Below are 247,265 nucleotides of genomic sequence, written 5' to 3'. Positions count from 1 at the left end.
AACTACTAGGATTAATAATTTATTTTGACAACACTGTCTACTGTCTAACCATACAAGGGTAATTGTTATAAGAGGTAATGCGCTCATGTCCAGTTTTGTTATCCTACATCTGTTGCCCTCATCAATTCCTGTGGCTACGCTTGGATGTTCATTTACATTCCAATAATAAGTAAAAGGTTATTGATAATACGTCTCTGAAGTTTGACTTTTTGCACCAATACTTATAGGCAACCAGACATCAGATTTTCTGCTCCATGAAACCCATGTTGATGCCCAGTATGGCACCTATGTGGGCCTTTGATATATTTACATTATAGTAAATGGTTCATTTTCAGTGGACATATGTGTGGTTGAAACAGCCAATCCCATTTTATTTTTCAACATTAACATCGTACTATACACTTATAGTAATTTGATACCTTACGTAGTGTTATATCTATCTACAGAAGTATTTTTAAACCCTAGTAAATATACTTCTACTTGAGTAATAGATGTGAATACTTTTGACACCTCAGTCCAGGAGGCATGTAACTGTTTCTGCAGCAAACTCTGTATCCCTTTCCCTTTACTTTTAAATGTGCACCACCTTTGTGCTGCTCTTTCACATAAAATCCTAAAAACATTCATTGAAATCTGTGGTTGTACCTCAAAATCATGGTATTTAGGGCAGATGGTGCTGGATTCTGTGTACATCATGTCTCCCTGCTCTAACAAGCCTAATTTAAAGGGGCTGGTCAATGAGAGGCTCCTGCAGACACTGAGGAAGAAAAAAAAAAAAACTCCTGGCATGAATCAAACCAGCAGCTCTGGGGAAACAATTTTTGTGGGTAAGTTATTAGCTGGTACGGCAGATGCAAGATAAGAGAGGAGGCTTTATGATTACAGAAACACACTAGAGGACCAGAATGGACAGCTAAAACAGTGATCAATGAATTTAATGTTAGTTCAGCTTCTGATTATTGGGGAGCCATACCAAGTAGGCAGAGAATTAAGAAAACGGCCAATAAAACCTTCAGAGGCTATTCATCTGTTATGAGCAATTACCTACTAAAGCGATAAAAGCAGACTATTGGAGATGAGCGGACGTGTAATGATCACATTAAAGCTGCTTCCCTTTCTGAGCCATTGTTCTGCCGCGGCCCCGGTCATGGCACGGCACACATGAAGGTGGCTCACTGACATTTCACTCAATCCACTGCAGGGATCGGGTTGCTGCAGCTCATTCTGAGCGCTGTGCTCCAACGCTAATAAAGCAAAGCAGTGATAATACACCCCCCCCCCCCCCCCCCCCCCCCCCTCACTCACAGGCACACATGCACCCGCTGGAACCAGCAGGCGAGCAGATAGCAGTTCCTGAAACACAGTTTGGAATGATTACTTAGAAAGAATGGGAGGGGGGGGGGTAACCTTTACGTAGAATAAATGAGCCAATAAGTCCCTTTATTAAACAGTGATTGGGTTAAAAGGTGAGACTTTGTTTTCACTTTAGGTCTTTCCATGATTTGGCTGCCTGACCTAGGGTAGGTAAAAAATCACAAGGTAGCTTATCCTACCTCCCACAATGGACTGGATAAAAAGGATAGGGACTGGATGGTCAAAAAAACTGCCTTATTTGACCTAACATGCTGGCTCTTCTCTTAGGAACCTGAGAAAATGTAAACTAGTTTACTAAATTACATAGAACATATCCAACATAAGATACAGAAAGCTCAGGGAGAGATTTCCACAGCATGAAAGCAACTGTGGACACAGACATTGTGTTTGTGTGTGTGGTGGTGAGCCTCCCCCCCCCCCCCCCCCCCCCAAAAAAAAAGACAGTGATGTCCCTGGCCCCGACAAAGCTCTCAGGTGGCCTGATGATAACAAATGTTTTTTTTTAAATATTTAAATCTTCTAAGCAATAATTTTTTTGAAACGGGCTGCGGCCAAAGCTGAGAGGAGAGAAAGGAGAGAGCAGAGCAAGCTGATAAAGAGCAAAAAAAATTAATAAAAAAAGCAGTAAAAGCCACAAACTTAATGACCAATGAAATCGGTATATTTCCATCACACACTTTGGATCTGGATGAGTATTCTTCTGATTTACAGTATGCCTTTATCTCTTAGCTCTTTTAAGCTTCAGCCTTTTAAGAAAGTCCTAAAATTAGAACTGAATAGTTAAGTGTTAAGTTACCGTACCAGTCTATGTTTTTTTTTCTACTTGTAAAATAACTGCGTTCATGTTAATTTGTTCATATGCTGAATAAAGGATGACTTGAAAGAGCGTGCTAAAACATTTCGACTGAGTCTCTGGCGAGCCTTCATGATGATCTGAATCCCAAAGGCATATATCAGCTTTAATTCAGGTAAGGTGTGTGCTGCTTCTCTCCCACTCTGAACGTAATCTGCTGTGTGTGAGTGTGTGTAGCTTCTTTATTAGCTGTCCATGTCAGAAAAACATGGCAGAACACAATTTAATTGACATTGGATTGGTTTATTGTGGTGTTATCAGATAAAACAACAGAGAACAGAGCTGGATGCTGAGAGGAGGAGGAGGGAGGGTCAGACAGGGTCACCGATTCATAAGTGTACGTTTTTCTAATTTCAGTTGATTAAAAAATCTTCTTTCATCTGGACTAAATAAGTCCAGGCAGTGTCGCTGCGGTGTTGAACTATGGTTAGTTATGAGTTGGGGGAAGAAGGAAAAAAAAGTTTATCTTTAAGGGACACCACAAAAAATCTTTATTTCTGAGAAAGTTCATTGTTTAAAGTATTTCTTGTATGTGTAAATCTTTTTAAATTAGAGGTTCATAATCTTAAAAATGTGTTTCTGTTTCATTTACTTAATGACCACAGACATCTATGAACACAAAACCAACTCAAAGTTAAACAATCTTCATCCTGGTTCTCAAAAGTCATTTTAATGAGGAAAACTATGCGTATGCATTCCCACTTACACATCATTCTTGGTGCATTACAAACCTTTATATATGGGATATGGGACTGAGAAGAGTATTGTAATAATTCATTTGACTATTAATATGATCATTAAATACATTTGACCATGCCATCTCATCCAAGTCATTCAGATATTTGGTACAGTGTGTACAGTAATGATAGAGTTTCATCTTTACATTTTACAGCAGTACATTTCACTGCACCTATGGCACCAGCCCCTTTGTGCAGGCTTTGCTTTTAGTGTTGAGTTGAGAGTTTGTGCACTTTGACGTTCTCTGTTTCATGGTTATATTGACTTCCAAGAGCTTGAATATCATTTAGGTTCCCGTATTTAACTTTTAGTCCTCTGCGTCTAATGTTTGACCCCAAAACCACTGTCATCAATCCAAAGGTCAAATATTAATGTTGCTAATGGATGTTGATCTATATCCCTTCTTATATCATGTTTATACTTAATCAGCTAATTATTTTATCTACAAAATGCCAAAGTATTGTGAAAAATACATGTTGGTTTCTCACAAAGTACAGGTGTGATGTTAATCGGTAACCAGGACACTTTTTCCTTAAGTGGTAGGAATATAAACATCAAAATCTCTGTAAAACAATCAATCTTTTTAAAGTGCATTTGTTCATTTGGAGAAAAAGGAAACACACATGAGAACATTGTTATATTCCGATCATTTCTGTGAGGGTTTGGCCATATGTTGCAGACCATTATTGTGCTGAAAGATCCAGCGGTTCCTCTCTGGCAAAGTTTGATTCAACGTGTCCGGATGCTTCATAGAATCCACGAAACCGTGAACTCTGACAGGATTCCCATGGCTTTGGGTGGAGAAGTGGCCCGCAGCATCAAAGTCCCTCCACCAGAGTTACAAGGGGGCATGAGATACTTCCCCCAAATATTTCTGCTTTCATTTTACACCCAGACCCTGGAGGAGTACGTGTTGCTAATAAGCTAAACGTCAGCTCGTACGACCCAAGAACACAATTTCATTTAAAGCCCTTGTAGAGTTTAGCAAACTAAACAGGTTTATGACGGTCATGGTGGAACAGAAATGGCTTTTCCCAAACATTCCTTCCCAAAAAAATGCTGTTTTTGTAGATATTGTATAAGGGTTGTTATGGAGACTAACCCGTCTTTTTACTTCCTTGCCAAACTGCCCTGTGCTTGGTGGTAAGAATAAATGGGTCATCATCCAGTCTTGTTTGCCACAGTTCCAGTTTTAAATATTTCAATTATTGCTTTAACTGTAGCCGTGGGCACCTTAAGGTGTGTAACAATTTTCTGCCATTTACTGAATGAGGAAAATCAACCCACATTTCCCTTTCCTGAACGCTATGATCGCTCGTCTTTCCCATTTTGAAGACTGACTAGGAAGAACTAGGGTCTGTCTCATGTCATGTTTATACCCCAGGGAAACAGGAAGTCATAGATGGTCAAAAAAAAAGTTCCTAGGTACACTCGTCAGCCTAATCAGTAAGTTTAGGTGAGCGACTATTTTCTTGTCGCTGTTTGCTCACTTTTAATTTAATGTCCGGTTCCCTTGCCTTTTCCATTTTAAAGAGGAGCCAAGAAGTATATCTGTACATCACAGTGGAATAGGATGTCAGAGAAAACTAATAAAAAGTGTCCAGACCTCTTCTGGTCAATGTAAGGGGAAAAATAAAAATAAAAAATTGACATAAAAGGTTCAGTTTTATTTATTTTCCAGGACTTCTTTGGGTAGGTGGAGCTTACATATTTTAGGGATAAATGCATTCAAAATGAAATCTTTGACTAAACATGATCAATTTAAAGTATTGCAATCCAAATGAATATTATCTTCAGCTTTTTAAGCATCTTTACCACACATTATAGAGGAATGTGCTATTAGTATTACAGCAACCCTAAAATGATTGTTGCTTACGGCGGATTTCAGATTTCAGATTTCAATACAATATTCCATTGTGTTATAATTTTCTAACAGGATCATCTAAGTATTTTCTTTAAAAATAAATTGTGCGTTCTCGCAGACAGAGTGTGACAACAGCCAACACCCAGTAGATACTCAGTTTACCTTTGAGTTGCACACATAACATCAAAATCTGCTTAGTAGAAAACCAGTTATTTGATCAAGGTCCCATAAAAATTAAAAGAACGTTCAGTCCCTTTTTAAGAGGATATTGGATTTATTTGCTGCAGTCCGAACCACCAGTATTTATTGGTTTAATATTGTATATAATATAACATTACATTATGCACAATTTAAATTGGTCATGGTGGAACGCATACCTTGTTGCCCAAAGCGTTTAGCCAAAGGTAAATGCTTAAGTTACAGATGGAGACGTGGGTTGAAATAATCGAAATCTATAATAATGCAGCAAAAAATATATATGTATCATTAAATGAAAGCTGTATTTTATTTAATTCCATGTAGGACAGAGACATTGTTATTGCTGCCGTGTCCAAACATCCTGACCTCTGCCTCTTCGTCTACCTTCAGGGTGTGAAACCCTGGGAGCAGCAGATGTAGTTTCATTTTCACATTCTAGCCCTGACCATGTTTTCCAGCCACTTCAGGGTTTTCTTCTCGGATTTTGCAGTTGCATTACTCACTGAATGCATTCGGTGGAAGTCGTGGCTTCCCTCGGCACCGAAGTTCTATTTTACTGGGAAACTGGGCAGAGCTGCATTGAGGATTGTGAACTCAGTGAGCAGAACGTCTTGAGAACAGAACAGAAATATGCTTTGTTGTTCCCACAGGGGGCTAATTCACTTCTCTTTTCTCCGCCGCTGAACATCTTTTAGCATTTACCGTGATTTTTCTCATCCTTATTCACCCTCCTCTTTTGACTCATCCTCTCGTTTTAATCACACCGTCGCCGCTTTCCACGTTCCTCTCTGCCATGAAACTGTTAGTTGCATAACGATTTCTTGCAGGAAGTGGACTGGTTCCTTCTTGATGTGACCAATAAAGGCGAGGGCTCGTTGGCAGGCAGGTCGCTGTGGTGGGAGGGAGCCATCATCGGGGGGGTCGACGCAGGAAGCAGTCGGAGGGAAAGTGGTGAGAGCCGACGGCAGCGGCGCTCTCAGTGCGTTTTGTGTGTGGGCATATGGTGTGTGCATTGTACTGTATAATTAGCCGAGGCAGGGCAGCTGCAGCGTGAAGTGCCTCACTGTAACTGTACCTATAGCAGCAGTTGTGCTCCGCTGGTATAAATAGCCGGACAGCTATGACCCAACGGCACAACTTCGGTGTTCTTTCGGGAAGCTTTGGGAATGTGGCGCCCTTCGGGGGAGGAACGTTGCAGACGTCGCTCTGACGCTTCAAGGTTACGTCAAGGTGTCGATACGCTCGTGCTGTCGTAGTCTCCACTAATCCCCCCGGCTATCGTCTCTAATCTTTACACGAATAAGAAAAGCATTTGTTGACTGTCCTCCTGGGTGGTTCTGTCTCCTTTCAAAAGGACCAGGAAACGCCGCTCAGGTCAACAAACGAAGGATGCTGCTCAGTTCTTTTGACTTCATCTACATTTTGCAAAGATTCAATTCAATTCAATTCAATTCAATTTTATTTATATAGCGCCAATTCATGAAACATGTCATCTCAAGGCACTTTACAAAGTCAAGTTCAATCATATTATACAGATTGGGTCAGATTATACAGATTGGTAAAAAATTTCCTATATAAGGGAACCAGTTGATTGCATCAAAGTCCCGACAAGCAGCATTCACTCCTGGAGAACCGTAGAGCCACAGGGAGAGTCGTCTGCATTGTCCATGGATCTGCAGCAATCCCTCATACTAAGCAAGCATGAAACGACAGTGGGAAGAAAAACTCCCCATTAACGGGAAGGAAAACCTCCAGCAGAACCGGGCTCAGTATGAACGGTCATCTGCCTCGACCGACTGGGGTTACAGAAGACAGAACAGAGACACAACAAGAGAAACAAAAAAGCACAGAAGCACACATTGATCTAGTAATCTGTTCTACATTAGATGGTGATAGCGGGTGAGCCGTCTTCTCTGATGTCACAGTTAACAGAACGCCAGACCAGGTGTACCTACTATGAAGAAAAAGAGAGAGAGCAGAAAGTTAAAGCAGAAATGACAACACATAATGCATAATTGAAGAACAGTAGAATTCTATAGAGTGAGAAAATTAGATCCTGATGTCCTCCAGCAGCCTAAGCATATAGCAGCATAACTATAGAGGTAGCTCAGAGTAACATGAGTCACTCTAGTTATAAGTTTTGCCAAAAAGGAAAGTTTTAACATTAGTCTTAAAAATAGACAGGGTGTCTGCCTCACGGACCAAAACTGGGAGTTGGTTCCACAGGAGAGGAGCCTGATAGCTAAAGGATCTGCCTCCCATTCTACTTTTAGAGACTCTAGGAACCACCAGCAGACCTGAAGTCTGAGAGCGAAGTGCTCTGTTAGGAACATACGGGGTAATCAGAGCTCTGATATATGATGGAGCTTGATTATTAAGGGCTTTATACGTTAGAAGGAGAATTTTAAATTCTATTCTTGATTTAACATGAAGCCAATGAAGGGAAGCTAAAATTGGAGAAATATGATCCCTCTTGTTGATTTTCATCAGAACTCTTGCTGCAGCATTTTGGATCAGCTGAAGACTTTGAACTGCATTTTGTGGACTTCCTGATAGTAAAGAATTACAATAGTCCAGCCTTGAAGTAACAAATGCATGGATTAGTTTTTCAGCATCACTCCTGGACAGAATGTTTCTAATTTTGGCGATATTCCTGAGGTGAAAAAAGGAAACTCTGGAAATCTGTTTAATATGGTATTTAAATGACATGTCTTGGTCAAAAATAACACCAAGATTTTTTACTTTATTACCAGAGGCCAGGTTAATGCCACCCAGATTAAGTGATTGGTTAAGAAGTTTATTTTTTGAGGACTCTGGCCCAAAGATTACAACTTCGGTCTTGTCAGAATTTAGATGCAGGAAATTTGAAGTCATCCAGCTTTTGACGTCATCAAGACATGACTGCAGTCGAAGTAACTGATTGGATTCGTCAGGATTTATGGACAAATATAGCTGAGTGTCATCAGCATAACAGTGGAAATTAATCCATGCTGTCTGATAATTTTGCCAATCGGAAGCATATATATAGTAAAGAGAATTGGTCCAAGGACTGAACCCTGTGGTACTCCACAGGTGATTAAATCATGCTGCTGCCGCACAGGCCCAAGCAGTGACGCTATCACCCCCGTGTTGCATGGGGATAAAGAAAAGGTAGATGAGCATTTTAATTCTGAAAAGATTTTTGGCTTTATTCCTTTTCATCTAAACACTCATTTATGCAGCATTTTTGTAGCCTTTGTGGACATGACTAAGTACAATTCATGATACACTCGTGAATACATTGCTAAATGCAGTTTTACAAAGTTTATTTTCCTGACTGGTAAATCATTTTCAGTGTGCTTTTCCACCCGCTCTTTAATAAAACCTCAGACAGCCGGCGGTGTTCTTGTTGGTGATCACAGGTTTTCTGCTCCCAGCCATGTCATAAACACCGACATATTTTCACGGTCTCTCGGTGGTGCACTTAGTTGACCATAAACACCTTTGTCTGCCCCCTTCCCTCAGATGTGCTGTAAACACAAACCTTTTGGCAGCTTTTAGTTCCGATCTACAAATCCAAAGCCACAGAACTGACACCCGGATCCGTTTTCTCTGCGCTGAAGCCGTCTGGTGTCGGCCTTAAAATCTAAATCTAATTATCACCGGTTTCATCTGACTTCAATGCCTGCCGTGCTGTGCAGCCTCTTCATAGCTTTTCCCACAAGGTGCCCTAAAAATCTGCCCTTGGAATGGAACCAGGAAGTAAGTGTGTCTCTGACAACATAAACCAAGAACACACTCCAGGCTCTCGTGTTGCCTTGTTATGTCACCAGATCTTGGAGAGCTCTTCATCATCCTACCTCTCCGGTCCAAGGAGCTATCATAAATTACCGAAGAACCCGCTGGAGTTTTTGCACTGAACCGGATCCAACAAGACTCAAGACAGGCAAGCATGTCGTTACTAAACCATAACATCTTTAATATGGTTTGACCGAATGTGAAAAGGAGCACTCAGACTGCAATTAATACATAAAATACCTTTAGTTGCAGCAGGATAATCCATCCTTCCATCCCTTGTTATTACCACACAGGGCAGGCAACCACGTAGACAAGAACTCACACCTAAGGGCAACTTGGAGAGATCAATTAACCTAACAGTCATGCTTTTGGACAGTGGGAGAGCGGAGTACCCAGAGAGAACCCATGCATGCACAGGGAGAACGTGCAAACTGCATGCAGAAGGACTCCAGACCAAAATGTGAACCCTGGACCTTCTTGCTACCAACATGCAGCACAACCCATCCATGCATTATCTATACTCGCCTTTCCTTGCAGGATCGTGGGCGTGGTAGTTCCTATCTACTTTTGTAAAAATGGATCAGTGTGCAGAAACTTTCTATCAGTAATTCATGACTCCTGCTTTAAATGTGGCCCGTTTCAAAATGTAAAAGATGAGGGGACATGCCCTGTCAGGAAAGGGCTATAAGACTACATCCCTGTGGCTAAGCTAGTCCTGTCAGGTAAATATTTCACTGGTTTGGAACATCTGGAAAAAAGGGACTCAGATAAAAATATCTCCAAAGATCACTGTTAACCGCAGCAAAGAGTGACATATTGGGAAGAGTATCCATAACATCCTTTAGAAAAATGGCAACCTGTTGTTTGTGAGCGGTGTCGGGAAATACACTGCAAGGCAACGATCCTTGAGGACCGGAGTTTGAAAACCCGGATCTATGGGGACTTTAACCAGAACTGGTGGAGCTTTTTGGTGAGAAACACTCTCCATGGGTTTGGCATTAAAAAAAAAAACGATGAATATGTGGAAAAGCATCTCATCTCCGCTGACGTGTACACTAGTATTTCACAAAGTATCTGTCTTAAAAATGTGGTGATAAAACCATTGATTAAAGAGAGCTGACAGACGTCGTTTCAGTTCATGTACCAACAATCCGGGGGGTAAAAAAATGCTTATGTTAATGAGATGGGGAACAAATGTGCTCGTTGTGTGGCCCTCCTGGTGCAACACCCTTTGGTGGGTTAGCCGGAGTCGTTTGGCATTCTCCGAGTATATTTAACCCTGTGGCTCCCCTGCTGGATGGCCCCTCCATATACGGAGCTGAGCAGGAGCTGTGTGCAGCGGAGGCTGGAGAAACAGAAGCAATGACAAGGCGATGGATTGTTTTTTTTTTTGTTTTTTTTTAGCAAGATGGAGGAAAGCGGCCGAAAGTAGGCAAGGTGAAGTCATCGTTTTCATTGACCCGGCTTGGCGGACCTGAGTCCGTTTTCTCAGCGAGAGTTGTCCAGAAAATCACAGAAGACAGACATTCTTTCTGAGACGCTTTAAAGAAAGAAAGAAAAAAAATAACAGCCTCTAAAGTAGCTTAGAGCAAAGTTTGACAGGAGCAGTTGTCAGAATGGATGCAGGCTGTAATCAGAAGACGGCAACAGCAGCCATGTGAGAGAATCCATCAATGTGACCTTGCAGACACAAGTGTAAACATTTCTGAGCATGTCACGGTGTGTTCGAGAGAGAGTGAGACAAACAGAGAAGCAGTCAGACAGTGCGTGGCATGCATCGGCCCGGTGCGTGTGTGTGTGCGTGTGTGTGTGTGTGTGTGTGTGTGTGTGTGTGAGCCGGTGACAGGTGCTTTGCAGGAATGGCGTTAAGCTGTAAGTGTTTTCCCAACCCGAGCCCTATTCCTGGTGTACACAGATGCTCGCACACACAGGCGTCGCCATGTTTAAGATCCCGACCGTTCGCTGGGACCATCGAGGCCGCCGAGGTTCCTCCACCAGGACCGTGGCGTCCTGCAGGTGCGTGCCGCGCTCCTGCTGTGGCGTGCTCCTGATGTAGAGCGTTTGATGGCTTTAAATGCTGGAAACACGCAGCCATGAGCAAAACGGTTGGGTCGACGACATGCAGGGCCTTTCAAAGTTACCCATACATCCTTGAAGCTTTTAACCTCTTGACAGCCACAGACGTTAATGCGTGTTTTGAAGATTGAGTGGGTTATACATTTGTGTTTACTCTTAAAGCAACAACTGAAGTCACCGCCTCCAGACGTCACCTGAATAGAAAATAGAGTTCATGAAAGGTCAGGGATAAGTAAAACGATTTCCCAAGCTTTGCACCTCTCATTGATCACTGGTCCATCTGTCGGCAGACAGACAAATCCACCAAGAGAAAGCCATCGGCCTAAAAGTACCCCTGGTAGCTGTGGAGGAGCTGCAGAGATCCTCAGCTCAGGTGTGAGAATATGTTGACAGGACGACGTTCAGTGGTACGCTCCACCAATCAGGCCTCTATGGAAAATTGAGGAGTTGGTTGGAAGAAAACTAGAATAATGGCCTAGACTCAAATACAACTGAGAACATCTGGAAAAACCTGAAAACAGCTGCTTGCTGACGCTCTTCGTGCAATCTGACCGGGCGTGCAAAGAAGAACGTGTGAAAAAAATTCCTGTCTATAGATGTGCAAAGCTTTTACAGACGGGCCCCCAGTGGACTTTCAGATTTAATGTGAAAAATTTAATACAAATACAGATCTCGCTTTTCAGATTTTACACGTTTCCTTTTTCACATTTAGGCACCACTTTGTGTTGGTCGATCGCACATTCAATTGGACTAGAAATATCAAGACGTTTGTGGCTGTAATGTGACGAAGTGAGAAAAATTTTCACTATTTGCGAGGCACTAGGTACAATCTAACCAAACATGCTTTCTGTTTTAGACCGCATGTCTCTGCTCCGGTAGGTAACTTTGGCGTCTCGGCTGGTCACAGCCGTTACTTGCTATGTGGAAAAAAATGTTTTTGTCTACATAACAGTTTATCTACTTCTTTTATTAGAGATTTTAATCATTTTCTCCAAATTGTGTGTACCATCAGCAGGAAATGAAGTCAGATAAGACTTTAGAACAACAAGTTAGCAGGCAGGAGCGAGTGGAAGGTGAAGTTCAATGAAGGAACAGAAAAAAAAAATTTAAAACCTACAAAAGTGAGGCGCAAAAACAAGTAAGTGAAACCACAAGGATAAGAGGAAACTGGAAACATGTTTGGGAAACAACAGAAGGCTTGCAGAGCACAGGAAGAAACAAAGAAACCCGAGGAATATACCTGGATAGGACGGGTACAGGGACAGGATTAAATACACATCACTCTGAAGTGAAACACAAGAACCCAAAGGTTTGGTAAAACTCAAACCAAAGTCAACAAATCATGGCGACGTCAAGCATGTTAAGACACAGAACTCTCATCACGATGAGACCATTTAGCTTTTTAAATACTTCTCTATTGCTATAATAAACTGATTTCCCCCTGGATTTTTTATTGGTCTGCTCTGCATTAATTTTGAATGACATTAGGGTAATATCAACATTTCAAGCTCTAATAGAGGAACACACCTGCCAGTTGCACCGATCTATATATGAAATCAGGCCCGGCTAAATCACTAAAGACAACGGGGGGAACGTGTGGCGAGTTCTTGGTAAGCGCTTAAAACCCCGATGAACAGTTTACGCATCTGTAGGTAAACAGGAACAACGGCTGGAGAATTGGTTTCCCGCTGCTTATTTTACATCTGCCCTCTTCCACAGCAGCCCTGTACTGTTTTTAACTCTGTCCTTAAAAAAAAAAAGCCATTTTATCTTTTGTTTTTACATGTATTCTCCCTAACCTCTGCTTGTGACGGCGAGGTGCAGACCTCCTGAGGGGATTCCTGAGCAGCTTGGCGCACTCAGGTCGACGCATCCAAAACGGTTCTCATTAAAAGCGGGATGCCGGCGATGACTTGAAGTTTATTTCTGCATTGAGACTCCAGGGGGGGAGAGAGCTTGAGGCCAGGACGCATGAATGGCAACCTGAAGGCACATAAATCACCTGCAGTATGCGCGGCGTTTGATTACCACACTGGCGCTGGAACCAGCAGGGCCCGGTGTGGAAAGATCGGCCAAGTCAGCCAACCTGAAACTGACTCCTGGGCTGCTGACGGTGGGCAGAGAACAACGGCCACGGCATCCTCGCGTAACAGGCCAAGGGAACGGGAATTTATTATTTTTTTATTATTATTATTGCGTGGGAACAGCTTGCCGTGACAGCTTGGCACCGTGATTGGCGAAAGCTCAGTGAAAGTAGCTGGGTGTGCTGGTTTTATTGTTCCAGTGAGCTGTAATTGACAGTGTGAGGGGTCACAAGTAGAAAGGGCTGCAAAAATAGTTAGCTGAACAGAAGGTCCCGTTTCTCCTGAGCCAGTTGACAACACTTCTATTAATAGGGAGGATTGTCCTTGGGTATTTTTGTAAAAGGTGTGCGTGCGTGTGTGTGTCTGTGTGTGTGTGTGTGTGTGTGTAAAGCAGAAGAGGATGAGGATTTCTCAGAGAAGACAGGAAGAAGATCCTATTACAGCAGCAACCTCAGACACTGCTCGGCTCATGCGTCAGAACCGCCGGCTTATATCAAGCCTTGTCCTCCCCCTTCATACACTTAATGTCACACATTCCATGTAGCTTTGGGTTTGTCTGTAATCTTTTCCACTGTAGAAAATTAGACACACACACACACACACACACACACACACAGTGCAGGTCTAATTTTAACCTACCGCGGGGCTTGAAGGTAAAACTCTGTCGACTCCTTGTCCTGCAAGCCTTACAAGGAACCCCCTCGGTGTGGAGGCCATCGCTTAGCGACCGCTGGTGTTTACCCCCCCCTAAGCCGTGAAGGTCCCACGCGCGACCCCCACCTGTCCTTCATCGTCTTAATTATCACCGCCACCATGTACCGGACGGCTCGTGTCGTCATCGTCGTCTTGTTGTCTCGTGGGGCGTCATTCAGCACAAACTGTGAACCTCCTGGAGAAACTGACCACTGTGGGGGGGTGACAGTCTGAGCTGGGTTGGTTTTGACGGTCAGCGGAGTGATGGCCAGGTGCCGTAAGGTTACGTCTCCAACTCCAAAACTACTATAAATTACTTCTCAAGTAGCTCGTCAAGTCAATTACTGGATTTTATTTATGGGTATCAGACAGAAATGGACAGAATACAAATGCACTTTCCAGGTTTAAGGGTTCTAGATACATTTGCGAGCCACTAAAGCTTAATCAGTTGTGGTGAATGAGTTTACAGCACTCTAGTATATAAAAATATCTTCTGGGTAGATTTAACCCGCTGAGAAAAAAGGAACTCAACAAGTGCTCACAACAAAATTTGACTGGTGTGACTTGAATTAATGAAGTGGCCGAGCCTCATGAACCCTCCTCCATCGCTTCAGAAATCAATTTCAGAAACAGGAAGAAGTGAGCGTTTCATTTTTGTGTTTCTTAAATGTAACTGGGTATAAGTTGGGCACCCCGCCTCTCTGGAGATAGGCACCGGCCACCCTGCTGCCCTGCATGAATGAGCGGGTATAAAGTATATTGGATGGATGGACAACTCTAAGAAGACTGGGAAATACTTTCAGTACGGGTCCGGTGTGGAGATCCAGAGGTTAAAAGAGTTTGGGAAGCGGTTTCATTTAATTTCACTTTATCTTTTCCACTGTGCTTAGTAAAGGTTTATGTGCATCAATCAAAGGAACGAGTCATAATAATTTTTTTAAGCCTATGGGGCATTAGAACTGCTTTTTTTTTTTTTTTTCCAGAGATGCGTAAACAACCATTGGCTCTGTTTACTAACAGTGTAATAAAAAATAAGACAAAATCTAAAACACAACTTGCCGTATGTATAAAACGTGTTTGTTTCATCCTCCCCACAGTGGTCACAATTTCCTGTCATGCTTTTGTTTTGTTTTTTTAAAGTGTAAAATTAATAACATGACAAGCCAGACTGATCAACCTGGGGCTGCTTCTGTCGAATCCGTTTGAGGAAAAGAGGGACATCCGGCAGAACTCTCCGAGCTGATTGGGTGAAGCGACAGCTAGCGCCCGCCTACCAAAGGTTGGTTTTAGCCAATCACGGTGTAAAATGAAAATTTCGTAAGCAGCACACGTTATATGAAACACAACAAGTTACGCTGGTCAAGGTGCTTCTTGCTCCGCCCCTGGTTCCAGCAGGACAACGTTGTAAATGTATGAACTATACAGGAAACCCAACTCTATTCCAGGAAGCCAGCCTTTTTTAATTAACTGGACCATCTCTGAAAGAAAGAACGATCAACTAGAATCAAAATTGCAGGTTCAGTTTTGAACGAGTTTTTTCATCATTCCAGTCTGAGAAAAGAACTATTAAATGCATCCTTCAAGGTTCCAAATTAATTTTCCATTTAGACACCCATGGGGAACACAAGAAACCCTTTCATTGACTCTGTAGTTGTGACAGAGCTGATGATCTCATTGCATTTACTGCATACAGCTCTCAGGCAAACCAAAGATCTTTTCACAGATATTCATAAAAATGTTAATAAATATTCACTTGAAAAGTATATTTCCTGAAGTACCTTTTTTAAGTAATATTAACTACAGCTAGTTTTGATTCTTCAGCATTTTTATAACAATCTATCAGAACACTCACTGTAATCCACATTGTTGGACCGTCTTACATTATCAGTTTACCTGATTGTGCCCTGATGTCCCACATTGTCATGAAGTCCAATTAAGTTCATCACCCCCCCCTGAGAGGGATGGTGAGCAGCTCACAGAGTGACAGAGAGCTGCGATAACGATGGCAGAACTGGGAGGAGAGCGGAGGAGCAGAAATGTCACGGCCATCATTAGAGGGAGGCAGGCAGACATGTTGGAGGATAAGTGGATATATCTAGGCAGTCTGAGGGGAACATAGCGAGAAGCGGAGAATAAAATGATAACTATAAGTGGTGGAGTGGCATTGATTAAGGCCAGCCTTAAATCTGTGCCAGCTAAATGTGATGTTTAGTCACTGGGTAACGAAAAACGGATCATTTAAATGCATGTTTACATCAACGTGGACCTAAACATTAAGGTGCACGAGCCACCTTAATGTCAAGGAGCTTAGCACATCATCATAAAACCATCGGGAAAAGGCATGTTGGGGAGTAAGAAATGTGCTGTTTTAAAAAAAAAAATGCAATGCCTGTGCAAACGTAATTTTATCTTTCTGAACCTTTTCACTTATTTCCTCACTACAAACCTAAACCTTCATGAATTTTCTATGGATTTTATGTCATACATGAACACAAAGCAGAGCGTAATAGTGAAGAGGAAAGAACATCATGTATGTTGGTGTTTTTTAACAAATATATCGGAAATATGTGGTGTGCAGATTAAGTGAGCCCCCTTTACTGAGGTAGCCCCGAATAAAGTCCAGAGCAGCCACTGGTATTCAGAAGATACTCTGAGTCCATCTGTTTGTCTGATCTGTGGGTTCCTTACATGGTGTGCAACAGAACGTCATCGAAAATTAGCCTCTTGAAGAGCACAGCTGACAGTTTAATGAGAGGAGCACTGCTCAGTCCATCACCTGAAAATGGAAACAGTACGGGACAACAGAAACCAGCCGAGATGTCCTCAGTTTAACAATTAACAGCAGAGATACTTCAAGTGCACTTGGCATTTCAGAAGGGCAGTAGGAAGAACGCTACTGTAGATAGAAAGCAATATGAAGTCCCGTTTGTACTTTTTCCAAATCCCAGGGGGTCCAGTGTTGACCCGGCAAAACATGAGAAGCTAAACCATAACACCCCCACCCTGAAGACGCCATCCCCACTGTGAAACATAGAGGTGGCCGCATCATGGTGTGGGCTTTTCTTTGGCATCCCCAGCTGGTCAGAGTTGACAGGAAGATGGATGGGGCTGAATTTAGGAAAATCCAGGAAGAAAACCTGTTAAGAGGCTGGAAAACCTCAAACTGCGATGATGGTTCACCTGCCAGCAGAACAACACCCGTCAACATAAAACCCAGAATTGTGACGGATGATTAAAATATCCCAGTCAAAATCCAGATTTAGCTCGAATTAAAAAAACCTCTAACGACTAAAAAGCCTCACAGGGGTAATTGCAGCAAAGTATTTTAAGTTGCTTTACTCGTTTTGACGGCAATTCTAAACAATGGAAATTATTTAGGGACTTCATGGACAGGGCGGGTCAACTTTGTTAGCCATTTACTGGTTTTACTACACACCGACTATTAAGAGGCAGATGTTTTCTTCTCTAACCCCCAGTCGGTCGAGGCAGATGACCGTTCACACTGAGCCTGGTTCTGCTGGAGGTTTTCCTTCCTGTTAATGGGGAGTTTTTCTTTCCACTGTCGCTTCATGCATGCTCAGTATGAGGGATTGCTGCAAAGCCATGGAAAATGCAGACGACTCTCCCTGTGGCTCTACGCTCTTTCATGAGGAGTGAATGCTGCTTGTCAAGACTTAATGCAATGTACTGGGTTCCCTTATATAGGAATGTTTTGACAAATTTGTATAATCTGATTAAATTTGACTTTGGAAAGTGCCTTGAGATGACATGTTTCATAAATTGGTGCTATATAAATAAATTGAATTGAAACACTTATGTTGTGTGTTATGCACAAATTGACAAAGTTTATTCATTGATCATTCCAACAAATGCCAGCCACAATGTTTCTTTTTATATCTATTTATTTGGAAATGACTTTGAACACACAAATATGTTGTACTTTGTAGTGTTGGTCTCACAATCCCATTCAAATACACTTAAAAGGTTTGGGCTGTGACAGCGTGAGAAGGTCCAAGGGATATAGAAGACTTTTACAAGGATCTCCACAGGGTTGAGGATATATCTAGCGGAGCACCTCATAGCATAGATCCGAGAACACCGTCATTTATTCTCAGATCACACAGTAACGCCACGCGAGACACACCAACAGGCTGGAAAATCCTTATTGCCCCGCACAAAAAAAAGTACAAAAAGCTTTCCATAAGTTCAGCTTTCCAACTCCGGGTGCTTTTACTTATGGAATCTGCTGAAAGATGGAAATCCCATTTGATGATCTGAATGATACAGAATTTCAGTTTTTAAAGACATATCTCACATTCTCTAGCTGTTACCGCCTGTGTAGGCATAAGCAGTCACAGCGACGGCCATTAAGGGGCGGTCAGCGTTTCCTGCTAGACAACCTGGCTTGGACTCTAAAGCACACATTGATCATCGCTGGATAAAATCAGTGACTTAAACACGTATGCTTAAAGACATACGTGATAAAATATATACATACATATATAATTAAACAAGAATGCAGTTTAAAATATAGCTATTTCCAGTTTTAAGCTGTTCCCCCAAAAAGCTGGATCACAATAAAAACAAAGCAGCAATGTTTATCTTACATAGAAATTTAAAGATATCAAACATATTTTTAGTTTAAAAAGTATACATAAATGTTTTTAAAGATGACCAGGAGGATAAACTATGAAAGCCCTGAAAGGCATAGTGAAAATGAATTGCATTTTTTTAAATTCCCAAATAAAAAGTTATGTTTTCTTTTGACTCTTAGCAGGTAAAGGAAAAATTTAAAAAATTATTGCATGTTGTGAGTGTTTTTCCAAGGTTTTGAAGTAAACGCAAAACACTACAAGCAGCTTCAAATGAACGCAGCACTCCTGATGTGAAACACGGCGGTGGCAGTGTCATGCTATTGGAGGGGAGGCTTTTCTTCAGCAGGAACATGGAAGCTGTTCAGAGATGATGGACGAAGCAAGAAGATAAACACAGAGCAAGACTTGTGAAGAGACATATTTCTAAAAATATTAAATAGGGTTTTAGCATAAAAGAATACATATATGTTTCAAAGGAGGTGAAAAGGACAAAAGTAGGGAATCCAATAAAGGCAAATTGTGGGGAAAAAATGGATTTTTAAAAACATTTTTCCTGACCCAACGTTACATTTTCTATTGAACTTATGACTTTTTAGCAAGTAGAAAAAAGACATTATATTGTATGCATCTGGTGTTAAAAGTATATTTGCAAATCTAAAAGATCAATCATTTAGACTGGGTAGAGGAAGCATCTACTGACTAATTATTGATGTAAAAAAACACTAATAGAAAATCTGTTTCACCTAAAAGTATTGAGGAATACCTGAAATATTAATCATTTTGGCTTTCTTTTCGGAGCAGACTAAATAAAAACGACAATGATAATGATACTAAAAACAGGTTCGAAGCTCAACCAAACCGGTCACACATAGAAAATGGATTTAAGAAGAAAAAAGAAAGACAAAGAAAGAAAAAAAATAACCTTTCAATGGTTTTTCAAGGTTTTCATCTACCAACTCACAGATCACATGTGCAGAAGGGACTTATAATAAGCTTAAATTAATTCACTCATCGTCAGGTTGCAAGTTGCGTGGTTGTTTTGACAGAACTTCAGTGTTTTCAGTGATTTTGAGGAGCAAGCCAACAAAATCTGTAACTCCTTCACATCTCCTCACATACCAAACAGACATGCCTGCTCATACACACAACAGTGAACCAAGAAAGAAAAAAGAAATCTATCTACCCTCTTCTAAACAGAATATAGATCTCGGTTTCATTGGCATATATATATATATATATATATATATATATATATATATATATATATATATATATATATATATATATATATATATATATATATATATATATAGTATGGTTAGAAGCACATAAAAATATACAGTATTATATTTGGGTTATAATAACGTGAGGAATAATACCTAGAAGAATACTACATTTTACAGAACAGCATTAACTTGCTATGGTGTATCTCTCTTTTAACATCATCATAATAAAATACTTCTCTCTGATATCTCTCGGAACAATTTCCTGGAATAAAAATGTGTGTTTTTAGGTAAAAAGGGAGGTGTCCTATAGGTTGCTGAAGAGCTCGTTCTTCTTGGTCCAGTCCATGGGCGGGGCTCTCTTGTTGGAGCGTTTCTGGTGGGTGAGCTCTTTGACCTGCTGCAGGGTGAGGTTTAGAGCTGGGATGGCATTTGTGACCAGACCCTGAGGAAGACATTTCAATAAAAGTGAAAAACTCCCCTATTAAAAAGATGCTTTACTTTAAAAAAAAACAACTAATTCATATGAGGAGGTTGAGCTTTTTTCTGTGGCGTACCTCAGGTGGGGTGTTTGCAGTCGGGGTTGTGAGTGAGGTGTTGGACGACGCGTTGGACGGTGAAGGACTGACAGAGAGCTTCGAGTTCCTCTCTGTCTCTTTGGCCACTCTGCCGTTCACCTAAACAGACACGTATTCATCAGCATCCCTTAATCAAATTTACATCAAACAGCCTAAACAGTTTATACAAGAATATTTGACAGTACAGGAGTTGTTCCACCCTTCATGTAGTATCTGATTTAACCACATGGGGGCAGAGCTGGATTTGAGATATTTTAGTAAAGAGACTCCTTTCAGCTCAGACTCATTGGATCAAAAATAAAGTGCAACACATAAAAACAATTGATTAAAAATACCGGTAAAGGAAACATAAATACATAAAAAGCGGACTGGCTCAAATTCATTAATCATTAACTAAATATCTTAAAAAGTATTAAATATGCATTAATATTTATTAAGTGTGGAAACCTTTTTTCTGATAAAATAAAAACTTTGAAAATGATTAAAAAAAAACATCTGTTTCACCCTCAAATAAACTTTAATTTGCTGCTGTATCAGCTTATACATCTGCAGCTCATTGTTCAGGAGCCTGTTAAACTGTTACGCGTTCAAAATACTTATCCATTAAAAAGTCTTTTTCACCTGGCCTCCTCCGTGGCAGCTCTGCACTGCTTGTTACGCAATAATGCACAGAAGAAGTATCTCGGCTGTTGCACATAACGTTCCTGAGTAACAGGAAGTGCCGGTCAGGTTTCACTCTGCATAACTGGCCCAAAGCCAGAGTCAAAATGGTCAGCATAAACAAATGAGTTTCCTTTAATTCTTCACCATGGTGTATTCATCCAAAACAGCACCACTTATCTGTAAATTTAGTGTATTCAAGCGGAAACGAGACACTCCAGGTATCTGGTGCTGAATGATTATCCAGTGTTGTAATAGAAACAAATAAATGCAGGGTTATGGGGTTTTGTTTGCATATGCAACACTTGAGTTTGAAGATAAACTTTGACAACTAGGGGAAGTAAGTGGAAAAGTAAATGGTGTTTGTAATGATGTCTGCAACCCAGGTCACGTACTCTTTATTTTGATGTCACAGGTGCTCTTCATAAAATGTATTTGAAAATAAACGAATCAAAATGCTTTTGTCAATACTGAAGTCTATTTTTTTAAGCTTTTCTGATTCCAAAAAAAAATAAAAATACTGTTTGTTTTCAAAGCATCTGGCTGGAGCTTTAATATTCTTCCCTACAAATTAACTGAAAATGACTACTATTGTTTTTGAGATCTGGGATTTTTTCCAGCTACACTGAACTTTCTGATTCAAGTTTTCATTTTGAGCAGTAGTAACAGTTTTTTCAGTGATACTTCCGGTGCTAAAAAACGCCATTCGTCAAATGTGTCGTACTGAGCTCCGGCCACCTTGATCGTTAGATTTAAAATTAAAAAGTGAGATTACAATGTAATTGTCACAGTGGTTCATTATTAATTCAATGGATTTCACAGGTATGTCAGATTAAAGTGATAATGTCAGTTTTCTCCAGTGACGTTTCTAATTTGCTAGTTTTAAATAGGCCTAAAACTATGTAGAGAGTGAAAATATTAACACATTTTGTACTTTTTTTTATATTATTTAATCCAAAACTTGATAACATCATAGAAGTATTAAGAATGCACATGATCAGGATTTGGTTGCCACTAAAACAAACTGGATGGATTTCATTTAATAAAAAGAAGCTGCAAGAGCAATTCTAAAAACACAAATAGCTGGTTAGCTTATCATTGCTTAGCTTCTTAGTTTACCTTAGCATAGCTTAAATTAACCTGTTTTTTACTAGTTTATTTAATTTCATGCAGGTTTATCTTAAGTTAGGTTAATTTGTTTGAGCTCATAGTTTAGTTAAAACACACCCCTTAGTTTAGCTTAGCACAGCACATCTTAGTTTATCCCACTTTACTTTGGCAAACCTTGGTTTAGCTTAGTATAGCCAAGTTTAGCTTAGCTTTGCTTGGGACATTCTAGCTTAGCTTAGTTCTACTAAATTGAACTAAGATAAGCTTCTCTAAGTTTAGTTAAGCTTAATTTAGTTAAGCTCAGTTTTGCGTTAAATGTTGTCTGAAAATTTTGGAAAAACAACAAGCTGTTCTAAATAAAAGATAAGTAAAGTTTGGACTTTCCGTTTATCTTGTTCAAACCTATTATTTAAGAAATATAGTTATCTATTCCTCTTGTTATACTATTTCTGCAACATTTTCTCCATCTCACACTATAATAATAATAATAATAAATTATTATTATTATTATTATTAGTAGTAGTAGTAGTAGTAGTAGTAGTAGTAGTATATTATTAGTATTGTTGGTGTTATTATCATTATTATTTTAATACTTCACATACAGTTTCTCAAGCACAAGAATCCTCCGAACGTTAATGGAGAGCTAGTAGGGTGGAGTCCTATAACAGATCCCAACACAATGAAGGCCTAAACAGTCAGATAATAACAGGAAAGGCTGTTCTGTAAACTTTGCTGATTAATAACTCACTTCATCAGCATTTCAATTCTCTGATGTGGCACGCCACTTTAGCAAAAACTAAAATAAAATAGAGAGCTATATCTTGCTTTTAAACGTCCTTGGATTGTTGAGCTGCATTGTGCTACATGTGGACTCTTCTCATCCTCTTTCAGTCGGGAAGAAGAAGATGGATCAGAAAAAACGGGAGGTAACTTCTGTAGGAGACTAGCTGTTTTTGCAAACTTCAATGTTCAAACCTCCCACTTGGTTTTTGTTTTAAAGCCAACTGACTTCAACATACCTTCTCTGAAAACTAAGGTCCCTCCCTGTGGAGAGTCTGCTGCTGGATAGTCTTACCTTTTCTCCTGTTTCACCGTTCAGAGCAGGCTCTGGAAGTGGACCTGCAAAAAAAAGAAGATCCTCACAGTTAATCAGCCAAATAAAAACGTTTTAATCTGTCTCAGGTGGAACGTTAATTCACACAATTTTTGTTAAAAAACAACAAAAAACAAAAAAACACGCACCAGTTCTTTCCTTACAAACCACCTGTTGAAAAGTTGAAGACATCATTCGTCTTCAGCCTTACCTTCCATCCCATTGACCCCCTAATTTCCTGAAAAGTCTTTGAACCCCATTAGGAATTCTTATTAGACCGAAAATCTGTTTTTTGAAATGAATTTAAAGTTTATCATCTTTTCAGCCTACGTTTTTTTTTTGTTTTTTTTGTGACCACGTAGCCTCTACATGTCCTAACAGGGCCAACTCTGGCCTGAGTCACCACTTTGGAGCAGGCACTGTGGAAACCAAACAAAGTGCTGCGCGGCGAGGCTGCTTGGAGACGTGCAGCCGTGTGTGTCGGTGTGCCGAGTGAGAGTGGGCAGCGTGTGGAGAGCTGGCAGTTACCTGGGAAACACCTCGCTGGAATCTTTCCCCTGAAAACAGGGTTTTTAATTTCTGATTCTGGACAGAGTAGAGGATATATTTTACCACAGAAATATAGAAAGTAGGCACGGGTCTGTAAAAGCTTCTCACAGCATGATAACATTGACTAAAAATACAGTAAAATGTTTTAAAGAAAGATAGTTTGGTAGCTTTTTGAACGGAATATTACACCTTTTTACTGTTCTGCACTAACAAGATGATAGATAGTTAATTAGTCGGGCTATCCGCTTTACATGTGTTCTTGCTTCAACACAGCTGAGTTACCTCTTCAGGATGTCACCTAGCTCTGCAGGAGCCTGATAAACCATCTACAGGGCGGCATATAAAACATGTAGGACACCCATCCTCGAGGGATAATTTGGAGGTTACCTCGTGAGCATAATAGAAACTCTGGCACGCGCCTAAAACAGTAAAATAATGTGCCCTTGTGGGAAAACCTTGCATGATTTGTGCAAGTTCTCGTTTTTGTGCCTTTAAAAGCGGACCCACAAACACAGAGCAGATGAAAGGGAACCTGTCTGCTTCAAGCATAATACCCCGAGTCCCAACACTGCAAAAACAGAACTAAAATTAAGTCAAATTTTCTTGAATTTAGTGTCTTTGTCCTTGATTTGAGCAGGTAAATAAGATGAGCTGCCAATGGAATGAGTATTTTGACCCCTAAAATAAGATAATTAGATATACTGCACTTGAAATAAGATGATGGAGATGAATTGTTCCTATTTTAAGTGCAGAAATCTTATTCCATTGGCAAATCATCTTATTTGCGTGCTCAAATCAAGGACAAATACACTCAGTTTAAGAAAATTTGACTTATTTTTAGTTTAGTTTTTGCAGTGAACAGGCTTAGCTGAGGCCCAAAATGTGCCAGCTATGCAGTTATACTGCAGACTTGCTTTACCTTACCAATCATTTACTAAGGAATCACTGGACCTCATATGCTCAACATAAGGAGACTAAAACGAGACCCTTTTTTGGACACAAAATCAAAACCCTGGGTTGTGAAAAGAGGTATTTCTACAATGCTACAGATAAATGTCCTTTTTATATTCAAACATCTCTGCTTGCGTGCTGAGGCCTCTTGATTTTGCTGCCGTGTGGTGATGAGCAGGTTTATGTGACGGATGTCTTGAGACAAAGTGGTGCTAAGGGCCACGGACATGTTGACAGAGGGGCGCTCTTTGTGTTGTGTGGGAAAGCCTCTCCTAAGGCTCCCTCTAGTGGCTTCGTTAGGTAAACAGTAGCTTGAATTATGGCCTCTTTTTCTTGAGATCAAAAGGGAATTAAAAAAAAAAGCATTTTGTCTTGCGTGCAATGATTTAAAGGTTATTTAGTACACAAAAGAAGTAGTTTGTGACCTTCGCCTGCAGGCTAAGGTATCCACTCAGATTAAGAATAATCACATTTGAGAAAACACTGCCAGAATATTGAAATAGACTTTTATAAAAAAAGAATGTTTCTGATATCCAGTTTTACTGATAAGCTTAAATCCAGAAAAGGGGTGGTGGGCGAAATCTCTTTGCCTTCAAATACAAACAACTCGGTTAATCAGAGCTGTCTCACTCTGATCCGGCTGATCCGATTTATTTATGTCAAAAAGATTAACTTTCCCTGCAAGGGTGACAACATTAGGTGGGGGGGCAGGAAGTGGCTTAGTGTCTGTGATCCTCGACAGAAAGGAGAGAGAGAGAGAGAGAGTTGTGGAGAAAAGAAAAGGGAGAAAAAAATATAGGAGAAGCGAGCCAAGGAACAAGAGGGGAGGCAGTAAAGTGGCTATAAATACAGCTGGTGACTGACAATGAACCTGGAGAGAGACATTACGAGATAATTGCCGTCATTCAATCAGTGACTGCCTCACGGTTGCTGCTGGGTGAAGCAGTCTCCTCACCGGTTAAATGCTCGGAGGTGGGGGTCACCCTGCATCTCTTGAAGAAGGCGCTGGTGTCGGGGTCCACCACCAGCAGCCGGGTCACGTCTCCGCCGGCTTTGATGGCGGCGACCACCTCTGAATGCGTCTTCCCCTCCACGGAAAGGCTGTTCACCTGAAGAAAGATGTTTAAAAAAAGTAAAGAATAACTTTTTTTCTTTCTATTACTGCTTTTGTTTTCTGCACGTTTGTTCCCACACAGTTGATCACTGTCAGGACTTCCTTTCTCAACATCGTCAGGCAGGAAATCCTGTGTCCAGGCACCAAGACCGCGCACACACATTCTTTTATCTATTTACGCTGTTTTCAGCGACTATCGTTCCAAAAGGATCACGTTTCGGCCTCAAGATCAGATTATTATTTTTCGGAATAAATCTCCTTGGGAAAGCATGTGAGAAATGTCTCCAACCACGTGTGCGCTCCAGTGTGTTTAGGTCACTGGGTGGACCTCCAAGACTAAGCCCAGTCCTACAGAGGAAGCTGGACAATGGCTGCCTGGCCAGTAACAGCGGTAACAATGGCTGTCCACGCCTCACAAAGGCCCTCCGTCCTCAGTGGGCGGCGTGGCTGTCTGGGGCCCTCTCACAGAGGGGAAACCTAACTCGAGACCACTAACACACCCTGCAGTCCGTTTAATCCCGCCGTTCTTCCTTTCATTATCTTCGCTGCACTGTTTCTTATTTTTTGTGTGTTGTTCTACTTGCAAGGAAGCTCTGACTTAACCGTATCAATGGGACAGATTTGAGGACAGATGAGGGTTCTTGGAGTACTGTACTTAACATCACCATATATTTAGCAGAGTTTCATTTAACTTACATGGCGAGTGGTATATCTATTTAGTTCTGGAAAACTGTATAGAGCCATAATATCAGCAGATGCAAATTAAAATTATATTTTCACTTTATATAAAGTCTTGTTTTTTTTTACAGACTTGGAAAGTGTGGAACTTCAGTTGTTTATCGTATCATAGGACTAGAGCAGTCCTGTACATTTACAGACTTAACTATTGCAAACCAGCCTATCTGCAAAGCCACATTTAAGAGCAATCCTTGTGTAAAAAAAAAAAAAAAAAACTCTTACAGGACCTTAATCTCACATTGAAGAACGTGCCTCCCTTATTGTCCTCCTCCAACCTTGTCTGCAGCAGCCCCGTTTGCCTAAAACTTTTAAATTATTACTCTGACAGTAGACCTGAGTGATTTTAGGCAGAGGTATTTTCATGCAGACATGTTGACTGATTAAATTAGGCTAAACCTTCCCACAGCTTTGTCAGTTAAGATTACCTGAATAGTTTATTTGCTAAACACTCATATGATATTATAACTACTTAGAGATATTTTATATATTACTTATACAGTTCCCCTTGGTGTTTGGTGGCATTGGTCTTGCATGACGAACATTTTGGATAGCCTTCCACAAATTTCTCAAACTAGAGAGCAGGAAATTTTGTCCCGTTCTTACTGACAGAACTGGAGGAACTGAAAGGATTTTAGGATGCCTGGCTCACACACCTTTTCAGCTTGGTCCATTCATTTCAGTGCGACTGAGGTTAGGGTTTGTGTGATGGCTGCCCCAAAATATTGCCTTACTTATCCTAAAACCACTTTATAACTAATATAGTATGTTTGGAACACCCATTTTTGCCTGTTTTCACAGGCTGATCTTATCTTTTATGTTACTTCCATATTTCCACATAACGTCATTTCCCATCATGCAATCTGTTTTGAGAAGTGGACCAGTTCCTCCTGCAGCAGAACACCCCGTAACATCCACAAACAGGCCTAAATCAGAGGCAACCGGGCTTTCGCTCAGTTGTTCTAAAGACGTTTCGACATTTATCCAGGAGCCTTTGTCAATTCTGGCGGCCCGCCCTTGAGCAACCTGCAGTTGCCTCGCTGCTGTTTTTAAACACATGGAGGTCCATCCTCCAAGGCGCATCACTAGTCAGATGCAAACCAGCGATCCTCATGTCGCCGTCCAGGGTCGTTAGAGGCCATTGCTAGGAGTGAGTTATTTACTTGGCCACCAGAGACTACTCATCTAATTGACTTAATGCCGCCTGTCAATCAATTTTGGAGGCTCGTTAGTAATTGACCAATCAGCGATTGCAATTTGCCCCAAAGAGAAATACCCATTAGCTGCGGGGGCTGTAGAACCCTTAACTCCAGACAATACTGTGAAGTATCATAATGTGAAGGATTTCACATTATGAACGCATTGCGATCAGATGGGGTTAAAAAACAGTAAAAAGAGTAATGTTGTCAGTGGGGGAAGTACAATTCACACACAAACCTGTAAAGGTTGGAATACAGTCGATTCTTTTCCCAAAACCTGAAAGGAATCTATAAAAATGTTAATGTATGTGTGGCGGACCTGAGCAGCTGAACACAACAGCGATCGACGGGAACTAAATTTCTGTTCATAATTACATATATGCTTAGTTGTTAAATCAAAGGTTCATCTGTGGTAAAAGTTTTGTCCGTGGTCACCTTGAATTACCTTCACTGGCTTGATGAACAACTTATTTTAACATTTTTTCCCCCTGTTCTCTGTGTCTTAATGTTGATAGATGAGGCAAAAATGGCTCTGTTACCGCTGCGATCTTCACCACAATTACAACGTCTTTGTTTGGCAGAGGTTAGATCTGCCTGGTTTACACTTATGTAGCAATTACCATGATGGTGAAACACTAAAATTTGTGTTTCATCAGAACACAGACTACGTCTCCGAAATGGCTTCTTCCTCTCCGATGGTCCTTTCAGCCCACGCCGATGCAGGACTCATTTCACTGTGGATAATCCACTCTCCTACCAACGTCAGTCAGCATCTTCACAAGATCTTCTGCTGTTTGTCTGGTGTCGACGCACATATTTCACACCTAAACAGGTTTCTCTATACGACACAGAACAGATGAATGCGGCACCTTTAGGTATTTGTGCATTGTACCCATAGATGGACCAGACTCACTAAGGTTCACAGTTCCACAGTTCTCTTCCTCATATCTTTTCTGATTTCTTGGGATTTTCCCATAATGTCCCACAAGGAAGCAGGCTGTTGGCGGTGTGTCTCCCCGTTACCTCAGATATATAACCAAACAGTCACACCATCACCCAAATTGGGTAAATTCGTATTAAACTCAGCGTATGTAAACTTACAAATTTGAAGGAAGATTTGTAGTCTAATAAAATCTGCAATTATTTTATAATAATTCAGCTTATGTTGACCTAATTTAATTTAATATTAGACAGTTAGAAAAAAGGACGCGTCTTGATACGTTTGTAAACATCTAGTTTAACCTTTTTTTAAAGATATGTTCTCCTATTCTTTCCATTTTGAACCGTGACTGAGGGAAATGAGTTTTTGTCTCATGTTGGATTTTCACCCCAGGGGTTAAGGATTTTATGGATTGCTAGTTAAAAATCCATTTGATAATCTTATAACCTTAAAAAGTTATGTTTAATTTAAAAACTTTAGTTACATCATTTAAAATGGAATCGTTAGGCAGTTTGACCTTGTGAAAAAAGGGGATATACTCTCTGTGAGTTATGCTTATACAGTGAGGAAGATGGGTTTATTTTATCTTTATCAGTGGTGTCAACAAATTTGGAGGGTTCTGTAAATATGATATTATTATTATAATTAATTTAATAACCTTTCTTATATTTTCTTACTGTTTAAAAATGAAGAAAAACAGATAAGGCAGTTATAGGAAGTAATCCAAGAATATTGGAATGAAGAATTTTGATATTTCGTACTGAGAAAAGGTGCTCAAAATTGAAAAGCTAAATACTTCTTTAGGAATGATAAGGGGACATCACTGGAAATGTCTTTTTCCAACCCAGCCAGTGATACCAGTTATTGAGATCATCACTCTCTTTCCTTTTGTTTTGCACTATTAGATTTCCTTATTGCTTGTTCAGCAGGTTCTGATGTTGCGTTCCATTTGTAGTCATAAAATCGGAAATCCCAGCTTCCAATCGGAAAAACCAACTGTAACGGATGGTAAATTGGGACTTTCCCCTCGGAAAGTAGGAGAAAGTTTTGAAGGCCGGTTGTTCGATCCAGCATGGCAGCTCCTTGCATCAGCAACAGTAAGCTGTGATACAATCTGTTTATTTTACAGGACGCAGTTGTAAGAGTGCATCTAAAAATCAAAAAAATGTGGCGGCTGCAACTCTGAACCAAACAAATTAAAAGTGGTGTTTGCATGTGGAAAGTACAGATTTAAAGACGTTTATAACAGGTACTACAAAAAACACAACAGCTTTCCTGGCTGTCGCCATATTATAATTTAGTTTTGTTTGTTGCTTTTGGAATCCCGCTTTCTCAGACTGTGTTAACTTGAACGCTTTTTACTCGGCTTTAACCCTTTCCAAGTTCCTACTTTCGTTTTCCGAGGCAAATGGAATGCAACATAAGCCCCAGCCAAGATCTGTTCACTGCTTTACATTAGAGATGCTACTCAATCTTGGCCACGATCGAATTTCAAAAAAAAATTTTTTTCAAATGCCCCTGGCCTTTGCTTCAGTCCAGAACAATGGAAACTGGTTCACACAAACAGTATAATTTGATTCCCTTACGTGAAACATGAAGCTGGACGATCACAGAAAAGCCCAGAATGGGAAACATAAAAGGCTTTCGATCCCAAACCACACTGTAGGTGAGGCCGGATTACACAACACACCATTCTTCTCTATTTTTGTCGAAGAAACCCACGGCTGACGAGAGCGGAAGTCTGCAAGACTAATCAGGACGTGCCTGTGGGAATGTTGTCTGGTCAGCCTTGGAGTTTACTTCTACACGAATATGTAAACATTTACATATATTTACAGGATCGATCCAATCAGACATCTACTTAGTCTTTATGATGCTTAAAAATGTCTGTTTGAGACCAGCCTGTGGTCATTTATGGTTAAAGTTACCTGTACTATCCTGTCCTGGGGCAGCAGGCCGGCCCTCTCAGCTGGAGAGTCTTCGTCCACCGCTCTGATGTACTGGCCCGGCCGCGAGCGCTCGCTGTGCAGGTTGAAGCCATATCCGTTGGGCCCTCGCCGGATCACACAGAGACGTGGCCGCAGCTCGGTGCGCGAGTCCTGCAGGAGAAAGGACACACGTTAGCGATCTGACCGACAGGGGAGCGGCAACAAGTCGGCCTGTCGGGGTGGGGGAGAGACAAATCTAACAAAAGATACCTCCACCATGGGTGTCAGTTCAGAGAGGACAAGGGGCACAAAGATGACCGAGAGCTCCTGTGAGTCGTTTGCCATGAATATACAGCCGAGGGCGAACATGCAGGTGTCCGCTGCCGCATGCTGATGGGTTGTGCGCTGAATCTCAGCGAGCCGTGGCAAACTTTAGCAGCCCTTTTTAGCCCACGTCATTGTGAGCGCTCACCAGGAAGGAAAGGGGGTCTGTGATTGGAGGTCTATGGGGAAGGTTTCTGGAGTATTTGTGAAGGGGGCTCTAAGGGAAAAAAAGGGGCCGGGGGCCGGTTCCGGCGCGGCTCCAAGGAGGACAATGGGAGCTGGGCGTTGACCTCTGACCGCCTCTCCCGTCCCCGGCCGGGCCAATCCTGCGCTCGGATTGGCAGAAAGAGTCGGAGCGGTATTGTCATCCAGGAAAAAACTCCAGCCTGATCCCAGAACCTCCCTTCCGCTGTTGGGATGAAACAGGTTCTAATTTTAGCTTTCGGCGGGGTCGGTTAAATGGTTTTGTCATCAAAGGGGACAATGCAAAGTAATGAGCGAACGAGAGCGAGGCTGATCTTTGCCACCATGGTCACGGTTGACCCGACACGCCCTCGAGCATCAGAGCAATAGCTCACTCCCTCCCTAAGTCAACTAAACGCTTTCAAGACGAATCAATGCCTGATTAAAAGCCCTTAAAAACATGAACTGTACACATTCACCAATAGAGGCAGCCTGACTCCTAATGTAGAAACCATTGAGTGATTGTCACTGTTGTGTAAAGTCAGCTGTTCTGAAGCTAACTCCCCCGCCCCCTCTTTTTTTTTATGTAGAACAAGCCAGTGAGAAACTCCCTGCCAGGTTTAGCAGAAGTCAAAGCGTTTATTTGAAAATCTATGTTTGAGGCTGGTGAAACTGCAAGAGTAACCTGGAACAGTTCAAATACAGAAAGGGAAACCGATAAATGCCACACTAAACATGGAGGAGAACTGAGAGCTTCATTTCTCGGAAACCAGGTAGCGTTACAGGCAAAACTGGCCACACCGCACTTGTGTTTAATAAATACCGACGTCTGTGACTCTTTAAAGGAATCCAGCAGCCGGAACAAAACCCAAACAGCTGACAGAAACTGGAAAGGTTAAATTGACTTAATATGAGACAAAGGTCACCTTAAAGTCACCCAAAAAGGGAACCTGGACAGAATTAATTGTCGTTTTCCATGACACTGCAATCAGTGTCTGCAGTGATGATTGCAATGCATCACTGCAGACACAAATGACTGTTCAGATGCAGTATTTGGAAGCTGCAGTAAATGGAGTGCAGTAAAAAAAAAAAAAAAGGACTTTCCCTGTCCTGTTCTCCGTTTTGTTTATTTTTGCTCTGATGTCACAGAAAATTTTTAATATCCAAAAAAATTTAATATCAGACCAAGGTAAAACGAGTTAAGACGAAAATGCAATTTTTAAATGATGATTTGATTTATTAAAAGATAAAAAGCTGTCCAACCAACCTCGTCATGAATCACCTGTAATTAGCCACGTTCTTGGCCCAGTTTCACCAGCTACGCCTGAGCCACACATCCAGAATTAATACACTGTAAAACGGGACCTGTCTGACCACCTGAAGTAAGCTAAGAGAGCTCAGGTTGCAACACATTAAGAAATTAAAAATTAGGACAAGGATCTAGACTCTCTAGGAAACAGTGACAGCCATTTGAAAATAGTCAGTAGAGACACGCTAAAATTTAGATGTTTGATATCTGCAAATATGGCATTGCAATCCATTGTTTTGAAAAAAAAAAAAGTATTATCAAAATTAGGCTTCCAGCTTAATGGCTGTTAGCCTTAAAATGATCAGACAGTATTTTTTTTTTTTTTTTTTTTTACTTTTTTTTGATTTCACATCTTTTTATTACCATTACTGATAATAAACTAATATTTTTACCCCACGTCAAAAAATAAACAAATAATTAAATAATAAAAAGCAACAAATTCTGAATCTGGACCAAAAATGTGTTTTTTTTTATATAAAAAACACTGAATAGTGACCTTCCAAATTAAGGTTCCCTTTGTCAAGAGTTTTTGGTGAGTGCGAGATTATACAATGGCTATCAAATGAATTTACATCAAGGCTGTTTACAAATGCTGATGATTTAGAGTAAAAACAAGCCATTTTAGTATGTACTGTAGATTTTGATATTTCTCCAGCAATCTAATAACTGAAGCAGCCAATCTTAATTCAGCCATAAATCAGCCTGATGGATAAATTAGCAGTAACACTGAAAGCAGGAGAATCAGCGAAGCAGATTTAATGTACCATTCCAAATGTTGTGCTGCAACACTGCTGCGTTTTTCTGCTTTTAATTTAATTCAGACATACTTTATTAATCCTATAGGGAAAGGATTTGCTGTTATAGCTCATGTTATGTGGGTTTTTTCAACAAGTTGTAGATGCTGCTGGCTGCTGGCAGGAAGGATCTCCTGTAGTCATCTGCCTTACAGCCGATCAGAGTGAAGACACTCTGTTGTTGTATGACAGTCTGATGAAGAGGATGCTCAGGCTTGTCCATAATGTTCTTAATTTTATGATGAATCCTTCTTTGCACAGACATCTCCAGAGGTTCTAGAGGGGTCCCCAGAACAGAGCCGGCCTTCTTTATCAGCTCGCTGAGCATCTTTAAGTCAGTTTCTCTGATGCTGCTGCCCCTACAGATGACGGCAGAGGAGATCACGCTCTCCACAACAGACTGATAGAAGAACTGCAGCATCTTACTGCAAACCCTGAAGGACCTAAGCTTCCTCAGGAAGTCCAGTCTGCTCTGTCCCTGCGTCACAGTTACATCTCCCGTCCAGTCTGTTGTCCACCTAGAGGTCTTTATACTCCTCCACTACCTCCACCTCTTCTCCCAGCATGGTAATAGTGATGGTTGCTGTAATCAACAACCATCTCCTTTGTTTCATCCACATTCTTCTGGAGTTCTGGAGTTTCTGATACGAAGCAAATCAGGCTGAATTGTAATCCATGAAAACCCAAGTGTTTAAAATGAACAGCTTTTTCCTGTAGTTTGAAGGTCTAACAGGAAGAAAAATGGGCTAAAAATGAAATTAATCTTTCACCGTAATCAACAGCATGTTGAATCATTAACCAGGCTCCACGTGTGTACATTGAGAGATTTAAATATTCTGCTATCGGTCTATAAGACACTAAATGGTCCTGGGCCAAAATACATTTATGAGTGCCTTCACTCAGCTCTGAAAGAAACTCAGACGTGCAGAAACTGCCGGCTCCTTTAAATCAGGGCTGGAAAAAAAAAAAAAAGCATTTCAACACTCTTAAAAGTTTTATTTTTCAATTTAACGTTTTTTCTTTGATTTTGTGAAGAGGCCTTTGGATGCCTTGAATAGTGCTGTATATAAAAACTTGTCTTGCCTTAATAGTGCTTCAAATTGCAAAGATGCGAGCGAGTAAAATTACAGAGGGAGCAAAAGGTGGAGTCTACTTTTTACGCCGCATTTTGCGTCAGTGGGTCTAAATTAGTGGATCATTTCCCTCAGCGCTACAAGAGCCCTTTGCACCATTTTAAACTATGTTTAACTCGGCGAAGCACCACCTCTTGTGCAACATTAAAACCTCCTTTGATTCAGTGTTTACCGACATCTGATCCTGTATGTGCCAATCAACCAAACCCTCCATTCTCGCTTTATTCTGAAACCCATACGTCCCGTATGGATTTCAGTGCATGTGATTGTTTTTTTTTGTGCTGATTTCTCTTTCACGTTAGGAAGTTGAGCCAAAAGACGGAAGCGTACTGGGGAAAGATGTGTCAACAGTTCCTGTGCTTCACTTCCTCTCTTGTCGAAGGGAAAGTCTGAGCCTCTGCAAGTGTGTTCAATAAAAAAACGAAAAAATTCCAGGAGCAACATTTCAAAAAAATCTAAAAAAGACAGCATTTGACTTTGATCTTTTCATAAAAACTGCAGCAAACGCTGATAAACGAGACAAGATGTTAGGGATTTTTTTTTTTTTTTGCTATATCCCCCTCAGGGATGAAGAGCTTCACACGGGTGAGATTATACCGTATTTTCGCGTGTCACGCTACAAAAGGGAAATTAGGGATTTTCACAACCACTCTGTAGGCTCTGCATAACCAAACAAACCCTGAGTAAGCAATGTAAGTCAAGCAATCTGTTTTCCTTTCACGTATAGTATGCTTTCACATGATTTAGGGTCTGGGAAGAAAGCTAAGACAAACTTCAAGGATGGTACGAACGCCACTGAACTGAGCAGACTCGGTACTGTCAGAAGCAAATGCTCGGCTCAGTGTTCACTACGGAGCACTGATTGTCTCTCTTTGCATAGATAAGGCGCTGCGGTATGCGACGGGCTGCTGGACCAGTCGCCTCTGATGGACAGATGGAGCAAACCGAGTCCCGGTTAACATGTTGCGTCTGAAATACTGAGTCATGTTGTACGTGGCGTGCGTGTCCCGTTAAAGCTCTGAACAGCTGAAGCACAATCACATTTGCCAGTGTCTCGGATTCCCGTCCCGGCTTCATGTGCGCTCAGCAGATTCCACAGATTGCCGACCTGCTTGGAGATTCCTCGCCCTCCCCTGGTCTGTGACACGGCCCGTCCTCTGTTGTTCTTGCCAGGGAGCGTTGCATCCTGTCCTCAGCAGTCCAGGAGATGCCTGACATCAGCCGGGGGCGCCCACTAAGTGCCAAGGAGTCCAGTGCCATAGCTGGAACACGCTTTAAAAATCAAACTAAGCACCTGCCTTCATTTACACCAATATATCTAAAGCCTCATAAATAAGATGATTATTATGATGGGTGGAAGCACACTTGCCAAAAAAAATGCAGAGAGCCATTTCCCAGTGGGAAGTTTTTCATAGAAAATAGACAGAGAAATTAGTTGGATGATTTTCAGCTCAGTCGGTGCTAATCTGTGAATAGCCAGTATGAAACAAAAGAAACTCAGATTTCTTTTGATCAGTAAATGCAACATCCCAATGGCAACAGAAGAGTGAGACTTTAAGATAGCAGGAAGGCTGGACGTATCAAAGTTGCTTTTATTATATCTTTTAGAGTTTTCAGCCTGTATTGGTTACAGAACTTGCATGATTTGGAAATGTTTTGGACAGTTCAGAGCTAAGGAAAATATCTAGATCGTTTAGAAAATACAATGGGAATTGCTATTTTAGTAGTTTAAGTCACTCTAACCAGGCTAACTGTGCTAATCACACTAGACAGCCTAAACGTGAACCCCTTTATCGGCCTGTTTGTTTTAACACTCTTCTTATAGATTTTGTTATAAGTCTTTAATAGAAATCGGAGTTAATCGACTCAAAATCATCATTTTCAGGTCAAAGCTTTACAAAAACTGCTGATTGAAAATCGTCCCAAAAAAACCTCTGACCTCGGGACACATGTCTGACTTTTATCTATTAGCTCAGCAGGGTGGAAAGATAAGATATGGGCAGAAAACCCAAGCGCCATAAAAAAAAAAAGCAAAACTGGAGAGCAACAGATCTGAACGTAATGTTTTTGTTTGTTTGAGGTCATCGAACGCGGGGATGGAGCTGAAAATCCATTGTACAACTTCACTCACATATCACAACGTGAAGTACTGAGACAATGATATCATTCTGATAACCGTTTCAGCTGCTCTCCCAGAACAACTAAATAAATGGCAAACTTGTGGTTGGCATTACTGAACCTAAATGGCATTGGCTGAAAGTCAAATAACACTGGGCGGTCCAGTAAAGAGTCGAATTATGTAATATTTGTTTCCACTGAGTCAAAAGTTAATTTTTATTAATGCCTGCTGCAGGTTGTCATGCAGCTGTAATCTCTCTCCAGTCCCCTCGTATGTGAGGCCTTAAATGCTAAACCAGATAAAAGCTAAACTCTTTTTAATCTTCCTCACAAATAAAGAATATGAATGAATCTTAAGCTTCGGCTCACACTTTGTTTTCGAGATGCAGTTCACAGTTCTCCCCACAGCCTGACATGAGCTTGATTAAGACCGGTTCTGGGTTTCCTCAGGAAGCGCTGATAACCAGGCAGCATCCCAGTAAGGCAAAAGTTCGGCTTGAGATAAAACTGAATGGGCGGACTAGGTTGTACTTCTGCTCTTTTACAAAAAAGACAAAAAAAACAACATTTAAAAATATAATATCTGACAGTTTTTACCCTTTTAAAGGTTCTACAAAGGGCTTCTTTCCCATTTCTCCAATCATTTAAACACAGAAAAGGCTTTTTGAGCTTATTTCCACTATTATCACACATCAATGAGCATGTTGGGAACAAACATGGGGCTCTACTTTGCACCCAATCTGACTTTGGTCAAAAAACATTTTATTCAGATTTTCACGCAGTAGAGATGAATCCACAGAGCTTTACTGTCAAAAACGAGCAGCGCAACACTAAATATGAGAGAAAGAAAAACAATATCCTACCCAGTAGAAGAAATATTCACCAGGGACAGTTAAAGCAATAGTAGATGTGACGAGACAGCATTGTAGCATTAACTGGTAAATGTAAAACAAAAGAACGGAAAAACAACACACACAGAATACGACAAAATCTATAAATCAATATTGTGTCGATAAATCACACCAACTCTACGACCTGGATCTGTAAAATCAGAGGGACTTCCCCATCTGCAACCTCAGAATCCAAAATGGCCATCTTCGATATTGGTATGCCCTACGTAGCTCCCCCTTTTTTTACACAAAGTCAGCTTCAAAGCTTATTGAATACATTTCCTCCTTATCGGTAAGTCCTAGATAGAAAAACCTCACTGCTTTTATGATTCGGTATGTCTGACTTTATAGGTAAGCGCCATGTTCTCTTGTATTTCTGATTATGAAGGGCTGCTAAGTGAGAAGGGTCATCATGTTTATCATCTGGAGTGACAGGAAGTCACAAATAAAAACAAATTAATATTTCATAGACCCACTGATCGATTTAAAGAAGTAGAAATCAAGATATATTTTAATTATATTTAGTTCTCAGGCGATGCGATGGGTATTATAATTGTGGCACCATTGAATGAGCAAAATGTGTATATAGCCTAATGTGCGATCAGTGTATTTTTATATTTCTAAATTATATTTCAAGGCTTAAAAAACAAATACATACATATTGGTCAACACATAGATCTTACATGTCCTGAGAAAGTAATATCAGCCACAATTATCATGCAAACCAATTCCTGTGTAATGCATAAAGATCCCCTTTTTAAGTGTATAGTTGAGTTTTGATTTCTTTTGTTGTGTCCTAAACAAAACTGCTGAACAAATGCTGACAAAGCTTCAACAAGCAAATTTAAATGAGCAATTCATTACAGTTTATCATATTTGATGTACCCTTTAATTATTTGTTAAATCATTTGACTTCAGATGATGTTTTAGAAATCTGTTTATCTGTTAAATGTTTCAGTCTGAACTAAAACTAATGACCAAAAATCAAGCTGATCCTGCCATCCACACGCATGTAGGCAACAATTGCAATTAACAATTGCAAAATATGTTGCATATCAACAAGAAAACGAGGATCTTCAATTCTGGGTTCCTAGCAAGCTTGACTGATAGGAATTGTCATGGAGTCGCAAATGTTGCAATAAATACCCATCATGCTTGTCACCCTCCGACTGAGCCAGCAGTCATTTTGCATTACCCAGCTTGTCGCGCTGATACTGTTCAACGGAGGAGAGCTGGAGCCGTAAACCAATCGCTTTCTGGCATGGAGGGAGCAGTCCAACTGTGAGATTTCAGCTGCCGCAGCCTGACACTCCGCCAGCCACTTAATTCACATTTTTTTCCCTAATGCTCAGCCAATTTGATGAATAACTACAGGCAGGAAAAAGCTTCAATTTAGAAAAAAAAAAAAAAACACACACACACGTAGCAAATTTAATTCAAGCTGTCATTCCAAATTTCCCAATCAAACCAGTGATGCCTATCAGCAGTGCATCTGCATCCAGATCAGCCGACATGCTGTGAAATCACACTTTGGGTAGATGATCAGTGACAACATGTCCCACTAATGGCTGTCTGCCATTTCTCTGTCAGCTCTACTGTGCAGACTTAACCCCCCCCCCCCTCTTCCCCCTGTCATCTAATGAACTGAGACAGCTCTCTCACGGGTTTGGCCTCTTTGATCAGCATAAACAATAAGCTCTAACGTGACATGCAGCCTGGCACCATTGTTGCTCAGTGACACGGGACACCGTGAGCCTTTTGCTCCCTTGGGATCGTCATGAGCCGCTTCTGACGAAGATTAACAGCCAACTCAACACTTTGGTAAACTTTGGTCATTCTGAGGTACAGCGCTAATTTCCGGGCTTCTGGGGTGTTTGGAGCGGGCCATTTTTGAGCCAGGTGTTGGATTTCAAGCTGGGCCACTGGACCAGGTCGGAGGTATATGGGAGGAACCCACAGCAGCAGAGGTCCACCTCCCAGTGGGACAATGACCCTAAACATGCAGCCAGGGCTACAAAGCACTGGTTTACATCAAAGGATACTCTAGTGCCAAACTGGCCCGGTCAAAGTGTGCCGAACAAAATCCAATTAACAATTTGTGGCAAGACTAGAAAATTCCTGCTAACAAGAGGCTCTCCTTCCAATCTTACTGAGCTTGGGCTGCTTTGGTAAGAAAAGGTAAAAATGTCCGTTTCTAGAGGGGCAAAACGGCTCAGCAAAGTTCTGACTCAAGAAGACTGAATACAAACAAACACCTTCCCAGATTCTTATTCACCAAAAATAAATAAATAAATAAACTAAAAACCACATAACATTTTCTTTCTACTTCTGAATGATGCGTCGTGTTGGTCTAAAATCCCAAGAAAATACTTTGATGTTTGTGGTTGTAGTGTGGCAAAATTTGAAAATAAAGTTCATGGGTGTGAATATTTTTTGCAAGACACCAATAGTTAAAGGTCTTTGATCTGGCTAACATGAAAAGTAGAGGTCGTGGCATAGAAAAAAAGCTGAGCAGTCAGGCTTTGTTGAAAACAAACAGGGCCGACGACATGAACTGGGCAGGCTCTGTTCCTGTGGCCTTACTGTCAGTTTTCAAACCGCAGACCCTGGAAGCAACGACATTCATGCCTCACTTGGCTGGGCTCTGGTACTGAATCACTTTTGTGTCTACACTGTAGTCACTGGTACAGATTTGGCTGTTTTTTACGTGGGGCAGACATGTATTTGACTGCCACAGGGCTGCTCTTAAGCCTGGGAATGTAACATGGAAGGATATTTTCTTTTTTTTCCCCCGTTTCTTGTTTTAGTTGGCAATCTCGTCCTAGTAAATTGTTAGAATGTAGATGTCACCGTTATGTTTTGCAACGGGACAATGAGTCATACCCTGTGACTTAGCTGGGACAAAAATACAACTCCAGATAGGTTTGAAAGCCCAGATTTGGTCTAATAATAAAAGCAGTTATGTTGCATCTACTGTGCTGAACCCAAAATACTTTGTCTGGTTATTACATGTCAGTGAACAATTAATATATATATATATATATATGTATATATATGTATATATATATATATATATATATATATATATATATATATATATATATATATATATATATATATATATATATATATTTCTACTTCAAAGAAATCTTACTGGGCATTGCCAACTTTTCATAATTGCTTATAAAAATAATTAAGAACAGCTTATAAAATGCTCCCAAATGTCACCTGCTTTTAGCAAATCCTCTCAATCTGTCATGGACACACATGGTCACAGCTTGACTCAAAATTATTTAAAGACCAGTCTTGGCAGAAAAGCTTGTTATGGAGGTTTTTATTGCTGGATGTAGTAGCTATTCGGATCATCTTACCAACATTTAGACCATAATAAAGCTAAATGGTGGACACCAACGACCTTTTTAAACTACTGTTATGTTTATTTAAACTGTGATGATGTTATTGTCCCCCTTTCTTTAGTCTTAGCAGTCTTCACACAGTTTGAACGGCCCTTTAGCATGATGTTAAACAAAGGCTTGAAAGGAGTGTGCCGATGCTTATGCAATTACCAATCTTATAAATATTAATTCAACATTTCCCTAGTTTTTGTTTTCTCTTGTGGGTGAGGTTGAGAAAGCTTCCTGGATGGGAAGCGAAACATCTTCAGTTTCAGAATAGAAGCCCAGTTGTTTTATTTTTTAACCTTTTTTCTGGATTGCTCATGACCTGGATGACGGATAATCTTCCCCAACGTGTGGAAGAGGTTCACTGAAGGGCGGATCAGGTCGCTGTATAGTAAAAAAAAAATGGCAGTCTGTGAAGAAATTGGTGAGGCTCCTTTCAGTCTCTTTTCTAAAGCCTCAAGCACATGACTCAAGGTTGAGTTAAAAATACCAAAACTACTAATCCAACAGTGTAACCTCCACTATTCTGGTGTGTTGCAGATAAACATAATTAACCACAAACATTTTCCTAGCGTCCTGATTAATTAAGCAAAGTTTTATTGTAATTAGGAGCAATGAATGGACAGATATGGATGTTGAACGACTAGCTGATGAGGTCCGACAGCTAAAACGTGGTAATTCTGCCCCAAACTCTAAAGTTTTTTCTGGAGTGACCACGATGAAGCAAACGCTTTCAACTTAACTTTTGATCAAATTCTAAAGACATTCTACAGCCTTCAACATTCACAATGCAAACAGTGCATTTGAAAGGAATTTGTCGCTAGATTTAAATAGAAAGGGTCTGAGAGTATGACAGGGTGAGGGTCGAGTCATTTCCTGCAACCCCCCCCCCCCCCCCCCCCCCCCCAGCCCCCCACAGGGCGGGGCGAGCCTCCAGCTCATTGTCTGACCAGGGTGGTGAACCTTAAGCATAATGAAGTGGGGACTTGGAATGTGCCATTGTGGAGTCTCTGTCCAGTATCCCACGAGACCCAGTCAGCGCCAGGCCCCGCATACGAAGGGTTCAGGTTCCACTCCTGACCTGGAGACAGTGGCTCTGTTGTTGTTTGGGCTGATGTCACTAAAAGGTTTCAGCAGGAGAGAGTGCTGTGAGTAGCAATGACGGCATGTTACGAAGCCCTCTCCAAGGTTTATTGTTTGCAGTGATCCTTATTATTAAAATGATGCAAAGTTCTTCACCTATTCAACCGGGCCCGGACATTAACCAGAGGGAGCTTTTGTTCAGTATTGTTTGACAATTAAGTAAAATCACATGGGAACACGAAATGATACAGAATAATCTCATATAAAGCCGCCCAGCTGAGGATTTCTGTTGCCCTACCCCTGTTTCTTTCACCGCCTATTTCCTGTCACTCTTTTTGATGTGTATATATATACATATATAATATCTCAACGTATTTAAAAAAGTTAACACCTTCTGATCCTCTTTCACCGACTAGATTATGCGACATGGCTTTGTCTCCATTTTACCCCACAAACAAATATTGTGATGGCCATCTAAGAACAACATTGCAAGATTATATCAATTTTCCAGCTCCCATAAAGCACACGTCTTTGATAACAGTGCAAAACATAAATTGCTCCCAAATGCACTTGCGCGCACAAAATCAATATGTGCGCGCAACTCACTGTGAAACGCCCGCGCAGTGTAAATATAAACGCGACGCATGTCCAAGTGAGAGTCCGCAGGTGGTCAGAATGAATCATGCAGTACATCTGATCCTGTCAGACGGCACTTCATCACTCAAACAGGGAATAATAGGCTGGTTTGTCACTGTAGCGTTGGTAGTAACCAGACCCACAGACGCAGCAAACCATCAGCTGGGCAAACTGTTTACTTTCAACCGTAACCGACAAAGCAGTTGCTGAAACAACACAACCGGTAACCAAACAGCCATTACAATTTAACGTGGAATGCTTTTGCTTTTTCAGATGAAGGGCTGTTTGTCCTTGAGAGACGGGTCAGAAAGGGATCAAGCTGAAGGAAGCGGGAGAATCCTCCACCGACAACAATGGCAGGAAACCAGCACTAACGTCCTGAGGTCTGAACCTCCCACTGACCATCCTGACTCAAATAGTTACTGTAGGTGTGCCCCATTTCTGCCTCTAATGCAAATAATTTCTCCAAGCTGACGTGCGTTCTATTATCCGCCTTATCAACCGGCTAATCCTTAAAGCGTGCCTTTCAATGCCAGTAACTTGAGTAATTGCTCAAGGTATGGCGGCAAACAGACCTTATTGTCACGTGCCTCACAAGACAATGCCTCAGAATGAAATTCTTTTCCAAACACTTTCCTTCAAAAATCCCCTAATTCGTAAACATGTCCACTTGACATTTAATCAAGAATAAATATACTGAAAACTATGACACACGTTCTCTCAAGCATGCTGTTGTTGAGCCATTGTTTTAATGGCTCTACCTGGATCCTACACAGCCTAACAATTACAGGCCTGCTTGCAAGATCGCTCTTATGTCAAAGCGTCTTGAAAAAGTGGTGGCAGAACAGCTAATGTCTTTTCTGGGGGAAAAAATGACATCTTTAAGAAATATCAGTCTGGCTTTCGTAAGCTCCACGCCACAGAAGCTTGCATTACTCAAAGTGTCTAGCGACATTTTGATGTCAGCTTACTCTGGACTCGAGCATCCACGCAGGGGCGGTTCTAGACAGGGGCCAACAGGGGCCAGGGCCCCTGTACTAAAGACATGATATTAAATTTCTTAGGATGATAAATGCTGACAAAGATACCGTGACTGACTGGTCATTTGGATCAGTTGTATTTTTTACGTTTATGGTTTTACCCAATCATAAAATAACGAAATAATTAAAAAATAAATATAAAAAAATAACAACAATTAAAAAATTTAGCTGTTTCACATTAAGCTCCCGCCGTATTGAGAAAAGATCAGGGGTCTGCAATCTGCAGTTCCAGAGCCACAATTGGCTCTTTGGCTTACTTAATATATTAAATGATGAAATGTTGACCTGTTTAGGCTTTTTTCCCCCAATCTTTTGTTCTGTGCCCCTGTGAAAAAACACTGGCCCCACCTGGCCCCCTGCTAAATTTGGTCTAGAACCACCACTGGTTCTTCTAGATCTTACGTTTTTTTTTTTTTTTTTTTGACACTGCAGATCCCATTATTTTGATTAACAGGCTCTGACATGTAGTCAATATGTCAGGCGTGGCTCTAGAGTGATTTAACGGCTGTCTTTCTTGCAGAACATGTTTTTGCAAACCAGATAGTGTCAGATTCTAAGTGCCTGCCATGTGGGGTACCACAGGGGCTCAGTCATGGGACTTTTTGTTCTTTTGTATATTTCCCCCTTATGCCAAGTGATCAGGCCGAAGTTTCAGGTGTGTCTTATCACTTCTCTACTGACGATATCCAGCTCTACTCTTCTTTTAAGCAGAGTAAATATTCAAAGATGACCTCCTTGTTAAGGATAAGACCGAAACCTTAATGATTGACCTTGAGAACATAATGTCAGAAATAAAGCAGTGACCTGGTGTGTGTGAGTGAAACCAAACTTCAGGAAATTATTATTTTTCATTCTGCCATGCCATTGGTGTTTTTTCCGGGTAAGAAACCTTTCTAAGCCTCGAACTCTGGCCAAATTAAGGATACATATTAATTCAAGGTTTTATTTAATTTCATCTTTATTATTCTAACGGCCTTTTTATGTGTTTAAGTTGGAAAAATCTGGATCATCTCCAGTCAGTTCAAAATGCTGCTGCCAGTCTTTTAACCAACACAAGAAAGACAGCATTTCCCCAGTCTTCATCTCTAATTAGTTAGTTAGTTAATTAGTACCTGATTTAGAATTCATTAACAACTTAATGTGTTTACTTTTAGAACCCTGTGGGGTCAAGCGCCAGTCTATGTCTCTGATTCTGTTGATTGTTTTCAGAAACAGTGTAAGACTAATTTATTAAGACTGACTATTAACTGGTTGTATGCTGTATGATGTTATAAGAGCATCACTTTTATGTCTCTATCTTCTGTGTTTTTATTGTAAAGCACTTTGTGGTTGTGAAATGTGCTACACAAATTAAATTTACTTACTTACATCAAAGCCCTAGAGGTGTGTTAGAAAACCATAGTGAACATCGCAAAGATCAAGGAACAATGGAGACAAGCCAGGGATAATAACGCTGTGAAGGAGCCTGTGCAAACTCTCAGTTATCCGGGTCATCACAACAGCAAACAGGCTTAAATCGGTGAACTGAATGAAAGTCCGTTGCCTCCGATTTAAGCCTGTTTGCTGTTGCGGAGGAGGTTAAAGCAGGGTTAGGTTATAAGACAATATCCTTTTAACATCTCACAGAGCTTTGTTCAGTCCATCACCTGAAAATGTGAGTGTGACACAACTGCAAACTTAACCAACGCATGGTTGTCCACCTAAATTGACAGGCTGAGCAAGGATAGCATTAATCAGGAAGCACTAAAGAGACCCATGGTAACTCTGGAGGAGCTGCACGAATCCACAGGAAGGACACGGGAAATGCAATAGTGACAGGTATTGTCTCAGTAAGGATGAATACAAATGCATGATTTTTTTGGGGTTTTTTTTGGGGGGGGGGTTATTTGTAAAGACATTGAAACTTCTGTAAGCCTTTCTTTTAACTTTACATATAAGCATTACGTTATGTTGGTCTATCACATAAAATCCCAATAGGTTTGTGTTGTATTGGGTATGGGGTATGAATACTTTTGCAAAGCACTTTGATGAAGGTCCTTTATTTTGAAAAATGATATGAGAACTTTAACAAATGGGAAACAAGTGTTTGGATGTTTTGTCTGTTAAAATATTCTCAACATGAGTCACTGCTGTCCAAGAAAAAAACAAAAAAACAAACAAAAAAAAACTCTCAAATGAATGTAATCCAAGGAGCATGCAATGCTGAGCGTACCAATACGATCTAAATCTTTCCTCGCAGACGTGTAAGGATGTGTCTGTTGTAAAATCCTGCCGTTCTGCGCGGGTTTTCCTGGTGAAGGGAGAGTAAAATTGTCCCAGTCGGGACCGGGGACACATTGGTTCCAAGCTCTTTAATAAGCAGCTTTTATAGGAATACGATTAGAGAGAAGAAATGGCAAACACAGGGCACTTCGACACAAAGTCTACGTAGTGTTTTGCCAAAGCTCTCCGCAATGTGTGTGGTATCTCTGACTGCGGACACACACACACACACACACACACACACACACACACACACACACACACACACACACACACAGATAGAAACTCAGAAACGCCTCCCTGCGTTTGAGATCTCATCTAGACACAGCCAATTTCATCTGACACCAGGGCTCTTCCTCTTCTGTAATTACTGTTTAAAGACAAGCTTATGAAAGCAGCGGTGAAGAACGGAGCTCGCAAAAAAAGCACACATTACACCCTCTTACTGCCATCTAAATCACAGACACCGCTTTTATTGGAAACAGGAGGACAGTTTGGTGGAAAGATAGAATTTAAATACAATTTCACTCCATTGGATGATGAATTATCTGAAAAGACTTTGACTAATCATTTATAGAAAACGCATTTGCTTACGTAAGAGCATGTTTTAACATGGATCAGCAATCTATGATTTTAGCTGTTCGGCTAAAATGACATAGTTAATAATTTCTCTAATCCTGGAAAGTGTTAGTAACATTTTAAAACAACAGCTGACTTGTCAGCTTTAGGTTATATAACCACCTAAATTTACTCCTACAGGTTTTTTGCAGCTGTTTTTTTTCCTCTTCAAAAAACTAAAAATACATTGTACTTCACACAATAATTTGGAAATAATTCCAAGTTTATTAATAAATGTTTATTTTTAACTTAATACCAACAAAGCTATAAAAAAAAGTTGATGTGGGTCAAGTTCACGGCAGTTGTAAGTTTTTTCATATTTTTCTTTTTAATATGTAGGGTCTTACAGAGACCAAGTCTAGATCTTCACTAGAGAAAGGCCAGTTTAGCTTAATAATGTTTAACTTTATAGTCACGATGATAAAAAAAAAAGACAATTGAGCTGCATGTTGCTCCAGAGTCTAAGTATTAAAAAGGCATTAAAAGATGTTGAAGTTAACCAAGTCCCTGCATTAATGAAAATTTTGATTTTGTCTAAATATGTAGTTTCATTTTAAGGTAAAATTCCTAAAGGTATATAGCCACATAATATGCTTTTTAAAAGAAAGACCAAAAAACATTTTATCATGATAAAATAAGGTTATATACACCAAGCCTCCATCTTGATAGAGTTTTGATAGTCCTTTTTGAGCCGAAAAAATAATCCCCTCTCGGGTCTGTTCAGAAACACTTTTTGTTATACAGGGTAAAACCATCCATCCAGCCTGAAAGTAGTCAATATGTTATGTATTCCCTCAAGTTCCGGGCAAATCGCCTTATCATTCTGACGCGCTCACAAAACGGCGGTGTCCTTGTTCTTTCCTTCGTAGTTTCCGCTTGCTGGTTGTGTATCTCTAGTGCTTATGTATCTGGTTAGCTTAGCGGCTAGGTTAGCGGTTAACTTAGCGGTTGGCCGTTCATTGTATCTCTGCTACTCTAACTGTATACTTTGAACATGGCTGAGAGTCGCAAAACAAACCTGAAGAGCGGAAGTGCAAGGTAAGACAGTCTTCAGGAAAAAACAGCTGACTGTAGCTTTAAGAGCCTCATTTCAGAACATTTACTTATGTCAATCAACTGTGCAGTCACATCTGAGCCTCAGCAGGTTTACTGTCCGCTTCAGTGAACACCAACGTTCATACTGTATTCCCAGCAACATTCTAGTATTTTCCCTCCTGGAATCATATTTTTTGTGCTTTTTTTACAGGATATTGAATCTTTCTTCATTGTTTCGCTGGGAGATGCTAATGGCCATTAGCCGCTTCCTTGTTTTAGAACGAGGCTATGCACCTTTAATATTAATGGATTCCTAATTTTGCTCTTTTGGAGAAGCAAATAGTGCCCGTTTCTACTGTTCTTAAAGAGATAAGCTAGTTGTTTTGTTTTAAATGGGGTTTCCTTGTATCAGCATTCAGTATTTTACCTATGCTTGATTACCTTCTTTTAACGGCCTTAACGACCTGTACATGGTGTACATAACACATAAAATTTTAATCATTATTTTCATACAGATCTCTGGTTATTTCAATCTATAAGGGTAATTCATAATAATCTTGTTGACATGCTGGTATTCTGTAAGAATAACTAAATATTTCATTAAAAAAATCTGTTTGATTTAAACCTGATAGCATTGCGAAGGTCTCTAAACTAGGTTTCATATCACTGTTCACGTGATATGAGGTTTTAGAGATTAGAGCTGTTTCTCTAGAAAACTAATCCAAAACTTGGCCCTCAGCTTGACTCTCTGGTCTGAACTCATGCAGTATTATATTATATGGGGAGTGGTGGCCTAGTGGTTAGAGCACAGAGCTTTGGTCCCAGAGGTTTTGAGTTCAACTCCCACAAGCTGCCATTCTGGGTCCCTGAGCAAGACCCTTAACCCCCAATTGCTCCCTGGGCGCAGCACAGTGGCAGCCCACTGCTCCCCAAGGGGATGGGTTAAGATGCAGAAGTGAATTTCTCCATTGTAAGGTCAATAAAGTTCAATTATTATTGGTGCGGAAAAAAAAAAAAAAGATTTTCTGAGTTCCCAGTGTCAGAACCACAGCAACCCTGGGCTTAATATCCAATATGGCAGCATCTAAAGTAAAGTCTCAGACATTTACTGCCAATAATATAATCTGCATCTACTATAAGTATTACACCTGAGGCAACAATAATACTGTATAACCTCTTTTTATAAGCAGGTTTATTTGGTACATGACACATAAAGTGGAAACACATAGACTGTTAACCATTTGGGTAATTAACAATTAGCAAATCCTTCTGGTCAACTTTTAACTAGAAGATATTCAACTTAGTTGTTATATAATGCACATATCCAAGCCCTGACTTCCAATCTAATGCACTATTGCTTATGTTCCTCCAAAATGAGATGAGCCTGAGAACTATTTAATGCAGGTCAGTCAGGTCAGACAGTGACTGCTGATAAATACTCCGCTGAACCCCTCTTAAAAAAAACCGAGTATGCTCTCACTTTGAGAAATCTAGACTATCTAAATCTTTTTAACATGTAAACATTGACTAATGTATTCTTCCCATAGCTAAATCAATTGATACTGTAATTACACCCTGCGTTATCTTTTTCATATCCAATAATTTACTGATTTGTTGCTTCTTCTTTTTTTTGTTGTTGTTGCCTAGAAACACGTTGATGTAAATACATTCAGCATAAATTTTCATAAAGGACCTTTGAATTCTCACCATTCATTTAAATCATTGTTGTATAATTTGTTAAGTATTAGGTTTAATTGACTCTGTGATTAAAACTATTGCATTCTAATTTGAATGCATTTCACTCCTAGTCCCAATATTTTTATTAATGGGCTTACAGCGGAGGCTACATCCTCCAGGCACTTTCCTGCGCGATGATAGAGTAAAAATTTTACAGCCTGGTAAACAGAGCAATGACCTTTGGAACGGCTGATGTGTTTTGGTCTGTTTTTCCCCCGCTCTGAAGTGATAGCGGATTCTGTTCTCCAGGGGCGAACTGAACGCTTCTGACCCTTAATCACTGCTCATCCATTTTTCACACCTCCCTTCTCTTACACGATCACACTTCCACCTACCTCCATCCGCACGCACTTCACAAGGCCTGCGAGAACGCACACAGTCACACACACACACACACACACACACACACACACACACACACACCATCAGCGTTGTCCTAGCAACCACAAGCATAGCCACCTCAGCTTCCCGAGAGCACATTCGAAGTTCGGGTGCAGAGGTGAGACCAGACAAGTAGAGTTCGACTTATGAACCAGAGCTGAGGGTGCCTGGGCTGTGCTAGCTCTCTCCCTGTGTGTGTAGGTGTGTGTGTGTGTGTGTGTGTGTGTCACTGGCTGAGCGACAGGGATTGGACACAGGAATGCCAGACAGGATGCAGGAAGAAAATTCCAGAAACAGTGGAGTTAATGCAACATACGCCCCGAGGTGCCGTGGCAAACCAGAGACACGGCTCGAAAGAGTCTCCAGAGTCTAATTTTCACCCCCGATGAGCTCTGATGTCTCCAAGTTACCCCTCTCAACTTGGGAAATCGAGCTGAGGAAGCCGATCTTCTCTTTTTTTTTTCCGGCTACGTCAAAGCAATGGGAAGTCACCGAATTAAAAGCCCGACACTTGAGAACGACTTTTGTCGGGGAGCACCATTGTTGGCCCCCGACGCTGCTTCCCCTTTTTTTTTGGGTTGCGTGCCAGACGCAGGAGAACTGCCGCAGCTCCATTAGGCCATCTGTGGAGAGCATAGGGAGTAAACACAAGAACAATCGCTGTGTATTCCTAGGACAAACAACATAACCGAGCAGTGCTCAAGTGTGGGCAGTTGCTATTTTCATGTGAGAAGGAGAGAAAAAAAAATCTCTTAAATACCAGAAACATGAAGCCGAATGAAACTGCCTGCACTGGAAAAGCCTAAGCTGTCATTACATTGCTGTTATGAACGAAGATGGATGTAGAGCAGCAGTGGCCCTTTTTGCTTCCAGGAGTCATTCAATCAGCATAAATGCTTTAAACGTACAAGTTAAGGGTTTCTGTGCCTCGCATTTGTTTTTGTTTTTTATCTCAGAAGGATGGCAGGAGACAAAGCATGTGAACATTGCACATTCTGCAGTTAAAAGTGAGATAAAAGCTGCAGTTTTGCTGGTTAGATGTCCACCGATTCATTCATCAGTCGGCGGATTTCTAGGGATTTTCTTTTTGAACCATTTGTGTAAGAAAGAAAAATAATGAGCACATCAGATCATTCTAATTGTCTTTACATATTTCTCACTGCTGTGACCTCAGCAGCGTGCACACGACGGCACAGGTTAGCTCACAGATTTATGTTTTACCCTACAATGTCGGGGAGGGGGACGGATAAGTTAATTTCCCACCAGGAAATCAATGCAGCTCTTATTGTCACTGAGAGAAATGATACAAATGAACAGCAGATCTTCCCACGTGGTTTTTCTTGAAAACAAGCAGGTAAGAGACTGTAAATGACTGAGTGAGTCTTTTTTTTTCTTAGCTCTTTCTATAAAAATCCAGCAGATTGTAATGTTTACAAATATAAAATGCTGCGAAAGTCATCAGGCAAAAAAAGTAACCAGCTAATCGGCTCTCTGCTGCCCTACTTTTTAAGAAGTTGGCCTCGGGATCGGCCTTTGAGAAAACCCTTATCGGTCCGATTGTGGAGTTTACGTAAACAGATTGATTCATAAATGTCTTAACTCTTCTCTTTCCGTCTCTTTCCGTCTCTTACGGCCCAGCAGAAAATGTTTATGGTTCAGTTTGTACAATACGCAATAAAAGAAGCTATAAAAGGTTTTATTTTTTGCATTTTTCTGCCCTTCCTTCCCATCGCGAGCCGAGGACGCAGACAAAAACAGCCTCGGGGGTAAACATCCAGGAAGGCTCAGCGAGGGGGCACAGCTGTCCCCGACTGCAGCCTCTTCTCAAGTGCTTGGAGTGAGACAACAGCCTCACACACACACACACACACACACACACACACACACACACACACACACACACACATAGAGACAAACTGACAAACACAGATAGAAGAGCGTGGCAAGAGAAAATAAAAGCAGACAGCAACAAGTGGACAGATTTTCCCCATGTTTGGCAGGCAAAGATGAAAGGGTGAAACAAAATCACATGGAGGGATTGTTTGTTGTGGGCGGTTCAGAAATGGAAGTTCATCTAACGCTGGAGCAAACTTTTTATTCTCCTCGACTTTCCTCCACTTGTTTTTTAAATTTGTTTACTTTTTGCTTCATCCTGGAGCATGTTTTCACCCGACTTAATAATTAACTTAGAAGTGTCAGAATCCAGAATGTTCTTTAGTTTTCAGCTCTCTGAGATGGACGGGGAGAAATCCATTATCTGAGAGCAGTTTTGCGTATGAGCATTAAGGCTGACCACCCAGGGTGGCACATTCTGGGGGGGAGTCACCATGAGCGTCATTTTAAAAAATGCTCAAATGCACACAAATCAAGTTTTATTAATGCTTATTTCTAGGTCCAATATGGTTAGCTAAATGTGATACAGTTGATATATGATTTGAATCAGTTATTTTTTATCATTTACGTGTTTTCTTTTTATTTCATAATCTCATATTCAAAATATTTAAGGGTAACTAAACCCCAAATCAACTTTTTTTGCTAGTAAACTACTAACATGGTTGTCGTATAGTGCTGTCTACATATATCCGTGTGATATTTTTGGTCATTTAATGCATATTTGTTAAAATTGATTGATTGATTCTTGAGTCAGTGTCGCTATAGGTTCAAACGTTTTAGTGACGTCACCAGGAGAAGCTGATGTGTCGGCAGTTTTGCCGCTGCGGGGTGTAAAAGCAGCTCCGGCTCGTACACCTGTAGCAAATTAGGAGTTGGAACGGTGAGATTTGTGGACCTATCTATTTTCAGGGTGGCGATTTATTAGCTTATCATTCAGTTAGTTGATTTAGCATTTATTTAGACTTTCTAGTGCTGACACACTAGACACACCCAGCCCTCAACCCCGCATGTTTCCTGGTCTGCCTCCTCTCGGCACATTTTACAAGTAAGAAATTGGGCGGAGTAAGGCTCTGGTACAGGGGTGAGCTACACTTTAAACACATGGACCACCTCAGATCTGAACTGAACTCTTCTAATCTGAACAAAGATTTTTTTAAAGCACAATCTACTTTTCATGAAACCCTTATTTTCTTTACAAAATCACAACAAATATACCGTTTTGGACAACATTAGATTGAGATACACTCGAGAAACGGTTTTCAGATTGGTTATACCAGTTTATATATACACTACTAGTCAAAGAAATTGGACACACCTTCCCATTCAATCTTTGCTTTTATTACCACCTATGGAAACTCCTTCAAGACTGTGAGAAAACCATTTCAGGTGACGACTTAATGAAGCTGATAGAGAGAATACCAAGAGTGACCAAGGCAGTAATCAAAACAAAGGAGCGGCTATCTGAAACAGAATAAATCATAAATTAAGTTTTGATGTTTCACAATTCATAATTTGCTATATAACATACATATTTTAGCTAAATTGTTTTCATGTCTTCACTACGTAGCTGCAACGTAGAAAGAAAGAAATATAATGAAGGGCCATTTTATGACAAAGGTGTATCCCAACCTTTGAATTTAACTTTGTCAGGGGGTGGTTGCTTGCAGGGTGGGGTCGTGGGGGGGGGGGGGCACAGATGCACATGGTTGCCCATGGCGCCATTAAAGCAACAGCCGCCAGTGTCTCAGAGCAGACCGGCGGCATGGGCGGGCATTGGGGGGCCGTGCCCGCCCTGGACTGTAAGCTGTCTTTTATTTATTTTTAACCTCGGAGTGGCCATCGTCCTATTAGTACTATCTTTGATGTGTCAATCATACAATTTAACCAATCAAATCAACGACTGAAAGCTATTATTATATATAATATATAATAATATATAATATGATATATTATATTACTATTATTCATTGATGATGTCAGATCGACAGATACGACTTATTTAAAAAATAAATTGACCAGTATGAGTTGAAGGAGATGGCATTATATTAAAATGGTCTTAGTTTTCTTTCAGACATAGACAACTATTTTGATATATTTTGTTGGTAAATCTTTCTAAAAGCCCAACAAATCTTGTGAAAAGCTTGTCAATTTTTTTCAATCTGCCCATAAGGTATTTTTTTTCCAGCTCAATGTTGTTCAAAAACTTAATTGGTTGGAAACCTGCCTAATTTGGCAACACTGACTACACTATTGCTATTTGTTTGTTCGTTACAGTAGTTACTATATATATACAATTTTTTAGCTTATGTGTGCCCCCCTAAAAAATGGAATGCCCCCCTGTAATTTGTTTCTGCAGCCGGGTCTGTCTCAGAGGAGGTGGTGTGATAAAGTTTCTCAGGAGAAAGGCGCATTCTGGCTCCATCCTACCGACACAGAGTGCCCTTTCTTTCTCCGATGACCTCCACCTGCCCCCACCTCTCCGCCACACCTGAGCTCTTAACGAACGCACGCGCGTCTGGCAGCTGTCACCAAACTTTGATAACTATCGGGTCATTTAGAGCCGGGCGGTGTTGGGCCCTAATTAAAGCGGCCCGCAGGTGGAGGTTGTCACGTGACTCACTCACCTTCTCGGAGCTGACGCTCAGCTTCTTCTCCACCTGTTCACGGACCTCTGCGGTCCTGTCCGGCAACACGGGGACCGGGGTGAGCTCCCTGGGTGTCTCCTCCTTGTCCTGCTCCGCCACCTCCACCTCCACCTCCTCTTCATCCTCCACCTTCACATCCCCGTTTTCTGTCGCGTCTGCCTCCGTGTCCTCTTTCACCACCACCTCCACCTCCGTGTCCTCTTTCACCACCTCCGTGTCCTCCTTCATCATCACCACCACCTCCTCCTCCTCTGCCTCTTTCTCCTCTTCCACCTCCACCTCCTCCGCCTCCTCCTCCTCCTCCTCCAAAGGTAAGGGGAGCCCCTCGGACACGTACTCCTTCAGACACTTTAAGTTGTGCTTCTTGAGCAGCTGCTCCGTCTCCGGGTCCACCACGATGAGCTCCAGCGGGCCCACGGTGGCTCGTATCCGGGACACGACCTGCTGGTGGCTCTCGCTCTCCACCTCGTCGCCGTTCACGAACACGAGCCGGTCTCCGGCGCGCAGCCCCGAGGACTCGGCCGGGCTGTCGGGCTCCACCAGGCGGATGAACTGGCCCGTCTTGCCCTTCTCCCCGTGGAGGTGGAAGCCGTAGCCGTTGTCGCCCCTGTGCAGCGTGCAGAGCCGGGGCCGCAGGTACTGGCTTTTGCTCGGCATGGTGAGCTTCTGACTCCTTCTCGGCGCGGCGCAACCTGTTGCTCCCTCTCAGCGGACGTGGCGGAGACTTCTCAGGATGCTCCCGGGGGCGGGTGGGCGTGTTGGTTGGAGAACGAGCGGTGTCCCTTAAAAACAAAAACACCCAGCCCCCCGTCCTGTAGGGGAGATAAGTAAGTCCGTGGGGGCCCACGCTCCTCACTTTGCTCCACTTTCCCCTCAAGTTGTCGCCGCCACTCCGCGGGATTTAACGCTGGCTGTGTGGCTCTGGTGGGTGCCGACCCGGGTCTGCCGATCAGATCTACCCGGGTTAAACCCACTCGGCCGTGAAGGCGTCGCAGTGCTGCTGCAGCCGCTCAGGAAGAGGGAGGTGCGTTCACGGAACAGCCCAGCTGTTGCTTTATGCAAAGCGGGAGAGGAGTGACCGCAGACCGGGGGCGATCCGGGAGAAGAACAGTAGCGGTTCTTGCATGAGTGGCGCCCAGGGCGAGCCCTTCCTTTTCCCGTCCCATTTATGAAAGAAAAAAAAACTTATTTGCACTTTAGACAAGGTTTGTGAGACTAAAGTCATAACGTTAAGAGAGTAACGACATAAAATTGCGAGAATAAAGTCGTGTTCTTTATATAAGAGCTGAGTGCAGGGGGTCCTGACTCCCACTTTGGGAACCCCTGAGCTAAGGTATTTATTTCAACACATGTTATGGTCCATCTACTGTCATGTAGGCTATATAGTCTTGAGTCTTCCTTAATTTCTTTAGATTTTGATCGTTTAACAGCCTTTTAAAAGTGTCTATGCCAGGCTTTCTCAAATCAACCAAACTTTTGTCTTTAGAGTTTTGCTGCTTTTTTGTTTGTTTTGATTTTGATTCTCTTTTCTTAAGCTAATAAAGTTTTCTGTAAACTATAACAAACTATGTATATACTTTGTTAATACCAGCCTGCCATTAAATCTACCAAACAATTACCCACAAAGCAATCTAACATTGTTTTATGGATATTAAACAGTATGTCAGCATCAGAAAGATGATATCAAATTAGTTTTTAGTTAAAAACCTTGCATTGAGCACCATAACACCTGAGGAATGGTGCACCTCGGCTCTTTGCTGATTATTATTTACATTTCATTTCCGGATCATCAGTCATGCTGTATATGAATTATTTATTTATACTGTTTTGATTTCATGCCACCATGAGACCAAATAGTTTTTTCAAAACCTGGGATTGAACTTTTGGTGCTTTTTTTTTTAGTCAGAATAGGTTTTGCTTAAATTGCTTTAGCACTCCCCTTAAGTAATCCATCATTGGAGCGAACAAACTGGTCATTTCTGGAGCTATGTGGGGAGTTCTTCACTCTCCTTTCCGATAGCGGTTTGCTGCTGTTTTTTGCCTATCAGCTTGCCATAGAAAGTAATGAAACTGATTCATTTTTTTTTTACAGCAAAAGAAAGAAAGAAATGCACAAACTCATCCCTGCATCTGCAGTGTGACTCATCCTATAGATGGATGAGGGGGTGAGAGGGGACGCTTACATGTGTAACACAGGATACAGAGAATCGCACGCGTTATCCACGCACTGTAATTCAAAAGAAAAAGAACAAAACATCAACCCCATAAAATAATTTATTATAATTTTAATGATTTTCTGTTTGATTACTATTGATTAAAAGATCAATACTTTTATTGTTACCTGTCCTGCAGTTATAAAGGTGTACTGGTTGTATTTATACCCAGAGGATAATAAACAGGGAGCTGCTGCCACACTGTGGCTCACTGACCTCAGCACACCTCATCTCTCAGGATGGACTCCTACACTGCAAAAACTGAACTAAAAATAAGCAAGATTTTCTTAAAATCAGTTTGTTTGTTCTTGATTTGAGCAGGTAAATAAGACTATGCCAATGGAATAAGATTTTTGCACTTAAAATAGGAACAACTCAAATCCATCATCTTATTTCAAGTGCAGCTTATCTAATTATCCTATTTTAGGAGTCAAAATACTCATTCCATTGGCAGATCATCTTATTTCCTCGCTCAAATCAAGGACAAATACACACATTTCAAGAAATTTTCACTTTTTTTTTAGTTCCCTTTTTTGCAGTGTACTCCCGTTTTCCCCGACAAACACACAATGCAGCGGCACAGACGAGACAGACCCCAATAAGGCAACATCACGTACATTACAAAATATACTTTTTTATATCTTTCGTACGATAACAAAGCACTTTAATGGCACTTTGTGATCACCGTGACGCCTCAAAAGAGAGGGGGAAAAAAAACAAAAACAGACAACTAGACATTCATAATGAACAGTGTACAAAGTGATACACAGCGGGGTGCGTTAACAAATACAGCTTGGCACAGTCTCAACGACAACATCCATCATTAGAAGAGACACAACAATGGCTGTGGAAGTCTGTGTGTGAGTAAAAATGTGTGTAAGTAAAAGTGTGTGTGTGTGTGTGTGTGTGTGTGTGTGTGTGTGTGTGTGGCCATGGTACAGCGCCACCTAGACGTTTGCACACATCACGAACATCATGGACATAACTGTCTCGGTAAACTTGCTCTTGTTGCTGATTTCCTTGAACTGTTCTCCCTGAATTCTCCCACGTACAGCTTCAAAGATATTTAAAAACAGGAAGTTTGAATTTATTGTGCATTTTCTTCAAGTTAAACGTACAGGCTCAAATATATACATATACACCACTTCTAACAAAAAAAAAAGTCCCTTCTAACAAAGGGACCTCTCCCCCTTTTTTTTTTGCAGCCATCAACAAGGGCCTGGCATAACCGAGGTGGAACAGGTAGAGTTCACTAAATTGTTTTGGTCAAAAAGTTCAGTGTGAAAGTGAACCGGACCAAATGAAGTGGTGAAAATGACTCCCAGACTCTTGGACTAGCTCGATGTGAAAGTCCCCCTTGGCCACAATGACAAGAAGTGAGTTTCTAGGAGCCAAAGGGGAAGCTTTTAAGCCTAAGAATAACAAGCATGCTAAGCATAGTGGTTGGAGTCATGCTGAAGGACTGGTTTATTGCACAAATTGCAGGACCACCTCCAAAAAAAAACTTTACTTCAAAGTCGACAGCTAGACGGCTGAGTCTTGGTACCAGTTCGGTGTTCTGACATGAACAACAATGCCAAGCTCCCAATGAAGCCGGTTTTGGATGGATATGGCCAGCTATCTTCCTGACGTACCTTTTTAAACCTATTGAAAATTTAGTTTATGTCTCTTAGCTGGGTTTGCCCCAGGGAACCATCTGATTTAAATGAAATGTACTAGTTCTGATGTGAAAAGTCCGTTATTAAGTCAGATTTGACTGATTGCTAAAAATATGCGGTTGCTCTGCAATTTGTTTAGGGACATTTAACCACTGAAATCAGGGATTCTCTGAGCATTTGCCAGGAAGTACCTGAACCGGTTCCTCGACTTTCAAAAGGCATTAAAGATACGGATGTGCAAACTTTATCGTGGACAAAAGTGATGACACCGTCTGTCTTCATCAGCGTTAAGCTGCACTAATTTCACCCCCTTTGTAATGAAGAAAAGCACAATAAATTCAAACTTGTGCATCCAGTTTTTTTTTTTTTTTTGGAAAATCAATGAAGTTTAATGTTGTAAAACATGGCCACATAAAAAAAGAACAGTTAAAATAGTATTAAAAGCCTAAATAAAAGCGACATTACACAAATGATGAGCATGATGTAGACTTCTAACTGGAACTGTACATCTATAGTCATCTATAGTCATCTATAGTCTCTTGATACGAACGTACAGACAGACACGAGGTTTGGTAATTGCCCTCAAAGTATTGGCTTTATTCTATCTAACAGCGTTACAGATGTGAACAGACGGGGCCATTTAGCTACAATCCCACTGTGAGCTCTCGATTGAAGATGAAGACCATAAGGCCAGGAGGAGGGGCTTCAGTTCACAGCCTGATCAAACTGGAATGACGAAAACCCTGGTTGCAAAACAAAATAAAAAAATAAAAAATGCTATATCCACATCAACAGTCATTTGAATGATCCATGAAAACCTGCCGTTTGTCGAGGGAGTCCCTAAAGCGTTTCAGATTGGAACTCCTGATTTGCACTCGGACACAACTGTCACCACAAAGATCACAAACGTTTCTACACATTACACAAACTATTTAAATTCACATTTCAGCAAAAGGATGGCAGTAAGTCCAGATTCGCTTTCACTCGGCCATAAGCTCTGGGCAGAGGTCGAGAACATCCGCCTCTCAGGGGGGGGGGGGGGGGGGGGCGTATGGTTGCTTGGATTGGCTTTTCATAAGAGAGATCAGACATTTTTCTTTATTCTTTTACCTCCACCCCATCTTCAAATCCCACCCATCCCTCCCCTCCGTCTTCCTTCATCCTGCACCCGTCTCTTCGTGCGGCCTTGGAGATCGGCTAGCCGTGGCTGCAGCACCCAGACTTGTGCTTCCGAGACTCGATGTAGTCGTGCATCTTGAACTTGGGCTCGTTGGGCTGCTGCGTCGCTCTGTGCTTCAGCTCCCTGACAGAGAAGAGGGGAGGGAGGCAGAGACAGGAAGTTAGAGGCGGAGGGGGGCGGACACGTGTGGGATGGAGCACAGACAGCGCGAACAAATCAAGAATATGAGAAAAGGAGGAGGGAGACAGGAAAAAGCTGGAGCATTGAGATTTGATCAGAAATGCCTCCGGTGGAATATCATTTATCGCAGCTTACGCTTAAAACTGACATCACACGGAGACAACAAATCGCCTACATTTAAGCCCAACGCTGGATCTTTATTTATAGTTAACTCTGCTGAATGATAATCTGATGAAGCCCCCCCTCTGGGGACGATGCTCTTGGCGTCTCTTTCACCAAAACAGAAATGCTGTCGCCAAACATCTCCGCTCTCCACTCAGTTTAAAACACAGACCTTCTGACATGGGACTAGGTATTGCAGGAAGCAGAGCTTGTGACTTGGTGAAATTAGTCCTCCTTAGTGTCTACGGAGACCAGGGGTTGTTTGCAGAATCTGCTGCTATCTCTTCATCAGGAAGACCTTTTTGAAACTATGGGCTTTGACTCCCACTGCAGCTCTCTCTTAAGTGTACCTTCCTCATTAGGGACTGTGGTGAAGACACGGATCAATACCAAATCATTGTTTCTGCCTGCATGATTAAAGGCTGTTAAATATAATTACAACCCTGCTGCAAACGCTGTTTCAAAGACACAACCCTTCTGTTTTTGTTTTTTTTAGGTCTCTTAGGATTATTAAAAGTGTTTCTGTTTGCTAAACGCCAGAATAATGAGAGATCATTGTTTATATCAGTTTTGTCAAAGTCAGAAGTGAGCCTACAATTCCTTATCCATTGAATATCTTTTTATCCTGAGCAGCGTGTGGACAGTACCTGGACAGTACCTTGATGTTTATACTTGAATATAATTGTTTTGAACAGATGAACGTGGCACCTTCAGACACTTGGAAGTTGTACCTAAGGATGAATCAGGCTCGAGGAGGTTTCACAATATTTCCTGATGTCTTGCCGGGTTCCTTTATGCTTTTCCATAACGCCATGAAAGGAAGCTGTGTGTTTGAGGCGTCGCCTTAAAACACATACAACGACATGTCTCCAAGTACCTCGGATGTTGTGAACTGATCAGATTTATTTGGTCCGTCCATAATTCATTAAATGCGCAGTAATCTTTGTGTATGTAAACCTCTGTCTCTGAAAAAAAAAATCTGCTATTTAGAAAAAATAATAATATTGGTAAACCTAATTGACCACAAATGGGAAATGTTTAATCAGAGGAAAAAATGTATATTTTATACAGTGCAGTGTATATAAATATGTCTCTATGTAGGTTGTTCTTGCAAGTGAGTTGCAACGCTGTCCTGTGTATTGGACCTTAGAGATTCAGACATAACATGCAGCTGACACAGCACTAAGCAAAGAAAGGAATCGGCTGATTACACTTTATGTGTGACTGTCTGAGAAACCAGGTGCACAATTTCTGACCTGGAATCAGTTTTTAGACGTGTTCATACTTGCCTTGTGAGATCTCACTGCTGTATTTTATGCTGACAAACAATATTTTCCTCCAGAGGCATGGACCCACAGGACTGGTATAGGCTAATTTAAATCAGGTTTGACAGCATCCAGTTCGTTCTTGTTAAGATATATCAAACCCACACCTCTGAGTAACAGTGTTCTGCTACTTACAGACGTCTTCTTTTTTTTTGTCTTTTTTGTTGGTCATATTATGATGTAAAAGATTATCAAACAACTTTTTGATATCAGACAATGTAACTTGAGTGACTATAAATTAGTTTTCAAATAATTATTTAACTTATTAAGGGGAAGCCAAGCCTGCTTTACCAAATCAGAAATTACCTTCGATTAACCACGTTTTTTTGGAACAGTGCGTGCAATTTTACCGTTCTGTTAAAAAATGTTTTAAACAGAACCTTTGTGACAACAGCAGTAAGGCTAAAATGTCTAAAAAAGCAACAGATCATACTGAAATCAAAAAAAAAATGGAAGCATAAGTGAGGAACAAAGTTTCTGCCATCTATCATTCTGGAAAAGATTACAGAGCGATTTCTGAGGCTATGAACTACTGTGAGAAATGGAGAAACCAAAACAACATCTAAGCACCGCAGGTCTCAGTTACCTCAATAAGAGAAAAAATAGCCTCCATGGGAGCGCCATTTTGGCACAAAGGTTTGCCTCCAACCTTTGTGTTATGTTTGCTCAGCAGTAGTTTTCACCTTGAAATTCTGCCAAGTACACAATATTCTGTAAAAAAAAAAGAGTTTTAGGAGAGGATAGTGGACCGATGTAAGCGTGGAAGGTGTTTATCTCATTACATGTGTTGAAAATTAAAAGTGTAACGGTCTGGGCCTGCTGTGCTGCTTCTGGACCCCAATGATTTGCCTTAATTAATGGAACAATGTCAGTTCTGCTTTCTGGCCTAGTCAAAGCACCGACAAAGTCCAGACTTAAATGTTCGATGCAGACCTTAAACAGGTCGTTGATTCTTGAAAACCCACCAATGCGCCTGTAGAAAGAAAACCTACAAAGAAGAGTGAAACAAGATTCTTCCCCAGCTATTTAAAAGACTTAATTACAGTTATGACAAACGCTTAATTGTCGTTGTGGAACGCCCAGTTATTGGGTCATGGTCATTCCAAAAAAGTTAAAAAAAACAAAACAACTGGACTTTTTTTTTCTCTGAAGTTTGAAAACGTTTCACTTCCAATCCAGAAAGCTTTCTCAATTCGAAATGTCTTGAGTAGTGTGGAGCTCCAAGCTTTATAGTACTGCCCAACAAAGACCTTGTCTTGGAGCAATTACTTTTTCCTTTGATGAATAAAATCATAATTTGTACCTATTCAGGTTATCTTTGTGCAATATTAACATTTGTTTAAGAATCTGAAATGTTTAAAGGAACATTAAGTAATAATAATGACACCTAGTGGTTAAAATCGGAACAACACATACACAGTGACTTTGACGGAGACCAGCCATTTACTCAAGGGTTCGTTGTTGCTGTAAAACTCCACTAAATCTTTACTTACACAGGACATGTATATGATGTTGTATTCTGTTATATTATCTTACTGAGATCCACCTCTTTTGCCCAAATAAAATACCAAAAGCTGCGCTCTGTGTTGGGAACCCTGGGAACTCTCATATGATTGGCTCAGGAACCAGGAAGTAAACACAGGCTGCACTGAACCAAAGTAGTTCCTGACCGTAACTCTAGGTTTGAAAGGAGGAAAACGTGACTAAGACATTGTTGATGAACCGGTTGTTTATAGGGAATGTTACCGCCATCCCAGGTGACAATGATTTGGGTTCCTTTGACAGTAAATATCTTACGTATTGCTCCTTTAACTGTAACAAACAAGAAATAGAGAAAAGAACTGTAAGGGGGCAAATACTTAGTTATGGCGTAGCGCACGGCTTGGTGGTTTGGTCTATTATCTTTACTTTCTATACAGCTTCTCTCAAAATTCTCAGAGTATGAGATATAGCACGTGGCCATTGTTGTGCTGAGGATATTCAATCATAATTATCTATAAACAAATGCTGGATAATTAAACTACCAGCATGTCTTGAAGACAAAAATTGAACATTTTTCCTCATTTGCATTTGAATTCAGACAAAAACAGCTTGCCGTCTTTGGACTAGTGTATCTGAAGAACCCTAGGTGGGAATCATCTGGCATCCAGTATTCATGGAAATAATCTAAATAAAACTTAAATGCATTGTTTTAAATGTATGCACTTAAAAAAAATTATGCAAACATAAGGACTCACCATTGTTTTTGTTTTTTAGATTGTTATGTTGTTTGACGAAGCAAGAAACCTAAAGCGCTGACTGAAATTCACCATCAATCTAAAGCCTTTTATCTGTATGAATGACTTCTCTCCACGCTGAGCAAGCTGTCACTATGCAGTGCCTGGAACCTGAGCTGGTAAAAAAAAAAAAAAAAAATACAACAATAACAAGTATTTCCTGCCATTCAGCTTGACGGGCATCTACACAGGGAAAATAAATTGCATGGTAAATGTCTGACACCAGGTGGGAGTTTCAATCACGCAATACCATTAAAAAGGAAGACAACAGCAACAGACTCCAAATTAGCTAAACACCATTACACTGGATTAGAAGCTGGAGTCAGACAAGACGAGACAGCAGCCGCGCACAAAATGGTACAATAAACAGCCCTGAGAGGAACAAGCAAGGTTAACTCACAGAAGGTCAATTGCAAGTAGGAAGAAGATTCAAACACAAACTCCCCTGATCTGAAACACGGTCGTCGGACATGTGCTAAAATACATTCTCCATCAATTTAGTTTTCCTTTTTCTATTACAAGCAGGGAAATGTGCAAGAATTACTGACATCTGTGGGCAGATTGACTTTATGACCGCAAGTTATTTTGTCGGTAAGCGCTAATGGAGTGAGAAATATTTAATTTGGTGATAACAGTAGTGGAAGAAATTAAATTAGCTCATATAAAGCTGCCTAAATTTCATGTTTTTCATGCATGTTTTTTTCAGGGTAGTTTAAAGAGGACCCATAATCTGATCCCATATTTAAAAAGTAAGATTTCAGAATTACCTTTCTCAACGGGGATGCTCAGGTTTTATAAAACCTGTAAAGTTAAGAGGGGGGGAAACTGAAATAGAAAAATGGATACATTTACATCATATTTAACAGTAGGTTAGCCATCTCTCCCTCAAGCTGATGTATTGGATAAAATTAGTGAAGAGATGGTGCGAGGAGGACTTTTTCAAGGGCCAGTAGTGATGGATAGAGGCTGGATCATGCTGCATCTTTCTCCTGCTGCTCAGGATGGACCTTCGTAATCCTCAGCTTTCAGGACTAAACAAAAAAAAAAAAACAATAGACAAGCGACGCAGGTTTGGGCGACCAAGGTTGACCGATGAGGAAGAAAGCAGAAGTTTGTGTCAGCAGGTCTGACAGATGAGCCGACCTAGCTCAAATTGCTTAAAAAAAGGTTGATGCAGCAGGAAGAAACAACGTCTTGGGAAAGTATTCACTGTGTAATTGTGAAGTGGTGGGAAGATTCTGCACAGTTATCAAAGTTTTTTTTCCCCCAAATAAAATGAATGTGAAGTGCACTTGTATTTAGCCCCTTTACTCTGATACTCCCAAATAAAATCCATCGGCACATATTTTCTTCAGACGACACCGTATTTTTAAATGGAGCCCACCTGCGTGTAATTTAATCTCAGCATTAATAGAGATTCGGTGAAGGCATCCTCATAAGTTTGCAAGAGAAAATCGGCAACATTAACCTTAGGTTAGATATGTAGGCTATCTAACAAACACTGTCAAAGCAGACAGTTCTGAGACAAAACAACTACAAAACCATGTCTCAAGCTTTGAAAACCTCACAGTAGGGGTGAGCGATATGAAGAAAATCTAATATCACGATATCTTTGGGCTATATCGAGATACACAATATATATCACAATATATTCAAATAACCCTGAATAACAAATGTTTTTAGCCAAATAGTGCCTCAAGTTGCATTGGCATATCTCATATTAATAAAAAATGTAGGTAACACTTTATTTGAAGGGGTGTACATAAGACTGACATTACACTGTCACAAACATGACATAACACCTGTTATGAACATAAATGACTCTTTATGAATGTTTAGGACTGTTGTCATTAATTGTCATTCGGTAAATTATGACACTATTAAAGCAAAGTTGACATTGTTTAAAATGTCTTTGTTATGACAAGCCCTTAACTTAACAAAACCCCAAATCAAGCCCTTAATTTAACCAAATCCCAAATCAAGCCCTTAATTTAACCTAATCCCAAACCAAACCCTTAATTTAACCTAATCCCAAATCAACCCCTAATTTAACCTAATCCCAAACCAAGCCTTTAATTTAACCTAATCCCAAATCAAGCCCTTAATTTAACCTAATCCCAAACCAAACCCTTAATTTAACCTAATCTCAAATCAAGCCCTAAATTTACCCTAATCCCAAATCAAGCCCTAAATTTAACCTAATCCCAAATCAAGGCCTAAATTTAACCTAATCTCAAATCAAGGCCTAAATTTACCCTAATTCCAAATCAAGCTCTAAATTTAACCTAATCCCAAATCAAGCCCTAAATTTAACCTAATCCCAAACCAAACCCTTAATTTAACCGAATCCCAAATCTAGTCCTAAATTTAACCTAATCCCAAATTAAGGCCTAAACTTAACCTTGTCTCTGTTAATGTCAAGTTGTCATAACAAAGAAATTTTAAACAATGTCAACTTTGCTTTAATAGTGTCATAATTTACCGAATGACAATTAATGACAGCAGTCCTAAACATTCATAAAAAGTCATTTATGTTCATAACAGGGGTTATGTCATGTTTATGACAGTGTAATGTCAGTCTTATGTACACCCCTTCAAATAAAGTGTGACCAAAATGTATTGCAAAATAAAAATTAATTTAGAATGTTATATTTTAGCCATTTCTTAACCACAGCTGCACATAGAAGCTTTTCACAAATTACAATATTGTCACATTAAAGCTCTTTCGTGATCACCACTGGACCTTAAAAACAGAACATCCCCAAGGCCAAAAGGAACACCAAGGAAAAGTCTGACACAAAATAAACCTGAAATAAAAGGTGCTCTTTTGTGCTTAAGACATATAAATCTGTATAATAAAAATGTGACAATCCCAAAAACAAAAGCTTGTATTGTGTAAGTATAAAATCAACTGACCAGTCGCAGCTACATATTCAGAGCATCTCAAAAATGTTTCCGTTGCTCTTTAGGTCCTGGGAAATTTTAAACAAACGTTTTTTTTCTGTCATATGGGATATATGGTGTTACGGCATGTTTTGCAAATTACCGCGTTTTGTTCAACATCCTTTATGTGAAATCCAAACCTCTGGCTGAAACGCTGTCGCCATAGTTCTCGCCGTCTCGTCAACTTAAGTAATTGCACGGGTACGTTTTTGTGTGTTTGGCCAGAGCGCTTTTTGGCTTGGAGGGGGAACAAATGATGCGTTCACAGAATGTGGGAGAAACTAAACTCACAGTGAATTAAATACAACGGCTCAATCTTGCCGTGAAAATTTGCACGCGATGGTCGCGATAGATAAAGCCATTTTCAATATCGCGCCGATGAAAACTCGAGATACATCGAGTATATTCGATACATCGCCCACCCCTACCTCGCTGAGCGCTGCTCAGTTCATTTGAACCTGAAAGGTGCGTGGCACAACCGCTAAGCTATCCAGACACGGCTGTCTACCTAAAGTCACAGGCCGCTAAAGGAGAGCATTGATCAGCGAGGACGCCTAACAGCCAGCGCCAACTCTGGAGGAGCTGCAGAGATCCACTCGTAGAAAGGAGAGTGAAGAAAAGTCATCGTTAAAAGAACTTTCACAGTTTGCCACAAGCCATGTCAGCGACCCTGTTAACATGTGGAAGAAGAAGCTCTTTTCAGACGAGACCAAGCTTAAACCTTCTGGCCTGTATGCAAGACTCTGTGTGTGGAGGGAAACTAACACTGCACAAAACCTGAAGCAAATCATGACGCTGCCACCGCCATCATTAGTCGTAGGGAGGCTTTTCTTCAGCGGGGATAAAGATGTTGCTAACTCCATATAGGGCAATTCAAAAGACTTGAGACTGAGGTGGAGGTTCCCCTTCCAGCAGGACAACAACGCTAAACATGCCGACACGGCTGGTTTAGATCAGGGGGGACCATTTCCAGTCCTCAAGACGCGGCATCCTGCGTGTTTCAGGTATTTCCCCCATTGTTGGAGCGCCCCAGTCAAAGTCCAGTCCCAAATCCAATAAAGAAACTTTGGCGAGATTTAAAATGTGATATTAACGGATGTTTTCCATCCAAGCAGCACATGCGAATGTTTTAGTCTCCAGATGCGTAAACCTCGTAGAGATGTACCCAAAGAGACGTGCAGCTGTAATTGCTGCAAAAGGTTGTCTTACATAGTCTCGACTCGGGAGGGGGAATGAGTGCAGCACTTTTCAGATTTGTTAAAAACAAAGTTGCCAATTTTTCCTCTACAGTTTTATGCCACTTTATTTTGATACCTCCCAAAAATCTTGTGGTTGTGACAGAAATAAATGTGACATTTGTTAGGACACTGTCGTGCTATAATAACACGGACCTAAAAATAAGTAAAATATTCTTAAAATTCAATTTTTTTGTCCTTGATTTGAGCAGGTAAATTATATTATCTGCCAATGGGATGAGTATTTTGTCCCCTAAAATAAGATGATTAGACATCCTGCACTTGAAATGAGATGATGGAGATGAATTGTTCCTGTTTTAAGTGCAAACATCTTATTCCATTGGCAAATCATCTTATTTACCTGGTGAAATCAAGGACAGGTACACTCATTTTAAGAAAGGTTTACTTATTTTTAGTTCCGTTTTTGCAGTGCAGGTCTATCCTATAATGTATTTGAAGGGTAATTCACAGTCCATAAATAAAAAAATAAAAAAAAAACAGATTAAACAAGCTGCACAAGACTTTTGACTTTTAGGTGATTATTCAAAATCTCGTCTGAAACTATTCATCGGCTAACTTTAACAGCTAACTTTCAAAGAACGTTAAAAGCAGCCAATCAAAAGCCCACAAAAGGCGTTTCCCGTCTCGTTCTTTGACTTGTGACGGCAGCGGCTGAATAAACCCTCTTACATTTGTTTCTTAACATAATCTATTTTAAACGGCTCGACTTCTGAAAGTTTGTTTTCACCACTTGATGGCAGCACAGCAAACTGATTAAAGGAGGTACACAATCACACACCCCCCCCCCCCCCACACACACACACACAATCAATGCAATCCAAAAACAGAACAAAACACGAAGGAAAAGCTGAATGATATTCTCACAAAACGAGCTAATCTGAGGAGACTGCTCTTCATCAGAACTGCCACTTCAAACCAACGACGTTTAATCCGTGGCTACGGTTAAATGAGGATCACAGCAGCCTTAAGACTTACTTTGCTATTGCGAGAAAAGCCAGCTCCACGTTAACTCCCGTCTTCGCACTGGTCTCCATAAACGGCACTCCATATTCCTGAAGCGGAAACAAAATAAGAACATTAGTGGAAAGCACTGACGGCGTGTTTTATTCATGCGGATGCGAGCACTTAAAAGACGTCTTTCATCACCTTCGCCAGCTTCTCTCCGTCCTCTGTCTTCACCACCCTCTCTGCAGCCATGTCTGACTGTGAGGGACAAATAAAAACATGTCAGGGGGTCACGGACTCAGCATAAAATGAGTCACTCTGAGTCCTGTTGGCCTCCTTCTCCGGCCGCCGGGCCTCCATCAGAACCGATGGGACGGCAGCATCTCCCCCCCGGCAGAGGAGCAGCGCTCAGACCGACGCCGCCGGTCCTGCTGCTTTCACAGCAAAGGATGTGAGCTGCTGCTACGTGACACCCGCGACCCTTTGATGAGTTCTCTCTGAACCACCAGAGGGAGCGTTTTAGATAAATATAAGCAGCGACTGCTGGTTGAAATGGAGGGAAAGGATTCAGTCTCTTTCAGCTCTGCCCAGAATCTGGCTCAGCAGTTTGAAGCAAAAAGGAGAGAAGCTGAGGGGGCCCGATAGGAAGGCTGTTATGAAGCTATGGTTTTGCTTCTTCTTTTTTTTTTTTTGTCACACTTTAATGTGAGAAATCAGACAAAGATAACATCACTGGATACAAAATGCAATTTTCTAATTCTGACTTCCTTTACTAAGAGAGCGAGGCTCTCCAAGCCAACCCAGCCCTGTGTGAAAACTGTTCCTACACCTTCCAGTGTTGTAGTCAAGTCACTATGCCTCGAGTCCGAGTCCAGGTTCGAGTCTCCAGTGTTCAAGTCCGAGTCATTAAAAAAAACAATCCGAGTCGAGTCTGAGTCAAGTCCGAGTCGAGTCCTTATTGATCAAGTAGAGTCCAAGTTCCGCACTAAAGTAAGCATAGCCTACATGTTTTTAAACTAAAAAAAAAAATCCACACTCCACCACATTGCAATAATAATTTAGATATTAAAATCATACACCAAATAATATTGTAATGACATATTAAAATTATAGCCTAATGATATAAAAAAAGTCGAGTCTTTTTCTCAATTTCCGAGTCAGAATGATCTGAATGTAGGAGTCCGAGTCCAAGTTCGAGTCATCAGTGCTCAAGTCCAAGTCAAGTCACGAGTCTCTAAATTTAGCTAATGACTCGGACTCCAGTTCGAGTCTCGGACTCGAGTACTACAACACTGACACCTTCTGACCTTCTGGTTGTGCCGTCCTTGGGGCCAAAACCCCCCCTCACAAGTAGGGGATAACTAGGAATGAGTCTTTTACATCCATGTGGAGGAATTTTTGCCTCTTCTTGTTTGCTGAATTGTTTTAATGCAGCCATATTAGAGAGATTTGGAGCATAAATAGCCTGTTTAAGGTCATCATTTCAATCAGACTCAAGTCCAGATCTGGACTAGGCCACTCTGAAACCTTCCCTTTCTGGGGTTGCAGGTTTGATTTGAGTTTCCTTCCCCTTGCCCCGGGTTCCCTACTCATCTGAGTATTGGTGTTGAGGTTTGTGCACGTAAAGCACTTTGAGTGGTTTACCACTTTGGTTTCTTGAGCCGTTCAGTGGTGGAGCGCTTCGGATGGTTGTCCTGCAACACAACCCAAACGGCCTTAAGCTCAAGCTGACAAAATGCTGGTTCGAGATTCTCTTTCAGGGTTTCCTGCTAGACAGCAACAGTATGATTCCCTTATTCTGACATACTGGGGTAGTTGTACTACGCCTGTTTTTATGGGATGCACACCGTCCAAAAAACACCCACTCCTCTCTCCTCAGTCCACAGCATATTTTCCAAAACGTCTTGGATCGTCCTGATGATCCATAAAGTCTGACGTCTGCTGAGGCGACTAAAGCCTGCGGTGCTTTAGATGCCGTCGCGGGTTCTTTTGTGATTTCCTTGATGAGCTCCTGAAATGACTTTGGCAGGGGAAGGCTCACCACGGAGTCCCAAAACCTTGGAAATGGCTTCCTAAACGCCCCTCTAGGCTGATAGATGTCGGTACCTTTATTCTCATGCGTTCTTGAGTTTACTTTAGCTGGCGGCATGACGCGTTGCTTTTTGAGATCTTTAAGCCTGCTTCGTGTTGCCAGGCAGGCTCTGATTGAGGGATTTATTTACTCCAGATGCTCGTACCAGCTCTGCTTGGTACGAGCGAAATTTAACCCCGAGGAATTTGGTTAATCCCAGTTAATGATAAAATGAGGGAAGCAGGTAGATTTTCACATAGGGCCAAGCAAGCATGGATAGCCCACCCCCCAATAATCAATGAAAGTGTCCTTGGAAAAGAGCATTTTGTGTTGACTCAGGTTATCTTTGTCTGATGTCAGCATTTCTGCAACATGGAATTGTGACAAAAAAAAAAAAGCAAAAAGAAACCGAAGAAATCTTTAAATGATCTTTTAGCGAGGACAGATTCTCCACGTCATCGAGCGAAGCACACTTTGCCTTCATGCATTCGTGTCACACTGGAAGAATTTTCTGCCTTGGCAAACGTTCACGTCTGCACCAATGTGATAAGAGTGTGTTAAAACTGCGCTAAAGAAACCAATATCCTTCCCGCCGTTCATAAAGCACACACACACACACACACACACACACACACACACAGAAAAAGGAAGCTTTTGCTCACCTTGTTGCCGAGCAACATGATGACCACATCCTTCTGGGCAAACTCGTGTATTTCTGTCAGCCAAGCCTTCAGAAAGTACAGAAAAGAAGAGGAGATATGACCAAAACACACACACAGCGCCACTTGAAGAGCGCCCGTTCTCCTCCTTTATCTTGTTCTCCCTCCTGAGCCGCGCTGCAGTGTAAGCGCGGCTCTTATCAATCACGCCGACACTGAGTCATTCTTATCCTTGAGCGCTTTTATTGCTTTTCATTACTGAAACTGGGGAGCGTGTAGCCGAGCAGACGGCGGCGGCGTCGTGTCTTTTCTAAATTGGGCCTCAGAGAGGAAAAGTTGCAGAGCTTCACACGGGACGAGACGGGGAGAGGGCTCTGGATGTAGGAGACAGGAGAGGACCAGGAGGAGAGCAGGTGGAAAAGGGAGCCTTACCCTGATGTTGTCAAACGATGGCTTGCTGGTGATGTCGTAAACTAGCAGTAGTGCTGCAAAGGGAAGGAGAGGACAGCAGCTTTAACAGGAAGCACCTCCATTCATGCACCATCTCTGGCTGCTTTATTACCCACACACGCGGGGAGAAGTCAAACACAGGCAGCGAAGCTTACCCTGAGCATCTCTGTAGTAGGCGTGCGTTACGCTGCGGAATCTCTCCTGACCAGCCGTGTCCCAGATCTGCACAACAAGCAGCACAATCACACGGCGCCCGACACACGCAGACACCTGCCGGCCGGTCCCGGCCCGCCACGGCGCGGCACCGCGGAATATTAACGCTCTACAAGCACCGTCACAATGCAGATACAAAGGAAGCTCACAGCACAGTGCGGAAGAGCTTTCAAATATAGTGCTAAATAGAATTTGATCTGCATATTGTAGAGCAAAAATAAAGTATATAGAGATTAGTAGATATTTCATCACATCACTATCACAAGCTTCTACATATTTTATTGGGATTTGATGTGATGGACCGACACAGAGCGGCCCATGACTGAAACAGAAGGAAAATCATTCCTGCATGCAGGAAGCTAGGCTTCATTTAGGGGTGTCAGAGTAAATTGGTATATTTAGCAATATCCGTATTCCCATCAACACAGCTGCGTCCCCGCTAAAGAAGAGCATCCCACAGCATGATGCCGCCGCCACCGTGTTTCACCATGGTGATGGTGTTCAGGGCCACCATGTGCAGTGTTTTGCCTTTTATTTTATTTTTTATGCATGTAAGCCAAATGGTTCAGTTTTGCTGCGGTCTAAACCGAGCTCCTTCTTCTACGCCGTAGCTCTGGTCCCCCGCATGGCTCGTGGTGAACGGCAAACAGGACTCCACGCTTGTTAAAATTCACCTTCTGCTAGGATTACAGGTTCTTTGGGGTCTGTCTCTGGCAGGTTCGCGCATCTAGAGACAGATGGAGACGCTCTGTAGATGGCCGTCTCCACGTTTGCCACGGACTCTCCATTAAATTTAGGTCTGAACTTTGACGTTCTGACGCGATTGTGCTTTGAGCCGTATCATCTACCGCCGTACGTTTAGGGTTGTTCTCCTGCTGGAAGTCTCAAATCTTTTTCAGCCTCTAACAGGTTTTTTTTCCTTCTTCTTCTTCCAGGATTGCTCTGTATTTAGTGCCATCCATCTTCCCATCAAGGTGTGATTACTTTTGCAAGGTACTGTAGATGTGTTTCTGACGTCATGGTTCTCCTACAAAAACATTCTGTACGTACAGACTGGCACACCACCTACATTTATTTTACTATGCTATTTAAACACTTGCGTCACAGAGAATAATTGTTTAAGTCATTAAATTGCGCACGTTGCAAATTCTGAAGAATTATAAAAAAGCTCAGAATAGCTGGACTCAAACACTGACTGAAGTTTTGTCTATTCGCAGATTTATTTCCTTTTCAAGATCTGATCTTTTCCTATTCCCTGAACTGAGAGCTTTAGGAATATAGGGCAAAGATGTAAAAAAAAAAAAAAAAAAAAAAAAAAAGATCTGTAATGAATTGTGGATTTGGGGAATCCCTGGAGAAAAGTGAATGCTGCTCAGCAACACATGGTTTCCCTCCCAGCGGATGGTTGTACTCTAATTAAAGGTTGGGCCTTTTCTAATATCATTTCTGAGATTCTGCTTTTGTAATCAAAGATCGGTTATATTAGGGTTTATCAATAAAAAGCGAAACTTTATCGTGTCTTGTCGATACATCTTTAATTTTGCTATAAACCTTGTGACAAATCAGAAGCAGATAAACTGTTATTTTACTTTATTTAGACTTCTCCTTTTTCTGACTGAGAACAGCTGGTAAGCCCTCACCAACCTCGCCTGCACCTGACAACAATCCTGTAGAAATGTTGATGCCAAACCCACAATATGATCTGTGGTAGATATATCTGTTCCACCAGCAGGATGATAGACATGTAACTCTGCAGACTTTACGTCTAAAACTCTAGTTAGAAAATAAAAATGTGACTGATAGTGGTTACAATTATGAATGCATTTTTAAAACCTGCCTTACCGACTTGATAAAAGGGATTTCGTTATGCTGTTGTTGCCAACGTATTTCTGTAAAACTACTCTTAATAAAAAAATAACTTTTATACACCGTGCCCCTTCCACTCACTGGCACCCAAAAGGTACCAGAAGCGAGAAAAAGCTTGACTTAAAATCAGCCTTCATATCATTGTCATCATCTCACACTGAAAATATCAAAAAAGAAAGTCTGTTTTTAATCCAACTACATTTATTCTCAGCGGGGTAAAAATAGAAACAAAAAAAAAAACATGTTAATAAATCTTTTTTTCCATTTTTTTTTTTTTTTACAAAATCAGTCACTAACACCCCTAGCAATTCCTCTAAAAATCAATGTATCTAAAGCATTTAAAAGAAATGCACCTTTACGCTGAAGTAATGATTAGTGACTTTGTGGCGTCCTGTTTGCCTCTGGCCTAAACACGAAGGGACGCAGAAGCCTGACCCTCTCAGGTTCTCTTCACAGCAGGAAACATAAGAGAGCCTTCCATTTAACCGAGGCCGATCATCCATCAGTGGGGAAACCCCCCCCCCCCCCCCTCATCAGTCAGAGCTCTAACCAAAACGTTTAAAGCAGCCGCGACGAAGAAGACGGGCTGAGGCTTTTTCCCCCCCGTCCTCCTCAGGGCTCTTTGAACGACAGCGGATGCTCTCCTACGTTCTGCTACAGAGTCAGCCTGAAACGATCACACAGACCTCTGAGTCTCACTTCCCCTTTTTTTTTTTTTTTTTTACCCCCCATGGCTAAATTTATTGTCAGTATCTATTTTTCGCCAGAGCGTTAAGTCATATGAAAGGCGCATGATTTACAGACGCTATTGAAGAGAGTCTGATTTTGTCACATCTATTTATTTGGCCTCTGCAGGTCCTACCAGGTGAGTTTGGCTGAGTGTCCGGTCTAGCTCACAAGTCTACCGGCGAGATGAGCAGATAGGAGCCGAGAGGTGCGAAAAAAGATAACGACGCTCTCACCTGCATCTTGACTTTCAGGTTGTCGACGTCCACCACTTTGTTCTGCGGAGACAAGAGGGAGCGTGAGCGGGAGACGATCCGGCATATGTTTGACAGCGGCACGGACGCGACGGCGGGCCAGAAAAGCACAGCGGCTCAGCGTGTGTGCGGAAGAAAGGAGGCAGCTAAAAGTGGCTTCGAGTGCTGGCAGAGAAAGTAATTTGCAACACCCACACAATAACGAGGTCCCGGGATTAGACTTAATTACCGCCGAGTGAGAAAGACGGCTGGCAGCGTAACAACAACGGACTCCCCCGTTAATTTCCTGCCGCCCTGTAGGGGTGCCCTCCGATTTCCTGTAGCCCAAAAAAAGACAAGGCTGACAAAGTTTAGACGAGTTGGAAGGACTCTCTTAAACGTTTGATCTCTATCGCTATACGGCGCCGTGCAAAAGTATTCACACCCCCTTTGTGCTTTCTCCGGTTTTACGATCACCAACCGTGAGATCGACGCGATGCAAGGCGGCGCACGTGGCTTCAATTGCGTCAGCGCTCTAAAATGCTTGGTGAAATACCAAAGAAAAAAAGGCGTGGCCTTTGACTAGGCCGTTCTACCACCCGCCTCTGCTATGAGCAACAACATTCCAATGAATCTCTGGCTTTCGCCCAGCTGGAAGAGGGAACTTCTGCAGCAGCCTGGAGTCTTTCACGTTTCTAATCCACTGTTGCACACAGGTTTGTTGTGTTAATGCCACACAGTGATGCTCAGTAGCTGCAGGGCGCAAAACACTGCCGGCTGGAGGTGGAGCTTAAAGCACCCGGGTAGTAGCTCGCCAGCCAGCGAGCCTTACCGGGTCGGTGTGAAACATAGCGGAGCACAGCGGAGAGGAGACGCTGCAGGGGAGACAACGGGAACGCAAGAGTGCCATGACAGCGTGGTGTTGTTTTTTTAGCTCCGATAATCTTCCCATCAGTCAGGCTCACTGTGGGGACGGTGCTGTAGGCAAACAGGTGGGCTTTCCTTCAAGAGTGTCCATAAAGGGCAAAAAATGCACGGCTAAAAGTTGTCCTGTCAACAGATCCCTCCACCTAAGCTCTCTTTGAGCACAGCAGGTTAAAAGGGCCAGACAGAAACGTCTGCCATACCTTTTATGATTTCTGTGTGCAACAATTAAAAAAAAAAAAGTGTGCATCAATTTTCTTTTACGCATGACAAACAAATCTCAAGTAAGAAAAAAAAAAATAAATCTGAAAATACTTCAGGGGTGTGAATGCTTTGCAAAGCGCTAAACGCGCTAAACGTACCACGGCTTGGCTGCAAAAAACACTGCAGGCCTACTTTCATTCAGTCATCACGACCTGCTGCTGCAGCTGAAAACTTGGTCACCACCAAGTATGCAAAGTAGAAACCACAATAGAGAGAAAAAAAAAACAAACACAGCAGAAGGAAGTGAAGCAAGAAAGAAAAAAAAAACACTTCCTGGAGCACCTTATCAGTGACAGGTCATAACTAACAGCCTCTGCCTTTTCTTGTGAATGCACAGAAATCCAGGCGAAGAGGAAAGAAAGACGCAAACTACCTCCACCACAATATAAAGCCTCCGTCTTCCGCTCCGAGCCATCGGCGACAGCTAGAGCCGCCACCTGCTGAAGCCTCTGCCTTGGCAGAAGGGAACATGGTTCAACCCTTGCATTAGTTGCCATGGGTTTCCATTTTTTTCCCCCCCCCCCCCCCCACCACCACCACCACCACCACCAATTATGACGTGAGAGCAGCCTGCATGCTGAGTAACTGCTACAAGGAAGCATGCCCAAAATAGACGAGCATGTAAAAGCTGCCACAACAGCCTGCCTAACCATGCACAGAGGACATCCTCAACGTACTGAACTGAACTGTTTATCCCAAATTGCTTCGTTACTAAGCAGCTTTGGACCCCCGACTCGTGAGCAAGCACGGGAACAGAAAGGCAATTAAACCCTTAGCCCCGTTTTCTGAATGAACGGTACCAATTAATTATGGCTTTCACCGAACGTAAACCAGTGCCACTTCCCTTTTTTTGTGATGCGTTTTAGCTAAAGCTTGTTGCTTTTGCATGAGCAAAAGTGAAATGTAAAGTTTTTTGGATTTTTTAGATATAAATAATGTCCCTTTCTGTCCGTCGATAGGGTATAATCACTTTGGCAGAACGCTTTCCTCTCCGACTACGCCCGGCTTGCCATTACTGCAAGTGTTTTTTTTCTTTTGACAGGAGGCGAGCCACAACTTCAGGCCTGGCCACGGACAAAGATGATGCACGGTAATCATTCGCTTGAAATCCTCCAGCGGCCGCTGCCTCCGCTTGTACACGCGCGCACGCATGTGTGTGTGTGTGTGTCTCTCTGTGCGACGAGGTAGGAGCTCCTCCGACAGCAGGGTGACTCCTCCACGGCCAGTCTTTCCAGGAGACGGGGACGTGGGCAGGCATCTGCCAAGGCATTCACAAAGCCGTCCAACGCTCCTAGCAGCACAAGTGGTCTGTGAACCTGACGGATTGGCGAGAGGATTTGTACATTTGGTGCTATCATCGCGGAGGGATGAAGCGGTCCTCGTGGAAACAGGCGCTAATTGGGCCGATGGCACTCCTGCCAGTGGATTGCTTGTTGTTTATATAGTTGTCATTAAAGAAGGGGGGGGGGAGACATGACCTCATGAGAAAAATGAGTAAAAGCACCAAAGATAACTGCACAGTTCATACAGGTGTATCTTACAGGTCAGGTGTATCTTTTCAGGAGCATCTTTCTCACCCTAAAGTCTATTCCAACGGTGGCTATAAAGTTGCCTCCCAGAAAGGCGCCGTCTTTAAAGCGCACCAAGATGCACGTCTTCCCCACCGCCGAATCTCCCAGCAGCATCACCTGGAGACACCCAACCATCCGAGAAGAAGGGAGACAGGTTATATCTGGTCGGCGGCGTGGATTTTATGACATTCGGGTTCAAATGCATAAAACAGAATCTGCTGCATTGAATGATTTTTTTTAAACTGGGTTCATAATGATTGAGAGTAGGCATGGGTCGGTTACAGACATCGAGCTATACAGGCGGTCTAAGTGGAGATGCGGCGGTCATCGGCCAGATTTTCCTTACACAGATCTGAAAGGTTAAGGGTAAATAGTGGGGGAAAAAAAATCTAAAGTAGTTTTTCCCTAGTGATTAAATGCATCGAACTAAAAAATCCCACAATTTCTGGTCATCAGCAGGTCAAAAAATGTAAAATCTGCTTTGTCCTTAAGAATGAAACGCATCACAACAAAGACTTCCCACCCTTTTCTCTATGAAAACCATCAGCCAATATGATGTGCTTTGGCACACTTATGTTTGATTACAAAAAATGATATACAGCTTAGAAAAATGTGTTTTGATTGTTATGCTTTCTGCTGGGTTCACAGCTACAGTCTCTAAGAACCTGCAGCACTCTTCATACAATCATATAACCTTAGAAAACCAGCAGGTAAGACCCAAAAGAAAACAGGAAGTAGGTTTTGGCGACCAAAAGCCTGATTGGTGCATCTTTATCTTTAACATTATTTGGAATTTTGCAACACTCCCACCATTTTTGGCCTCCAAAAGGTCTTACTGTTGGTGTGTTTATTATTATTATTATTATTATTATTATTATTATTATTATTATTATTATTATTATTATTATTATTATTATTATTATTAGTAGTAGTAGTAGTAGTAGTAGTAGTAGTAGTAGTAGTAGTATTATTATTATTATTATTATTATTATTATAAACATTTTTAGTGGTTGATCTATTATCTCAGCAAACTGGCCAGATTTCATTCAAGTCAAAACATCAGTACTTTCAGTTATGGGTCTAGAAGCCATGATAACCTGACATACATGTCCTTCATCTTTCATTTATTATAGCTCTTACAATAACATTTAAATAAATCTGAAAATGCTCAAAAAGTGAAAACTGGAAATCGATATCGGCCAGGAAAAGCCTGACTGGTGCAAATCTTGATTTAAAAGGTTACATGCTCCACAGTTTTGATCTTCTTTTGAGACGAAAGGGAAAGTGTGGGAGTGACTGGAAGTTGAGAAAAGTGCCTACTATCTGATTTCAAAAAAATAAATAAATAAATGTGGGACTTGAACAAGTTACAAGCGTGTCAGAGGTGTGGAAGGAAAAAATGCTTTCATAAGTGCAATCTTTTTTTAACTGAAGTTGAGAAGCTACTAGCCGCATCAGCCGGCTGCAGACTGACTGCATGTGCAGGCAGCCTGACTAGTTAATCAGTTAATTTCTGTTCCAAACCAATTTTATCGAAGGGCCACAGCTCAGCTAATGCTGTCATCCATGTACAGACATCTATGCATTATACGTCTAACATCATTTTTATAGTTTCCAAATTGGAAGTAATTGCCAGCCAGATGCCACCCCCATGTTGTACTGGGTTTTTACCAATTTGAAACCCCGCTGAGGTGATCAGATGGTCTCCAACTGGGTTTGCACAAATGGGTTGTATTAAAGCTGCAGCCAAACAAGAAATTCATCCAGCGTCTACCCATCCAGCCAGACTAAAATCTAGGCAGGCCCACACATGGTTGTAAGAGCTGCTCAACAAGATATTGCAATCCGAGAGAAGTCCGTAGAGTCTCACTACATTTATATGTAAAATTATAAACATCAATTATCACACATTTTATTTTACACAATTATCATAAATGTATTAACCTGAAGTAAAAAATGCATTCATAAAACCTGGCTTGTGTGAGAATTCTAGTACTCTAGGGGGCCCTCTGTTGGTTTGGAGGGCCCTAACCAGCTGTTCAGTTTGTTTGTGCCTTGGGCCGGCTCTGGTTACTGTATAAACAGCTGAACAGCAACAAAAAAAAGGAAAAAAAGGTCATATTCTGTACAATAAGCACTTGAAAAGTACTTTTAACATGTCTCTTGCTGATGTCTAAGTGTAAATATCCATTTAACAATAAAGCCATCAGTATACTTATTAAAGATGAAACAACCAATATGTTGTATTTATTTTTGCAGCAGCAGGAATAAAGTTTCTTTTACTGTTCTCAGTTTTTTTTTTTTTTTTCATAAAGCTGTTTTGTGCCATATAGTCAGAATCTCATACCGACCCATGCCCACATCTTCTCTTAGATAAATGTCAGCGTTCTGATAACTCATTTCAGAACAAGGGGTCGAGATGATCTCGGCCAAACTCTGCAATCATTTTTACAGCATGCATCTCTCTCTGAGAACTAATCAAAAATAATCAGAATTGCAACATCAGAATGAGCAACTGTGCACTGCTCAGCCGCATTTGACTGAAACGCTGCTTGAGTCAGATCAACAGCTAGCAGATGTAAAAAAAAAAAAAAAAGAAAAAGAAAAAAAAGAGAGAGAGAGAGATCACTTGGAGACTCAAGTGATTGAGTCTCCAAGCAGATATTCAGGATAGAAGCAACAAGTACACCCTTGGTAAATATTTGCATCAGTGAGATCTCCCAACCATCTGCTGGACGACTCGGTGTGAATGAAGGTAATAACAAAAGACACCAAATCAGCTGGTACTTAAAGGTGCTCAACGCTAGAGCGAATTCTCCAAAAGCCCGCTGTTCACTTCAGCGTCTACACCCAGTTTTAATGAAAACACGCACCCACACACGCACCAATTGCCACCGCTCAAGCCAAGACGGCAATACGCACCTTGAAGGCGATATCATAGTACTCGTTAATAGAGGCGCATCTCTCCAACACATATTTTGACGTGCCGTTTTTAGCCTGCTTGTCCGTCAACGACGTCTTTCGCGTCAACATGGCACGGCCAAAGAGAGCCGGAGCGGCGGCGGCTGTGCCTCCCGAGACGCGTCCGAGGAAGAGGAAGAGGCGCGCGGCGTCGGTGAGCGATCAGTCCCGGGCTGCGCCGACCTCCGGCCCCTCTGATCGCATAGTAACGCACAAGTACGGACACTTCCTGCAGGGGTGGCGAGAAAAAAAAAGAGAGGGGGGGGGGGGCAGGTCGCGCGGTTAGAAACACGGAGGCGCGCGGCGGAGAAACTTGATGAGCGGCGGCGCGTCTGCTTGCAGCGGTCAGGAGAGCGGTAATGACAAGCAGGCGGAAACATCTCTCCGCCTCGGCGGAGCGGAGCGGCGCATCCTGGCGTGGGCAGATAATTAGAGCTGGCCACAGATGCGCCGGGGGACGTGGACGGGTTCGCTTATCGCCGCGCGTCTTTGGTTGCTGAAACGGGTGCGTGTTGGGGGGGGGGGGGGGGGGGGGGGGGCTAAACTGACTCATCTGCTACAGGTGAAGGGGTCATAGGGGTCTGACACCCACCGGAGAGGAGGAGGCAGGAGGAGGAGGGGCAGAGAGTTTTACACCTCTGGGCGCACATCTGAGTCCGAGGATGGATGGAGAGAGAGAGAGAGAGAGAGAGAGAGAGAGAGAGAGAGAGAGGAGAGAGAGGGAAGGAGGAGAGATGAAGTCGAGAGAGAGAGAGAAGATATGATGAGAGAGAGAGAGAGAGGAGGAGAGAGACGAGAGGATAGAGGAGAGGGAAGGAGAGAGAACGAGAAGAGAGAGAGAGAAAGAGAGAGAGAGAGAGAGAGAGAGATCTCACAATATCTGGCATCCAGTGACTCTCCTCCAGCCGTACACCTTTTTACATCACAGCAGGCACATCACCAATTATCCCACCTCCTCACTTCATACATATCTAAAATGGTTTCACGGACTCAATTTCCTGATTGGAAAAAAAAAAAAAAAAAGCCCAATAAGGATTTTTCTTACTTGCAGTGTTTGTCTCCCCCTAGCGGTACAACCAGGCAGTCTCTTTCTCCCGTGTGTTAATGGCACACAGAGATCATTAAAGTTGCATAACTGACGTGCAATCACCCCCGTGGCCCGTATGAGCTCCTGACTCCCTGCAGCATCTCTGGGGGGGTGAGCACAATGACGAACACTTGTCGTGTCAGCAAAAACCAGAGCCTGCTTCTGCTGCCTCGACAACCAAACACAAACCAGTGCTCCTGATGAAGCCAGAACATGGATGAGAGGCCAAATAGCTGCAGAGCAGATGGGCTACAGAACCAAAGGCTCTGGTTTCAGTACGAGCCCCAATCAATCCACCTTGGGTCCTGGTGGTGGTATACGGCCATGGAAGTGCCGAAATGTATAAAAGTGCATCACCATGCGGAAAATCAGCCCCTTCAAAAAAATAACCTTCATACAATCAGACAATCTCCGAGACCAAAGTCTGACTTTGTGCCACACGATGGCGGCTGAATGGGTCCAGCCTGCAACGGACATTTAGTTCTGCAGAGAGGATCGTCAGGACTGACCTTCCCTCCATCCAGGACCTGTACAGGACCCGGTTCTGGAAAAGGCCGGCTAACATCGGCACATTTTGCAATAACCGGCCGCCACAGAGACAGTTTCTTCCCCCAGGCTGTCTTTCTGATGAACACTTTACAGGCAGAACGCGCAGATCGATAAACCTTTGCAACACGCTGGGGTTTGCAATTAGTAAAACGCTAAAAGCTAATAGGAGTGACAGGAGATAGCCCTAAACAGTCTTAAAAGATGATTTAAGACGCAAATGAAGCCCAATCGAAATAGTGCCGAGAATATAACCCTGTGTCTTTAAGAAGCTTTTTTTTTTTCCCAACTAAAATATCCAAAAATAATAAAGGTGAAGGACAGAAATCTAGAACCAGAAATGCAGAACAACCCACACTTACTGCACAGGAACAAGTCCTCTGAGACCCGGAGGAGAGCAAAAACAAGCACACAATTTGTCTGAGATGTTAAAGTTATTGAATGCATCTCACACCTGCTGCGAAAACATCTTTTGAAAAAAATCTGTGCAACAAAAGGAAGCATTATTGCTAAGCAGATGAATTCAACAATTTTTTTTTAAAAATAGATGGTAAACAACAAAGATGCTGGGAACTGAACTAAAGTCATAAAGCAACTAAATATTGATAAAACAAACTACAAACTACTTTATACCAGCAATTAGGGCTACAGATGTCAGAAAGATTTGTGATAGCGAGAAAATCTCTGGAAATTGTGACGTCAGTGTTACAGTTTTCTACATTTTGTCTTCCTTTACCATCAAACAGTGTCTCCACCGCGCTCAGGTGGGAATTAAGAGCAGTTAGAGATGTGATGGATGAGTGGTGCAGGATCTCCTGACACTTAAAGTATTTTATCCTTTCAAACATTGCATCCAAGTAGCACTTTGTGATTGCGATGGCGATTGCTAGCTGATGCATTGTGAGAGGCTTGAGCCCCACAGATTTTTCCTTATTTATTAAAAACCGAAATACATACCATCTATTTAACATAGTTTATTTTTTTTCCTAAAATATCCAAAACAGAGAACAGTTTAATGAAAAAAATACGGCTTTCTCCTTTTGATAAAAAAAAAACAATACATAAATAAAATTGATCTGTAAATAATGGTTGATACAAAATTAATAAATACATAAATAAAAAAGGCTCTTAGACGCTCGCCATATTAGGCTTACTATGCCCTAAAGTTTTCAGGGTTGACATTTTCGTCATTTTAGTCAACTCTCAAGAAGGAGAAATTGGTTGGTTGTAAAATTCTTGCTTTATTCAATCAAATTGAATAATCGTGAGCAACCAAGACTGCAACTTAACAAGTCAAGAACTTTCACTTGTTTCCCATCTTGTTTGATAGACAACGCATCCGTGAAAACCCTCCCACTGAAAAAGTTTCTAAGTGTCAATCTGGAACGACCGCTTGTACTGGCGGGTCAAATTTGACAAAAATAAAGAGAAATGTTTTCTACACCCAGTATGGGCAGTTGCCCAGGGCGGTATTCACAGTGATGATCGGGGGGAGGCAACATTCATCCAAGAACCACCACTGTACAGAGCAATCAGTTCCAGGAAAACAGGAGAGGAAATAAGAGCAACGCTGGAGGCTAAGAAGGTCCTAAAATGTTAAAGATGAGAAATGTTTTGAAGCAGGGAACATGGGGGGGTTCAGCCGTGTAGACTTTGCTTTTTTTTTTGGCGTGCTTTGATCACCAGAAGTGACTCCTCAAGACTCCACAATAAGTTCAAACACTCTTTTCCAGGCTCCCACTTTAAATCCAACTGGATTAAACACATCAAAGTGTCTCAGTACCCCCCCCCCTCACAAACCTTGAATCACACATGCCCTTACTGTACATGCATAAACATATGCTAATGTAAAATGGCAAACCAATTTCACAGCCCCTTGCTGGTTCTTTTCCCTTTCACTTGTGACGGTCACAGATTTTTGACTGTCACAGCAGATTAATCGCTCCCCCACCATCCCTATGCTGCCTCACCGCGTCTCAGTGTCCCTCGCCCATCGTCTCCCACCTAAAGCCTGTCACAAAGCATAACATCAGCCCCGTCTGGCACAACCTCGTCCCACGTCTCCCGCAGCAGTGCGCCTCGCCTCTGTGACATTCATTAGCTGCGCTCTCTTGCCGGTAATTTAATCTCAGCACTGAGATTAGTTGACCATAATCAGTCCTCTCTAACAAACTGTTAGCGATCGTAATGAATGCAGTGAAGAAGAAGAAGAAGGAAAAAAAGTAGCATCTTCCCACTCAGGAGACTGATTCACGCCGCCACGCTGAGGGCCTCAGAGAGGATCTGTTCGTCCGTTCTGTTATGTCACGACTTAAGTACAAACGGCACCGTGGGAGTGACATGTCCTCGTCGGCCGGGGTGCTGTCAACAGCATAACAGGAGGGAGGAGAAGCGTGGACGGCGTGGGAGCGTGTGGACTTACTCACAGTGAAGCCGATGCCCACGGTGGAGGTGAACGGCCCCTGGATGAACTTGCCCTGGTCGAACCGGACCAGCAGAGAGGTCTTTGCCCACGCCGCTGTCTCCCACCACGGTCGTCTGCAGATTGAGTCACAGAGACACACAGGAGACGTCAGGTTGTGCGCGCCTCGCACCGCCTCAGGGGCCCGCGGGCCCCCTCCACTGCGTGGGCACGCAGGGTTTCAGCTGCTGCTCAGCGGCAGCTGGAGGCCCGCTCCGTGTCTCCAGGAGCGGCGACGGAGATCTGTAAAGCCAAATAACTTCAGAGGCTCCCAAACAGAGGGGAATGAGTGTTTCTACTACTGCTGGTAGATTAATTTTCCTCTTGAAATCAACTCGCTCAGTTTCCTCATTCTTAAGCACAACATTCTTTCATGATTTTGGTGAAGCAATGACTAGAAAATGAACAGAAAGGCAAAACAATCTAATGGGAAAAAGGGCCTGTATCTTTAGGAATCCTTGAAAACTAAGCAAAAATAATAAACAGGGCTTTAAAGTGTTTATAGGTGTGTTTTTTTTATTCCAACAAACGGCGTCAAGAAGGTGTAACGTATCTAATCAGGATTTTCTGTGACAGACCTGCACAAAGTAATGATCAAAGTTTTAGAAACAGCTATCTGGAAAGTGTGGCATGCTTCTGTGTTCAGCTCCCTGCTACTCTGGAAACACCAAATGAAATCCACTGCAGGCAGCTGCCTGTAAAAGACCAATTAGGCACAACTGGGTCTTCACAGAAGACGGCCGTAGTCCTGGGATGTTTGGTGGAGGCTCACGGTAAACTCTGGGGGAGCTGCAGAGATCCACGGCTCATGTGGGAGAATTTGTTGTGCACGCCATGTCGCCACACGTCCGGGCATTGATGAAATGGAATAAAGCCATGAGAAGTGCCGTTCAAAGTCTGTCACAGTCCTTGTAGGGAGCACAGCGAACATCTGCAAGAAGTTGCTCCATACAGATGAGACCAAAATCCAACTTACTGGCTGGTTTGAAAACGTTGTGTGTTGTGGAAAAGTGGCACCTCTCATCACCCTGAACTCCCCGTTCCCACGGCGCGGCATGGTGGTGGCGGCATCATGCTGAGGGGACGCTCTCATTCGGCATGGACGAAGATGCCGGTCAGAGTCGATTGGATGGTGTAAGGAGCTAAAGACATGGGGCAATACTGGAGGGAAGCCTGTTAGAAGTCCCAAGCATCCAGCCAGAGCTACAGTGGGATGATTTAGATAAAAGCATCGCCACGTATTACAACGGCATAGTCAAAGGCCAAATATAAATCCAGTTGACAGCCTGAAACCCGAACTTTGCGGACGCTGTCTACGAAATCTAACTGAGTTTGAGCTGTTTTGAGTAGAAGAACTGGTAAAGATATCAATCGGATGCTGTGAAAAGCCGGCAGAGACGTACCCGAAAAGACTTGCAGCGTTATTTTCAGCAAAAGGTGGCTCCACAAAGCATTGATCCATGGAGGCAGAGGGGGGGTTTGGTGTTAGATGCTACATTTCCTCTGCCTCCCCTCCACTGCACGTTTGTGACGGCAGATAGGTGACCCCAACTTATAAAGACGAGTCTGCCGGTAATCAGTGTTTGCTTTACAATTCGCCCAAAAAAACATTACAGCCCATCTAATGTTCAGCGAATAAATAAGATCTTGTTTATTCGACCGAGTAATGAACGCCGGTTCCTCTTCCACCACTCGCCTCTAAAAAGCCCGCCTGCTACACATTAAGCGGTCTGCAGAGTTGAAACCACTGCTGCGGATGTGGGCATCGGCTGACCTTATCGCTGGTTATTGCCTCTCTCTGGAGAGTGGGAGTACCAATAAAGCTACTTGGCAGCAGATGTTGACTTCTATTGGGGAAATTTATCACCTCGCAGCCACAGGCCTCTCTGTCTGACTCTCATTCGCTCGTCATCCAGCAGGCCTGGGTCTTCCCCTCCTTCTTATCTCTACCTCTACAAGAGCCCATGTGCAGCAGTCGCAGAAAGAGTGCAGGCCTCCGCCGCTTGTAAGTCGCTCGCTTTGATCGCTCACATGCGTGACGTTCCATTAAACAGACAAGTCGGCGGCAGCCCGAGCGGATGGAAAACCGGAGTTTACTCGGTTCGCCGGGTTATCGTCCTGCTTGCTTCTTCACTCGCGCTCGAGTGAAGAAGCAAGAGGCAGTTCATTGAATAAAGGATAGAAAAAAAAAAGAAAAAAAGAAAGCTGGCCAGATCCAATTAACAGTGAAGGCGTGAGTTTCAGCAATTTGGGGGAATGTCAAGAGGTGGCTGGGCTTTCACCAGAACATTAAGAGATTACATTAAAATAAACAAACAAAATGTAGAAAAGTCAACCATAAAAACACAGCAAAGAGCTGGGACTGATTATAATCACGTGCAGTTTAAAGTAAAAAATAAATAAATAAATAAAATTTACATTATGAATAAGTATACACTGCAAAAAACGGATCTAAAAACAAGTAAAATATTCTTAAAGTTAGTCTATTCGTCCTTGATTTGAGCCAGTAGATAAGATTATCTGTCGATGGAATGAGTATGTTTGCTCCTAAAATAAGATAATTAGACATCCTGCACTTGAAATAAGATGATGGAGAGGAATTGTTCCTATTTTAAGTGGAAAAATCCTATTCCATTGGCAAATCATCTTATTTACCTGCGCAAATCAAGGACAAATACACTGATTTTAAGAAAACTGTACTTATTTTTAGTTCTGTTTTTGCAGTGTAAAAATAAAAATCTCCGGATAACTGGATAATTAACATCATCAGATATGAAACCATCATGCAAAATGTCAACAAGCTGAGGCGCGACCGTGGCTAACCTCTGTGGCCCTCAAACGTCTGCGCGCCGTGTGAGGAGACTTAATAAATCATTTCTAAACTTATACACGCTTACATATGATCTGCATAATATGAGTGAAAACTAGCAGATTTCTGACAGGAAGTCATCATCCTTCACCTAAAGCCCCGGTTTCTGCAAAAACAGAACTAAAAATCAGTCAGATCTTCTTGAAATGAGTGCATTAGTCTTTGATTTGATCAGGTAATAAATAAGATGATTTGCCCATGGAATAAGATTTTTCCACCTAAAATGGGAACAATTCATCTCCATCATCTTATTTCAAGTGCAGGATGTCTAATTGTCTTATTTTAGGGGCAAACGTACTCATTCCATTGGCAGATAATCTTATTTACTGGCTCAAATCAAGGACGAATAAACTAAATTTAAGAACATTTTACTTGTTTTTAGATCCATTTTTGCAGTGATGAGGGGTTTCAGTGTTTGACAAGCATCACATCATGAAGCCCCTAACAGTTCTGGTGCAACAGATTACCTTCAAAAGCCAAATATTTATGGAGGAGTGGCCAGAAAAAAGGCTATTACTTAGTGCTGAAAATAAAAAGGTTTGTTTTGAGTTCGCCAAACGGCACGCAGGCGACTACTGAGCATGGGGCTCTGGTCCCATGACACTATTGTACTTCTAGGCCACCAAAGAAAAGGTCTGGTGCAACCTCCACACGTCTCATTACCCCTAGATCTCCATCCTCCCAGTGATGCATGGTGGTGGCAGCACCGTGCTGCGGGGATGTGTTTCAGCAGCAGCGACTGAAAAACTAGTCCGAGTCGAAGGATGATGCTAAATACAATAATATATACAATAATATTTAATATTCAAATAAATTTAGAATTTTCAGTCTGTCGGTGATTTGAGACCCGGATGCAGGTCCACCTTGCAGCTGGACAATGACCCCAGGCGTACTGCTGAAGCAACACTCGAGCGGCTTAAGGGGAAATTAAGAATGTTGGAATGGCCTAGTCAAAGTCCAGCCCTCGATCTAATTGAGAATCTGTGGTTAGACTTGAAGATTGCTGTTTACAAGAGAAGAACCTCCAACATGACAGAGCTGGAGTAATTTAGACTTGAGGAATGGACAAACATTACAGACCATAGAGACTGATCCAAAGCTACTTGCAGCTAGTGTTGCACCGATACCGATACCAGTATCGGCCGGGGCGCCGATACCGCACTAAAATGGTGGTATCGGTATCGGCGAGTACCAACAAATAGGTCACAGATACCATTTTGATGTTTGTATGTCACTTGAACGCAGCCTTCTCTCTCCCGACACTCACTAGTTCTACTGGATTCACTTTCTATTAGTCTTTTTCCTGCTTTAATAAGGTAGCAGCTTGACAAAGCCATGATAGCAATTTTTTTTACATCCAAGAAGAATGCTGTTTTTCATACACACACACACACACACACATAAATTTCACAGTAATGGTATCGGTATCGGCCGATACTGCACAGCCAGGTATCGGGTATCGGTATCGGGGCCAAAAAATGGCATCGGTGCAACACTAGCTGGAACTGCAGCAAAGGTGGATCTACAAAGTACTGAGTTTAGTTGGGGGTGAACTATTATGCACAATAAAGTTTTCTGGTATTTTGTCCTATTTGTTGTTTGCTTTACGATTGAAAACTAAAAAAAAAAAAAAAAAAACATCTTCAAAGTTGTAGGCATGTTGTGGAAGTGAACGTGGGACTTGTATTTCTAAACGGAGCACAGAGGGGAGTTGTTGCAGAGGCCGACGGCTGATGACCGTGAGGAGCGTGAGGAGGCGCAGGCAGGACCCGTACCTGCAGCGCAAACGACGCGGACCTGGAGGAGACGCTGATGACTCACCGTGAGGGGATGTGCTGCGCTGGCTTCCAGAGGCCCGTGTAAAATCAGCAGATTACTTTTTCATGGCTTCTGCATTAAAGTTTGATTTCCCAACATGTTAACATTTTGATGGAGCAAAGCAACAGAGGCTAAAAATATCCCTGGCTGACGGACGGTATGTGGGGCAAGACGACCTCGTGGTACTGACATGAATGAAGCCCGTTATAGAGAGCAAGTTGCAGGGAAACACCGTCTGTCCTGAATCTCTGCAAATTCAGAACTAATTTGATATTATGAAATATACACTAATTACTGTTAAACAGAGTTCCAGTCGATGCACATCCCCTTTTAAAGTGCCTGATTTATGCGACAAAAAAACCCCTCAGTTCCGTCTGAACCCCACAGCATGATGCTGCCACTGCCATGCTTCACTATGAATACGGTGTAATTTGTTGCGTCAAACCAATATTCGTGTTTTGTTCGTTAACACCAGAGTAAAACCTTCTCCCACAAGGATTTGAGTTAAGGCCTGGATGTTTTGCCTTCTGGCCGAACACAGGAGATCTTTGTCACATGTAGCACACACAGTTCCTGCTGCTCACTCTGGGTGGCTGTCGGCCTCTTGCCGTGTATGAAATGCAGTGGGAATTTAGTTCTACTCTTCTCCTGACTGATACCTTCGTACAGGATATATTCCTTTGTAACCTCTGTGCAGCGCCAGCTCCAGCTGAGCAGAGGCCTGAGTGAACGCAAGAATGGATGTTGAAATGAAATCAAATGTTAGTTGAAGAGTCTCCACATGTGTATTGCAGCGTTTTGTCTTCTATGTTTCTCTCAGAGGTGTGCAGCTTCCTTTGTTCGGACAGCATTTAGATCACATTAAAAGGTGATTTGTTTTTACCTGACTCCGCCAGATAGATTTGCTCCGCATATCCATCTGGAAACCTTCCATTGAAGTAATTTTGGGAAGGGGCGAAAATACTGGTTAGCTGATTGGCCTATGTTGGTGATAGACAAGCCAAATGAACCAATCAGATTCGTCGTCGCTCTGTTACGACCGACGACGAAAACACAACCACAAGCCAAGCTACTCTGGCTGCTGCAGGTAAAGGCTCGTTAGCTCAGCAAAGAAATACTCTGAAATTTCGATAAAACTTGCTCGATAGCCACGCTAACGCTAGTTTCATCGGCTGAAGCCGCCATGTTCTTTAGACTGAACTGTCGCGCTTCCCGTTGCGTCACACCTCAACCCGCCTCAAAGCCAACGCTGATTGGACGTTCGTTTGGTGAACGGCTCCAAATTTTCTTCAACGGAGAGTATCCAGACTGATCTGCGAGTGAAACCTTGAAAGCTCGCGAGATCAAGATGGTCTCACGAGGCTAGATTTGTTTGTGGGTTTTTTTTACATTTTATAAAACGTGGCATTTTAACAGGGGTGTGAAAACTATTCAGAGCCATTATAATAGGATTAAAACGGAACAGTACATATTTAATTATGAGCAACATTTCTCTATCTAGATATACGGCAGATCTGATTACATGCTTTTCTTTGGCTGAAATCTAGCACTGCAAAAACTGAACTAGAAATAAGTAAAATGTTCTTAGTCCTTGATTTGAGCAGGTAAATAAGATGATTTGAAAATGGAATAAGATTTTTGCACTTAAAATAGGAACAATTCATCTCCATCATCTTCTTTCAAGTGAAGGATGTCTAATTATCTTATTTTAGGGGTCAAAATACTCATTCCATTGGCAGATAATCTTATTTACCTGCCCAAATCAAGGATAAATACACTAACTTTAAGAACATTTTTCTTATTTTTAGATCCGTTTTTGCAGTGAGAGTAAAAGTTTGACGTGTTCATTATTTTACTTTTTCTCGTCGAGTTTGATTCCTCCCTCACATTGTCAGAAAGCAACTAAAGCTCCATTTTAAGCGGCTAAGAGCCAGCCGGCTTTGCTGGCAGCAAGAAATAAAAAAATAAAATAAAAAACAAGAAAAAGAAAGCCGGAGCCATCCAAGCGCGGCGCCTTTTGTTGATTCCTACAGGCTCCGACTGGGCAAAGCAACAAACACAAGCTGAAATTGAATCAGCGGAGAGGCAGGAGCACGACCCCAGCTCACCACCAGGTAATACTTGTTTCAACATCCAGTAATCACCATCTCAGATAGCCACTAATCCTGTTAGCTGGGGCTATAAGAATAGCCGCAGCAATAAAAGCCTCCATTTGTTTGATAGGAGCCAGCTTCACCTGCCGGAGCAATCGTTGGAGAGTCCGCACTTCTTACTGAGACAAAAGACTCGTTAAAGGCAGACTAAACTATCTGCTGACATCAGTCATCTGTGTACATGCAGACCCGATCGGTTCCTGGTTAATCTGTTGCTCAGCCAAAGGCGTTGAAAATACTATTTATATTCTATAAATGTGATAGTTAAAAGCAAAATGGCATGAAATCCTAAACTTGCCTTCTGCGTGAGCTCTTCGTTGTTGGGAGAGGCGATGGATGGGAGTGTCCGCATGTCCTCCATGTCAGTCACAGATGATCCGGACACAACTCAGCGCCTCGCAGAGATGACCCGTCAGTTTCTCCCTCAGATCAGGAGACCTCTGCTCACAAGCAGGTGAACTAAAACACCAACTAAAACCTGAACTGTCTGACACAAAGTTCATAACCTACTGTCACCACACACGGCCCTCCTTTGTCGGCAGGGTTCCTTGCGTTTCCGTGCAGGTTTACATCCGGCGGAAAACCGCCTTGAGCTGATGCACCTGAGCAGGAAAACACTTCAAATATTAATACGAGTTTAAAAGGAAAAAGGTTGCTTACAGTATTTATAAAGGAAGTTTGCTTTCAGCACCACTGGGGTTGTTTCTATCCCTTAAATAAACCATGCCTTAAAAATCTACTCCTACTCCTTGAACTACTGTCACATTTCGTCATATGTCCCACAATGTCCATGTATTTCATCGGGTTTTATGTGACACAACGCAAACAGCACAACTTTGAAGTGGAGGGAAAATAAGAAGTTTTCTTTAAAAAGCGTAAAAAGTCAGTGTTTGGATTCACTTTTTGAAACAAGGATCGGGTAAAAATGTCCGTCTCTGATTGGCAAAGTAGCAAATTAAGGCACTGAAGACAAATGCGCCTTAATTTTCTACTTAAATGTCTACTAAATGGAAAACTAAAATTTAACTACATTGTACCTTGTGTTTTATCATGTCAAACACACTGCATGTTCAATAGGTACATGCAAACGGTTGAATAAATCCAGACAAGTAAAACAACAAAAGCTTGAATACTGTCATCTATTTATTGAGTTTTCAGGCAGAATGTGACTTATTTGATCTTCTCCTCCAGTTCCCAGTGACAGATCGGAGCGGTGAGTCACCATCCGCGCTGCTCCTGACTGTCACAACAGCAGGGATGGAAATCTCAGCCTCCCCAAACCCAGAGGAGCTGCTTCCTGTGACTCCCAACAGGTGGACTGTCCAATGCAACACATTTAGGGAGCCCTTTCCACAGCTCAGGGAGCCTGCTCCTCTCCAACAGGATAGAAAAATAACATTTGACTCGCTAGTCTCCTTATTCTCTCAATAAAACCCACGGCTTCACTGAAGCAACTGTACTGTGCAAGCTAAACAAGGTCACTTAAAAACGTACGTGTTGTATTTAAAAACAAAAACACAAAAGGTAAAAATTAAAAACCGCAAAATTCTGCAAGCTATGTGCACGTAGTAAACGTCCACCTTTTCCACGTAAAAGGCAGCTTAGATTCTCCTGATCACACTAAAACAATAATCTTAAAAGATAAAAACATACAGTGGGACTGTTTACACTTCAGGATGTAAAAAATAGTAAAATAAGAAACGCACGAGACCCGAGATGTGAGCGTTAACCATGAGCAGGCATGAGAATACAGCATCTGCACAGATAGACAGGAGGTACCATGAGTTTCCTTCCATTCAATGGAAAAGAGCCACGCCACTTTCAGCGTGGAGACGCGTGACGTTAAGCCTGAGCGTCTGAAAAGGAAACAATCCCAACTTTTAAAGCTTGATTAACACGTTCGGATCAATTTTATCCGAAACAAAATCAGAATGCGTTGCTTTCACTTTCGCAAAAACTAAGCATAAGAGGAGCTTTGAAGTCTCCTGATGGACGCGTTGGTTTGACTGACGTCAATCCTGGTCCATCACCACAAAACGTACAAATGTCGTTTCAAATCTTGACTTTCCGTGTAATGCCAGAAATTTCACTTTCAAGTTTCGATTTAGGTTTTAGAAAAAAAAAAAAACGACACCAGCTCATGTGGTGTTCGTCACCATGTGGATCTGGGTTTAGTTTTTCCAGACGGATTTGAACGCACCGTTGCCGGGGTAAAAAAAAAAAACAAATAACAAAAAACACCTTAGAGGCTTTTTTTTTCTCTCGTAACAATGTAAAACCTATTTAAAACTACCAAACCAGCTGATATAAAAAAAACAACGCTTAAACATTATTTTTTCCTCCCGAAAATGACAACGTGCCTCCCAAAAGTGTTCACACTCTTTAAGGTTCTTAACATTTTTAATCAGGATTTCTGTGCTGGATACGCAGAAAGAGCCCCCCCACCCCCCTCCTCTCTGATCCCCCTAAATAACATAAAACACAACCAACTGGTTTTATCCAGGGGTCTCAGAGTAAAAGAGGCTGAAGGCTTAAAACAGAAATAAAAACACTAAAATAATGCTTATCGCTCCAGTTCATGTTGGCTTGTTGCACAGAATCCCAAAAAACAAAGTTTGTAACGAGGCAAAGCAGGAACCAGATTAAGGGTGTGAATACTTTTGAAAGGAAAAACCAAACAGCTGTTTAACCTCTGACGTGTGCGTGTATTTAGTGATGCGTTGGTGCAAATTAGACGTGTAACGGAGGGAACTGTAACAACAACATCTTGCGGTAAAGTGCACTTCATGCGTCTCTCGTAGCGTCGACAAGACGCAGCGGTTCTCCTCTCGCCTCAGATCGAGAGCGCGCGGCTTTTAGGGGACGAGCGGGCGCCGCGTGACTGAAAATCTAAAGCCATACTAAACGTGGTCTCCACGGACCCACACGTTAAGTTTCTTTGCGCTTGCAGTTCATGTGCAAATTTTCTGCAGTCTTCTCCTGGTTTCTGTCGTCGGCGGGTCCTCGCTGGGGGAGGATCGTTGTCTGCGCGCTCGTCGGCTCGTCGCTGACCCCACGCGGAGGTCGCTCAGGCTCTCCTATCAGCTCTCCAGCAGGATTTCTGTGCATGTTAAAAGTCAGCGGCCTCTCTTCTCCTCGGGCTACCTGATCCGCCCGTCACTTTTGACCGGGCCCAGTTCGGACTTCGGGTCTGGAGAGAGAGCGCTCCAGGTGGTTTTTGTGCACGGCGCCACGGCTGGGCAGGAGGAGGTGTTGGTGGCGCACAGGTCACCTGTGACCCAGAAGGCCCCCACCAGGCTGTCCACCCACGCGTCGAGCGGCTGGCCCACCAGCTGAGCGTGGCGCTGGGCCGCCTGCATGGCGGGCTCCTGAGGAGGCAGCTTCAGCACGGAGCTCAGCTGCTGGAAGCTCTGATCCAGGTACAAGTTACCAGGAGGGCCTGAATGGAGCCAGCTGTCCTCCTCTGGAAAAGAGAAAAATCACCACATGAAACATTTATCGCATCTTCTCAGAATTAGTCCTAATTACTGTCCTAAAAAGACCAAAACATCTGAATAAATCCCTCTAATAGCTATTCTCTGCATGAGGCCTTACAAATGAATTCATTTACTTTAACAGATAAATGCAGCTTATGCAGCATTATACCTTTTGAACTCACATAACCGAACCCAGGGTATAGTATTTCAGTCGATATGGTAGATATAGTGGAAATAAAACGACATGGTTGTCATTTTTACTTCAAGTTAAAATCTGAAGAGTGTGGCTTGCAGTTATATTCACCCCTCTGAGTAGAGCTGCAGCTCTACAGGGTCATATACCTTAACCTGCTTTACTCATCTCAGTCAGACTAGATGGAGAGGATCTGCTGACATCAGATCTCAAGTCTTGTCACAGCTGGTCCATTGGGTTTTATACTCATCTTATAACATTGCAGAACCCAACCTATAAACCGTACTTTAATGCTTATTTGTAGTCTTTTTATGTCTCTAAAATGGTAAATTAGTATTACATTAAATGTAAATGCTTAATACAATGTCTATTTTTGTTTAAGAGGTTAAAAAAAAATTCCCCGAATTGGAGTCGATAAGAGAATCGATAAGGAATCGAATCATTTCACAGAATCGATAAGGGAATCGAATCGTTTCACAGAATTGATAAGGGAATCGGAATCGTGAAAATCTTATCAATTCCCAACCCTAATTGCACTACATAAAATTGGTAAGTAAGCACAACAAGTACGGTAATTATATATAAGGCGCACCATCAATTTTTGAGAGGAAAAAAAAAAAGGATTTTAAGTGCGCCTTATAGTCCGAAAAATACGGTAATCCATGACCAAATCAGAATACAGAGAACTGTTGTTTTTTTTTGCTTTGCTGGATTAAATCGCAGTAATAAACTTGTTCACAGTCAGGAAAAGTGTCCCTAAGGCCACACCGTACCTCTGCGAAGCGGCTCTTTATTATTAAAGGTCAGCGGCATGACCAGGAAGCGGAGCTCCGCTACGCGCTTCCACTGCTTTAGCACTCGCACCGTCCAGGTGCCGGGCCGCAGGGGGTGCTGCAGGGGGGGCTTGTACTGCGTGTACTCTGCGTCCATCTCCACCGTGATGTCGTAGGACGCTGCGACCACCTGAGCTGGGTCGATCCAGACTATAGTGGCCGTGAGGTTGGGCCCACGGGCCCACTTCTGGACGGCCAGCGGCTCGTCTAACGGGCCGACGACGCCGCCGAAGTTACGGAAGATCCTTTCTTTGGGGTCCCAGTCGGTGCCGACCTGTGACGGGGAGCAAAGGTAAACTTTTCTAATATGCTGTGCTTTTACATGAAGACAAAATAATACGCGTAAATGTCACAGCTCATATGGGTTAAAATGTTTGCACGCTTACTTCCAGATTCTTCAGCCTCTCAAACTCTTTGAGGTTGGTCTCGAAGACGAGCGTAGCCTGAGGCATGGCCCACAGCTCCAGCGTCTCCCTGCGCTTGGACTCCGCAGCCTGCACTTCCTGACGGACCAGGTAGCCTTGGAAACGGTCGTCATAGAAGTACAGATGAACAGACAGGGGCAGGCCGACCGCTTCGAACCTTCAAAGACCAAACCGACGAGGAGAAGAAGGCTCTTGTAAGTTAAGAATCGCTTTAGATCCATCATCACACCTCAAGAAATTAGAAGATTGTGGAAAAACAAGTTCAATACTTTTCTTCCCTCACTACAGAATTTATCGCTCAGATTTATGGAAATATTTCAAGCCTTTATTTCTTGTAGTTTTGATGATTATGGATTCCGGACAATGAAATCCATCAATTCAGTGTCTCAGAATATTAGAATATTGTTTAAAAGGTAAATACTATCTAGTTAACTAAATCACCACTTTTTTGTTCTTTTTTCTATCTACATTTTATTGCTACTTGCTTTTATTCTGTTTTATTTTGCTATATTTCAATCATGTAAAGCACTTTGCATTGTCTTTGTACTGAATTGTGCTATATAGATAAATTTGCCTTGCCTTGCCTTACTGGAAACTCGTGGATGTGGACTAGAAATTAACACTTTTCAGAAGCCTGACATTTCTGTTTAAAACATCCTTTTCTATTGATTACATATAATATTCTTATTATCTGAGACACTGAATTCTGGGTTTTCATCATCTGGAAGCCATTATCTTCAAATGCACCTGAAATAAAAGCTTTAAAAAATAACTAACTATGCGTAGTGAATCTCTATAAAAAATGAGTTTCCCTTTGAGAAATGAGCGATACGGAATATTGAACCTTTTGACGATATTCTAATTCTTTAAGATGTACCTGCATAAGGAGGAACAAGGAGGTCTACCTGCAGGCGTCCGTCTTGCTCTGAGAGCTGGTCAGGCTCTTCAGGGCCAGGCGATAGAACGAGGAGTACGCGGTGAGGGCCACGTCGTTCAGGGCGCCCGCGCCGTCCAGCTGCTCGAACACGCTCTCCCAGTAAGCCTTGACGGCAACCGTTCCCGGAGCGTACTGGCCGTACAGGTGAGTGTCCAGGATGTCGATGGCCTCCTGGTTCACCGTCGACTCAAACTTGCGGGCGAAAAACGTCGGACGGGTCAATTGCTGTGGATGAGAACGCATTAGTTTAACACATGAAACATAGAAGGGTGATAAAACCCCAGAGTCGGGTTACGTCAGGCAGAACTATCCGGCCCATTTTAGCACTTCTAGAGACGCAGACTCATTTCCTGTTTATATCCAAAGGTCAGATTAGCCTGAGAATCAGCTTTAAGTCTTGACGTTGAATAGGACCTTTCAGCGCGTGAATAAACTTTGGCCTAAACCCCCGTCGTTCTGCTCGTACGGTTAGCGCCACTGTCTTGCTGGAAGGTGAGCCTTCGCTCCAGTCCGAGGTATTTCAGCCTCTAACAGCTTTTTCCAGTGTTGTATAGTAACGAAGTAAAAATACTTCACTACTGTACTTAAGTATATTTTGGAGTACTTTATACTTTTCTCGAGTATACATTTTTTGAATAACTTACTTTTACTTCACTATATTTCTGAACTTAGTTGCATACTTTTACTTCAATACATTTTCAATGTTTGCTTTAGTTACTCGTCACAAAAAGAGTAACTAAACCATGTTCTTAGTATACACCCCCTGGTCTAAATTTTGCCTGCACTTGGTTTCGTACAATTTTAAAGTGTATAGCACTGACCTTACTTGAAGAAGGAAAACTGAAAACTTACAAAAAGGTTGTATTTAATATTTAAACTTGGTCTAAATTTCTCCTGCACTTGGTTGTTTATGTTATTTTAATTGAATTTGACTTTCTAAGTTTACCAAAATCTAAAAAAATGTCATTCAAACTGCATTTGCTTTGTTTTACTTTTTACTTACACTTTTTATTATATTACTTGAGTACATCTATTTTTACAGTAATTATCATACTTAAGTACAAGACATTTCAGATACTTTAAGACTTTTACTCAAGTAACATTTCAGTCAGTGACTTTGACTTTTACCAAAGTCATATTTTAGAGAGGTACTTATACTTTTACTTGACTCTGAGATTTCAGTACTTTATACAACACTGGCTTTTTCTCCAGGACTGCCATGTTTTTAGCACCTGTCCCTGCTGAGGAAACGCCTCCTCCAGTGGCAGTTCTAGACCAAATTTACCAGGGTTTTTTCACAGGGGCACAGAACAAAAAAAATTTAAAACAATAAAATGGCAATATTTAACTGTGTAATAATATTAAGTGAGCCACTTGTGGCTCTGGAATTGCAGGTTTCAGAGTCCTGATCTAGCAGTTGAAAACTTTGCCCCCTGCTCAATACGGCTAAAGCTAAACGTGAAACATCTTAAGTTTTAAATTCTTTTTAGAGTAAAGCTGTATAGGTAAAAAATAAAATTGGTCAAAGTGACCAATCAGTTATGGTTTCTTTGCCATTGCAAATAAATAATTATGAGAAGTTTATTTAACATCATGCTTTTAGTACAGGGGCCATAACAGGGGCCAGGGCCATTTCTACAGGGGCATGGGCCTCTGTTGGCCCCTGTCTAGAACCGCCCCTGGCCTCCTCGCAGCATGACGCTGCCGTCGCCATGTTTTACTATGGCGATAGTGGGCGTTCACACGTAGCGCTTGACGTCCATTCTGGTCTCGTCTGACCAGAACATCTTCTTCCACGTGCTCCACCATGTCTCCTACATGGCTGCTAACAGAACTTGGCATAGCTTTCTCCATCCATTGCTTTTTTTTTCTTGCCACTCTCCCATAAAGGCCAGATTGGATTAATGCTAGTCGTCTTGTCAACAGATTCTCACACATGAGCCGCAGATCTCTGCAGCTCCGCCTCCTCCACATTATAGATTAGATCAAACTCTCTTTAATAACCGGGCGAGTTCTGAAGGCAACTGCTTGTTTTTGGGGTATCTAACCAAAGAGTTCCCACTTTTGCTGTAAAAACCCAGAGAGACGAGACGCCGCCCCCTAGTGGTGCACCCACCTGAATCCGGATGAGGTCCTGCGGCTTGAAATCGTTGGGGGAGCAGCCGCACCAGTCCACGATGTGTTTGTACTGGCACTTACAGCCCAGCTTACGGTTCCAGTTGGTGACGCGCAGGTTGTTGTCCACCAGGGTGTCACACATGTGACTGTTGCCAAGCACCGTGTGGAAAAAGGACTGAGGAGAGAGAGATTAAACGGTAAATGCAAGGAGGCGGACGGCAGAGACAAACCTGTCCCAGCCACCGAGTCTGAATGAGCAAAGGTTCCCGGCTGGACAGCACTTCCTCCTCTGGGACTCAAACACACGTTTAAGACCTCGGCTCTGAGCGCTCCCTTACCTCGGCGGGGAGCAGGGCGTAGGAATAGAACTGCTTCAGGCCCGACACCAGCTCGTCCCGGGAGCCGACCACGTAGTCCACGAAGCGGCGGGTGAGGGCGAACCAGTCGGAGCCGCCGGAGACCTCCAGGCCGTCGGGGATGCTGCGCTCGCCCAGACGCCACATGTGGTTGTCGCACTCGTGGAAGAGGCGGTCAAGGCCCTGCTTCTTGATGAACCTTGAAGACGAAGCACAGCTCGGGATCAGAAAAGGTGTAAATGCACGCTCTGGTTGTCGGTCTATCCTGAATCGGAGCGCGCTCACCTCGCGTTCTCTCTCCCGTGGGACTTGAGGAAGTTCTTGTCTCGGTGCATGGACAGAAACATCACCAGTTCATCGTTGGTCCTGCATGAAGGCGTGGTGAGAAGAGAGGAGATTTTGCTGCTATCAGCTGCTTCAGAAAGGATTCATGGCACGCAGGCGTGTCTCTTATCGTCAGAGAAATGAAAGTTAAGGCCTCTGGGGACGGCTCAGGTGGAGCGACAAGTGCTTTTGATTGGGACTCGCAGCCGCCCCAGAAAGCCAGCTGGAGACGGCTTGATGTCTTCTCTGTGACTAAGTGACCAGAACGGCCACTTTCTAAAGCTGCTGGGCTCGATTAGACACCAAAACATAAACAGACCCTTAAAAAACCAGCAATCTAATCCTCCTTTGAACCAATTTTACATCCAGTCAGCAAAACAACCGGCTGCTTCCAGTTATCCCGGTATTTTGATCTTGTTCTATGGTTTCAAATTAGCTAAACCTTTAACAGTTTTTCTCCAGCTATTTGGACCACAGAGTAACGCAGTACTCCCCCTCTCCCACCTGTTGCTGCGTACCGCTGAGGAAATGGCTAAAATAACAGCTATAAAGTGAAATATTATAGAAAAGGTTGTTTATTTTAGATTCCATGTAAGATGGTGAAACCATGTGTGGAGTCATCACACAGTATAAGGAATTATAGGTCTTTAGTTCTGTTAATTCTAATGATGATGGGTTACAGCTAATGGAAACCAAAAGTTCAGCTTCTCAGAAAATGTAATGCAAGTTTTTAATCAATTTAAAAGACAGTTTTTAACACAGAGTTGTAGGTTATGGACGACAGCATCACAGGGAAGATTCCTGGGTCGACATTCGTCCAGCAGACACTAATAAAAACCCTTTTTATGCAACAAAGAGTCGTTGCTATGGAGGCTGGCTGTTCACAGAGGGCTGTAACCCAGCATAGTACTGGAAAGTTGAGTGGAAGGAAACAGTGCACAGGCAACAGGGAGCCTCATGATGACTGTGAAGCAAAGCAAACTCCAGAGTTTGGTGGAAAATCTCAAGGCGTGGACTGCAGCTGGAGTCGGTGCTTCAAGAGCCAACACACACCGAAGTATCGAGGACCGGCGGTATAAAAGTCGCCCAGAGGTACCACAAGCTGCTTTAACGACCGTGGTGGTACTGTGCCTGATAGGCCTGACCTGAACCTCACAAAGAATATAAGCTGGGTTTGAAGAACTTGATGAGAGACACAAAAAAACAAGAGTACAGACGAGGAAGACTGCAATGAAGGCGTCTTGGGCGTCCTTATCAGCGCCGCAGACCGATCACCTCCACTGCTGCACTGCACAGATCCAGGAGCCAGAACCAAGTACTGCTTGCAGAACCCGTACGCTCCATGGACGTAAGCAGACCAAACTTAGCTGCTATTGTTGTTTAGAGAGAAACTGAAGCTGCTGTTTTCATTAGCTGCAACCTGTGATCTGACTTTAATAGAAAAGCCTGAAATACATCCCTCTGAGTGTACTGGAATTAATACTTTTCTATGGAAACAGAATTTACTGAAAAGCATCTTTACTTTCTAGGTTAAGTTATGTATCAAATTAAAAGTATAAAGCCACATAAAAAAAAGACCAAAAACTGTGTCATCATGATAAAATAAAGTTACATACACCAGGCCTCCATCCTGATAGTGCTTTGATGGTAATTTTTAAAGCTAAATAGAAACCAGCGCTGGGCGCGATGAGCAGATATAATCAGATGTGGCGCCATCTACTGGCAGTCTGGCAGAACTACCATAATACTGGTTTGCTTAATTAATAAATCACTTGTAACTAATAGGGGACTGAGCCTGACGGTTTGCAATGCATCGCAGTAAAGCGGTAGCTCAGCGTGATCGTAGACCAACTGTAATTAAATATACCGATCTACAGCAACTTTAAGAGCCTCATATCGAAAGTTTACTAACGTCAGTCAACTCAGCGGTCAGATCTGAACAATCAGCAGGTTTAGCGTCTGCTTTAGTGAACAACAACGTTCATACTGTATTCCCAGTGACATTCCCATCTTTTTCCTCTAGGAATCATAGTTTTCTTTTGCATTTTTTTCCACTACACAGTGGACCACTCTTCATTGTTTCGCTGGGAGATGCTAATAGCTGTTAGCCGCTTCCTTGTTTTTACCCCTGCTGCGCATGCGCAGTACGTCCGTCCGTTAATATCACAAATAAACACGAAAGGTGTTATTTACTAACAAATTGAGCAAAAACAAAGCATTAAACACCAAAATAACAACCAATACGCCAGCAGGACCTGATAATCTTACATAAAAACTGATCTACTGAGGTAGAAATATAAAAAAAAGTCAAACAACGTGGCTATGCACCTTTAACAATCATGTTACTAGTCATATTACGGTAACAGTAAAAATCACAACTTCAGGGAAAATAAATAAAAGCGGTTTATACTCAAGTAAAAAAAGGCATAATGTATTAAAACAGTACGATAGAGAGACACCATAGCATTTATTTTCAATGCTATACTGTAAAAACTCAATATCTCATACCAGGCACCGTCTAGAAACATTGTCCCCCTTATTTAACTTTACTGCTCTGTTTATGTACATGTAGCTCACCTGGTGGGGAAGTCTGTGGCGCTGAGATTGATGAAAAAGTCCCATTTCCATTCCTGCAGGGCGAGCAGGTCCTGCATGCTTCGCAGGTAGGCTTTCAGAAGGCTGGCTCCGCCCCAGATGGTGACCATCCGCCAGGGTGTGGCGCGCACATTCGGGTACTGCTCGGCTATCCGCAGGACCTCCCGATGCATGTAGCCGGACCGCTGGGGGGAGACGGATCAGATCAGACAACGCTGGCTCGGCTTTAAAGAGGAACAACGCTGTAGCTGCATGCTGCTTTCCTCTGTGACTCATCAGCATAAGGCATATAAATAGTTGTTTTCCCCCTAAAGTACAGATTAAACACCAGTGAGAGTGCTTTGGTGCTTTAAATGCCGGATGTGTGCGAGAAGCCAACACTGTGGGCTCCAAACAGGAGACAAAGAAAACTCTCATTTTGTCCTCGGAGATTAATTAGATTAATTAAAAAGGAGGTTCTGAAGTGATAAATGGGCCGTTTAAGGCGACGGACGGCTTAAAATAGATTGTCCGGGGACATCCAGTTCAATTTAGTTAGGAGAACAACTACTGGCGTGTAACGAATCTGCCCCGAGGAATGAATCCAGGTCAGCCAAAGCGGGCGACAACTTTTACAGCTTTTCTGGAGTTTAGAAACGAGACAAAGGGAAAGAAAAGGCAAAAAAAAGAACAACCTGATCCCCGAGTCTTGAGCTGTGGACAAGACTAATGGAGGCTGGAGGATAAAGCGCAGAGCAGGAGACAGAATCAAAGCAGCGTGACCCATTTAGCTCAAACAAGGTTTTTTTTTTCACAGAGCGGTGGATGAGGAAACATCAACAGACCGTCCCCATGACTTATTGTTGGGCGCCGCGCTGGGAGAGCTGCCCGCCAGCCCTCGGCGTGGCAGCGGGCGGGGCGTAGCGTCTGCTGGGGAACGCTGCAGCGGGCCGTACCTTGTCCACGTGGATGTAGTAGTAGTGGTCCCGGTGGTATATGGCCTTGATGAGACGCTTGAGCTGCCGCACCGCTCGGCCGTGGACCATCAGCACAAACACCACCCGGACGGGGTTCTCCACCTTGGACAGGGGGAGCTGCGCCTCTCCGTCTGCCTGGGCGGGCCGGGAGACACCTGGCCAGAGAGCAGAGAGTCAGTCAGCCATAGATTGTAGTGTTCCGCTCCGTTAAGTCAGAATATTGGGATTTTTTGTCTCTGTTAGAGCAACATCTGTGGACAGGGCGACCATGAGCTATTATCATCAGGCGGCAGGAGGACAAACAGAAACTAACATGGTGTGTTAGCGTATTCTGCGAGTTGGAGGTGTTCTCACCGAGGCGGGGGCAGAACTGAGGCAGCGCTTCGGGCATCAGCTGCCCCGCCTGATGCTGGCACACGATGCTGGCGATCTCCTGCCGGCACTGCAGCGACCCGGCGCGGTGCAGGGCCGACAGCGCGTCCTTGCCCGAGATGTCGCACTTGGGCATGAAGTCGGCGTTGGGCGCTTGGTGCGCGCCGTCCACGCTGCCCGGCTCCCCGGGCATCCCGGCCGCCTGCAGCTTGGCCGCCCCGTCCACGCTGAAGTTGCGGCTGCTCGACAGATCGTGGGAGAGCGCGCCGTCCGAGCCGACCGCCGCCGCGCCGCGCCCCTGGGGGGTCTTCTGTTTGACGGCGGGCTTGGGCGCGCGGCGGCTGCTGCTGCTGCTTCCTTTCCTCTGCGGAATGGCCGCCGTTCCCCTCTGCCTCTCCAGGCGGGCGCCCCATCGGCCCCTGTTCTGGCCGGACAGAGAGCTCGCCTTGTCTCTCTTGGAGTCCGGGCTGTTGGGGTCGGGCATCTTAGACTGTCTCGCTTTTCCCTGAGGAATGAGAGCAGGAAAAAAAAAGTTAAAACAAGACCCGTTTGTGATCCGGTTCTCTTAGCAGTAATCCCGTCTTGGATTAAGACTAAAGAGCGGGGGAGTTGATCCGTACTCTGACTGACAGAACGTAAACAAAGATGGCCCCCGAGGCGTCAGCCCTGCAGGGGAGGCCGCGTTCCCTCGGCTCCTGTTCCGTGTTTTTTTTCTGCCCGGCTCTCTTATCTGGGTTGTTCTGAGCGCCTTCTTTGTGGAGCTAATCTGACGGAGCGGAGAGCCAGACGCGTTCAGAAACAAGCCGGTGATTCACGACGCCGCGCCCGCGGAAATCTGGGTCAGGCGTGAGCAGCGCGCCGACGCGCAAACAGCTTGGGCGCGCGTGGATTAGTTTCGGCGAAGGAGCCGAGCGTTTCGTTTAGAGACAAACTGCGAGGATTTGTCCACCAACAGGCATCCATCCTCTGAAAGGACAAGAGGAAGAAACTGAATGAAGGCATTTTTTTTAGGTCTTCTCGCCAAACGGCGCCCCAGCGTTGGCGTGCTGTGTTCGGTTATCAAAAATATGCACATCAGAAGAAAACAGAAGGAGGAGAAGTGAGTGGGCAGCGAGCTTTCAGTCGCTTTAAGAAGGCAGGACGCAGGCAACCAAAAAAACAAACAAAAACACGTGGACTGAAAGGCGGGCGAGGCGACGCCATCTTTACGCCCCACTTGGAGCGAAGCCGTACCGGCGAGGGCTGGACGATATAGAGATGAACATTATCGATAAAATAGAAATCATATTGATCGACATCGATAATTATCAACAAATTCAAAACATATATTTTAAGAGCAGCCCTGGCCATTTTGTGCTGTTGCTTAGCAACCTATTTTTAGATACAGAACACTGAATTCAAACTCAACCCTTTATTCAACCAGGTTTAAATCAAAACTGTAAGTTTTTAAAAGGAAAAAAAAAAGAACGCGTGCTCTCTGAACTCTTTGAAAAGGGGCGGGGCTTAGCTCCTGGGGGTTTGTGATTGGTTGGGAAGATGTAAAGACTAATATTAACCTACATCGGTAGGTGCAAATGAAAGGAAAGCTGTTACATTTTATTTTTTATCTGCCTTTTTTTTCTATCATCAATATACGTCTATCGATCGATATATATCGTTATTGAATTGTCGTCCAGCCCTAGTACCGGCGGTCCCCATCTGTCCACACGTGCCCAGAGAGCCACCACTCAGAGGGACAATGACGGATAACGCCGGGGACAGGCGGACATGAAGGGACAGCTCGGTCATCGAGCGTTCTCTGGAACGAGACGCCATTCTGCGTCGGCGACATGCGCTGACATCCGCATAGCTGTCTGCCATCACAGCCCAGCACCCGGCTGACCTGGGCCCCCCGAGGAGGAGAGCTGTCTTTCGCCTTGAGCCAAGCCTTACAGGAGAAGACAGAAAACAGACACACTTGGATTTTCACAACGAGCCACCAATCGTGGGTCCTTTTCCACACAGACCAAGGGACACCTTCATTTAAGATGCTAGAACGTACACCGGCCAAATGGAGAAGGAGCCGGGTAACCTGCAGATAAGCCTTGAGCTCACTGATTAGCTTAGGGGTTTAAACGGAAGCGATCTGTGACCATAATCTCCTCGGAGCACCCGGAAGGTCTTTCCATCTGAGGCAGAGGTCGTCGCAACCCTGGCCTAGTTTGAGCCACTGTTCCTCCTGCAGCCACCCCGAAGGTAGAAAGAGGCCTCCATGCTGGGAGGAGCACGCGTCGGGTCGCATCCTCAGGTTTCAACTCGCATTCCTTGGCGCTCGCGGCCGTGTGGGAGGCGACACCTGTTGGACCCCCCCCTCCTTCAGCAGGTCTGAAGGAAGAGATGGTGACGGGCGGGAGTCTCGGGTACACTGCAAAAACGGAGCTAAAAACAAGTCAAATTTTCTTGAAATCAGTGCATTTATCCTTGATTTGAGCAGCTAAATAAGATTATCTGCTAATGGAGTGAGTATTTTGACCCCTAAACTAAGATAATTAGACATACTGCACATGAAATAAGATGATAAAGATGAGTTGTTCCTATTTTAAGTGCAAAAAATCTCATTTCATTGGCAATCCATCTTGTTTACCTGCTCAAATCAAGGACAAATACGCTAATTTCAAGAAAATTTGACTTATTTTTTAGTTTAGTTTTTGCAGTGTAGCTCGCTCCAGGGGTGGGAGGTGAACACAGGAGGACCCAAATGCTCAGGGAGGAGAGAAGAAGAGCGCTTCATGACCAGGAGGGATTTGGGTTAAGAGAGGCATCAACCAGTTCTGGTGGAAAAAAAAAAAAGGAACTAAGACTTAAGGATTAGTAAACAGCTTCAGTGAGGATCCAGTTCTTCACGCTAAACTTTTGGACCTGGATAGGTGCAACATTTAGATAAAAAGGTTAGGGAATAAAGTCTAATCCTAAAAAAATAAATAAAATAAAGTTGTTTCCTTTACCAAAACATTTCAGGAGTGGGAAATACTGTGATCAAAAGCTGAAATTTCCCCAGCCAGGGCAGGAAGTGGGAACTACGGGGCTATAAAAGCTCCCCGCAGGGATCATTTGCTGCTGATCTTAAATCCCTCTTAGGTCTGACACGGACTGACTCCGTTAGATGACCCGCTTTCCTGTTTCCTCTCTACGCTTCTCGTTTTTTGTTTTTTTCTCCACCAGAAAAAGTTCAGCAGAACAGCGCGACAACAGCCGACACACGCAGCCACCGCTGCTTCCCGAACAAGTTCCCTTTTTCATTCAGAGATGTGGCGTTTACGGTCCGTAAAGGCGAGGCGCGCCGCTCTCCGCCTCCTTCCTCTTCGGGCTCGTGCGAAACGACGCTCGGCTGGTCCGGCGACAGTTGCACGTCGCTGCTAACGGCTAACGTCTGCTCCGGTTACCGTGTAATAAACACGGCGAGATGAGCTAAACGCTAACGGCTAATCTAACCGAAATCACAGCCCTGTCTACAAAAAAAATAAAAACCAAAATATACAAAAAATATCCCCGCCGGAATGTTTCTTACCTCTGCCTGGCCGTCTTCCAAGCTTCTCAGACTCCAGACCACAAGTCCCTGAATCAGGAGGATCGTTAAAGCAGCGGAAATCACTAGTTTATACCGTCGAAGCAGCTTTTGGACTCGTACGCTGGCCACCATTTTTCCAACGGGGCACGTTCTGAGCGAGCGGAGCGTCGTCCGCCGCGTGGGGTCGCTCTCGCATGGTGGGAATTCCGGTCCTTTTCCGGGATCCGGATGTTTTGGCTCGGCTCACCAGCAGGAACCGGTTCTTTTGGCTCTTTTACTCGTAGTGCAGCTTGAATACAGCATGATAAGGCCAGGTTTGGATATGTTTCTGTAAATCACTTACACCTCTATTTTCCTCCTACCTAAAGATGAGTGAGAGAGTGAGAAATAGAGGAAAAGTCGGAGTCTCAGTTTAGAAAACTGAATGTTGGCAACCCTTTAGGTTAGGTTAAACGGTGACTCTATTCACTCTAATATCCGAGGCTCCATCCAAATAGCTCCTAGCCCCTGTTACTTGATATTTCATGGGGTCAACAGTAAGAACTCCATCGTGGGGAGTAAAGGCACTTCAGACTGCTGTTTAACTCCAACGTCATTACGTGCCGGAAACGTACATCAGAATCAGAATCAGAACGAATCAGAATCAGAATGAATTAGAATCAGAGTCATCACATAGATGACATAAGACAAATCCGGGCCTATAGCCTTTCGAAATTGAACTTCAAAGTGCTTATACGCCATGTCACCCAAAGGATTGTGGGATTCCTTCAATTTCCTGCCTCCTTCCTTACTGACTGAACTTATCATGGCGACTGCTGATGCACTTCTGCTTTGGCAACAGTCCTTACCCAACAAGGGTATTCACATGAACCCTGAGTGTCTAAATGTGTGAATATTGTGTGGTTCAGTGTTCCCCTAAAAAGTCGAACTGTCCAAAGTAGTACTGCCCCCTTGGATCAAGATAATTCTGACATTTGGTGTGAACTTTGATTGTTAGTACACCTGATTGGTTTCTTGAATGCACAGAAAACTGACAGAAAAATTGCTTACCCGTAAATGTTTTTCTAGCTTTTGTTTGTAAACAAAAGCAAGCCAGTGTGGCTGATGTACAGTGTATAAAAATACACAGAGAAAAGAGCTGGCTCCCGTGTCTGAAGGAGTCAGCACATCGAGACATCTCGGTCTCAATCGACACATCACTCCTCCGTGATTTTTCCCTTTTCTACTGGGGAAAAGTTAAAATCATAAAATACTGAGAGTCAGCTGGTGGCAATGTGTATTTATTGGTGTGAGGAAAATGGTTAAAGCAAAAACATTTTATCTTTGTAATGAGCAATTACAGTGCTTTGAAAAAGTATTTACCTTTTCCTTATCTTTTGTAGGGTTTGCCTATTTAAGTCTCAAATGTTTCAGACCACAAAACTATTTTTTAAACGTCAGACAAAGATAACCTAACTAAATATGAAAACTAGTTTTCAAAAGAAAACTTATTAAGAGGAAAAAGCTATCCACACCTACTGTGCGCAACACAAAGATTTAACAATCTTTCTTTTTTTCTTTTTGATTTCACAAGCCAGAAGTCCTGATTACTGCCACACCTGGAGAATCAAAAAAAATCCCTCATCACTCTCAAAAGAGAATACAACTCCAACTAAAATGCATTGCTTCAATTGGTGACAACTGATTCAATTAAGTTTATCCAACTTAATTTATTCAGCCTATTAATTGTCAAGTTAAACCACCAATAATTGAATTACTTGTTACGAGTTGAAGCAATTGATTTAAGTTGAAGCTGCATTTTCTTTTTGAGAGTGTAAATAGCACCTGTCTGACACATCAGCTAAAATCCCGTATCTCAAAAAGAAAGATATGCTGCGCTGATGTTACAAAATTCAAGAACAAACAAGAAACAGATAAGGTTCACATCATTTAACTATATGCAGCCTTTCACTGGTTCACTGAGAGCCATTATCCGTGAATGAAGAAAATATGGAAGAGTGCATGTACAACTCATCCAGGAGGTCACAAAAGTAGACAGAACAACATCTAAAGCCCTGCAGGCCACGTTTGCGTCAGTTCAGGTCAGTCAACAAGACAACACAGAGAAAGAGACAGGGGAATAAATCTAATCCATAAATTCCAATGCCAAACCATCCATCCATCCATCCATCCATCCAATGCCAAACCCACAGAACTCAAAACCATGTCTCATATTTATCAAAAAGAACATTACAATGATCCCATCCAGGGCCGGCCCAAGCCTTCATGTGATTTTCAGGCCCACTATTTCAGTCAATATATGGGGCCAACAATTAAGCAATTAAGTCAAAGATAAAGCTACACAAATACAAACATGTTAGTATGGTTTGTTACTTTAAAAAAATACATTTCTCTGGTTTTTAACTAGCTAATTTGCCATTTACAGCTTGGCTACACAAATCTCTTTTATGAACATTAGCCTACCAAGCAAGCCAAGATTGAAACATACCTTTATCTCGACATTTTTACTCCGCTTCCTCGTTCTTCCTTTTTCTTTTCTTTGTTCTTTTTTGCGACATTGTGTCATCTTACCAGCTGTGTTTTAGATGTGCGGTGTGTACGCATGTCTGGAGGCGGGAGCCGGCGTACATTTATTTGTCTTTTTTTATTTTTTTAATTGGCAGGAAAGCACCGGTGCAACAAAGCTTTAGTTACAGAGGCAGTAAGAATAACTAGGCAGCACTCTGTTGAAATTGTGTTTTTGCACGATATCTTTGATCATATAGCTATCACTATTTATACATAGAAAAAATAAAAAATAACTTTTTTTGAATGCTCTTGGGGGCCCCCTAGTGGCATTGGGGCCCCAAGCCAGCGCTTAGTTCACTTATTATGCCTTGGGCTGGCTCTGATCCGATCTGTGGACTGACAGGACAAAAGTGGAACTTTTTGGGTGGTGTGCATTCAATTATGTCTGTTATACACAGCATTTCAGACAAGAACGAATGTCTGCTCATCAGTTCAAACGCACTTGGCTCATGGATCAGAGCAATGATCCAAAGTGCACCAGCAGGTCCACCTCTAAACAACCCGAAAGGTGGAACGCCCTAGTCAAGGTTTTTACTTAAGTCTGACTGAGATGTTGAAGTGAGACCGCAAACATGCTTTTCATACTAGAAAACCCTCTGATTTAGCTGCATTGAAACAATTCTGCAAAGAAGGGTGGGCCAAATGTTCTTCCACAGCAAAGCAGAGGACCTGTTCCTGTTGTTGTAAGCGCTTGATGGCAGTCGTGTGTCATCAATGCTGGCGTTACCAGTTTTGATGTTTAGGGGGGAATTTGTTTTTTTTTTATATGCCGTCATTTTGGTTTGGTTAGACGTTTTTCCTCTTTAGTAATGGTCTCGTCATTTAAAACCTGCTTTTTGCATTTACTCTGATGGTAAAGTTTATTCAATGATCTGGAACATTTAACAGTGTCAAAAAAAAAACATTCTCCCATCGGAGCTGTGGACTTCTGCAGCTCCTCCAGAGTCCCTTCTCTGATTAATGATCTTGTGGACCAACCAGTCAGTGTAGATGGACATGTCCCGGTTGGTTTGCAGATGTGAGAAACTCTCTCCCCTTTAGGACAGCGGACCTAACTGTTCTTTTTTTAGCGATGTTTGCAGCTTCAGATGACATAACCTTGCAGCTGCATTTATTCTGACATTTAGTCACACACAAACAAGTCGATTTTCAGAGGTCACCTAATCTTCTAGTTAGGTAACCTCTGAAGGCAATTGTTTGCTCTGGATTTCATTCAGAGGTTTCACATTAAAGGGGGCTTCACACAAATTAATCCCACACTTTTAAAACAATTTGTGAACAGTTTGAAAACCATGTATTATTCTGCCCATTACCCATTTCACAGCTACCCACTGCTTTGTGTTGGGCTGTCACGTAAAATCTTAATAGAATACATTAAAGTTTACGGTTCAAATGGGGATCAAAATTGAGGCTAGTGAACCTATAACATACATTTTACTATATGTCTAGCTATTCTTAGAGAAAGAAACAACACTGTAAACACAGACTATAGCTCTTGTTGTCGGTCTGTCAGCAGACCAAATCCAAGGTACTCGTTTTCACAGTTAACTGATAGATTACATGACACACATCTAATTTTTGCCTATGGATCTCGTATTTACTGCTGTTCATAAGTTTAACACAGTATGATCCCACGTCTCTCCTTAATTCACATTTTTTTAAAACGACACATAAACGACGCACTCAGATTGGGTAAATCCCAATCTAGATTTTTGTTCTTTGTCTACATAGAAATGCCCTCAGGATGGGACCCCACCGTCTCCGGGGTAACGGGAATCAGGCTCAGGCACGCGGTGCGTTAACCAGATAGTCTGGATGCCAGGAATTAAACCGGTGGAGGGAGCAGCTCGGTTAACTAGATGTTTTACAAGCCTTCTCCCAAAATATCACGTGTATCCACACCAACTGAAGCTAATCTATAAGTCTGGCGTAAAAAAAAAAAAAAAAAAAAAAAAAAAAAAAAAAAAAAAAAAAAAAAAAAAAACAGGCTGGTTTTCTGCCACGCAGCCTAGTGGAGGGCGTCGGCCAGTGCGCCTTTTACGCGCTCTTATTTATGCGCTGCGGCGAGGACAGTTTGGGATCGCGACTTCCAGAGCGCATGGGCTCCGCGCGGAGGACGCGACCATGAAGAGGAGCTGCCGATCAGGACTTCTCTTTTTTCCTTTTTCTCAGGCGTAAGATGACAGCCTTGTCACTGTGGCTGGCGAGACCGGGACGATTTGTGAAAGCGACTTTAACCTTTCAGGCAGAGGAAATGTCTACGTTTGCGAGCCCGACCAGTCCTTCCTCACAGCTGACCTCGGATCAGCTCACAGTGCTCGCTGCATCCTGTGAGTAAAGGATTAAAAATCCTCATAGTCTATCCTGGTTAATACTTTCTTTGCCGTAACTCCATAAAACACTTCCAGAAGCAGGAAAACATCCTGGTGTTGCTTTTATATGAAGCACCATCAGAGTCAGGCACGTGTGGAAGTATATTTTAAAGATTTTTTTTTATTTATTTAAAGACACATTGTCACATGTTGTTGTCTTTAGTTGTCACCAGGAAACAATTGTTTTACAGAACACCTGAACAGAGACGCACCATTCAAGATTTTGCCTACACGTATTTCTGTATTTATTTGAAGTGTACCATTTTAGTTACTAAGGACAAAAATGTTCTGTAGGTTCTGTGATAAAGATGATAGTTTTAAATCTGACATAAAACGAAGGCATTACTATATCATTTCCATTTATTCAAAGCACACGTTGGTACCCCTTAATAATAAATGTTACTTTCCAAGGTAGTTAGAGGGAAACCCTAAAGCGTATCTTTCTTAAAGGGAATAAAACAAGTTTCCTGATTTGGATTTTGCTTCCTTAGAGATATTTTCCTAAGGTCTTTAAATATCTAGAAAACTTTTGGAAAGTAACTCGTAAGTTTTGGGAAAGTAACCAGAAAGTCCCAGAAAAGAATCCATTAAGTTCCCAAAATATTGGTTTCATAAATGTATAAAGTAGATTCCATGAAACTTTCAGGAAAAGTACCACACAGGTTCTAGAAAGTCACCAGCGAGTTAACCAAAAGTACCTGGTAGGTTCCAGAAAAGTAGCCAATAGGTTTGATGAAAGTTCCAGAAAAAAATACCTTGTAAGTACCAGAAAGTAACGTCTGACTTCTGGAAAAGCACTGCAGCATTATGCTGTTCTACATCTGATTTCTATTCCATCTAAAAACGACTCAAGCAACATGCTGTTGCTTAATTTGTTTAGGATAAATGTAAAACATGGCAAATAATAATAATAATTTACAGTCATATTTGTGACGCATTTATTAAACATAATTGACCTGCTGCTGTCTGATCAGAGGCGACTGAGGGGAAAATGTCCAATTCTCCATCTCAGATTGTTCCAATAGGGAATATTAAAGAAAGTTTATTCTTCGTTTTTTTTTTTTTTTTTTTACTTTAAAAGCTTAACCACAATGTGTTGTCATTGACCGCTTTCCTTCCTTTTTTTTTTTTGAAACAGTTTCTTCTCTGGTGTTCTTCTTTGTTTTCATCGTGGTGCTTTCCATTTTCTATCGCAAAGATTCCCCGTGCTGCAAACACGGCTCCTATCAGGACCCACATGCAGATATGGTGAGTTGTTCTGGGAGAGGGGGGACAAAAATCAACAGGGTTAAAAGTTTCCTTTGTGCTGAGCTTTCTTTTGAAGGTGATCTGTATGTTCAGTCCTGCAGGACATGCTGACGGAGAGAAGTGCATGTACGGCAACACTAACAAGTGTCAGATTAAATAGTTGTTGTTTTTTTTGCCTTGCTGAGGCGAAGGGACTGAATAAGCGTGATATGATCGTTGTGCAGCAATGGATTCGCCTCAGTTTCAATTAGCTGCCCTCCAGAAATATCTCAGCAAGTCACAGTGATTCTAATGGAATTGGACAGAATTAGCACTTACCATGCATACTGATGCAACTTCAGCACCAGTGTCACCGGATCCCAGCAAATCCCGTTATTTCTGTTTTTTTTTTGCTCCGACGCTGGCACTGCATTCGAAACAACAGACGCTAATCTCTCACATATTCAAAGGGCTCCGTGCGTAGACGTGACATCGACGGTGACGTTTTTGACAGATTTTACATTTCGCATCGCATTTTCAGCGTTGCAAAAGACAGCCCAGGGAGTTGGGAAGACCTTTGAAGCGGGTTCAGGTGATGAAGCAAAAATCCCAAGCGTTCAATCTATTAAAGAGCTCCAATAAATCCCTCACAAAAAACATTGAAAGCTTATGACACAGTTGCGAAAACATGCCATAAGAAATGGCTGCGATTTCGGCTCAAGCCAGGTAGAGGAAACAGCAATAATGTGGAAGAAGGCACTCTGGTCAGATGAGACCAAAACTGAACTCTAAGCTTTTCTAAAAAGCGCCATATGTGACGGAAAACTAGCTCTTCATGTGTCAGAACGGCCTAGTCAAAGTCCTAACCTAAATCCAATTGAGAATCTGTGGCAAAAACTGAAAACTGCCATCCATGTTCACTCTTCGTCCAGTCTGATTCAGACAGAGGTGTTTTGCAAAAAAAAATATATATATAAATAAATAAATTGGTAAAAGTTCAGCCTGTAGAAGTGCAAAGCTGGTGGAAACATATCTCTAAAGACTTGCAGCAACAGGTCGTCCCTCCAGCATTGAGTCAGAGGGGCTCAGCTCTGTTTTGTTTTGGTAATTAACAAGTATCCTTTTCCGTTACAGCTACGGCTCATACGTCCTACAAATCCCAACGAACAAAGCTAAGGGCTGAGGTTCTGATGTGAAAACGTGTTAAAGAGTTCAGTTTTGCAGGCCGACAACAGCTTATCTATGAAGCCTGGCGCAGGATGAGGCAGAAACATAAACAGTTCAAAGATGGTGACCGTTCTCTGGTAGTCCCTTCTCCTCTCTTCCCTTTTCCTGACTTGCTTCTCATCTCCGTTAGTCCCTGGGGTGAGGTCTGCATGTTATCTTTAGGCTGCAGGAACACAACCTCAACAGACAGGAAGTCGTGCTTAGCCGGCATTTAGGATTAGATAGATCTGCCACCTAGTTTAAGGAGCCAAGAGGGCCTTTTCACCTGTCCAAATCGGTGACTCCAGCTTCCAACTCCATATACAGACTGCTGCTAATAAGATGAGACCGGCTGAGTTTACAAGCCCATGCGTCGTTAAAAGATAATTCATATATTATTTATTTTTTTCGCCCTGAAACACTTGGATTTGTAAGTAGGAAAAAGTTGAAAACGGTTGGCGAACAAACAGAAACTCCCCTTCATTGGGTTTTCAGATGGATATTTCACGTCTTCAGCTTCATAGCCGCATACCTTTCCCTGCTTCACTTTGCCCCCTTGAATAGAGGAACGGAGCTCCCTGTGGGTGTTGGGGAGACAACAGAAACAATGGATCTCCTTTAGTTTGAAGCAATAGGGGAAAAAAAAAAGAAAAAAAGAAAACGCAGCACTGCTGGGATCCTCCCCCCCACCCAAGACTCCAACACCGATTTTACACGGTTGTGCTTTTTCACACTGGCTGAATCAATGGCAGGCTACAAAAGGACAAACCTTCTTTTCTTTCTCTCTTTCCCGAGGACGTTCTTTCGCTTCTTTAAAGTACGAACCGATGGGGTTGGATTGGATGGGGAGGGGGGGGGGGGATCGAGACCTCTGCCTTCACCTTTTTTTCGAGTGTCCCTTATTCCTTTGCTGAAATCCTGCAAGAGGTCGTGGCAAAGGTCACCGCCGCGCGTCACTTTTTGAGTGTGAGAAATGTGATAGTTCAATCTGCCCCCTGAAAACGATCCGCTCCATTCTTTACGCCAAACGCTCCCCTCATATTCGGAGCCGGCCTCATGCAGGCGTTGCGTTGACATTGTCGTAATGATGACATTCGGGGCCATAACGTGCACCGGAGCGTGCTTATTAACAGGTACCTGCCGCAGCCACAGGGAGGACGCTGAAAAGGACCTCCTGGACCCTCGTGACACAGTAGTACCGTCGCATTGTTCTCCTCACAAAGGACACTTGTTTAGGCGGCAGGCAATTAACTCGGGTTTTCTGTCAGCCTTTTTTTTTCTGCATCCCTGCGCCACATACAGTGAGACAGTGACGCGTCTTGTTGTTTAATAGGAGGGGAAGGAAAAGGAGGAGGTACGGAGATGGTGGTGGGGGGGGGGGTGTTGTTACCTTATTGTTCTAATAATTTATGGTCCTGCTAAACCCTCCCGGCCCCACAGGGATGAAACAAGGCATGAAAATTGTCCAATTGGGCCGAAGTAAGGGGATCCCTGGCTAATTGCAGACGGGGAATCGACAACTTGTGTTGCCCGTTAGAACACAACGCCTCGTAGGCTCGACTGCTTAAACGTTTTTTTTCCGTTTTCGTCACGTCACAACCCGAACATTTCAGCGCATTTGGTTGAGATTTTGTGTGATAAACCGAGACGAAGCAGCACAGTGTTACTCGGGTAGATCAACATGTTGACTTATGTTGATTCTGAGCTGAACCAGAAGGGAGCATTCATGTCAGAGATTCTCAGTTGGATTTTATTCTGGACTGGGCCACTGAATATGGTTCATCTGAACCCTGACATTGTCAGGGCTTGTGGCAAACTACAAACAGAAGTTCCTTTTGCTTTCATTGATCAATCGCTTTCTTCTGTCCACTTTTCCATAAAGGCCAAATCTGTTGAGAAATGGTCCCGCAGATAGATTCTCCCACCCGAGCTGTGGCTCTCTGCTGCTCCTCCAGAGGATTCATGGGCGTCTTGGCTGCTTTACTGAGTTAAACTTACACTGTACAGTCTGTCAGGTTATGCAGAGGTTGACTTTGTTTAGAAATTAGATCGGGTAAGGCAAGAAAATGGCAGCGGCATTCATACAAGGGGCAATTCAATGTGCTGAAAAAAACAGAAGCACAGAGAGAACAAAACTCACATACCTGACAAAATCAAAAAGATAAATCATGTAGAAACTGGGAAAAGTGCTACACAGTCACAGAAAAGAAAAACAAATCATAACATTTAACATTATGACCCCTGGAGGCAAGTGGTATTTTATTTAGGGGTATCCGAGTTAAGAGGTTAGAATTCAACGTCCTACCCCACTATTCAGGTTTTAACCAGCGACCAACCATGTAAAACTTGTCCTCTACTTTACAATTATGCTCTGCTTTGGGTTGGCCTTTCGCATTAAATCCCAATAAACAACATTAAAGTTTGCTGTTATGATGTGACAACCTGTGGAAGCGTTCACCGGGTGCGGTGCCGTTGTGCAAGGCGCCGTATAACCAGGGCAAACAGCATCTTCTGACTTCACTGCTGCTTATTTCAGGATGCTCCTCCTCAGTACTACAGCAGCAGGCAGACCCTGGTGGGATCTCCGTGTTTGGAGCAGACTCAGATCCCTGACGGCAGCAACACCCAGGTAACCTCACTTCAATGCACCCGTCTGGCTGGTAGAAACATGTTTGTATGCATATTAAAAAAAATTATATTTGTGCTTCAAATGTCTTCCTGGTTCGTTTGCACAAACCTAAAGCGGATTCTAATCCTGGCATGTAATTCTTTACCATTCACACAGCAGCAGGCGATGAAGATGATGACCCTTTCCACACGTCAATGCTTCTCATAGCTCAGTGTGTTTGGTTATAAAGTCGATTTGTACCAAAGTCCCAGTGTCCTCTGTGCCTCTTAGCTGTCCAATGAGCTGTTCTACGTTGGCCTGCCCTCCAGCTACAGCCTGCCCACCCTGGAGACCCCCCTACCGAGGCTCCCGTCCTACGAGAGCGTGCGAAAGAAGGACCGCCAGAGGCAGATCCACATGATGATTGCTGACCGTTTTGGCCTGAGCGGACCCATTGTTACCGAGGTAGGCTAAATTAATTTAGGATCTTGTCAGAGGAATTTACACGGTCACAAACGCTGTGACAGTGAAGCCCCTCAGAGGCTGTTGTCAAGTCTTTTTTTTTTTTTTTTTTTTTTTGATGGGATTTTGGCTCAGTTGTTGCTTCCATCCAACAAAACCTGCCCATTGTCTGTGGTTTCTCGGTAAGTAAAGGTCGTTTTAAGTAGGTTTTATCTTCACCGGCCCACAGCTCTGTTGCAGGAGATTAGGACTGCGGTCGGATCGGCGTGATCGGGTTGCACTATCAGCTCCTGGTGCGTCGCGTTTGGCGCTCTCTGCGTTTTGCCTTGTTGATCTTTTGCTGAGCTTTGGGTTCGCGCAACGCTCGAGCAAACAGGGTAATGAGAAAAAAAGGCACATCAAACATAATTAGAGGCTGCATCCATGAGTGCAAACAGTGGCCAAGAATGCAGCTTTGTGTCTTCCTGTCCTCTTCTCCTAACCCCTCCCTCCCTTTTTCCTAATCAAACACTCTTTAAACATGACGCACACATGAAAGCGACGCTCACACCGGCTGCTTTTTGCCCATCACAGCGATGGTCGATAAATAGCAAGTGTCCCCCCCCCCCCCCCCCCTATTTTGTGGGAGGGAATTCACAAAGTGGTGCCCGCTCGTTGTCCCCCGTCTGTCCTGCAGCCTGGGGCAGGGTAGCATTAAAACATCTGGGTGTGTGTGTGTGTGTGTGGTGTGGGTGTAAGACAGAGCGCAGGGTGTGGGCTCGCTCGTGTCGCCCGAGGGTCCCTGAGCAATTAAAAGATAAGAGAAGTCAGTTAGGGGAGCGTGAATCTGCTCGATTTTTATCAGACCGACAATGAGAGAGAGAGAAATTGTTCCAGGCGGCTGGAGTGGGAGCAGATTAATTGGTGATGTAAATACAAACATGCTCCTATTATTCTTGAAAAATGGACTGCGGCCCACGGGGTGTTGTCTAACTCTTTATTTTAAACACGGCGCTCAGAACTTTGTGACACGACAGGATCCCAGCAGCTGATTCTGATCCATTGATTTTATGTTTATGTTCAGTACGGCTTTATTCCGGTAAACCCCCCCATGGTCGTGACAGAGAAAGCTATGCTATATGTACACAATTTGACCCCTAGACCAACCCCAAAGACCACACAGGCCATACCTTTACTACAGATGTGTATTACACATGAAGCATCTCCGGTCGGCCCCTATTTGTATTTTAAGTGTTTTGTGCGAAACACTTAAAATACAGTGGATGGAAGCAGCTGGAAATCCCACAGCTGTTTTTTTTCAAATCACAAAACCTTAACTGGACTTGAATCTAAACATGGTCCTGTTTGATGGGGATCGAGAGAAAAAAGCAAAAAAAAAGAGAGAGAGAAAATTTTATAACATGTGGAGCTACATTTTTGTGCAGCTGAGTGTTATTTTTGTTGAATGAGTTTAACAACTTCTTCGTTTTTAACAGCTAAAGGAGTATTAACTATCATTAGGACAGAGCCTTAAAGGCTAGTTAGTGTTTATGCATCCATCAGTCAGCCAAAGCTCAAACTCAAACTGTTTTCCTTTGATCGGCTCTGACAGTCAGTCAAACACTGAAAACCTGAACTCCCCTTTTTCTCTCTGCAAAGACATCAACAGACAGGGTGAGCTACTAATTTGAGTTTAAAGCAGGGGTGTCAAACTCATTTCTATATTTGGCCACTTTGGCATCATAAAGTCAATAAAAGGGCCGGTTGCACATGTATAGATGATACTTTTGATTTCATTTCAGTTCAGTTCACATAAAAGTATAAAACAATGCACAGCAACATAAAGGTAGTGCCCTAGTTTGCGCAGTTTATCTGGGGAAAAAAAGTAAAAATTGGGGTGAGTTACACTTTAAACTTTAAACTCTGCATCACTTTTTCTCTTTTTTTTTGGACATTTCTGGGTTGTTTTAACGTGTTTAGGAAAGCTCAGATCTAGTGGCAGGATGCTGTTACTACACAGTTAAAAAAAAAAAAATCAACATTCCCTACAGGAAGCACAGTTTTAGCCACTTTATACAATATAAAAGGATATATGCCTCTACTTTATGCCGTGATATGCCTTTTTTGGTTCTTGAGGGCCAGATAAATTGCCTTGACGGGCCAGATTGACACATGCGGTTTAGAGCAAAAAACAACGGATCAAAGTTAGGAATGTTACACCTTCACATATAAATGGCCCACTGCTGGCCCAGAACATCTTTGTGATCCATAAAGCGCCAGCCAGGAACACAACACATTACACCATGACCAGTCCAGCAGGACACACTGCCGAACCCACCATGACCCAATCGGGGGCCCCATCAGAGCCCTAATCAGATATATGCATGTGTGTCTGTGACAAGGTGTAATGATGGTATGACTCTACCTGAAGACCTCCTCTGTTCTTTGTGATCCATGCAGTCTCCTCCTTCGTATGAAGAGAGCATCCGGCAGTCTGTGGAGCTGCCGTACGACATCCTGTCATCTGGCCTGGACGCTCCGCCTCCTCGGGGAGTTTACGGCAACATGAATCCAGGTTACACCGCAGACAGCTCTGTTCTGCCGCCTGTATGATGCCCAGCAAGTCCTCAAACCGGCCAAAGGATGTGACAGGAAGCCCCGTATCAGTTTCTTGCTGAACTGTCTGACCCAGATACCTCAAACTGAGCCAAAAACTGACCCAAAGAGGAGCTGCATCCCATCTACTGAGAGGCACATCTGATTGCTGATTACTGCACTCTTACCAAGCTGGAGCTAGAAACATAAGCATCTAATGACCATTCATTGGCTAAGGTGGCTGGGACATCTTTAAGAATGAAGGGATGCAACAAGAAGACTGAAAACCTGCCAAAAAAGTGAGAAACGCTGATTCACTTTGTGGATGGCAGCGGTGCTAGTTATGTTCAGCTTATAAAAATGTTTTTGTTTTTTGTCGTTTCTGATTGATGTCATTAAGTAAAAACACCATATGTTGTTTTTTTTTTTTTTTTTTTTTTCATTCAAATGTGCTATAACGCAGACATTCCTTGTTTTAGCCAACCAACCTGAGAGTGGGAGAAAAAAAATGCTAAACATACAGTGTTTCTCTTCATGAAGAAAACTGTATTAACTTATTTTCACTTTTAAAAAAGATGAACCTTCCTGATTCCGGTTCTTTTTATCGTTTTCCCTCACCTCACCGTGCATCCATGGCTCAGTTAAATCTTACATTTGTCCTGTGCTGTATTTATTGAAGAACAATAATTGCCATCATGTTCGTACTCTGTAGAAACGCAGGGAATAAACTGTTTTACTATTTTGTTGATGGACTCTGATGATTGAGGTTTCGTCTGATTACCCGAAAATAGATAGAACCATGTGTCTTTAAAAGCTCACTGAGAGCCACGGTGTATAGAGGTTTGTCTGTAAAGCCCTGATTTGTAGGTGTGGGGCTTAAAAATTAAAGAAACTGAACATTTTAAATATAAACGTAATTTGTAACTGTTAATTACTTATTCTCCGCTATGAGAAAGAAAGAAACTAAACCCCATTGTGAGGATAAAGCATCAATCTTTTTGTTCTGATCATGAAGACTTCTGAAGTGATGCTAATGCATGGATCATAAAATGTAATGTTTTGTGTTTGGCTGTGGAATGAGCATATATGGTGTTTTAAAAACAAATTTGTTTTGCTGACTTTCTCTCTGAATGTTCTCAAAATGAGGTTAAAGAGGTAAACAGTAGATCCTTATGGCTCTCCACAAGCTCATCAACAGCAATTACACAAACCGGTCAGCAGATGTCTCACTGAGACGGCCCCTTCATCTCTTCTGCTTACACTTCTGTGGAATATTAATGCATGGACCAGGGTCCATGTTCCTCCTAATGCGCTTTTAACTCATTTCCAAATGAAAAGATTAGATCGTGGGCCTCAAAAGCAGCTTGAAACTATTGTAATGAACATCCAATCCATCCAAACCGTTTGCTATCAGCTCCACCTTTAATATTATTTGACTGTCTTGCATCGTGCCATGTCACATCCAAAACCTTCCTGTTGTTTTATTGGGATTTATGTGACTAACAGAAAGTAGTGTATAATCAGAGGAAACAGTTTACTTTAACTTTAATACATGTGGCATGCGCTTATATTAAACTCCTAATCTTTAAATATCTCCAAATAAAACCTTTTTGCAACTGACTGCATTCAGAGCTAGACTGATAAATAAGCAGGGCTTAGGTGTGTGTAAATTAACCTCCATCAGTTCTGTGGAGGGCTCAGATGTTCGCAGAGAACATCGGAGAACAAACAGAACCACGAGGACCAAGGAACAGGCGAGAAAGCTCAAGGATAAAGTGTTGGACATGTTTAAAGCCGTGTTAGGTTCTGCAGCAATAGTCACACATGGACATCTTCCAGAGTGCTGTTGAGTCCGTTATCTGGGAACAGAAAGATTTTGTCACATCTGTATCCCTACTATAAGAAGTCATGTTTTTGAAGTTTGCCTCAAGCCACAGGAGACGCATCAGACAAGGTAGACCGAAACTGACTTACTGCCTATTGTGAAATATGGTGGTAGCAGCATCAGGCTTTGTGGATCACTATTCAGTATGGAAAGGGGCGCTGGACAGAGCTAAATACACATGCAGCCAGAGGAACACTAGAATGGTTTAGACCAGGGGTGTCAAGCTCATTTTGGTTTAGGGGCCGCATACAGCTTAATCTGATCTCAAGAGGGCCACACGAGTAAACTCATTGCAAGATTAAATAGAACTAATAAAAGTAGACTTGTTGTTAATTTTTATATTAAATGAATTTCACTTTTACACAATATATTATGAATAACCTCAGCGTTTTTAAGAAAAGTATGTGCAATTTCAACAATACTTTTACTCAGTTAAACATTTACTTAAGTGCATTATGCATAAGAACTGATCACAGTGATTGTACAATGTTGAAAAACATTTATTTACATTTTTTGGAACCTAAAAACACCGTCCTGCATGACAAAATACATCAAACAGATAAAAATTAAGAAATTATTTAAAATCAATTTTCCACATCTGAAGCTCAGTGCTACCATCTGCTGATTAAAACACAGCGCCCCTCGTGGACAATAGAGGAACTGCAGATTTTCAATTAAACAAAGTACATGTTTTTTTCAATAATTGTTTTATCATTCTCCTCCTTTTATCTCCTCTTTCTTTCACCTACTTTCCCATTGTAGTGTCCATATCATTTGAGATATTCCCCGCATGAATCATAATAAAACTATTCACATTCATAGATCAATCAGAGCACTATGGCAAAAGCAGTACTGCTCCACTTGTGAAAGTCAAATCTGATGACCTCTTTTTGGCATTAAGACAACAATTCTTATTGCCACATTGCCAGACAGGACACTGGAAAAAAAAAAAAAAAAAGATTTTATTTTTTTTAACCACCGGGCCGTATTAAATTGTTCGGCGGGCCAGAACCGGCCCGCGGGCCGTATGTTTGACACCCCTGGTTTAGACTAAAGTGCATTCATGTGTTAGAATGGCCTAGCCAAAGTCCAGACCGAAATACAACTGAGAATCTGTGGCAAGACTTAGAAATTTATGTCGGCCGATGTTCTGTATTAAATCTGCATAAAGAAAAACAGACACATATTTCAACAGCCATGCTGGTAGAGGCATACCGCAGCAGAATTTCAGCTTTAATTGGGGCAAAAGGTGATTCGACAAAGTATTTGCTCTCAGTGCGCAGCAGAGTCTTAATACAAATGCACACCGTACTTTAATTTAAAAAAAAATAAAATTAAAAGGCGTCTTTCATTCCATGTATCATTCCTTCCACTTGACAGCTGTGCACGCACGTTACATTAAACCCCCAATAAAATACTTTTATGTTTGTCTTTAAAATTCCAAAATGCAGAACAGTTTAGGTGGGTAGGAATATATTGGTAAGGCCATGTTTATTGTCGATTGGTGTTTGTGGGTTTTAACCTCATTTAATTAATAAGATTTGCAGAAACTTAACTGTTTATTACGATGTTTAAATAATAACAACAATAAGAAGAAATATAACTAATGGGTTTTCTGTGATGAATAATTGTTTTCCTCGACAACTGCAAGAACAACATGAGCTTCATGGTCATTTTAATCAGCTGAAGTTAGTTGAAGATTTTTTGGAATGAATTAGCTGGGAATAAAAATAAAACCGATGTTTTTAAAATCATCACGGTCATTGTGCGGACTGAGAGGCTTTCAGCTCCTGCTGCCGTGTGGACGTCAGCGTTATTGCCTCTCCTGCATGACTCAGAGCCGCTTGCGTCACCGCCGGAGGAACCCGAACTTCCCCGAGCAGCTGAGCCAGACTGCCGTGTAAACAAGGTCAGACTGCAGCACGCACAGACCGGGCTCCTTCGCGAACAGACCGCTGGCGTTTCTGGCGAGAAGAAAACCGAACAAAATCTTCTCAAATTGAAGGTAAGCCGTGCGTCAACGATGCGCTAGAACCCGCAGCGTCTGGCAACATGACGCACTGCAGGGGCGAAATTTGCGTGACGTTACTTGGAAGACTAAGCGTTAGATAAGTCTTTCGAGAGCAATTTAAAAAAAAAAAAAAAAAAAAAAAAAAATAAATAAATAAATAAAAAAAAATATATATATATATATATATATATATATATATATATATATATATATATATATAAGTTTGCAACGTATACGAAGAGTGACGCTGCAGCTTTGGCGCAGATCTGCTGCAAAGCGCCTCTGTGTTTACTTCTTGCGCAGTCATCAGCTGACCTCAAACTGGGTCGGTGCAAAAACTGCATGGTCATGTTCTCTTACGGTATTCATAAGATCGGCAGATATTCTGCTACAGAAAGGTGTTTTATTTCTAAACTTCTAAAATGAAACGTTTATATTATAAAATGCATAGAGAGTCTTTATTTACAGGTAGCATTCGCGGTATCATGTAAGTTATGCAAGGGGCTGGACTATGATGAGTAAGCCTTGATGGTGGTTTTGTGATGCGCAGTCCGAGCTGCAGCCTGTGCTGTCCTGCAGATTATAAATGGGGGAAAGTGTGTGTTGCATAAAAACAAAAGTGTAAGGAGCGCATAGAGACGACCTTACCAAGGACACAGCCAGGACAGGCCCAACATACAAGCAAACTTTGCATTGCTTTGGCCCCCAAAGAGAACTTGAATTCACGCAAGACAGGTTGACACATGCAGTAGTGTTAGAGATAGTGAGAATATGTCATAGCTTGAAAGTTATAGTAAATGGAGTGAAACTGTAGAATAATCAGGTCCGGCCCAGCTTAAACGATAGAGCGAACTTGTCAACGCTGCACCCAGCTACATCTAAAATGACTCTGACTGGACTGCATGACAGAATCGTGTTTTGCAATGTCAGATTTGAGCATTTTATGTGCAGAAATGTGGAGCATCCACTAGCACACCAAATCAGGTTATGTAAACACTGACACACCCTGATCACTTATTAATCATTAAATTAATGCAAAATGCTCCAGATAGATCTGAACCAAATGATTTCAGCACCCATTTTAAATTTTTTAAAATACCTCTTCTTCTTGTTTTTTTTTCTTTTATTTCTAATGGCCTGACCCCTTGTTGTGTTTCTGAAATGCTCACTAAATATTATCCAGCCAGTACACAACTGGTTGTTTTTATTTTTAAGTTTCTTTTCAAGCATATTGATCTTACCATTGTCACATAAAAATCTGCTTGATTAAGCAAACAAACTTGACCTACAGAAAGGGTTAAATTCAGATTAGTTCACATGATTTTACATTGTGCCGATTCACAGCAAATACCATCCCAAGACACTTTGCATAGAAAAACTGATCCAATTCATTTCCAGTTCATTTGCGGTTATAAAGAATATATATATATATATATATATATGAAATATATGTCAGTCTAATTTACACATATAGACAGATTAGCTTCAGTGATAAACAGTCACATTCGATCCTAAATGCTATACAAGTCATCTATTATTATGCCAGTTCATCAAAAGTTCGCTATTTAAAGAGGCTCAGCTAATTACATCAATTCAATGACATTGCAGCCATGCCTCTTATAATAAAAAACAGTAGGAAATTAACTGTTGAAAAAAAAAAAACTTTTTTAGGATATTCCAGCAAATAATGTGATGTAACTGATCTTACTGTAAAGCAAACAATCTACAGTCATTTTGTGCAAATGCAAAATGCAGAAATAATCCAGTATGGGAACGATATAAAAGCAAGGCCAGATTCTCTGAGGCGGGCAGCGGCTTTAACTGCAGCTGGGATGAAGCTCTGCTGGAGGGACTTCCTACATCTTTGGACCAGCTCCGGCCGAGGACAATGAGCCCCAAGCATGCAGGACCTGATTGTATTTTCTGATTTTGCTCTGATTAATAATCACTCCTGGCTTGATTACGTGCTTCCTTAACAGACTCCCACTTCCTTAAGTTTGCCTTAAGTTTGTTTACCTTGCAGAGGTGATCCAGTCTAATGCACTGCTGTCATGATCCCCCAGGGAATGTATGCTCTCTGTTCCCAAAGGCGGCGTTTCCAACACATGTAATGTTTTCCATGCTGGTGTTTTGGAAGTAAATATTAGCTAGCTTCTTGCTCAAAGTCCACCTCCTTTAAAGTAGAAATACTGTTTTGATCTTTCCAAGAAGGGAAAGTGCTGCTATGAGGAGAAACACACCTCAGAAAAGTACTCATTAACTCTTTTGAAACTTGCACTTAAAAAGGTAACAAGTTACCATCCTCTCAGGTTGGCCCCAGCGGGCGGATGTGAAATGTGCCTGAAAAATAGGTTATGCGTCGGGTCGGGGCAACCGAGCAGGCTGGCAAACAATCAATAAAGGGGACCATGCTTGTTGGTTAGACCCACCCGTGATGTTTTCATGAAGCGGAGCTGCTTTGCGTCTGTCACTGCAGGACACGGGCACACACAGCAAGCCAAGATGATGCAGTGTTTCCACTTCATGGTCGAGCCGGTCAAAACCTGGACGTCCAAGATCAAGGTCAGCATCGTTTTCTACAACGTCTTTAACGTTCAAACCTTTTTATTACTGTTACTTAGCGTTCGTATGAAAACAGCGTGATGGTGGTCATCCAGACGGAACGCCTTCGTTTTATTTTGAAGAAATAGGCCGGTGGGCCGTCTCTGCTGACACCATTAACCAGGATTTTCATTTTGATCTTGCCTTGTGACGGCCTCCTCTCCAGGAATTGACCTTACTACCGTCTAAAAGCACTTCTGGGCCAGCGCTGATGTTCTCAATATGTCCTTTTTTATCTTGAAGCCTCGCTCTCATTCTAATTGCTTTCTCACAGAAACCCTTTTGTTTGTGTTTTTTTTTTTTTCCCTGACAGGAGTCGAACAAGAGAGCAAAGAGAGAGAGGAAGGAGCCTCTGGATGAGGATCAGCTGTTTGTCGCTGGGCTGGCCAAAGACCTCAGCCGAGTCTGCCAGGTACGGCTTCCACATGAAAAACAAGCACCATAACCTGCTAGAGGCATTCAGGCTGATTTGAACTTTTTTTTTTAAATGTTGTCTGGTCATAACCATAGAGCTTCAGTATGTTTTATTGGGATTTTATGTGGTAGCCAATCCCGTTGTAGCTCGGGCTGCATGTTTTGGGTGGTTGTCCAACAGGAAAGGTGAACCTCTGGCCAACTCTGGTCTTTTGCAGCCTCATACATGTTTTCTTTCTGTGGGGGAGGGGATGGGGGGATACATGCACATGTCAAACTTTGCTTCCATTTTTTTGTAAGAACATTTGAAAACCATGTGACATTTCTTTTCCACTTCATAATGTGAAGCCTTGTTCTGGTCCATCACATGAAATTCAATTGAAACATATTTGTGGTTTTGGCACGGTTCAAGGAGAGGGAAGACCTTTGTAAGGGGTTGTCTTCTCAAAATAAAAAATAAAGAATTCTTCTGAACTTCCTGGAACCTTTTTCATTGATCTAGGCTGTTTCTTTTTTTTTTTTTGTCTGCGTTTCTCTTTTTGCTTTTCAGCACTGCCTAAGACGTACCTCACTTAATCAGGGGCACGATTGAAAATAAAGGCACATTTTAGGAACAATTCTATTTTTAAAAAGTTTGAACGTGGGCCTCTCCCGCAGCCGTTTGACTACGAGCCCAGCAGCAAAACTGCCACATGAAATGATTTTTTTTATGCCAAAATAAGAGGATGCAATGCTAGCCGTTATTATAACTTTTTTTTTCTTTTTCTTTGCCTTTTTGTTCCTGCAGAGATCAGACGTCCTGGAGCACATCTGGAACCAAGAGGACACTTGGCCGTCCCCTCTCTGCCAGGCCTTCATCCTGCAGTGGGCATCCATGCTGGAGAACAAGGTGCTAAGCTGGGAACTGAGAAGCCTATCAAAGATTAGAAGAAGACTCTGGGAGTGTGACAGCTGAGGTGTGTTCATTAAGGCGAATCTCTCTGCACAGAGGAAACTGATGCAGACTGATGGCTGGCCAGAGATGGGCGAGGGAAAGCATCCTGATCTGATTAACGAACAGGACCTGGAGCAGGCCAAAGCAGACGTCCTTACCTGGATCAAGGACCTGAGGGCTCAGCCTGAGGTGGGAAGCCTAAATATGCAAAACCACCTCCCTGCTGTACTGGACTTTCAACATAAAAGCTGTGCTTTCTAACCACACATATACGCAGCAAAGCGTGTGGCCCGGAGAACCGGTGGCCAAGATCCTGGAGGACCTGCAGTCAGCCTGGCGCTGGGGGCGTGTGCCCAATCTACTGACCGCTATGGAGTTGGTTCTGTGGACTTTAGTGTCACAGCGACCCGATAAGGTAACAGCTGGTGCAATAAATCCCAGAGCGTATTCAGCAACAGTGAGCCCCCTTCTGTTTTTCTTTTCTTTCTTTTTTTTTTTGCAGGACACCATCCCGCAGCAGTGGCTTTTGTGGAAGCAGAGAACTCAGAAGATTGGTTTGTGGATCTCTGCTGAGTTCATTTTGATGCATTTTGTTGCAGCTGTTCACTTCCTCATCAGTTTCCTCATTTCCCTCCAGGTGCCGTATCCTACATTCCTCAGCCAGGTAAATGAAACACAGTGAATGGAAGTATAGATTCAAATTTGGCGGGCAAATGTTTGACCTCTTTTAGAACTCACAAATCTAAACAGCTTAAAGTACTTACGTAATAAAAAAAAAACAACTAATTAACTAATGCAAACAAATTCCCTATAACACAGGAGCTTTAGAGCTATTTTAGTTTATAAAAGATGAAAATCTGTTTTTTTTATACTAAATTTGCTTCCAAAAATCAGGGGAACTATATATGATGTATCCTTACAGCAACAGCAGAAACCTTCCTTACATGTAAACAGATCTGTAAAACACAGGACCCTGCACACTTATTAGCACACAGCAGAAGAAATAGCCTTTAAAGCCATTTACTTCCTCCCAGGACTTTAGAACAGTGAAAGCACAGACAACCTCTGTCTAAAGAGATCATTTTGGTTTGTTTAAAAGACCTCTCTGGTCCACTAGGGCTCTGATAAGTTATATTTTGAAGCAGCTCACTTGAGGAATTTCTGTGCATGTTTATCATGTTCAGTTCACTTTTGTTCTTTTTGTAGTGTGGGACTGGATTGGAGACGCTGCAGGTACTCTAACATGTTCCCCAGAAATATTTGGATCGATTTGTAGCAGCTGCCCGGTTATTTAAACCTCCTCCTTTCTCCTAAAGTGGAAATAAATCTGGATCTGGACACGGCCAACCCCGACCTGCTCATCTCTGCCGACGAGAAGAAGATGCGGTGCGGCTTCGAGCGAAAAGATGTCCCCAACTACCACCAGCGCTTCGACGGCTGGTGGTGCGCCGTCGGCATGGACGGCCTGGCCTCCGGCCGCCACTACTGGGAGGCGGAGGTCGGCGAGCGCGACTGGCGGCTGGGCGTGGCCAAAGAGTCGGCGCTGAGGAAGGGCTTCAAGTCCCTGAACACTGACACGGGGTACATGACCCTGCGGCTGGAGAGGGGCACCGAGTTTAAGGCCCTGACGGTACCCTTCACCGCCTTGCCGCCCGGCCTGATCCCCCGTAAGGTGGGCATCTACCTCGACTACGACAACGGCCAGCTGTCCTTCTACGACGTGGACAAACACATGCACATTTACACCTACAACGAGACCTTCACCGAGAGGCTGTACCCGCTGTTTGGTACGGTGGAGATCGTTAAGGATCTGGTGATCCGGTCTCCGGCAGCTAAGACCCACTGTCTCTGCCCCGCATCCTGCCTGTGGGCCTAGGTTTCCCCCGGTCAGGTTTTCCTGTAAGAAGAGCCAGTAAACACTACAGTAGAGTATAAGAAGCTAGACTAGCAGGGATATCCTGATACAAATGACCATCCATGTGACCACTCTGTATGCTGCTGCTGCTGCTTTAATGTTATCGCTGCTACTATTTTCTCAACATAGAGTTAGAGCACCGCCCGCTGGTCTTATGTTTTCAGACATTTGAGCAGAGACCCCAATGTTAAAATCTCCTGTTGTGCAATACTAATATGATAACGAAAATGCACTTCTGTGAATAAAGAACAGACCAAACCCAGTTTTGCTTGTGCTGTTTCTTTCTCCTAAAAGCCGTACATAAAAATGGATGTTTAAAGGTGATTTTTGGTCCACTTATGGAAGCTTGGGGCAGTGGTCGGAAGATTTTAATTTCGTAAATGTACAAGAGGTAAGTTTAAATGCCATGATATCAACAACACATTTATAAAGGAATTCCTAGAATATGAAATAATAAGAACATGGTGTTAAAAAGATATTGCAAAAAAGGAACGTTCACTGTGTCATTTTTGACCCACTTGTGCATCCGAGGGACAACTGCAAAAGGGATTTGCCACGTATTGGTCCCAAAGAGAAGTCTTCTAAATACTTCTAATACTTTCATCCCTTAAATCAAGGTTGGACAGCCTATAATGAAACCTCACATTAGACATATTTAAAAAAAAACTGTCACTAAGCATTTCAGTATTAGGGAAAGCTAAACATGTTCTAGATCACAAAGCGTCCCACATTCTGTACTGTTCCTTAGTTTTAGCCTACTTAAGTTAGAATAATACAATAAGTGAGCAAATTACAAAAAAAGAGCAATAACAATGTTGAATCTCTGGACCATAGTAATCCCTTATTTATCGAATCTAATTTATAAAAATTCACCAACATCATTAATTGACAAACAGCTCTTCTTATGTTTAAAACTAAAATAACAACCTGCCTTAAAGAATGTTTAAGAGTCCTGATTAAATCTGGCAATTTGTTTCTTTCTTATTATTCTCCCATCTTTTGGGGGTTTTGTGAGTGTTTGTTGTTGTGTGTAGACTTTATGAACTCTGCTGTAAATAAACATCCCCCTGGGGACAATAAAATAATTCAATTGAATTTAACTCACAGTGATATTGCTTCGAGTTTGACACAATCCTGCTGCTTCCGAACAGTAATGGAGGTCAATGAGACTACGGGAGACTGTGAAACAGGCCTTAATTAATAATTTACACTTTTGGTATTTTGACTTTGAAGAATTTTAAATGAAATCCACAATGTCATGATTTACTTTAACCAATAATTTTTTTATGACCAAATGACAGCCATTTCTTCTTTCAAATGTAACATCATAGGTGATTAATGCAGTTGTTTCTTAATGATTTACATTCTACATTGAGCCCAATATGTTTTAAAGTTTTATATTATGTCTATGGCTAGATCCAGTAGGTTAAACTATTGTTTTTAAACTAGCGCCATCTACTGTCGGGACTCGGGAGTGGGTATTAGTTTACTTTAACCGCTTTGAGCAGAAAACGTAATAATACTCTTTAAAAACAAACAAAAAATTACATTTACAAATGTGAAGGACACAAGATATGTATTAATATAAATTTTGAAAAATCCATATATTACTTATTCAGATCCGAGGGGGGGAGGAATGTATCCCCCAGGGATAAAACATGAATGACCAAAGGGGACATCACAAACAGTGCAAATTGCACCCAGCTTATATCAAATGTAATCGATTTTTATATGATTTTATCCCAGTGTAACGTTTAAATTAGATTTAGCATTTATTATTTTTTAATCTTTTTTTTTTTTACTGTTTGATGTCAACGCACAGTTTTAACTTGAGAACTGGCTTCAGTAAAGTACAACAAGGATTAGCTATAGCTATAAATCAGAACAGGTCATTCAGGTTTAATACTAAAGGCAGCATACCAATGTTTAGCAGGTGCACTCAGCCGGACCAATCAGAGCTCGACTTTCCTGCTGCCAAATATGGACATTGCTGACTTTGTCTTTTCTTATTATTATAGTTTTTTGCTTATTTAAAGTTATAAGACATATTCAGGTAAATGATCTAACGTTTACAAGAAGCAAATAGCGCGAGAACCAATAATCATCCTTATTACTTTTATTTTCGTGTTTATTTTTGTTACGCTCCAGTGACGTAATAGGCGTGCGACGACGACGGAGTGGTCCACAGACAGACGAAGGATGTCAACAAGTTTAAAACAGGCTTTAAAATCTCACTTTGGCTTCGACGGCTTTAGGTCCAAACTCCAGGAAGATGTTGTTAAGGCTGTCATTGGCGGTGAGACAGAAACAGTCTGGTGGTTTCAGCTTTTATCGCCATTTTATTTGTCTTCTCTCTGCCCTGGCAGCAGAGACGTTAGTGCGTGTAACAACGATGAGCGGGTTGCTAAAGGAAGTCGGGCTGTTTTGATATTGTTTTATTCGTCTCGTCGTAGGTAACCGGGACGTGTTCGTGTGCATGCCGACCGGAGCAGGGAAGTCTCTGTGCTACCAGCTGCCTGCAGTGATGGCTGAGGGCATTACTCTGGTTATATCCCCGTTAATCGCCCTCATTCAGGTCAGACTCTTCTCTAAATGCCACTGATCCCGGTGCTGCAGTCCGAACTGCACAACACCGCAACAAAACGGGTTTATTAATTAACAAATGTCACAGGGGGTTGTTGCTGATGTGTTTTCTGATGTGTTCAGTACTGTCACTTTAAGAGGAAAATAAGAATATGATCATATACATAACCTATCCTGCTGATGAGTACATTAACTATCTACCATAGAGCCTTACAGACCAGTCCCTACCCAATGACCGCTTACTAAGGTAGAATTTAGGGTCATATTTTCTTCTTTTTTGTGTCCCTATGGAGGTCCGTTTTCTGAGATGTTCTATTGATGCTGCCGGTATTGTTAGATAGATTTTGCCATAAAAGTTTGTTTAAAATTTTCTTTGTAAAAAGGCAATAAACAGTGCCTCTTAAACTCAAATACACATCCCGTCAAAATTATTTTTGATATAAATTATTACCAGGCCATAATAAGTTCATTAATTTGAAAGCCCTTTTTGAGACAGTCTCACTATTTGATTTGCTTTCATGGAAGTCACATTTTGACTTGACAATACCCACTCTAGCCGATAAGGAAAGTTGCCAGATTGTAAAGGGATCTCTTTTCCACAGCACCATTCAGTCAACCACACAGATTTTCCTAGATTCAGTTCTGGACTCTGGTCGTTCAGAAACTTTGGATTTCTTCTAGTGAATGCATTTATTTGTTTATTTATTTTATTGGTCGGATGCTGTGACGTTTTGTGACAGACATATCTTTTGAAGTTGTAGCCAAGCATTTAAGTTTGGTTTCAACAGATCATAACACATTCTCTGACACGGTTTTGTGAGATTTTAAGCTAGCCAGGATGCTGATCTAGCAGCTATATTGCACATTTTAGATCATTACCCGGTTTAAGTGATAATTAACATGTATTTACAGAACTTAATTATATGCTGATGAGGAAATTCAAGCATTGTGTCAGCTGTGCTGGAGCAGAGATAGATGGCTTTGAGGACTAGTGTCAGAAACCCCAAACCCAGACATGTGGGAAAGACAGAAGAGTGTTGTTGCATATACAACACAACCCGGACCTGGCAGAAGGTTCTGCGCTGATTCAGAGTTCTGATTGGTGTCTTAGCAGCCTCCCTGCCCTTTGTTGTGTCTTCTCTTTTCATTAGTTTTAAAGGTGCATCCTTAATAGTGACATTTTTTGTAATGTGACTGTTAGGGACAGGCGGTATGGACTTAGAAGTTTATCGCAAAAATTGGGATAATTGCTGTGGTAACAATAAAGCTGACGATAAACTGTATTAAGAAAGCGTTTGCAGTCTTTTTTGGCAAAAGATTGTTGGACAGTCCCCTTTATCTCACTGCGTAAGAGTCAAAACCCTACAAATACTGCTCTGGAAATAAAACGTACCCCCTTTGTAATGGGTTACGTTGAGTACGACAGTTACACGTATTTCAGTTTTACCCCTAAACAAAAACACAATACTTTTATATTTTGACATATATTTATATTTTATTGATGCACTCAGGGAACCATTAACTGAAAAAAAAAACTAACCATCACATCTATACTGACTGTTTTTGGACTTTGCAGAGATCTATTAGAGGTTATTATTATCACAATAAGTTACAATTCTCTGAAAACGATGAAGAAATACCATCCCATCATTGTTATATAGAGTTTCACCCAGATTTATACAAACCATTTACAGAATTGGGTTTAAAGTAGTCTGTTATATTACCAACATGCTTTTGTCCGACTAAAAGTGATATAACTGTTTTGACGCGACCGAACTGGAGTCCCGACTTGAATCTGAGAAAAAATCTGTGGAGGGAGCTGAAGGTTAGGGGGAGAGCAAGGAAGCCTTCCAACCACAAAGACTTTGAGCTCCTCGCCATAGATAGATCATCAAAGCCTCCGTGGAGACCTGCAAAATGCTGCTTAGCAAGTATAAGGGTTTGATTCCTGTAATGCAAATTGCAAAAAGAGGGATTTTACAATTCATTATCTAAAAAATAATAAATCTTTTTTTGAACTGGCATTTTTTTATGAAATGTAAATTAATACAGCTACAAAATCTAACAACTGATACCCTTTTACATTGTTTTATTATCTTTTGAGAGTTGTCTGTCACATCCCCTGTTAGAAACAAGTTTCTTGGTTGAATGAAAATAAACAATGTCTTAATCTGCCAGCTATATGAATGTTTTGGGCCTATCCTTGTGATGCTTTCTTTTAGTTGATTTCTACGCTATACTGTTTTTGTAACACTGGTGTCAAAATCAACAACTTGAAAGCCCTCACAGGCCAAAAAAAGCCTTTTTAAAGAACTTTTTTTCCACCTGATTAACAACAAACTAGCTAGTCTACGTTTTCTTTTATGTAATTGGTATTCATTTTATATATATATATATATATATATATATATATATATATATATATATTTATTATTATTATTTTTTAAAAGGTCTTGCACATTTGTGCACCTTATTCAAAGAATGACATACAATTTCCAGGATTATTTTTATGTTTTCTTAGTTTAGAGTTTTTATGTGTTCTCAACATCCAGAATGGGCTATGGGTCACTATTCAATAGTGATAATAACAATAATAACAATCTTTATTTGTCATTGCAACATACATTCCAATGAAACGTGCCCTCTGTATAACCCATCGCTTAAGGAGTTGTGAGCTGCCACTGTGCTGCGTCTGGTGAGCATTCTAGGGCTAAGGGTCTTGCTCAGGGACCCACGGTGGCAGTCTGTGGGATCTAAACCCAGAACCTTCCAGCCACTTTAAGATGGAAGTGCCCTGCTCTCTAACCACTGGGCCACCACTCCCACATTTCTTACAGGTTTCATGAGTGACTGTGCTCAAGTCTGCTTTTGAGCAAACGTTCCTGGAAGTCAGTGGTTTACTCAAGAATTAGGATAAAAGGCAAAAATACTTTACAGTTAATAGTTAATAAAGGTCAAGTGATGTGGCTTACCTATCATTTTTTAATTTTGAGAAGACTTTAATTTGTTAAAGGCTAACCTTACCCGAAAAAAAGATTGCCTCTACAAGCCATGGTTTGCTACGGGATGCAAATGAGCAAATTTACAGAGAAGCGCACCTGTGCGGCTGAACTTGATTTGCGTTTCAGATTCACTCTGAACGATGGCGGGTCTGAACCCAAGGAAACCGAATCAAAAGGTGTTGCAACCGAGTGAGAGTTTAAGAATATGCAGACTTGTGCAGCCTGGTTGTTGCACATTTTGCTTTAACAGTTTGTTTGTTTTTTCCCCCGGTTGAATTGTACAAAATGTTTATCAAATCGAGGAGGGATAATTGGGAAAAATCCTGGATTTTAACAGCGGTGTGCACAGTTCTGAGAGGTTGACATTAATGATGTGTTGCTGCCTTTCTCGTCCCACACTCCTGCTATTTCATTGTAACTTTTACGTGAGTGCTTTATCACCTTACCTGTGGCGTTCTGCAGGACCAAGTGGATCGGCTGAAGGAGCTCAACATCCCCGCCTGCTCCATCAACTCCAAGCTTCCGGTGGCCGAGCGCCGCCTGATCCTGGCCGACCTGGCGAGCAAGAGGCCCAAGCTGAAGCTCCTCTACATCACTCCAGAGATGGTGGCCTCGGCGTCGTTCCAGCCCTGCCTGACGGGTCTGTGCTCCCGCGGCCTGCTGTCCTACCTGGCCGTGGACGAGGCCCACTGTGTCTCCCAGTGGGGCCACGATTTTAGGCCAGACTACCTCAAACTGGGCGAGCTGCGGGCTCGCGTGCCAGGAGTCCCCTGCTTGGCGTTGACGGCGACGGCTCCCAAGAACGTGCAAGAAGACGTCGTTCAGTCGCTCCGGCTGCGCTCGCCGACGTCCTTCATCAGCCCCGTTTTCCGCAGCAACCTTTGTTACGATGTGATCTTCAGGGATCTGCTGCCGAACCCTTACGTTCACCTCCAAGCCTTCATCAAAAAAGCTCTGGCTATGAGCAGCGGATCTGCTGGACAGGTTGGTAAAATAGACCCTCGAGTGATTTACGTGACTGTATAAGACAAACCTGGTGGTATGTTTCAGGTGGGAAACGTTTTGAAGCCGCTTTGGAGTTTTGTGGCTCATCTTTGATCAGGAAAAACCGAAAATTGCTTTAAAGCTTTTAATTTAAAAGGACAGGTTTGATCATTTACATGCCCCAACTATGAGAATCCTTAAACGTCGTCGTTTTTTCCTCAGTGTTTCTGACTGATTTGTTGCTGTTTTGAGCAACCGGGATCCATCTAGAAATGGATAAGGGAGAACAAAGGTTTACGTTCCTCCTAAAGCAATTAAAATGTCAAAGACCAAGCATAAAAAAACAGAAAGATTCTTGTATAAAAAAATACATCATCGCAGGACCTTTTCTTAATAGTGACAGCTTTGCAAATCTCAGAGTTTCAACCATTATATAAAAAAAAACCCTTTTTGCTTTATTATAGTTTGGCTGCCTTATAGTAAGGCCTGTATTGTTGTATTGTTTAACATGCTGAATTAAACTTTAAAACCAGTGAATAATCCTAATTTTGCACCTCTTTATAATGTATAATAATGTATTATTTAAATAGTGTTCAGGATTGCTGTGTTCTTCTATTAGTGAAAAGTTGCCAGTTACTGCAACCAAAGGCCTTATGATGATAAACCGCTTCTCTGTGCTTCATAGTAAGAAAGTTTTTTTCAACAGAATATTCCCTTGCATAGAAAGTATTCAGCTTCAATATCCATAATACATGTTTCAATGAACGTCTACATTTAGTGTTGATTTGCATAGAAAGCTTGAGAACTTTTCTATGAAGGCCATAGCTGTGCTGTGCTGGAGTCAAAGCATTGGATTTCTGCCTGAAAGAGCTTTTTTTTTTTTTTTTTTTGATTGTTTGTTTTTTGTGGGGTCGTGTAAATGGCAGCTACCATGAGTTTAGATGCCAAAACATTATATGCCAATCAGGCATAACATCGCAACCACTGAGAGAAAAGTGAATAACACTGATCATCTCTTCATCGTGGCATCTGGTGTGTGGGATATTTTTAAAGAAACAAATGAACATTTTGTGTTTATGTCTTAATAGCAGGAAAGTAGGCTCATTTAAGGATTTCAGAGAGTTTGAAAAGACCCAAACTGTGATAATGAGTTAATGTTTAACTAATTTTCTTCTGTAGACTGGGCCACTAAGGCTACGTTCACACTGCAGGGAAATGCCACCCGTGTCGATCTTCTTCCTGGCAGTGTGAACGGCCCAATTCTGATGTTTTCACCCCCGAAAAAATCAGATCTGTGCCACTTCCATATGTGCTACTAATCGTATACATATCAGATATTTTCCAAAGCGTCCGCATTCTGAACGGTCATGCCCCGTTTTATCCATCTTTCACTCTCCTGTCTCTCACTACACATCCACACACAGCAGCAGCAGTTAGCACTCCATAAAAGACCATTATTAAAAGCCGTGCTGCTTTCTTATTACCTTATTTTATCTCAATATTATCGGCTCCCATAGCTCAACAGCTTTCTAATAATAACAACAAGAAATGCTGGCTGGTGTCCGTGTTTTTTTTTTCTTTCTTTTTTTTAAACAAAACTTTATTGAAGACCTTTAGAAACACTTAGATTCGCCGTTACTTCCGTAAATAGTGAGCTACGGTGTGACGTCTCCTTCCGTTAGGCGTTGCGCCCTAGAACTGTTCAGACAGAAGCATGACGGTGGTCGCATTTAATAGTAGCATGAACGGTCACGTAAAAAAAAAAACGATTTCAGCAAAAAAAAATCGCATTTGAGCGTGAGGACCTGCTGTGCTAACGTAGCCTAACTGAGACCTGCTGCTAAACTAAACTCGGATACCACCGCACACCTTAAGGGTTCGATTGGAGTCCACACTGGTGGTCATAATGTTGTGCCTAATCAGTGTAAGGTTTTATTTTCCACCCTGAAACCTTGCAAACCAAATGTAATCCCCGCTTATGCTGAAACAGGAAGTAATTAGTTAGTTACATTAATAAGGGGTGCCCAAACATTTCCAGCACTAATATCTTTATTAGATAAAAGTACGCAGGGTTTGATCCCTGTTGCATGTGCCAAAGGCTCTAAACTAAATAAAAACATTATTTGTTAACATGTCTTTCAGGTTTTTGCTTAGCGCTCCTTAAATATTTTTACTTCCAAAATATTTCCGTGAGCCTAAAAATATCTTGATGCGTTCTCTCAAAGCTGAATGTGCAGCATGAATCCATGGCATCAGCTTAGAGGTGATAAAGAAAGTCGTTTCCTGCCACATAACCTAAAGGCTTCGCATTCAGATGCACATTAGTCAGTCCTTGCTCAGGCAGGTTTTCTTGACTCACTTGTTTGTCATCAGGGCTGTGGGATCGTGTACTGTCGCACCAGAGAAGGCTGTGAAACCGTTGCCTACCAGCTGACCAAGCTTGGGGTCTTAGCCAAGGCGTATCACGCAGGTAGGACGTTTAAATGTGCGTTTGACGTTTAAAACCTACATGCATTTTGGATTTCCAGTGACAGGAAGACTTTTGGCAGGTCTGAGTGGATCCGATCGCACAGGTGTGCAGAACGAGTGGATGCAGGGGAAGGTGCTGGTTATTGTCGCGACCATCAGCTTCGGCATGGGTGTGGACAAAGCCAGCGTCCGGTAAGGGACCAAGTGTCCGTTTTCTTTTTCCTCTTTTCCTGTGGCGTTGTTTTTTTTTTTTTTTTTTGCACACCCATGCTGATGTTGTTGCAGATTTGTTGCACACTGGAACCTCGCAAAGTCCCTGGCTGGCTACTACCAAGAGTCCGGGCGCGCAGGCAGGGACGGCCTGCCCGCCTTGTGTCGCACGTACTACAGCCGTAAGGATAAAGAGCAGCTAAGCTTCCTCATTCGCCAGGAAGTCACCCGACGGCAGGTGGGATTAACGGCAGGGGCGCCTCAGGGTGATGAGACGCCGCCACCGAAACGTTTGCATGAAAGCTTGTGTGATTGTCTGCAGGAGAAACGGGGCTCTTCAAAGGAGAATGACAAGGCAGCCCTCAGGGACCTTGAGGCCATGGTGTTGTTTTGTGAGCAAGAGGGGTGAGAGAAGCACTCGGTGCACACATCCTTTAGGAAATGACGTCTTTATTGTAGGAAACTCTTCCCTGAACGTGTCATTTTCAGAACAGCAGAGGGCGGACTTACCCTCCGAAAACATTTTAGAGCCAAATCTCCTAAAAGTCCTCAAAATTAAAGTTACAGCTCTCATTGTTTGAAGTAGATAAATAGATAACTTATTTTAAAACAAAAATGCTTGACTCAAACAGACCATTTGGAGCGACACCCCTCTAAAACAGAAATTTATACAATACCGAGTCATGTGGGAGCAAACGGCACAAAATATATTCATTGTTGTTGTTTTTTTTTGGGGCAAAAGATCATTCTAACAGGAATGCACCATGTCAAATGTTGCTCATTGGATGGAGCGACCACTCTCACTTTCTCCAAAGAACCTCCAGAGGAAGAGATTTGTGAAAGTAAATGGGCGAGAAAAGCAGATTTCTTTTGTCCCATCAAAACAAGTCTTAAAGCACTTTGAATCTTTGCTTCAAGACGAGGAACAAGCCACTGAGGGCTGAGGGGGCGAGGACCCAGCAGGGTTTGTGCCGGCCCCACGGCCATAGCCGAGTCAGCAGCCAGGCCATCGAGATAAGCATGCGTGTTGTTTGTTTAGGCAACAGAAAGGTGTCCTTTTCTGTTTTGGTTTGGTTTTTGCCTTTAACATCTTTCTCCAAACAAGATGTTTACCCCCCTGATAGCTGGATTCATCTGCAACTCCGTTCCTCTCCGTGTCTAAGCCAAATGGAGGAGGTAGACGCAGATTGTACATCAGCGTTTCTCACCAACCTTTTAGGGCCTAAAAGTTACTTTAAAGTTTTTGTTGAGAGTTTCCCAGACTGTGTCCTCGTAGTAACACTTTGTTCAGCTAAACCACTCTGACGACATCATAAACATAAACTCAACCGTTTCACTGCTCCTTCACCCAAAGTTTAGTGATGGTACAGTTGTTGGGAATAACCGAAGCGATGCGCATGATAGTAACAATACTAGTTAAAAAAAAAACAAAAAAAACAGCTGTTGGGTCTATCTGAATACTGCAGGATTTAGATATAGTGTTTTCACAAATGTGCCTTCAGCACAGAGGTCTTGTATGTCCCTCCGTAGGGTGCTTGTTTGTTAGGTCTCTAATCTGCCGCTCTCTCCAGACTCCCGGTTCCTCCCAAATCACCAAGTAAATCCTCCTTTATGAACTTCGACTGGAGCTGGAGCCTTTGCTATCGCTTCTTTCACTCTTCATCACCTTTCGGCTGCGTTCCTGACCGCCCATGCTCTTCCTTTTATTTCTTATTTACTTTTTTTACACCTCCTTTAAGTTCAGACTTTGAAACCGTCCAGAGCTTATCCCTGAGAACAAATTCAATAGAAAAAGTTGCAAACACGGCGACCCATTTGTCCTTTTTAGGGTTGAAACCTGTTTTCCTGCGTGTGGATCCTGACATACAAGTGTTTACTTGCTTACTAAGACAAAACGTCTACTGTCAGTTCTTATGCTCTTCACACGGACATGATGCCGGGGTCAGTATAAAGCGTTTCCAAACATATTTGGCTTTCTGCTCATCTGACATTGTGCAGCTCACTGTTTTTAAAGGCCCGTGAGCATGTTTGGTGTTCATACAAGATCCCCCCGGTTAGCCGAGCCGTTGTTGCTCCGCAGGCCGCAGAGATGCTCCAAAGGAAGGCTGCTTCTCCTGAAGACCTGGCGACGTTTGCAGGTCTGCTTGGTAGCCTAGGACACGATCCAAGAGTTTGCTTTGTTGTCCTGCGGCTCCGCCCTTTCTTTCTACGCACACACTGTACGGTTTATATCCGAAACCCAGGCTGGATTTCTAAGCGTTGAGCTTGGCAGATCTACAGGAAAAACCTGTCGTAAAGTAAAAGGTTCCTCTCAGACATCGGGTCCGTCCCGTTTGGCCTTACAGCAGGGGCAGCAGCTGCAGCAGCAGCGGCACACGCAGGTCAACGCCATCAGGAGAATCACCGTAACTGTTGGAAAACGTTTGGAAAACACAATATTTAGAAGCAGCTCTTCTTTTAAAAAGCCCAATAGATGAGGTGCGACTCACAGATGAAGATTAGGAGGATGAAGAAGGCTCCCAGCTCCAGAGGGTGGGCGCTGGACAGGCTGGTAAGCTTGAGCCACACTTTGTTCAGGAGGCCCACGGTCTGCTCACTGGCATTCATCCTGCTGAGGAGACCACAGAGCAAAAAGGTCTGCTTGAAGTTTTTGTCTGAACAGCTGGCTTGTTGTTATTAAACCAGAGGGGAACTTGCACCAAGGAGAAGGAAAACCTGGAGGTTTTCTGCTGGTACATATGAAGTATCGTATTGTCTTATCGTTACTGTGAAACGTTTATTATCATGATGAGCGTCTGGGTTTGTCTCGACAACGATAAATTCCAATTAGTAATGTCCCCCAAAAGTGCCAGTATTGTCAGTATGGCTATTTTAGCTATTTTTTCCACTGTTTGTTTCTTCAAAGCATCAATAAATGTCAATAAATTCAAAAATATAATTAAATGCAGTTACTGTGTGCAGTTTAGTGATAAAAATCACATTTTCCTTTGTAACTTGTGTCCTGATGAAACACTTTTCAAATGTTGCTTTAATATATGTTACATTATTACATGCGTTTAAATAACAGTAGCCTATTTGTAGTTATGGGGCTATAATGACGTCCCAGCCACAAAATTACCTAAAAGACTACAAGTAGCTGTTAATAGTCTTTTACCGTTATCACAACAGTGCCACAATATATCATGATAAAATTTAAAGTCCATATCGCCCACCCCTAGTATGAAGATTGTACTTTTTAAAAACTGAATCTACCGTGATTTAATCCCGTTCTGTTCCCTCATAAAATGTGTTGGATATGATTTTAAACCATTCCCGTCCCATTCTGAGTTTATTTAATTTTTATTTTTTGTCTAAGTCATATTTTTTTTTAACTTTGTGAGACGCCGGACAGATGAGTGTGTATGTAGGTTTGTAAACTTTTGGCTTCCATGTGATTTCCAGCTGGTCTCTAATTGGTCACCTAAAGCTTCTCCTCAGGGGCGTGGCTCTCTGCGGCCGTGGCCAATCAGCGCCTTTTGGGGTCATTCTTCATCCAATCAGATCGATTCATGAGACGTGTCAATCAGAGCGACACCCCCGGTGGCTTAGATGCACGAATGTCACTCAAACATACAGATGCAGACAACAACGATAAGACACGAGAGACTGGCGCACATAACATTCCGTAATTTATTTAGAAAATAATCATTTCACAAGGCTTTTGATGGAAGAAAAAAGCAAATAAAGGAATTTAGACCGGACTTACTAGACTAAAAAAATTCTGCAGCAGGAAAGTGACTGGACAGTAGAGTTTATGTTAGTGCTGTAATTCCCAGATTTTGTGTAATTGTGTGTAATTTAATATACCAGCTGTGTGCATCTGGAGACTGAAGGATTCGCCCGTTCCTCTTTACAAACAGCTCACGCTCAGTCCGATTGGATGGACAGTCCCTATCAACAATAATATTTACACAGGTTCTCACAGGATTTAGGCTCGGGCTTTGACTGGGCCGTTCTGATGCTGTGAGCTAAACCAATTCCTCGTAGCTTCAGCTGGAAGTGTGTTCTGCTGGGAACAGGATCTGGTGAAGACGGCATGATGGAGCCACCGTCATAAGTCACAGAGTAATGTGTTCAGAGTGATGTTAGACAGCAATTGCTGCCGCTGGCATTTGTCCAGAGCGGCGATCACCAACCGATGTGATACGAAGGGCTACCTGCACTGAGCTTTGAACTGCAAGAGTCCAAGCTCACCTTAACTTTACATGATATAAATAGGATTTTTTATTGCCTTTGTCATTTTCAAACCTATGTAAATACAAATATGATTAAAAAGGAAGAGCAACTGAATGAAATGCAGCTCACAGAAGGGTTGTGCTGTTTTTTTTAATTATTATTATTAACAGGCTTGTGGGCACCACATACGGTCCTTGGGGGCTACCTGGTGCCCGCGGGCTCCATGTTGGTGACACTTGTCTAGAACAACATAAATGGACGAATGTTTATAGAACCATGTATCATTTCCCCTCCGTGGCACTTTGTTTTCTACTTTATTAGACTATAACACAAAAAAATACATAAAAGCTTATGGTTGTGATGTCACAAAATGTGGAGATTGAAAGGTTACTAACGCGCTGCTCAGGTGCTGTAGCCACCTGTCCGGCCTCTTTTCCTCTGTCAACGTCCGCCTGCCTGCAGGTCACTCTGTAACGCGCCTGATGGGCGGAGGAGCAGCTCCCAGTTGTTTACTGTGGAGGTTGCTGCCATGTTCTCGCTGAATTGCTCACATGGGTGTGACCCTCTTCTGTCTTTCTGGTTATTAGAGATGGTAAATAATACAGTTCGAGAAAAGCGACCTCTAAATTGACAGGAAACGTTGGGTTTACACGTATTAAGGGGAGCTGAGTGTTTTTATGGCTAAGGAACACGTGGTCATTGAAGACACGTGGGACCTGGCTGCTTCAGTGGCTTTAAGCACAAACATCTGCTCCGTCTGAACAGCGAGTACCAAATATAATCAGAAGCAGCTCTGAGCAGAGTCACTCACACGGGTTTGCTGTAAATGTAGGTTTTCTGCGCTGATTTTTTTGCCTAGATTGAGGACGAACGAGGAAGGAGAGACGGTGGAGGCCGGTCCAGTTTCCGCCAGGTCTATGTGACGGAAACCTGCCAAGTAAAATCAACTTTTTCTGTCGGTTTCGGTCTAAACTCGCGCTTTTCTGCTTTCTGTAGCAATGCTCTAACTTACTGTGCAGCTTAGATTCTCATTTCAGAGAATAATTGCAGCATACTTTAGCAGATAGCGGAAACACAATATTGATGGGTCAATGCAACTCCAATCGCTATGATAAACGCATCAACCGTTATGTACGAGATACTGCAGTAAACCAGTGTTTTTGACAACATGTGGTGCATTTTTACAGTGGTCTAACTATTCTCTACTACCACTCCACGCTGGTCCGGCTTACGTTTGCGCTCAAGTCCTTATTTTTAAGACCTCTTTAAGAAAGATCTCACTGTTTTTAAGTAATGTTAGCTGTCAGAAAGACTGAAGGACACCTACCTGTGAGAGTCTCAGCTGTTTTCTCACACCTAGTCAAGCCCACACTGAGTGTCAGAAGTCGGCGAGCCAACAGAGAGGGAGGAGGACTGGGTGGAGACCGTGTGAGCGTGTGTTCCCAGAGGCCGTCTTGTTTGGCTCGGCTGGATATTCGGTTGGTTGTTTGGAGGTGCAGCCAAGGCGCTGCTGTGGGTCTTCTCGTCTTGTTCTGTAGTTTGTCGTGTTTCTGTCCTGTCTGGGAGGCACTGCGTTAGACCCCTCCAGCGCCTGCTTTACTAAGACTTCCCTGTTTAAATAGAAACGAAGGTGGCAGCATTCCCATTCCCAGCATTGCTCTGGCTAATTGTCAAACAGGCTCTACTGCTGCGAGGTTGTGTGAATATCAGCTGTTACGCAACAGCGGTTCTACAGTTTGAAAGGAAGTGGATTGTCTGATTTTTACAAGTAAAGTTTGTGGGGGGGAAAAAAAAGGAGATAAACGGGTCAGACGATGGATGAATACGGCACTCCTGGTCCGCTGGGTGATGCGGTGACATCCGCTGGACCTCTCTCTCTAACAACCTTCTGTGATCTCGTCAGATGTCGCCACGCCATCATCTCCAACTTTTTCGGGGACAAGACGCCGAACTGCGCGGGCGCCTGCGACTACTGCCGCAACCCCAAAGCCGTGCGGGCCCAGCTGGAGCGAGCGGCCGTCCTCAGCACCAAGACGGAAGACGGCCAGAGCGGGCAGCCCAAAGGGCCGTTCGGCTACCTCCCGGAGCAATACGAAGGAGGGAAGAAGGGCTATGGCTTCGAGAGGCAGGGCGGACGCTCGTTACGCTTTCAAAAAACGGGGTTTAGTGTTGGTTTGGTGTAAAGTAATGATGAAGCTTTGGGTTTTCCCCCCCCCCCGCAGGTACGATGAGGGGGACGAAGGTAGTGCTGAAGAGGAGAACAAGAAGAGGAAAAAGGAGTTTTCTGACCTCTATAAGAAGCAGATGAATCTACGGAAGGTGATTCCCGATATTTATTGCACAATTTTATTTACATCCGTCCGTCTGTATGCGCGCATGTTTATAATATAATATTCTCAGTCAACAGAAATAATTGGAGGAACACTTTTTAATCAGAGTATAATATCAAGTCGAATATACGTCTGGGACATTGGTCTGGCCAGCTTTGTCGAGGAGGTTGTTAATCATCAGCTGCGATGGACATTGTGCTGCCTGCAGCATCGTTCAGGGTGATTGGGTTGGTGGTGAGCCAGTGTTGGTCTGGCACATCCATAGAGGGATGCACAGACCTGTACAGGATGAACAATGGCATCCTGACTGCTATTAGGCATCAGGATGAAATCCTTAGACCCATTGTTAGACCCTCCACTGGTGCTGTGGAATCTGGGTTCATCCTGGTGCATGTTAGCGCATGTTACACTGCAAAAAGGGATCTAAAAATAAGTGAAATGTTCTTAAAGTTAGTGTATTTGTCTTTGATTTGAGCAGGTAAATAAGATTATCTCCCAATGGAATGAGTATTTTTACCCCTACAATGAGGTGATTAGACATCCTGCACTTGAAATAAGACGATGGAGATGAATTGTTCCTGTTTTAAGTGCAAAAATCTTATTCCAATGTCAAATCATCTTATTTACCTGCTCAAATCAAGGACAAATACACTAACTTTAAGAACATTTGACTTATTTTTAGTTCAGTTTTTGCAGTGCAAAATCTGATTCAGATCCAGCAGAGCCACTCTGGGACATCATGTTTAGGTGCATCTGACGCCTCCAGAGGGCACCAAAGACTATCGAGGAGCTCAGTGATGCCCTGGTCAGCATCAGGGAGCTGAGTGCCCTTTGGAGGTGACATTTCAGCAAATTGGCCGCACCAGTTTTTCAGTTTCATTTCCCTGTGTCTCAGTCTTCTCTGAATTGATAATTTTTATCCAACGATGCGAAATCCTTTTGCTGCCATTCCATATCAGTATGGAAATCCTGCAGGATTTTCCTCTGCATGCACAGAGAAGAAGTCAAAGTGAATCTGAAGACTGATGGACCTTATTACAGGAGGAAAATCTAAGTTTGCATGAGAGTGGAGACTGAAGTTTCACTTCTGGGCAACAATAAACATTACCCAGAGCTACAGAGAAATGAGTTAGATCAAAGCACATCAGTGCACCAGAATGACCAAAAGCTAAATTTAGACCTGAAAAACGCTGTATACAGACACTCTCTTTTGAAAATGTCACTCTGAAGGTCTGCCAAAAAAATAGGAGGTCACTCCAAAATGCATGCAGCTATAGAGTTTTATTTATAAAACTTTTGTAAGCTTCAGCTTTGCAACTATATAAAACCTTATCAAAAGCCCAGTGAAATTAAATCACAATTAGAGGTTGTAATGAGACAAAGTCAAGCAGTCCATCTGATTGGTTAGCAGCAACAGCAGAGGCTGTTCAGGCCAGAAAAAGGCAGAGCTGAACTCCGCCTTGCGGTAGGAAATGGCTTTTATTGATGTCAAAAAAATATATATTGAGACAATAAGTGAGATTTATTGTTATAATGGTAAACTCAGCTGATTGTGAGTGTTTATGCTATTTTTGCCCCTTTTGTATCCATGAGAGCAGCAACAAGTATCGTTTTTTTATAAAAATTTGCGCTAACCAATGATTCTCGGTTACCACGTCCTGTTTCTGATGGCTAATAAGTTTTAGTTTTTGGGTTTTGTTTGTGGGTCTTAAACTATACGCAGTAATGAATGTTTGGCCAGGAAGGCTGCTGTGAACCTTTAAATACTTTCACTTATTTAATTTTTTTTATCATAATAATAAATACCACAAAACATTGTGATAAATACTTGAAACTGTCTGAAAACTGCCCGTCTCTACATTTAGGGAAAAAACGCCGAATTAAGCTCGTTTTACATTTTCATATCCCAGTGAATCTTCCTCTAATTAACAAACTGCACTTAGAGCTTTCATGTTAAAATCTGGTTCACTTTATTCACCAATCAGATCACATTACCCATCATGTAAAACCATTTAAGCAACAGAAGGTTTAATTTGAGGTTTTAGTTTCAGTGAAAACACATTTTAACCGCCTCTCTCCACATCTGCATGCAAGCTGTTTGCAGCAGAGACCTGACCGGGCCCCTGTTTGAGCCGGTCTTTGTCAAATCGCTCCCACGTGTCGCCAGACAGCCGCCGGGACCTTTGAGCCAAGCAGCTCCAAGGGGAGGCCGGCCAGACGCTTTACAGCATAAAAGTGCAGGAATTTCAAGATGGCGAAAGAAAGGGAGCTGAATAACAACCTATACAGATATATATTTGATGGATGTCGGACTGTGGAGCAGTTCTGGGTGTTTCGTTATGACCCTTCCTGACTGTCCAGTCCTGTAGAAAAACGGTTATCGCTTTTACAACGTGGGGCTGAAAGCTGCTTCCGCGTGAAAACGCTAACTGGTGCCGATGCTCGTGTCTCCTCAGGGCTCTGACGGCCGGAGGGAGGACTTCGTCCCACCAGGTAACACCAGCACTGCAATAAGACCCCCAGTGGAGGCGTAAGGGTTCACGCATGGAGTAACAAGTTCTTCCTGTTGTGCAGCTGCCGACTGCCCGCTCAGAGAGGCCAGCAGCCAGAGGATCCCACGGCTCACTGTGAAGGTATGACCAAACTGGAATGTGCAAAAAACTCGTGAACAGGTGCTCATTAAGTCAGACGCGAGGCATACGTCGTCTGACGCCCGCGCAGCTGTAGGAAAACCAACAATGTGTAGAGAGGTTCATTAAAAAGGCTTCAAAGGTCTGTGCGGCAAAGCTTTTTTCCTACATCAGGTCACCATTTATTTTATTTTTGTTGTTTTTGGTTGTTATATAGCAACAAAATTGAATTACATCCATCCATTTTCTAACACGTGTATCCCCTGTGGGGTGCTGGTGCCGATCTCCAGCTGTCAATGGGCGAGAGGCGGAGTACACCCTGGACAGGTCGCCAGTCCATCGCAGATTTAATTACATATAATATTTAAAGTTTACTTCAGAAAAATAAACTGGAATGGAAAAATATAAAGTATTTTCCAGGTTATGGATAAGTACGAAAGAGGCATCAATATTTCCTCCCACCTTCCTCGTGTGCTTTTCAAAGGGTTATGTTTAGAGAGAGACCTCTATATAAATATCTACAACAAATTTCTTAGACTTAGACTTTCTTTATTGTCATTTTGTATACACAGAGTGCATACAGAACGAAGTTTCATTTTCACACAGCTCAGAAAGATTGCAGTAACTCTACAGGATACCTTGCAGTGAATTACAGTACAGGATAAAGTGCAGTGATAAATCGCAGTCACTTGCAGGATAAATTTCAATTGACTTCCGGATAAAGTGCAGCAGTGAACAGTAGGCAGTTGAAATGTAAACAATGTAAAACAAATGTAAACAAATATGCAGTAAGGTGCAGCGGTGATTTAAAAGTAGACAGTTGCATTGTACACAGTTTTGCAGTACGTTTCTGGGTAAGGTGCAGCAGCAATTTTGCAGGATACGATACAAATGTGCAAATGTGCAAATTTAAAGTGGATTCTGTTTTTCCAAGTTTAAGAACACGTCAAAGGCGTCCTGGGACACTGGCTGGTTTAATTCTGCAAACGTATTGAATTTGGACACAGAAACTGTCGAGGAAACCTGAACCTGAAAGTCTCATTTCAGACCAGAGAGCATTGCCTGTACCGCCTGCGAGACGCTCTGCTCAACCAGCAGGGGGCGCCAGACACATTCAGGTCAGACAATCCAGACGCTGTTGACCACCATTCTGCTGAAACCTGATTGAATTAACAAAATGACCCTCTTCCTCTTCCTCTCATGTCATTTCCATCCGCCAGCTGCAGCAGCCTGATGTCAGCGGTGGATATAGAGTACGAGGTCTTCAAAAGCAGCAAAACGTCCAACTTGTACAAAGCTGCTATGTTGAAAAAGGTTGGTGGAAATTCTTGCATCGTAATATGAGCAGTAAATTAGGAAGCTGGGGATGTTTTATGTTGAACTCTTCCGGTGTCCTGAAGGTGTCGACGGTGACGAAATCGGCAGCCGGGACAGAGGAAGGCAGCAGCAGTGATTCAAGAGAAGCGGAGACAAAACTCAAAGCAGCGGGAGACTCATCATCTTTATACCCAGAGGAGCTGGAGGGGTTCACCTCCGCCTCTCAGATCTACTCTGTAAGAGGAGTCTATTACTCAAACATCCCTTTTTTTTTAAGCCGGAAAGCTGTATGATCGCGTTTTAACTCTCCCTGTTGCTCCAGATGAAGCGAAAGAGAGTGGGTGCAGGTCAAAGGGGCTCCTCTAACTGCTTCCGCTCTGGCAAGGACCTCCTGATTCCCGCCGCGTCCGACGCCGCCTCCTCCAAAGGGGCGGAAAACGGGGGCTTTTTCTGCGACTCCTCCGGGGAGTCGGACACCAAACGGATCCGGGTCAAAGAGGCATGCGCAGACGGGCCATCGCTGACGTCGTCCATCAGAGCCAGGGCCTCGGCCGTCGGCGCCTCCCTAAGCAGCCCGACCAAAGGAGGCAGAGCCGTGAGCAGGAAGCAGCAGAAGCTGGCGGAAGCGGCGAAGCGTTCTCGCAACATCTCCCAGTACTTTGTGAAAAAGCAAAGCGCGGAGGAGGAGGGAGGGCCAGAGCCCCCCCTGGAAGCAGGCGGCCTGTTATCAGAGACTCTCGGGGAGATCTATGAGGAGAGCATAATGCAGGAGCTGCAGTCTCTGGCTGCGGAGGAAAGCGACCCGCCGCCGTTAGAGACTGAGGATCTGGTGCTGATAGAACCTAAAACCGAAGTCATCGTTTTATCTGATGGTGAAGAGAAAGAGGAGGAAGACAAAGGATCTTTGGTTCTGGTTGAAGACGTCCCTCATGAGGAGAACACAGCTATCACAGAGTACTCTAGCCTCAGCAAACATTTCTATCAAGCTTCACTGGCAAAACTCTTTTACATTCTTAACTACATTTTCACCTCTTATACAGACCAGATCAACCTAAAGAAGAAGAAGAAGAGGAAGCTACTAACCGTCCTTTAGTTCAAGAGGTACAGTGTTTTGTAAAAGTATTCATGACATTTACTCTAATTATAGCTGCAAACCTAATTACCACATTATTTGAGATTGCATACGACATCTATCACGACAAGTACTGCTCAGTTGTCAGTCATCATGGTTTTCCAAATTTTTTATAGTTAAAGAATCTGAAAAGTGTGGCATGCATTGTTTTCAGCCCCCTTTTCGCTCTGCTACCGCTGAATAAAATCCTGTGCGACCACCTGTCTTCAGAAATTACCTTAAAGGTATATAGCCACGTAGTATGCTTATAAAAAAAAGACCTAAAAACGTTTGATAATGATAATGTTAATGTTTTGATAGTCCTTTTTGAGCCAAAAGATATTAACAAATATAAATAGACGTGGCAATATGTAGCGATAGTATCATAATGCCAGTTTGCTTAATTTATAAATCAACTGTAAATAATGGCGGACCGGGCCTGACCCTTTGAAATGTTTCGCAGTTAAGCGGCAGCTGAGCGTGACCAAAGACCAACCGTTATTAATTAAGTAAACTAATCTACAAAAACTTTAAGAGCCTCATATCGGAACATTTACTCATTGTCAGTCAACTCTGTGGACACATCTGAGCAATCGGCAGGCTTTAGCGTCCGTTTCAGTGAACACCAACGTTCATGCTGTATTCACAGCGATATTCCAGTCTTTTCCCTCTTGGTATCATATTTTTTTGCGCTTTTTTGCGTTCTTGATTGTTTCCCTGGGAGGCGCTAATAGCCGTTAGCCGCTTCCTTGTTTTAACCCCGGCTGCGCATGCGCAGTACGTACTTCCATTAAAATCGTAAATAAACACGAAAGGTTTTATTTACTAACAAACTGAGCAAAAACAAAGCATAAAACACCAAAATAACAAATAATACACCACCATGGCCTGAAAACTGCGGTATGAATTTAAAGAAAGTCAAATAACGTGGCTATGCACCTTTAATGGTCAGTCATCCTGTGTGTAATTTCAGATCAGTGTAAACACAGGTGTTCTGTGAAGGCCTCAGAGGTTCGTTAAAGAAGAAATGTGAACAAAACACATTGTGAAAAAAAGAGAGACATGGCTTATAGCTCAGAAAGAAAGTTGTTTAAGCAGGAAAACGTATAGGTTCCCCACGCCACACACACACACACACACACAAAACAACAACAACAACCCTGGACATCACACTGAACACACCATGCCCACTTTGGAACATGATGGTGGCAGCATCATGCTGTGGGGATGCTTTTCTTCACCAGGAACAGCAAAGATAATCATATATGAGGTAAGATCACTATCAAAATAAAAGCACAGTTGTGTGCATATTAGTCAGAAGTTGTGCATAACAAACATTTGTAAACTCATAATAATTGAAATCTCATGCAAAAGATACAACATGAAGTTAAAATAGTTACAACTTCAATAACTAATAAATACAAATTTCAAGTTTAAAATTGGGCTTTATTCTTCATGAACACGAACAGCAGCGGTTTGTGTTCATGAAGAATAAAGCCCAATTTTAAACTTGAAATTTGTATTTCAATATGCATACAACTGTGCTTTTATGTACAAGTTTATTTTGATAGTGATCTTACCTCATAATCAGAGCTGATGAAACAGAAGGTTTAAATACAGAACCATCCTGGGGAGGGCAAATAATTAGAGAGTGGGACATGAAGAGGGTCACCATTTAGAAAAGGCTTCGAGAATCTATGAAGAAAAGAACCTCAGAAGCGAAAGGCCAAAATAATGTAGGCAGAGCAAACTTAAGGACTAACCCAGTGTGAAAGAACAAAAAGCTAAGGCAGCAGAGCAGAATGTGATTCATTTAATAGCATTATTCTGCTACATGAACACGACAGGCCCCTACCAGCCAGTTTCACTGGAGGAAACCAGTTGAAGGACAAATACAGGCCTCTGGCATGATCTGGTAGTTGGATAAACACGCAGTTCCCTCCTCTTTAACCAATGATACGCATCTACCACTCTTATTAGAATCGGTGACATCAATTTGTTTTTATAACGATTAATTAGTCCTTAAGGCAGAGCTTCTTCCAGCTGGGTAACAACACTGAACACACGGCCAAAGCTAAATATTCACTCGTCAAGAGTGGCCCAGTCAAAGTCCAGTCTTCAGTCTGGCTGAGAATCTGCGGTAAGATTGATTTTCACACAAGTTCTCTGTCCAATCTGACTGAGCTTGAACTTTACTGCGAAGAAAGATGGACAAAAAATCTCTGCCTCCAGATGTGCAAAGCTGGTAGAGACATACCCCAAAAGGCCTTGAACCTTTCCCTCGTCCTGCTTCTGTCGACCACCACTTTGTGTTGTTCCATCACAAAAAGAAAATCCTGCTTTTTTTTATGGTTTTATGTCTGCAGTCTACAGATGGGGTGGAAGCAGAACAGAAGGAGCCGTCTGCTGCGGCGAAGCGCAGCCGGACGTTGGGCGCCCACCAGCGGAGAGTGACGTTCAACCTGAAGGTGACGGAGAGGTCCCTGCCGGCTCTCGGCGAGCCCGCGGCGGCCGTCACGCTGAAGGAAGCGGCTAACATCGTGGTCCACTGCCTGGACCCCTATTATTCTCAGGGAAAGTTTGCCACCAAGGTGGGTTAGGGTTCTATAAAATCAACCGTGACTATACGTTTTAATATGCGCGTTTAATCGATGAATTGATGCTTTCACAGGCTCTGTTTAAGTCCTTCGCGCGGTACCTGTCTCACCTTCTCACCGAGGGTAAAAGCTGTGGAAAAAGCCAAGGTAACCGAACGGTCAGAGTTATAGAAAGGAGCACAGCTAACTCCACCCTAACTATCAACCTCTGCGTCTGCAGTGAAAGACGAAGCCAAAGTCCTCATCAAGACGTTTTTCGCCGGCGTCCGGCGCTGTGAGAGCGAGGCTGACTGGGAGCATCTTAAGGGACTGCACCACCCCGACGCCACAGAGAGCAAGGAGTGATGGGACACGTCGTCCTTTTACCGTGTCAACGCCTTCTTCATCCGTGCCTGCCGCCTCCTCTGGTTTATCTCAGGCTTTTTTTTATTTGAGAACTTTAGCAGAAGTAAGGGCTTTTTGTGGGTGCCTGGCTGTCACATCCAGTACATAAGCAATAAAAAATGCTGACTTGCAGTCTGGGGGAGCAGAGGTACAACTGTAAGTATTAAAAGTGAGGCAGCGCTCTTAATGTTTTAGCCCTTTGAGTCGAGTCATGTTTCAAATATGCTTTTTTTTTTATTATTCAGAGCAAAACTGTATGGTGACCCATTACAACAATAACACTATATACAGATCCACAACTAGAATCTGGCCCCGGTAATGAGTTTTCCTTTTAGATGGCCATCCTGGCTCCTTGTAGCAAAACAGAAAGCGCCGAGGTAAGCAGAAAACGTCACACGCAGCTGTTTTATTTGAAGGGATTTGGCTCACGCCCTTCGTATCCTCCTGCTTGGTACAGTGGAGGATCTGTCATGACGTGTGCCTGTTTCTCTTCACAATGAGCCGGGAACCTTGTTAGGTTGCTATAATATATCTATATATTTAAATCTGCCAACATGTGGCAGAAAGCAGAGAAATGGACAAAATCCAAAACATCCGACCAAACCGAAACGACCCTCTCTGACCATCTGGGTCCGCGGACCTAAGTCGTGTAGAAGAAGCCGTGAGATGAGCTGAAGAGAGGATCCTGGTCCATCTGGACAGACTTCATTAGCTCCAGCCGGGGGAAATCTAAAAGTCGAGGCGAGGTGCTGCCCTGTATGGAAGGAGGCTGTGAAAAGTGGTTCCAGCTCCCTGTGCTTCAGTGGAATAGGTTCACAGTTTACTAAAGCGTCCAGTTCTGCTGCGAGAGAAAGACCAGTGCTCCCTAGCGTGGCGCAGTCCACTCACTGTCACCTTCACTGTCCATCATCCTGGTGTTTTAAGGGCTAAAACTATTATTAAGGCCAAAGTATTGTAGCGCAGCCTGATGGGATCGTGGTTAGATCTGTTCAGTTTCTGTTTGCCAAATCGCACAGCAGCCTTTAACGGACCGGCAGCTGTCGGGTTAAACATTCGGGTTGCATTTGCAAAATGTTTCAGGTGCTATGTTTCAAGAAGGACAAAGCCATTACGCTGATGAGTATGTGTGTGTGTGTGTGTGTGTGTGTGTGTAAATGTAAAACAGTTTGAGCTGAAGCCACTGTGTGAGTTCGGCGCTTGGTAGAAGCTGCCGTTTCTGTTTTGGAGGCTCGAAGCACGTTTTAGCTGTGGCTTCATGCTGCGGCTCTGGCTTTTGCATTTAGCGCTGACGCGACTAAACAAATAAATATGATTTATAGTTGGATCTACTGCTGTTTAGTTTGGTTCTTTAAATCGAGGCTCGTTTTACTTTGTTAGCAGCAGCTGAATGTGTCGAAGAAAAATAAACCAAAGAGGTGAACTTAATATGTTTTAATGTTTATAATAAAGTCTACCATAAAGACAAGAGCATCTGCTTTCAGTAGCTGAGGGCAGATCCAGTACATGCTGACGTTTCCTTTTATTGCTGTTCAACATTAGATAAGATGTCAAAGATGGCGGATTTAATGGGTGTTTTTTAAACTGTAAGTCAGGGGTGTCAAACTCATTTTGGTTTAGGGGCCGCATTAAGCTTAATCTGATCTCAACAGGACCACACGAGTAAACTCACTGCAAGATTAAATAGAACTAATAAAAGTGGACTTGTTGTTGATTTTTATATTAAATTAATTTCACATTTACACAATATATTATGAATGACCTCAGCGTTTTTAAGAAAAGTATGTGCAATTTCAACAATACTTTTACTCAGTTAAACATTTACTTGTGCATTATGCATAAGAACTGATCACAGTGATTGTACAATGTTGAAAAATATTTATTCACATTTTTTGGAATTTAAAAACACTGTCCTGCATGACAAAATACATCAAACAGATAAAAATTAAGAAATGATTTAAAATCAATTTTCCACATCTGAAGCTCGGTGTTACCGTCTGCTGATTAAAACACAGCGCCCCTCGTGGACAATTTAAGAACTGCAGATTTTCAATTAAACGAAGTACATGTTTTTTTCAATAATTGTTTTTATATCATTCTCTTCCTTTTATCTCCTCTTTCTTTCACCTTTTTTTTTATTCTTGTTCTTCCTTTCCTCTCCTACTTTCCCATTGTAGTGTCCATATAATTTGTGATATTCTCCGCATTAATCATAATAAAACTATTGACATTTATAAATCACTATGGCAAAAGCCGTACTGCTCCACTTGTGAAAGTCAAATCTGATGAGCTCTTTTTGGCATTAGGACAACAATTCTTATTGCCACATTGCCAGTCAGGACACTGCAAAAAAAGAAAGATATTTATTTATTTATTTTGAATAATGATAATACATTTAGCCACCGGGTCGGACTAAATTGTTAGGCGGGCCGTATGTTTGACACGCCTGCTGTAAGGCGATGCAGATATGATTTAAATGTCATATACTTGTGAGGAACTTTTTTGCTTTATCCGTTCATGACCCAGATTTTGAATGCACTGAACCAAGCGCGTTTCAGGAAGTGGTCTGCGGGTAGATGGGGGTTGTTCTTTAATAAACAGGAGCCATGTTTAACCCGCCTCTTACTCCCTTGTGTCATTTAGAGAGGCAAAGGCGAAACTCCACCCAAAGCCCCTCCTTGCAGTCGGCAACACGAGAGCTTTTATTTACAAATGTATGAATCACTAGTTCTGGGACAATCCTATCCTGATCAGTATTGATAGTGATGCACATGTATGGTTGAATAAAACAGAGTTTTATTCCGTTTACCAGCCGTTCACAATTGAACTGTTAAACATTTCAAACGATTTATTGTAGAAAGACAGACTTTGGTAGAAGATACAGAGCAGAGCATACACTTCTGCACAATATACAAGGAAAGAAGGAAGGCAAAAGAATCAAATGAGACGATATGGATCTAATTTACACAAGTGTAGCTTAGTAAGCAGGCGTGTATATTGCAAAATAAAACCTCAAATTAAGTAAACACGCAAAATATATGCACAAGTTGGAATTGAATGAAGAGTAATCAGCAGGGATTGTTCAAAAGTCATAATCGGGGGAAAAAATGAGGCCAATATTTAAAATATAGTGGGTAGTGGAAGCTTTCTGGAAGATTTATCATCACTGTGAAGAGGCTGTTTCCAACATGTTAGTTTAATTTGTGCACAACTGGTCTGGGTGGTTGCATCTCATCCTGATGCACTTAAAGAGTTAAAAGATAGTGACAAATTAATAGATGTGAAGACAGAATAAACTGCTTCCCGTTTCCACCAGAACCAATGATGGGTTTGATGGAAACCTAACCTAACCCAACTACCCTAACTATGAGCAAATGCAGAAGAGTAGCATAGTGAGGTCCTTTGAGGAAACCAACAAATAGTCTACGGCTGGTGGCACGCGTAATACTGTAAAAAAACAACAACAACATCAACCGAGCATTTGATTTTTAAAATCAGATCTTTTTATCCAGAGGCACAAATGAACCACAAGGCTCTGTACCCAGGGCGCAAGGGTCTGAGGAGGAATCACAGTTAGTCAGCTGCACCAATCTAATTTCCTTTTGCATATTAGCATCTCCAGTCTACGAGGGTAACAGAGAAGAGGCACCCTACTGCGCCCTACGCTACTTCCAGCATCGATTGTAAAAATGACGACGCCCTGCCGCTGCAGTAAGGTAGCCTACAGTTGAACCAGTGTGAAAATTAGCTGGTGGCTAGAAGGCCTGCCATAAAATTGTTAGCTACTTTGTAACGTTTACCACATGCTGTCCCTGATCAAAAAACAAAATAAATAAATAAATAATAAAATTAAAAAACATGAAGGAACAAATATGTTGCCATACACCATGGGTGTTTTATGGTGCTGAAGTCAGCGTCTGACTTGTGTTTTTACTTAGTTTGAACTCCTTTTAATCATTTGTAGTTCAAAGTAACACGTATTTAAACTGCAGAGACATCAGCTGCATTATACACTGACTGTCGATAATTTAAAGCTGGAATGTAAATTAGGACAATCTTTGTTTTAGTGGTGAAAACTCACACAAACTGAGCCAGGTCCAGGTGGCGCTTACATGGATGTAGGCGGAGGTGTGCGGCCTGCAGAAAGTGTGAATAACATACATTGACTGACTGATTGATTAATCAAACCAGGGCAGCAATTGATTCTGCATAGATTATTACAGATGTTGGAAAACTGAGAAAAAACGTCCCTCTGAAATCATCAATTTTTCCTCACAGAAAAAAAGAGATAATTTCTTTCTTTCTGTATTTCTCGTGGGCGGGACCACGGCACCACACACGCAACAACTGCCATTGAATAATGTATTTCCCACGGCTCCTGAACGCAGCAGGATTTGGCCGCCGGGCTGCTGGCAGCAGAGCAGGCTGCGCCTTTAAAAGACGCCGCCGGCAGCGCAGCCCCCCCTGCTGAAAGGGGCACCCACAAGAACCAGCGCTGTCCTTCTCCTCCTGCTACTGCTCCTCCATCCCTCTTGTTTTTCTCCTGCCTGCTGCTCCGTGTTGCCTTCAGGCGCAGGAGGAGGCTCCAGAAGAAGCAGGTGCGCTGCCCTGATTCCCTCTTCACCCTCTGAGAGGTTGGTTTGTTTGTTTGCTGTCACTTCCGGTGCCAGTCGCCTCCTCGTCGTCGGTGGAAGAGGAGGAGGAGGAAGACAAGTTCACCGGCATCGATGCTTCGAGCTGGAAGGATGGACGAGTTTGTAACGGAGGAGGAGGAGCCGTGGTACGACCAGCGGGACCTGGAGCAAGGTGAGGACCGCTGGGAGCGTGGGGCCCGTGGTTAGGAGGGATGGAGGAGGCGCTGGAGATGGGTGGGATGCACAGGCGCAGGGTGAATAAACCTGTCTGCAGCCGTCTCCGCGGTCTCCTCCTCTCCTTAATTATGGTGATCTTGTCAGCGAGGCATCCCAGAATAACCCCGCTGCTGTCTCCCGGAGTGAGTTGATGAATGCTGCCTCTGTTTCCTACATCCTGGCACACACCACCTCCATCCATCCATCCACCCATCCATCCATCCATCCATCCATCCCTGCACACCCGCTGCATGCGACACTCTGGGCTGGGAAAGCTAAGATCTCACTTGGTTTTGACTGTATTTTAGATTTCGTGACGCATCCTGCACGTCCACACAGGAAATAAGGTTGTTGGATCAATTTTCCACTAATGGACAATATGCTGTCCATATATGGAAGGCCCATTTATCATACAATCAAACCACCCTCCAAAATCAAATTACTTGGCTACTCAAATCACTTTTAGCACGCCTTCCTGTCCAAACTCTAACACTAGTATTAGTGAGAATTAGAGCGGCACGGCAACGGGAAAACATGACGTTGCAAATATTGCTGTTGGATAATATATTCTACTCTAACTCAGCTTTCTGACCACGGCTGTCAGATTTATACCCGCTGTGCAGGTAGAGAGGACAGTAAAAGTTGATCCAAATGGCCAGACACGCTTTTGGAAATCCGAATTTCATATCATCGGCCACTAAATGTTGCACCAACACTCCAACAACCGGGATACTACAGTATTTGTCGCGCAGCCCTGGGTAGAACTGAAGAGTAAAGATGTCTAAAGCAACGCTCCAAGTAAAGTGATACCTCACGGTGTCCTCAAGCAGACAGAGTTTAAGATATTTAAAAATCCATGAAAAGAGAGTTTAATTTTTCATTTTTACAAATTGCTGCACGTTCAACTAGGATTGTTGTGAAGTAACGAGATCAATGTTAGTTTGGAAGTGGCTTTTGGTTTTTAGCAGCTGCTCGTAATGGTAGCTGAAAAGGCATTACTTTACTGTAAATGATGATTGTCAAAATGCAAGTTCTTGTATTTCATCATAATCATTGAAAGAAACAGTTTTGCTTTCCACTTATTGGTCTTTTACTACAGTAACTGCTCAGATGCACGCAATTAAGACCTTGGATTGTGAAGTTATTACTTTAAACGCCCTCTGTGACCTTAAAAACAGGGACTCCTGCTGTCCACGGTTACTGTTTAAGATAATGTCACTTCTTTTTTATAGCATGCATGCTGGTGTTTTAGCTCCAGGTTTCCATAATGTGGATCCACTGAGATGCCCAAGGACTCCTACATCTATCAATGTGTAGATCTAGACAAGAAAAGATAGGAGAAAACTCCCATTTCAGATATCAACGATGTACAACAGCGATTGCCAGTCGTGTTTTCATTTCGCCTGTCTGATGTTAAAAGGGTGTCATAAAGTACAATTATTAGTAGATGTTTGCAAACTTTGCAATTATGTTTTTGTAGATTCTAAATTAAATTGGCGTTAAAATGTGACATAAAGAAAAGAAGAACCTGATTTGGCTTTAACACGGTCCAAATGTAGTTTTTTTTTTTTTTTTGTAGTAGTAGTAGTTCTGTAGTTCTGTGGTTGTTTCCCTCAAACAATCCAGACCTTCTCCGTGGCATGAGAAGGAGCTTTCATGATTTTTCATGTTGATTCTGCTTTAAGTAATTTGGGAGAAGTAAAGATTTGGCCACATTGTTTGTGACCTGTGTTTCTAAAGTCTAAACATCTCAAATGTTCATTCGAGATTGAATGACTTTCCGTATAAATATCTAGACATAAAGTCCTAATGATCTTGAATGGTGAAGATGAACTCCAGACATTCAATAAAATTTTATTTGTATGCCATCAATTTACAACACATGTCATCTCAAGGCACTTTACAAAGTCAAATTAATTTAAATAATCCAGACAGATTGGTGAAAACGTTTCCTATCTAAGGAAACCCAGTAGATTGCATCAAGTCTTGACAAGCAGCATTCAGTCCTCCTGAAAGAGCGTAGAGCCACAGTGGACAGTCGTCTGCATTGTTGATGGCTTTGCAGCAATCCCTCATACTGAGCATGCATGAAGCGACAGTGGAGAGGAAAGCTCCCCTTTAACAGGAAAGAAAATCCTCCAGCAGAACCAGGCTCAGTGTGAACGGTCATCTGCCTCGACCGACTGGGGGTTACAGAAGACAGAACAGAGACACAGAAGCAAACAATGATCCAGGAATCCTTTGTGTTATATGGTGATGGCAGATGATATGCTCCCCTTACAGCTAACAGAACCCCAGACCAGGTGTACCTACTATGAAGGAAAAAAAGAGAATAAAGTTGAAATAACAACAAACAATGCAAATTGGAGAACAGTAGGAGAACTCAGCAGAGAAAAGTAGACCCTGATGTCCTCCAGCAGCCTAAGCACAAGCAAACTCTTGTAGATATTCAGAGTTAATCGTGACTAGCTATTCTCCCGTCTATTCGCATTGACACTGGTGAGGAAACCGGCTGGATGTAGTCGAGGCTTTTGTCTAAAAGGCGGCCCATGCTTTTTGTCCTACCTTCTTGTTTTCTTTTATCTGTTCAGTTTGACCGTTTTGCTCACAGAGCATGGTCTTGGCCTTGCGTGGCTGTCCGTCTCAGTCAGTCTGCCCCGGGGCAGCTGTGGCCACTAATGTAGCTCGCCACCGTCAGGGTGTGAACGGGTGAGGGACTGACTGCAGTGTGAAGCACTTTGGGGTGCTCGGACTTGATAAAGCGCCTGTACATAAGACGTCGTCTGAAAATATCCCAAATATTTATCTACATGGCAAAGGTGCATGCACTTGACATCTGGAGTGGGACTCCTGATGCCCATGAATGGTAAAGGTGAAGAAATCTGTCCGAGGAAGACTCTGGTTTAGACACAAGTGAGATGTTTATCATTGTAGAGGGCGGTGTGCATCCTTCCCATCGGCGCCGGCTCGTGAATATGTGTCTGATCTCTTCCAAGTCTAATTGGCTCGCCGTGGAGATCAACCCTTCCCGGCGAATGGCTTAAACAGATTGGCTGTAATTGGAGCGGAGCTTCTCATAGGAGGGATGAGAGCTCTGGCGACTGCGTCCTGCTTTCTGCGGCGCCGTCCTCGCCGTCACCCCCATCTCCTGATCACCTGCTGACCCAGAGAACCAAAGCAGCTTTGAATCTCATTATTGCAGTGCGTTTGGCCGCAGGAGGAGGACGGCAGGTGGATTTGACCCCGAGTCTGAATTTTATGTTGACGTTACTCAGAACTGAATAATGCCCCCCCTCCCTCCCCACTCTCCATCCCAGGCTGAGCAGATTAGAGCCTGAGACAAAACCTCCTTAGTCAGGATCAGAGATTTCAGGCTTTGGGTTCTGAGTGGAGGCCTAATCGTCCCGCTCCCCCCGCCTCAGCGACTTTACCCCAGAAAGGAGGCTGTTTCGCAACATCTGTGCTAAACCCCTCGTGCGTTGATGGTGATCTCTAGGACCTCTGAGGCGCGCCCGTGTGCAGACGGCGTTGCACGGTGATGTCATGCTGGCGTTGCTGCAGCTCCAGGGGAAGCGAGTGGGATTCACAACATCCCAGCAGAGGCACACGAGCTGAAGATATCTGATGTTTGGCCGTGTTTTTTTTTTTCTTCTTCTTCTTGCTGTTCTCCCTCCTTCAGGAGTTGCGTAACTCTGCACGTGAGACTGCAGCCAGTGTCTCGTGCCCTCTGCGGCGCACGAGGCAAACGCAGAGGCAGAGATGTGCTCCGAGAGCTTCCGGTCCCTCGCGAAGGTCTCCGCCGCTTGCCGCGGCGACGGTTCGTGACCAACGGCGACTCAGAGTTTCGCACCAACGACCGGGGAGTGTGTTCCTGTCAGTCGGCCCGTCGCCGTCGGTGTGAAAACACTCCCTTCACGTTCAGCAGAGAATCTAAGAGACTTTCTTTCCTCCCATCTCTCCACTCCTCCAGCTCTGTTGTTTTCAGCTCCAGCTTTGCACGCCCACCAGGTTTTAATCCTCTGGGAACCTGCTGTCTGTACGCTGCTGTGGCCCTACAACCCCCCAAAAAAATAAAAAAGTTGACATTACCGCCTAGAACACAACACTCGTGAGATATTGGACATTTTTTCTTTCTTTCTTTCTTTCTTTCTTTCTTTCTTTCTTTCTTTCTTTCTTTCTTTCTTTCTTTCTTTCTTTCTTTCTTTCTTTCTTTCTTTCTTTCTTTCTTTCTTTCTTTCTATATTTATATAGATTTTTTTTTTCCTATCTGGGGTTTACATGTGAAATAGTTTCTGATATATATATATATATATATATATATATATATATATATATATATATATATATATATATATATATATATATATATATATATATATATATATATATTAATATATATATATATCTTATATATATATATTAGTCCAGCTCTGGCCTAAAAAGGATTCTTACACTTTGATGTCATTTAACGCCACATTCACAAAGTACATTTTAGCAGGAATTCGTCCTAAGGCTCAGATGTCACCTTCTGTTTTTCTGATGTCCTATTCCTGTAATCATTTACTGTCATAAGTAAAGTAAGTTAAGTAAGTTAGAACATGTGGTTTATATGTGAGGCTTGTTTAAACCACACTCTCGTTTTTTTTTTGTTTTTTTTTAAATAACCTTTTAGAAAGAAATTAGACGTCCTTATCATTAAGTCCACATTTAAATATCAACAATGTTTTGGTCTGACGTTATATTCTACTCTTAAATGTCACGTTTTCGTCAGCTGTGAGAGGAAAGCTATCACAGTTGGCAGAATTTAAAGGCCCAAAAAACGTCAGTCTGTAATAATTTATATAATAGGTTTCCCTTTGTGTGAATTGAGTTATTATAATTATTATAATCTCCCCTTCCATTAACTATGTGGTTGAGACTTTTTGTGTTGCTAAAAACATAAAGTTCTCCCCTTCATCCAATGCATGCTTGTGCATTCATATTTTACTTTTTTATTAATTCTGCCTAGTTTCACCTCATACCAACAGAAGGTTGTTCTGATGCTGGAAGGCTGAAATATTCGTTTCACAAGAAGCAACATGCAGGGATTTGTCTTGCCTGTTAACCCTGGGATGCCGTTCTAGTTCCCAGTTTATGCTCCACAGAACCACGATCAGATCTGAGATGTGCCGCCGGTTCCTGCATGAATGACATGCAGTATTTTCTGCAGTCTTTGTGCTGTTTGTTAGTAACCGGATCCCTCTGCTTTCCTCCATCCTCAGAGCTTACGTCAGTCTTTTAACACGCCCTGCTGAGGTGGATCGTTACTTTTGGAGGCCGCTGTCTGAGAGCGGCCGTGTGTTGTGCTTTTGAAAGCATCTACAAGAGTATCTGTGGTTTTTTTTTTTTTTTTTTTTTTTAATGTCCGTCTTCCTCTCTTGGCTCACATTCAGACCTGCATTTGGCTGCGGAGCTCGGCAAGACCCTCCTCGAGCGCAACAAAGAGCTGGAGGATTCCCTCCAGCAGATGTACATCAACAATGAGGAGCAAGTGCAAGAGATAGAGGTACGGTGGTGACGGCACCAAATGCGGAAGCATCTCCCCAAGCACCATTTTTGGCTTTTAATTGGACCGATTTGACCTTTTTAACTGCACATCCATGAAATGATATTTAAATCAATCTCACGGGGGGATCTGCACACACAGGAGGAGTTAAAAAAAACATTGCTGGGTTAATTTGTCTGGCCAATAAAATGTGGAAAATCAACCAGTTGCAGAGGCTTAGAAATATATTTTTTCCCCAAATAACGTCACTTTGCTGACAAATGGAGCTGTTGAATCACTATTGTTGTTGTTATTATTATTATTATTATTATTATTATTATTATTATTATTATTATTATTATTATTATTATTATTTCTTCTCACTGAGAAGATTTAAACCTTGGAGTGTTAGGCATGCACAATGGTGTTGGTAGACATCCCCCCCTCTACAAAGAGTTTAAGCCCCTCCCTTCAGGTAGGAGATACGTCCTACCAAGGTGTGGAACCTACAGACTGAAAAACTCTTTGGTCTCTACAGTCACTGGCTTTTTAAACAACCTGTAGGGTCAGGGCTTTAAATCAGGTCCTGATTTAAGGTCGCTATCTAATAGCTTCATCTTTATCTTTGATTTTAACTTCAACTTCAGCTTTTATTAATGTATCCTTCAAGTCTTCGCTCCAGCCTTTTATCTTTTGCAAATGTGTTTTAGATTGATCTCCTTTTAACTTTTATAAGTCGCTTCATATCCTTCTGTCTATTGTCCGTATTGTTTGTGTGATTCTGTGATGAATACGAATTGCCCTTCGGGGACCTAATAAATTCTAAGGTCAATCAGATTTGACCCTGACCTGTCTGGGTGAACGTCTCCTATAGGGTGTTGCTGAACCTTCTGTTTATGTCATCAAACATGTTTTTCCTTCTGCCAGTACCTGTCCAAGCAGCTGGAAATGCTGAGGGAGATGAACGAGCAGCACGCCAAGGTGTACGAGCAGCTGGACGTGACGGCCCGCGAGCTGGAAATCACCAACGAGAAGCTGGTGCTGGAGAGCAAGGCGTCGCAGCAGAAGATCGACAGGTGAGCCGCGGCTTCGCTTTTTTTTAATTTATTTTTTATTATTTATTTATTGTGAAGTGGAGGCCAAACTGATTCATAATAGTCATTTCTTAGGCTTTTCTTTACAAATGGATTTCTGAAAAGTCCGATGTGCAGCTGTATTCAGCCCCCTTTACTCTGTTAACCCAAATGAACATCTAGTGCAGCCAACTCTCTTGAGAACATAGCTGACAGGTCAGGAGAGCTTTAATTGGAGAAGCATCCAAGCGGCCCACGGTAACAGAATCTGTCAAGAGGGAAACGATTAGACTAGCGATCCCCAAATCTGACCTTTTTTAAAGGGAGACTGTAAAGAAGAAAATAATAGCTGGTAAAATGTGACCAAAAGGTGCACAGGTCAGATGAAATAAAAATCTGTTATGGCTGGAAAACTGACTGCACAGCACCCTGAAGGTTTGACCTCCAAAGCAAAGCACGGTGGGTGTAGCATCATGCTGTGGGAAGACTTTCCCTGAGCGACGACCGGGAAGCTGATAGAAAGAGGAATGGAGCTAAACGTGGTACAACCTGTTAGAGGCTGCTAGTTCGCTGAGGTGAACCTTTCTTTGGGACAACAGCTGTAAGCATAGAGCCAGAGCTACAAAGATCGGAGCCTGTTCATGAAACGGACCCCGGGCCTAAATCCTGTTGATCCGATCTGAGTTGAAAAATCGCCGTTCAGACAATCTCCGTTGACCAGTTGAGCTGGAGCTGTTTTCCAAAAGAATGATGGACAACTATTTTTTTAATCTCTAGATGTGAGAAGCTAGTAGATGCAGAAACCAAAAGGCGGCTGGTATTGCAGTAAAAAAAGGGTGGCGGTGAGCAGAATCGACTCTGGTTGATTGAATTAAAATGTATTCAGGCTTTTATTTGTAAATATTCTTTTATTTTTATTTATTTTTTTTACCTTCCACTTCACATTATGGACTTCTTTGCAATGGTCAATAACATGAAATCCCAGCAAAAAGAAATGAGGGATGCGCTGAGACCAGCAGAGTATTTTTCCTTAAGCTAAACTATGGAAGAAAGCTACATTTAGTTCTTAATGTGGCTGATTTTCAATAACAACCCATGTGAGTGAGAAGCTAAGACGCAGCCATGATTTCCCTCATGATCCTTTAAGGAGTTTCAGAGCAGAGTAACTAAACCTGTCCGGGAGGGGAGGTTGCGTTTTTTGCTGTTCCTCTTGGGTAACCACTCGAAACATGTTCCTTAATCGGAGATTAGCTGTTTACAAATCATGTTCCTGGGGCTGAAGGCTAATTATACCCCTTCAATAGCGGCCTCTGTTCTTTCTCTTCCTAATAAACAGCGCCTCGTTTCAGCTGAAGGAAGGGAGAATGAAGCCGCCTCACAAACGACCTAACGCGCTTTGAAGCGAGATTAATCCGGGTTGTGTTTGCGCACCCAGGCTGACCGGCACCATGGAGGCGCTGCAGAGTCAGGTGGACGGCCTGACGACTCGGGTGGAGGAGCTGCGGACCCTGGAGGAGCTGAGGGTGCTCAGAGAGAAGAAGGAGCGGCGCAAAACCGTCCACTCGTTCCCGTGCCTGAAGGAGCTCTGCACGGCTCCCAGGTCGCCATCCATAACGCACACGGCAGTCTGCTGCCAGCCCAGTTTCTGTGCTCTCCTTTTACATGGCAACAGGTCACTATATTCATCTCACCCAAAGGCAGTTTGCAAAGTCAAAATAAGTTGATCATTTATTGCTAATTAGTAAAAGCCGATCCATTTAAGAAAGCCCTTTCAGATTATTATCTTTAACAAGCATGTGTCGACGATGGAAAGGAGCCCTTTAATTTTCACATGAAAACAACTCCAGCAGAATCAGGCTCAGCATGGGCGAAGGAGACGCAGCTAAACACAGACTCCCCGAGCCAGGTGTACTTTCTAGGCTAGGGGAAGAGAAAACAAGGGCCACATATTTAATGGCAGCAACGGATAAGTCAAAGGTTTTCTACAGGAAAGCGACAGTGAAAAAGTAGAACACTGAGCCAGGGGGTTTCTTCTATGCTAAAGGAAAGCCGCGAGTACACGGAGTTAACGGTGGCAAGATTTCTATCAATGGGGTTCATCCAACAGTTTAACACTAAAGGACTGAGCTGGAGGGGATTTCCTATTCCAGATGAAAACATTTAAAGATTTAAAGATGAGGACAGTAGGATCTCCAGTTAGGGTTTGTTCAGGAAGGCTGCAACCAAACACTGAGCCAGGGGAGCTTTCTATGGGAAAGCGAATGGAGTGCACAAAGACAATGACAGCAACAGCTGTTGGTTGGTTGCTTGGTTGCATTCGAGAATACGACAAGAGCACTGAACCAGGGGTCGTTTCTATTAGAAAGAAAAACAAAAGACGGGGCCAGTTGTTTCTTCCAGTAAAGAGCAGAGGTGGCTAGAGTAGTCAGAAAGGGAAAAGCACCAATTTAACGTATTTTTACTCAGGTAAAAAGTGGTCAAACAAGAAATCACTCTAGAGTAAAAAAGTTTTTGGTAGGAAGGCTGCTCAAGTACTGAATTAATATTATAACATATTTAATATTTGTGATGTAAACAGGCACGGTCCATATATGGAGGCCTTAGTCCTTCACATGGTTGACCCAGGTTTGATTCCGGCCTCAGGTCCTTCGCAGCATGTCTCCCCCCCCCCCCCCCCCCCCCCACCCCCGCCCTCTCATAAACCTCCTTTCCGGTCAACCTACTGTGCGAAAAAACGAGCCACTAGTGCCATGAAAACCCAGAGAAAGAATAAAAACTAAAGCGATGTAATCAGACGAACAAAAACATAGAGTACAAATTCTGGTATTTTAAAGACTAAAATGAAAAATGTACAAAAAATGACAAATTTATGACAGGAGAAACACTTCAGATTTTTTTTTTTAAGTATGTTAGAAAAGCGCAAAGTAGGAACATCCCCCGTTTACCGGATGCCCACTTGACCTCCAACTGGCTCAGCAGATGGAAAATAAAACAACAAAGCTTGTGCACAAACAGGAAGTCTCACTTCAACGTAAACTGTAGGCGTGTTTGTTTCTCTCTGGTGCGTTTTTGGTTGAAACGAAAGTCTGTTCTCTATTCCGTAAAGTTACTGAAGGTTGGTAGAGCAGTCAGAGATATGATATACTGTATTTTTCAATACAAATACTAAATCTAAGGATCCTGATGACCCATAGACAGGCTTCAGATCTTATCAGAACCAGATTGAGGGCGGACATCAGGTTGGGCCTGTAGAGACACAATGTGCGCACAGCAGCGTAGGGTGTGCTGTTCACGTCTACCTATGAAGAAAGCTGATTTATGGAGTTGTGGAGTGGTTTCTAAGCCAGCGGTGTGCCTCCTTTGTGCAGATATGAGGACGGCTTCCTGTTGGCCAACCCCGGGAGTGTAGACCTGGTGGAGCGCCAGCCCCTGGACGAGGAGAACGACCGCCTCAGAGACATCGTCTCGTCCCTGCACTCGGCCATGGCCTCGGAGCGCTCCAAGCGCGAGAGCGTGGAGCGGGAGTGCGCCGCCGTGCTGCAGGAGTTCGAGCAGCTGGAGCAGCGCCTCCTGGGCGCCGAGGGCTGCAAGCTGCGGGTGCAGGAGCTGGAGGCCGAGCTGCTGGAGATGCAGCAGCTCAGGAAGTCCAGGGTGTGTCTGATCGGGGACATGGAGGACGGCCTAGAGAGGCTGCTCAGCAACGGCCCCGAGATGGACAGCCCGGAGGACGACGGCGGCGGCGGCGGCGGACAGGAGGAGGGAGGCGAGGGAGCCGACGGAGGAGCCGGGCAGCAAGGCGGAGGCCCCGTGCGGAAGAGCTGCAGCGACACGGCCCTGAACGCCATCTCGGCCGTCTCTGGAAGGCGGCAGGGCGGCTACGCGGCTCACGGCAACGGCGCACGCAAGCGGGGCATGTCCATCCTGCGGGAGGTGGACGAGCAGTACCACGCCCTGCTGGAGAAGTACGAGGAGCTCCTGGGCAAGTGCCGGCGCCACGAGGAGACCCTCTGCCACGCCGGGGTGCAGACGTCACGGCCCGTCTCCAGAGACCCCTCCGTGAGGGAGTACAGCATGGCGTCCGCCGAGCCCTCCACGTCCGGGGTCCCGCCTCAGACCCCCTCCACCCCGGAGGCGCTGGAGGGGATCAGCAGGCACGTGGAGCAGGTGGACAAGCGGCTGAGTCAGAACACGCCCGAGTACAAGGCCCTGTTCAAGGAGATCTTCTCCCGGCTGCAGAAGACCAAGAGGGACATAAACTCCCCGAAGAGCCGGAAGAAGCACAAATAGAGGCAGCGGCAGGAAGCTAAAGGCGCCGAGCAAAGACAAAAAAAAGTACTTTTACGAAGCATCGCCTCACGGTTCAACGGTGACGAAGTCTAAGAATAACCATTTGTTAACGTGAAACTGCCAAAACGTTTATTCCACCACGCCGCGGATCAGAAGGAAAAAGGTGGATTTTGTGATGTTTTTTTTTTTTGTAACTGAGATGTAGGAGTGGTTTATTTCAGATCACACCGGAGAGGCGGAGAGCGCGGTGGGCTCGGGACGCGTTTCTAGCATGTACCTGTTTATATTATCACTGGATACTAAAATAAAATCACAAGCTCTATACTTCAGGCAAATCTTGCGTTTCCATTGTTTTCCTGGAGCCGATTAAACCCAGAGAAACGGCAAACAAATCACTATTTTAGTCTTTTTTTAATGATTTATTTGATCATGGCTAACTTCAATGAACTTTAAGGGAACAAGTTTATGGATTTTCTCCACTCCCCACAGGATAAAACCCGCACACATCCCCGCTGATATCTGACCAGAAAGTCTTCCAGCAAGCTGAACCGCATGTTTTGTATGGATGTCGACAAGTTTCTGGCTGAATATTTAACCAATCTTGGGGAAAATTGGTAGTCTTCCCTAAAATAGTTTTCTTGGCATTGATCTAACTTTTAAGCAGTCTGTTTGGAACAAGAAGGTAAAAGTCAGGACCTTGCAAAATCAGCACTCTGGTGTATTTCGGATCCTTATTGATGAATTTGGAGGCAGTCCTTTCTTTTTTTTTGCCCTCTATGGATGCACTGGTAACACCAGCATGCAGTCCCGCAGCATGATGCTGCCCCTACCATGCTTCTCGGTTGGTAACATCCCTGGTTTCAGCTCTGATTGCTCTAAAGATACTGATGTCTATCAAAAACAATCGGTTTTTGTTTAATCTGTTAAACTCTACTAAAGAAGACATTTAGCTTGTCCATGTGGGCAGCTACACACCTGCTCAGGTTGCAGAGTCAGCACCTTTTCAGTCCGTGCCGACGATCTTCCAGTTTGACAGGATTGAGTCTAAACGGTTGGAGGCAGCATCCCCTCCTGTTGCCCTTTCTAGACCTCAGCAACCAAATCAATCCCACTGACTTGAATTTGTGCACAACTGTTTCAAAAAACGGCTCCAAAAGACTTTGCCAATTTGTAAATCTGATTATAGATCTTCACTAAATCCCCATAGGTTTCTCCTTTGTCAATCCAGTAGGAGCTTGAAAAGATGTTTTTAATGCTGCCAGGAGAAACTTCCAGCTAGTTAATGGGCCTTGTCGGGTAGGAGACGTTCCACAACATTCAGCACAACCTGAGAAAAGTCTAAACACAGCTTAGAGAAAACAAAATCCAAATAAAACTCGGTGTAGGACACCAATTAAAAAAAAAAGTCTTCAGTATATTGCAAAATCACTTGACTCTAGAAAAGTTAGGACATAATAGGGCTGGATGATAATTCAATATATATTGATCAATACACTTCTCAATGATATAAAAAGTTAAATAGAATAAGTTTTCCTTTTTTTTATTCTAGCCATGTAGTTTATTAGTCATTGCATCCTCTCAACCAATCAGAAACAGACCCAGGAAATGCTCCGTCACCAGGCTCCGCCCCCTTCAGACTTCAGAGAGCACGTGTTTGCCCCCCCACCCCTCTTTTTTTAAAAACCTGCACTTTGGTAAAGTTGGTTGAATAAAGGGTTGAGTTTGATTACAGTGTTATTGTGTTCTGTATGCAAATATAGGTTGCTAAGCAACAGCATAAAATAACCAGGGCAGCACTTAAAATGTGTTTTGAATTTGTTGATGATTATCTACATCGATCAATGTGATTTCTATCAATATGCTTTTTCCCCCTATATAGTCCAGCCATGCTCACGCCTGATCAGAACCGCACTGCCAGATGAGAATTAGGAGCTACAAGTATTGTTGCATAAACGCAAGATCTAAAATGTTAGAGTGGATCCTTTTTAAGTTCACATCCAAACAAATTCACAACTTTGGCTGTTTTTGAAGGAACACAGGACAAAAAAACAAAACAAAAAAAAAAACAGGAGACACACGCGCCCAGTCTGAACACTTTAATTTGAACACAAGAGATCCGTAAACTGTAGGCAATACAGACAGCAACCAATGAGCTAAACCCACCTCACCGAGAGGAACCAGTCCATGACACACGAGCGAAATGAAGCCAAACGGACATTTGGAGTGTAGAAAACAAGAAAACACTTTGCGTGGCCAGCTGTGTTAACTACCGACGTGCGTTTAAGGGCTGAGGTCTGGCTACTGATTGAGAGACGCCAAGTCTGGAGGCACAGTCAGCAGTAATCTCGGAGCAATGAAGCGAATGCTTGAACACGTCCCATCTCAGGTTGGCCATGGAGCTGTGGTGAACGTCCTCAGACTACAGGAGGACAACGATCGCTACAAACCGGACTCTTAGAGTTCTTTTTTATTTATTATTATTTATTTGATTTTTAGACCGCTACACAGAAATGAAAGAAGAGATGTTGTCCAACGTGTACATGTAATGGTTCATACAAGTAACTAAACCTGAAATAAAGAAATCCTTAGCTCTGATTCCATGTATGCATGTTACAGCTTGTGTTGAAGCAGGCTCGCTTAGTATTCACTCTGAAGGCAAAAGGCTCAACCATCTTTCTAGCTCTTCATAACTGCTATTAAGGCCACTTAGAAAATCATAATAAAAAAGCCAAAATACCTGATCAGGAGAGGACGAGCCGCAGCTAACGCGGGGTTAGAGGTGACCCCTTTCCCCTGTTCTGAGTAGACTTGATCAAGATCCAAACTATTTGGAAGAGTTTTACGAAGACTCAAGTAGATGTAATCTGCTCAGAGGCTTTAGCTGGGCTGTGTCCCAGAGTTACATCCAACAGTGATTGCTAAATGACGGCTCGCAGGCAGCGCCGCTGTTTTCTGCAGCGTTCTGTCCAAGGCAGACCATGTAGATTACGTCAAACAGTGGAAAACATTAGGGAGGGAAAGAATCAGGGGTGCAGGGCAGAGGAAATCACATTCTGAGCTTTTTTTTTTTTCTTTTATAACAAACTATCCTGAAACTGTGGATCGTGCACAAAGTTTGCATTCTCCGTTTTCTCTGAGGACTTAATACTTTATCAGAAATGGTGGGTGTAAACTAATTGGTACAATTGGGGCGGGGGGGAATGTTGACGACGGTGTGATTAAAAGCAAGAAAAAACAAAGTGAGAGCAGGAGGGAGGGGAGGAATGATGGACGGAGAGAGAGAGAGAGAGAGCAAAAGCCTAAGACGATAGGGGAGGAGTTGTGGAATGACAGGGGAGACGGGGAGAGCTGGAAAACACAGAGGGGAGAGTGAGCGAGACGACGTCGCAGAAATCAGTCTTTCCAGTCCTTCTTGATAGCGAGGCTCCACTCCCAGGAGAGATGGTCGTACTTGTCGTCGTCTGTGAACTTGGACTTGACGTTGTAGGTGCCGCGGGCCAGCATCCCTTTGGGCGCTTCCTCCATGGTGGTGAGGAACTCGTATTCCTCGTCCGGTCTCGGGCCGTAGCTCCCGACCATGTAGTCCGTCTTATCGACTGCAGACGAGACGAGGAGAGAACCAGAGATGATGGCGAGAACACGACAACACGCAGATTTTAGAAACGGAGCGTCTCTCTGAGCCCATGCATCACACACACTGAAGGACGCGCTCCAACTTTCTGGGCTTCATCAGTGGTTGATTCAACAGAACGATCCCAAACGCACCATACAAGTGGGTATGGACAACGGGAGTAGCCTCAACCCCAAACATGGAACATTTATGACCTATACTTAATAGGCAGGTCAATTAAAATAAAAACGTTCTGAAAAGAAACCTGATGGCTGCAAAAAAAATGTGATGGGGTGCAACTTATCCCAGTAATAGTGCTGGTGAATGTACAAGAGATGTTTGAGCCTGCGCGTCTCATTTTGAACCTCTGGATTAAAGATAATCTGCAATAAAGATAAACTTTTGCCTCCAATTTCTGTTAAAAAACCCAAAATAAAACATTCAAGCCAACGATGAGGCAGGCACAGTCCTGAAAACAGTAGTATGTATGTAGAAAGTTACAAAATAACCAGCAGAAAGCAACTAGAAAGAAAAAGCTAAGCTAAAGAAGGAGCTTCTTTTTAAGCTGTTGAAAAAAAATCATCTTAAGAGTTCAAACTTAAACCAAATTTAGAAAAATCTTTACCTTTAACTCCTTTCCTGAATGTTTGCTGGATGTATTTGAGGCCTGACACGATCTCTTTGTTGACCTGCAAAAAGCACAAAGCATCACGCGTTACGGCCTCAGCTTCCAGGAGAGTGAAGAAGGTCCAGCAGAATCTGCAGAAGCAACTCCGGTTCTCAGCGGACAAAGACAACCTGAACGGCAGCAGCGCGTACCTTGAAGTTGATCTTTACTCTGTACTCCACGCCCTCCTTCAGCGTAAATGGGTGCTTCTTGAAGTTCTCCAGGTCTCCTGGAAAAGAGAAAAATTACAGTAGTAAAAGAAAAGAAATTACAGGTTAAAAACTAATCTTTATCAGCTTTATTAGCACCTTTACTTGGCCACGATTGTGTAGGAAAAAAAAAAGGAAATTAACTTTGGTTAAATCACATTAGGTATAAATATATCGACGGTATTTGTTTTTTCCGTCAGGCTTCATAATCTTAAACCTTTGCTTTTATTTTTAAAGCTTTTAATTCGCTGTGGTAACAGGACTGTCCACCAGGTGGCGCAGCGATTAGGAATAGACAGCAGCTTTCATTCCTTGCTATACCGCCTTTTGACCACTAAGGGGGGACAAAGCGCACCAACAGGAAGGGGCTTCTTAACCCACTTCCCTAAGATTCTCTTCATTCCTAATTAGCAGAATAATGACTCAGCAGGTCACCGTGTGTCTAAATCTGCACAGAGGGAAGGGATTGCTTCCTGTCAGCAATCACTGGACTTCCTTTAGTATCTATAAGAGCAGGAGGGCAGAGAAAATGTGGCTCCTCCCGCTGTTTCCCGGACGCCCTCTAAAACCTGCGGCTGCACAGGGCTTACGTACCCAGGAGGTCGAGGACCAGAGGAGCCGGGGCCGTTTCACACAACAGGGTCATCCGGGTCACCTGGACATTAGGCGCAGAGGGATCTGGGAAAAGAAAAAAAAAGGTCAAGCATCACAATTTATGGGACCTTTAATACCAGCGCGGTAAAAGGAAGAAGAATCTCACAGGTCGTGTCTTTAAACCTGCATTCTCTCTCTCATGGAGTATTAATAAACATCTTTCTAGTGGCCGTTTTTCATCATGTGCCAATAAACATAACCGGGATGTGATGCTAAAGTACCTCAAACTCCACAAACTTTGACTTTTGATAAAAGACAACAACTAGGACAGAATCTTAAAGCATAACAACAGATGCATGGTTTTAAATATCATTTCCTAATTAAAATCCATTGAGGTGAACCAAATTGTCCTTTAATAACAGCTCAGAGTCATTTCTGGTACGCATCCGGACACGGACCCTATTTGCCCGTCGTCTTCTGCGTAACTGGCTGCTTCTCAGATTGGGTTGAGATGTGAAGTTCTTCAGGCTTCACACCTGAACTCTGAGCCAAACCTCCCTTTGTAGCTCTGACTGCACGTTTAGGGTCGCTCTGCTGCTGGAAGGCTGGACCCTCCTGCTGGTCTAAAGATGCAGGGACCCGTCCCCCCGCCATGTTTCATGGTGGGTTAACTTTCCACTACACAGAACATTTTACACACAGACCCAAGCGTTCAGTTCTGCTGCCATCTTTTTTCACCATGTCCCAGTCGTGGGTTGGAGTGATCGATCCAAAAGGACACCTTGCGGCTTTCTTTTCCACAACTAGCAGGTCGGCAGACCCGAGCTGCCGTCCCTGCAACTCCTCCAGAGTCACCGTGAGCCTCTTGACCGCTCTACAGAGTAAAGATCCCCTTGCCTGGCCTCAACGACGCTGTTTGAAAACAACCCAGACACTCGCACCCCCCCAGCACTAATTATACTGAGATTAAAATAGCTTTTCACTAATTAGGAAGTCGGTTACTGTGGTGTTTCACGACTAAAGGGAATTAAAAAGTCTCATCAGCAAAACGTCGTGAAACTACGCATCATTTGCCTCCCCATTCACCAGAGTGCACCGCTGCGTCGGTCTATTACAGAAAATCTAAAGAAAGGACACAGGGGGTGTCAGAAGGCGGAAATACTTTCCCATAACTCTGCAAAGAGAAACGTATTCAGAGACAGCCCTGCGGACGCAGATGGAAACTTTTGACACGTGACTTTAGAGTCTAATCTTGTACGACCATCTTTGTTTATGCGAGGAGGCCCTGCAACATGCTGCATGGGATATTTCTCCGCGTCGTCAAACCCAAAACAAACAGCTGGAGACGGAGGCGCTGGTCGCCCTGGGCCAACTCTCCGCAACGCTTCGGTCAAAAGAACGTTAAGAGGTGGAAGGAGACGATCCGTCTCCGAAAGGCTGGATTCCCAGATGTCAATTATCTTGGCTGCCACTGTTTCCACAACAAACACCCCGAGGTTCGATGACGGACGCCGTCGATGGCGCAAACAAGCCGAACGAGATCAGCACCAACCTGCGACCACGGCGACTTTGCCCAGCAGCGCCTGCTTGTACTTCTGCAGGCTCTCGTCATCCTTGTCCAGCTCCTGGATCTCCTGTAAGCTCTTCTGGGCGGGAGGTTTGTAGTTTATGTCCGACTCCTTCTCTTCGTTGGCCTCTGCGATCGCCTTTAGCTGCTCCGGTGTGAGGTCCTCATGCTCTGCCATGGTGCGCTAGACTGCAGCGACACAGAGAGAGAGAGAGAGAGAGACAGAGAGAGGGGGGGGGGGTAAATGGATTGGCCACCACACGTTTTGAATTCTCCTAATATGAAAACTACAAGAGAAGTAGAGCAGCCAAGAGTCACCGCTGCAGGACATGACTGAGGATTACCGTATTCTTCAGACTAGGCGCATTTAAAATCCTTAAATCTTCTCTCAAAAATTGATGGTGCACCTTATTTATGATTGCCGTTGTGCTTACTGACAGATCCTATGTGGTACAATGCGCTCAAAAAAATTTGTAAGTTCGACTTTGGTTAGCAACGAAGCCGCTTCGCTCAAAGGATATTAGGAGTATTACGGTACACGGCGTCACTACCTGACAGGACCACTTAGCTGTCTACAAGACTGCCTGACTGTAATGTTGAAACTAGAAGTGCGTTCATGTAAAGACCCTCACATACTTGGGTGTACTTCACTGCGTGGAGGTCCACGCGTACTCAATGCGTACTTTAGGCAGACTGCGTGCTTACAGGTATGTTTCACGCTCCAAACGTATCGGAGGCTAGAAGTCTTTACATCAACCTGGTTTATATGTGACGCACAGCATCCCAGTCCCTCTTTTCTCACTGACAGGTGGGAGTCTGCTGGAAAACTAACGGCTCTAGGTGATCAGCTAGCTAATCACACATTTTACCATCCGTTCTGCCGCTTCGTCCCACTGGAAGTAAATGTGGGAATTGTAGGCAAGAAATGTAGGCAACAGTATGCTGGACTATGAAGGTAAAACATCAGTGGAGAGTCAGCGTGGACGTCTTATATGTAGACAAAGACACGTTAATTCACAGTGCGCCTTATAATCCCAAGAATACGGTATTTATTCATGGAGAAAGCTCAGTGAACTTTGACCAGAGGAGGCGGCAGGTTAAAGCACCAGGGCTCGTTTGAACAAAGGCGTGTTTCACACAATGAAGTACAACACAGCCCACACACCGTCGCTGTTTAAGCAGTCAGGACAGTAAGTCAGAGAATGGGACGCTTAACTTTAATAATCGATAACTTTGAAGCATCGACAGGTGAGTTAGGACGGTGTCCAGAATCCGCAGTTTGCAGATAGAAATCAAGATCGGAAGATGAAATGTTGAGGGATTAGCAGCCAAATAATATAAATTCTAATTCCTCTTCATTAAACACAGGAGAACTAGGAAGTCTCGCCATTTTCAGTCTGTAAAGACATCAACCAACAAGCAGAGGGTTCTTCAATGCACTTTTTTATTAAGTGATGCTTAATAAAAAAAATAAAAAAAGATACAACACTAGTTGGGATCAATTAATAATATTGTAATTCCATCACTTTCCGTTTGAGTAAAACCCTTGACCCCTTTCAAAAAGGACCAGCGACAGGATCACCCAGAATCGGACGTCGGCATTAGCCAGGAAAACCTGATCGCCTCCAGAGAGCGAAGCAACGTCTGGGGAGAAAAAAAACGCAGCGGGATCGCAGTATGACCCGAACGCCGTTCCTCACCACTTTGGTTTAACTCCCCAACAACCCGGCAAACACACAAAACAGTCGGACCGCCCGTCTTTTTTTTTTTGGGGGGGGAAGCCAGAACAAAATAAAGGCTTAGAGAGGTGGTTGCAAAATCACAGCATTAACTCAATTTCCTACCTAATTTGAAGAAGTGACACTTTAAAAGAAGAACCACATTTATCTGCCGGTTCCTTTCAACTAACAAGCAAACACCCTGAAACAAACAAAAATAAAGCACTCAAAGATCTTATCACGAAGAGCGAGGAGCGTCTCCTACTCCATAAATAACTAGAAGCGGCAGAGGAGCCCGTCGGCGCCGAGTGTTGGTGGATCTATGCTGAAGCAAAAGAGGAAGGCGTCAGGACAAGCTGCTTCCTCCTGTCAAAAATCCCTCCTCCTATAAAGACACGAGCATCAACAACCCGTTCTGATCCGCTCGTCCTTCAGTCGAGCACCGACAGCCTCCATCGGCCTCCTCAAACATCTGGCTATTAGGAGCCGTGAATGCAGCTCCGTTTTCCCAACCCGGGGCCTCGGCGCGCCCAAGAGAAACCCAAATTCCTTTGGAAGTGATTGCGTGTCGGGGCCGGTCAGCAGTGTGAGAACGTTTGGAGGGAAAACCAGGACCAGACGACGCACTGATGTCGTTCTAGTCCTCCCCCTCCCTTCTCCTCTCTTCTCGTCTTGCAGCAACACACAGCAGGAAGTGCTCAGACAAACAGCGCTCTGCTGGGAACTGCTGAAGAGATCACTCTGGGTTACAACTTCCCCATTTTAACTCGGACGCTCGTTCGACCACGCATCCCAAATCGCCTTCTGCATTTTGGGACGTCTCCGTCTGTTGTTGAGAGAAATCCACGCAGACAAGATGGAGCACGAAAGGGAAGCGATCCATCTTCACATCATCAAAGTCATTATACCGAGATGCTGCAGAAAGTGGCGACTTCTCTGCAGCTGCACGCGGCCGGTTAGCCGGCTGAGAGGGGACTACGACGGATTGTTTGAAACCAAAGTTAAAAGCTAAAAGATAGCGTGACCCAGCCGTTATCAGCTGGTAAATGAGAGTTACTCTAAAAAGCAGAACAGGAAACAGAGCAAGCTGCAATATTCTGTGTGATGAGCAACTCTGATATGAAAAAGGAAAAACTATCTAAATAATCTTGAATTTCAATCAAAATGTCATTTTGGCTGCAGAAAGAATAATGGCCGCTGCTCTGCCGTGAATAAAAGCCAACAGAAAACACGTACCCCGCTTTAAATCCTTGTGTAAACGCCGTAAAACTGCCGTTTCGTACGAATCGGTACGGATTCATGCCGTACGGCGACGCCTTTGTTTGGGAACGCGCGACAGCGTGACGACAACACGGCACATTGTTTAGAGATGCCTTCTTAATCAGATATGACTCGGCTGATTTAATCATTTAAAAGCCCAACGAGCTCCATAGATGCTGACACCACCACCCTGACAACCAGGGGCATGTTCTCCTTCTCTCCGGCCTCAGACAATACCAGCTGTGGTTAACGTTGCCAGAAAGACCTCGTTATTGTCCAGCCGGCTGGGAACGAGCCCCCCCAGCGGTCGGGGGACCCTCCGTTCTGCCGGACCCGGCCGTCTCCGGCTGGAGTTTAGGGCCTGTGCCTTCGGAACAACGAGGAGGCTTGTTGATTTTTAACTCGCTGTTAAATGCAATTCTGCTGATCTAGAGAGTTTGGCTGGCTGGCGGGCGGGTCAGGACCCACAGCCTGTCCGCTGGGGGCCAAACGTCTCCCACCGTCACCTGAGCTACAGTCCACCCCCTGCATGGCTGCCGTGTCCGTGACGCTGGTGCAAGGACAGCGGCGCGGTGGACAACCACGCACAGACTGACCTTTTCAGGAAGGTCGGTTTTCACAGGCTCAACAAACATCTTAAATGTGTAATTTTTTCCCCTCCCTTCAATAAAACCATCGAATAACTTGTGATTATGACCTGTGTCCATTTTCAACGCTGCTTCTGATTTATGGTAAACACACAACATCTAGTTTAGCCGCTGACGGCCTCGTTTTCCTTAGTCACTGCTGTTCACGAGATTTCTCTTCCAGATTTCAGAGCAGGGCTCACGTGTTTGTGTTCAGGCTTTTCAATAAAAAAGGTCAGAGACAAACGGGAGGAGACGCAACGACAGAAACGAGCTGAAACAGCAACGCGCAACGGAAGCTGAAACTCCGAGCGTGGCCAGACTCAAACCTGCCGGTAATAAAAAGGTAGAGATGCAGCGACCAGTTCTGCTTTTCTTAGAGGTCCGGCCGCTCGGCTCACTCGTTTTCTTTCCTCTAAAAAAAAAAAGAAAAAAGGACCGACGCATAACAGAGAAAGACGTCTCCTGCAGGTTCTTTCATAGTGGCAGCCGTTTTATACCCCAAATCAAACCAAATTACAAAATTAATCTGATTTATGCTTCAAAGCCACCCTCTCTTGATTAGACATAGGATCTTATACGTTTATTATAACTTTGGACAGAACGCCTGTTAGATTTCATCACCGTTAGTTTGATTATGGTCCGCTTTAGGGTCACTATGATCATGAATGTATGATTTAGCCTGCCATGCTGTTTTACTGCCTTTTAAACTGTGTTCCGTTAACGGCCCGTCTGGGAACATGCATTGGGAAATTAGCAAAGGATATTTTTGTTGCTGTGTTCAGTACTTGTCTAAACTTCATGCAAATAAACGATATTGAAAGAAAGATTGCACTTAAAACTGGTAGTGCGCTTACAGGCAGAGAACGGAGGGAAGGCTTAGCTTTGAGTCAATTATCAGAGCAAAACCCACCTGGGACCTTTTTGGGACTCCAAACAATTAGAAAAATCAACATAGTCTAGAAAGAAGGACACTTTGTAAGTTTTAGGGTCGATCCAGAGTGTTTGTCAGAGCCGCTGTAACACAGACCTCTACAGGAAGTCCTTCCTGCTCACCGCCATCATCTACAACGTCTGAAGAAACTTGAATCTTTTGAGTCATGGCATTTAATTTCTCCTTTGGGACAAATAGCCCAACTCAACCTTTGCTAAGATAAAAAGCAGCAATGAGCATCCATCTAGTGTAAGGAAGGAAATAGTTTAAGCTTTTTAGGAAAGACGTGAATATTGATGAAACGCGAGTCCTAACGGATGACATGTAGAACCCCGACAGCTTTACTGCGGTTCTTACGTTTGCTCTGTGTTTTTGAAGTTTTGCAACAGTGCGTTTGAGAGGATCTGATTTTACGCTCTAACAGATGGATTGCCAAAAACAGTCACTAATGTCACAAATACCAGGAAATATTACGATGCATTTTAAACCCACAGCGCCTGTGCTTAATAACGCATAAACAGCCAGTGATTGGGACTTCTGTTTTCTTAACCAGGCCATTCAATAGGAAACCAACAGACAGGCAGTGAGCCAACGCAGGAATTAAAAAAGGCCAAAATGAGAGAGTTTGGGCCTACGGGTCATAATTTACATGACTGCAGGCTCCAACAAGGAGCAAAGCTCATATTCTCCTTGGTGACGACGCATGAACACCACTGCTGTTGTACTAAAGGTGACTGGGGAACCTGTATGCTGTGACATTTACTCTGCAGCTGCTTTGATCCCTTCAGGTCTCTGCAGCCTCTTCCTGCAACGCCGAGTGTGACAGAGACCTTTGGACTCGTCCTTTTTAACCCAGCGCCGCTTTACTTCCTCGTTCTGTTCATACCGCAGGAGCCCCGCCGACCTTCCCGGCTGCAATCACATCTAGGTAACCCAAAAACTTCTGAATTTCAACAGGTAAGCGATACAGCAGAGAGAGAGAACAAAAAAAATGGTTCAGAAAGTAAGGCCACGCATGCGAGGCTGCGCCCGCAGCCATTTTCTGCGACCGAGAGGCAACTGCAAACTTCCTTTTTCATGCGAGGAGGAGCGCAATGATTCACATCCTTTATGGTGCTGAACCGCAACAGAGCAGAGATGAAGCACGGCTCTTCTTCCTCATACTTCTGTAAGACAACGAACCAGTGAAACGTTAAAACTCAATAAACTAAAATAAAAAAACTGAATGCCCAGATGGTTATGCGAGCAGACGGAGTAATGCGGATTCCCTGCAAGTTGGGGACGTGGAGCAAAATCCAGCCAAAGCTTTGAGGAAGTGTTGCAGCGAGAGATCAGAGCTGATGCAACACAGAAGAACCCGACTCGAAGAAGAAAAATAAAAAAAAAAGACAGCCACGGGGTATTTTTGAACAACAAAGGGTAGGTCGGAAGTGACTTGATAACCGTTAAGTCATCTGAGAGAACGTATTGGGGCTGACTGCAGGCTAGACGACTTCAGCAGAGAGGCGTGTGAGGGCTGAAGATGCAAATGCATCCATTCCAGGAAGGTCCAGAACAAAAAGGGGAACAAGGAGCTGCTGGAAACAGCTGCAGGCAAACAAGGACACCTGCAGCAACATCTGATGAATGGAAAAAAATAAACAATTTTTAAAAAAACGGTGTGGCCAAAACTATTATTTTAACTTAAAATCCTGCAAAACACCTAATAACTAAAGAATTGTGTTACATACAGCGACCGCTCGTCAAAGCTGCAGATCACAGTGAACAAAACCACATTTTTTTTTTCTAGCTGGCCCAGAAGGAGGAGGACAGGCTTGACTGTATGAGGGGGAGGGAGGAGGCCCTCATACCTGCATGCTTCCTGCTGCCAGACTGAGCAGAAACGGGTCACCGACACGACTGTTTAGAGAGGCAGCTAAAAGAGCGCTGCTCTGACAGGTCAAGATGAGGGAGGACGTGTTTTCTGCAACACAAAGAGCAGTTTAAGGCGACAGGAGCAAAGGAAGCGTGCTGTTCGAATAAAAAGGGCCGATTTACTGCCGACTGGCAGGTGAAAACGAAGAGACACTTTTACCCTCTCCTTTTCTTTACCTCCCTCAAGACTCTCAGTTTCCCCGCTTAGAAACGCATTAAAACAGAATGCATCTGATGCAAATGTTTCATTTACTAATAAGCAAAACGATCAGGGGTTTGATTAATTTAACTGGAGATAATCTCGCGATTGCTTCAGTTGAATCGTTGGATTCAAATGTCAAGGCCCGGATGACAATGTCACGTCTGGTGTGTTTCAGTCCTTCTATTTTAAGAATTCGGACCAGCTAAACTTGAACTTTTGGGATTTGATTCGGACCCTGGCGTTTCCTCGCTGTGCAGTGCTGCAAAGTTGAAAATCATTGTTCCACTAAATACAAACCTTTTTTTCTCCTGCTTACATCAAACTCCTCAGCCCTATCAGCAGAGGGGAAAGGAAACGCTCAGCAAGACATCCGGCCTTTGCCAGCTTGCAGATTTTCAAGCTGAGCGGAAGTATACAAAAAAAAAAAAAGAAAGTTTATGAACAACAATTTTTTTTTTTATATATACAAACCGACATTTATTCAACTTCCAGAGGAGATGCGTAAAGCAAACAAGATTTCTCCGGACCATTATTCCTCAACAGGAAGGAAAAGGGAGGATTCACAGTTTGAGCGAGCTCCTTCTTCACAAATCCTCTCGCAAACACACGCAGACGGTCTTAAAACTCAGCTGAAACAGATTTGATCAGGGCAAGTTGGTCGGTGCGCAGCGGACTGTGGAGGCTTTCGAAAATAACAGTAAAACGGCCAAGATGGAGGCCGGTTCAAGGTGTGTGTGTGAGCCGAATCAAATGTGAAGTTCCAGGAAGTGTGGAGAAACTGCTCCTCACACAGCCAGCCACATGTTTAGAGCGCTACACGGCCATTTATTTCTGAAGGTAAGCCAACCTGGTCCCCATTAAAACACTTTTAGCAGGGCACTAGTTGACGCATCCGCTATATTTTAAATGCATCGCTGCGTTCAGAGTGGGCACGCTTACCTAACCGCCTAGACCCGGAAATTCACATCTGACAACCGCGTCTAGGCTCGTCATTCAGGGCGGCTAACTTCGCGGCTCGCCCATAAACTTCCTAACAGCACTTTCAAACATCCATCCTGACACGGCGTCGTTTTAAACGGAGACGAAAAAAAACACCATATATTCGACGAAAACTTGCTTTTTTCTTTTCTTCCGGTAAACAACTAGTTCCGCTCAACAAAAAAAAAAAAATTCTTCGTTAAATAAAAAAGAGAATGCATATAACTCGTTCCCGAAATTAAAAACTAAAGTAATACAACAGTTCTCGTTTTAGTGAGTGTGCATTAAATTTAGTCGTTAAAAGTATCTGTAGGGCGTGTATTTTTTTTTTTTTTTCTGGAGAGGGTAGCCTTACCGTTTCACTTCTGGTTGGCTGGGCCAGTCTGCTGTGAATGGGAGTGAAGCGCCGCGGCGCAGCGGAGGAAAATCTAAACCAGAGACCGCTCACTGCCTTTTCCGGTTCGTCTCCTTCAAAATAAAAGCGTGCGCAAAAAGGGGGGAAAACCATAGACATATATAAAGACATATATATCTTATGTTATGTCTATGGGAAAAACAACTGAGCTATATTATACACTGGAGTACTAATCGCCCGCTATTAGAACGAGTTGCTTTGAAGCCACCAGCCGCCATATTGGTACTCCCTTTTTCCCTCCAGTAACTAGGGAATATGTCCGCTACAGCATCGAATAACGAGGATTTTCTCATTTTCAGGGAGGCTTAAAACTTTTAAAATGTCAAATGCCATATACTTTTATGTTATGTTCTAAAACTATTAAGTACTGAGAAAGTAATGTGCTGAAATATTTTATATATATATATATATATATATATATATATATATATATATATATATATATATATATATATATATATATATATATAATATGAATAACATGTAAAATATTTCAGCATCTAATTTCCTAGTAGTTGATAGTGTTGGTACATCCACTGACTGTAGAATTACCTATGAAACGTGTTCCCACAGCCAGAAAACTGCTTGTTGTTGCAACCAAATCCTATGGGAATCTGTGAGAGTAGGGAGTAGCAAGATGGCGGCCAGTGACTTCAGTTTTTCGGCAAAATTAGCACTCCTGTGTATAATATAGCTCAGTGGGAAAAACTCTCATTGTAAACGTTAAATAAGGTAGAGCTCTGCAACCTGTTGCTCGAGAGCTGCAAGTTGCTCTCGATAACTTTGGCTAAAAACGACAACCGATGTTTTTTTTTCTTTTTAAATATAATAAAAAAAAATTGTTTTTATTTTTACTAGGTTCTTGCCGTAGAAAACCTTTGAACCAATCTGTCTAATGACTAGATAGAATATGACTTTGTAAATTCCCTTGAGAAGACTTTTGCTGTGAATTGGTGCTATATAAATAAACTGAATTAATTTTCCACAACAGAATGACCCTGAAAGCACCAGTAATATTTTTTCGATCTATTTTTCCTTGTATTTATTTTTGGAAACTGTGCACTTTTCGTTTACATAATTTCCCACAAATACCAACATCCCACAGAAGAATATTCAACCATCCTAAAAGCAGCGCTGTACAAATAACACGTTTTTCAAGTAGATTTTGATCAAAAGCTGTTTTTTTCTCTCTCAAAAGGTCATGTAACATGTCCAGCTCTGAACAAGTTTTAGCTGGATTAAAAAAAAAAAAAAAAAAAAAAAAAAATCAAACAAATAATGCATCTTTGGATTGTAAATGTTGCAGACCCCTGCTCTAAAAGACCACAAAACGTCTAAACAATTCATATATAATTTCATCCAATGGTTCTGAACACGCATTTTTGTTGTATCTTATAATCACAATAGCATTATTGTGTCGGTGTGGTCATTGAATGGATGTCACCTCTGGGAAACCACAGATTCTGCATTTCATTAGGTATCTCTCCCATATCACACACAGCCCCCTACCACAATAAATAACGTAACATCTTTGTTATGTAGCTTACAGAAATATCCTACCATGTCCCACAGAGGAAACTCAAGTGTTCCATCAGCAATTTAAAAGTAAAATTGCAACAAGCAGATACGGATAACACAAAAGTATAAAAACAAGAGACTGTACACGAAGGGCGAATTTACATTGTATGTACATTAAATCTAGCCAATTCATCCATCCATCCATTTTCTAACACGTCTACCCTTTGTGGGGTCGCCGGTGCCTATCTCCAGCTGTCAATGGGCGAGAGGCGGGGTACGCCCTGGACAGGTCGCCAGTCTATCGCAGGGCAACACAGAGACAAACAACCATTCACGCACATACTCACCCAAGGAAAATTTAGAGGCCAATTAACCTTAGTCATATTTCTGGACTGTGGAAGGAAGCCGGAGTACCCGGAGAGAACCCACGCATGCACAGGGAGAACATGCAAACTCTATGCAGAAAGACCCAGGGCAAGGACTTGAAACCAGGACCTTCTTGCTGCAAGGCAACAGCCATCATTCAATGTAATTTTATTCACATAGTACCAATAATTTCCCTCTGGGATTATTAAAGTACTGATTCTGAAATCAAAGTGCAGGTCATCTCAAGGCACTTTAAATTCAATCAAATCATATATTTTGCCCCTAAAAATGCTGTTGGACAGATGTATTGTACAGAACAACCATCCACTCAGACAAGTTTTCATTTGGTAGCCCCTTATTCACTTCTGCATACAGTTCAAATCGTCTCTGTAATTGGGTTTTAGCACACAGATCTCCCCAGTGTTAAACTAGCGACCACCAGTCCAGGGTGTACCCCGTCTCTCGCCCGTTGTATGCTGGAGATAGGCACCAGCACCCCCCACGAGGGATAGACATGTTAGAAACTGGATGGATGGATTACTCCAGTGTTTGATCATGTTTATGCACTCAGGAGGAAAACCCAACCACATTAAAGCAGATGCTTTTGCATGGCTATCCAACGTATGGCTCATTAATTAGTAGCTGAATTTTAAATCCGTGAAATAGGGACACACATGTACTGCTCAAAAAAATTAAAACTGTCTGCAGAGTTAATGTCATTGAACGTATCACTGTATATATTTTGTTTTTTTATTTTTAAATGGAGGAAAATATCTAACTTAACGCTGAAAATCTCACAGGAAGTGGCTAGTTGTAAATACAAGCTTCTACAAAAACTACGGCTGAAAACCTTTAGTGAGCTCGAAAAGTTAGAGTTCATACCTTCCCTGTCACTACAAAGTCCATTTTAACCCAAACACCATTGGCACTAATGTGTTTCCTGGATGTTTCCTTATATGGACGTATAGAACGTGCACCACTCCGAGACCACGTCAGGCCGGAGAACCCCTGATTGCAGGCGACACCTAGTGGCCGTATGGCGACATGGCAGCACATTCATTCAAATTAATTAAATTTCCACAAGCATCTCAAAAGATTCCCTTTGAAAATAACATACTCAAACACCACAATACGTACATGATCAAAAATCTCCTTTAAGGTAGCAGTGATAAGGATTTTGACAATTTGTGATGGAACATCACATTTAACAAACCAGACTACAAATAAATTGCAGAAGTCAAGACTTTTGGTTAATATACACTGCAGGTTTTTATTACAACTTTCATCAACTACAGGGCTGAGGGGAACCGGGGAATCCCAGTTAGATAACCTACAGTCAAAACCATTTTTCATCAGAAAAAAAAAAAAAATACAGGTAAAAAACACTTTGGAGTATTTAAAAGAAGAGACTGGAACACTTTCAAATCACATCAGAAAACAAGCATGTGTAAAATATTCTGCACATCTGTAACAACCACCCCCTTCTGCACAGAAAGAAAGGGAGGACGTCTAGGAAGATCTTCATCTCTTAACTGGTGTCCATCTGGTGAAAGAAAAAAAAAAACAAAACAAACAAATTAAACCGCTGTAAAACATTCTGCTACCAAATGAGAGGCATTGTGTTCTCGCAGATGGACGTACTCTGGCGTTGTAGGCGTCTAACTGTGCATCAAGTTCCTCTGCTGAAAGCTGCTGCTTGGTTCCACCGCCTCGCCCGCCTCGTCCACCCCGTCCTCTTCCTCGGGGGCCACCTCGACCTCTCTGCATGCCGCCGAAACCACGACCTCTGGCCATACCCCCACCACCTCTGTTCAGCCTGAAAAACAAAAGATAGCCACGACTGAAGCATTTCTAAAATAAGTCACCTATGATCACTTCTTTAATAGGAGTTGGTTATTTTCTAACAGGAAGTGGATGTGGGTTGTTTTGGTCTAATCAGAGCCCATGATCTCATTTCATGAACCAGGTGGCCTAAACAGGGATCAGAACCACCCAATATTTTTAATATGTATTCCTAATGAATACAGAAACACTGATGCATAATAATGATTCAAGTATATGGGAACAAAATGGCTCGCTTAAAAGTAGAACACAGAATGCAAAACTAGAACGAGTTAAAATGGCTACATAAATATACATCTCCCTTTATAGCCCCACAGAGGGGAGATTTGTCTGTGTTGAACCCGCCCCTTAGGGAGCAGTGCGACAACCACTGGACCCCCACATGTTGGTATGAAATGACCCAAAGCCTTCTGTATCATAGAAGACCATCCCCACTTACCCCTGCATAGGCCGCCTCTGTGTGTCGATCTGTGACGTGACGAGCTGTATGTTCATGGGACGCCCTGGAGAGACAAACAGACCACTTTATGTCGACAAAACATCACAGTGTAGAAACAAAAATCAGCAACGGGTTTAGGGTGATAATTGGACCCCAGTGGACATCAATGCCAGACATTCCTCTCAATGACATCGAAGCTGTCCAGGGACATCTAAAAGCCTGCAGGCTCTGAGTCAGTGGGCTGGACAATAATAAAGCATTATGAAAATTACACGCATGCTTTTGCAGCTTTGTGAAAAAGCCAAACGTCTGCCTTCTAACCGGACAGCCTTGACACAAAGTGACCCCAGCCCAGATTTAACGGCTATAAATACAAATCAAAGAGAAACAAACCCCTTCTGTTTCCAGAACTAAGAAAAGCAGCATTGAGAAATATGACATTCTTGCCATATATAAGACCAATAACAAGTCTTAGTGTTGTGCCGATGCCATTTTTGGCCTCGATACCTGGCTGTGCAGTATTGGCCGATACAGATACCATCTGTTTGAAATTGATGTGTGTGTGTATATGAAGAACTGCATACTACTTAGGGTAGTAGAACTTTTTATTGCCTACCCGGAATGGGTGACAATAGTTGAATAACCTTTTGGCTCTCAAAAGGCCAAAATAGTGCGACATTCGTGAAATTATAACATGTATAATAGTAGTGCAACAGTAAGACAGTAAAATTACACTAATAATTGAATAATCTCTTTTAAACCCTGAGTTTTGGCTCTCAAATGCCAAAATAGTGCAACTTTCAAGAACTTATATACCATGTATATTACTAGTCGGGAGAGAGAAGGCTGCGTTCAAGTGACATACGAACATCAAAATGGTATCGGTGCCTATTTGTCGGTACTTGCCGATACTGATACCACCATTTTAGTGCTGGATCGGGGGCCCGTCCGATACTGGCATCGGTATCGGTGCAATACTACCAGTAACTATAAAGCACACGGTGTTCGGATCTGAACCCTACCATCAAGCGGGATGCCGTTGTACTGCTTCATGGCCTTCAGCGCATCTGCCCTCCTCTCAAAGTGGACGTCGGCCGTTCCCAGGCTTCTTCCTGAACGGTCGTAATGAACGGCAGCCTTCTTCAGGGTCCCGAATTCAGCAAAAAGTTCCTTCAAAACAAACAAAAAAAAAAAACACCAAAAGGTTAATCTTCATCCACATGAGCACCGACAGCCAAGGCCGGCAACCACCTCTAGTTACAAGAAAATCCACGCTACCTGAATGTCTGCATCCGAAACCCCGAAGTCCAGGTTGGAGACTAGGAGCTTCCCTCCAGTTTCCACGCCGGCTCCTCCGCCACCCCCTCCACTACCATTAAAGCCTCCGAAGCCGTTGTCGAACATGTCGTGCTGCCACTTGTCGGGGAGCTGTTTAGGCTGCAACAGACGAGAGAGAACGCACCTGCTGACTTCAGGATCCCCTTGCCTCTCTGTCAATCACAGAGTCCACACGGCCCGGGTGTTGGGGCAAGCAGGGGCTCCACTTCCAACGTGGCCAGGGCGGTCAGCTCCCTTAACGGAGGAGAGGGGGGGTGCGGGAGGCGCTCCCCCATGACGTTCCCTGCCCACCCCATCACGACAAGCAAGTGAATCGCTTCATGTGAACACAGCTTATTGAAAGCAAGGGGATGGTGTAGGGTTACATTTACAGACAGGCACACAATGGATGTTAGCAGGATTACAAACCGGTCAAAGTTAAGACCGTCAAAAAATAAATAAACAGGGTAGAGATAATTCAACAACCCGCACCCAAACAAAACCTGATAAACTCCCCATACTACTACCGGAAGATCCCATTGTTCTCTTGCCATTTGCGCCTCCTTCTGAGGGCCCACACAGAGGCTCCGGGAGACACACACACGGAGGAGGGGGGAGGCTCCGTCTGAAGCTGCCGCCTCCAGCGCTGAACCAAAAGCCCGTCCTCGGCTACCGGAGAGTTCTCAGGCGTCTTGTCAAGTTGGATAGTGTCCATATTGTGAAAAAAATTTAAAAAATAAAAAATATATATATGATAAAAGGGCCTCGCGCTCCTCTCTTTATATCACCCGAGCGTCCATTTTGAGAGCACGCCATTTTGAATGGGGCTTTGTTTGTGTGCTTCTTCCGAGGAACAGCCAAAGAACGGAAAACTGCCTCGTGTGTAATTTATCAGGGAGGGGGGGAGGTTGAAGTCCACTCCTCCGTTCGCAGGAAGCAGGCACGGTGGTTGAAAAGCCTCCGGTGCGGGCCTCCATGAACCCGCCAGCCACTCCCGGAACAAAAGGCCGCGCCGGTCGACGGGTCGGGAGAAGCGCCGCGCTGCCGTAAAGCAGAGAAAACTCTTCTGGGGTTGAGCTTTTTGTCGACGGTGTCGTCTCCTTCCTTTCTTCCGATGAGAGGCGAGCTGAGGACTCACAGGTGTCGCCTTCGACGCCGGGGCCTCGTTTCTCTCGGGTGGCCGGAGTCAAAATGGCGCCGTCGAGGCCAAAGACATCCGTTCTTCTTGGAAACGGGGGGTGAAACGTTTGGCTTTGTGGGAGAAGGGACGTGTTATACAGACAACTTCCATTTATGCGTAACCGCGGATCTACGGAGCTCTCCCGTGAGGGCGAACTCGGCGGCTAGCTTTCATTTTTTTTTTTTTGTGTCGCTTGACTTAGCAAGCTGGCAAGAGGATTAGCTAGGAAGCAAACTGAAGGACGTTAACTGGGAATTTCAGCTGTGTCGAAGGTTTTTTTCCCCTCTGACCGCTTATTCCTCTAACATTCTCATACCCTGCTGTAAGGTGTCGGTCTGCCTCTAGCGCGGCTCAGGTTCTGTCGATTCCTCATGGGGCCGGATCCGCCGCCCCGGCCTCCAAATCCTCCACTGCCGCCGCCTCCAAGCCGCCCGGGGCCTCCTCCGCGGCCGCCGCCTAAGCCTCCGCGGCCTCGGCCTCTGCCTCCCCGGCCTCCACCTCTCTGCTGCCTGTTCTGCTTGATAATGTCGTCTAGAGACATATCCATTTTATCGGTCATTATGCTGCCCCAATAATACTAAACTGAGGAAAATGTTTAAATGTAACTCCCTAGACTCTGTCGGTTCCTCTCCCTGGTCTGTTCGCAGAGCTGCACCCACGACTGAACACAATAAGCTAACAGCCACACGGTACTAGACAAACGGTCACGTTACGTAACACTCGGATGTTGACGTCAAGACGTACCACAGCAACTCAAAGGGAAATAGCGCCCTCTTCTGTCGGATGCTGTATTTAACTTCTTCCCGGTTTTAATGGTGCATATCGCCACCTACGGTACCGGAGTTTGTTAATTCAGGATTTATACTTCAGGTTACATTCTCAAAATAAATAAAAATAAATAATTAAATACATAACATGGACTAAATCTGTATCGTTAAGAAACACAATTAACGCTTTATATCCTTCCCTTACGTTTTCATTAATACCCTCTATTTTCCTCACTTTTACCCCTATGTAATACATATTTGACTTTATTTAAAATAATAATAATACATCTAAAAAACTGGATTGCAATTGAATAAACATCAAAGCAAATATGGACAGGATCCTAAACAACAAATATTACCAAATACAACCGCTGTCTAATGGTAAATTTGATTAACAATCACAATTTTGCAAGCGATAAATAAATCAAACTGGGAATTGGGGTCCTATTTCGTTCTGTACGTATAGCAATACGGATAGAAGCTGCTTTATGCAATGTGCTTTCCTCTGTTATGTTTTCTTTTCTTATGTTCTGTTCACGCACAGCACTGTCAATAGTCTTCTTACTGAAAAGTGCTACACAAATAAACTCGCCTATCCTTGACACGAGAAAGCTAACTACAAAGCCCTTTTGCCATTTGAAAACTCACAGTCCCCAGTACAATAACACTCCAGCAGAGACATTTTGCTTTTATTTAATGCAAATATCCTGCAGAGGTTTCCATATTTGCTTACACTGTTGACTGGAAAGCTATTTCAGTCGTGCGCTTCACAGATCTGGGCTTTGTGGAGGAGTGGTTTTAAAAATGGCTATTCGTGATAGAAAACCAAGTGTAGTCTTGGAGTTTGAACGAAGCCATGTCAGATATGTCATCTCTTAGCCTATGATGGAAAATGCTGTTGCTTCCTAACACCTGATGACTGTTGAATTTTGCTTTCTGCGCTGAATTTATGGCTTGTTATGCATTTCATTATACTTATGGATTCTGGGTGGAATAGGTTTCTCTGCTTTGCCACTCTGAAGCTCACCTGCCAGGGCTAGTTTCTTCAGATGCGGGACATAAAGAGACTTCAGCTCTCACAGTAATGTCCCGAGAAGCTAGTTCTCATAATTTGTCTTTTAAATATTGTTGCACTTCTCCTGTCCTTGGGCATAAAAAACACGTATGAACTCTGTGGGTCAGAGCTTACACTCTGACGTGGATGCTGTGCGTTACGGTCTGTTCTCATCTTATACGGTATGATCTTTTACAAACCTAAGTGCTTGGATAATCTAACTAAACACTTCACACAGAGAAGCCGGCAACCTCAAAGACCTTCCAGTTCACTGTTTTGTGTCATATTTTTCCACCACGTAAAAAATCCCAATAAAATATTTTGTCGTTGTTACATGACAAAATCAGTCAATACTTCTGCAGACCCTGTCATTCATTTCGAAGCCTCAGTAAGAGAAGCTGTGAAGGTATTATTACACCTAAAAGCGTAGAATAGTTTATTTTGTACTATTATCTCTCGCCATATGTCTGCTTACAGAACTTAAACTGAGCCTAGCTAAGCCAAATCACTAATTATTAGACTTCAAATTCCAAATTTACACAAAAAAAAAAGGCGTCCTGTGCAATATTGAGAAATTCAGCAGTTTTTTGTTACATCAGTGGCTGAGAAACTGGATCTGATCAACGTTCATCTAGGATCGATAAATGCAAGAGTACTGTAAAAGTCTTTTATTCAACATTTTCGTTTCAAGGCTTTGAATAGAGGGGTTTACCTGTATACTCTGCAAAATAAAATCCACCAGGGGCAACAGATCATTTAATAAAAACGTTGGCCATCTACATTGCATTTTTGGCTTCCGATACTTGCGCATAAAATGTTCCCGAATGTCATTGTTTCACAATTTAATCTATTTTCCAGAACGATAGTTTTACTGTTGATTAAGACGTCGGTCTTTGTGTCCCGTTGAAGCGTCACTCTGTTCTCCAGTTGTCGGCGTACTTTGACGAACCCTCTGAGCACTCTTCCACACAAAGAGCGTCAATATGAAGATTCTGTTGCCTGAAAACACCGAAAAGAGAGAATCTGCTCCCCACAAAACCCCTGGGTTTTTTGTTTCGTTTTGTGAGTGGTCAAGGGTAAAAAAAAAAAAACGGAAACGGGTTGCTATGGTCCATTGTATACAAATGAGATTTGTATTCTTGAGTTAGACTTGCCAACAGGGTCAAGTTTCTGGCTGTCAAAAGGGCAGAGAAATAAAAAGTTCTTGAGGATAATGAAAAAAAAAAAAAAAGTAACAGGAACATAACAGAAAAAACTAAGACTTCTTGGAGTCCTGTGTGTTGCGCTTTTTTAGGTCACTCAGGTCCACTGGTGTGAAAGCTGGAAAAAAAAACAAACAGGGAAGAGAGGCTGTTAATGTTCTGCAGTTGACTAACTCATTTAAAAATAACCTAAAACACTAATAGTAATAATAAATTTAGCCTGTTAACTTACAATGTAGGTTAGGGTTCGGGTTCTTCTCCACATACTCCTGCGGTCCGCGGTCATTGCGTTCGCTGTTTTGTGTCGATCTGATGTCTCGGAGCACACACTGCCAGGCTGGGAGGAAGCAAAGATGACAGGATATTATATCTGTCACACCGAGGACCCTAAAGACACACTGCAAGATGACCAAAAAGATGTGCTTTAACTTTAAACAATGACGGCCACATTTACCTGCCATTTACACAGATGTGTTAAAACTCTTGAAATAAATCTGCCTTTTATTGCAGAAGTATTATCTTACACTGAAATATTAGAAAAAAATGCAACCTTTAATTGGACATTTATTCACACTGCAAAAAGGGAACTAAAAATAAGCAAAAATTTGTGTATTTTTCCTTGATTTGAGCAGGTAGATAAGACTATTTGCCAATGGAATGATATTTTTTAACTTAAATAGGAACAATTCATCTCTAAAATAAGATAATTAGACATCCTGCACTTGAAAAAAGATGATATAGATGAATTGTTCCTATTTTAAGTGCAAAAATCTTATTCCATTGGCAAATAGTCTTATTTACCTGCTCTAATCAAGGAAAATTACAATGATTTCAAGAAAATTTCACTGTTTTTGCAGTGCAGTAGGGGTGATAAACCAGTAGCATAGTTATTGGTACCGCTAACCATCCATCTTAAATTAATTCCTTTGTGTTTTAGGCTGATCAATGCTTCTAGGAACCTCTAATTAGTAATTCACCATCCTCTGTTTCTCTGGGGTCCAAATATGAGCGAACACAGAGCCCTGTTTGTTTCAGCCAAAGGCCACAAGGTTAAACAAGGACCCACCATTCACATGGAGCAGGATGGTTAAGGGAAGTTAAAACAAATCTAAAATGTTCATTGTCATAATGAGGACACCAGCTAAACGCTCTGGGTCAGATCTTACCCACGATTCAAAGTCAGGAGCAGTTTGCAATACTTGGGGACCGCCGGGAGAGTTGGTCGGCAAGAAAACGTGGCAGTGAAACGTAAATCACAGTCAGCCAAAGTGAAACAGGCTGGAATTTTAATTAGATTTCTTAAACAAGTGGAAAAAGCCTTCATGTCCCCCCCAGTTAAAGTGTGCTGGAGGATTGGATGTGTGATGCTGTGGGCTTGTTTCTAAAATCTATGGTAGGATGCAAAGTATTAAAAACCGAACATATCGGGACATTTTTAACGTCTGTCTGGAGGACTTGACGTGAAAATATGGACAATTCAAAGCAGGAACAGGTCACCAGATACGAAATCAACTTTCTTTCATGGCAAACTCAGCTGCCAGAATCAAATGTTTTAGAAAACCCGAGGGTGGTGGGCTGAAGAGGCAGCAGCATGAGGAGGTTCCACGTCTCAGGATGTGCAGAAGATAATGTTCAAAGCTGCCTCTCTCTGTACGCTCTAACCTTGCGAAACACTACAGAAGAGAATTAAGTGCTGACAAAAAGGAGTTGTCCGATGTATGAACGGAAGATGTATCAACAGCTGTGCTGTCTGACATTTTCTAAAAACAACAAAAAACAAAAGTTGTTTCAGAACATTGCCCTTTTCTCCCAAAAACAAAATATCAATTCACAGGCTGGATTTTTCAAGCTTTTCACTGTGGGGTCCTGCTACTGTAATAAAACATGAATTTATTTTACACATCTTTTAGAGCCGTGGCATTTGATGTGGCCGGCACTGTAGATGTGAGACAAAGTCTTGGGTCTAACTGCGTCTGAAAAAGTCTGACCGCATTAGGCGAGTTACAGGAACATTAGGAACTCCTAAACTGTTGTACGTAACTATCAGCAAGTCAGGATTCAGACTTCCAGCCAGGCTTACTGATGCCACAAATTGCTTTTGTAGTAATCTGGAGCAGGATTATTCCTTGCATTGTGTAAAAACAAAGCGGCTGACTGAACCCTAGGAACTGTAAACCCAAGGTGTAAAACGATCTACGGACTTTTAACACAATATTTTCTGAAAACACTCAAAATATCTGGACAGGAAATTACTGTCTTGAGTACTAGTGTAACACGATTTCACCACTTGGGAAAGTGGCACCTTCTTAACCACCTCTTAAAATGTATAACCTAAAACTAAAACACTATCGCCTGACAATGGACAGCGGTGCTACCACTTTGGGATTGACTCAGGCTCTGTGCACACCACAACAATCCATTAAAAACTGGATTTTTTCCCCCCTGTTTCTGTCAACATCTCTACATGACAACGTTTCAACTGCGACCTCAGTGCACAACACACCAGCAGAGACACTAAAAACTGTGTCATTTCCCTTCCACGCCACTATTAGGTGGGATTTTCTTAGCAAGCCGTTGGCAGGTGCATGTGTGCAAACACTCCTTGCTTAAATAAACCTTCTGAATGACAGGGACCCCCTGTTTACACCACAATGAAGACCGGGATGCTTTTGTAATCCTTTGGCTCCGTAACCAGGTTTGAAATCGTGCTGTTGTACGAGAACAGCAGGAACGCAGCAGAACCTTACCATCTTAAGCAGAAAACGTTGTTGTGTGCACGACTAGGAGTCTGCTGGTTCAGAGTCTGCGGCCAAACTTAACAAAGATAGTAAAGTGTTGACGATGGAGGAACTAGCTCTTAGCCAGAAGCTCTGGTTCCAGACGAGGTTTATATAAATCTAGATAGTTCTAAACAACGTTTGCATCAGAAATATGGGAGCAGCGACTAAAAGTCTGTGAACTGACGTTGATAATTCACTGAAGATTAAATTGGCACAACCAGTTGCCAACGACAATAAATGTACAATAGTCACAGAGTATAATCAACAAATTACTTAAGACCTGTGATGAACAAATATATAAATATCACAAATATTGTAGGATAAGGATTCCTTCAAATACGTGATAGAAACTCAGAACTTGTTTTTTTTTTTTTGGGGGGGGGGGCTTTTAAAAAAAGACTTCCTTGTGTTAGTTAAAGCAGAACAGATGAATTAAATATGTTTCATTGGCTAGTTCATATTAGTTAACAGCTGCTCACAAACGTGTGACATGTGGACATTGAGAAATCAAGAGGCGACTGTCCTGCAACGCATCAGCTCTCTAAACAACAACAAAAAGACCCTTAAAGGAAGAAGAAACAGAAACATTCAAATTCTCAACAACTAGGGACGTTTTTTGTTTTTTTCTTGTAGATGTTCTTGTAAAGGTCAATATATCGCAAGAAGACGTCACAACCAAAGCTGTTCCTGGACAACACAAATTCAGTTTTAGTCGTAAAAAGCCTGAAGAAAACAACAAACCCATCGGTTATTCATAGCTGCAGAGTAATGTACTTACTATCGTGTATAAAGCGCACATTCTCCTCATGAGCTGGAGTAAACAGCTCCCCACTGTTAGTCGGGGATCTGGGGCTTGAGGTCCTCTTGTAACTATTCACCATCCTGGGAGCAGATGAGCTTCACACAGACACACGCAAAGACACACACACACACATAGACACACAGAATAAAGTCAGCAACGAAGCAGCAGGCTGGTCTTTAAGTATAACCAACTATTTGCAGACCTGGTCATTCTGTTTGCAGTCTGTACTCGCTCCTTGCTCCTCTGTGGTGAGTCGATTTAAAGCGATGCGACAATTTGAACGTCCTAAACTTTAAAACCCAACAAAAACACCGTAAGTATTTTAACATCACCCTGGCAATCCGTTTTACTTTTACATACAATTTAAGGCGATTTCCCTTGATCTAATCCGATTGGCACACCAGTTTGCAGCCAGAGATAACACTTGTTTGCTAGCGTACGGCTAATCATTTCAGATAAATTAGATCTCATAATTAAGCCCAGAAAAGGCGGACCACAGTAGACCCGCTTAGTGGCTGTCAAAGTGAAATATTTTTATTTAAAGCTAAACTAGGCAATACGTCTGTACCGAGAAGCAAAGTTTGGGGCTAGCTAAAAATATAAGCTTTTGTTTACGTTTTGACTCGACTACTTTCACTGGTGATAGCAGATTGTAACATGAGAAATAATCACTGATTCCTGTTAAAATAAAACTTATTCAATGTTTTTCTTTGGGGTACGCACCATGCAGGTATACTGTGGGGTGCAACCCTCCCCAAAAATCTCTAAAATAGCCATTTGACCATGCTAACTGTAGCCTTGCAGCTAGCTAGCTGGCCATTTACATTGTCTTGTAGCGTTAGCTTGTTCCGGCTAATTCCGAAATATCATTGTTAACTCGTTTATTAGAGCAAGGTCACCATAGCGCTGATACTGGCACGCTTTCCCGACAATAAGGGTAAAGGCAAAGAACAAACCTTTGTAGATTTCTATCCTTTATTTATTTATTCAAAGACTAAGTACGCCGAAAGATGTGGCTAAAAAAAAAATCGTTGCCAATGCCAACCAATCACTTCCGGGAAGAGACGCGGAAGGGATATGCACGACTTTCAAAACAACTAATACAAATTAAACAAAAAATAAAATAAAACCTCAGCAAAGACCCATGGCCTCAATAATATAATAATAATAATAATAATAATAATAATAATAATAATAATAATAATAATAAATTATGCTAGCGTAATAATTGTAATGATTTATTATTATGAAATATTTGTATTACTACTATTATTGTTATTATATTATTATTTTTATTATTATTTCTTTGTATTGCTACAGCTCAATTTTCATAGAACCTTCCTAGTTTTTTATGCCAATTGTAAACACGTGATATGTTTTGTACGGCGTTTTGCTAATGTTGACAACTCAAGGTGCTGTACAGTAACATTCACATGGTCGTGCACACATTCACACAGTGCTTTTTTATACTCTGATCAAATTTCCCCACCAAGCCCACGGTCTCATGTTTCTTGAGAGGCGCTGTGAGATTTCCTGTCCTCCCCAAGGACAAATGTGGCCATTTAGACTTACGATTTGATAGATGAATTTCTTGAGATATGTTTTTGGTTTTCATATTAAAGCTGCTACAACACTTTGTTTGTAAAAAGAACTTTATTTATTAAAAAAAGTACAAAAATAATAATTGTACTGAAAATTATAAGACTTCAATTTCTTCTTTTTACAACAGAAAACAGTGTGATACATTTGTCAAAATGCTGCAGAGGTCCGAGAGCTCTCACAAAACGTCTGAACAACATAAAAGGAGGTTGTCCTGATCTGGTTGATCCTCTTTCTGCCCAGCAGTGAGGATGCACAACACTATACAAAACGCTTTGACATCAGTCCAGATTCTTGTGCACATTTAGCTGTTGTATTAGAACCTGTAGTCTGCAGCATGGATCCAGCTACATCCCAAAAATTTTTTTTACACAGATACAAGCGACAAAATATTTTAACAGAAAAAGTCAAAATGGGGAAGAAATAAATAGACAATTAGTCCTGAAGTAGAATTTACAGGGAAGGACATTTAGTTTCAGGGTCACATTTCAGACAGTCACACGATATTATTTACAGCTCTGATATGACAGTTATTACAAACATGGTATAGTTTACAATCTTTTAAAAGATGAATGACCTTTACAGATGAAATGCAATCATCAACGTTAGAACCAGAATGTTGCTTTCTGGAATCAGTGGCATTGCACAAGCTGCAGCAAAAATGGTTGACTAGTGTTGCCACTTATTTTTATAGATTTTTTTTTTTTTTTATCACGTTTGTGTCTTTTTCCTCACTCGTCATGTGCACGTGTGCTCACACACAGCCTGTCTCAAACAGTTTAGCCAGCTCTTTACAGTCCGGGTCAATGAGGTCTGCAGGCTTTTCCCCGCTTTCATTCTCAGCTTCTGTGCTTGCCCCCACTGACAGGAGGTACCTGGGATGAGAAGAACAATGAATTATTACCAAACCAGTGGAGACCTTTGCAATGTTCATAAATGTATGGATGTGCACATCGGTCCGAAAAAGTATAGTTGTCTTGCTTCTGTCAAGTCTCGGTAATAACCGAGATGAGCAGTGCATTTGAATTTTGGTTTCAGCAAGATGTGACTGCTGTGCATCCAAGTAGTTGTGGTTTCAGGTGTTCAGGATCGCTACCTTGCAATTTCCGGGTAGCCGTCACTGCAGGCCATGTGCAGCGGCGTCCACCCGTCCTCGTCCCTCTGGTGGACGTCGGCGCCATATTTGATCAGGAGCTTCACCACCTCCAGGTTTCCCGTTAACACGGCTTCGTGCAGAGCCGCCATACCTGCACATATGGGAAAATCAGTCCCCTGCGTTTGGACATGCACGTTGTCTTTCTACTATTAAGTATCATTTTCAAGATTAGGAGCTGTGGATGCACACCTGCCAGGAAGTAGAGAAAAAAAACAACGACAATTTTGCTCACCTGAGTGGAAGAGTGTATCCACACGGACCTTCCTTGCTCTCATGAAGCGTCCGATTTGCTCCAGGTCCCCTCTCCTGACGATGTCCTGGAAGATGATGTCATTGGGGAAGTGCACAGTCCTTTTCGCGGGTGCCACGGGTATCACACGCGCACGGGTTTGCTGCGCTTGAGTGCGACGTGTCGAGGTGTACCTCGAAACGTCGCTGTACGAAGGGACGTACTTGGACGCGGCCTTGTACGTGGACGTGTAAAGTGACGGCGTGTAATAAGTGCTGCTCGGTGTCGTTGGGGTGTACTTGGAAACGTTCGCGTACGTGGCTGCCGGCGTGTAATGTGAAGGGCTGTAGTAAGACGGCGAGTGGTACGCCGGTGTGTACTGTGAACTTCGTGTGTAGGTGGACACCGGCGCGGGGTAGTTGTACTTCATCTCTGCAGCTGTCGCAGCTCTGTCACCTCCCTTCTGGATCGAAAGGAGGGGAATGAGAATTTCCTGGAGGCGAAGCAATCCAAGGGAAAGAGCAGTATCCTTTGTGCTTTGTCCTTTTTGTTGTTGGCTCCTTGCAAATAACACTAACGGTTTTAAAAGTCCAGATTCTCCTTGTTCGTCAGCCGCTTACGTCCTCTCGTTGAAGGTTCGTTTCTCCCCTCTGAATCAGATTGCGTCAAACAGTATGTCTGCTCCCGCACTGAACTGTAGTCTAAGGGTGCAACTGGGACTTCATCCCTATATACTGTCTGTAGTGCTATTTTAGGGCCCAATATCCAATGACTTCAGCTTAGAAATGAGTGACCCTTAACAGGCTCCACCCATGTTGGTCACATGTCCACCGACACTGTAACCACCCCTAGACCATAAAAATGTTGACAACCACAAAGTGCACTGAGAATCTTGCCTGGGACAAACACGCTCAAAGTGTTCATATAAACAACTAAACAGCTATGATTGATATCTGTTGGTAAAAGAAATGTGAGATGCCAATGTTCCAAGGTTTGACTATTTCAAAGAAGCAGATGATTTTTGTTTGTTAGTACATTGTAAAAAAAAAAGTGACCTGCAGAACATCTGAACAAATGTAAACAACAACAACATATGATCTACGTGTGATATGTTCTTCAATCTGGCTTTACGCACTGACACAAGGTCAAGAAACACGACACATGTTTTCAACGCATGGTTCTAAAACTGTTTTTGAAGTTTAACTGGTGTTACTCCGAATGCTTATGTTATAACAGTACTCTGAGTGCATTTTTTTAAAGGAGCTATACGTAAGATATTTATTGTAAAATCAATCTTAAATCGTTTTGACTTATCACCCTGGATGGAAGTAACATTCCCTGTAAACAATCAGTCCTCTCCATCAACAATGTCTTAGTCCAGTTTTTCTCCTTTCAAACCTAGAGGTACGGTGCGGAACTACTTTGGTTCAGAGTGTAGCCTGCATTTGCTTCCTGGTTCCTGAGCCAATCATATGAGACTTCCCAGGGTTACCAAAGCAGAACGCAGCATTTGGTATTTTATCTTGTTAAAAGAGCAGCAGACTGCACACATGGAAGCCAGTAAGAGAAGCGGGCCAGTGCCATCATTTACCTATTCTGTGTAAGTAAAAAAAAAAAAAATCTGTTGAATTTCACAGCTGCAGGACCGATGGATAAATGGCCTGTCTGTGTAAAAGGCATTGTGTATGTATTGTTCCAATTTAAACCTCAAGGTGTCATTATTACTTCCGTTCATCCATCCATCCATCCATCCATCCATCCACCCATCCATTTATTGTTCCTTTAAATTAACTTTTTCAAAGCCTAATTAGTCAAAAATGAACACAAATATGAAATCAATCAATCTTGCAGTACCACCACAGGGCATTTAAGAGGCCAGACCTAATGAAGACCACATGAAGTTCACAGTGGGTGTCAAAATGGGGAAGAAAGAGGATTTAAGTGAGTTTAAATGTGGCATGGTTGTTGGGAGTCAGATGTTTTAATTAGTCTGAATATTGCAGAAATTGCTGTTAGAGATCAGAGGACAACGGTTAGACTAGATCGCAGTAAAAAATGCAACAGTGGCCCAGATAAAATATGCAGAACACCATCTCTGAATGCACAACAAACCGAACCTTGAAGCTACTGCAAAACACTAGATAATCATGTCAGCTACACACCAACATTTCTGAGGAGTGTGCTTGACACCTTGCTGAACCTATGCCACAAGAAATGAAGGCAATAATAGCGCTAAAGCAATCCAGTCAGATATGAATAAGATATAGATACGCTGTATTGCCACTCTTCCAAATAATGGAAATCAGGTGTTCTAATCACTTCCATGGCCACAGGTGTCTAAAATCAAGCACCTAGGCATGCAGACCGTTTCTTTTAGGAGCCATCACCATTTGGGCAGCCTTCCCAGAAGAGCCGAAGCTGTTATAGCTGCAAAGGACACACCAACGTCATGTTGAACCCTATGGATTAAGGATGGCATGTCATTGAAGTTCATAAGCGAGTCACGGCAGGTGAGGGAAAACGTTTGGCAATGGAGTGTAATTAAATGGTCAGTCAGGGTAGAACCAAGAAGCTCAGTAGGGGAAATGATGAGTAGTTCACTGATATTTGCACTGCAAAAACAGAACTAGAAATAAGTAAAATGTTCTTAAAATCAGTGTTTTTGTCCTTGATTTGAGCAGGTAAATGAGATGATTTGCCAATGGAATAGGATTTTTGCACTTAAAATAGGAACAATTCATCTCCATCATCTTATTTCAAGTGCAGGATGTCTAATTATCTTATTTTAGGGGTAAAATTGGCAGATAGTCTTTTTTACCTGCCCAAATCAAGGATAAATACACTAACTTTAAGAACATTTTACTTATTTTTAGATCCGGTTTTGCAGTGTGCTCCGGATATTACTCAAAAGGGAAAGAATTGAAGCACCCAACATTGAACGAACAAAAAAGTGTTGTTAATTCGATAACAAGAATTTATTTTGCCCTAAAGTTGTAAATTGGATGTGAAGAGAACATTAAACAAGATTCAACCATGCTGTGGTTCTCTGTCAAGAAACCACAATAATTTTTTAATTTTTTTAGGCAAATAAATATTTGCAGTTCAAGCTGACGGCAATGGATGTCTCTATAATTTATGCGTTAAGACACTAAAGTAGTACGCAAAATAGACCATGCAATGTAATTAGATGGAACAGACCCCCCCCAAGGGCTGTTTTTAAAATATCCCGATTTTTGTGGACCTTCTTTTCTTATGTTCTCCATCATTGGCCTATTGGTATATCTTATATCATGCTTGGCCTTTTGCTTAGTAACCATTTGTTGTGGTTGTTTTATGACAGGGTGTAGACCTGAACAACCGAGTGGGAAACAAAACCATAAGTAATCCCTCCCTCCTCAGATGCCTCTGAAAAGTCACATGGCTTCTATAAATGCAGCCATTTACAACCCTGACCCTTTGCCATATGCTGCAGTATGTACTGGCACATAGCGTAGATTGAATTACAGGTTACATGGGTTTTGCATGAAAATCTAATCGGTCATTTTGACTGCTCGTGCAAATATGATTTTAGATTTCAATGAGTAGTACGGTGCACATCTTAGGACACCTTCGGGTCTCAGGAAAACATCCTCAATCATCAGTAATAGCAGTGTTCCCATTGTTCCCCCAAGCCAACCAAGTTTAATATCCACTATATGTACCGAGGGTGAAACATTTTGTTAAAATATGTATAATATAAGTATAAAACATAATGTGTTTGGCACCCTTTTCCTGACTCATACGTTTTTGCAGTTGGATCATTTTGATCCTTTATAACCTCTCTGTGACCTGAGGTGTTTGGTAATGAATGCAAATGAGGAAATAGCAGGAACATCCCACCGGGCTGCTGATCTTTGCTCACAGTTAATCAGATTCTTTGATGCCTGGTACGTGTCCTAGAAGACGGAAATGCTGACATTTATTGAAAAGGTGTGCTTCAACAAAAGTGTTAGTTTAAGGGTGTAAACCCTTGTGCATTCAAGTCATTGCAGCCTTTTCAGGGTTTCTCTTTTGGATTTCTCCCTGCAACCGATTGGTTGTTTTTCTTTGCTGATGATCACAGGACATAAGTCACATTAAAGCTAGATAAATGTCTCAAGCCATTTAACTCAGTCTCCCTTTGGATGACAAAAATCAAAGATTTTAGAAGTAGTGTGCAGACTTTTTCTATCCACAGCATGTTTTCAGTATTTTGTTCCATTTTTGTTCTTTCTGCTCTTGCAAAGTGTGAAAGAGAAATGGTTTTCTGTATTAAAATTTTACAATAACCTATCTTTTGTGTAGCTAAAGCCTAAATGTAATCGTAAATATACATGCAGTGACCCCGAGGGTTTCTTATCCTCAAGACTGTGAACGTTTCGTGTGAAAACAAGTTGAAGCGGGCGCGGCGCAGGACTCTTTGATGGGGGTGAGTTCTTGAGGCAGCTGTTCTCGTTTTTGGCATTGCGAGGGTATTCCTGACACACCTCCCCTCGGCGTCTCCAGTGGCACTCTGCAACGATGTCCTCACCAGAAGAAACGCGGCATTCTGCTTGTGGAGGATGTTTGTTTGTTGCATACCAGTGAGAAAGTCTCACACGTATCTTCTAGCTATTCTTAGGCACACCGCTCCCCCGTCTGACCAAATTACCCTTTTAGAGTTCAAGTTGCGATTTGTTTAAAACTTGAGGATTTGCTGAAATTCTAACCTTAAACATTTTACCTTCACATATTTGCAACAGATAGGTGATTTACCCTTTGGTTACATGGTTATTTATTGATTGGGCAAATCTTTGTTATTGCCAATATTTTTTTTAAAGGCCCTGTTATTAAAAGCAGACATTTTGGCTTCTTGCCTTCAACAGGGTCATTGTTCAAACAACATTTCAAATGTAGGGGCAGGAAAGCAGCCAATCGTATGCAGGTGCATACATGCCATTGATGCAATGCATGCATATTTCATACCTTCCTTATTTAACTTGTTGTCTGTTGTAAGTTACTCCAAGGAAGCCCACATGTCAGCGCTTCTCTTCGACGGATAAATTGGTTTTCTGTGCGTCCTGACTGAGTAGATGAGCAATGTTAAAACAATGTTGTGCTCTGATCTTTTACAATATTTGTTAGCTTTACACAAAAAATAAAACGGCTTTATGGCGCAAATAGACGAAATGAAAATACAATAATGTGATCGGCGACGTGATGGTCGATTCGAATGGCAGCACCTTAACTAACCTCTGTTTGTCACATTTTAGAGCGAGAAAACGTAAAAACTGAAACGCGAATAATTGACAATTGGCCATTCCACCATTTTTTTTTAAAGCAGATAAATATATTTAGAATACACTTTTCTAAAACTAAGAGCCTTGTGAGCCATTTCCCCACAAGACAAGAAAGCGCTACCAATGTTGGATGATAATATAATCTCTGTAATGATCTGTTATAATCCTAAAGCCTATGATTGCTAAAAAAAATTTTTTGTCTCAACATAAACAGGATATTTGTCATATTACAGGTGGTTGAGGGGGAAAAAAATACAGCTGAGACTTTTTCTATAAAGATCCTTTATGCAGGTAGAGAAGACGGATTTCTCTTCGTCCATCTGTAGGAAAAAAAACCCTATTCTCCAGGGTTGTGAAGCAGACTTTGTAACAACGGCCCTTTAGAAAACTTCATCCATGTTTAATTTTCATTTATTTTTTTAGAAAGTCCAGCCAAGTGTTCTTTAAAGCTCTGCTGAGTTTGGTGATGGAGGTAAGAGTCAGAGTGAGCCTGACTAACTTCTAAAAATATGAGCTGTCACAAATCCAGTCTGGGCTCTTTAAAGGTCAGTGTGACATCTTGCTTTTTTTTTTAATGTAACACAAGGCAATGTGACAGCTCTTGGACTGACCACCATGAACTGAAAAAAGGTGTTTTTGATATTTAGCTAATCGCAGGATGAAATGTTGCAAAAGCGCCTTCCACTCCCAGGTAATGCTTTACCGTCAGTTTCTAAGAAGCCCCCCCTGCTTTTCTGGCCCCTGTGCAATGTCAGGAGCAGTGCTGCGCCACCAGTCAGTCAACACACCAGCACACCTGGATCCCTGGATGAAAAAGCGCTGTGGGGATTAGTCTGGATCTGAATGGCCCGTTGAGGGACACTCGCGCAGGCTGATGGGTGTCTGGTTACGGCACACGCAGAGGGCAGAAATAAGGGAGTTGGCATCTAAATTGGGAAGGAGTAATCCTCTGTGGTTTAGTGAGAAAGAGGGGCACCGCCATGCATGCTGAGATAGCATCTAGGGAATCTAGGTTCCATCTAGGGAAACGTAAAGTAAAAAAAAAAAAAAATCTGGCTTCATCTTTGTTGACGGTTTAGCTAGACTGATGTTCAGTCTCAGCGTTCCAACATATCAAATGTGACTTCTCGGTATTTGCTAGAGCTCTTCTGTTGAACTCATGGCCAAAATCCCTGGCAGCCTCGGCTCTTTCTGTTTGGCTCTACAACAAGAATTCTTGGATTAGTTTCTTGTTTTCCACCTTCATTAGGTTCGAAAAGAGCCATTTTTCACCATAATCAGATTCATGTTATTGTTTTGCTGCATTATTTTTCCTATAACTTAAAACCACCGGGCCAAAAAGCAAAAGCCGTCAATGTACCAGACCGTCTACATTCGCACCGTCATGTATGGTCATGAGACATGGATCATGGCGAGTATAAGAGTTAGACATGAACTTTCTCCACAGGGTGGCTGGGTCCAGCCTCAGAGATAGGGTGAGGATCTCTGTCAAACTGGGGGAGGTCGAGGTAGAGCAGCTGCTTCTCCCCAACAGCAGTGGTTTGGGCATCTGATGCCTCCTGGGTGCTTTCCTTTGGTGGTTTTCGGGCATGTCGTTGGAGAAGACCCAGAATTCACTGGAGGGACTATACAACCCATTTGGCCTGGGAATGCCTTGGGATCCCTTCAAAGGAGCTGGAGGGTGTCGCCAGGGAAGACAATGTCTTTCCCTCATGGACCTCCTTTCCCCACAACCCGGAAGACAAAAAATGGATGTACTGACGATGAAACAACACCTATGCGCCTTGATGCATTTTGATAACTGTAAATAGGTGCATGGTTTGTTTAGATTTATTCAAGGGAAAAGTAAAGTACCTTGCAAGAGAAATCATACCCCGTCGACTTTGTTGGAACATTTGTTATGTTACAACCACAACCTTTGATACATGCTATGCAATAGATCGAGACAAAGTGGTTCACAGTAGAATGGAGAGATGAGTCACACGCCTCCCAGTCTCTGCTAAAGTGTTTATCTTGAGACCATTTAGGTTGGGGCAGTATGTTTTGCTTTTAGCATACTTCATGTTGTCATACATGTTCTGTTTTTCCTTCAAAATTTGATTAATCACACTTAATCTGTTTTACATTAATCAATTACATCACATTTTAAAAGTAATTTTTTGTATTTACTCAGGTTATCGTTTACTGATATTAATTTAATGGCTTTACAACCTTGGTCAATTCATCTCCACGTTGGCACAAACCATTAAATGTTTTTTTCTTGTGGGAAAGTGGTGTTGCCTTTGTTTCCAAGCAGAAAAAATAAACTAACTTGTCAGACTTGTGTGTGTGTGTGTGTGTGTGTGTGTGTGGAGGATCCAAGCTGATTTTCACCTTCTGCACACTACTTCTACTTTCCATTGACCTGTGTCATCCAAAATTAAATTGCTTGCAGTACAGCTGTGAATAAATTGTCCCATGAGAAGGGGTGCAAAGCTCTGCATACACAAAGCTGCAGCTGTCCAAGGCACAATGAGAGCAGCGGCACTTGGCTCGCCCGATGGGACGAGGATAGGGTTACTTTAGCTGGACTCTGCATCCGTGGAAAAGGATGCAGGAGGTTAAAAGTTTGCATGAGTGTTCCTAATTCTTTAAGCTGGCATTGCGCAACGAGCGTTTCAATAAAAGAGGTCCCCGCGTGTCCACTGAACTTCCTCCTTCTACCTAACCAGGTTGGACAAGGTTGTGAGAATTAATTTCCAGGATTCATCGAGGCTTAAACAATTAAAGATTGAGGACATCAAACAGGTGGACTGACGTAAGGTATCCTTCACAGAGCACACGAAGGACAATTCAGTATCGCACAACTGAGTGACCTGGACTGCTTTGTTGCCCACAGTGTTTTAGCAGAATATAATATTTAAGGCTATCTGTTTCATGAATATGGATTATGCACCTGCTTTAAAGCTGACAATACCTGCTTTGACATGTGTACATATAAAATACTGTTAAACCTTCTACTCAGCTGTGCACCAAACAAGCATATAAAGAGACTACAACTTAAAAATGATCTATCTATCTATCTATCTATCTATCTATCTATCTATCTATCTATCTATCTATCTATCTATCTATCTATCTATCTATCTATCTATCTATCTATCTATCACCAAGAGTGTAGTCCAGACTTTTTTTTTATCTATCCAGTAATTTCCCATCGAAATACAATATCTCTTCTGCCAGTACAAAGTCTATCCTGTGAAAATGAGCGTCAAATGTGACGCAATGTGATCTGCTGCATTTCTTTATTCTTATTTTTTCCAGATATATCAACTAAATAAGAATCTTAACTGGTATTACTAACCTGTTGACTGTGGATCTCCACCTATGGCGTACAAAGATATGTGGGTTTAGGAAAGTAAATGTCCAGCAAAACCTTTCTGTGTATCCAACACTGAATTATACACAACCTGATCACCACAGATTTCTGTTGGACACGTTGAGAAATGCTATGATGTGATGTCACAATGTAGAGACTTTGCATAGAAAAGTGCATAGTATGTTTTGTCCATTTTTTGGAGAAGTTTTTTTTTTTTTTTTTTGACCTCTTGGAGGCACTCAGGTTGTGTGAAGAGCCTTTCGTGTTCAAGTGGTCAGGCAATTATTAAGTATAGGAAAAGAAAAAGAGATGTGCCACTTTACAAAAATGAACGTACTCCATCCCTATGCAGCAACGCCTTGTAAATGTTACGCCCCTCATCCCAATTCAGATGCAATATATTTACTGGAAGCGCATTGCTGGATCAATGAGACACACTCCATACAAGTGACATGTTGTTTTACAAAATGTGCTTCATTTCCTCCTGATTGGCACCCATATGACATCATCCTGTAAGACAAGGGTTCTCAAATGTTTTCTGTTGCATCCCCCCCCCCCCATCCCAACAATATGGGTAAAAAATGTAAGTTTTATCGTTTTCTGTTTTAATGCATTAAAGCAGTCGTTCTGAAGATTGCCCAGAATCCCTTTTACAATTCATCACATACACATGGGTTCATTTATAACATATTACAATGATTTCAGCACTGCCACACATTTTAACTCTAAAATATCAACAATGTAAATGGCTTCTAGTTCGACTCGTACCTGCAGTCAACAGCAGGTGGCTAACCTCATATGGCAAAAATAATATCAAGCCATTAATATTAAAGAGAAACTATTTGCACACATTTCAACTTCTCATGGAGCTTTCATCTGATACACTCATGCAATAATCTACATCATCTGTAAAGGCACTGATATCTGTCTTTTTGACTCAATCATGAATCTTATCAGATGGACTATTTGCACGCTTTAGGCTTCTCAGGAAGTGTTATTGGTGCAATACACAAATTTCTTGAGAAAAAAAAAGTGAAACAAGTCTTGCGTTGTCTGCGTGTTATGGGTGATCTATTTGCATTCTTCATTATGGTAACACATAATGACAGTAAAGATTCTTGATATAGCCTAATACTTACCAATATGGGAAGATAAGAAAGAAAGTGACTGCACCTTTTAAGTTTAGGAAACAAACAAAAAAAAATAATTATTTATCTTTCAAATTCTTTCTTGCATGTTTATTAAGACACGTAACAAAGGATTTCCAAATGTGTTGACTAGCAAAGATTTGATCCATCAGATGACCTCCTCAAAGGGTCTCGGCGAAACATGTGCTCAATCACGTTGTGTGATGTAACCAGTGACACCATGTGACTGTGATTTATGATCACAGCTGGACACGCAGTAATATATGGCTTTATTAAAATGACGCTCCTTCTCTAAAAGATATGAAAGACACTTGGTGATGATCAAATATTACACTTGTAATTGTCACCCCATAAAACCACATTAAGCTAAGGCAACATACGATGACCTCATGGCTGCACCTCAAAATCAGAAAGAGCACCAGCTCTATTAGGCCAAAGCCGAAGGCAATTTATTCCCAGAATGCATTTCCCAGGGGCCAATATGCTAATTTTAGCACAACAGCCAATGACAGTTGAAGAGTGGTGCTCCAGATCCAGATAGGGGCTGGATCTGATTACATGGCCGTGACACGATCAGAGTACACGCAGCAGCGAAGGAGGGTGAACTTCACTCTGACTCTTAGACGCATTTATCTAACCCTGACACACAGTGTGTGAGCAAAGTCAAGCCCCTCTGCTTTTAAATCACACTTTTTTGACACGACACGCCGCGTTGATCGTGTGAAAAAGAATCGCTGGGCTGTGGGTCATGCCTTGTATAGAAATCCCTGTCAGGACACTTGACCGCTCACATTGTAACTTCAAACACCGTACCAGGCCCATCGTCTCCAGACCGCACCAAGATCCAAGACCATCCTTGGGCAGGGTGTACAGCGTCTGGAATGACCCAGAGGAATGCACCAAGCACTCTCGGGTCCACTGGCAGCTCCAAACACAGCTAAATACGCGTTTGGCACACAGACACGTTTTGCATCTTCATTACCATTACCGTTACCACTAATGCAAACCAATGCAAGCCCTCTTCCTGAGGTTTAATTTCACTCCAGCAGCTTTCTAATGATACTGTACCGCTCATGCACCTGATGTTTACGTAACGCAGTATCAGTTCCTGCACGGCTGAAGTTCAGAATACGCTGTTCCGTGCTGTCAGGTCTAGTCTCCTGGCTAAGTAACGTGATAAGCAAAACACAAGTCGACATTTTCATTCCGGCACCTCAGTGAACACCATGTTAGCCCAGAAGCAGGCATATCATTGAGCAGACGAAACCCTTTGGGGTTGGAGGGCATGGTGCAAACTCTTGAAATGTTGTACAACGCTCTGTTGCCAAACATGGATGGATTAGCACAGCCGATAAATCGACTTCAGAAATCAGGGAAGCGTACAGACACTTCTCTGAACGGGTGCGCTAAGAGCACGCTCACATTCGATAAACTCTCATTCATACGGACGATAACACAGATGCACAGGTACTAGAGACAGCAGCTTGTTAGTGGCAGTGGTCGTGTGTTTACGCCGGTGTAGGGTTCCACGGAGATTTGATCTGTTGTTCATACTTTTTTAAGAGCTTCCTGTCAAAAAGGAGAGCCCCATGATCCAGCTGGTCTGCAGTTGGTGGGAATTAACTGAAGTTTTTAAACTTATCTGAAAGGTCGAATATTCTTCACAGAGATAAAAAAAAGTACAAGGATATGCCATAATATATTGTGCAAAAATTATAATACAAAAACTACTTTACAGATTTATAGACTTAACTGTTAAAGATCATCAAAAAATATCACCATGAGACAAAGATAAAATTTGTTGAGGGAAAAGGTTTGTCTAAATAACACTGGCCCTATGAGAAATTTAATTTCTCCCTAAACCTAATAACAAACAGGTTCTATTGTTCTGATTGACTTCCTGATTCTGCAGTTTTGGTCCCAATCAATCCTGGGTGTGGCAAACACAAATTTAACCCAAAACTGTGGTTAATCATAGTGAATTTACAATTTAACAACAGGGTTGGAGTTGATTGTATTTTCACACAGGGATAGATTTCCAGCCTCTATAGCCAAACATTGAAACTCATTTCAAATTACATCAGGATTCAGGTGACCAAGTAAACAACTCACCCCAGACAATAGACCCCAACAACCCAGGGGGAGGGACAGGCAGGTCGTGCATTTGTAAAGCTCAGATTTGTAATGCTCCTCGGAGGACGGGCCTCCGCTAGAAGCAGCTACTCACAAACTCCAGGTTGCGCAACTGCGAGCCTCCAGAACTGACAGACGTCTGGATAGGTGTCAAAACCTATTCACAAAAACTGAGCAAAAGTCCAACTGCCTTCAATTTTAGCCTGTTGGAGTTGAGCACCAAATACATCACGAAGACATCGGTGCATTATGGTACCAACAAACCTTTTGAGGTATGCATTATCTATCTAAGTGGACGGAATTAAATTTCCACTTTTCTGCATTTAGTCTTCAAATTCTGCATACGGTCCTGATCAAACATGATCCAGTGGGATTGATCTGAATATTGCTGGCCTTGAACTGAAACATGTATTTGTATTGGGGAGCTTGAATAGGCTTATGCTATGTCATTAAGTTAATGGATAATGAAACTGATATTTCCAGATCGAGAGGCTGCAGTGACAGACTTCATTAAAGGTAATCACAGCCGGATGGAACAGTTTCCACCGCAGAACTGCCCCTAGTATGCCCTCTAGTGGTGTCAATAAGACCATCGAAAGTATTAGTTTCCTCTGCTTACTTGTTTTTCTGTTTCAGATCATCAAACACATTTAAATATTAAACAAAACACACAAAAAGCATTTTTCAAAATATAATTCCATTTATTAAATCATAAATTACCTGCAACCAACCAGATTTTTGATTCAATTTAACCAGCCACACCCACGCCTGATACCTGCCTGACGTGTAAAGAAACCCTTTTACATATAACCCGCCTGACAACACGAAGCAGGGTAAGGGATCTCTTACTGCAGCACATTCTTCAATAATCTGAAGAAATTCAACAACAGATGAGAAATGTATTCATTGACATCTATCAATCTGAAAAGGGTCCCAGGGTTTTGGGACTCTATCAAACAACAATAAGAGCAATTAGGTACAAATGGAGACAATATGAAACAACATTAAAACCTCCCAGGGTTAGCTGGACTAACAAAATTACTCCAAGAGTGCATTAAAGACTATGGGAGGCAATAGAATAATCTGAAATGACGACCAAATCACTGCAGGCCTCACTGGGCTCAGAACAGACCAGTGTTCATGATTCAATGATAAGAAAGAGATTGGGTAAAAATATAATCCATTTGAATGACCTTCAGTTTGTGAGGACAAACCCTTGGGTTATGAGCAGGATCACGATCCAAAGCACATCAGCAAGGCCGCCTCTGATGGCTTCAAGCACCCCAAATGCTTGGCTCCTCACAACTATTATTGATCATTTTGTCATGGATAAACCTTACATATAAGGTTTCAGGTGCTTACAGATTTACTTCTATACAGATAAACCATATCATTAGCTTTGGCTGTCACTTTATATATCTTGCATTTTAATAATACAACGTATTTTCAGTGATATTATCAAGGCACTGGTTGTTTGTTCCTGTAAAACCTTTTTGGTTGGTTTTGCTGTTAGTCTTACATCTCTCGTTGCAGGTGTAGAAGCAGACTCCAAGGATATTAATGTGTTCTCTCCTTTTTCTCTCCTCTATTTTTGTAACCTTTTCTCCCTTTCACCATTTTGCCTCATCTTTATCTTTTCCTTGTTTTTCTTCTACCTTCCCTTTTTTGTGTCCATTGAATGTAAAATAGTCCCAGAATAAATTCTGATGAAGCTTTTTGCATATATAAATCAAGCAGAGCACCGGGGGGAAAGCAGTAATGCTCCACTTGTGAAAGTCAATCTGTTGGGCTCTCATTGGCATTAGGACAGCAATTCTTAATGTTACACATGTTAAAAAAAAGCAAACAAACAAAAAAACCCCCAAAACAAAACACCTAAAATTAACGTTTAGGATTGGCTTAGTTAAAGCACAGACCTGAATCAGATTGAGATGAGATCATTCATGCATGAAAACCAACTAATGTTTTCATGCAGATTAAAACAAATCTGCAAAGGAGAGTGGACCAAAATGCGTTTGCAGTGACGTATCTGACTCATTTTGCAGTTATCACAGATGATTGATGGTAATTGATTCCACAAAGGGTAGAGCAATCAGTTATTAGGTTTACAGGGAAATTACTTTTCCATATATGGGGAAGTTAGTTTGGATAGATTTTCTCTTTAATAAATGAAATAATCCTTTAAGAAAAAGAAAATTGTTTTTACACATTGCTGATATAATTTTTTTGGATGATCTGAAACATTCACATATGACAGAAAATCTAAAAATTGTAGAAAAGGGGAGGGATACATACATTTTCAAAGCACAGTGGATAACAGCCTGACTTCAGCTCCTTTCTTTTGGTTTAAAAACACACCCTTTCCCTTGCTCTGCCAGACCCCTTACTAAAAATAGAAAATCAGCCTTACTAGCAAAAGTTGTATTCATGTGTTAAAAAATGAGGGAATTCAAATAGAGGAACTTTTTTCTTTTTCTTAAGAGGTTTTAAGGCACTAGTGGCTCGTTTTTATTATAGTGGGCTGACAGGAAAGGGGGTAAGAGAGAGGGGTAGAGACATGCAGCATAGGACCAAAGGTTGAAGTTGAACCTGGGTTGGCCATGTTGAAGACATGGGTCATGCGCGCTAACCACTGCCCCCCCCCCCCCCCCCCCCCCCCCAAAGCACGCCCTATAGAGGAACTTTTTAAACAGAATCAAACAGTAATAAAACAATACAATTGTGAAATGTGGAAAATTTCATCTTCTTTCAACTCAAAAGCATCAGCTGCAATAGCATGATGGGTAAAAAGAGGAACCAATATGTTTGTTGGTTCATCAGCAGTCAGGCGCAGGGTCACAGGTTCCTCCCGCCTGGTCACCAGCCTGAACATCAGTGTTGCTTTCAGTCTCGGTTCTGTTTTCATTGCTGGGGCTCTGATCGCTAGCCTGACTGTTGTCTGGTTGCTGATCGCTGTCATGATTCAACTGTGCATATTCCACTGGCTTCTGTTGAAACACAACACTTAGATTAAGATAAGATCAACAATAGTAATAATAATAAACAAACCTCAGAGATAAATATTCTAAAACACAATCATATTTCAGTTTTAAATTAGTAGTGATCAATTACAACAAATCAACACAGGAATTACTTATACTGAATTATACTGAATATGTGGATGAAAATTGTCTCTTCTCTCTCAAAGTATAGCTAATAAGTGGAATTAGGGTCCATCATGGGCTCTATTATAGCTTCAAGCAGGTTTTACAGGACTTACATCAATACAAAGATTAGCGTTGTGGAAATGTCAAAGAAAGAACAAAACATCAGCATTAAAAACAAAGCTTGCATTGTTTTGTGTCTAGTAAGTCCTGTACATTCTTTAAGTCTTTAACAGGAAACACTTAAAAAAAGTAAAGTAAAGATAGGTTTGGAGGACATGAGTTAGCAAAAATGTGAGAAAGAACACACCTTCCAGTGTTAAAAAGGGGAGCAGACAGGTCATGCTTTGGCCTTTGTGGTTGTCAGGAGTTTAAATTACATACCGCTGTTAGTGAGGTAGAAAACATTAGAAAACTCAAAAGAAGACATTAATTATAAAGACAAACAGTGGCTTTCAAACTTTTGTAGAATTTCTAGGTTTTATGTGACGTAAAAACGCATTTCTCATTTAATTTGACATTCACCTAACTTGTATTATTCAACTAAAAAAAAGACTAAAAAAGACGGTTGAGTAGAAAAATTAACAGAAAAAATGCCATAACCGTTTAACTCTTACAAAAGTGGAAATTTCTCCATAACAGATAAAAAAGACGAGAAAGTTCACTCCAGGAAGCTGCTGAGAGGCTGACTCCAACACTGAATATCACCGAGCTGACAATGAAACATGGTGGTGGCAGGATCATGCACTGGGCCTTCAGATGGCTTTTTGCTAAGGCTTTTATTTTTTAGCATCACTGAGTTCAAGCCCAACAAATGGATGGTCTTCACCAGAGGCAAAGTAAAGTTTTATAGTGGCACAACTAGAGTCTAGATCTAGATCTGTTGGGTCACTCATGGAGGGCTGGGAATGAGAAAAGGCCTCAATATCTTGGAGACTTGGAGAGTTTGGCAAGGCAGAGCAGGCAGATATTGACCACATCAAGCTGTGGGTAGCTAATAGCTGCCAAAAAAACAAAAACAAAGTACTGGACACAAAAAAAGGTTAAATAAAGTATCAACATGGATACTTATGCAACCAGGCTAATGCAGCTTTTTATTTTATTTAGATTTTCCCTCTAACACCTGTCGATTTATGAAGGTTAGATCGCCACATAAAACATAAGAAGAGTTTGGACAATGGTCTCATTTAGTCAGTTTTTGCATTATCATTGCAAAAACTGGGAATTTTGACAGGAGGGTGCACAATTATGAGGACCGCAGCTTTCGGTCCTGAAAGATCATGGTTTAAAAACCTAATTTTCTTTCATATTCTCAAACATAGCTGAAAATTAGTGCACAGAGTTGGAAAAAAGCTGCATGCATGTGTTTGTGCGTGCAGGGCGGACACATGATCCTACTTACAGCATCGGCCACCTCTGGGACACCTGCAAAACAAAGCCAAACCACACTCAGGAAACAAAGGGGGAGGTATATGGAGGAGGACTTATTTAGTAATCATTATTTCCACAAGCAGCACAACGGCTCCAGGAAACAGGGAGCTTCTCACGATGATTGAAAATGCATTGTACCCACTGAAACAGCTTTCAAATACAGCTAGATTTTTTAGTGCACAGAAATAGGGTCCCTGCTTTATTTTCAGCAACAGGCACTGATGCAGCAAACCAATTCCATGACTAATTGTTCGATACTGAGGAAATTACAGCTGACCATTGTTTAAACGGTTGGTTACTTAGTTTGAATGAAAGCACAATCTGTCTGCGTTGTTTGAACAGGAAGTTCGTTCTGACGAAAGCAGGAAGTGGCCACCTGGAGACTGGGCCTACTGTTTTAATGGGTCATTCTTTCCCTAACAATGAAATGTGCATAGTCCCGGTTGATCCTGTTTCCTGTTATTTTTTTCTCTTACTCCCAAATGTCAACAATTTTCTGTTCACTGTGTCGCCTCAAAGGATTTGAATAAAGAGCGTGATGATAGTCGTACCTTGCTGGGAGTTGCGTACTTCACTGTCGACGGTGTCTGTGTCCTGCTTCTCTGCATCTAACACGAAACAAATATAAGAATTTCAGAATTAAAAAAAAAAAAAATCTTGTTTTGTCAGTCTGCTTTTGAAACTCAGAGGCAGGCTCACCTTTGGCTGGATCCGCATCTTTTATTTGAACCTCGGTGTATGGAGGTTCGGTCTTTTCTGGTAAGATGCTGCTGTTCTGGTCATCTGACTCTGCACAACAGTTTGGTTAAAGTTAATAGAAATCCACTTTGTTTTTTTTTTAAAACAAACAGTTTTAAATCTAAATTGAAGACAGGAAGTATACACTCACTGGCCACTTTATTAGTTGCAGAAAATTGATTGCTTGTCTACTCAAAAGTCAGTCAGCCATAAGCCAGCAACTCAAAGTATTTAGACGTGTTGGAGATGAATTGCTGGTGTTCAGCTGAGCATTAGAACGGGGAAGAAAGGGGATTTAAGAGACTTTGAACATGGAGGGTTGCTGGTGCCAGGATGGTTGGTTCTGAGTGTCTCACAAACTCTTGATCTACTGGGATTTTCACACACAAAGGTCCTTCTGGCTTACAGAGAATGGGAAAACTTATTCGGTTCATTGTGTGGTATGATGGGCTTTGTTGTGGGGAAAAGAAAGGTTGGTTTGAGATGTTAGAAAGGCAACAATAGCTCAAGACCCCATTTGATATAACCAGGATATGCAGAAAAACATCTCTGGATGCACAACACGTCAAACCTGGAATCGGATGGGCTACAGCAGCAGAGGACTTGGGAAGTAAGAGCTCAGAAAGACATTACTTGATTGGATGGGTTTCAATTTCAACTGTGGCATTTAGTCAGAATTTATCTTAAACAACATGATCACACGATGCCTGAATCCTGAATGCTGCCTTGAGTCAACAATTTAGGTTGTTGGTTATGATGTAAGGCTGTGGGGGAGATTTTCTCGACAAACTTTGGGCCCCCTTAGTAGCAACAGAGCATTGTTTAAATGCCACAGTTTCCGTAGTGCATTGTTGCTGATCATGACAGCCTCTTTATGACCACCGTGTACCAAACTTCTGATCACTACTTCTTGGAGGATGTTGCACTATGTCACAAAGCTCAAATTATCCATCCATCCATTCATCCATTTTCTAACACGTCTGTCCCTTATGGGGTCGTGAGGGTTGCTGGTGCCTATCTCCAGCTGTCAATGGGTGAGAGGCGGGGTACGCCCTGGACAGGTTGCCAGTCTATCGCAGGGTAACACAGAGACAAACAACCATTTTCACACACACTCACACCTAAGGAGAATTTAGAGATGCCGATTAACCCAACAGTCATGTTTTTTTGGACAGTGGGAAGAAGCCGGAGTAAGCGCAAATTCTATCAAACAGTTTTTTTTGCACTACGGTAGTGTAGTCCAGAGGTCACCAACCTTTTTCAAACTAAGAGCTACTTCATTGATGTTGTGCCATAAGAAGGGATACCAGTAATGACCATTGAACTAGAAGAGTCAGGGTTCACCTTAAATTTTGTAAAATAAATAAAATGTTAGTGCTTTGTTGTAGATTTTGTCATTTTTAAATCTATATTAATGCAAGTGTGTTGGTGACCTCTGCTGTAGTCCAAATCTTCTGCATCTTCTGTCACTAGATCTCAATCCAGCGGAGCCCCTTTGGATGGTGGTGCAATGGAAGATTTGCATCTCAGACCTGCAGCCACTACATAATACCGCACTGTAACTACTGACCAAATGTTTTAAAGGAATGTTTCTGGCACCTTGATGGATATATACCATGCAAATCAAGGCATTACTGACGGCAAAAGGTGCTCCAATCAAGTACTAGTAAAGTGAACCTAATAAAGTGGCCAGGGAGCACATATTTGGTTCCCAGACCAAATCAAACTAATTTATATAACTTTGACTGAGTTGGTGAGGTTTTCTCTAAAATACTGCTTTCCATTATAACTATTTAAGTCAAAGCTGTTGACACACCATACCCACCAGAGCCGGATACGTGGTCGCTCCAAACACTTTTTCCCATCATGCTTGGGGTGGCTACACAGGGTAGACAACAACATCAGCATTCTTATCACTCTAGTGTACAGTATCTCACTGCATTGCTTCAATGGACGACCAATGTTACCGTTTGCAACATCGAACTCTGCCTGTGTGAGACTCAGCCGCTCTGTTTTGGTGCTGACTGACTTCCTGAGGTAAGTTGAGACAAAGCACAATCAACAAGGGACTCAGTGGGCGTCGTACACCTAGAATTAATACAGTATCACCTGTCCTTAAAGAGCAGATTTCATCATAGCTTAGTGCGATAAACATTTTCAAATCCTGGAATATATTGATAGTAATATAGTTAAATAGATGAGTGGCCTCTCATTGGCAACATAAATGGTAGGGTGAACACAAATTCTTTCATATGCTGAATAGATGAAGACGATGGCTTTCCATTTAACCATGGAAACTTATAAAATGACATGACAGATGTCCTTCTTAGACCAACATTTTGGCAGCAGCATTAGTGCAGTGAAACAGTCACCGGTAAAGCACTGACCTATTATGTGTTGGATTTTGAGACTCCCAGCTTCTTCCATTCACTAAGGATACATTTATGTTTCTGCAAAAAGCCCTGTGCCGCTCCCTCATAGAAACTAGTGAGGTGATGATGAAGTTGCTGAGAGAAATGAGAGTGCACCCCCCCCTCCCCCCACTATTACTGCAAGAATTATAGTTGTTTGGAATTAGTTATTAATTACAGGCAGGGATTCACTACCGCAGCTAATTGCAAGCAGAGTAAAGTCACTACAGAGAATTGGGTACTGGTTTGTTAGGTGTACAAGCTACTACTCTCAAGCAACATTCGTCCTCCTCTTTGGTAGAATGTCCATATCATTATTTACTGCATAAACCCACATTTAAGATGGAAAGTTTCTTTAGTGATTTCCTCTTCCACAGTGTGATAGATTGAGCAAGGTATACAAGGTTTCTTATGTATTGAGAAATATATAACAAATATGTAAGACTATATATATATATATATATATATATATATATATATATACATATATACATTGAAATTAGTATAAATATTGTGAGCTTCAAGCCCATACACAACTGAAAAGGAAACATTTTAAAATTAATGAAATGTGTCCTTTAAGAAAGGTGATCTTTGGATAAGTACATGAGCAATACTACTTACACTGATAAGTTGGCCGTTGTTTTCCTCTTAAGTCGTAAGAGTCTGGTTTTCAAGGCAATCACAAGAGCCAGGGTGAGGAGAAATAGGATGCAGAAGACTATGATAAGCGCTTTCTTCCACCCTGCCATTTTCACTGTAGAAGACATTTTGAAGTATCTTTCTTTAATCCATTATATTTCATGCTTCGAACATGCATGTTACTAATTATTTGCTGACGTAATATGAATTATTCATAGATACATGAATACTTCTCTTTTCCACACAATGCTAACTTCAGTCACGTGGCAGAGACGTAACTTACCTCCTATGGTGACAACGTCACTGCTTTTTATTTCGTCGGCTGGGTTTGTGCTTGTGCAGTAGTATTTCCCGATGTGTTTTCCATTGGCATGTTGTATGATGTGGGATTCTTTCAGTTTGTTAGAAGACATGGAAACAAGTGCACCCGGTGACCCTTGGTGGTACCATGTGAAGTTGATGGGACGGCTTCCTGTCTGTACGGAGCAGACGAGGTTTATATTTTGTCCCTCGGTGATGTCCACGCCGGGAAGAATGGTCAGCTTTGGTTTTGAGACCGGCTCTGTGCAACAGAATATGTCTTAGAAATACATTTCTACTTATCTGAGAACTTTTGAAAAAAAAAAAAAAAAAAAAACAGCATTCATATCATTCTTGCATTCAACGTACCAATAATCATGGTTGAAGTCAGTAATTGCTGCCCCAGTGCTATTTTTGGAGGGGAACGTGGATTATTTTTTGCATGACAAATAAATTTATTTAGATCTGAGGTCTTGGAGATCAGAGGTATGTCAAAGATGGCCTGTTCCTCAGATCTGCTCACTTCCCTGTTCAGTGTCAGCCCGTTGGGTCCGAATACGGTGTACTTGATGGGGAACGTGCCGTTGTGACTGCGACAGATCAGTCGAAAGGGCTTGCCTAAAAACATCTTGCCTCCGTCCACACTCAACACTGGATCTGAAACAGGGACTGGGAGCAGAAATACGACAGGTAAAGAAAGACAGAAAGCCAAGTCATCGATGGTTTGAATCAAACTTTTTCAATACAAACTATCTCTCTGGTAGTTGTCGAAGTACATGTGTAACTAGTTAAAAGGTGAGAATATCAACAGCATTATGTCAAGTATGTGTTTCTGTTGATTTGGAGGATTATGCCTTTCTGCTAGAAGAAGCCGGCTGTTCACAGAGAGCTTGATCTGTGCCCATTCAAGGACAGTTAGGTGGAAGGAAAAACTGTGGGAAAAAAACATTCTCGAGCAACAGGGATAACCACAGCTTCAAAGAGAGGAGCAAAGAATTCAAGTTGTCTAAGGTGCAGTCTGAGATGATTTGGGGATCCATTTCAATGGCTGATGTCAGTCCACTGTGTTTTACTTGAGTCTAAAGTCAGTGCAGCTATATAGCGGGAAATTTCTAGGCTTCCTTTGGCTGACAAGCTTTATAGAAATGCTGATTTCATTTTACAGCAGAACTAAGTGTTTGCCCTCACTTACAAAAGCACTTTAATGACCATAGTGTCATCAGAGGTAGGACCAAGTCAGTATTACTTCCCAAGTCACAAATAGAGTCTCAAGTAGAGTCACAAGTAAAGATAAACAAGTCCCAAGTCACATTGCGAGCACCGAGTCATTTCAAGTAAAGATGCTCAAATCACAAGTCATTAGTTTTCAGGTCAAAGTTGAGTCAAGGTCTAAGTCAACAAATCTGTGACTCAAACTTTACTCAAATCAAGTCACAAAGTCCACATCTTTGAGAATCACTCAAGCAGCTTGATGTTGCTGCAAACACACCTGACCTAGACTAGAAAGGAAATCTAGAGTGTTGTCAATAGAAAGATGAGAGACGCCGGACCCAACAACGCCGACAAAGGCTGCTATCGAATCAACCTGGGCTTCCATAGCACCTAAGCAAGGCCGCATGCAGATTAGCCTGTTCCATGGCTAGTTTTGCAAAATGAACCCAGACACAGTCCTCATCCTGCACATGGTCCTAATCTCAGTAGGCCTGCATTTCTGTGTTAAAAGGTCCTAATATTCAAAATTACTAACAGACAGAATTTGGGTTTTTAATAAGCTATAATTCATGATCATCATAATTCCCAGATATAAAGGCTAGACATGTGTCAATGTTTCACGTCTAGGTTTCACTGTTTGAATTAAATTACAGAAATAAATACAAATCATGATATTGCAATTTATTATCACTACCCGTACACAAAATCTGGGTCAAACTCCACTGGGTTCTGCTTTTCATGCTAATAAGGTGCTGCTACAAATTAGCAGCCGGTAGATTTAGAGATAAGGTTATTTTCCTTCAGTCAAAAGCCAAAAAGTTTATTTCTGAGCGGAAATCAGACAGGCATCTCTGAAAATATACTGAAACTATGTAAAAGGAACATGGTTTTGAATCCAATAATGTATTATCTTTTATTTACTTTTCATGAAATAAAATGGCACATGATGAATTGTTTATGTCTTTCTCAGTAGTCAATGGAAAAACCTTATTTGGCATTAGAGCAGGCAAAACCTTCAAATATTTGCTCCTCACCTTTTTTTTGTGTGCATGCTTTTACGTGTATTTTTACAATTTATCTTTGAGCTCCATGTCTTTGAGGTTGAAAGACTTCCTCCCCATCACCCTAGTCTTTCTCTCCCTCCCTAGATTCTCTGTCAGATTACAGTCAGGACTGCAAAACGTTAAGGCTGAAAATGTTTTTTGGTCAAATAAAATAATTCCTAAAAAATTCAAATCTGTTGGGGATAGGAATAATTTGGGGCCTAGCTGTGCACTTGTTCCAAATGAGCTTAAATTACAGGTCCACAGAATCTCTGCTCACAGTTGGAACCACTTATATCAGGCCAATAACACCATATAATCATGCAGCCAGCATATTTGTCAAAAGAGGGACGGATTTTAAAAGGAACTAAACCTGCACTTGAACCAACCTCATTCATATTTCTTACTCAGAAGAGGCTGTGGTCAATGTGGTGAGTAAATTAGATTCATTGAATTGATTACAACTGCATGCACCAGAGGACTTACCTTTAGCTTTAACCAGGATGGTTTGGCTCTCCTTGGAAAGAACGGATGAGTGACGAATGCCTTCAGCTTTACAGGAGTAGTTCCCATTATGTTCAGGGTGTGCGACAGTAGCATATGTGGCTGTGCTGGTCAATCTGGTGCCGTCTTTGTAGAAGAAGTATTTGATCTTACTGGGGTCGATCATCCCGGGAACAAAAAACTTGACTAAACACTTGAGTGTGAAAGTTTCTCCTTCGAACAGGTCCCCAGGCTCCAAAGTCAGCTGCGGTTCTGAAAATACCTCTGTTGGGTTTAAAAAGCAACATTTATGCACAATGAATGCATTTTCTTTATGTAAGGTTCAGTAACAGCAACAGTTTACATGTCACATCAGGCATTTAGTGGTAAGGGGAGCTCACCTTTGACTATGAGGGTTTTATAGTTATCTCTTTGGACGTTTCTCCACTCCGCCTTGCACACAAGCTCTCCAGAAAGCGTTGCCTTAGACTCAAATTCGATGAGAAAGGGCTTTACCAGAGACTTTCTTGAGAACAGTTCGGTCCTTTATAAGAAATATTTCTATGTTCTCCAAAGGACTCCGTGTCTTACAGATCACTTCTACAATATCTGGTTCATAGATGTCATTGGGGATTATTGTCATTTCTGGGGTGATGTCGAGTGCTGTAAAACACAAATTCAAAAAGTCAAGCACACTCCTCCTCTGTTAATGGAGTCATTCTCTTAATATACTTCTTGATATGATCACCTTTGACTTTAATTCGAACCCCATTGCTGCTGTTGGAACGTATAGACCTCGTATCCACATTGATCTCGTAGTCACAGGATAGAACGCAGTCCCCTATATGCCTCAGTGTCAGTGTGGTCTCTAGGAAGTTGTTGGTGCTTCGTAGCTGTTTGATCCACTCAGGCTGTCCGGCCCTAAATGTTTGGTAAAAGTTGAATGCAAGACCTCCTTTCTCCTCTGGAGCGCTGCAGGTGACTTTGAACTCCTCGCTCTCGTAGGGTGTTGAATTATTCACATGCAGAATGGGGGTTTGTAGGCCTGACAGGAGGAAAACCCATGGCGACAGTCAAAATCATTTGAGGCATTTTCACATGTATTTTATTAGGATCTGATGGAATAGACCAACATGAACTAGTGGATGACTGTCAAATGGAAAGAAAAGAAAATATAGGTTGTATTTTTCTTTTTTACAGATTAAAGTCTCCAAAATGTGCCATAAAGTCTCCCTGAAGCAATACTTGGTTGAAGCACTTCTCATTGAAATTATGTTTCCAAACTGTTGGACATGTCTTTACAAGCTTTGGACTTCCAAGAAAACAGTTCTGACCATTATTATTTGCAAAAACTGTGAAGAACAATTTTCAAGTCTTTCCACCGATTCTCAAGTGGATTTAGGGCTGCATTTGGACTCGGCTAAACTAACACATGAACATTATTTCATCTAAACCATTAAATAGCAAATCTGCATAAAAAAGGAAATACAAATCTGAATAAAATACAGTGAAGTTTGCAAGAAATTACATTTTGCACTCGGATTTTAAGAAGGTTGAGCTTCATAAAGCTAAAAGAAAAAATGGGAGCAAGAGACAAAAAACTTTTAGCAGGCAATTTAACACAAAACAACAATTTAGCTGAGATAGGCATGTTTTCAGTAAATTCCCGGCTCAAAAGAAGCTCTACTTATAACTTCTCACATTATAATGCTTGCACAGGCTGGATTTGTTTTATTATTATTATTATTATAAATAAACACTTGAAACAATAATACTTATTGTTATTGTTATGATGATGATACAAGATGATTCAGTAATCTACTAGGCTATTGCAACATCCAAAAAAACAAAACAAAAAACGAACATTTAAGTGTTTCATTAGATTGTTGGATTTCTCTGAGCTTTAAATGTAAAAGAGACACCAGCCAGAGTTGTCTGGTCTCTATGCATTTATCTTCTTTCTTTGAGGGGATCAGTTGATTTAATACACATAGAAAACTTATTATTTGACATGGTCATTGTAAACTCTATCGCACTAATTGTAATAACTTCATCATCATATTGTCCATTCATTGTTGCAATGCAGGTGCTGGTCATGTAATTAGAATATCATGAAAACGTTGATTATTTTTCAGTAATTCCATTCAAAAAGTGAAACTTGTATATTATATTCATTTATTACACACAGGCTGATCAATTGCAAGTGTTTATTTCTTTTCATTTGTAACTGACAACTTATGAAAACCTCAAATTCAGTATCTCAGAAAATTTGTATATTATGTAAGACCAATAAAAAAGGATTTCCAGAAATGCTGGCCAACAGAAAAGTATGTACATGAAAAGTATGAGTATGTACAGCATTTAATACTTAGCAGGTGTTATGAGAGCCCAGGTTGCTCTGATAGTGGCCTTCAGCTCTTCTGCATTGTTAGGTCTGTGTATCGCATCTTCCTCTTCACAATACCCCAGAGATTTTCTATGGGGTTAAAGTCAGGCAGGTTTGCTGGCCAGTTAAGAACAGGGACGCCATGGTCCTTAAACCAGGTTCTGCTAGCTTTGGTGCTGTGTTGGAATGAAATCTGCATATCCATAAAGTTGGTCAGCAGCAGGGAGCATAAGGTGCTCTAAAACTCCTTGGTAAATTACTGCGTTGACCTCAGAAAACCCAGTGGACCAACACCAGCAGATGACATGGCGCCCCAAACCATCACTGACTGGAAACTTTACACTGGACCTCAAGCAACATGGATTATGTGCCTCTACTTTCTTCCCTCAGACTCTGGAACCTTGATTTCCAAAGGAAATGCAAAACTGACTTTCCTCAGAGAACATGACTCAGCAGCAGTCCAGTTCCTTTTGTCTTTAGCCCTGGCGAGACGCTTCTGACGCCGTCTCTAGCTCAGGAGTGGCTTGACCCCAAAGAATGCAGCAGCTGAAACCATGTCTTGCATACGTCTGTCTGTTGGTTCTTAAAGCTCTGACTCCAGCTGCAGTCCACTCTGTGAATCTCCTCCACATTTCTGAATGTGTTTTGCAGTGTTGTAGTACTCGAGTCTGAGACTCGAACTCGAGTCCGAGTCATTAGCTAAATTTAGAGACTCGTGACTTGACTTGGACTTGAGAACTGATGACTCAAACTTGGACTCGGACTCCTACGTTCAGATCATTCTGACTCGGAAATTGAGAACTGATGACTCGAACTTGGACTCGGACTCCTACATTCAGATCATTCTGACTCGGAAATTGAAAAAAAGACTCAACTTTTTTTTTTAAATCATTAGGCTATAATTTTAATATGTCATTAGAATATTATTTGGTGTATGATTTTAATATCTAAATTATTAGTGCAATGGAATGTTACTGCTTCATGTCATACATCACATAGCGGCCGCCATTAGGATGTGCCTATGAGCTGCGACACCACAGCTATGTGGATTTTTTTTTGTTTAAAAACATGTAGGCTATGCTTACTTTAGTGCGGAACTTGGACTCGACTTGATCAATAAGGACTCGACTTGATCAATAGTGACTCGACTCGGACTTGACTCGGATGAGTAGTGGACTTGACTCGGACTCGACTCGGATTTTTTTTTTAAATGACTTGGACTTGACTCGGACTTGAACACTGGAGACTCGAACCTGGACTCGGACTCGAGGCATAGTGACTTCACTACAACACTGGTGTTTTGTCTCACAATCCTCTCCAGGGCGCGGTCATCCCTATTGCTTGTACACTTTTTTAAATCAGATCTTTTCCTTCCCTTCACCTCTCTATTAATGTGCTTGGACACAGAGCTCTGTGAACAGCCAGCCTCTCTAGCAATGACCTTCTGTGTCTTGCCCTCCATGTGCGAAGAGTCAATGGCCGTCTTTTGGACAACTGTCAGGTCAGCAGTCTCTCATATGGTTGTGTCGCCTACAGAACTAGACTGAGAGACCATTTAAAGGCCTTTGGAGGTATTTTGAGTTAATTAGCTGATTAGGGTGTGGCACCAGGTGTCTTCAATATTGGACCTTTTCACAATATTCAAATTTTCCGAGATACCGAATTTGGGGTTTTCATTAGTTGTCAGTTATAATCATCAAAATTAAAAGACATAAACACTTGAAATATATCAATCTGTGCGTAATGAATGAATATAGTACAGTGAAAATACTCCGCCACCCATACAGTGGAAAAGGGAAAGACTGCATACCTGTGATATCCAGCATCCAGCGAGCGCTCGACTTGTGCTTGTTCTTCACTGAGACCTGACAGTGGTACCGTCCCGTGTCGGCCACCCTGGCTGGGTCGATCACGTAGTCGAGAGAGTCTTTGGTGGTGTTGGCCGTGTGGATTTGGACGTCATTTCGGAAAATCTCGAAAAGGTGGTGAATCTGACTGATGTTGCTGAAACTGACACGTGCTTGGCAACGTATCGTCACCGTGGATCCACTCTGAACGTTGTTTGTAGGCTGAATTGTGAGGCCAACAGAATCTATAACGAATGCTGTAGATCACATTGAGGCACACAAGGGCACGGGACAAAAGTAGAGATTAATAGTCAGAAACCAGAGGAAAGGATGATTCCCCCAGATGTCTTCTATCCAACAGTGGAAAGAAGCAAACAGTGTCAGGCCTTATAAACCTCCTGCAACACACTTTTAAACAAACAAGATGTCTAGTTAAGCATTATTAAGTTAAGAGGAAATCGGGCGGCCTACTCTTAGTCCCTTAAATATAACTTTTAACTTTTAACACTGGTGGTTGTAGCATTACAATCAAGCATAGCAAAAACAGACAAGCAAACACACAGAAAAAGTAGACTTAAAACTATCTGGTTGAAACACTTTTCAGGGAACTGCACTATCTTGAGTTTGAGAATTTTTTCACCTCTTTATTTAAAAAAAAGAGTTTGTTGCTGTTTAGCATTTCAGAAAAAAACCTGAAAAAACAACAAGCACGGCTATGTCTCAGGAGGCTTTTAAAAACGAATTAACAGCACTAAATGGCTATTACTTTAATGAAATGATGGCCATCTTTGTCTGATGCTGAAATTTCTTTGATGATCGGTAGCATTTAAGTGTGAAATAAAAAAAAAAAAACAAGGAACGTGTAAGGAAGTAAATGAAGAAAATGCTTGAAATACACAATTCTGTGTGTAATGAATCTATAAATTATCTTTTCATTTTTAAAATTGGATTTACAAAAATATACTTCCAATAGCACTGTATATGTACTGTGATGTATCTGCAGTAGTTACATTTATTATTATTATTTTATTATCAATATTTCATTGTTTCTAACATTCCTTTCTCTTAAATAGCAGTTTTTCAGATTTTTTTTTTTACTTTCTTGAAAAAGCCTCCACTCTTTAGCTATCTTTAAAGAAAGAGAGTCGATCGGCTACTTAAGTGACACACACGAAATGCTGGATCATTTTTGTTTCCCTTTTCTAAAGATGAAAAGTTTGTAAATCTAGAAATCTGGAAATCTAGGCTTTCTTTTGTGCTTATTTTGCCGGACACCCAGAAATTTGGTACAAGGAACTTCAAAAAGGAAGAAGGCTTGACAGAGATTTATCTACAGTGTAAACTTGAAGAAAAGTGTTGACTCCGATTACTATTGTTTAACTCATGATAATAAGATACACGTTTTATCACATGTAAAATATGTAACGATACATTGAATAAATGAAAAAAAAAAAACACCATGAAGGAAGTAAGTGCCATGAACAATGTCTTTTTGTTGCTAAAGTAACTACCTCAGATTCAGCAACTACCATCAGATTCTGTCATAAATACAACTTGTTTTATCCAGAAGAATGACAAAACTAACCATGACCTAAACAACTTTAGAAACCTGAGCAAAAACAAAGGCTTCATAATAATAATAATAATAATAAGAGGATCACACAACAATACTTACATGGTTCTCCTCTGACACCTTCCCCTGTATCGGGGGACAAACAGAGAGGAAGGAGAATAGAAAAGTGAGAATCCAGGGATTTCGTTTCAATTATGTATTATCCTTTGTCCATAAGGAAGTACAGCAGTGGGTCCTTACAGATGAGGAGAAGGCCGGTGAAAAGCAGCAGGCCGCGGGGTCCGAAGCCCATCCTGAGACAAGGTGTTTCCCTGCCGTGGGATCAATATGCACTTCTTGTGAACAGAAGAGGCAGAAAACCAAGAAGGACACTCGGAGGGATAGAGGAGGACCTTGCAGTGGGAGAAGTGCAGTGCGTAAAAGACAAAGACTGTCTGAGGGGGGCGTTGGCGAGGCTGGCGCGTTGCTTGTCTTATCAGCGTCGCCTGGCCAGAAGTGGATGTTACTTCCTCAGGAACCCAGCATTACTTTGCTGTTTTCTTTACTTGTGATGAAACGCCAGAACAATAAGATGGATCCGCCGACGCGCTGAACTCACATCCTCCTCAGCTCCTGAAGGCGTGTTTCCTGCAGAATCGTTCAAACAAGTGCTTTCATACTGTGAAATAATCAACATTGTAAATTAATATTACAACTTTAATATGTTTAATTAATACAAAATAGCTTATTTCAGTGTGGTGAAAACACCATATTTCATCATTAATAAAAAGGCTTTCCAAACCCCCTTTTTTAACCTTTTGGATGTTTTCTGGACATGTCTCACTGGTGGGGGAGCAAAGGACGGACTCAGATTATACTGGAGGGACTATTTATCCCTTCTGGCCTGGAGCAAAGAGCTGCAGAGTGTCACCAGGGAGAAGGATGTCTGAGTTGCCCTCCTGAACCTCTAGCCTCTGGGACCTGATGTTGGTTAAGCAGAAGACAATAGACGGATGCAGGGAGAAATGGTATCAATAACACCGTCCAAGCAAACAGAGTTAGGCAAATTGTGTCAAAAACAAATGAACTAAACAGCATTATTGAGAATATGGAAAATCAATTCAAATAAATATTGAAATTTATAGTAAGGCACCTGTTTACATACATTTCCAAGTGGAAATATGTTAAATATACCTTCCAACAGCAGTCGTGTCCGATGGAGAATGAATTTATAACCCTAAACTAAAGGCTGTTGATCTGATTGGAGATTAATTTAAATGCCAAAGGAATAGGTTTAAAATAGACAATTGTTCCGAAATCGAGTTTACTAATATCTGCAGTAGGACTATTTTTTTCTGCTTAAAAAAAATAAATAAATAAATCTCAAAACAAACAGTAAGGGTACAGAAAAATCTGGGCGGCAACATTCAGTCTGAAGCAGAGCATTTCCTCATAATTGACTTTAATAAGGACCCCTGAGGAAAATCCGGATTTTAAATGCAAAAACCCGCAGTTCACGTTGCACAATACGATGCAACTACAGTGGCTGCTGCTCAATAAGTGCGGATATAACATGACAGATTCTGTTTTTGTTTTGAATCTTTTTTTTTTTCCTTTTTTGACTGTTTGACTTTCATAAAGAGAACACATGCCTCATCAGGAAGCTGGCATATTACAGCGGACATTTTAAATCCACCAAGACAAAAGGAGCTCCCACGCTGTTTCCCACTCCCATCAGATGCTCCAGACAGATGGGAGTTACAGCCTGTCTGTCTTGAAACTGGATCAACACGTCCATGTTGCACATCAAAACAACGATTTTGATTTCAGGCAGCGAAATAAATGGCTAAAACAAGTGGCTGTGTTCTGGTATCTTTAGTGAGTTGAATATTATGGGGGGACAAGGTAAAGGATTTTATTTTGCTGCCGGTCGCTTCTTATATGAAAAAGCACTTGCCTGCTGAAGTGGAAAAAAATACCTAACTGAATTTCTAGGTGATCTGTTGTTGTCTAACATTACTTTAATACTGTTTTTGTGTTGGTTTTTTGCTATTTTGTTTTATTAAATTACATGTTACCTTTTATACGGGGTGTGTGATCTGCAACACAGGGAGAAATGCTGTGGCTGATTTTAGTTTGCTTTGAATTTTCTGTGATTACAAATGAGTTTCTACAACATCCAAATCAGTAATCCAACAGGCAAATATGTGTATTTATTGTTTAGATCGCGGGGCTCTATCCATTTTTCTTTTTAAATTTTCTGTGTCAGAAATATTAATAATAATAATACTACTAACTCAACTGCAGATGTACCTCCATTGCGTTGCAAAAGTATTCACGCATCTTGATGTTTTGTCACATTTTGTTACGTACCACAGTATTCCTCACACGTTTAGATTTCTTCTTCTTCTGTTGCTGTCCATCTCTGTTAGCTGACATGGCAGCCAAGACGGCACACACAGCGACTGTTTTTGATAAATTTCTGCTTATGATTTCATCCCACAGCCTCTTCATGGAACCATAAGGGGGTGGCCCGTCCAAAATGAGGAATCTGCGATGTTTAAGCTGATCAATTGTTTTGTGGAAAAGCAACATATTTTATTTATTAATCCTTGAATCAATACAACATTTGGGACTCTCCTGCATCTTTTCCTTGAAACCGTGGCCTATGAAGCAGAGAAAAGCCATCTCACAGGGTTGGACCCTGCTCTAACACCAACTGAAAACAGTAAACCCATCTGGTGGAAGCCTCTTATGTAACTGAAACCAGATTTTTACATACACCATTACAATCATTTATGTAATGGTCAGTTACCATTACATAAATTATTTTCATCATCTAAATCCCAGAATTATGAGAGAACAACAATTACTTTATTATTTTCTCCAAAGACAGAAGTTTACATCCATCCATCCATTTTCTGACCTGCTTATTCCCTCATGGGGTCACTGGTGCCTATCTCCAGCGTTCACTGGGCGAGAGGCGGGGTACACCCTGGACAGGTTGCAACCATTCTTGCACACACTCACACCTAAGGAGAATTTAGAGAAGCCAATTGACCTAACAGTCATGTTTGTGGACTGTGGGAGGAAGCCAGACCCAGAGAGAACCCATGGAAGCAGAGGGAGAACATGCAAACTCCATGCATAAAGACCCAGGGTTGGATTTGAAGCCAGAACTTTCTTGCTGCAAGGCAACAGTGCTACCCACTGTGCCACTGTGCAGCCCCTTTATATATTTATTAATTAATTTATTTATTCTAATATATATTTCCTCAGTATTTGGTAGCATTGCCCTTTTGAACTCTACATTGACCGGGGTCAAATGTTTTGTGTGCTCGTGCATAGGCGTCTAACAATGGCTGCTGGAATGTGGGACCAATTCTACTCACAGAACTGGTGTAACTGAGTCCAATTTGTCGGCTGTCCTCACTCACACACACCTTTTCAGCTCTGCCTGTTCTATCGGACTCAAACCTGTGCTTTGTGACGGCCTCCCCAAAAGGTGCACTTTGTTGTCTTCGAGTTGCTTTGTAACTAATTTGGTGATGTGATTAGGGTTATTGTGCATTTACATTATCTAATGGCAGTCAAGCTTTAGATGTCCCTTCAGTATTTTCATCTATGTTTTTTTTTCTCCTGACGATGCCATTTATTTTGTGGCATGCATCAGACCGTCCTGCAGTACAACACCTCCACAGCACATTACTGCCACCCCTGTACTTCACAGCTGGTAGAGAATTAGTTTAATCATGTGTGATTAACCCCCCCCCCCCGATAATCTCCCATGAGGAAGCAGTTTGCTTGGAGTGTCTTTGAAATACGTCCCCAGCTCTGCCTCCAGATACCTTAATTGATGTTGAAACAACCTTTTCCAGGGCGCGCCCCCGGTCCTTTACTCCAGTGGGAGGTTTTTATGTTTAAATAGTTAAGAATCAACTATTTATTAAAGTTTCGCAGGAAAATAGTTAGAAGTACCAGCGCTGGGGTCTCATGGTGACAGCTCAGGCGAGATGCAGGGAAATACAAGTGTTTTGTACCCATGACTCCTCCTGGTACCTAAAGAGGGGCGCTGGCCTAGCTTGTTATTAGTATAATTGATAATTGATGGCCTTAACTGTTTTTGAACAGTGTGTTGAAAGCAATGAGATTGTCAACTGGGCTTTTCCAAAATTGTTTTAAGGCATAGCGATCTTACTTAATGTATGTGAACTTGTGAGTTTGAAGAAAGTGACACAAAATCTCTAAAAAAAACCCTCTCTCTCTCTCGTTCTGGCATTTAGGAAATCTGAATAATGTTTGTAATTTTGATAAGTACACGGCAGACAGACAGGTAAAAGACATGATTATATATTATTTTATAGTGGTTTTAGAAGTCTCTCTAGGTGGATCATCCTGATGAAACCAAAGAAAATCATTAGTGGGAGTGATTGTCAAACTGTCTTTATTTGATTATAATGTTGACTTTATTGTTAATATCAGCCTTTTTTGCACACATTTAGGTTGTTGTCTCCATACTGTGCACTCTTGGGTGCAGAAGATCAGGTGACAAGTTATGTGTGTGATTTATGTAAGCAAGGACAACTGGACGGTTACAGCATGCAGCAGCCTGGGGTTAATAAAAAATGCTGGCTGAAAGCATTGGTGATTAATATTCAATGTGTATTATACACAATTTAAACTTGTAACATAGGTGAACCCAAGATGGTTAAAAAAAAGAAATATATGTCTCACCTACATAAGGTCTTGGCAAATCCTCTGCAGCATTTACTTATTCCAGTTGGATACTTGATTAACATAATCATCAAATTTTATAAATGTTTTATAAAGTGAGACCCTGTCTGTGTCTAAGTTTGAGCTGAACTACAATAAATTTACATCAATAGAGTTTGGGGCCAAACTTATATTTACGTACTATTCAGTTATTTTTTTCAAGCACTGAATCGACATTCATCTTAAGAATAAAAACTACAATTAGCCAAAACAGTTAAAAGTTTAATACAGAGAGGATGGTGTCTTTAGTTTTTGAAGGTCATTTTTCTTAATGCAGTGAAAATGCAATCCCTGATTGAAACCACTAGGAGGCGCTGAAGACTGGTAGAAGAAAACGTGTTTTTAAACTCAACTCGCTCCTTCATCAAACTTTCCATTTTCACTTTTACTCCAAACTGCTCAAGCAGCACATACCTTGCACAAAAACTGTGCAAGGTATTGGGAAATAGTTACAATTTGTGTTAATATGACACAAGACAAAATATTACACCGTGGTAATACCCAGACTACAAATTAATTGGAGCAATGTTAGAAACTGTTTATGCACATCAGAAGCATGCAGTGATTAGCAGTAAAGCAGCTGGTTTGCCAGTTTGCTCACACTACTGGCAGCGTTTAAATGGTTTTGACGAGCCGTCCGCAGACAGTCCACAAGAAGGGTGTGCGTCAAGGTGCTGAAAGTAGAAGGGTAAGTTCTATTTACAGTATGCTTGCTTTACATTGTTCTCCTGGTAATCTCACTCGTATTTCTGAAGAGGCTGTGATAGTTCCCATTAAGCAATGTTACATTAAATGGAGTAATGTAAGAAATGGCACACCATCTTGCAGATCTTAAACATAAACAGGACCAGAAACATCTTAACAGGGACCAACAGGAAGAATTTGCTTCATTGGGATGGGGTTTAGTCTTTAATATCTCAGTTTTTGATACTTTCCTTCAGAAGTTTTTGTCAGCAGAAAAAAAGGCCAAACCACTACATTCCCACTGCCGTGTTTTCAAGACGAGAGATAAGGTGACATTCAAATCTTTATATTGTCTAAATGTTAAAATCATTTTGACTTTGATCGTCATTCGCAGTCTAGCCCTGACCTTTGTGAAGAGCAGTGCATTTGTGTTTGCCCCCTTGCAGGGGCATCACTATTGGGATTAGCCATTGTGTGTTATGTGTTTCATTTGTATGTTTCCTACCTTGCCTTGTTTTGATTTCGAGGCGTAAAAAATAATACATTTCTGAAAGATGTGTCTTGTCAGTCCCTAGCGAGATAACAAGGATTTTAAAATGTTCTTCTGCTTGTTTGTCTTTCCTTGAACTCCTACATCTGAGTTTATTCAGAGGTGATTTTGTAAGTTCTTTACCCTGATCAGCATCGCCTTCCCTTTCAGAAATCTACTGTGATTTACTCGTGCCTCGATACGTTTCAACTCAAATGGGTCGTGAAGGTCTAACTTTAACTTCGATGAACATATTTTTTAAAATAAAGCAAGGCAGGAGCTCAAACTTGACTCCAATTAAATGATAGAAAACAGCTTCATATTAAAAGAACATGTCAATGTGTAATCCTTGAAATCCACATACTATACCTTTTTTAGAAATGATTCCATTCAAACACATATTTAAATAGATTTCAATTTAAGTTAGTAATTAGGACTTTAAAAAAAATCTGAATACCCTAATCGGTTTTTAAAAACTCTCAAAAAACAATGTTTCCTTCCCCTGCTTTTACGGCATGTCCTCCTCCATTTAAGTCTGCTCTTCAAATATTTTCAGTTTAGCATATTTGGATGGCATGAATTCACAACAAATTTCATCTCACAGTACATAACAGGACAAAAAGGGTAAATTCAAATATGTTTATATAGAATCCAATTCAATTCCAATTATTTTAGATTCAAGTTCATTCTCATCCAATTCAAACCTGCAGTTAGAATCCACTTCAAGTACACCCGATCCAGTTCAATCCATATTTTAACACAGTTAAATTCAGCGGATTGTTCAATGCTAATTGTTAAAAGGTTATCCATCTAAAGAAGTCCATCTGGTTCCATAAACTTATTACATTGTCAGGAATCCTGACACTAAGTAAGCAGGTGGTGACGGTTGAAAGGAGAGAAAAACCATTTGGCAAAACCTGACTCTGTAAGAGCAGCACTCACCTGTAACGAGCTGAAGGTTCAGAGGACAGGAAGCAGACACAACAATGCCTTGGGAGTACTTTTGGTAAAAAGAGAAATAAAGTAAGTAGAGATAATAACCACCAATAGCCCATTCAATGTCCTAATCAAGGACTGAAACACAGAAGAAGCCCAAAATCACTTGGCCGGTAACACTTTCTATGGGAAGGAAAAACAAAAAGTACACAGGCTTAATGGAGGCAATAACTCCATTACATCATCCAGGAAGTGAGGCAGCGGTACTGCTTCATATTAGACATAAACACAAACAGCACACCGCTTTATTGGTAGCAATAACTCTGTCAATGGCTTTGCTCAACAAAAGAGACACAGATAAACGCATAAAAGTACTGATCCAGATGCACTTTCAGCAGGTCTGCTCGTTGTTTCATCCAGGAAAGAGACGCAGCTAAACGCTCTGTCTGACGGTGTCAATGCATCAGATCAAACATGAACAAATGTTCTGGTACGAAAAGCTTTGAGAGAAAAAAAAAGTTTCACAGTGCTGAGTAAAAAACAACACTGCATCCAACCTCTGTTTGGCCAGCGGGGAAACGTTCAATACACTCCACTGCAAGAAATATAAATGCATACATAAAATAAAATAAAATAATAAATAAGAGGAAGTGGGGAAAACAATCGGTCAAGGCTGGGAAGAAAATGTGGTTTTTAAATTCATTATAATGTATTCTATAATTTCAGAAGAATACATTTCAAACAAGTCATTAAACAAAGCAGGGAAAGCAACTCAATATGAAACTAAATTCATGGTTAGTTGTGCTTTTTGATCAACTTTCGTAAAATGTCGACCTTGAAACCACCTCTTCTGTCTCAGACTCTGCGAATGAGTGAAAGGTCCTGGCTGATGTGCTGAGACATGGCGATGTTTCTGCCTGTGGCACAACCGCCTGCAGGAAGCAGAGAGCTTGTTGTTACAAGGCAAGGCTTTGACGCCACCTGCTCTACACGGCATCCTGTCCAAACTCACGTCACTCTTTATTTTACATTCTGCATCTGAGTTCACCTGTTATTGCCACTATGGTTCCCAAGTTTAGTTAACAACATTTGCTCTCTCTTTGTTTTTTTTTTTGTTTTTTTTTTTTTACCGCTCATAGCAATTCTTTGCTAAATACTCAAGATGAACTTTCTCTTACTCTTTATGTTTTGCTTCTTTGAACTTTACCTCACTTCTATCAGCAGAATCAATTATGTATTAAGTGGAAAGCTTGGCTGCCTGCATCCCTCAGGGTTTCAGAGGTAAAAAAAAAAAAAAAAACACAGACCACATGCACCGGGTTGGTGTCCATGCAGCAGGGTCCATGTGACGGCTAAGAGGGGATGCAGAGAAGAGTCATGCTCACTCTTCCATTCTGCAGAACAATAGTGAGCATGGCATGAAGGGATGTGTGCATCACATGGGTCCAGGGTGTGCTTAATGTCTGGACATCCACGGGGGGGCTGTTGTTCTTCTGCTGCTGGATTCCCCCGATAAGATGAACCCAAGGTTTGCAAAATGCTTTTTCTGATGAACTGAAATTAGAACCACCCTGCTGAATGACCTTTACCATAATGAGAGATTGTTGTTTGGGAGAGAGGACGGCATGCTGTGTGATTCTCAAGGCTTAGCTCACAGGCCTTAAAGGACTAGGCCACAAGGAAGGCAACCTTTTCTCCTTGGCCACTTGGTCTTTTGCTACAGCATTGTGAAGTCGGTTTAACAATCAAGTTCAGAATGTGACCTTTATAGCTAAATATTCATATTCTGTGTTTCAGTAAGTTGCTAACAGAAATCAACTGTGAGGAGTACAGTGACGCCCACTGGCCACAATTAAAATAACACGAAATCCATTAAAATTGTGACAGTGTTTTTTGTTTTTTTTTCCAAAGATGGGATTATTATTGTCATTCTTAAAGTTTCTGAAAGCTCTTGTGCTCTTCAAAATGTAGAAATCTGTTCACCTCTCACAAATTGTCGGGCAATATTCCTGCCTCAGTAGTTTGTTGACCAGTGGTGGATGTTGCATGAGCAGCTGGGTGACACACGTTTGCTGACTCCCTAACCAATTAAAATGCAGGAAATTATTTTGGTATCTGGGCTGGGATAAAATGCACTGTAGGCCTACAAAAAACCAGGTAGTTACAAAAACGTTTTTTTCTTTCTGTTGCCTGTGCGCTCTGAAATATTCAAGTAGAGGGCAATCGGTATTACTCATATTGTTTAAAACATTAGCAAAGCTGAAGATAGACTGGACCGAATGTAGAACTTATACATGCTTTCATGGGGACTTTTGTTGTTGTTGTATTTTGTTAACCTACACAATACTAAAAAATTCAACACATAACTGAATTAACTATATAACCTGAGCATCCGAAGTAGTAACAATGAAAGTCAAATGCAAATCAATGCACTTACTCACACAAACCCATATGGGGGTGTGGAAGAGGGAGGAGGGCGGGGGGGGAGGGAGATGGATCGGGCAACTCTTAAGTTAAATTAACAATGGACTTATTTTGTTTCTTGAAGACATTTCACATCCAATCCAAAAGGCTACTTAAGTTCTGAAGGGTTCTCCAGAAGACAGCTTAAATCAGGCTTTCACTTCCATCAGAAAACAGGACATATACCTGTTATTGTTTCCCCGTGTCCCTTCTACGGTGAAGCACCCTCGGTGGACCCAGTTCTTTTTACCCAGTCAGGCGACCCCCACTTACTTATTACCTTGAATGTAGGACGCATAAAAAAGACAAGTATGCTTTTAGTTATATTTTATCTACGTAAAGACAGAGAAATAGTTACAGTCACACCAGCGCTGATGGGCCCCTGATCGGCAGGAAGGCCTCGATTGCTCATCACACAAACATTATAAAGGGATCTCGGGACACACCCATGCAAGGGCTGTACACATCCAAACTGTGACACCAGCAGGGAAGCTGTGTCACCTCCGGGGTGGTATCTGATAGATATGTGCCAATCTTTTGGGTCAGTGCCATCTAAGTGTGCCATGCAGTTCTGGGATAAACAGCTCGTTCCACTTGACCTCGTTGATATCCTAACATACCCAAAAATTAAGGTATTTTACTCTGAGGGCATTTACAGTCAGTAATCTGATATTTTTTTCTGTTGTGTTTGGAGTAATGGCTTCTTCGCCTATGAGTAGAAACTTCTTTGTAAACTTCTTACTTTGAAGTCTCTCTTTGCAATTCTTTAAATAAATCACTACATGTTCTGGGATTTAGCCCTTGGACATAATTTCTGGTAATCCCTTCTGGCTCTAAAACAGTTTAGTTTGATTTAATGGCAGTGTGAAAAAAAGTTAGTCTCTCATTAAACAGTGTATGTAAATATTTGGTTCCAACTGTATATTAACCATGGGGACTCTGTCTTTTGCATTTTTTGCATTTTATTTTTTTCCTGAAGTTTTGAATGGAGGATTGTGTTTGGATTATTGGTTTTAACAATCCTCCAAATATCTTCCCCTTCTAAATATAACCTAATCAGAATGAAACAGACAAACCGAGACAGAGAAAAAAAACAAACAGGCAATTAGCTTTAGATAATGGCAATATGGACACAAGTGAGAAGGAAACTCCTCTCCTACATTTTGGCACGGGTGCTGAGTTATTCTCATAGTTAAGTGCTGACACACTAAAGTCAACGGGATTCTGCATAGTGATGAGAAAAGGCAGAGAGAATCCTCACGATCCGTCATGCAGGGCTATTCTGAGAGCTCCAGTCTCAGATGCTGACACAAAAAAAGCGTTCAGGCAGGCAGTGTTTGGAAATTCTGTTTAGTGCAGAAACAGTAAGACTGCAGTGAATACACAAAAATGCATTATTGTACACTAGGTTTGGTAATAATCCACTGTGATTAGGAAATGCAGTTTGATCTTGCAAAAGTATCACCCCTAAAATATTATCGCAATTTTAGTTTGTCTTAATAGATTTCTTTAAGAAATATTACCTTGAACTCTTTGGTGATTTTTAATCCTGTGGTCAATATTCACTGAGATAAACATCAGAAAGACTTGATCTTTATGACTCAGACAAGCTCAGACAGGTTGGGTTTACGGGACCTGTCCGTAAATAGTTCAACTGGTGTCCTATGGATGGAAAGTTGTTAATAAACATGTGAAAAATGTTTTATTGGAGTCTTATGAACTAAACTTTGGTATTCCACAAGGCTCAATTTTGGGTCCCATACTTTTTAATCTTTATGTGCTGCCATTAGGCGGCACATAAAGAATAGTATTGCTGTTTAAGAGACACAGAATAGTATTGCTGTGTCTCTTAAAGACCCAAGACAGTCTCATGCAATTTTTAACTTTATTTTAGATTTTAAGTCACGGGTGGTATGAAATTTCCTTCAGCCTGACCCTTTAGGTTAGAAATCTCAGTGTCATATTTGAATCAAATATAAATTTCACAAGCCACATAAGTTTTTACAAAACTGTTGATCATATTACAACTGCTGTCTTGAGTTCATGCTGTCATAATTTATCCAATAGATTGTTTAAATGCTTTGCTTTCTGGTTTTCCTATTAGCTTCACTACTTCAGAACTCCAGAAAGAAAGCTCACCTCACAACGCTTTTAAAGTCTCTGCATTATAAAATTTATTTTAAGGTTTTATTTTTGGTATTGAACATATTCAACCATTTTTATTTTTCCCTTTGTTCTTTTTGTGTGTACATAGTTCTTTAGTTTCTTTAACCTTAAATTTGTTTAATAGTCTTAGTAAAGATCACTTCAGTAGTAAAGAAGAGTTGTTGGTTGAAATATATTGTGAATTCAGGTAAACAACATTATTATTGGTGTTCCCTGGACAGACATTTATTTTTGTTAATAAATTCTTATATTTGAAGAGAGGTTTTCACTCATTTATCCCTTATGTGTGAAAGGGTTTGCTGTTAGAGAATGCTTGATTCCCTCTTTCACCCAATGTCCTAATATCAAAGCTAAATTGGGCTGATATTTACTGGACAATACCTGACAGAGCGAGGGTTATTTGATTAAACATTAAATAACTTGAAAACATATGACTACACAACACTAACATAAGAGAATAAACCAAAATGCATAACATAAAGAACAAAAGGAATTATGATAAAATAAGAAACTAAACAAAAAGGAATTAACTGGTATGACAAAACCTTTATAACAATAATGAACACAGCGAAACAAACAGCGAGAACTATTTGGCAATAAAGAACTTGTTAATTAAATATAAAAAAACAAAAAAAAACAAAAACAAAGAAATGGTCAGAACGGAATCATGAAACAAAACTAAAGCAAAAACACCTTCAATATTTTTGTTACTAATTTACATGCAGTTGTTCCTTCCTAATCTACACTTTTGTTCTTTTTCTCAGTTCTTCACTCCTTATAATTGATTGATTTAAATGCCTTTCATGCTTCATCTTTGTATTATATTATATTTTTTTATTAAAGTTTTTTTCTTTCCTTACTTAGTTTGATCTTTTCTAGTGCGTGTGTGTCTACAGTATAGTGTGTTCTGTTTATGGTTTTAATACTTTGTGTTGCACTTGATTGTATGAAGTTGCTCATTAAATTAAGTTTTATTAATTTATTTCATGATTGTAATGAAACTCGCCAAAGCAAAATTAAAAGAAATCAAACTACTACTCCAGCTGTGGAATAAACTGGCATTGCCTAATCCATTTAATTTGGCCTGAGAGTATAATTTTAATGCTTTAGGTGCCTAGCATCGCTAACACATGGATAATCCATCTTGGAAGTATAAATAAAAATCAGTGCTTCGTCATAAATTAACTGACTGAAGCAAGAAGAATTGAAAATATTTTTTGGGGGTCAGATTTTAAATTAGATCCACCTAATTTTTATATTAATATCATGCATTTCCAAAAACAAAGCCTGAGTTAAAGTTTCTGAATATCTTTAAGAAAATATATCTTTACTAAAGGATCTTTACTATTTTTTTTTTAAATCAAATCTGCTATATCCAACCAAGATAGTTTTGATGTTTTTCTGCTAATATTTAAGGTAAAACAGTGAATCAAAACCTTAAATGTGAGGTTCTAGATATTGGCAAGTATGGATGTTGAAATGCGTTTGAAATTATTCGGTATCTCCTAAAGCCTTTCCTTGCTTATACAACCTGATGACAGATTACACTAGCATGTCACTGGATCCATTTGTTTTACTTAAATGTCTAACATAGCTTTTCTAATGATATTCTCAGCTCTGCTTTCTCTAAACCTGCCTTTTCTGACAGCGGCCAATATGTTCTCTTTCAGCTTCATCAGGCTGTGAGACAGACTTTGTTAGATACTCCTTGAGCTGAATTTAGCTGCAGGATGCAAGCAAAGAGTGTTTATCTGATTTTTTTATGCAGATGTTGCTTCACAGTAAAACATAGAATTACTGCCAAATACACTGCTTAGTCTTACAATGGTCTTAAGATGGATTTAGAAACTTGTCTTATATTCTCCCAGCTTGTGACACTTTCTTTACTCTTCTTCCTTAATGACTTGAGAAAACAGCTACCTTAAAGCACATTTGTTGTTCTGCTCAGCGACCCAGTGGCTGTCGACCATGTTTGAGATGTCAGACGGTTCATAAAAGTTGGCCTTTGCAAACAATTACAGTTAATAAAGCAGAACTGTAACAAGCTAATCAACAGCAGACAGATTGTGCCTCTTTTCTTTCAACTCATTTCACAGAGGGGGTAAAACCGGACTGTGGAAAATTAGTTTCATGACATGAACGCAAAGATGGTGGAAGGTACAACTATTAACTATAAAAGCAGTTCAGCTGTTGGTCCTGCTGCTCTGCCTCAGTCAGAAACTGAGGTGCTGTTCCTCATTCCTGGTGTTTTGAAGACTCTCCACCATAATCTTTTTGTTACTCCCTGTTACCTTACCCTCCTCTCCTTGCAACTATATTGGATATTAAATTCCCATATCAAGAAACAAAATGATTAAAACACTTTGCGTAGATAATGATTGTATAACTATTGGATAAAAGATGCTTATTGGCTGTAAACATGTTCGCTTACATGTGGAACACATTTTTTTATTCTGTTTGTAGATAAAAAGAAAGTTATAAAATGCTTTGACACAAGGGAGAATAACTTGAATGAAAGCATTGTTGGTTTTGTTATGGGCAATGTGGATTCCTGCACAGAACGCCCTTTCCACTTGACGGTGGCAAATGCAATAAAAAATAATTTATGTACTGGCCGATGCACACAGACTCAGTTTTCAGTTGCATATTTGCATCGAGAGGTCCTGTTTGACCCGTCTGGTGCGGCGTGTTCTGAGATTTAAAGCGTCTGAGTGACCAAAGCGGCAGACGCTAGAGTTGGAAAAGTCTGAATTTTTGTTCTACAAAGTTCAGACAGACTCCGATATGTGACGTAGCGGCACGTTTTCCGACAGGATGGAAGGACCGTGAAAAGCCAGGAAGTCAACAATGGAGGACAAACTCATCATCGCCAAACTCATCATCGATGAGGCGAGCTTTCACTACAGAGAGTGAAACGACCGTGCGTGGAGGAGGATTAGTGAGGAAGTGGTCAAAGTTTTCAAAACTTTTGCCATGATAATATTTTCCTGCATTTGAGGAAAACAACAGGGTAGCTCCTCCCATCATGCGTCAGACTAGTCTGTCCACACTTTGCTCAGAGCATCAAAAATGCTCTGCAGAAGCATCCAAGTTGAGGTGTTGGATGACTTTTTGATGCTCAAATCGCGTTTGGTCTGAACGCCTCATAAGGAAACAGAACTGTGCCATCCATCCATCCATCCATCCATCCATCCATCCATCCATCCATCCATCCATCCATCCATCCATCCATCCAAGCTTAAAAAAAGGCATGTTACTATGAGATCGGGGCTCTTATTCTCTGGGACATCGCCCGTGTTGTTTTGTATTAAGAGTAGCTTACGCTGTAACTTGTGACTATTTCTTTGCTGTATTACGATAAATGATAAAGCTAAACTCTGAAGTTGAGTCATCCTCAGAGGGTGTTTATAGTGGTAAGCTGCTTGGAGGAGTTAACCAGACCGGTGTGGAGTGACCATGTTCAAGTGCTACCGGGTGTACATAATATGAGCAATACAAACGACTGCCTGAGCCAGTCTCCCATCAACAGGTACTTTAAATATTCAGATGACACCTCCATACTTTCTCTGCTCTTGGACCAGGACTCAGTTATAGCTTAGAACGATGCTGTTGTCAATTTTGCCTAGTGGTGGAAAGACAATCATCATTCCTCAATGTCACTGAAATCAAAGAACTCATATTTAATTACCCCCACCCCCCTCCCATATTCATTGACAATCGGCCAATTGATTGTGGATTTCTTTAAATACCTTGGAATCCCTATTAACATTAACTGCACTTTAACCATCCCACCATGGACACTGGTAAGCGCTGTCAGCAGAGAACCCATTTCATTCATCAAACCACCCCTCCTCCTTCTTCTGTATCGTAGCATCATAGAGTCCACCCTGCTCTATTCTGATACTTGCACTTTCACCATGCTTCCTCTCAACAATAAAAAGAAAATATGAAAAATTACTCATACAAGTTCCAAAATAATTGATCTTCCTACTCCCAGTCTGCCAGTCCTTGTTAACACTACAATCACCCACAAAGCCCTGTTGATCAGTCACGACTGTCATTGTCCTCTACATAAATATTTCACACTCTTTCCCTCTGGTAGTGAAGAGAGGCAGCTATCCTTTAAAATATCTTGCCTTCTTCCCTCTGCCATCACAGCTCTCAATACTCTCAGCAGACGTCAATAGCAATGTCTCGAAACTTAGCATAGCAACCACCAATCTATCAACGATGTCTCAGAGTACTTGTAATGTCCGCTCCCCTTTAACTATACTGTATGTTTCTGTGTTCTGCATGTTTTTGTGGATGTTGAAACAGACTACACACACACATACACATACAGGACTCCCCCTTATTCTGCATGCAGGAACATAGCAACGTCAGCGTTTAATAGAAAACATGGAAAGCTCCCACTTTCTGTTGGCTGGTTGACCTTTAAAGCAGAACAGCGAGTCTAGTTTGGAGACATTTATCCCACTGGTCATTTTGCAGGTTGCGTCTGGTAGAACATTCCTTGTGAGTTCGTAAGGTGCAACATAAAGCCAACCATAATGCCTATATGCTAATGTAAATATCAGCTGTCGGTCAGATAATCGAGATCCATTTTTCACCCAGAGTTTTGTGAGGCACAGCAAACACCTGCACAAGCGTCAAAACACACTTTTCGTTCTGCATTTCATTTTAGCAAATGTTTCCCCTGATACATGATATTTCCATAACGACCTGGTTTTGCATTTGCCAGTTTCTTATTCAGCCACCAGACAGTGGCTGGCCACCTATAAATGACCACTTCTGTTGGAGAAGTCTGTCTCCTTGTTTTTTTTTTTTTTCTTCTTCCTATTCTGAGGTTTTTAACTATCCACACAGGACTGATTGAGTTCATCTGAAACAACAAACAACAACAACAACAGTTGAGCTAAAGATTTTAAAAGTGATAGATATCTGTCTCTGCCAATGTGCTTGTTTTATACTGAGCCCTTTCCACACCCTCTGACCCTGGTAAAGAAAACTGTATAAGATTATAACCCATATTAGCTGGTATTACATGCCCTTTATTAATCTTGCTCTTTCCTACGCTCTAACCTTTATATACATCACATGACACCAAAAAATGCCAGAAAGCATAAAATCAGTGGAAATCTTTCCACCATAGATGACCTTGTTTCCAAAGCCTCATTTTGCTGCCCCACACATAATCTCACCTGATCAACCAATCAATCCCAACACCTGACTCTCAAATTGTGTTTTAGTGCATCTTCCGTTGATATTTGAATGTTTCAGTTCAGATTTGACCAATTATGTTTTTTTTTACTGCTTGTTTCCATCTAAAGTGGTTTTAATAAAGAAAGGAAAAAAAAAAACTGCCACTTATTGAGAAAAGTAAACAAAGCTTCCATAAAGTGCTGATGATGATCCTCCTCAGGCTGTGTCGCCTTCTCGAGCGGAGACCCATATGGTCAAAACCAGACAAGACATAAACTGTACAGATTTTATAAGTTTATATAATTTATTTTAAGTAATATCAAAGGAAAGCATGCACGTGCTGCTTTGCTCAGGAGACCGTACCTTTCCAGCTGCTCTTTAATTGATAAAGCTATGATTATTTGCTTGCATCAATCAGGAATTAGGAAACGAGCTACTTAATGTACTTAACATGACGTACAGGACAAATCAGATTTTGGTCGTGCTCTGATAAAAGAGTTTTGTTCCGCTTTTATTTTCAATTTAGCCTGTACTGCAGGTGAGTCAATTAAGAACCAATTCTCATTTACAACAGGCCGAGAGGCAGAGCAATTATTTTAAAATGGATTTAATCGTCAGCTGCTGTCATCCAGAATGGGCCAAAATGACATTTGATTAGACATTGTACATTTCTCTTGTACCAAATCCTAAGAATATTCATTGTACTAAATCCATTTGAACTGATTAAAATGACCTGTATATAAGAGCGTACCGTGTACTCAACTAAATGTTCAAGACAATTTGTAATAGAAGTTCAATGAGATAAAAATGGATTTCAGAAGTATTTATTGTTTAATTAATGCACTTGCCGTGTCTGATTCAGGTTGTCTTCAAAAGCACACTAGAGGTAAGGAACAGAAGTGAATGAGAGGAAAATAGGATAATGCAACCATGGGAAAGATAACATAAGCTGCATCTCCTCACTGCCGGTTCAGTCTGGGGAGACTGATTACTGGTGTGACAGAAGGTGTGCAACTCTTTTATTTCCTTCCTTAGAAATAACCCCCCCAGCTAAATCTCGAAAGTGTTACTGTTTCACCGTGCCGTGACTACGGTGAAGCACCCTCGGTGGACCCAGTTCGTTTTACCCAGTCAGGCGACCCCCACTTAC

General features: G+C 42.1%; 12 protein-coding genes and 2 long non-coding RNA genes across 19 annotated transcripts; 5 read left to right on the top strand and 9 right to left on the bottom strand.

The window, feature by feature from the left end:
• Positions 1-17,551: 17,551 nt before the first annotated feature.
• slc9a3r1b (SLC9A3 regulator 1b) lies at positions 17,552-54,855 on the bottom strand. Of its 2 annotated transcripts, XM_036132173.1 has the most exons (7): positions 54,004-54,853; positions 53,794-53,973; positions 30,333-30,503; positions 25,372-25,525; positions 22,899-22,942; positions 20,033-20,152; positions 17,552-19,920 (listed from the first exon to the last, which is right to left on the bottom strand). In XM_036132173.1, the coding sequence occupies exons 1-7, from the start codon at positions 54,469-54,471 to the stop codon at positions 19,783-19,785; spliced, it is 1,275 nt and encodes a 424-aa protein (XP_035988066.1). In that variant the 5' UTR covers positions 54,472-54,853; the 3' UTR covers positions 17,552-19,782. The 2 variants fall into 2 exon arrangements, with proteins under 2 accessions (XP_035988066.1, XP_035988065.1); XM_036132172.1 differs by having other exon boundaries at positions 53,794-54,855.
• Positions 54,856-58,057: 3,202 nt separating this feature from the next.
• zgc:112183 (uncharacterized protein LOC550410 homolog) lies at positions 58,058-80,395 on the bottom strand. The gene is made up of 9 exons (XM_012882273.3): positions 79,852-80,395; positions 76,936-77,046; positions 74,174-74,215; positions 71,288-71,354; positions 71,115-71,167; positions 70,686-70,751; positions 68,154-68,210; positions 67,983-68,059; positions 58,058-58,988 (listed from the first exon to the last, which is right to left on the bottom strand). Exons 1-9 carry the CDS (start codon positions 79,960-79,962, stop codon positions 58,883-58,885), a joined length of 690 nt encoding a protein of 229 aa, XP_012737727.1. The 5' UTR covers positions 79,963-80,395; the 3' UTR covers positions 58,058-58,882.
• LOC110366581 lies at positions 74,210-76,702 on the top strand. The gene is made up of 2 exons (XR_002426794.2): positions 74,210-74,368; positions 76,401-76,702. It is a non-coding gene; the product is annotated as an uncharacterized LOC110366581 (long non-coding RNA).
• Positions 80,396-91,944: 11,549 nt separating the features above from the next.
• Positions 91,945-107,159, bottom strand: xylt2 (xylosyltransferase II). The gene is made up of 11 exons (XM_012882287.3): positions 106,957-107,159; positions 103,392-103,914; positions 103,017-103,192; positions 102,064-102,266; positions 99,448-99,528; positions 99,145-99,361; positions 98,805-98,981; positions 96,657-96,913; positions 95,713-95,908; positions 95,267-95,600; positions 91,945-94,287 (listed from the first exon to the last, which is right to left on the bottom strand). Exons 1-11 carry the CDS (start codon positions 107,086-107,088, stop codon positions 93,965-93,967), a joined length of 2,619 nt encoding a protein of 872 aa, XP_012737741.2. The 5' UTR covers positions 107,089-107,159; the 3' UTR covers positions 91,945-93,964.
• A 4,333-nt stretch (positions 107,160-111,492) lies between these two features.
• On the top strand, positions 111,493-120,721 carry si:ch73-364h19.1. 2 transcript variants are annotated; one of them, XM_036132206.1, is made up of 5 exons: positions 111,493-111,854; positions 113,095-113,144; positions 116,866-116,958; positions 117,229-117,402; positions 119,839-120,721. In XM_036132206.1, exons 1-5 carry the CDS (start codon positions 111,704-111,706, stop codon positions 119,989-119,991), a joined length of 621 nt encoding a protein of 206 aa, XP_035988099.1. In that variant the 5' UTR covers positions 111,493-111,703; the 3' UTR covers positions 119,992-120,721. The 2 variants fall into 2 exon arrangements, with proteins under 2 accessions (XP_035988099.1, XP_012737742.2); XM_012882288.3 differs by having other exon boundaries at positions 111,496-111,854; positions 113,035-113,144.
• A 2,982-nt stretch (positions 120,722-123,703) lies between these two features.
• si:ch211-120g10.1 (butyrophilin subfamily 3 member A3) lies at positions 123,704-129,995 on the top strand. Its single transcript, XM_012882298.3, has 10 exons — positions 123,704-123,863; positions 126,346-126,431; positions 126,784-126,882; positions 127,672-127,773; positions 127,873-128,007; positions 128,096-128,233; positions 128,321-128,372; positions 128,456-128,482; positions 129,025-129,051; positions 129,135-129,995. Exons 2-10 carry the CDS (start codon positions 126,372-126,374, stop codon positions 129,692-129,694), a joined length of 1,200 nt encoding a protein of 399 aa, XP_012737752.2. The 5' UTR covers positions 123,704-123,863; positions 126,346-126,371; the 3' UTR covers positions 129,695-129,995.
• A 1,890-nt stretch (positions 129,996-131,885) lies between these two features.
• recql5 (RecQ helicase-like 5) lies at positions 131,886-154,955 on the top strand. Its single transcript, XM_021308484.2, has 19 exons — positions 131,886-132,029; positions 132,187-132,308; positions 135,781-136,302; positions 138,676-138,772; positions 138,852-138,963; positions 139,057-139,219; positions 139,304-139,386; positions 145,100-145,321; positions 145,419-145,515; positions 147,983-148,019; positions 148,101-148,159; positions 149,204-149,274; positions 149,377-149,470; positions 149,557-149,709; positions 149,796-150,427; positions 150,514-150,574; positions 152,951-153,175; positions 153,256-153,328; positions 153,402-154,955. Exons 1-19 carry the CDS (start codon positions 131,933-131,935, stop codon positions 153,524-153,526), a joined length of 3,045 nt encoding a protein of 1,014 aa, XP_021164159.2. The 5' UTR covers positions 131,886-131,932; the 3' UTR covers positions 153,527-154,955.
• Positions 139,393-144,802, bottom strand: LOC118560767. Its single transcript, XR_004929569.1, has 3 exons — positions 144,524-144,802; positions 141,471-141,592; positions 139,393-141,390 (listed from the first exon to the last, which is right to left on the bottom strand). It is a non-coding gene; the product is annotated as an uncharacterized LOC118560767 (long non-coding RNA).
• A 3,241-nt stretch (positions 154,956-158,196) lies between the features above and the next one.
• cdr2l (cerebellar degeneration-related protein 2-like) lies at positions 158,197-169,623 on the top strand. 2 transcript variants are annotated; one of them, XM_021308470.2, is made up of 5 exons: positions 158,197-158,368; positions 163,845-163,957; positions 164,864-165,012; positions 166,445-166,609; positions 168,378-169,623. In XM_021308470.2, exons 1-5 carry the CDS (start codon positions 158,290-158,292, stop codon positions 169,294-169,296), a joined length of 1,425 nt encoding a protein of 474 aa, XP_021164145.2. In that variant the 5' UTR covers positions 158,197-158,289; the 3' UTR covers positions 169,297-169,623. The 2 variants fall into 2 exon arrangements, with proteins under 2 accessions (XP_021164145.2, XP_021164144.2); XM_021308469.2 differs by having other exon boundaries at positions 166,445-166,681.
• Positions 169,624-171,377: 1,754 nt separating this feature from the next.
• arhgdia (Rho GDP dissociation inhibitor (GDI) alpha) lies at positions 171,378-184,060 on the bottom strand. 2 transcript variants are annotated; one of them, XM_012882286.3, is made up of 6 exons: positions 183,931-184,060; positions 175,929-176,132; positions 174,377-174,460; positions 173,726-173,802; positions 173,532-173,595; positions 171,378-172,892 (listed from the first exon to the last, which is right to left on the bottom strand). In XM_012882286.3, the coding sequence occupies exons 2-6, from the start codon at positions 176,119-176,121 to the stop codon at positions 172,690-172,692; spliced, it is 621 nt and encodes a 206-aa protein (XP_012737740.1). In that variant the 5' UTR covers positions 176,122-176,132; positions 183,931-184,060; the 3' UTR covers positions 171,378-172,689. The 2 variants fall into 2 exon arrangements, with proteins under 2 accessions (XP_012737740.1, XP_021164146.1); XM_021308471.2 differs by lacking the exon at positions 183,931-184,060 and adding an exon at positions 183,537-183,561.
• Positions 184,061-187,118: 3,058 nt separating this feature from the next.
• Positions 187,119-191,352, bottom strand: alyref (Aly/REF export factor). Its single transcript, XM_012882291.3, has 6 exons — positions 190,969-191,352; positions 189,434-189,592; positions 189,178-189,325; positions 188,156-188,219; positions 187,516-187,690; positions 187,119-187,417 (listed from the first exon to the last, which is right to left on the bottom strand). The coding sequence occupies exons 1-6, from the start codon at positions 191,209-191,211 to the stop codon at positions 187,403-187,405; spliced, it is 804 nt and encodes a 267-aa protein (XP_012737745.1). The 5' UTR covers positions 191,212-191,352; the 3' UTR covers positions 187,119-187,402.
• Positions 191,353-193,126: 1,774 nt separating this feature from the next.
• On the bottom strand, positions 193,127-198,321 carry mcrip1 (MAPK regulated corepressor interacting protein 1). 2 transcript variants are annotated; one of them, XM_012882306.3, is made up of 5 exons: positions 198,214-198,321; positions 197,460-197,547; positions 197,234-197,352; positions 193,908-194,012; positions 193,127-193,793 (listed from the first exon to the last, which is right to left on the bottom strand). In XM_012882306.3, exons 2-5 carry the CDS (start codon positions 197,465-197,467, stop codon positions 193,729-193,731), a joined length of 297 nt encoding a protein of 98 aa, XP_012737760.1. In that variant the 5' UTR covers positions 197,468-197,547; positions 198,214-198,321; the 3' UTR covers positions 193,127-193,728. The 2 variants fall into 2 exon arrangements, with proteins under 2 accessions (XP_012737760.1, XP_012737761.1); XM_012882307.3 differs by lacking the exon at positions 197,460-197,547.
• A 982-nt stretch (positions 198,322-199,303) lies between these two features.
• On the bottom strand, positions 199,304-200,957 carry LOC105939886 (protein phosphatase 1 regulatory subunit 27). Its single transcript, XM_012882232.3, has 3 exons — positions 200,245-200,957; positions 199,953-200,103; positions 199,304-199,731 (listed from the first exon to the last, which is right to left on the bottom strand). The coding sequence occupies exons 1-3, from the start codon at positions 200,669-200,671 to the stop codon at positions 199,611-199,613; spliced, it is 699 nt and encodes a 232-aa protein (XP_012737686.2). The 5' UTR covers positions 200,672-200,957; the 3' UTR covers positions 199,304-199,610.
• Positions 200,958-216,215: 15,258 nt separating this feature from the next.
• Positions 216,216-229,918, bottom strand: pecam1 (platelet/endothelial cell adhesion molecule 1). The gene is given in 15 exon segments (XM_036132182.1): positions 216,216-216,745; positions 217,303-217,359; positions 217,451-217,540; positions 219,315-219,368; positions 219,457-219,521; positions 220,522-220,654; positions 220,823-221,101; positions 221,209-221,508; positions 223,581-223,862; positions 223,979-224,072; positions 224,074-224,240; positions 224,326-224,622; positions 227,774-228,067; positions 229,486-229,509; positions 229,624-229,918. Coding segments are annotated over 15 exon segments (2,301 nt in total). The 5' UTR covers positions 229,676-229,918; the 3' UTR covers positions 216,216-216,632.
• Between the last annotated feature and the right edge of the window lie 17,347 nt (positions 229,919-247,265).

This window comes from Fundulus heteroclitus, unplaced genomic scaffold (assembly GCF_011125445.2).
Source record: "Fundulus heteroclitus isolate FHET01 unplaced genomic scaffold, MU-UCD_Fhet_4.1 scaffold_48, whole genome shotgun sequence".
NCBI classification, from domain to species: Eukaryota; Metazoa; Chordata; class Actinopteri; order Cyprinodontiformes; family Fundulidae; genus Fundulus; species Fundulus heteroclitus.
This window is presented reverse-complemented; position numbering and strand designations above follow the sequence as displayed.

Coding starts and splice junctions, on each gene's coding strand:
- slc9a3r1b (XM_036132172.1), bottom strand. CDS start 54,471: ATGCCGAGCAAAAGCCAGTACCTGCGGCCCCGGCTCTGCACGCTGCAC. Junction 30,504..53,793: donor TGAGCGTCAGCTCCGAGAAG/GTGAGTGAGTCA, acceptor TTTCTCCTGCAG/GACTCGCGCACCGAGCTGCG. Junction 20,153..22,898: donor ACGGTGAAACAGGAGAAAAG/GTAAGACTATCC, acceptor GTGTCTGTTTAG/GTGAACGGCAGAGTGGCCAA.
- zgc:112183 (XM_012882273.3), bottom strand. CDS start 79,962: ATGTTGACGCGAAAGACGTCGTTGACGGACAAGCAGGCTAAAAACGGC. Junction 68,060..68,153: donor ACGGAGAGAAGCTGGCGAAG/GTGATGAAAGAC, acceptor TTTCCGCTTCAG/GAATATGGAGTGCCGTTTAT. Junction 58,989..67,982: donor GCTTTTCTCGCAATAGCAAA/GTAAGTCTTAAG, acceptor CTTCTCTGTCAG/GGAGCTGAAGCACAGAGCGA.
- xylt2 (XM_012882287.3), bottom strand. CDS start 107,088: ATGGTGGCCAGCGTACGAGTCCAAAAGCTGCTTCGACGGTATAAACTA. Junction 99,529..102,063: donor GCCACAGACTTCCCCACCAG/GTGAGCTACATG, acceptor GCCTTCATGCAG/GACCAACGATGAACTGGTGA. Junction 96,914..98,804: donor AGGACCTCATCCGGATTCAG/GTGGGTGCACCA, acceptor TCTCATCCACAG/CAATTGACCCGTCCGACGTT.
- si:ch73-364h19.1 (XM_012882288.3), top strand. CDS start 111,704: ATGACAGCCTTGTCACTGTGGCTGGCGAGACCGGGACGATTTGTGAAA. Junction 113,145..116,865: donor AGGACCCACATGCAGATATG/GTGAGTTGTTCT, acceptor TGCTTATTTCAG/GATGCTCCTCCTCAGTACTA. Junction 117,403..119,838: donor GCGGACCCATTGTTACCGAG/GTAGGCTAAATT, acceptor TGATCCATGCAG/TCTCCTCCTTCGTATGAAGA.
- si:ch211-120g10.1 (XM_012882298.3), top strand. CDS start 126,372: ATGATGCAGTGTTTCCACTTCATGGTCGAGCCGGTCAAAACCTGGACG. Junction 128,008..128,095: donor ACCTGAGGGCTCAGCCTGAG/GTGGGAAGCCTA, acceptor ACATATACGCAG/CAAAGCGTGTGGCCCGGAGA. Junction 128,483..129,024: donor ATCCTACATTCCTCAGCCAG/GTAAATGAAACA, acceptor TTCTTTTTGTAG/TGTGGGACTGGATTGGAGAC.
- recql5 (XM_021308484.2), top strand. CDS start 131,933: ATGTCAACAAGTTTAAAACAGGCTTTAAAATCTCACTTTGGCTTCGAC. Junction 148,160..149,203: donor TCCCACGGCTCACTGTGAAG/GTATGACCAAAC, acceptor GTCTCATTTCAG/ACCAGAGAGCATTGCCTGTA. Junction 150,428..150,513: donor GAGAACACAGCTATCACAGA/GTACTCTAGCCT, acceptor CCTCTTATACAG/ACCAGATCAACCTAAAGAAG.
- cdr2l (XM_021308469.2), top strand. CDS start 158,290: ATGCTTCGAGCTGGAAGGATGGACGAGTTTGTAACGGAGGAGGAGGAG. Junction 163,958..164,863: donor AGCAAGTGCAAGAGATAGAG/GTACGGTGGTGA, acceptor TCCTTCTGCCAG/TACCTGTCCAAGCAGCTGGA. Junction 166,682..168,377: donor CTCCTTTTACATGGCAACAG/GTCACTATATTC, acceptor TCCTTTGTGCAG/ATATGAGGACGGCTTCCTGT.
- arhgdia (XM_012882286.3), bottom strand. CDS start 176,121: ATGGCAGAGCATGAGGACCTCACACCGGAGCAGCTAAAGGCGATCGCA. Junction 174,461..175,928: donor CAAAGTCGCCGTGGTCGCAG/GTTGGTGCTGAT, acceptor TTCTTTTCCCAG/ATCCCTCTGCGCCTAATGTC. Junction 173,596..173,725: donor GAGTAAAGATCAACTTCAAG/GTACGCGCTGCT, acceptor TGCTTTTTGCAG/GTCAACAAAGAGATCGTGTC.
- alyref (XM_012882291.3), bottom strand. CDS start 191,211: ATGACCGATAAAATGGATATGTCTCTAGACGACATTATCAAGCAGAAC. Junction 188,220..189,177: donor CAACGGCATCCCGCTTGATG/GTAGGGTTCAGA, acceptor TTGTCTCTCCAG/GGCGTCCCATGAACATACAG. Junction 187,691..188,155: donor CAGAGGCGGCCTATGCAGGG/GTAAGTGGGGAT, acceptor TTTGTTTTTCAG/GCTGAACAGAGGTGGTGGGG.
- mcrip1 (XM_012882306.3), bottom strand. Junction 194,013..197,233: donor TGTGCGCTTTATACACGATA/GTAAGTACATTA, acceptor GCTTCCTCCCAG/CCTGGCAGTGTGTGCTCCGA. Junction 193,794..193,907: donor CCCGAACCCTAACCTACATT/GTAAGTTAACAG, acceptor TTTTTTTTCCAG/CTTTCACACCAGTGGACCTG.
- LOC105939886 (XM_012882232.3), bottom strand. CDS start 200,671: ATGAAGTACAACTACCCCGCGCCGGTGTCCACCTACACACGAAGTTCA. Junction 200,104..200,244: donor GGATACACTCTTCCACTCAG/GTGAGCAAAATT, acceptor CCATATGTGCAG/GTATGGCGGCTCTGCACGAA. Junction 199,732..199,952: donor GGCTACCCGGAAATTGCAAG/GTAGCGATCCTG, acceptor TTCTCATCCCAG/GTACCTCCTGTCAGTGGGGG.